Source organism: Gymnodraco acuticeps, unplaced genomic scaffold (genome assembly GCF_902827175.1).
Source record: "Gymnodraco acuticeps unplaced genomic scaffold, fGymAcu1.1, whole genome shotgun sequence".
Taxonomy (NCBI): Eukaryota; Metazoa; Chordata; class Actinopteri; order Perciformes; family Bathydraconidae; genus Gymnodraco; species Gymnodraco acuticeps.
Window position 1 is genome coordinate 501,153 of NW_022992265.1, and position 288,358 is coordinate 789,510.

General features: G+C 41.6%; 19 protein-coding genes and 1 long non-coding RNA gene across 26 annotated transcripts; 7 read left to right on the forward strand and 13 right to left on the reverse strand.

Moving 5' to 3' along the window:
• Window positions 1-785: 785 nt before the first annotated feature.
• traf4a (tnf receptor-associated factor 4a) lies at window positions 786-37,542 on the reverse strand. Its single transcript, XM_034207048.1, has 7 exons — window positions 36,999-37,542; window positions 10,628-10,679; window positions 7,388-7,492; window positions 7,102-7,263; window positions 5,982-6,143; window positions 5,169-5,324; window positions 786-3,660 (listed from the first exon to the last, which is right to left on the reverse strand). The coding sequence occupies exons 1-7, from the start codon at window positions 37,139-37,141 to the stop codon at window positions 3,028-3,030; spliced, it is 1,413 nt and encodes a 470-aa protein (XP_034062939.1). The 5' UTR covers window positions 37,142-37,542; the 3' UTR covers window positions 786-3,027.
• Window positions 37,543-38,328: 786 nt separating this feature from the next.
• nek8 (NIMA-related kinase 8) lies at window positions 38,329-52,075 on the reverse strand. Its single transcript, XM_034207039.1, has 15 exons — window positions 51,985-52,075; window positions 48,253-48,458; window positions 47,672-47,904; window positions 47,425-47,556; window positions 47,007-47,215; window positions 46,809-46,888; window positions 46,530-46,714; window positions 45,809-45,956; window positions 45,312-45,388; window positions 44,384-44,501; window positions 44,099-44,249; window positions 43,521-43,684; window positions 43,221-43,373; window positions 41,906-42,064; window positions 38,329-40,536 (listed from the first exon to the last, which is right to left on the reverse strand). Exons 1-15 carry the CDS (start codon window positions 52,029-52,031, stop codon window positions 40,508-40,510), a joined length of 2,091 nt encoding a protein of 696 aa, XP_034062930.1. The 5' UTR covers window positions 52,032-52,075; the 3' UTR covers window positions 38,329-40,507.
• A 7,220-nt stretch (window positions 52,076-59,295) lies between these two features.
• tlcd1 (TLC domain containing 1) lies at window positions 59,296-64,441 on the forward strand. Its single transcript, XM_034207061.1, has 4 exons — window positions 59,296-59,878; window positions 60,848-60,930; window positions 62,623-62,705; window positions 63,699-64,441. The coding sequence occupies exons 1-4, from the start codon at window positions 59,676-59,678 to the stop codon at window positions 64,101-64,103; spliced, it is 774 nt and encodes a 257-aa protein (XP_034062952.1). The 5' UTR covers window positions 59,296-59,675; the 3' UTR covers window positions 64,104-64,441.
• Window positions 64,442-64,724: 283 nt separating this feature from the next.
• Window positions 64,725-70,541, forward strand: rab34a (RAB34, member RAS oncogene family a). 4 transcript variants are annotated; one of them, XM_034207056.1, is made up of 12 exons: window positions 64,725-65,908; window positions 66,198-66,235; window positions 66,927-67,043; window positions 67,129-67,220; window positions 67,308-67,376; window positions 67,949-68,050; window positions 68,139-68,203; window positions 68,351-68,402; window positions 68,487-68,568; window positions 69,212-69,302; window positions 69,648-69,755; window positions 69,843-70,541. In XM_034207056.1, exons 3-12 carry the CDS (start codon window positions 66,969-66,971, stop codon window positions 69,908-69,910), a joined length of 804 nt encoding a protein of 267 aa, XP_034062947.1. In that variant the 5' UTR covers window positions 64,725-65,908; window positions 66,198-66,235; window positions 66,927-66,968; the 3' UTR covers window positions 69,911-70,541. The 4 variants fall into 4 exon arrangements, with proteins under 4 accessions (XP_034062947.1, XP_034062949.1, XP_034062948.1 ...); XM_034207058.1 differs by having other exon boundaries at window positions 67,311-67,376; XM_034207057.1 differs by lacking the exon at window positions 66,198-66,235.
• Window positions 70,542-71,877: 1,336 nt separating this feature from the next.
• Window positions 71,878-78,189, reverse strand: zgc:174895 (uncharacterized protein LOC100126024 homolog). Its single transcript, XM_034207080.1, is given in 5 exon segments — window positions 71,878-71,921; window positions 71,924-71,967; window positions 71,969-72,026; window positions 72,265-72,358; window positions 78,048-78,189. Coding segments are annotated over 5 exon segments (363 nt in total). The 5' UTR covers window positions 78,171-78,189.
• Window positions 78,190-81,742: 3,553 nt separating this feature from the next.
• Window positions 81,743-87,069, forward strand: proca1 (protein interacting with cyclin A1). Its single transcript, XM_034207038.1, has 4 exons — window positions 81,743-82,534; window positions 82,622-82,754; window positions 83,502-83,636; window positions 83,752-87,069. The coding sequence occupies exons 1-4, from the start codon at window positions 82,015-82,017 to the stop codon at window positions 85,382-85,384; spliced, it is 2,421 nt and encodes an 806-aa protein (XP_034062929.1). The 5' UTR covers window positions 81,743-82,014; the 3' UTR covers window positions 85,385-87,069.
• A 6,594-nt stretch (window positions 87,070-93,663) lies between these two features.
• On the reverse strand, window positions 93,664-103,702 carry LOC117540400 (dehydrogenase/reductase SDR family member 11-like). The gene is made up of 7 exons (XM_034207062.1): window positions 103,406-103,702; window positions 95,844-96,053; window positions 95,493-95,587; window positions 94,761-94,890; window positions 94,129-94,221; window positions 93,979-94,044; window positions 93,664-93,839 (listed from the first exon to the last, which is right to left on the reverse strand). The coding sequence occupies exons 1-7, from the start codon at window positions 103,535-103,537 to the stop codon at window positions 93,798-93,800; spliced, it is 768 nt and encodes a 255-aa protein (XP_034062953.1). The 5' UTR covers window positions 103,538-103,702; the 3' UTR covers window positions 93,664-93,797.
• Window positions 103,703-104,560: 858 nt separating this feature from the next.
• On the forward strand, window positions 104,561-111,282 carry ca4b (carbonic anhydrase IV b). The gene is made up of 8 exons (XM_034207077.1): window positions 104,561-104,654; window positions 104,798-104,842; window positions 104,932-105,096; window positions 105,694-105,839; window positions 105,945-106,037; window positions 109,813-109,879; window positions 110,141-110,304; window positions 110,415-111,282. Exons 1-8 carry the CDS (start codon window positions 104,594-104,596, stop codon window positions 110,601-110,603), a joined length of 930 nt encoding a protein of 309 aa, XP_034062968.1. The 5' UTR covers window positions 104,561-104,593; the 3' UTR covers window positions 110,604-111,282.
• A 4,103-nt stretch (window positions 111,283-115,385) lies between these two features.
• Window positions 115,386-117,475, reverse strand: LOC117540415 (RIMS-binding protein 2). The gene is given in 6 exon segments (XM_034207081.1): window positions 115,386-116,085; window positions 116,185-116,256; window positions 116,374-116,495; window positions 116,821-116,977; window positions 117,331-117,436; window positions 117,438-117,475. Coding segments are annotated over 6 exon segments (561 nt in total). The 3' UTR covers window positions 115,386-116,019.
• Window positions 117,476-120,899: 3,424 nt separating this feature from the next.
• Window positions 120,900-126,672, forward strand: ywhag2 (3-monooxygenase/tryptophan 5-monooxygenase activation protein, gamma polypeptide 2). Its single transcript, XM_034207064.1, has 2 exons — window positions 120,900-121,167; window positions 123,616-126,672. The coding sequence occupies exons 1-2, from the start codon at window positions 121,081-121,083 to the stop codon at window positions 124,270-124,272; spliced, it is 744 nt and encodes a 247-aa protein (XP_034062955.1). The 5' UTR covers window positions 120,900-121,080; the 3' UTR covers window positions 124,273-126,672.
• Window positions 126,673-144,994: 18,322 nt separating this feature from the next.
• Window positions 144,995-152,733, reverse strand: camkk1b (calcium/calmodulin-dependent protein kinase kinase 1, alpha b). Its single transcript, XM_034207079.1, has 17 exons — window positions 152,637-152,733; window positions 150,546-150,865; window positions 150,387-150,434; window positions 150,246-150,299; window positions 150,102-150,153; window positions 149,910-150,019; window positions 149,668-149,704; window positions 149,552-149,573; window positions 149,339-149,427; window positions 148,805-149,004; window positions 148,556-148,609; window positions 148,393-148,466; window positions 147,461-147,548; window positions 147,238-147,366; window positions 146,647-146,750; window positions 145,631-145,681; window positions 144,995-145,281 (listed from the first exon to the last, which is right to left on the reverse strand). Exons 2-17 carry the CDS (start codon window positions 150,783-150,785, stop codon window positions 145,152-145,154), a joined length of 1,482 nt encoding a protein of 493 aa, XP_034062970.1. The 5' UTR covers window positions 150,786-150,865; window positions 152,637-152,733; the 3' UTR covers window positions 144,995-145,151.
• A 3,784-nt stretch (window positions 152,734-156,517) lies between these two features.
• Window positions 156,518-158,337, forward strand: LOC117540401 (vacuolar protein sorting-associated protein 37D-like). Its single transcript, XM_034207063.1, has 4 exons — window positions 156,518-156,646; window positions 156,718-156,889; window positions 156,970-157,043; window positions 157,397-158,337. The coding sequence occupies exons 1-4, from the start codon at window positions 156,554-156,556 to the stop codon at window positions 157,811-157,813; spliced, it is 756 nt and encodes a 251-aa protein (XP_034062954.1). The 5' UTR covers window positions 156,518-156,553; the 3' UTR covers window positions 157,814-158,337.
• Window positions 158,338-160,803: 2,466 nt separating this feature from the next.
• LOC117540395 (mitochondrial uncoupling protein 2-like) lies at window positions 160,804-187,441 on the reverse strand. The gene is made up of 6 exons (XM_034207053.1): window positions 187,076-187,441; window positions 174,204-174,411; window positions 163,079-163,282; window positions 161,834-161,935; window positions 161,563-161,743; window positions 160,804-161,472 (listed from the first exon to the last, which is right to left on the reverse strand). Exons 1-6 carry the CDS (start codon window positions 187,199-187,201, stop codon window positions 161,358-161,360), a joined length of 936 nt encoding a protein of 311 aa, XP_034062944.1. The 5' UTR covers window positions 187,202-187,441; the 3' UTR covers window positions 160,804-161,357.
• LOC117540413 lies at window positions 169,847-170,880 on the forward strand. The gene is made up of 3 exons (XR_004568167.1): window positions 169,847-169,931; window positions 170,286-170,377; window positions 170,728-170,880. It is a non-coding gene; the product is annotated as an uncharacterized LOC117540413 (long non-coding RNA).
• A 715-nt stretch (window positions 187,442-188,156) lies between the features above and the next one.
• Window positions 188,157-217,910, reverse strand: c2cd3 (C2 domain containing 3 centriole elongation regulator). Of its 4 annotated transcripts, XR_004568163.1 has the most exons (34): window positions 217,673-217,910; window positions 216,305-216,574; window positions 216,074-216,231; window positions 215,212-215,369; window positions 214,960-215,117; window positions 214,734-214,866; window positions 214,513-214,653; window positions 214,269-214,416; window positions 214,052-214,152; window positions 213,686-213,889; window positions 213,474-213,589; window positions 213,246-213,364; window positions 212,738-212,869; window positions 212,211-212,651; window positions 211,937-212,088; window positions 211,106-211,349; window positions 210,719-210,902; window positions 210,454-210,637; window positions 210,095-210,267; window positions 209,872-210,007; window positions 208,321-208,589; window positions 207,863-207,940; window positions 207,167-207,769; window positions 206,731-207,066; window positions 206,368-206,506; window positions 206,215-206,279; window positions 205,912-206,117; window positions 205,697-205,830; window positions 205,433-205,585; window positions 205,160-205,350; window positions 201,731-202,523; window positions 201,357-201,465; window positions 194,787-195,059; window positions 188,255-188,378 (listed from the first exon to the last, which is right to left on the reverse strand). XR_004568163.1 is itself a non-coding variant. In XM_034207016.1 (33 exons), exons 1-33 carry the CDS (start codon window positions 217,722-217,724, stop codon window positions 188,256-188,258), a joined length of 6,600 nt encoding a protein of 2,199 aa, XP_034062907.1. In that variant the 5' UTR covers window positions 217,725-217,910; the 3' UTR covers window positions 188,157-188,255. The 4 variants fall into 4 exon arrangements, 3 of the variants coding, with proteins under 3 accessions (XP_034062907.1, XP_034062906.1, XP_034062909.1); XM_034207016.1 differs by lacking the exon at window positions 194,787-195,059 and having other exon boundaries at window positions 188,157-188,378; window positions 205,697-205,827; XM_034207015.1 differs by lacking the exon at window positions 194,787-195,059 and having other exon boundaries at window positions 188,157-188,378.
• Window positions 217,911-219,776: 1,866 nt separating this feature from the next.
• Window positions 219,777-236,292, reverse strand: p4ha3 (prolyl 4-hydroxylase, alpha polypeptide III). The gene is made up of 13 exons (XM_034207047.1): window positions 235,980-236,292; window positions 233,569-233,723; window positions 233,228-233,451; window positions 226,710-226,859; window positions 226,575-226,626; window positions 226,267-226,430; window positions 225,317-225,493; window positions 223,332-223,396; window positions 223,055-223,214; window positions 222,908-222,970; window positions 222,379-222,447; window positions 221,512-221,608; window positions 219,777-220,711 (listed from the first exon to the last, which is right to left on the reverse strand). Exons 1-13 carry the CDS (start codon window positions 236,165-236,167, stop codon window positions 220,641-220,643), a joined length of 1,635 nt encoding a protein of 544 aa, XP_034062938.1. The 5' UTR covers window positions 236,168-236,292; the 3' UTR covers window positions 219,777-220,640.
• Window positions 236,293-241,641: 5,349 nt separating this feature from the next.
• Window positions 241,642-242,571, reverse strand: LOC117540416 (odorant receptor 131-2-like). Its single transcript, XM_034207082.1, has one exon. The coding sequence runs from the start codon at window positions 242,569-242,571 to the stop codon at window positions 241,642-241,644; it is 930 nt and encodes a 309-aa protein (XP_034062973.1).
• A 6,430-nt stretch (window positions 242,572-249,001) lies between these two features.
• LOC117540418 (odorant receptor 131-2-like) lies at window positions 249,002-249,931 on the reverse strand. Its single transcript, XM_034207083.1, has one exon. It carries the CDS (start codon window positions 249,929-249,931, stop codon window positions 249,002-249,004), a length of 930 nt encoding a protein of 309 aa, XP_034062974.1.
• Window positions 249,932-266,601: 16,670 nt separating this feature from the next.
• On the reverse strand, window positions 266,602-267,531 carry LOC117540419 (odorant receptor 131-2-like). The gene has a single exon (XM_034207084.1). It carries the CDS (start codon window positions 267,529-267,531, stop codon window positions 266,602-266,604), a length of 930 nt encoding a protein of 309 aa, XP_034062975.1.
• A 6,726-nt stretch (window positions 267,532-274,257) lies between these two features.
• LOC117540420 (odorant receptor 131-2-like) lies at window positions 274,258-275,187 on the reverse strand. The gene has a single exon (XM_034207085.1). It carries the CDS (start codon window positions 275,185-275,187, stop codon window positions 274,258-274,260), a length of 930 nt encoding a protein of 309 aa, XP_034062976.1.
• Window positions 275,188-288,358: the final 13,171 nt, after the last annotated feature.

The window sequence follows — 288,358 nt, forward strand, 5'->3', positions numbered from 1 at the left end:
TTTTAACGGAAATATTGTTTTAAAATGTGCAAATAGACAGATATTCATAAATCAAACAGGGAGGGTCTAACATAAGATCTAACTGCATTGTGGGAAGTGTAGAATCCAGGCTTTACTGAGCATTACTCATACTAGGGACTTCGGTCAAGATTTCCTGCTTGTGTTACTTTACTAAACCCCTTTTTAAATTCCCCGGACATTATGGAAGTGCAGGTTAAAGTCGTCAAGTGCCCCTAAATCCAGTCACTTCCACAGGTGTTAACATAACCAGGTCAGTTAAGTATCTAGTTACTGTCAGATAGTATGTGCTGTGCAGTATGGGATATTATGTAAGACAAACTTAAAGTTGTGAATGTGTTCTTTAAGAGTCCGTACTATTGCTTAAAATCCCAAGGATGTTTTTGTCCACCATCAAGTCTGTGTAGGGGCGCTTGTTTTACATTTCCTCCGATTCAAGATTTATTTCAGGGTTTATTTATTTACATTAAACGTATCATCTAGAATCTTTATCCCTTTATCAAACTGTGGGTTTTCTCTGGAAGTTTTTCCTTGTACGATGTGAGGGTCTAAGGATAGAGGGTGTCTTTTTTCTCATACTGATATTCTGAACAATCTGTGCGGTTGTATTTGCTGTAAAGTGTCTCTACTGTAGGCTATTTTTATTATATGTACAGCACTTTGGCTCGACCAGAAATCGTTTATAAATGTGCTATATAAATAAAACTTGATTTGATTTGATCTGCTTTTGAGGATTTCAAAAAAAAAGTTTAAAAAGTGAACACAACTATAATATATGGTATTTTATTTCATTTAAGAAATTGACAAGCACTCATCAATCAACATATTAAAGAATTTGTGCCATCTGTGAAAACTCACATGAAGGCTCTTTAAAATAAATACTTTTAAGAGGAAATAATACAGACAGAATATGTGAGGCTCAAACCACAAGTACAAACAAATCATCCATATGTCCAAAGAGACAAAAGGGTATGAAAATTCCCAAAGTCGACCCCGACTCTCCAACGAAAAGCGTTTGTATAAAACAGCCAAGTATTTTTTAAAATACAGAATCTTACAAAAAAGTTGTATCTTCTCACTTTAAATCACTGTAAAATATCAGCTGGTATTATGACAAGAAATAAGGAATTGTTCCATGTATAATAATAAAATGACAGAATGTGCTTCTGCATTTTTACATCAGTATTCACATACGACTGTAGTGTACTATATCATCAGTCCTCCACCTGTCTGATGGTGCTGTGACGGAGACGGGTGTAGCACACATCCCTCCAAATGCTTTCCATTGCAACATTGTGTGTTGAGCTGAAGATACACACAGGGGACCATGGTAACAACAAAAGGTGTAGTCAGTCCCGAGACACCCACATATTTGCAGAAAACCGTTACTATCTTTTCCAAAAGTACACCACCCATGTGCGGGCTTGTAAAACAGTTCACTTCACAGACGAGTGTTCATTGTCTTTATAGGTTATATTACCGACAGCGTTCACATTTTCTGTATATATAAAAAACAAAACTTTTTTGACATTTTGTCAACTTTCAAACAGTCCAAAAAAAGAGACATATTAGCCATCAATGGGAGAGGATTCAAGAATACAGGTTACAGTACAAAAATGTGGTCTAGGTGGTAGCATGCATGTGTTTATGTCGCCCTGCACACCTTAAAACCCTCATGCGAAGACATACTGTATAAAAAGGCCACATGGCTTTTCCTTCACTATTAAATGCGCGTGTACTTGGACAACTGGCCTCTTTGTCTGCTCTGCTCATCCAACGACCATCGAAAGGTGCTTTTTTCCCCTATTGGTGGACTTTTAAACAAATACGAAGCATCATAGGGTCACTATCAAGTGTGTGTGTTTGGTACATCTGCACGCTCCTGCTGCTATTTACGACTGGGTAGAACTACGGACAAACACAGACAGTTCTTGTGAGGGAGCAGGTAACTAGAAGAAACAGATCTGTAGCTTGTCAACCTAAACAGCCTCAGTTGAGCTTGACAGTTGCATTTTGGTGTATGCAGTTTAAAAAGCCAGACAGTTTTAGGATTTTCTCAGCATCAGCAGAGGCATGTTTAATTTGAGTTAGTTTGACATTTTGGGAAATATGCTACATTTATTCGCTTATATGAAAATTGTTACCACATATCTTTCAGCGAGTTAGCTTAGCCTAGCATAACATCTAGAAACAGATGGCCTGGCTCTGCATGTAAATACTTTTGTATGTATTATTATTTTACCTTAGGAAAAAGCCAGCCTTGCTATTTCCAGTCTTTATACTAGGCCAAGCTAACAGGCTACTGGTCGTAAAGTGGTATTGATCTTCTCATTCAACTAAACCAAAAGATAATACTATTCCTTTTAAAACACTAAAAATGACCAAGGTTGAATCTAATCAATTCAATGTATTTGTGTACACAAACGAGCAGTCTCTAAGCAAGGGCTGTGTGTTTGTTCAGGGATCAGTGGGAGTATACTGTATGAGCATGTAAACAAAAGGCAGTTGGGCTCGAGCTTGAGTCTGCTGAGCTCCAGCTTCTTCAGACCATCCGAACGGAACATCTCTCACCTGCTTCTAACTTTCTCTCTACAGAAGCCCTTCACAACCTTTTTTCAATATCTTTTCCATAATCTTTAACATATGTAGGCTACTGCAGAAATAACAACAAAAATATAACTTAAGATAAACTCTCTAGGCACTGTTTGATTTCCAAGGCTTTTTGTTGTAGACTGTGATAAAAGGTCAGCAAACAGATAAAAAAAACGTAATAAAAAAGGAACAGCAGAGAGTGATGGTTCTGCCGACCACTTTCTCCTCTGTGATACATCAAAGTCCTCCGAGTCAGCTCAGCCAGCCTAACAGACTCCATTCAAGCTCTGTAGTGGAGAGGCTGTAAGGGTCGAAAGTATCTAAAGGGTAAGTATGTAGAAGTTTTCAAAGTTAAGTGTCTCAGTTCCAGTCTTTACCCATCTTTCTCCTTTATAAAAAGAAAACAAAGGTAGGATCTTAAGCCATTATCTTCTGGGGAATCTCTATTGAAGCCTTGATGAAGACGGAGTTGTCTCGGACGTAATTCCTCTTCTTTATCTCCTCGTGAGAGATGAACTTGGGGTAGCCGAAGCCCAGGGTGCTCTCGTCCAGCGAGTTGCGGGTGCTGCTGGGCTTCTGGAAGTTCTTCCAGTTGGGGTCGGGGTTGAAGGTCTCCGTGATGTGCTGGGGTTTGGAAAGTGACGGGTCGCTCTGGTCCATAATGGAGAAAGTCACCTTGTAGGAGAAGGGCCACTCCAGCAGGCTGTCGTACTCTCCAGGTAAAACGCGGATATAGACGGAGAGGTGGGAGCCCTCACCGCTGCCATTGCCGTTCAAGAAGGCGGACACCTGCAGCTTGTAGCCGTAGCGGTGAGTGTAGAAGGGCGGGCTGAAGAACTCGTGGTTGCTCCTGATTTTGGCCTCCTGGAGTTTGCGGGAGTAGTCGCTGAGCTTCCAGATAAGAACGCCGTCGTGACTGACGGACAGCTCCTCCATCTCCCTCCGCAGCTCCAGGATCTCCTGCCGCTGACGCCCCACCAGGTTGCACATCATAGTCAGGTGAGACTTAGTGGTGTCTTCCAGGTGGCGACCGATAGCCAGTTTGGGGCACTGCCAGAGAGAATAATAATTTAAAACCACAGTGAATAAGAGAGGATATATACAATCCATTCAGCTTTGTCACATTCACATCTATATAAAGTAGCACAATCTGTATCTGTTTATTTTACAAACATTTACATAATTGGAGCCTCTACTGTTTATCCTTATTAAATATTTGTCTATGGTATAGAATATATACTTTTCTTAGTTAGTTTTCAAAGAAAATAACTACATATTTTAATCAAATAAGGATTGGACCGAGTTGCATGATTTATTCTTTAAAAACCTGAGGTTTATGAGAAAGATAAACATCTGAAATGTAGAGAGGGGTCTGCCTGCAGACCTCCACTCTCAGGAGAGTTCAGGTGCAGACCTCCACTCTCAGGACACCTCCACTCTCATGACAGGAAGTGCACGCTAAGAATTCCAAAATAAAATCACCACTATCAGTACAGTGCCACTTTCCAAACAGGAAATGCATGCAAATACAAAATAAAATCGGATCGTGACAGATCGTGACACTTATTATATACATATGTATATATATATATATATATATATATATAGATATATACGGACACCTTGTATTGTTGTTACTATCAGTACAGCCACAGCGCCACTTTTCTCGGTTTCTACCGGGCAATGTCCCCGGTAGAAACCGAGTGAAAGAGCCAAAAAAAAAAAAAAAAAAAAAACCGGGGGAAAAGTGAAAAAAAGTGTCCGAAAATAGGCACTCGTGAGGCGAGCAGAGTCCCCTGTCAACTCCCGTTACATTCCTCCATGGTGTCATTTGAGCGAAAAACTTTTACAAGAACCAGGCTGGGGGGGGTCAAAAGGGCTTGACCAAGGCCAACCCAAAATGCACGGTGGGCGGACTCATCACCTCCGTGATGAGTCTCCATTGTGATTTGAAAACTTCCATCAAACGAGTCCTTCGGTGGGCGGGAAAAAAAACGCGCCAGAATCGTCACTTCCTGTACTGACAGTGGAGGTGTCCTGAGAGTGGAGGTCTGCACCGGAACTGTCCTGAGAGTGGAGGTCTGCAGGCAGGCTCCCATGGAAATGTATGCAATTTATTAAACACAGCCTCTCAACTACAATTAAGTCTCCCACAATGCCAGGCTGTTCGCATCTTTTTTGTTTGTTCACAGATTTCCATTGGTAAATGTAAATTACAATGTTTCCATTTTCTCTGAAATTCTTAATAGAGCGCAGCAAGTATGATGCTCATCTGCCACCCCCCCTCGAGCATGTCCACATTTTCTTAAACTGACGTCAGTTTTAAAAATAGACAGAATTGGACTGTCAGAATCTAGAAGTGTGGCTCTCGTTAAAATAGAGCCTACAGGCATGTTCCAAAAGAGGAAACAAATATTATTTTGGGCACAATAACAACAATTTAAGGAAACATAATAAAAGTGAATGCATATAAACAACAAGGCAAACAAGCTTGACTGTTGAAAAGGAGAAGAAGAAGAAGCAGCAGAACAAGAACAAGTTATGCAGGTTAATCTTACCCTGTGTTTGCAGCCTGCTTCTTTGAAAGGGCAGAGAACGAGCGCGCTGCCGCAGTTGTCCTTCACATGGTTAGCCAGATCCTCTCGGGCGATGTTTGGTGTGCCGCACTGGTTTGGGCACTGGACAGGAAACCGAGGGCAGTGGAACTGGTGGTTCTACAGAGGAGATGGGGACAGTGTTAATGTGTGAACTGCTGACTGACAGCATGGGTGATAACACATTCTGCACAGTGGGGTCGCAGATTAATGGTGGCACATGGAAAATGCCCTTCAGAGTAGGAGAAAAAGAAATGTGGTATTAAAAATGAGGCTGTAAAAATAGACCTGAATATATAGAAAACACCTGAACATGAAGCAGAGAGATGTTGGGACCCTTGCCAATCAGGCAATCAATGTTAAGAGTTTCATGCTGCTTTCCCTTTTCTTAAATTATAAGTGAACATTGTAGATTGTTCACGGGCCAAAAGAGCTCCTGGTGTCTGAGAAATGTTCTCATTTCTACAACTATGTGATTATCAAAATAGTATAGAATCTATAGATTATGATTTTGATGATCGAAGTGATACATTAATTGACCAATTGTTGCAAAACTAAATTAAAAAAAAGACATGTTGCAGCCCTACCAACACACTAAACTGTACATATTGAGCTTTTTTTATGATACATTAAATCAGGAGCGAAAAAAGCCTTTTATTTCAACTAAAAACACATTTTGCAAAAAACTGACTATTGTGGCAGATACTTAACTTATCTAATATAACATAATTTGAACATCCCTTGAGAATCTTGTGAAAAACATTGTGTGAAACTGACCTGGATTGTGTCAAAGACAAACTCCTTGCTGCAGTACTTGCAGGGCTGTGTGCGTTTGGGACACTCGGCCTGGCCGTGCTGGGTCAGCAGGCGACGCATCATCCTCGCCCCACACTTGTTCTCACAGTAAACGCTCTCCTGAGGACACACGCCCTGGTGGTTCTGAGATAGAGAGGAATCACGACATTACAATTTAAAGCAGGGTTATAAATTCAATACTACTTTACTCAATTGCGGTACATAAACTGCAGTTTTTATAGCTCAAAACGTCATTTTAAGGAGCAAAATATACAAGATTTCTCTAAAAAACAGTGATGCTTCGTGTGCATCTTTGACCAGCCTATGTTAAGGACAATTTCAAATAAATTAGCAAATACACAAATTAATAACCTGTGAAATAATGTATCTTATGATGAGATGTTTACTGATGTATATTTGTAAACCAAATAGTTTTCTTATTGTTTAATAAAATATTGCTTGATATGAAATGAATTTATTCTACATTGTTGGGCTAGCCCACTAAACAAATCAAATGTTGTACTCTGAGGGCTTTTTAAATAGTCAGCATTCCTTCCTTATAATAAAGTTCCGAACATTTATTTATCAATCCATATAAACATAAAACATGATGCTGCTGCAGATTTTGGAGTTGGTTGTATCTTCTTTTAATTGGGAAAAATAATCCGCAGATTAATCAATAATAAAAACATTTTGGAGTGGTATTGAAAGGTTTTGAATGATACATAGTTGTAAAGATGACTGAGTAATTCCAATGTGAGAGCCATAAGTGGACTAAAGCAGCTGTAGCTGCGTGCAGAGGAGGCACCATGTGGGCCAGAGTAAACAGAAGGGGGGGCGGTGGAAATGACAGAGGTGTTAGTGAGGAGACCCTGAGGTACTTCAGCGCTCTCACTGTAAAAACACAGAGCCAGTCAAAGCTTCTTTTCTTCTACCAACACGTGTTATTTCAAAATAGAGACACGCGTGCGTTAGTCTCTCCTGCATTTCACAAGGATGTCTTTCAAATCGGCATGGAAACTATATTGCGTCACTCTAGGTTGTTTACATCAAGTTCTCGCTGAGCTGTAAAAGGAAAAGAAAACAGATTTGGAGTGTTTACCTCGTAGGCTTCACCGGTGAACTCGCTGCCACAAAACTCGCACTTGACCTTGCGCTTGGGGCAGTCGTGCTGCAGGTGTTCGGGCAAGTCGCGGCGCGTCAGCTTGACTGAGCAGCGGTTGGGGCAGGGTATCACGTTGAAGGCGCAGGTGGAGAAGTGGGCCTGGGTGAGACACAGCGACACACCCACACACACATGTTAGGAAATACGCAAATATCACAGTTTGATAAGCAGCAGAGATAAAAAAAGAAATACAATAAAATAAGAGGATATTGAAGCTTCTCACCTGCAGCTGCTTCATCTGGCCGGTCCAGCGGCAGCCCTCCTCGCTGTGGATGCAGCGGATGGGCAGATCCAGGATCTGCTGCTCCAGCTCTGGGTCAGGGTAGATCTGAACAAAATAAAAAGGACATAGTCAGTACTGCAGCTGCAGGAGCCGACCAGGCAATGCTGGAAGACTCTAATGTAACACTTTCATACAGCAAAGGTGTGAATGGGTCTGAATCTGCATTTTACCCCAAAAAGAAGCACCATTTGATTAGCTTAAAAAGCTAATTGATGGAGATGAAAACTTGAAACTTTTTGGAGTTACATAAGATGGCGATGCAGTATTTGACCCTGGGTTGTTAACATTTAACTTGTTCTAAAACCATGAATTCACATTTGTCCATGTTATTCAGCTACATTCTGTTAGTAAGTCAGCTATAGGGTCGCTTGTAGGCATATTATTTAAAAATGTGTTTTGGACATAGCCAGGCTAGCAGTGCCCTCTTGATTCCAGCTTTTATGAGGCTAAGCTAAACAAATCCTCTATCAATACAGCGTTGAGATTGGTATTGATTGGTGTTTCTCGAAAATAAAGATATATAAGATAGGAGTTTATTCATCCCGAGGGAAATCTTTGGAGCATACAAAATTGGAAAGAGAGTTAATATAAAATATCAATAGGGTGCAAATTCAAAATGCACACAATGCTTTCAACATAAACAGTTAACTGTAATGATTATAAAAACAGTTAAACTAGAATTGTAAGAGCGCTGACCTCCACCAAGGCCTATGCTGCATCCACATGCTCCTTTAATAATCCCATTTCACAATTTAAGAAGTTGTTCATCTGACTACAGTGTGACCATGAGCTCTAAGTGGTAATGTAGAAACAACATGGAGGCTACAAAGATGTGTATTATTGTATTGCTCAGAGCATTTAAACAACACCTCGACCACTGCTTCCTAATTGTTCTGATTCTTGGGAACATTCATGTGAATCTTCCCAATTGGAAACTGATTTTCTGATTATTCACGTGAATGCAGCACAAATGCCCTATCTCACAATGTAAACAGGAGTGAAACATAATTTGTATCTGCCTCAGGACTTGGACACTTCCACAACCTTTCTTAAAAAATTGTGTGGTTTTTCAGTAATCCTGCTGACAAACAGGCAGGCACGCTGAGCCAAAAAAACTACAGGAAGTAAAAAGTATGTTTATCAAGATGTTGACTTAACCATTTAAATGCTTTTTTACAATAACATGTTGGATTCCGCACCACTTTATTAAAGATTGAATGTCTAAGGCTCACATAAAGATAGACTATGGATTGAGATTGCGTGAATCAATGTGTCGTCGCAGTCGTTGCAGTGACAATCAATGAGTTAGTTTGTGGGTTTATGGGACCTTTGAGAGAAACTGGGAGCAGAGGAAAAGATTTATATTTCCTCGGTCACTGAGTGATGGGGATGAGTCACTTTTCTGCCCAAACACCCCAAATCCTCCTTTACAGCACGCTGTCCCGAGGATTTACAGCTCTGCTCTGCTTCCATCCCCCCATGCTGTCACAAAAGCAAAGCACTGGTCAAACAAGAAAAGCCACTTCCTCAAAATGTTACAACAGCCCTCTAAACAAATAACAGCTCAGTAAAAGCCCCAATGCACTCATGTGCCTTTTACTGCACCGACACATGGGAGCTATCGCAATCAAATTAAAAGTGAATTCATCAAAATAATCTACAATAAAAATATGTCTTTATCTGACTCGGGAATAGAAGCCTCAGACAAACCAAACATGTGTGTAAATCTATTAAATACGCTTGACAAACATATCTTACATTAAAACGGATGCTTGCACTTTTACAGTGGAGGCAGGCATTTTTTTGCTGCCATAATCACATTCTTTCAGGGAGAGGGAGAAAAAACTCCTCTAAAAGCACTCTCTCATTGTTCCAGTCTTGGAATCTGCAGGGAGACTGCAGTAATGACCTTTTAATAACTTAGTCCCAAGCAGATCAGGGGGGTTAAGCTCTTTGGAGCTCAAACTTGGGGGTTTATTCTGTCTGGTTTAGCCATTGTTAGTCCCACACTACTACTACTAGTACAGCAGCAGCAGCACAGTCCTTTAATGAGTGAGGTTGTGTTTGTGCACATTTTTTTTGAAGGACAGTGTGCAACGAGCGGGACAATAACCCTGACAGTAGACCACCAGGATGGGGAATTTGCAGGCGACTGGGAGCATTGGTAAATAACAATGTCTGACAGGTGTGCCATGAGCACATCCTTCCCATGGGAAGTCCCTGCTATTACAGGCGCCTCCATTGCTCTCAGCACAGCATTCAGACCTGCACTGCTGCATCTCCGGGTTAATGGCTCGACAGCTAACTCAGGCTAATGCTAACAAACTGTATGGGAGATATATACATAAAGCTTTTTTGAAAATGATGCCAAAAGCTGCTCAGAAACAGGGAGGATCATTAACTGTTGGTTGGTTTTAAATTCTCTGATGCATAGTTCAGAAATAAACCCTTATCCTTTTGTTGCAGTCCCTCTCTTTCTTTACAGCTGGGATGTCGCATGAGAGGGACACATCCTCTTACTCTGAATACAGTTAGTCATTATCTTCTCCCCCCTCGGGCGGAATCTCATCTAACTGGCTCTTAAAAACGAAGAGAGAAAGAGTACAGTTCAAATCTAAATACAGTTTTATTTTCTCCTGGGAGATATTTACTTGGGGCCGGGGGAAACAAAATGGTGGTTCAAATCAATTGAACAGTGTTTTGTTCCCACTGACATAAACCACAACCCCGGACTCTAGGTTAAGGATTATTGCTTGTATCTTATTAAGAGATTCACTGGTACAGTTGTTCATTCTTTTTATTGTAAAATGTCATCAAGTCAAGTCATGGAATTAAAATTGGAAAGCCTTTTTCAATGTTAAAAATGTATTATCCTGTATTTTGTGCATTCAGTCAAAAAAGTACACCACTTTGTTCGGGGCTGATTTCTGCAACTACTGGATGGATTGGCATGACCTTCTATAGTTTTTATTAAGCGACATAATAAGGTAAATGCTTACATTTGTCAAAAATGTTGCAAATCTATAGGTATTCAGCTGTACTTTTTGCCAAATAGCCAACTTCATCATGCTAAAATGCTTAGCTAAGATAGTGGACATGGTGTGCAATACATTATAATTGTTCAAAATCAGCATTTTTTAAAGAGAGGGAAAAAAGTGTGTTATTAGATTGTAATTGTACCTTGGCATAGTCCAACGGGAGCTGGTCCTCCGGACACTTGAAGACGCCCTCACTGAAAGAAAACAACAGAAAACTTGTTATTAGTGGAATCACTTAAATGAAGCATGACTGCAGACAACAACTGTTAGAAAGAGACTCAAAAAGGACAGTCAGCCATTTTTTAAATCACAATCAGTGTTCAGTGAGATCAGTATCACAGACCCTGACTGAGAACAAGTGAAGCAAAAAGTATTTGACAGGCTGTAAGAGCAGCGCTGCATCGCCTTGTGTTTTATTATGTCTCTTCAAACACTTAATCTGAGAAGTTTTCTGACTCACCTCTATGACGTACAAACACGCACTGCACAATGAAGTCAGATCTTTGAACTTCTGGCTTTAATATACATAGGCTCTTTTATCTCTACCTCAAAGTAAACGTCTGCACAGATTTTTAATACCAGAGAAGACAAAACTACAAGTTGGAGCCTGATGGCATTATTTATAAAGAGATGATTGATGATACGGGTCATAGCTACATTTATAGTTTCTTTCTCAGAGTCAGTTTTGAATGTATGCCCTTGTTTCACAGTCTAGATTACAATGAGCTAGATTTAACAGGCTTGTTTTCCACAGAAAAAGGGAGAGTCAAATCTCCTCAGGAAGAAAACAACGAGATGCTGGTGCGAGAGTCAGAAATGTTGTTATTTTCTTAAATGTTCTCCTCGAGCAGTTAAATCCCCAAATAAGACTTTATAACAGCCCCCACTGAGTTACTGTGGCGCCACAGAGGAGCCCTCACTGGCCTGTTTTAGGGCCAAATGTGCGAGTGGCTCATTAGGACGTCCCCACCCTGATATCATCATGAAATATTCACACTTTTAAATAATGGAGGCACCAGGGGTGAGCCGCTACACAGCATCCTGCAGCTGCACAGGGAAACCATCCACACACACAAAGGTTTCTTAAAAAACGCAGAAAAGGGAATCATGTCTAATCTCTGGAGATGTCAGCAGTGTAACGGCACCCTGCTGTTTCTGGATCAGAGAGGCTCTCGAAAGGTCTTCATTTACAGGTCAAATATTTGTATATTTTTTATAAACTATTAAATCATATCAACATTCATTCTCAACTCCTTCCTGTTTTAGGTGCTAGTAAACTAACACATGGTTCAGGACTGTTGGTCAGACAAAACAAGATATCAACTTTAGAATTGTGGGGACCTCTGAAGAGTTTGACAATTTATAGATTTATAGCATGATTGTTGATGAGGAAAATTATCTTTCGCAGCAGCTGAGACCCCTTACATATTTTGTTTTTCACACGAAATGTACTGAAACTGCAGACAACAGAGATGCAAGGAAGTGTGTTTTTGTTCAAAAGTCCCAAGGCCTGAGGCTTGATCTGACCCCCCATGAAAAGAGGCCTCTCTTAACCCCGACCATGCCTATATTAAACTAATTAGGGGACAACAGTCAGTGTGTGCTTCTCAGTGTTTGATTGGCTGCAGTGTCACCTGACCGCAGCCCCCAGAGGAACAGCAACATGTGACAGGACGGGGGTGCATGTGCACATGGCCCCGTCCACACAGATGCTGTTAAGCCAGGGAGTGTGTTGCCGGGGGGGGGGGGATGGGAACAGAGGTTAGGCCTGAGAGGGAGGGATGGTTGATGAAAATGAGGGGGGTGGAAGAGGGAGGTTAATGCATGACGAGACAGCAGTAATTCTTCTCCATCAGGGTCACTGTGTCAGCAGGGTGCTGGAGACCAATTAACAAGCCACAAAGGGCTGTAAAAGAGGGTCAATCGATTAGACTGAGAGAGCATAGTCAGCATCTCACGTGTAGTGTGAAATCATTTACAGTACTCATCGCCATCACCCAGGAATCATCTCACATTGTTGAGTGTAGAGAGCACAGCGACCACGCAGCGAGAGGAGATGGGAAGCGACAGGCTCTCAGCTCCGGACAGGGGGACAGCCAGGGGCCCCTTCCAGCTCGGGCCCCGTGTCTGACGCACAGAGAGGCAGACAGGCGAAAAGAGCCAAGTCACAGACTGTCAGGATGATTCCTTCCGTGGACGCAGAGAAGCTCCAGGAGCCACACAGTCATGTGTTCTGGCCCCACTGCTGATAATGCCGCTCCACTCTCTTGGTCGCTTGTGAGTTGAACTCACTGCCGCTTTGTGACAGCACATTAGCAGTGTAAGGCTGGGCCGATGTGTAACGCAGCTCCAGTTCAATTACATCCATCTTATATGACTATCGAGGGCTTTCTAAAAAAGGACTAGAGAGCAACATGCCCAAAATATAACTGAATATCATATAGTGCTTAGTTTTTCAAAAAGATATATATTAAATATTTTGTCTGAAACTCAAATATTTTCAGTGTTCTGTGATTTAATAAACTCAGAAAAGCTGCATGAGTCTTAGTCTTTTGATGCACATTGCTCACTGAAAGGATTGATAGATAATCAGGATGGTTTCCAATTAATTTGGCTGTTGATAAAATAATCGATTGATTGTCTAATTGTTTCCACTCTAAATCACAAATTTGACTCAATGCCAACGTTTATTGAATCATTTGTAAAGCAATTAGTTGATGAACACGACAGAAAGCAATGTTGTTGATTGATTAATTATATAATATATTTCCTTTATCAGGCCAAATATTTTGAGATTCCAGTTTCTAAAATGACCTAATTTGAGATTATTATTTGTATTATTATTTTTAAACTGTGTTTTGGCCAGCCTAAAAGACTCATCTGTAGTTGTCACTTGGGCTGTAGATTAATCGTATAAATAAAATATGTTAATCCGTAGGCATAGTCGTTAGTTGTAGCCCTAATGCACTCATTAAATGATGAACACAACTGTAGCACAAAGCCCAAAGGGGAAACTGTGTGTACATCCTTGCAAGTGGGAACTTGCACCTCACAAACAGCCAGGCTCTTTTAAAACAAGTTTCCCACAAATGTTTAGATCACAGACCACAGTTCACACCCTCGTCAGCGAACATCCAGGGTAAGCGGCCGACAAACAAGTGTTTAGTGTCGCGTTAGGATGTCACAGGGGAGCAGCTTGAGTCCGGACAGCATACAGTATAATGCAATCACCTCATTAAAATGTTATCGCCTCCTTCTTTCCGCTCTGTCTGTGAGAGCAGCCGATGCTCAACAGCTGCGGGGACGGTCATGTTTAAATCACCTCCAATTCACTGTCAGACGTGGGCACACGCATTATCACATTGTGTTAACTAGTAAAAACACTCACTGTGCAGGAGCAATGCACAAACTAGTCAAACCTATTATTGCATTTGACCTTAAATCCCTCTCCCCTCTTATTGGCCCCTCTCAAATCTTCTTTGCAGGCGCAGATTAAACAGCCTTCCATTTATCCAGACGATACCACGAGGACAGCCGCCACAACATGCTTCGTCACTCTGTGCTCAGCTCCTGACCGTCAGGCGGTGAGAAGTACAAATCCCTCAGGTTTAATCTCACCGATGCAGAATGGAGTTTTTTGTTTTCTGCGGGCCACACAGAGCGCCCAGGCTGGTGACAGTGACCTTGAAAGCTGCTTTATATTAACTAACAGAGGGACTCCTGAACAAACCTCCCTGTGTTTGCTATGTGGAGGGCAGGGCTATTGAGAGACACTAAACAAACTAAATCCAAAGCATGAGGTCTTTGGAGAGTGCAAGTCTGTGGCACATTAACACTCCAAACAGACCTCTGTCACACGAGCTATTTTCTCAGATAGCATCGAGGAGCCTCTACTGAACTGCCCGCTTATTTCCTGCAGGAGCTCACCACTAGCTTTTATGTTCATCCTCGTGCTCAACCTTTTTTGTCTTTTCAAGTTATAACCAGGATTAATTTATATGTACACAAACAAAACTTTAAATTCCGCCAGCGCCCTCTGTTCAGGCTCTCGGTCTCCAAGCTGAAAATAAACTCCCGGCTTCTCCTGTGAGGAAGTTGAAGAGAAAACAGGAACTTTGTTTTATCTCAGATAGAGTTGCTATAATCCCCCTAAATCCATCTGGTTTACAGTGTGTGTGGGTATGCGTGTGCATGTGTGTGTGTGTGTGTGTGTGTGTGTGTGTGTGTGTGTGTGTATGGACTGTGTGAAGTCATGACTTTTTTCTTTTACAACTTCTCTTTTGAACAATGAGTTCAGATATTATAGAGACATTACAAATACAAATCTTGCCTTCATCTTCTGAAATGGAAGAATTTGCTAGTTTTTTTGGGCTTATACACTGTATAAAACTTACATGGAAATGTATTATACCAAGCAGAATACAACTTGTGATATGGAAACAAATCTTTGAGACCAGTGTAACCCAGTCCACACTTATATTATATAAAGTAAACTGTGTTCATTACATATTGCCAACTGGAATTGAGTAAGAGGAAATCACAGTCAGCAGTTTTGTACCAACATTGAATTTATGTATGACGTGTGACTTTAGAGAGCTACTGCCACTTTAATTATGGAAACTTCACAAAAAGGAAGCAAATGTTTTTCCAAAGATTTAATAGATTGTTTTAATGTTTTCCCAGCTGCCTTTGGGGCTGTCTCACCACAACCCACACGTTGTTTTAATTGATTCCAAATGAAAATTGAGGATCTGCCTCTCAGTTACATTTAAAACAATAGTGTATTCAGTGGAGGAAAAAACTAATTTAGTATACCATCATATTTCTGTAAAGTGTATTTTGTCAATCACATTATGTATAGGCTGTCGTACTTAAACAAACTGAGTCTGACAATCCGTCCTTGGAAAAACGTGCTCTCTCTACCTGGACTTTAAAGCTGCAGAAGCTCTTCCTTCACATTCTTACAACTAGATTAACTCCCTCATGTGAGCTGCTGACTAAAGCGATTCTTAAACCAGGTCGAGTGACAGGGCAGGTGGGCTGTCTCCACCTGTGAAACCCGATACGCTGCAAATGTAGAGCTTCCTTCGCCCACGGCTGATTTGGCATTGGTCCGAGCTCTCTGCAGCCTTTTCAGTTATCTGAAAAGGGAGGAGAAACTCCTACTTTCACAGAGTGTGATAATGCACCTGCCCACAGGTGATTCACCTGCTCCCCACAGGCTGTCTGCGTGGGATATACCCTCAGAGCTGCTGTGACAGCTTCTTGTGGGGGATTTAATACAAGAAAAAGTGTCAATACCTGCGGTTTGCTAGACCACACATTAGTTGTGGACATTCTCTATGGCCGCTTCTAATAGAGAGGTAATGCTGATAATTATGAATATGTCAGCTTCCAACACAATAAAAAACTACTTGATTTTTTATTTGACACCTACTGTAGCTCAGCCTGTAGGTTATTTATTCTAGTGAACACTAAAATACCGGAAATATTTTGGAAAGGAAGGGGCTGAATTTTGTGAAATTACTTTTGGTTAAAAAACCCAAACATTCCCTTATTTTTGTCATTTAATTGAGCTGCCAGCGAAGCCTTTCAGCCAGTTAAACAGTGGATACTTAAATCATCTTCTCTGTTTTATGAGACGAGTACAACCTGCCGTCCTGCTGCAATTGTATTGAAATTGATCGAGGTCATATGAGTGCTAAATCTTGTTCCAATCTGCTCTGTCCTTCTCTTGTAAATTATAAATGTTATTATTAATTACAGACCATATTTTTACCAAACACAGAGGTCGTCTGATGAATATTAGTCCGGTGGGATTAAGTGTGTCACAGGCGCCTGATAAATATATGTTTCTATCAAAGGAAAGGCCGTAAATTCAATGAAACAGACCTTATACATCATTTACATTCTCTCCAAAAGAAAGAGCTTGATAGCTTTCAGGAACCTGCTTGTTGAGTTTAGTGCACGCCTGTCCTGAATATGACACCTGTAAAATCCTATTCTTCTTCATCTGCTGGTCACTAACAGCCAGTGGCAGCTGTTTCATAGAAAGCAACAATCGCTGACAGTCTGCAGGTCATGGTCCTCAACTCGACAGAAATAAATTACATATGACTCAGTGTTAGACAAGCCTAAAAAGACAGGTGGAAAATTATAGCACTTCTAATGGTGATTATACCCTTTTTTATATAAATAAAGCAGTTAAACTTTATGGTGCAGTTTGAAATCTCTATTTTTCCCAACCAGATGAACCCTATTTTTTTTTAATTGTGTTTCTTTGCCAAGGCAGGAGAAAAATGATGCAAGTTGTTGAAAGGCACTACTACGAGTGTGTGTGTGTGTGTGTGTGTGTGTGTGTGTGTGTGTGTGTGTGTGTGTGTGTGTGTGTGGATGTCTGGCCTCTTTCCCTGGCTTCATCTCCAGCACTCCATGTAGCACACTCACTGGGAACTAACGTGGACCAAGATAGAAAAACCATTAAAAGGATTGTGTTATTATGAGCTACACTTACACTACCTGCAAAGGAAAGTATATTTTCAGGCTTGTGTTTCCTCTCTTTTGTTTAATGCACTGACTAAGATAATTTCACTAGCATACATCCCAACATTAAATACACCTGAGGCCACGATGCTCATGCCATCATTGCTTATGTAATAATATTCATTTCTCCACGCAGTTGGCCTCACCGTTCTGACATTTGTGAGCACAAGCCATCTGTGAGCAAGTTCACACAGCTATAAAGTGTTCAAAGGTTAACACAATCTCAGTTTGTTTTTCTGAAATGTCAGCTATGCAGTGGCACAGGCAGCAGATAAAGAGTACTGTATGGAGAATATTTACATTTCAACAACAACAACAACAGAACTTTACTGAATACTGCATTAATGTACAACATGAATTATATAAAATACTGTGAAAACATAGACCGATGTGACTATTAGATGTAACACAGACAAATTCCTGTTCCTGGACAAAAGAATCTGTGTTTCAATGTCTACCCACTCAATTTATAAAAAATGTAAAAACAGAAAGAACATACCATTCCAAAAACATACAGCCCACTGAACGTCTGTGTTTTTGAAAATGATTAGCCACAAGTACATCAAGTGGAAGATAAGTATTATAGGTTTGCAATATGTTCAGAACTACATTTCCTAGAAGGAAATGTTTTGCTTGTGTGATTATAAAAAGAGTAGGTCAGAGGAACTGTCGGGGCAAAATTAGACAGTCAGTTTGAATTTGCCAGCAATTAATAAGGTGACTCATCGTAATTGCCTGGGGAGCAGCTTAGAAAACGCCATGCCATGAGAGCAAATGCTATAGAAAAGAGCCACCTGCCAGAGGACAAGCTGGGTACAGAGACAGAGTGAGAGGCAGCAAGGAAGCAAGGAAGGAAGGATTGACTGAAATAAGGAAGTAAAGGAGGTAAGGAGGTAAGGAAGGAAGGAAGGAAGGAAGGAAGGAAGGAAGGAAGGAAGGAAGGAAGGAAGGAAGGAAGGAAGGAAGGAAGGAAGGAAGGAAGGAAGGAAGGAAGGAAGGAAGGAAGGAAGGAAGTCGAGGGATGGTCAGTAGCAGGAGGAGCAGCCATCTGCAGAACCAGCACAAGCCTGCAAAATTCCATAATCCATCCTTAAGTGTTTGAGAAGGGGAGACAGCGCTTAAAAGTATTTATAATCCCCTAGAACTGTCTCCTTCCATCAGTGTGATCGGGCTTTGACTTGGAGTCTTTATCAAAGAGGGGAGGGATACAACATGAAATACTTTGAGATTTTGGAAATACAGTAATTTGCTGTTTTGCAGGGAGTTGGATACATAGAGTGATAGTCTCGCATGCTACAATATGGTTGAAGCCTTTTATATCATCCTGTTTAAAATCCATATCATGTCAACGGGTTGTTCAGTTTCAAACCAACAGTATACAGACTGGCAGGCTTTTAAATAAATAAAACAGAAAATGTAATAGAATGCTGTAGGATCTGTTATTTTCCTGGACGATTTCCTCCCCCAGATTATACGCTGCAGAAGGTACGGGAAAATCAATCCACTTTCATTAACTGCTGCTGATCTGGGTGCAGGGTGATGGTAGTGGTGGTGGTGCTGGGGGACGGGGGGGGACGGGGGGAAGCTGTCCCACCAATTGTATCAGGAACCGAGCTCATGCAGTGTAATGCAGTCACGCTCATCCACTCAGCACAGCAAAAAAAGAGACCACCTATCGGAGGCGTACCCACATGCAGGAGCTGCGTACATGAAAGGAAAGGAGGGCTTGAAAGAGACGCTTTACGTTTGATCTGGTTGAAGGGCGATTTGTAGAGGGGCGGAGCAGATGGAGGTCTGTGCCTTGAGATCAATGGAAGTCCTGAGCTTTAACATGTAGCATATGTGAGAAGGACCTACTGGTCTTTAAAAAAGCGCTAAAAGCTGCTGTCAAGGTTGCAATGGGTGTTAAAAACCCCACTCTCCATTTTACTACCCACTGACACACATTTGTGAAAGAGAGTGATCAGCCATGATTCACCAACTCACCCCAAATGGAAGCAGTTACATGCCATAAAATGCACCAGACACGTGTATATTTTAGCTGTTTTAATCACAGATGGCTGGTCTAATTTTAGCTCAGCTTCAGAGGACAGATTTCTGCTCAAAAGGGCGATGTGCAGCGACAGCGGCTGGCTGGCTTCGAGGAGCTGCCACGCTAATCCTGTGGAATGCCTGCACTGGACAGAGGGGTTTGGAGATTGCCAAGGCATTGCCTGGCCTATTAAAAACTGAGAACTGCCTGCCAACTGTATGCATATGGCATAGGAGAAGCAGCACTAGACACAGTCATCTAATTTTTCCTTCAAATGGCATTAATGAATGTGCCATTGGAGTCACAATCATTGAGAAGCACAGCATGAAATCGCAGCACTAATACAGATTAAGTGTGGAAGCAGCAGCGCGCTTTGGGCCATAATACAAGCTGTCTGTCAAAAGAAGAGGAGATGCATTTTCAATCAGCATGTGAATGCGGCTGCAATAATAAAAGGCGTCAGTCAGAAAAAAAGAAGCTAGATAATGTGCAGGTGTTCAGTTTGAGGTAATTTCTTAGGTTTTTTATTAAAACTTAAAAGCAATATCAACACATTTTGGGAAACAAGCTTATTTGCTTTTTTGCTGATAGCTACAGCAACTGTCTTCAACTGTCCAAGCTCAATTAGCTTAGCGTTAAGACTGGAAACAAGGGGAAAACAGCTAGCCTGGTTCCGTCCAAAGGTTAGAAAATCATCAATTTATATATTTATATATCATCCCTGTGTTTTTTATATTGTAAACTGTATTTAAATAATGTGTGGGCATGTATGCATGTTGGTAGGGATGTGTGAGCATATGTTTATGTGTGTATATGTTTATATAGATATATATTTATTCGTTTTATGTGGAAATGCACTGCGAGGATTGCTTTTTTAAATTTCGTTGTACCTGTTGCGATGACAATAAAGGAATTCTATTCTATTCTATTCTATTTGAGAGTATAATTAATAGAAAACATTTTATTTAATCTGCAATACCATTTTATCAGCAGGTAGCTGTAATATGAGTGCCATAATAAGCCGACAGATAATGAAACAGTTCCAATATTCTGCGATGTAACTCTCCACAAGAACATGCACTTACAAGTTTCTGGAGGCATTTTATTTCATAAAGTTCTGCTTGAGCTAGCATGTTGTAGATTGCCAGAATATGTGACAGATGGTTGATAGAGAGGTCAGAAGGTTAATGCCCTGTAAATCCAGAGATAACATATTTTGTATCATAAAGCAGCTCACGTTTTAAACACTTTCTGTGATTAGTAAGGATAGCAGCAGATAGATCAGTCCTTCACAGGATATTCACATGAGATGTAAATGCCAGGACAGCATCAAAAGGGCACGTCTTTAAATATGAAAATCCTCCATCAGTCAAGACAGGATTGAGCTTTAGTGGAGTCTTTGTACTCCCTCGCAGTAATAAAGATTAAAGTAGAATAAATGACACATAATCCCACATTTTAAATTAAAAAAATGATTTTTATACCCAAAAAAATTATTTTACACCCAGAGGTTTTATGCTTCTTTAACTGATTAACTGCCACAAGTGAGGTCATCCGATGGTGGGATCATTCACAAGTTGTTTTCCTAAATTAAGCGGTGTGGATTTCAGCCTGAATAAACTGCAAGAAAGCCTTTTTTTGTCAGGACCGTCCTAACTCCTGTGGAAGAAAGAAGAGGAATATGCTTGGGAAATGCTTGTTAGCTGGTCCAAACGGCTCATTATTCCTTTGTATCAACCTCCGTTTGCTCTCAGTGGACTTTGTTTTACGAGTTTCAAAAACACATATCTGTTTCACCCAGCCCAGAGGCCAAGAGGGACAATTTCTCTTTAAAAAAGGGAATTTACTCCAGTGTTGGCCACCAGAGGAAACGCATCAATCAGAGACCACTTAGAGGTAAAGTTTCACGATTTAGCAGCACCTAGACACATGAGCTTATGGCACCGGAGGAGGGAAAGACGAGCTGCTGCTTTGCATGCTCTTACCATGAATCCTGTTTTATAGCAATCCGTCAGCACTTCAGTTCATTCATTTATGTAGTCCCAATGCCTATATTCATACAGCAGACAAAGACAGTTGTTTCTAATGTACGCAGATCTACTGCATATCTCTGGGGACAGAGCCTCAGAGAAACGCAGCTCTCAACACCCTTCAATTAAAACTATTCTTTATATGGCACATTGAATGTCGCTCCTTTGAAAATATGTGAAGCCAAAGTGAGTTGTGAACAAGCTGAGAGAGAACACCATACCAAATTCAACAAAAACAGACTACATTAACCTATACATGATACAGGAAGGCAGATTATCTCACAACAATTCAGCATGGCCTGCTCTGCGAGACCAGCAGCAGCAGGTGGGCAGTGCAGATAATCCCTTCACCCAGTCACATCTTATGGACAACAAATCTTTTAATTAACCTGAACCTGTTCACCCCCTGTACTAGGGCTGTGCGATTATGGCAAAAATCATAATCACGATTATTTGGTCAATAATTGATATCACGATTATTTTGACGATTATTCATTGACCATTTATTGAACTTTAAAACAAATAATATTTTACCAATAAACAAGATCAATAAATGTGTTGGAGCGCACTTCCAAAACCATACTAAACATATATTAATATGATAAATAAAAATAAATTAGACCAAAATAAATGAAATCAAACATGTTGCAGTGCACTGTCACAACCTACTGAAAACTCCTTAACATAGCCAACATTTTGGTAAAACATATTCAACATATTCCACTCAGTTAAAACTTGAAGGCTGGCCCACCGTCATGGTCCAGAAGTAACAGGAAATAAATGTTGAACTACAATTTAAGACCAAATAAAAATGTTTAGGCCACCATGGCAAATGCTGGTAGGGCTGCTCATTTCATCTCTTAAAGATTTTTTGCAAGAAATACCAGCCTGTTGACATGGTCTGGTTTCAGAGATGAGCGCAGGCAGGTGACGATATTGCCACCTGTACTGAAGACCCTCTCTGAAGAGGAACTTGTGGCAGTGCTGCCACATGACACAGGAAAAAAAGAAAAGACTCTGAAGAACCCTTTCTTTGCCATTATATAAAAATAGTGTTGCTACAAAAGTATAAATTAGGCTTACTAATAAGACAACTCAGATCTGAAGCTACACAGTAATCTGCTGCAGCAACAGTGCAATAAAAAAGACAACATTAATAGAATCAAACCCATTTTTTGTTGCATTTTATTAGAGTATAAAAAGAAATGCCTTTTTAAAATATGATGCAAGCAACACTAGTTTCTGAACTGATAGACTATAATCAATTTAAACAGAACAGATCTTAATGTTTGCATTCTTATACCATTTTGTACAATAATTATCATGAATAAATTCAAACAAACTAAAACTTACAGCAGATTAATAACGGTATCTAAATTGAGTTTTTATTATATCAAAAACCTGTTGAAATGCTGCTGTTATTTTTACTGTCCCACAAAAGCGCGTCGCAGCCTCCAGGAAAGCTTCTTTCACAACTTCGCCGTCTTCGAAAGACTTCATGTGTTTCGCAAGAACATGACTGACACGATAAGATGCTATGGTAGCAGCCTTGCTCTTGTTGTTGGGCCTGATGGAAATGGACTGCTGTGCATTTAGCTGTCCTTTCAGGCCCCTCCCCTTTTGGAGCGTAGGGCAGAATTAGGAGGGAATTCCGTCTCGTAGCGTTTGTGCACTGTTTTGAAATGCCGCTCCTAAATTACCCTTCTTCGATAAAGCCACGCTCGCATTGCAGATGAGACAGATGGACTTTGAATTGGAATAGATACAAAAATAATGATCCTCCCACTTGGAGTGCAAATTATATATTTTGGGCTTTTTTGCTTCTGCCATAATTGCGGTCTTGTGTGTGTGCGGACTGTCACTCCTGTTGACCATCCATGCTGTTGACACGGACAACGTCAGCGAACTAGTGCACTGCTCACCAGCCACGCCCAGACACATGGGGTGAGGCCGGCCAATCACAAAGCTTTGATGCGTTCAAGTGCATTATTCTGGCACGGGAACATTATGTTACAGGACATTAACGATAAAACAGAATATTGTTGTTCTATTTTTAGACACATCTCGCGATCGACTGGGAATCTCCCCGCGACCCTTCTTTTTAACTAGTTGCTGCTCTTGTTCTGACATCTTCGCTTGCGCTGAACACTCACAACACATGTCACTCCCACATGGCCGAGTGGGCTTTTAGGGAGGGGCGAAAGCGCACCCAGCAAAATAATCGTATTTTGTCAATTATGCTGTTTTCCTAATCGTCGCAAACCATAATCGTAATCGCGATTAAAATACGATTAATTGCACAGCCCTACCCTGTACACCGGAACAGGAAGTGAAGCACCAAACTCTTAATGATGCATACAATTTACTTGATACAATTGGCTTGGCAAAATAACTCTTAGAAGTAACAACAACGGCATTGAAAGACTGGATAATATCATCAAGACACAAGCTCAGCGAATATCATGTGATACATGAACAATTGGACATAAGGTGCATTCACACCGCAGTACTTTTCCCACAAAGGTTCATGAGAACTTAGTTCATGAGAACTCTTTAGTTCCCATGAACTAAGTACAGATCGCGTTCACACCGGAATAAATTCCTGGGGATGGATTAGGCAAATGAAGCCGCTGACGTCACTTCTTCTTCTTCTGCTTTGGGTTTACTGTCAGGCCGCAAACAACTTCACAGCGTATATTGCCACCCGAAGTCCCCGTCCGGAAGTCCCCGGAGTTGGGGACTGGCTTCAGTAGAAGCTGCTGGGACTCCCAGCAGCTTCTACTGAAGCCTTCTGAGTAAATCGCCAGAATGCTGACACCTCCTCATCTCCACCGCTCCCATGTTTTATTTTGTGTTGCCATAAGTTAGTCTCTCTGCGTTTGTGCGTTGGGCTAATGCTAATGATGCTAATGCGAGGATAATAAAATGGCGGCTTCACAAAACGGCGTGGTTTGCATTCCGCCCAGTCAATCAGACATAGGAACCTTTTTCTCCCACGAAAGTCCCTGCTCTCTAGCAGGGACTGAAAAGGGGGTAAAAAGGTTCTCATGAACTAATTTTAGTTCTGGCTCTTTTTGGTGTGAACGCGACATTTCGGAACTATATCGGAACTAAAGTGGGAAAAGTACTGCGGTGTGAACGTGGCTATAGACATTCACTGACGGGACTAAACATTTTTTGAAAGAGAAAATCATCTGCATTGACCAAGAGATTAGGATTCCTCCAAATGAACAAAAGATATTGCCATATTTACATCTCTTTTTCCCCTCGTTTTTTGAGTGTGAGGTTCTACTGGTTTCACTGAGATGTGCCCAACTATCACACACTAGTGGTGGGTAGAAAACGTGCATTAATTAGCTTTTTCTTCTGATGATTCTCTGCATTTTTTGTTAAGATTTGCGCGTCATGTATATAAATACAAGTATCTACTTTGTCTGTTAACGTGAAGAAAAGATCATCCACATTTGTTTCTGTTCATTCGGTCAATGCTGATGCGATGCACTGGATCGGAGCTTTAAAAACACCCCTCGAGCTGACCTTCTAGGTTGGCGTTAGACTGCAGGTGTGGGTGAACCATTATCAACTTTACTGTGCAAGTTATTTTAGTCCCATCTGACAAAAAGAAGAAAAATGTGTAATGCCCTCTGTGACACATTCGTTAATTAGCCAGGATGAGTCCAACTGTTTTGGAAGTTGAGAAAGTGGTATGCACATTTTATTCCACATCAATAGAGTTTGTCACGCTGAACTAAACACAAAATGGAGATGGGATAATGATTTGGATTTCTCTTTTCAAAGTGTGTGACCTGCCTCGTACCATTATTACAGCCAAGAGCAGGAAGCACAGCAACGAGTCTGATGTGTCACGGGTCATTTGTGTTCCTCGGGCAGAAAACTGAAAACTTTCTCTCAGCCTCGTGCGTCTTCCTCGATGCTGCTCACCTTCAAAAACTGGTCAAATGAAAGCCTTACTTCCTTGTCAGATATCATAAAAGCAAACAGCATTATATAACGTGAATAACTGCCTCGGGCTCATTTGCATTCCCATTGAACTGCGAGAAGAAAAGCTTATTTTCCTGATTTATCAGTTAGCTGATGCAGGCCTGTGAGCTGTGCACATCGAAGGCAGTGACAATTTTAGGTCCTGTGCTTTTGTGTCCATGGTAACTGGGAGTGAAGGTGAGGGATTTTTTTAGTGTGTGTGTGTGTGTGTGTGTGTGTGTGTGTGTGTGTGTGTGTGTGTGTGTGTGTGTGTGTGTGTGTGTGTGTGTGTGTGTGGCACAGACACATGCACTTATTCCTGATAAATAAACAATGGCTGCTCCTATTATCAGCTGTTATAATCTCAGACATGCTGTGGCTCCTGTATTCCCTTATTAGTCTGAATCTATGAGGACTAACCTACATGTGGATTACAGCGGTACAGGAAGCCGCCCCCGGGTCTGTTCATGCCTCTGACTGACTGAGAGCCAGCTCAGAGCTGCGCCTCCTGCAGTTGTCCACTTCTTTGCTTTGTGGATGCAATTTCTTTGTTCAGCGAGGCGAGGTGCTGACGTCAAATCGCCTCCTTTGTTTCAAAACGCCTCAGCTGCATTGTTCATCTAGCATGAATTCTTCAACCTGCTGCTGTTGCTGGGAGCAACAATGAGATAAATGACAAGATTTTTCAATCAGCGTAAAAAGAGCAGTGGGTATTCAAAGGAGCAAACAATAAGATAAATTCATAAAAAATAGATGTCACCCATTTCTTGTAATAATAAAGATGATAATGCTATTTTTATATGTGTCAGATAGACAATACGTTTGACCAGCTGTTTGGTATTGCTTTTTTAATAATACAATAATATTTTAAGCAAACATTCGCAAATTAATTAGATTAAGCTCCTCAATTGAGAATCATTTCAGTTTTTTTATATGTTCTTCTTCGTAACGTAGAGTGATTTCTTTTTAAGGTTCTCTCTAGGTTTTGGACTGTTGGTCGGACAGAATTAGCAAATTGAAAACTATATTTTAATTACCAAAAGATTTAAGATTAAAAGTCAAGTGTCAAACTTGTCAATCCATGACCACAGTCAGCCGATCCCTTGCCATTTTGCCATGGTTGGTGATCTGAGAGTATAGAAAAGCACAAACACTTGTCCTATGAGCTGACTGAATGATCCATCTGGACATGCACCTGACAGAGTGACTTCCTGCGCGGCCCTTTCATAGGATCAATAGTTGGCTTGTGCCGAGGGAGGAAGAAGGGTTCAGAGCATTAGCGCTGTGTTGACATATGTGAGAATGAGCTGCGAGACACAACACAAAGGGGTTAGTGTACTTGACAGAGTCATTGAGCTGTTTGGTTAAAAGGACCACCGTAGTAAACAGCCATGCTGACGAGAGGAAGGTGGAAGAGTCTTGGCAAGAAGGAAGCGGAAAGGCAGAGGGGCAACTGGGCATTGACCTTAACATTGACGGGGCCCCTGTGGATAAATTAGTATAATTCAAGAGTGTGTCCGCTTCAAGTGAAGGGCTTAACTGCTTCGCCGACACCTGTTCGGCTCTACAGAGGAGCCTTTCACTGAGGACAGGTGCCTTGAGTCGCCCACTTCCCCGTGCTCCCTGCTCCGCTCCCAGCTGCTCTCCTTTCAGACTCAGATTCCTCACATGCTAGCCTGTCTGCTCAGCAACCAGCGGTCACTCTGCAGTCAGACAATTAAGACAATTCCCCAATAAAAATAAGACTGCCAGCGAAATACTCATATTATGGGTGATTATGTGGAAATGCTTCAATCAGGTGTTTGTGCACTTAAGAAACTAAAGAAAATGCATCAAAACTCTTTCTTCTATGCTAGATGGTGGACAAGTATGAGTGTGTTAGCTTCTTTTACTGTGTGAATAATAACTGGACAGTTTAACTCAAAATCAAGAGAAACAAACTCAATAACTTAATGCATGGGTCATTACTTGACATTTTCTATATAAGTGGTAATGGTATTAGTTGCTAGGGTTTTATCGAACAATGTTTGTTGTTTATTAAATGAATCGGCCAGTTTCTTCTCAAATAACCACTTCAAAAGCCAAATGACACACACAGATGTTCTGTCATGTTGGCAGAAAATAACAACTTTAATAGTATATTGATAATCAAAATGGCTACTAATATGTTTTAGGTAAGCAAAATAATTGTGTCTGACGGGTTAACTGTTGTGGAAATGATTTATAGTTATGCACAAACATTTGACACGGAAACAAAAAGCATCCTGCTGGAATAATTTCTGTGGGAGTTTGAACATGTGTGTTGCCGTCACACTGTCAACTCTGTTCAGTGACCTGAGCACAAGACAAGCAGATTGGGGGGAGGCGGGGCGGGGTCAGTGCAGATGAAGCCAGATAGAGCACTGAAATGGTTTTGAGCTGAACAATTGCTTCATACCCTCACATAACCACAGCTTAACACCCCAACTATAAACCTTCTGGAGGGGCGCGCAGGTTTTGTGGGAACAGGCATGTACGTGTTATGATAAACATACCTTGATGTTAGCTGTTTCACATAGCCTGCATACCCCGCCTCGTGTAAGTACTAGCCATGCTTTTCCGATCTGAGCCAACTGGCGTCAGTCCAGCAGCAGCAGGGCTGGGTTTGACGGCTCGGTCCCAGCATGCTCGCTGTGTGAGGGGAAAGGTGCTTCGCTGAATATCTGGAATATTTGGCGTCTTTGTTTTGCCCCAAACGCTGGGAGATTCAGTTTTAAAGGGGCCCTTATATATGAGGAGGGCACGTTGAGACATGTCTATAAGTGGCGCTTATATGAGGCTGCATTTACACTGCTGCTCATTTATGTCATTTCATTTAGGGATAGTTATATTAATCTAATCAACACTGAGCCACTCTCGAAACATGGCAATGCAACATGGTGGTAACCAAAACAAAAGGACTCTTAGTTTTGGAGAATTATACACAAATAGAAACCTATTTATGATTATTTTATTTCTGCAAATACATAGATTCCCCAAAATCCTACTCACGGCACCTTAAAGTAAACTGCCATTGTTATTGAAATGTTATATACTCCTCAATTATAAATGTCCTCTTCTTAATTCTACAATATTTTTCTTTATTTTGAAAGAAACCAACGAAGACCAATGCTACAAAGCTTCTGATACTCTCCACAACAATCGAACCACCTGCGATGATGAGCTCAGCTCTTTATGTACAACCCAGTCTCACGGCATTTCGTGTTATAGTCACGACATTTAATCTATTGATTCGTGTTCACCAACACGATTTTTCCCTTTTTTTTCGTGTCAAACAGAACGATTTTAAAAGCAATGTATTTCTATTGGTAGTATGTTTCGTGCCTGCAGCACGTCTTTTTGTCCGTTCGGGTCTTGGAAGACCGGAAGCTGTGGGGTTCTTAAAAACATGTTCTTACTCGATATCAAGCCACGATTATTGTTTTTATTTTAAATCGTATAATGTCAGACTTTTTTTGTCGTCTGTGAGGAAAAGAAATGGGGCTCAGAGCCTCAGAATACTGAAATCTGTATTTTTTTACCTTCTAATTTGTTATTCTTTTCTAAATAACACACTGTTATTTACTCACCAATAACACACAATTATCCTTGTTTTTATTTATTTGGTTAATTCCATAATCTCAGGCTTTTTTGGCGTCCGTCAGGAACAACATTTCAAAATAACAATAACCGGAAACAGACGTAGCATCATTGCGATACACAGCCACTGAACTGATTACCCAAGATCCTCAGCTATGGTTTAAGCTCGCTGATTGGATGTTTTAGCTGCAATGCATGTAGGGATATGGTGTTCATGCCATATCAAATCTGAAAAACTTTTTTTTTAAAGAAAATAATACTTTATACCGAGTGTTTTTGCTTTTCTCTTTGAAAGTCATCACATAACGACATTGTAATACACGGTTCGGCTGCATTGTATATTACAGATCTGCCGTAGTTCTTTATTTATAGAGCCCTGATGAGAAGACCTTTGGAAAAACTGGAAGAAATGCCGCCGAAACTGAATACTTGACGTGGATCATAAATATATCAACAATTAAACAACATCTTCAATTTCTGACAAAAAGTCCGACATTATACGATTTAAAATAGAAACAATAATTGTGGCTTGATATTGAGTAAGAACATGTTTTTATGAACCCCACAGCTTCCGGTCTTCCAAGACCCGAACGGACAAAAAGACGTGCTGCAGGCACGAAACATAACTACCAATATAAATACATTGCTTTTAAAATCGTTCTGTGTGACACGAAAAAAAGGGGAAAATCGTGTTGTTGAACACGAATCAATAGATTAAATGTTGTGACTATAACACGAAATGCCGTGAGACTGGGTTGTTATACTAACAACACAAAGTAGGAACGAGAAGAGACTAGTAATTGAAGTCATTAAAAGTTTATTCTCTGTGAGTAATTCAGGTGTGACGAAGTTGAGTGAGTCACAAAGACGCAAATTGCCTCTCGCCTTCACAACTTTTTCAACCACAGTGGGGAAACGGCATGATGTCGATAGTCACTTGATTTGAACAGACGGTCAGGGCTCATGTAGAAGTAAACTAGTTTTAGTTTAGAGTTCTTGAACGAGACAAAGCATTTGGCCTGTATTCCTTTCTGAAGCTACAGCTAGCTGAACTATCCAGGCAGTTTTGGTTGGGATTCAAATAAAAATCTTGAACAGGCTGTCACTAATAAACCCTCAAGCTGGAGACAGATGATGTGACCTGAAAGTGAGAAGAGCGGCCCTGCCACAACGAGAGGCCAAAACATCTCAATGAGGAAATACACCCAGAAGTTGAAGGGTCTGCTCCATCTTTTAAAAGTCACAAGGGCCTCACTCTCATTTCTTTACATTCAAACAGCTGTCACAATACGAGATCTCACAATAACATATTTTCTGGACCTCTGCAGCTGTGTAAAATGGTCAGGGCACTTTCTCTCAGCTATGTCATCGTCACAGCTGCATCTGCAAAGCCTCGCAGCTTCCTCCCAAGAGATTCAACGCAAATTACCTTATCCTGAAACTGGCCACTAACATCTATCTGACTGTCTCTGGGGTGATGGGGCTCTAAGAAATACTTTAAAAAGGACAAGAGTGGGGTTATTGAGTTAAGTAGTTAAGTTTCCTCTGCAAAGGTCTTTTTTTGTCCATACAAGCCACAACTACTCTAGTATTCTTATTCTGCTGTTTGTTTTCTTTACTTCGAACCATGGTGGGAAAGTTTACAGAAGGATCAGAGCATGTAAACCAATGTCACATTCATCATGGTGTTAGTAAAAAAAACTGAATTATTGGACTGTCTGTAATGATCTACCTTCTCTGGAGTTTACACAAAGTGAGAGTACACTAATTTTCAACCAACAACTGCACTTTGAGTTAATTCTCTTATTGCTAGCCTTTCAAACATGGGTAATTGCAGGCTTTCGGATGTCAACATCCATTTCCTTATACCCATAAAATACTGTGATTTAGGGTCGTTTCCTGTTGTTTGTTTGGATTTCATTCTCTGGCTTTCATTTGTAGCTTAAGTGCATTTTTCCATCATTGCAATATGAATCCATAGATTTATGACAATGACCCAGTATTAGCAGTCATTTATTCAAACTTTGAAGTTATTATTATCAAAATACATTAATGAGAATAACTGTTTGCTGCAGGTGTAGCTTCTAATGTCGAACTTAACCAAACTCCAAGATACAAACTCCAGACTTGGTGTAACTATGCCTTTGCTATAGGAACTTTAATTTGAATTTGGGAAGTAATGAGCTTGATGCAGCAGCAAGTAAACATATGTGTTAATCTTTAAAGATCAGGAACATGTAAACATTAGTTTCAAAGTCCATGAGTGAGAGAACATTCAGTCGCTACAACAAGAGATACAGGTGGGCGGCTCACTGATGTGTGTCTCTTCACTTCACAGGTATGGCACATCATAAAAGTGCAGCAACATTCAGGAAAAGTACTGACTGTTACTTTCCAAGACAAATGCTTGTGTATATCTTCTCGGAGTGAGTGTCTCTTCCTATGCATTGATGTGCTTACTGTTTCCAGCTCTGTCACCCCAAGTACATCAGCTGAGTCGCCTCAGTGCACAGCTCTGAGACGCCTTCACAGACCTCAAAGTGCAGAGCGGAGGCCTGAGGGCTTTCACACAGCTGAAGACAACATCTCTCTGTGTGTGCAGCTCACTGACCATCGTTGTCGTCAAAGACAGGATGGGACAGCAGAGCACCCCCCCAAAACTCTCCGGATCTGGACCCAGGATGCCATCGCAGCCTTCGGACACCTGCAGGGGACTTTGAATGTCTCTCTGAGGGGACAGAGGGCCGGGGATGGTAATGAACACACAGTCATTCATCAGCCATCCATGGCATTGCTCCCATTCAGATACAGATACCCACTGAGACACAAAGCCCCAGCTGCCTCAAGTGGCAGACTTACACACAACACTGGGCACAAATGCAACACAGCTCTATTTAGGCCTTAAAGAAACGCCCAAAGTGCCTCTCTATACATCCCTCTGCACGGCTGCACGAACAATGGACAGAAGTAGACTCATCATGTGTTTAAAGGAGAGAAATAACCTCCATTACCACATGTTGACGGGGCCAAATGCCTTTCAGATCAAGCGTGTGATTTTTATGGTACCACTTTCTGACAAGTCAGCCTTTATAAGGTGTTTCAATGGTTAATACATCACTCACTAAAGCTTTACAGACCGGTTATATTCAAAATGGCTTTAGGGTTGTGAAAGAAGCGGGAAGCAAGTCTTTTTAGCTTTTTAAATTTGAAGGAAAAATGTTCATTTACTCTCTTGCATTAATAAAGCCATTAACTAGACCTTATAGACCCTTCATAAGAGGTCACTTATAAAAGTAGCATAAATTCTTCTTCCACTAAACCAACACATACATGTAAGACAGACAGTCGCTGCTGTAGGAAGAGTAAAAGAGTCTGTTATGATGTTGGTGGTTGTGCATCAAGGCACCGAGACTATAAAAGCGTGGGAGAGTGAGTATCACCTAGATGAGGAGAGAATAAAACTGCGCTACACACAGAGGATGGGTCAAAGTTAAAATGAATCACGGCCCATTCCACAACAAATAAAAACACTCCCCTGGCTTTTGGACAGTGAATAATATAGTTGTGGATAGAAATCCTTATAGCCCACTTTGGAGTTCCTCGTGACTCTGGGTAAGTCAGCAGTTGCAGCTCTACATGAGTGTGTGGAAGAAGAAACTCCCGAGTCGAACAAACCAATTACACCCCTGGCAAGGCCGTGGCACAGCCCTGCATCATGCCCAGAGAGACAGCACTGTCACACTGCATGGCATTACTGCAGCTCAGGAGGCCCAGGACTGATGAGCCATGAGGCCTGGCATGTGTGAGGGCTACTTAGCCCCCACACAGTGAAGAAAATTATGTTACATACCATTAAGTGTTAATTCTCCTTTATTAAAGAGGCAGTGTTGCTAAAAACAAAGGCCTACCCCGGTCAGCACACACTCAAGTGCTGAAGCATGTGACTCATATTTGATTGCAGAGTGTTAACTCTGCAGGGCCGGGCTGCTTTTTACCCCATGATTCTCCTTTGGAGTTGGGGCAGCCTCCAGGACTGTCAAGTGTATAAACATTCCTCCCGGGGCGGAAACACAGCCCATTAGCATCACATGCTAACATGCCTATGAACACAGAGGAGGCACACACACGCTCTTCATGGAGCTGACACATGGGAAAGGAGAACAATTCATGCGTTTCCTCGAGTACCTCTCAAGGAAGTTTATTTTGACAAGCTTTGAAGTGAAAATACAGGATTAACCATTTATTTGTGTTAGCATCCATTAGCAGTAACAGCATTGAACAAATGGTTTATAACACACTAAAATAGGGTTGTAAACAATGCTTAATACAACTTGTAGTGAATTGTAGACTGGTGTATATTGACAATTAATGACAATATTAAAATATGTGTAATAACATAAAATATGAATTAATAAAATAAGTTATAATCAGTGATGTCCGTACAAAACATGAATCAACACTTAACATGTCCTTATATGTGCTTAAAGCCACATTAAAGTGTTTATAAAGATGTATTTTATATTGTAACAACTTTCATAAATGACAAACTAACAAGTAATATTCCAAATGTAATAATTAACAACTTAAAATACAGAATTATTTACATTAATACCTACAAACTTGATTACATTTCGACCTACAACTATTAAGTGTATTTAAGACATATTTCAGTTAATTAAAGTCCTGGTGATCACAAGGTCTATTTCTTGAGAAAGCCTGATGCATATTGAAGAAATGCCATGCAGTAACATTCCTGTGTATTGCAACAGAGCGGCGAGCTCCGCTGTCAGGGTGAAAGTGGGCAGAGTCGGCTGGCAAGCCCAGACTGGATATTACACAACCTCCAATAATTACAGCAAAAGGATCAACCTTGTTGCACAACAGGCGAAGCATTAGCTAACTACTGTCTGTCAGCCCCAATAAACTGGAACTCACCTCACAAAAAGATGCGTGCGCTCGACGGCCAAGAGATCTTAAAGTGGACTCGACTGGCATACTTTGTTAATTAAAGAGGTGACGAGGCAGCTTTGCTTTTGCCTGTCAGAGTTAGTGAAGGTGGGAGAGCTGCTGAACTATAATGTACTGTTGATTTAAATGTTTATTTAAGCTTTATTCTACCTGAGAAGAGCATCAGGAGAACTTGTTTAGACATCTGAATACCACCTTCGGATGGAATCTGATAACAGTTATGAGGTACCACTTTGACCACAACAGTTTAATGATCAAGGCTGCCCTTACAAATGTAAAATAAATAAAGACTTTTGAATTTTAAGTTATTAATAGAAACAATAACCATCAGGTGTTGATTAGTTGTATATAAATGGATTGTTGTCTTTATCGTCTGCAATGGTCAACACATGTTTTCCAAAGGCTGCAACTCAAAATTGATGATTTGAAAACTGTTTATTATTATGTATATAGCACGAATACATCCATTACTTACACATTAAAACGCCTTGTAAAACTGGTATTGTTGAAATAGCGAATTTGTACACTTTTAAGGTGTACCAGATCTCACAGATGTTGCTACATCTTTATGCAGTTCAGACATGGAGGAATCATTTATTCACACAGCGCTGACATCCCGACAAACATTTACTCAACCAAAAACTTTCACAAGCCGGGAAACTTTTGTAACATCCAGTCAGTCTGTGGGAGGATGAAAAGAGCGTAAACTGGAGGAGGAGGACGGAGGTGGGCAGGATGAGGCAGACAAAGCGTTGGGTTAAACTCATTGATCAGCAGGGAACACTCTTCCTCCCTCGCTGTTTTTGTACATTTCAGTTTCTGCTTTTTACCAGATGCAATTTGCTGCTGTCTAGTAAGCAAGAGGAGGCTTCCTGATGACTCAAGGTGCGCAGCACAGCGGTTCCAGTATTCAGAGCCGTCATTCACATCTCCACCTCCCTCTTTTAAATTAGGACACTGTTTCTCTGACAAATAATACATAAGAAGTTGATATCTTAGGATGAGATAACATGGCCTATTCGTCCCTCCTGTAGCAAGTGTTGTTAACAAAGTTGTTTTTGCTTGTGAGTTTCCTTCAGGTTGCCGTCAAGTTTCATGAAGTAACTAAAGACTTTTAAAGATCGGAACATCAAACTGCAGAACAATCACACAAACCACAGCGCTTTTATGAGATGCAGCATTGACTTAAATGTTAAAGTGTTCATTTTTATTTGAAAGCTTTAACTTTTCTAAAGTGTTACTTCAACACAAATGAGTAAAAACCCTGCTAGTATCTGTTTTGTCTTCCTCTCTCTATCTTTCCACACACATCACGGAAACTCTGATGATGCATGCAACATGTCAACAATGATGTTCATCTACAACAGAAGAGATGCTCTTCTATATCAGCTGGATATGACTCAATCATAACAACAAATAATAAAGTATATCCACTTTGATTTATAACCTATTAATACAAAAATAGAGTTTATATTATTGTGTGTCGTGCCTGTCAACTTGCACAGGAAACAAGAAACATGTATAAGCCAGATCCAGAGAGCTTTTTTGTGATAAGTTGATCATTATTAGTTGATCATTGTGCTGTTAAGTGAATTATTGAATTACATAATTTCCAATTTGGGATAAATAAAGTATATATCTATCCGTCTATTGAGTGTTTTACTTTTGTTGCAGCTCTTGAAACCAAACCATTTCCTTGTTCATCATAACTATACCTGAATTGTTGATAAGCCAATTTATGAAAGAAATTGTATTGCATGATTTGCTGATTTATTTTGTTGCCTCCTAGAATATTATTTTACGTTTGAACTGTAGCTTCAAGAGGTTTGAAGATGTAATGGGCTCTGGGAAACATTTTATAAACAATAAGATATCGGCCAATTGAGAAAATAAGCAATTAATAAAAGTAATCCTTAGTTGCAGCGCTACTTTGTACTATCTTATTTCCTCTTGAATATTTATCAAATCTGCCTGAACAGCATCCAGTATTCAACTGTGCAAAAGATCTCTGCTTTGAGATAAACCAGATGTTACATACAATTGATCTTTCTTTAAACTTTAATTAAGGCTTACTTTGACCAGAGTAAACATCACAAATGTTTATGTTAAACTTCACTCCAGAAGAAGTTTATGATGAGAGTTCATGATGTGCAGATTAAATTGTGGGTGGGTAATATTAGTTTCCCTTTCATGTAAGTCCCTCGTTTCAGACAATGCAGTCCACCTTAAGATAAAACAAAGACTTTCTTTCTACAAGTCTTAACACTGGCTTCAATGTTGAGCAGATTAGGAGGTAGGGGGGGGGTCAGTCAGACTGCTGACCTCAGAGTGAAAGGTCCCTCAGTGGCCCCCTAACTGTCACCAATGAAGGAATCTGTCTAAACACACACACACACACACAGCCACACACACACACACAGCCACACACACAGCCACACACAGCCACACACACAGCCACACACACACACACACACACACACACACACACACACACACACACACACACACACACACACACACACACAACACACACACACACACCACACACACACACACACACACACACACACACACACACACACACACACAACACACACACACACACACACACACACACACACACACACACACACACACACACACACACACACACACACACACACACACACACACACACACACACACACACACACACACACACACACACACACACACACACACACACACACACACACACACACACACACACACACACACACACACACACACCACACACACACACACACACACACACACACAGCCACCCCGGGGGCAAAAACACAGACAGGATGGAGAGGCCGGGCCCTCTGGAGGACACAAACAACAAAAAATCTACCCTCAATAATGAATAAGGGCAAAAACACAAAATGTGCAACAAAATAATCATTTGCATGATTGAAAGCCTCGTTTTTTTTGACTCACTCATGAATATTTTAGGCTAAAGAGAGAAAAAACATCCTCTACCTGCCATACAACACCTGCATGATCCAAAACAAAAAGCTCAGTCATGTTTATGTAAACACAGAGGCTCACAAAGGCATGAAATCAGTGAAGATGACACATGACACTAAAAACGGGAGAGTTCAATGTGCAGTTTACCAGGCTCCATACTGTGCCATTGTGCAGTGGCATTATGAATTACTGAAATTAATGTTAAACCCTTCTGAGGAAAGGTGAGGAGGACACACCTACACGTCCTTTATCTACTGTTGCTCTGTTGACCGAAACTAGACAAAGCTATGCTGTCGTCTCCGGTATCGCCTGCAGAGAGGTGGATCTGTCACAAAGCAAACACACCATACCTTAGAAATTCTTGGAGACAGGTGTCACAGAACCGATGTCCACAGGTAGACACTTGGACCGGCTCCCGCATCGCCTTGCTGCAGAGCGGACACTGGAACCGTCTCTTTGGCTTTTCCAGAAACTTGTAATCAAACCCGGGCATCGCTACAGGTTCCGTGGCTATTTCTCGGCCTTCTGCTGCAGGTTAAAAAGGTATTAATGTCCTCTTTTGATCCCTCAGTTAAGTCCCCCCTCCCCCTGAAAACGGGGCTATTTAGCTGCACTGCTGTTTAAGCCGATGAGGGGTTCATATCACGTCCCTTCCGCCACCGAGCGATCGGGCTTCAAGGAGACGATCACTCCCCGGGTTTTCCTCCTGCAGCCCGGCGACTGCTGGAAACAAAAGAGCGGCACGAGCGTCCAGGAAACGCTGCAGAAACGATCGCCGATTTTTCCCCAAAAGCGCTCTCCGTGCACTGTTAGAGCTCAGGGTTCATGTGTGGCCCTCTCCTCCTGCTCTGTGGATGCAGTACTGATAGCAGACTGAGCACAATGCATAACCCAGGCTCCGTGTGGTTTAGGTGCACCGAGGCCCGCCTCCTCCTCCTCCCCGCAGGAGGAGTCAAACGCTGAGACACTCCGTTCACACCATTTCATCCCCCTTTTATCTCTTTATGGACATTTAATTTGAGCTTTTGTGTGGCTGATCATCAAACGTTTGTTTTCCATGTCTGTGTTCAAATATCTACTACTCAATTGTCAGTTAATACCTAATTAAGTGCAATGATCCTGGCTTTCGAACTATTAAACATATAGTAGGCCTACAGTCAAAAGTGTTGGGAGGTTTGTTTGTAATTTTTAAGTCGAAATCATATATTTTGTTTTAATCAAATGTCTAATTGACCTAATATAGAAAGCTACAGCACAGTAAGAGATGGAAGGTGCCCTCTGGTGGTTAAGCAGACACACACAATGAATATTATAGTACTATTTCTATGTATTTTCTGTAAAATGTTGCGTTTATAAATAATAACAATACAACCTGACTGAGTATGTTAAGCTCATGCATATATTATAGAAAATGGGCGTGTTTTTGTGACAAAAGAGATAAAGAGCACATCCACATATTTATATATTTTTTTAACCTGCTGTATTGCCAAAGGATTACATCATCATTACATCATCACACAAGAATACAATGTCGAGGATCCATGTCCTCAGACAAGGTGTGAACACATCTTCAGAAAGGAGTGATTATAACAAAAACGTAACCGTATTTTGTAAAATATTATAATTTATATTAGAATCTTAATGAATAACACTGGAGAAAAAAAAACATGAATGTAGGCCTATAGATTAACTGTTTTATGATGAAAATAATTCACTTAATTATACTCACCATTTCAAGATGGTGATGTATGAGTTGTTTTATTTTTAGGGCAACCTTCATGATAAGTATGTTTTCTTTTTTTCAGACAACCATTAGCAGCCACAATAAATATGACCTTCTCTGAAATGCTTTACATCAATTTCTATTCAAAATGTAATTTCAGATACAGGATTTCACAGACACCGGTGAGAATCATTCTTTCTTATATTATTGGTACCTGCAAACATTCCACTCTAGGTACGGAAAAGTACACTCAAATACTTTGTGCAAATGTGAGGTACTTTACCTGAGTATTTCCATTTTAAAGTACATGTATATTCAATCCACTACATTTCAGAGGCAAACATTGTACATTTCACTTCACTTCATGTATCTAACGGTCAGTTGCTTAGCAGATTAAAAGGTATAATTATTTATTTTTTAAATACAAGAAATATAAAATTAGTCTCACATTTGCCTGCTGCAACAAGTGATGCTTACACAATAGTTAATGCATCACTAATCATGATGAACATAATAAAATATATATAATATGTACTTTTACTTTACATTTTTGAGTAAAGAACTTGTTACAGAGTATGAATATACTGTGGTATTGCTATTAAGATCTGAGTACTTCTACACCACATTGGCTTCGGCAGTTTTCCTTACAGGTGGGATAGGTAAGTTTGAGAAACCGGCTCGAGATACACTTTTTATTATATTCCATGGAATGCTCTTAACATCCCGATAGCAATGAATATCTGAAGTGCTTTGGCAAAAAATCCATCTGTGGAAGCCGTAGCGCTGTAAAAAGCACAACCAATCATCTGAGCCGGGTCGGCTAAAATAACTGGATGGCCTACCTTCCTGTCAGCCTTCCATCTGTGCACAAACTTATCTCGTGCCCTCATTGGTCATGTGCGCGTTCGTGTGTGTTGGAGGAGGGGCTCTGTAAGGAAGGGGCAGATTTTTTCCGGCTGTGTATTTTCAAATTCTAGCGCACTCGAGCTGGTTTCTCCAAAATGACCTACCCCACCTTTCAGTCTTAGGTTATCTTATGAGTACAGGTCAAACAGTATATACCATTTCATTTTAAATGTATTAACATAGCTAAAAACTAAAAAGATAGTCTTTGGCAAACCTTCCTCTCAACACTCTATACTTCCATAGTTGATTGCTAGTGTTTATCAGACAATAATTATGTCTTTAGAGGTTGTTAGAGCACTTGTTTTCATAATACAGTATTCTGTGAGTGTCCAAGTGTGCGTTGTATGCTCTCTGTAGTGCTCTCAGGATTTCTACAATGGAACACAAATGGTAGAATCCATCAATAAGAGCATTGATGCTGTTGACACTGCAGATTTGGGATTTAGTTTGTTCCGTTATATTTGTTCACATATCATATCCTCCAGGACTTTCTGCTAACACTCCCCAATACAACCTGCCATATTGGATTGATTCTATAATTTATTTTAAAAACGACTTTACTTGTGACCAACCCCTGCCACCTGCTGAGTAGTGAACGAGGCACTGTTTTCCGGCACATTAAGTTTTAAAGATGAACACAACAGCGTTATCTGGTTTGAGCGCAGCCTTTGAGTTACAAATGTACCGGAGGACTAATCCAATAAAATACAATGTGATCGCTGACGGCGTGATCGAGGTCACTGTGTTTGGTTCACTCGACTGAAGACACTGAAGTGGCTTTCACTCTTCATAGGTGGCTTAAGGAAGCTCAAACCAGTTTGACTTTCTCTGGCCTTTATCATGCTAACTCTGCATGTGAGAGAGGACAATAGCTCTCCACATGAAAGCTGCCTAATGACATCCTGTAATCCATATTAAGTAGCAGACAGGGTTGCAACATTTCTCTTATCTAACCTGTTGTGACATACCTGCTGCTACACACAGCTTTTTTGTGCTTTTCTGTAAAATATCAAACTGTTGAACGAAACAAACAGAAGAGAGAAAAAAACTTGATGGAGAGGAAGACCAAGTGAGAATCTGAGGCCGCAGCTGCAGTGTGAAAGGAAATCTTTCAACTGCAGCACAGATGGGCCTCTGGGAGGAGTTATATTCAGAGGAAGCTTCACCTCAGGCCCCTGCCAGACTGCAGGACGACTGCTAAGTGGGGGTGGATTTGTTTTGAGGACAAAATCATCTCTGGACAGGTTCCTCAAGCAAAGCTGAAACAAGAGGGAAAGAGGGCAAAAGGTCAAGGGTCAGAACAGGAATTATTGTCAATAAAAGATGAATTGATTGATGAAGAATTAGTTGGCATCTACTTTGATAAATGATTTCAGTCATTTTTCTGAAAAAATGCTTAATGTTGATACAAGGATGTCGACATGGAGATGAATTTGGGATTTAAACGTTGTGCTTTTTTAAACATTATACATTTTTAAATAGGGTATTCAGCAGTGATGTGATTCCTCAGCATTCAGATATCAGGGTTACAGTGTTTCTATTTAGCATGCATTCATTTAGCAGTTTTAGTACATTAATTGTTAATTATTGAGCTTTGAAAAAGTGTGGTACGGTAATTTTCGATTACTAAATGATGTTTTAGGTGAAATGTCTTTCACAGAGATCAGCTTCTCCACCAAACTATGATTTTCTTGGATAGATAATAAGATAAGCCTACAGAAGAAATAGTAATCAAACTATTTTAGGTTTCTATTGCTTCCTTGTTTTCCCGAAGACACAACTTCTACTCCCTGTCCTTTCATGATACAGTATGGGTTAAATTGTTTGATATAATCAACATGTTGAGGTATTTATATACTGTAGTCTAAGTGTGATCTTTAAAAAAAAAGTAGATACACTTTTTTTTAACACATTGTATGATAATCAGTTTTTGGTTTGGTCCAAACAGAATCACAGACCCTGCGAATGACCTCTATGAGTGTTAGTCAGTGTTAGTCCATGTCCTTGTCACATGGTGCAGGTCAATCAAATATTTAAACAGCAGCCGTGATGCCTGTAGCGAGGATTAACAACATCTCTGCTATTTATTAAACTGTGGTGCAGTTTAATCTCCTCTAAATCTGCAGCTATTTTCAATTTGGAGTGTAGAGAGACTTAATCCCACTTTTAGTTCAGTTTGTATTAGATTCTGTGGCTTTTGCAGTGTCACATTTGAGACAAAGAGGGATAAATTGCTGTGTTCTGCTCCTCCCAATAGGAAATCTATGGCCCAGTCACGAATGTCATGACTGCCATCAACAGCCACAAAACAACATTAGGCTGATTTATTACTTTCGGACGTAGATAGAAAGGTCCTGATCGTGTGTAGCATGTCGTGACTGGACATGCTTAGACTTAATTCCAGTATGAAACAAAGCTGTAGTCACGTCTTTAGCCTTAGAGCGTTAAAACGTACAAATGAGTCCTTTCACAATTCTTCATAAACATGCATCTCTGTCGACGCTATCAGGAGGCTTGTCTCAAGTTAAGCCTGTCTTTCATCTGGGGATTAGCACTCTCAGTTACATTTCACCACCATCCCAACATCTCACAGTGTTTGTTAACAAAGGCTAATAAGCGAAATATTACGTTTCACTGCCAGCAGGGTGTTGCCATGACAACAAGCCACCGATGTCACCGTGAATGGGTGACTTTCGTCAAGCTGCACCGCCTTTGGTATCCCAGAATCCTCCTCTTTTCTTCCGAGGCGGCCGCGGGCGCCCTTTCCCCAGGTGTACACTTCCCCATCTGTGGAGAGCAGGGGGAGAAGGAGCGGGTCACTGTTTCTGATGAATTAATTCACACAAATATTTAACTGGTGGCTTTGTCTCTCGTGCAGCGGTGGCAAAATGACGATCTGAAGGGAGTTAAAGCTGAACAAAGATTTTCTTCAACAAAGAAAGACTGCAGACTGGCCACTGCTGACTTCCCCCCCGGACATTTTATCCACATATTGTACACATCTGTTCCCTATCTGTAACACACATTGTCTTTTTTTGTATTGCATGTTTTTTAGTTTAGCCCATTAGCTAAAAACTCTGTATCGTTTGCATGACTTCTAACTATTTTTGTCCATGTAACGATTTAACCTTCAGATAATTTCAGTTTGAAACTTGCAGACATTTTAAAATTCATCACAGTGTTTAATCAGCTCTCTCTTTTGCCTACTATGTGGTTACATAGTTGCTCACAGGGATTGAAATGGGTGACTTTCATTAAAATCCTCCTCTTTCCCTCCAGAGCAGCTAAACCACAGATATTTAAGAAATGTTGTCTCAACTCAGAACTGAGAGTAACCCTGTTATATTTACTCCATCAACTCCTACTCATACATGACGTGAGGGATTAACAATGACGGAAAATACAGTTTCTCCTTTGCTTCCTTTGTGAACAAATGCTTGTGAAGGAGGCGTGTGGCGCAGTGGATAGAGCCTTGGTGTTCGGATCAGGGGGTCACAGGTTTAAACCCCACTGCAGTCAGCATGTTGTTGTGTCCCTGGGCAAGACACTTTACCCCAAATTGCTCCTGTGGGGATTGCCCACAGTACTGAGTATGTAAGTCGCTTTGGATAAAAGCGCCTAACAAGTAACATGTAATGTAAAATGCTTGTAGAAATCATCAATGTCAGCTGACAGCAAGCATTTTATCGCAAAATCATCAAATTAACATTTTCCTTTCTTAGACCATTTGTTTATGCTTATAATTTGACTTCCGGGTATAATAACCAGACAATATAGCTTCTGTATGAAACGCTTTTAAGTTTAAGTTTAAGATTTTAAGTTTTTTACAACCGACAGTATTTCCTGATTTTTCCACGCTAGTACATTTCCTGTTAAGTGCCCTTAAAATGAGACAATCTAAATATATAGATAAATATATTACATTTTAGTCTCTTCTACTCACCAGATCCGATAGCCAATGTGAAAGCGTCTCCACAGGCGGCCATGGTGATGCCCTGCAGCCCGGGCACCAGGTAGGGAACACGGCTGCTGCGACGGGAGCTGCAGCCCATCTGACCGTGCTGATTGCTGCCGAACGTAAAACACTCACCCCTCTCTGCAAAATGTGGTTGAAATCATCAGTAATAAGACTTTGACACAATAAATGTAGATCATTGACAATATAGATATAATCTTGTTCCAAAGTCTGATACAAAATATGTGAATTGATACAATAATACTAATAATAATATAATATTTGTACCTGTGACTGCAACAGAATGGGCTGTCCCAATGTCAATGTGAACAATCTTCTCACTGTCGAGTGGGGCTGATTGGACATGAGTGTAAGAGTTGACTTCTTCCAACTGATCCGAGGGATTTGGTTCCTCTCCAGCTGTTATTATATCCAACCCGAGCTTATTGAACCTGATCACAACAAAATAACAATCACGGTACTTTAAAACACAAATCTAAAATGCATGTTTATCACAGAACCCTTTAACACGGTTTCCTTGTCTAGTGCATGTACCTGCTGAGTCATATGAACAATGCCATTTCTATTAGGACCTGAAATGAACTCTGTTGTGTTTACTGTCTTACTTATGCACGAGACGGATAATGATGACAGAAGAGTGTTTGTCATTTAAGGAGAATGCTGTCTCACAGGTTGTGCACCAGATAAGTGTCTCAGTGTTTCATGTTCTTTAATCTATCACCAACACATGCACACAAACAAGTTATTGTTCCACCGCGGATCATTAGCTCATGTCAGTCACTGAAATGCCTACCGAAACTAATGGCCATTGTCTTTTTTTTAATGCGAAAATATAGAGTAATTACCTGTTGCTTCCACAGGCCACAATGCCGTACTGGGTGCTGATAATCATTGAGCAGTCGACTCCACAAATCACCCTCTGGGCCTCAAATTCCACAGGTAAACACACCTGCCGTGGACAGTTGTGGGAGTCTTGGGTACCTAGCCCGAGGCGACCTTCCAACAGAAATGACAGAAACTCAACAATCAAACTGTGTGTTGAGATAATGCTGTCATAAATCAATCCAAACAAACACCAAAAGATGGATAGTAAGATAGATTTTAAAACAACCGGATCATTAACTCTATACCATTGTCTCCTCTTCCCCAGGCAAATACTTCTCTTTCATTGGTCACAGCGACTACGTGGGAAGCACCGCAGGACATCTGAACCAGCTCGTAGCCGAGGAGGGCCTCAACTATCTTTGGCTGAGCAAAAAGAAAACAGAGAGAAAAAGATATGTCATCATTGTCGTGTTTTAATCACAAATCTAAAGCGACATGTCGTCCTGGTAACCCAGTGTAAGTATTCAATATATCATATAAATGCAACATTCAATTAATGCCAGGGACCTCTGTTGCATTTCTAATGATTCTCCTTCTCCACTTCATTACTAACTATCTGTCCAATAAAATTACATTGTTACTTCAATATTTTGACAGGAAATGCACATGATAGCAATTAGACATTAGTAATCTGCTTCATAGGCACATACAGTATGAATTACACAGCCCCAACTTTAATATTGCTCATTGTATTGGAATACCAAAGATGTTGATGTTTTGAAATGAATTGGATTTAGATGGTGGTGTGACATTGAATATCATAAGCACTGTAAGTACTGACAACTTTTGTTTACATACTGTCCAAATCCAATGAATAAACTAAATTGCCAGTTTATAATGTACAGAAGCTAAAACAACTCTACCAGTCTCATACAACAGTCATTGTTTAATACCTTATAAAGGGGTTTAATGTTTTTATTAAAACTGTTTTAGAGATACAATGATTCAACTTTGGATAGGGATTGTGGTGCTGTTTAAATATAATGCATTTCACTAGGAGTTGTTTCTAATATTTAGCCTAATTAATACAAACAACAACACAATATTATAAACCCTGGTACAATCTATTGTAGTGCTGTTGTACTGGACTGCATTCCTTTAAATTGGTGAATCTTAAAAACTGTCGACTGAGTGTATATTTAGTCTAAGTATTTCCCTTTGAATGGTGCGTACCTGTGTTACATCATTGAAGTTTCCATGTCCCAGACAGCCGTTGCTCCCACTTCCAAACGTCATAATAATGCCCCTGTCTGCAAATTGAAAATAAAACGAAGGGATTAAAGACACTAGTCTCTACAGTGAAAAGTGATGAAAGAGAGAGAAGGGTCTTTAATCCTGTGTTATCTGTTTCACATTACCGGGCAGACTGACAACAGCCTCCTAATGCACACTGACTAACAGAGCACATCAGTTTAATCTCATGGAAAACTATTTCCAAACTGCTAGGCAAGCAGAGAGGTTACATTACAAGTGGATCCACACTATCTGATCAAGTCTGGAAAAAGAGCTGACAGCACCCTTTTATTTGTACGTTTGAATGCTGCCTCAGAGTTTTTACGGCCATGTCGTGCAGCTTTTGAGGAAGGGAAACAGAGAATAAATATTGATTTCCTTTAAAAGAGCTCCCTGTTCATCTCTGACGGTTATAAAAATCAGAAGGGTCCACCAACCTGTCATGCAGGTGGTAAAAAGATCGCCACAGGACACAGACTTGATGGTGACTCCAGACTGACCCTCAAGGAAACGTGAAATGAACTGAGGCTGCATCTGCTCCACCACACCGGGCAGACCGGCCTCACCAGAACCCACTGATGGAGCCTGTGACAATAAATATTATACTTCTTAATGGAGGGAAAAAGGTGAGGATTTAACTGTTTCCTATAATACATAAACATATGATATGAGAAAGTAAGAATTAGCTCTCTTATACGCCAACAGAAACCCTTAATACGTCATGTTTAACACCCTCCAGCAGTTACTTTTTTATGTTAAGTACTGATAATTCCCAGCATGTCTTGATTTGACTACAGAAAATCCAATCCAAAAACATGGGGATGGTGACTACTTGCACGGAAGAAACTGCTGGTGTAGAACTTGCTAATGTCTATTTAACAATATATTATGGCTGTTTAGACGACAGGGATGCTTTTGAGGGGCTTGACACAATAACCAAATGTGTACCATTAATATTCGAGATAATAATAATAATCTACAACAGAATAACATTAAAATGTCTTTGGTCATCAACAGGTTGGCCCAGGAGTGCAGAATAGGTCTTCCTTGATAGTGGAAGATGTAGGATTTTTCCTTTAATGCATTACTTCAGGACTTTGTGAGAGAAGCGTTGTATGAACCTCGAAAAATATAAAACATGTTCAGGTTTACACAGACCTCCCATGTAATCAGACGGCCAGACTTGGTCACCCCCATCCTCTGAGTGCGGCCCAGAGACACTTGAAGCACCTCGGTGTTGAGCATCGGCAGTCGGAGAGGTGCTGAGATTCCACTTCCCCACGTGTACACTGACGACAGCAAGAGAGAATGAACCTTCCCTGATCCTAAACCCACTGATCCATCTGTTAGAAATAACAATTAAGTGTGAAATTAAAGTTCTATTTTCAACCTGGTACAGCTAGTTCTGTCGTCAAATAATGGTGTGGTAATTCTGACCTCTGGACCTGTTGGTAGGAACTCTGCCTCCTTGTCTACCCTGAGGACCAGTGTGCATACTAGACAGCGGTTTCTCAATCCTTGAACATAGAAGAACAAATAACTATGATAACACAAAACACAATTTAGGAAATCTTATTCTAAAATCACGTGTGTTAAAATGTCTGTCTAGACAATAGTCATGCATTTAGGAAGTACCGGCGCATTTTGACGTTGCCTATATCTGTGTAGAGATTTAGCAGGGGCCTGATGCATACAGGGAGAGCCATTATTTCATTAAGCTGGGGCCGTTTGGATGGATCCAGATTGAGCATGTGGAGGATGAGCTGTCGCAGCTCTGGGCTGTACCGGTCTGAAATTGGAGCAAATGTTCCACTCATGATCTTTAGAACGAGTGCGGGTAGATTCTGAAAGAAATATAAAAGATTTATAGACAAAAATTACATAATTCACTATAAATATGTACAATCCTTGCCGAAGGAATAAGATATTCTCTTTAGTGGCCATCTTTGGAGCTGGAAGTGGATATACTTCAAACCAACACAAACTAAGTAAGACTCGAATCATTACAACCAAGTAGGCAAGGTTCTTTTTGTAAATAAAATGTTTTGCTTACCGCAGCCTCGAAGGCTCTCTTGAGGCTCGCTAGCTCATAGAGCACACAGCCCAAGGCCCAGATGTCACTCTTCTGGTTATATGGCTTTCCTTCACACAACTCTGGGGAGATGTAACATGGGGTCCCAACAACCTGCAAGTAAGAAGAAGGGCATTCATTTGTGCAAACACATTTTAGGATTCAACACATCAGGATAAGTTTGTTGTTGAAGTATTTCAACTCCCAAATCAATGGCACATCAGCTCACCGTATAAGCTTTGCTCTTGCTGACAAGGATTTTGGAGATACCAAAGTCACCAATTTTGACGATCAGCTGGTGCTTGTCAAGAAGAATATTCTGAGTCTTAAGGTCTCTGTGCAAGATCAGTTTGTTGTGGACGTGGTACAGGGCAAGTAAGATCTGCACAAAGAAGTGAAGGATAGTGTCCTCGTCCAGCAGGGAGTTACAACGCTTCTGTATGTAATCCGCCAGAGTTCCACCTGCATGAAGAAAACAATGACATAATGAACAATAAAGATGATGTATGCTCATGAAACCATAACTAAATGATTCCAAGGTAATAAAAGGACATTAAATCAAAAAGGTTAAAATTACAATATATCTAACACTTGTCTCAAACAGACTTTTGACAAAATGACAAATATTTGTACTTAAAACAAAGCAAAGACAGATCAAACATTCTAAGAAGGTTATAAAAACAGAAACAGACGGATAAAACATGTGAAGGAGAAAGAGTGCGAGGCCCTCCAGCAATAAACCATGGGAAAATTGCAGTTTGACAATGAACACAAGGGGGATCATGTAATAAGATATTACAGTAAACGTACCGGGTGCATACTCCATAGCTATCATGAGGGCTTTGTCTTCTAGGAAATTCTCATAGTACTCTATAATATTTGGATGGTTGAGCAGTTTAAGGACTTGACACTCGTTCTGAGCCGACAGACGTTCGTCTCGTGACATCTGCTCCACTGGGATTTCCTTCAGGATGACAAAGGCCCCGTCACCTCGCCTGCGGCACAGGTGAACAATACTGACAGGGGAGGAAATGGAAAATAAATCAAATCAAATCAAGTTTTATTTATAAAGCACATTTAAAAGCGATTTTTGGTCGAGCCAAAGTGCTGTACATGTAATAAAAACACATTACTACAATCACAATAAAAGACAATAGTATATTTTGTGCAGTGGCGGTTCCAGAACATTTTACATGGGGGGGCAAAGGGGAGGCAAGAGGTCATGCCAGGGTGGCATAGGAGGGCGGGCAGTACGTGGTATTTTACACTGTATATAACCTATTTATTGTTAATTCATGCCCTAACACAAGTGTTCTTAATGCACAAGAGAAACAAGGTGTTCAGACAAACAATCGGGTGCCCTTTGAGTCCCCCAAGCTTACCTCAACCATTTTAAATGAAAGGAAACTACAAAATGTATTTTAAAGCAATTAATTAATGGAACAGGTTGTTTTGCATTACAATGTAAAATTAAATATATATTTTGTTTTTAAAAAATTGGTTGTCTTAGACAGACATATTTGCATGTGCTCACTAAGCATTATTACATATTAATTTAATATTAAACAAATCAAAATGGCCAATTATCCCAAAATGTTGCTGCTAATATAATCATATGCTTGTCAACTTTAACTGATCAAAAATCAATTCTGAAAAAACACTTGAATTATCTATGAAATTGCAATATTGTCCCTCAGTTTGTTTCAACCCCATCACGCCATACCATTTACCCTCCTATTAAAATAATGGATCAGTCCGTGTGTGATCTGCATTGAGGGAATTACATCACAAAAGTGTCAGTTTCTTCTCTTACCTATATTTCAGTTTTTGTATTTTCAGATTAAGATTGATAAACTCAACATTTCAACTATGTTGTATGAATTAATAATAGTAAATAATTAATAGTTTTGCAAAATATTACAATTTTGTAATGTCCTTGACTTCCATGTGGTGCCATATCTTAGCTAAACAAGGTCTCATGCCTACTTTTTGTCAAAAACGTCAACCCTGTTACATTTTTTCAAGGAAATTCCTAGTAACTATTTATATTTTGTGCCTGAGGTGGGAACATGTAAGTAGTCCACTACCAGATGTTATGACCAAACATTTTGGTTTCATTTTTCAAAGATATAAAGATCCAAAAGGCACCCGATTCAGAGAATACTCTGAATTCTGCATACTGTACTTAATTATAATTAAGTACACAAATGACATCACCCATCTCTTCAGAGAGCTACAGGTGACCTGTGCAGCAACACATTTCAATCAATAATTGTCAATACTAAGAGCTGCTAGATTGTGCTGCTGTAATGGAATATGTAAGTAGAATAAGAACATACCATGTGGTCCAGCTGGAGTTTCATCTGCCTCCTGATCCCTGCCTCTGGCCCTCTTTCTGATACTTCATCTTTATTCCTCACATATATTTCTTCTTCTTCACCAATGTCTTCATCTCCTCCTCTTCCTCCTGCTCTGACCCTCCTGGTCTCTTCATCTCCTCCTCTTCCTCCTGCTCTGACCCTCCTGGTCTCTTCATCTCTCTTTTCCTTTTCCTCTTTCTGTTCGTCCTGATCACTTCTCATATGTCTTTGTGTTGTTGTTGAATCACTCCTATACTCTGGCCTGCAAGAGTCTACTTGTGAAAAGCACTGGTACAAATGCTTGTATAACTTTACACGTTAGGGCCATGTAGCCTAGCTAATATGTAGCATATCATAAATATAACATCAGAAAGTATTGATCAAGCGCACACAGGCAGCTGTGTTTAGATCCAGTTTTTACGGTAAAGGATGTATCCTGGTTTCATTGATCTGGCCTCATTGCTGTGATGTGTAGTTTACGTGGATGTAATAGTAGGCTACCGCGTAGTTTAGCAAAGTGATCAATCTCCCAGCTAACGCTGTCTGCGTAGTATTTTGTAACGTAACGCCCCAAACAGCGCCCGTCTGTTAAACGCTATCGATTCAAACGGCAGCGTTTTATTAATATTTAGTTTCAAGCTCTCGTCCTAAGTAAAAACAAAACTAGTGGAAAGGGAAATGCTCCCAGGGGAAGCTGATCCATAGTTGCTGGGACAGCTCGCTCCCTCTCTGCAGCGGTGTGAGCTGCGGGCTGTGTGAACGCCGCTCCGCAGTTTAATGCAGGGCCGTAGCTGCGTTTTTAACGGGCCTAAAATTATATTTAAAATGATTCAATTTTAACTAATGTAATGCTTGTTTTGTTGCTTGAGAAGCTTGTGGAAATATTGTAGGTTTGTTTTAGTACAGTTTTAGGGAAACAAAAGTTAGGGGGGCAGCTGGGGGGGCAAGGCTCTACAGTGCCCCCCGTAGATCCGCCCCTGATGTTGTGTCATAAACAATATTGTAGTTGCGACAGTGAATTGGCAGTCGTTTTGTTTTTAAAGCGAGCATCCTGTATGATTCGAGGAAATAATGAATTTTTATCAAATTGCCTGTATCCTTTACTTATGTATAGTAGATAGATAGCATTGGAGGATGAAACCCTCTTTAACGGTCACACGTACAGAGCACATAGCACACACAGTGAAATGTGGTCTCTGCTTTTTACCCATCCTAGTACTAGGAGCACCACATTATTACAGAACTCTTTGTTATGTACATATGCTGATTGTTTAGTAGTTCCCTTCAAAAAGAGGAAAGATAACAGACTGGGAGGAATGGATGAAGAAGTAATTAAACACTTAAAAACGATATCTTCATGTTGCAGCGAGGGAATAAATAGAATAAACAGAAATATGGCTCACAAATGTCTTTCATACAGGCTCATTCAAACTCATATTATGTGGTTACATTAAGAGTGGTAAGTGTACAACTGTTATCTACAACATAATTGGAATAACTTGTTTCTACAAGTGACTATGTAGAAAGGACTACATTAGGGCTGCCCCCTGAAAAGTTGAAGCCCAAATGGTCTGAAAAAGTCGTTTAAATACCACTTCATTGTAGCTACAGTTGTAGGTTACCTGAGTGAGTATGCCTTACAATACCTCCGATGAATATGTAACGTAGCAGAGAAGTCTGTTCATCTTTAAGATGCATTTAGTTACGTTACAGTATGTTTGATGAACTTTTCCAGCAACTTGTTGTCTTGATGTAACAACATTGTCTTCCAGCTGTGGAGTATTCACTCAGTTCAAAGAAGGCTATTGTAAAAGGCCAAAACCCAGGGCAACTAATCCGAAATAAGATAACTAGCTAGCCTCCACTAACTGTAGGCCAAAACAGACCTACAAAGTTTGAAGCCCAGGATGACTTCAGCAGTAGGTTACATCACATAGCTAGCTTTGATTGACTTTTAACTACCCTCCGGTGGTTTATTTGTAAAGTAATCGTAAGCTTTCTAAACATTGTTTTCTTCTGAGGGCGGCGCACATTCGACAGATTCCGTTACATTTGTGAGGATAAAGAAAGTTCTACCTTTATGAATGTACGCCTGACAACACCACATGTTCTAACATACAGTTGGATTAAGAGGCGTGTGTAACACAAAAAGCTCCAAAGTGTAAATAATCTCAGAGTTTACCCGAAAGCTCCTCTTCCGACAACTTTGATTTTCTCATACTTCTCCATCGCTGCTCCCAAACGTTTCCGTGACCGTCGTCTCCAGGCAACCCGTCCCCGCAACAGCAAGCGACGAGGGACAAACATGGCGAGAGGAGAAACGCTACTGCAAAAATAAATGCATCACTGAAAGTAGGAGGCTGACAGAAGTAACAGTACAGTACAGACAACTGTTGGTAGCACATATTATAATACATGCTTACATATTTTTATTCTGACAGGGGAGGATAACTTAGAGACAGATAAAAAGACCAAACCAATCATGCTGAATCATTGCAAATCCTAAAAAAGTGTGCAGTGTGTTGCAAAACTATAATGTATAATGTATGTAATGTATCAAGTCATGGCAAAAGTAACACCTTTGAACAAACAGCTGGATCCATGATATAAATAGGAGATCAACACTGGAAATTAGATGCAGTTTCGACGTTGGTATAAATATAACAATAATGGTAAAATGTTTTACATGTCAGGCTGCTGATGCTGAAGCAGGAAAAAAACAGGGAAAACTTGTATTACTGTAGGAAATGAAATGTCGGCTCAATTATGTATTTATTTTAAAAAGCACAGGTGTTGCTTTCCTGATAGCTCTATGCCATTCAAACTTTTCAATAAGTCCTGCCAGTGTGACAGATTGTCCTCATACACAAGACATTGAAACTGCAACAGCTAAATGGAATTTTGCAATCCTTACACATGTCCTGCAACCACGAGTAATCTATATGTTAATAGTTGTTTAAGTGGTTTAATTTCTGAACTGTACTATTTACTCATGTTATTGTTTGTTTAGCTTTGAGTAGGATCTAAATGTTTCTTTGCAAATCAGAAAAAGTCTTGTTTTGCAGCTGCATTGAGCACTGAACAAAGCAATCTAGTTTGGAGTCTGTACTTCTTTATTTTATAGTCATGTGATACACAAACAAATATTCTTTCTGAAAAGTGTCTTTCTATTTTAAGCTACAAACTGCTTTGTTAAAGTACATTTTTTGCGGTTTCTTAATTAATATCATGTCAAAATTGTCAGGAAACAAATTCACTGAAGTGAAATCTGGAATGACGACAGTGAGGCGGATGAGATTAGTGTAGCGTCTCGAGCATTGACTTCAGATACTGTGGTCTTACATCCAGACGCCTGGTGATTATAAAGGGCCTTTCCCTTGTCTGAGATAAGCAGGAAGAGGGCTGCCTGAGCACTGTTTCCCCTCTCTGCGACGAAGGGGATAATAAATGCTTTGTGCTGTGACAAAGCCTGCTCTGTGTTGTGCTGAAGTACATACCTCCACTATTATCATCAATCTGAAATAATGATATATCACCACAAACAGTGATTTTCATGTAATTGAACCTTTTCTCTCAGTTAGCAGTTTTCTAAATGAAGCTGGATGGAGGGAAGATGGTTGAGTAGATTGCTTATGAAAGAAAAGTTAGCCCTTTCTCAGGGATATAATATCTCAACAATGGAGCACCTAAAGGAGTCTTGCAGTATATGTGGCACTCCTCAGACCCGCTCAGTCACATATTTGGCCTTGTGCTGCTGTCATCTGTCAGCTGAAGATCTGTCTAAGGACTCGACAGTCGGTGACCAGGAATGCACTGTGTGGTATAGTGAAACTGGTACTAAACCCCAGGTATGGTACATCATTAATCTTTAAGGATTTTTCATGACATAACAGGAAGTTGAGGTTGTTTCATCATAATGATGCTTTACCTCTCTCGCATGTCCTTTGTCCCTGATTTTGTATGAGTACCGCCCCAATTAAGTATTACATTTTTTTTTCTCTAATTTCATTACTTTTAACATTGATTTTCTACAACCTACAGCAGAAAATCATGGTTTAACTGCCCGGAATCTCCCTCAAATGTATTTTTGTTTGGCTATATACAATGCAAAAATTAAACAACTCAAAGTTTCTCTCTTGCAGTTTTGCAGAGGCTCCACAGTAGCTGTTTCTTACATCCCTCAGGGTAAAGAAAATGCACCCAAAGCTCAATGTGGTTCAGTGCTGTTTGAGGTAAAAGATTCTCAAACTCGTCATATGACACAGACTACTGAACAGGTCAACAGTGTTTATGTGGCCTAATTATTACAACAACAGTGGCACCTAAACTCTATTAGAAATTGTGAGTTGTTTCATTGGAAATCTAAAGTGGTAAGTAACTTCAAGTTTCAAGTATAATAAATAAATAAATACTTAAAACAAAAATAACCAATGGTGAGGCAACCAGGAAACACAAAAAAAGTATATTGTGTTACATTTATCTCTCTTACGGCGTCCTGTTACAGGGCCTTGTACTAAACGAAGTAGATTAATTGTGGTTCATGTTTCATGCTTCCGGATTTATACTTGGAACCATATACCTATTTATCAGACCAATTCCCTTTTTATCTGTTGTCTCTGTTGTAATGTGAGGTGATAAAACATCACAAGGAGAGAGAGGGTTCATTAAAAAAACAAACAGGCATTTCATTTTTTAGCCTTTAACAAAACGTCATTTTACAGAAACATAGACTGCTTTCTTCACTACATGCCTGGTGCTGCTCTTTCACCAAAAATCGAAACAAATGCCACCCGTCCCCTCTCTTTCCAGTCATATTTATTGCAGATTACCCGCCTTCCCAATTCAACCTGGCCAATCAGGTCATGACTCTGAAAGGGGAGTTAAAGAGTTAAACACAAAAGAAAAAAAAAGGTTCTGCATGTAACAAAATCATCAAGGCCAGAGTAAATTAATTATTTGATCTACAAAAAACATTGTTCATTCAAAACAAACAAGATCTGCACACAACTGATAGGTTAATTGGCATTCATTACATTACACATTTCCCGACCAATGACATCCAAGACTCCGCCTACTCATACAGAACATAAGGAATACTTTGGAGGCGTGTTCCCCCTTTGAGCACCGGCACAAGATGGCCTCCAGGTCTGAACAAAGGAAATGGTGATTAACTTTGTGATTGTGTGTTTAAGACATTTTAAGAAGTGAAATTCATTTAGATGTATAGTATATTCATTTGCCTATGTAAATTGATATTATAAACTTTAATTGAAATAAAGACAATTCAGAAGAGAAATCGACTGACTTTCTTTACAAACAAAGCGTTTTTCAAAATGTTAGTGAGGGAGTGTGTGCTTCCTCACAATCTCTTTCTCAGATATGTACCTCACTCAGGTGTAGCTCATTTACTTTACTTTACTTACCTTAAGGTTACTTACCTTCACAGTCTTATTAGCACAGTGACTCATGTCAACATCAACCCCACCCCAGAGAGGTGGGCCATCCTGGAGATTTTTGGAGACTAATGCCCCAAGTGGTTTGATGAAGAACTTGGAATCACTGTACAAGTCAGTATAAAATGTGTTCTTTGTGTGAGGATTTGCTGTCACCTAGTGGGCAGTTTTATATTTAAGTTTTACTCTGTATAATATGTTTTTAAAATGGGGGCAGACTAATGTCACATAAACAATGTAGCTTTATTTGAGCAGAGACCTATAGGAAAAAACCGAGAGAGGGGGTTGTGTGCTGAGAAAGTACTGAAAAAATACAAAAGCATAAGCATCATTATACACTCAAAGTATAAAAAACGTATGTATTACTACTTTATTCTGCAGAATGACTAATTTTAGAATAATACATATATTTAATGATTGCAAAAATAGTGTCCATTAAGTGTAAGCATCACTAATGTTGCAGCTGGTAATGGTTTTTTTTTAAATTTAATTTGGTTGTATTCTTCTGGGCAGAATTAATTATATAATAACTCAGCATTATGAATGAGTTCATTTAAATATAATGAATCTGAAAATGTTAGACTAATGTTGTCAAGCCCATACAGTGGAGTAAAAAGTGGAGTAAAATAATAAAGAGGCATACAATACAAATAGTCAAATACAGTTAATGTACCTCAAAATTGTACTTTAGTACAGCAATTGTAATGGTACACAGTAACATTACCACCACTGCAAGCTTGCTTCAAATGCTCCACATATTTCTCAACCCAAAACTAAAACCAAATGTATTTATATTATTATTATTAATTTAAATAAGCATAAATAATCAAACATTTTGTACAAAATTTGCTAAAACCGCATCTGCAGCTACCATAACTTTAATGAAGTAATTTAGGCAAAAGGAAAATTAATGAAAAAGGATCAGGACAATAAATCAGGTAGTCACAAATAAAACCAAAAAATTGGATTAGGATTAAATACATGAATCAATTTGTGAATGATGTGAAAAACTACCGGTAAAGAAAAGTGAACTCCTCGTGTGGGCATACATTTCATACAGACAGCTGTGGTGGAGGTGGTAATATGAGTAGAGGGTCTTAGCTGTTTCTGTAGAGTTCTACCACACTTACTCACTTCCTTTTCCCCCAACCGGGCTGCAGAGAGGCCAGCTGAGGGGGGAGAGCCACACTGTGTTTATGTAAAGACCTATGGCCAGGAAGGAGGGCGTTAGTTACATATGATGCCTGTCTAACACAGCAGATTTACATTGTTTCCCTCCAAAAATAACAAAGATGTGCATCTTTATACTTTCAATCATATCGTTTTGCTGACTTTGCCACCAATTTACCTAAAAAGAAAGGTCATCCTGTGTTTATCCTGTATCAAATGCATAATGTAATGAAGCCAGGACTCACTTTAAATTGAGCTAAAAGGCTAATGTGTCACAGTCCTAGTTTTCTGTCACATCTTAGTTGTCTGTCTTGTCATGATTTTATGTTGAAATTATGTTCTCCCTGGCACTTTCTCATTTCTCTAACTCCCCTCCTCGACTCCTATCCTCGATACTTAGTCCCGCCCACAGGAGATGCGAGCCGAGGAGAGAGGAGTGGAAGCAGCCGGCGGTTAGAGAAATGAGAACTCCTCTCCTCTGAGCGGTCATTTTAAAGAGACGTCCATTAATGATGACAGGAGGCACAGCAGCCCATCTGTCTGATGGACAGATGTGTTCATGACGACTTATATTTACTTTAATTCATTCACAGTGCGGTATAATGAGACAATAACAGGCTACAGATGCGGGGACACACACACACACACATACACACAATTTCAGAATCAAACAGAGCACTCTCATAATAACGTAACACTATCAGATACTGGATATATCCCCCCCCCTCTCCCCTCTCTGGTCGCTACAATGAGGAAAATAAATTACGGGCCAAAAGTTGTATTTATAGCCAAAGTATTAAAAGTAAGCAGAGGACACCAAACCAACTGAGACCCGTCTGTCCGCTGCATCTACGAACACACTGTACCACACACACCTACACTTACACCACACACACGCACATAAGCCTACAGTTCCTAAAACAGGCTACAGCCGTTGTGTATTTTATTATGTGAAGCACTAATGGTTTTAGAAAAATATCGACTCTTTGTAGATTTACTAAACTAAAGCAAATAAAGAGAGTGGGCCTGTTATACTGAGTGATAGGCTATATATTATACACACTGCTCTGCTTTCTGCACGGACCTCACAGCTGTTCTCTCTGTAAACATCGCGTCGCGATGAGAGCAGTTAATAAAATAATATCCAGGGGATGCATGCAGAGCTGAGATAAGTCCGGCCGTGCGTCACGCCTCTTTGAAACATATCTGTTCCCGGAAATGCATCCACGAAGGAGCCGTGGAGGACCCATCAGTGTATCCTCGGTTAGAGCTCCTCCAGAGAGCCTCCTCGACGCTCGATCCTCGGTCCTCGAAGTGCATTTAGAGAAATGAGATGTCCTTCAACATGGCGCGCTGAAATTCATTTCCGGGTCACTACCGAGGAGTCGAGGAGGGGGATTTGATGAAATGAGAAAGGGCCCCTGTGTCTTGTCTTCCTTCCTGTGTTTTCCCTCATGTGTCTGATTGTGTTCACCTGTTGCCCTTGTGTTTCTGCCTCCCCTGCCCAGCTGTGTCTTATCCTGTGATTACCCCTCTTTGTATCTTGTCTTCCCCTGTGTTCCTTGTCGGTTCATTTTCTTCTCTGTCTCCCTCCATGTTGGTCACGGTCAGTTTTTGCTTTATTGCTACCTTGTGCTACCTGTTTGTTTCATGCCATGATTTGTTCATCAGCTTTTTTTTTTTAAATAAAGCTCGCTTTTTGTTCCTAGACCTTTTTACCTTTTTTGTATTCTGCATTTGGGTCCTAACTTTTTCCACGAATCATAGCAGAATGAAGGTCCAAATGAACATTTGTATCCCTTTGAGTGATTAATGGTCATTGGAGTAAGTCATGACTAAAGTAACAACTGGATGATAATTATTGTAAACTTTATAGGATTTAGTGAAAACCAAAGCCAGCATTTGGCGTGAGCTGAAGGCAGGCAACAGAAATCGACCCATAAGGATAAAAAGATTTGCAGCATAGACAACTTTCCAAGATATCACGCAGTTAAACATTATTGTTACAATTGTACTACCCCAGACCTCTGCTTGTCAAACCATGGATCAGAAAGGCAGTTTGAATGTCTGCCTATATTAACACAGCAACCTGGGCCTTATGCAGCTGTGAATCATCAGCATACCCATGGGAATGTATGCCATGTTTGTGAAATATGTGGCCCAGTTGCAGTGTGCAAATGGAAAATTAAAGAGGACCTAAGTTTAGCCCTTGGGGTACACAACGGGCCCTCACCTCCCAACTTTTACAGTCCAACTAACCAAGAAGAAAGGAGCAAAACGGCCTTGTACTTAATGCCTGACTGGAGGATAGCATTTTCATTGTATGTTTCTTTGTGGGGGGAATGGCATGCTTTTTACCTAATTCAAATTATTTTGCAGCTGTAGTTGCATGTTAAGACTAATTTCAATGCTGTAGTGTTAAAGTAATTAACATTCTTGAAGGGTTTATTCTGCAAAATCACTAAAAGAGCACTTTTATTTTGATACTTTATTGGATTGTGTGTATAATACATTTGCACATATAGGCTACTTTGAAAGCCTTTATTATCCACCACTGGCACAGTGTAAACAGATGTTCAAAAATATCCAAGCACCTTTATGGCTTCCATTATTAGTGCTCTATAACTTTTAGGTCAGAAACAGATAGAAGCCACTTAGAGCTTGTAAACCTACTTGTTATTATTAATAAATAGATGCAGCATTAGGCAGAGTGAAGGGGCCTTTACGCACAACTACGGATAAGGGGCGGCGCCGGTAGCCATACAAGTTTGAATGTCTACTATGCATTTCCATTTGTCTTCTCGACATGCTTCCCAAAATCCCGTTTTTTTCGAGCCATGCTCTGATTGTATTACTTGTGTAACGTGATCGTTCGCTCTGCCCCTCCTTGTTTTGTGGTTAACGGCGCTCCCTCTCCACCACTCTTCCTCTATTCTGCACAGACGGGCGGGCTGAAAGCACAACATTACAAGGCGCTACGTGAGGACAAACATGCTCTGATTGGAATAAGCTGTACTTGAATCCCTTCAGTGGCTCAGGACATTTGAGAATAAAAAGGCTACGACATCAGCTGGACATTTCTGGGGCGATAAGACTTATTTAAAAACGTGTATCCTGGGGAACACTCCCATCTCATACCGCTCTTATCTGTCAATCAGCGAGTCCAGGAGAAGTTGACAGGCGCGTGAAAAAGCCTACAGTGGTCAAGGACAGAAGAAAAACAAGCGTCTATAAACCGCAGGGGTCGAGGATGGACGCCCTGGTTTCTGTGCTGAAGAGTCACCCAGGCTCCACTGTGCTGGTGTTCGCTCTGGTTTTCAGGCTGATCCACCGGTTGCTGCAAAGGTTGCCTGTGCCCAAAGTAGTGAAGCAGGATGACCACACCTGGAAGTGGAGAAACCTATCCGTCTCAATGGTGCACTCCCTGCTGACAGGGACATGGGCCGTGACTTGGTAAGTTTCCACCCAAACATATTCCTCTAACTATCCATCCATCTATCTCTCCACACTGGGACACCATTGTCTATTCACAGTCCACATGATGTGTGGGGCTGTGTGTGTGCAGCAGTGACAGTCTGTGGCAGCCAGGAGAAGAAGGGCATGTTCAAACAGGGTGAGGGACGGGGGAGAGAATGGCATCTTTAAGTGGGAAATACCACTGTACTAGGACTATTATTGGGATTTGCTTGTACCTGCATTTATTTTCTTGCACTCAATTATCCGTATAAAACAGGGTCAACCTCACATGCATCGAACAGTCAGGACTACTCAAGCAACAGCTTGCAGATATATGAACTGGAAAAACCTGCTTGACAAAATATTCCTGTGAAAGCAAATGAGAAACTATTTTTGGGTGGGGATCGTCATTGTGACTCAACTTTATTATGAAGTAGGATCAAGGCTCAGAATTCTAAGTATTTCTACACTAATGATTTATTTCTACATTTTTGTAATAAGTGAATTCAGAACTAATTAAGTAAGTTTCCACTTTAAAAAGTAGCAGTAGTGCTAAGGAAACCTGTGAAACAGAACACAGCATGCATTATATTCCATATTAGGGCTATGTCATAAACACAATCTCTTTGCTGGTGTGTTTATACAGGGAGGGGATAGATATACATCTTTCCTTTTTGCGGTGTGCCTCCTTTGCTAACAGCAGTTAAAAGTGAGACAAATGAATGCATAGTCAGAGAGAAAAGTAGACATAGAATTGTAAAAATAAGGCTGTTTTTTAGACAGACAGATTGAGTTAATTGGTAAAATAAATGATTAAAGATAACTACTAAAAGGAGGCATATTGTTGGGGGATTAAAAAAGTCCTGACACCTGATATTAATGTCTCTGCTACCCAGGAGTGAGCCAATGTGTGTGTGAGCAAGGCGAATACTGACCCGTCTATCCATAACATTTATCCCTCTTCAGTGTGATGGTTTGGCCCGAGACGTTGACCAACCTTCACTCTTACTACACCTCTCTGTCATACCTGCTCGTCTGCGTCTCCACAGGTCAGTCAACGCATAACAGTTTCTCAGTAAAACAAACATGGTATGAAAATTGGCAGGTTATCTTACCATGTACATTTGCCTACCTACAGTTAAAACGAACTGACATAATTGACTGTGTGAGGTACAGACAGCAGCACATACAATATATCATTTTAATATCTCTCAGCTGAAGTTATTTTTTTATTTAGAAGTTCATTTAACATGTTATTGTGGTGCAAACATGTTTTTATACAACATGGTATTGTGAAATGCTACTGTTTCTATCAGGCTTATAATGATCATTATGGCTAATTTCTAAAAAGATCATTGTTACCGTGTAATACTTCATCATGTATGGCAAAGAAAATAAGTGAGTGTTCTTTGATTTTGCTTAAACAATTACTAAAATGATCATCAAACTGTCAGAATTGCTGCAGAATTTCTTTCTGTCAATCAGTACTGTATACATCGTGTACTGTATACTGCCTGAGAGGTAATAACAGGAGACGTGCTGATTGACAATTTGGCATTTTCTCTCCACTTCTTGTATACTTTGAGGAGGTGTCAAGCCGCCACCTTTCCAGTTGCTGCTTTTCAGAGAAACAACAAAAAGACCCTCCCCCCTCACCTGATTCCCTGAACAGACGAATAGGTGTCACTTCTAAATCACCACGGACACTAAAGACAATACACTGAGGGCTCGCTGGTCTGGTTGATCTGTATTGTATGTAGTTGAGTATGTGTTACCATGAAGACACAAATCTGTAGAGATCTGCCATAACAACCGCAGACAGCTATTAGCTCCACTGAGGCCCACCACACCAGAAACTGGAGGTCATGTTCTCTCATACAGAGGCTGGTTGTGTGTCTTGTTAGCCACAGCGTGTCAGTCATACAGAGGCACAAAATACTCTTTACTTCAATTTTTCCAGCTCAATGAAGCCTGCACAGTTTGATTATGCTGTGAATAATAAAGTTGTCAAATTCAAAAATAAATATTGAAGCTTTATTCATTAAAACATTTGGAAAAGGGATATTTAACTCTACTGTCAGATCAGCACAACAAATATAAATGTTTCAATAACTTACACAAGAAAAGTCTTGCATCAAAATGTCTACAATGAAATATCCTAAAAAGTTGATCTTCGGTGACACACTACACGCCTTTAAATAGAGTATTCTGCAAAAAGTAACAAATTAAACATTTAGTTTGATTAGTCTCAAGGTGATGCAAATATTAGGGAAAAAAAGTAAATATTTGAACTCTTACTTTCCAAAGACCAAACCTAAAAGTTCAAAGCTGTTATTTTGTAGCATCCTAATATCTAAAATATGTCATCAATGTGTTGTCTCTAAAATATGTTATTTATGTTTAATAACTTGTTGTTTTTATAGTTTTACATGGGGTAGTGGAAACACCACCTGGTTTACAGTGCCAGGTCCATCTTACCTCACCTCACATAATCTTATCCAACCTCATCAAAACATTACATTTACACTTGTGAATGTCGTATTATTTAACAAGCTAAACAATTATGTAATACGTTCATGATACCCAAGTCATATGTCATGTCAATCTGACCAAGTGTCTGTGAAATAAATATCAGGAAAAAGCTTAACTCAAAGGTGCTTTTTATCTCAACCTCACCTTCCTCCTGTCCTCTTCCTCTCATACCAGTGACCCTGACGGTATCATTTGATCTTTCCTCTCAGGATACTTTGTGCAGGATGCAGGTGATATTATCCTGACAGGACATACAAGAGCATCATGGGAATTTTTAATCCATCATTCGCTGGTAAGTTGACGTGCCTGCATGCCATGTTTTCTATTTTAACTCTAACACTGTTGCACTTCTTGTTCAGATAAGAGATCAGAGTTAGTAAGATCATCTCAGTTAGATGATCTCGAAGTGAGTTTTGCATTAGAGATGTTAAAGACGGAGAAAAGAAGATTGTTATTTTGTTTGAATTAAGTAAGCTCCATAATGTACATTTGGTTATTGCAGATTGGGTTGTGTTTTATCATCCTGCTAAATGCCCTGCATTGTACATTAAGGCAATTTGTTGTATATGCTGTTATTGATTTTTACTGAATACCATTGAATTATTAATCAAGTATCCACTGAACAAACAGATTCAGAGATGGCAGAATATGTACGGGACTGTAAAACTGGCAGACTTGTTATTGTCATACGCCTGTATTATGAAAAGTAACTTTAAGGCTAAAAACAATCCGATGTGAGAAGATCATGTACATGTTTCTGTTAATCAACATGTTGCATTACAGCTAAAAGGTGTTTTTTTTATTAAAGGTAAATGCTTAATCCATGTTTCTTTAAGAAATCTCACAAAAGTCAACCCTCCTTCATAGAGTGGTGCAGTGACGCATCCTAAAACCCGGAATTTTCGAATCATAAATGTATCGATCATAAATATATCGATTAGATTTATGATTATAAAAGTAGGGTAGACATGTGGATATTATCCGGCTGAACAAAACGTGCATTTATCTAACAGGTTCGTTTTCCACAGACCTTATTTTGAGCTATTTTCCCATGCGCAGCTTACTTCCGGGTTTTAGGATGCGTCACTGCACCCCTCGATTAGAATTTAAAGTTAACTTCTGAGGGTCTGAATAATATTTTGATGAATGGTACAAGTGACAGTGGGGTTAAGGCTGTTATATCAGGAGCATTGCTTACAAGGCATATCTAAATCAAGGCAAACATTGAGGCCATCAAACACAAGAGACAAGCTGTAAATAAACTGAGTGTGTGTCTCTTCCTCAGGTGATCTCGTGTTTCATGTACAGCCTCTACACTAAGCTGTATGTAGGCGGCGCTGTAATCGCTCTCTTTGTGGAGGTCAACAGCGTCACACTGCACCTGAGGCTGCTGCTGAAGCTGGCGAACGCTCAGTCCTCTCCCATGTACCAAATCAACAAATACATCAACATCTTCACCTACATCACGTTTCGTCTGAGCACCCAGTTCTACCTCACCTGGTACATCGTCCACAACTACACCTGGCTAGACAATGGTTCATTCTTCCTCGCCTCCATGATGGGGATGAATATTATGATCCTGATTTATTTCTACCGCCTTCTACGTGCTGACTTCTTTCCCCAGAGCTGGAGATCTGTGAGACCGAATGGGACACATAACAACAACTCCAAAAGGTTTCTCACTGATTGACTGGGGGAGGTCTGTGGACTTATTTAGTGTTTTTTTTTTTTGTGGGAGTTTAAACCTCTTGTGCCCCACTGCCAAAGACCCCTACCCCAAAACAACTTTTGGAAGAACAAGATGCAGCCTTGTTCAGAAATGTTGGAAATTCAATGCAACACAGAATTGCACACAATTGAAGCCACATTCTGTCATAAACTCTTGTAACATCTCTCAAAACCTTGCAATATTACTAATTTCACTTTCAGCTATCCTGGCTCTATAAAAAAACATCTCCCATAAAATCATAACCTGGTGTTTTATACTCTGTATTTTTGTACAAATTAAACAAATATACAAAATTCTAATTGGTGAGCTTTAGAGGTTACTTTAGGCAGATGTTGTTGCTGTTGAACTAGTAGAACTACTTTTCCCTGTTTCCAGTTTTTATGCTGATCTATTTTTGCTGAACCTTAGTTATGTGTTGCAAATTCTGACTCATAATTTAGCATCAGAAGCCTCATATTTTAACAATGTGAAGGCTTACATACGGTAAATATTCTGTGTCTCTTTGATGCCATGTGTGGCTGAAGAGATGCTGAACTAAAACAACTCAACCTGCTCACACGGGAACGCAGGACAATGTTAACTCCTCATGGTTCTCAGATAAATGTGTTGGTGTTTGACAGAAGTGGGCTGAATCGGGATCTTCCTGCCATTAACAGTCTGATAACTGAGCATCACGAGAAACCTTACACAATTAACAGGCAGCGGCACAATCAAGACTGATGTTGATTTTTATCACCAGTAGCCTAGTAATGTGGAGTGAGAGCAGAGGACTGCCAATGTGTGTAGCTTCCTTGCAAAACAGTTAGACCTTTTTTAGAATCAATCTATTTCTTTATTTTCTTCTCTTCCTCTTCTGTCCTTAACTTAAAGTGGACATACTTGGAAGATAATGTTCTCAAATGTGTATTTCTATTTAGATGTCTTGTAAGTGAAAATACTAGCATCAGTGAACTTTAAATGCTAATATCCTAATCACGCCATAATTCATTTGTGCTGGCAGTGTCATTCAAATTAAAAACCTAACGATTAGTACATTTCATTTTCTATTTCAGCCAAATGCCAAGAAATGGACAGACAGATTATGAATGTGCTGCAGTGCATTTACCACAGTGCCTTTACAAAAAGAACAAGGTAAAGATACAGTGCATACTGATATCTGTGTTCTTTTGCAAATGCTGGACAACGTCTCTGGTACTTCTACTTTTACTGAAGTACAAGATCTGAGTACTTCTCCCACATCTGTCTCAGTGCGACACCTGTGTTGTTTAAAAAAAAAAAGAGGGTTAGAGCGCCCTCTACTGTCGACACGTGTCATTGACGGACAGGAAACTGAAAAAGTTAGAATAGGTTTTCATTTCCCCCCCTTTTTTGTAAAAGCAAGCACATGCAGACAAGTTTAAACATATGACATCGTGTAACAACAGTAACAACATGATACTGGCAAACAAACGTAAAATTAAGGAAGGAAACGGTAAAGATGCAAAAGGTTTTTTATTTCCTTGTTCTCCCGAGTATTCCTCATTTCCTCCAGCAGGGGAGCGGGCAGAGGACATCTGGGAGGAAAGAAAAGAAAATCTGAGTCAGCAGCAGAGGCGGCTTCAGTCTGCTTCTCAACTCTACTTCCGCGGACCGATTTAAGCTCATATCTCCATAAAATACCACTTTAATGCTTATCAATGAGCCTGCAGGAGTCTACATTACTCTAAGAAGCATCTGTGGAGGGAAAGACAAAACCGAGGCTCAGAAGAGAGGAGAGCCTGTCTGAGGTAGGCTATAAGACCATACACGTTGTTTTTAAAAGTAAAATGTAGTCGTGTGTGCTACTTTAATTTATATATGTTTCTAATTTGGGACTTTACAGAGATTGTACGATTCTTAGGATGATGTTTGAAAGTACAATAAGCTTTTGAGTTTTGTGGTAGCCAAATTATCCTTCTTCTTCTTCTTCTTCTTCTTCTTCTTCTTCTTCTTCTTCTTCTTCTTCTTCTTCTTCTTCTTCTTCTTCTTCTTCTTCTTCTTCTTCTTCTTCTTCTTCTTCTTCTTTCTTCTTCGCAGGAGCTTGATGAAGCAGAGGATTAAAGCAGATCTCGACAGTAAGTGGATCAGCAGTGATTACAACTGTCTGGTCTGGCTCTGCATCTGCTCATTTTATTCCACAATGTGTGTTAGAAATATTTTCTCTCACTACAGTTTATTGTTTGACTTGGGTCTCTGCCTGGTTCTGTCTTTATTTCCAGTAAGCTGTTTTCAGTGGGGGAGAGAGAGATTTGTGTGTTGGGGGTATAGTCTGTTATGGTTGCCTGAGTAAATAAACACATGTAAAGATGGCAGAGGGATGGAACTGGAGTTAATTCAATGTTTAAATGGAGTAATTCAAAGTATTTTATTGATGTTATAACCGGACTTTTTTAATATAAGATTGTTATATGCCAAACTATATTTACTATACATACAGTTAAGTTCAGAACTGATTTATTGTAACACACAATTTGCTGCAACACAACATACAAACTCAACAGAAACAACATTTTAAAAAGAGCACAGTTGAAAATAGCAATTCAGCTGATGATTATGTCCATTATAGATTACACACTTTTTATTTTATTTGGATTGATGAACAGACTTAGAAAACCAGAAAATATAATAATAGAAAAAGTACATTTTGGGGGTTTCACATATACATTGGTGACAGCAGGCCTGATGATTGGGCCTACAAATACTTCTCAGCAGCCTTCATATGATGGAGAAACAACTTTACAAACATGTATTTTTCCCTCTGTCTAGCTCACCACATGTCCCTCTGATAAATAATTACCTCGAAGCTTCATGTCCGTCCGAATTTCAGCCATGAGTGTTCTTCCTCCTGTTCGAAAGGACCGTGTCATTGCTCAGCTCCCTCAGGTAAAATCATTTAATGTCATTAGAGCCTTTAGTTTTCCACCATCAATCTGAAACTGCCTCGCTTATGCTTCTTTGTCTCTTGTAGTGTTTCAGGAAAGAGGCTGCTTTCCACACAAAGGAGGATTTCAACAACAAAGTGAAGACGGCGTGTCAGGAGCAACGCACCGGCACTGTGGGGTGAGAACAGGAACCAGCAGCCATGTGACGCTGGATGAGGTGTTTTTGTGGCATTTATTTACTTGTTGCATCTCCTATTCTTCTCAGCAGATTTAAAATCTCCAAGGTGATTGTTGTGGGTGACCTGGCTGTGGGGAAAACCTGTCTGATTAATAGGTAAGCTCAACACAGTCAATGCAGCAGTTCTGGGAATAAATAGCTCACACAATAAAATATCTCGGAGGACCAGTACCTCCTGTGAATATTATTAATTATTAAACAGGATTGAAATCTAAAATAAATGAACACTGTAATTGGTCGAAAGTTACCGAGTAGGTTTACATAAGGACTGTACCATGTCATTTAGCTTTAGTTAAGAATTCCAACTGTGCCACTTTATACATGGACTCAACTACAACTCATCTTTACTGCACTACATTTATCCGAGCTGGATATACAACTTTCTTCATAAATAAAACGTGATAAAGATTAAACTACTCAAAAAGCGGTAACATTTAAATTCTGCTGACATGTTTAAGCATCCATACAAATGTTCTAATAATGTGATGTTTTTTATTAATATAACTCTAAAAGGCTTAGTAATTAAAACTTGAATTATCTTATTTAAGTTCAATTATGAATTTAAAACTATTGGTATTGCTATTTTCTAAATGAAATCTGCAGAGATATTTTGATCTGAAAAAAATATCTCCATTAAGATTAGAAATTAAAACATTTTGTCATTACAGATTTTGCAAGGATGCTTTTGATAAAAACTACAAGGCAACGATCGGTGTGGACTTTGAGATGGAGCGCTTTGAGGTGCTGGGTGTTCCTTTCAGCCTTCAGCTGTAAGTCTAATGTCTACATTATTTCAAACAAAACAAACAACTGAGTCTGTGTGATGGGACATTGCCTGAATGTCTGTCTCTCTTCCAGCTGGGACACTGCAGGCCAAGAGAGGTTCAAGTGTATTGCTTCTACGTACTACAGAGGAGCCCAGAGTAAGGGCTTTGTGTGTTTCTTAAGGGACTAGTAAGAAATGTACTCAAGAATTTCTTCTCTCAGGGGACAAAAGGAAGCTGTAAATACATTACTGGAATTTGTGGCTCCTAAACATTTTATTGATGTAATATTTTCTTTCCTTCCAGTTGTGATTATTGCGTTTGATGTAACTGACATCGCCTCTTTGGACCATGTGAGGTAAGCTCATTCATTATGAGCCGTTAGTTGGCACAGTTTTCCGTCCCAGCACGAAGACTTTAACCTGTCCTGTTCTGTGTGCAGGCAGTGGCTGGAAGACGCCCTGAAAGAGAACGACCCCACCGCCGTCCAGCTGTTCATCGTGGGCACAAAGAAAGACCTGAGCGTATGTTTTCTTTTAAATTGGACATGCCTGTGAATGTGTTTTTTTGAAAACGAATGTAAATACTTTGGATTGTTGCCAGCAGCACAAAGTATTTGCGTCCGACACTTACCTCAGGAATGTAGCTTCCCCCGACCTTCACTTCACTAGAGGTTTCAGAGAGAGGCTGCAGACATTTCTTAGACATTACTAACTGTATTTAAGCAGTGGTGGGAAGTTAAATGCAGACTCACATTTCAAGAAGTTTGTCATTTGTGTTGAACTACTTGAAATGTGTCTCTCTTTTGACTTTACTGCAACTTTTACATGGAAGGTATTAGCACACTGAGATTTAGTGTTTTTGTCTATTATGTACTTGATAACAAATTAGATGAACACATCAGTAATTTACCTTTTATTCATGGGGTGTTTCTCTTGTACTTGAGTCACTTCCTTGCAGTAGAATAACATACAGTACTTAAAATATAGAACGAAAACTTTATAAATTTGGGTTTTGACTGTCAGTCTGCAAAAACAAGCAATTTGAAGCCGAGAGCTCTGGCCATATTTAACTTGATTTCACATTTTATGGATTTAAGGACTAATACATAAAGCAACTTTTTTGTTTGAGATTATGTCCAACTGTCTGCTCTGGTTTCTCATACAGTCTCCTGCTCAGTATTCTCAGATTGAACAAGACGCCCTCAAATTAGCACAAGAGATCACAGCAGAGTATTGGGCTGTGTCCTCGCTGACAGGTGAGCAATTTATATTTAAATATATTAACCTGATCAGTGTGGGGTCAGAAATTGGTGGGTAGTCTGATTTTGGGGTGTAAAGCAGCAGAGGGTCTTTCTTTCTTCTGCCATACTGCATATTTATTTTGTATTACCTCATTTGGAGGTAAAAAACATGCCTTTTACACGTTTTTCCATTTACAAGAACAACAGTGGTGATTTGTAACAGGGCTTTGTTTTGTATTTGTGAGAAGAAGCAATACGTTGTTATAAGACACATGTAGTTAGGAGCAGTTTCATTGAAGAGCATGCCGTTTGTTTAACTAGCCAAGTCCATCACTGATATAAATCCCCTCGGTGCTGTAGGGGAAAACGTCAAAGAGTTTTTCTTTCGAGTTGCATCGTTGGCATTCGAGACCAATGTTCTGGCCGAGTTGGAAAAGAGTGGGCCGAGGCAAATTGGGGGCATAGTCAGTGAGTATCAAAACCCATCTCTCTATGATCATAAACACCATCACATTTGTCTCGTAGTTTTAACACCCAGCTGTCCATTTTTTTCAGGGATAAACAGCACGCCAAGCAATGTGAATGCTTCAACAAAGAAGAAACAGCCAAACTGCTGTCAGTAAGGATGTTTGAAGGGGGGTAAAGACTGAAAATAAGAAAAAAGGCTGGAGGGATTTCTGTGGTGAAAGCAGGAGGAGGACGCTGGAATTTCTACTTCCTGACATCAGTGGGTTCAGTTTTTCCTGGCCTAGAAATAGTTTTCCTCTGTGGGATGTAGATTCTTGTGGTGTTGCTCGTGAACGTTAAAGTTACACAGCAATTACACAAAACTGACTGGTACTGCAGAAATGCCAAAGAGAGACTGGATGTTTTTTTTTAAACATGGGAGAGTGTGGATGCTTAGAAATTATTTTGAGCTGCTGTAGTTTGTTTAATAGTTTCATAGATTTTTCTTCACAATAATACTCTGATTTACCTTAACGTATGTTAAATGGCCTTTTTTAATGTGGTACTTCAAGTGTTTTCATAATGTCATAGATTTTCCCAACCTTACTGTAGGACGTAAGAATAGATCACAGGAAAATAACATGATATTTTTTAATCTACAGTATTTGCTTCATAGGTACTTCTGCTTGTTTAAAATCAAATCAATGATTGCATTTGAATGATATTATCAACAACTGAAACAGTGGGTACAAATATTGTATTCATGGTATGTTTAACATGTAATAAATATATATGTTTGAAAAATAATTATATTATGTTGTATTTTTTTTCTAGCACAGTTATTTAGTATAGCTTGTGTTAAAACATTTACAACATGTTTATGCTGGTACTTATTTTGTGAGCAATATCAGCAAAGGAGAATATGCATATATCTCTTTTTTTTTACTGAAGTTGTAAGAAATGCAAATGTATTGTTAAGTTAAAACTGTTGAAGGAATCTAGATACTTCAACTGCATATGTAAAATGATCTGTTTATTTTTTTCCAATTTATTTTTTACTGACAAACCGATTCTATTTTATAAGACATGGATAAACGTTTGGTATACTGTATCAGGCGCAAAATACAAAGCAAACAACAGCATTGTAAAAAGCACTGATGTGGTGAATTCATCAGTGCAGTATAGATGATCTATGGTAAATATGCACATGTTTAAATTAAAGCAAACATTAACATCGCTCTCTAATCGTCCAACCAAAGGCTTTTCTTTAACTGTAATAACAAATTATAGTAATACATAAATACATTAAAAATAATAGTTTTCCAAAACAATTACAAAAAAAGTTGTTTGGAAATATCTAATATTTTTGGTCAGACCTAAAGGGATATTTTGTGTATTCATTATAGATACATATACAAGGCTTACTCTAAATTGGCATTAACTTTATTTATTTGTGATGTCCAAGATGAAACTCCTGACATTAACACTAGAGGGTGCCGTGTCTCAGGGAATAAAAGGACAATATCATCTGGGTCATGTCTGGTCTGGTGTCATGTTTGTTTAAGAACATTACTCCATGAATCGATAAATCGGTCAACATAATCGATAACTATTTTCACAAGGATGCATTTGAGTAATTTTAAAGCAATAATGCCAGTTTTTTTTTATTTGGTTGTGGCAGATGTAAGGATTTCATACTTGTCATATGTTCAAATGAACTGCTTATCTTATCTGTTTTGTTTTTTACACAATGTTATAATCTGGTAAAACTAATCTTCACATTTTTTGGTTCGAATTCTGTAACTTATTTCACAAATACAGTGGTGCATTGAAGCTGCTCTTACACTCATATCACCTACAAAAGTATTTCAGGACATAGTTTTTGGGCCATTTGCGATCTAAGGAATTATTTAACCAGTATATTGTATTTTAAATGGAAATGATCCAATTATAAAAACGATTATTTACAAATAGCATAAACTGATACATATCCTTGTCAACACTCACAAACAGTTATGTGGCTTTTTTTGTTGTTGCTGAAGCTCTCACAACCCCGAGGATTTCCAAACATGGCAGCTGGGAAAATATTCATCTCCTCAAGAGAAATAACTGATATGATTAAAGGGTAAAAAGCAGAGGAAGATTAACCTGGTTTTAGCACATCTAATCTTACTTCCAAAGTCTTTCTTTGCCTGTGTAGTCAGTGTATGTCTGGTTTTGGTTTGCCACACAGGTGTCCGGCTTTGCGGAAAGCCAGAAAACCTTTTCCAAGGGCGGTGGCAACAGAAGCACCTGAAAAAAACAAAAACATTTATCCACACTGATAGAATTATATCTCAGTGATATCACCATGTTGCTAACCCTCGGTGTGAATTGGAGGAAGACTGCTTTCACATATTGTCATGCCTTGTGCCATTTCAAGTCAAAGCATCTACATGTTAGTATCGGAAATCAGAGATGAGGTAACACGTGTGATTGCCTTTAATCTAGCCTTATATCCTTCTTAAAATGAATTGGAGTGTTTTCCTACCAATAATGAATCCCATTGCATCTATCCCAGCAACCAGGTCAATGGTCTCGCCGTGGAATGGACTGAGAAGGTATTTGAGACAGTTTGCTAGAGCCTGAATGCAGAGCAAGGACACTAATGGCGCGTTTCCACTGCAGCGGGTAGCTCGCTTTAAGCGTGCCGAGCCGTGCGGGGCCCGTTTTTGGTCGCGTTTGGCTACTTTTTCACCTTTTTTCTGGCCCGACTAAATCGTGGTGCTAGGGCCAGGAACAACCAGGCTGAGTCGGGCTGAGTATGCTAAACTAGAGAGAGAATCGCTGGCAAGGGGGCTACAACTACAACAAGATGAACATATTTGACCGTGATTTAATTGTAATACACGTTTCAAAATGATGCCGAAGTAACAACATACTGATACCGGTTAGTAAAAACCATGAATTAATGCTTTGACAAGTCTGCAGACAGACGGCAGGCGAAAAACCCTTTTAAAATGCGTGTTTTCTAAATGTAGCTTGGCTAAGCTAACGTTATATATGCTCCGACCGTCCACACTCACAACAACGGCCTATACATACATAAATAAACCAGCGACTGTATTCGCCATAACACAGGCAGTCTGTGGTTTGTACTTGTTTAACTTTTGTCTAGTTTCTGAACAGATATGAGGAGCTGTGAGCTCTGAGTGCTAAGAGCTAACAGCTGTGTTGTTTTTCTGGGGCTCTCATTGAAGATGACGTCACGGCTCCGCCTACACTGCGTTACTATAGTAACTGCCCCAGTTCCTAAACTGTAATGGAAGCGCAGCATTAAAGTGAGCCGGGCCTAATAAGGCCTAACCAAACCGAGCGAGGCCTGCAGTGGAAACGCGCCATAAATGCACACTAGTGATGTGTCGGTCGCGAACGAGCCGGCTCAAAGAGCCGGCTCTTTTAAGTGAACGACGGGAGCCGGCTCGCGCCCGCGAACGAGACGGTTTTTTTTTTTGCGGAGGGATCTAGATCGGCATGAAGGCACATTATGCAATGTGCACATTATCCCGCTTATTACATGGCCACATTCTCAACAAAGTAACGACATGACTCCCAATATTAATTGAAATGCTTTTATCGATTTAGAAAATGATTTTATTGATTAAAAAATAGTTGTATTTATTTAAATTGACATGCATCTGCTAAGAAAATAGTCCGTTGTTACTGTTTGAACGTTTGAACTAACGTAGCAACGGCAGGAACTGCTTCGATAGTGTTTTTGAGGAGCTTTTTGATTACAGATTTGAAAACATCGTTGCTTGCTTTAAAAGTAGCACAATTCATTATGTCAAACCTTGGAAGGTATCTAGATATCCCTGCCCTAATGCCAAAGTAACTGCACACTGAATATGTGTCGCTGTTTGATGTCTATGTCTGGACCGCTGCGTAAAAAGGAGGGTTTCTGCCCCATTACTTCTCTTCTTACTTCTATAAGAATAAAACACGGAGGACGAAGATCTCTTTTTCTCCCCCTCTTCTGAGAGCCCATCAGCTGATCTCAAGCACGCTCCCCTCTCATGCAGGGGGGGTGGTTTCTATAGCTAATAGTTACTGAAATAGAGCCCTGCTGTTTTGTCAGGACCTTTTATTTAAATATAATTTTAAAATGTCGATACAGTAGCCCCTTTTTTAAAATAGCCTAGTTTTTATAGGTGTTGCTATCTGTTTTGTGTTTTTGTGTAGCTGACAAGCAAGTCAGTGCATTCATTGGGTGGTATCAGAGAGTTACAAGGGTCTGTAAATGCATTGAAAACATTTGGCCACAGCAAATCATTTATATTAAACATGTCATTTTCACTTTTGAATACTTCAGTACAAAGGATGTATTGAATAATTTAAGTGATATATGTGTACACATATACATCATTAATTAGTCAAAACAGGGCTACATTTGATTTAATTAAAAGGTATAATATGTGGTAAACTGAAGAGCCGTTTGGGAGCCGAAAGAGCCGGCTCTTCTTGGTGAGCCGAGCCAAATGATCCGGCTCACCAAGAAGAGCCGGAATTCCCATCACTAATGCACACAATGCAAACACATTGTTATATCTCTCACAGGCTCCGCCCTCTACTGGACTCTATGGGTACTACCCCTTGATCATATCATGCAAGCATTCATCCACTGATGCCCCTTTCACACCAAGGCTTTCCCGTTCTAGCTTCGTGCTAGAGCTTTTCTGGTTCGGAACCGGTTCTTCGGTTCAGCTCCCGCTCTGTTCACACCGCTCAGAGCCCGACTGGTGCTGCGTCATTGCGTCATCGTTTGCGTCATGACGTAACCGTGTGTGTGCCTGCTTCATAAAGCCAAACCATGCGGAAACCCCTCACATTGACAACAACAACAATGACCGATTGTATTGAAGCGCTACTCGTTTTGGTTTTGCTCTGTTGAAACGAAATGGAAGAAATGGGACGACTTTGCAGTTGTTACATGCTACATTCAAAAGTTCTTTACAATCATCATCATCAACTTCAATAACGATTCCGTAGGAGAAAGAAGGTAAATATATACCTCCTATTCGATGGCGTTAGAGCTAGCTGTTGTTAGCCTCTGCATGCGCCAAGCTCAAAATACCCAGCTTTGCAGCATTAATTACTATGGTATAACATTAAAACTGATGCCCCTGCCCCCGCCTCCGACGTAAGTGTGACGTATGCGGTGCTTGCTTTCTAGACCGACAACTTTTTGGTGCTTGAAATGAACCGGATTCCGGAGCTTAGAGGTGGCTCCGCTGCGGTGTGAACAGGAAAAAACGGTGCTTTTCAAGCTCCAGCTCTGAACCAGCCCTGGAACCGCGTTGGTGTGAAAGGGGCATGAGACTTCTATAAACGTAGCCGGCCCTGGGGCGGGCCTACCTGAATGCGCTCGCATCTCACCATATCCTCATACGGTCATCCTGACTGTCATCCTGACTGTCATCCTTTTCTCTTCAGCGAGCAGGATTAAACAACCTGAGCAGTAAACGAGAAAGGAAAAAGAAGAAAAGCATGGACTCACCACCCCTCGAACACCGGACCTGTCCGACATGTCCTGGCCTAATTGGCACCGCCTGTGGGCCGGACCGCACCGAGGACGGCCTAAGCCAGTCGCCGGCCTGCAATGCCTGCCGGATGATCCCTCGGCTAAGCCACCGACATCGCTGGGATCATTTCCGGGTGATGTTCGGCCCGCCGGAGGAGCGGAGGATCAGGACCTAAAGGTGTTGGAGATGGGTGAACAGGACGAGGTGCCATTCGTGTTCGCCATCCAGAGGGGCCGGGTGGCCACGTTCACGGAGGAGGAAGACGACGAGGACGCCTCGTTGTCTGGTACTTTCGGGTCCGGTGGCCAGGAGGGTCCAGCACACAGGTCTGCGCGTCTGGACTTCCCGGCCAGGTCCAGGGAATGGGCAATATTTTGCACAGCCCAATTGATCCTACACCTAACCAAGTTGGGCTTTGCAATCAATTGGAAAAAGAGCACTCCCATACCTCACCAACAGGCGCTGTATTTGGGAGTGGTGCTCAATTCAGGCGGGCTACGCGCCACCCTGTCAGAGAGCAGACGGGTGTCCCTGCTTCGGGCGGTTCGCAGACTGTGACAGTGACAGCTTTGACTATCATGCAGACTCTGGGTCTCATGGCGGCTGCTCACGTTGTGGTCCCGCTCGGGTTACTGCATATGCGCCGCCTGCAGGCAGCTAGAGCAGGATCAGCCTGTTACAGGCCGAAGTGGCTGGGATTCCAGCGATGGTGTGAGGAGCGGAGAATAGAGCCCCTATCTTGTGAGTTGGGCTCTATTTTGTCCAAATCTGGTGGACAGAGGGCTTGCTCATTCCACAGTGAAAGTGTATGCAGCAGCCATCTCGTACTTGCCATGAGGGATTTGGCGGCAGGTCAGCCTTTAGTCAGCCACTGATGTCACGGTTTTTACAGGGGATCAGGAGGCTGCGCCCAGTAGTGTACCCCTCAGCCCCACAGTGGGACCTGCCGTTGGTGCTCGAGGCTTTGGTCACAGAACCATTTGAGCCTCTGGAGCTCTCCTCCCTGAAAGCACTGTCGTGGAAGACAGCATTGCTACTTGCCTTAACGTCAGCCAAGAGAGTGTCCGAGTTAACCGCTCTATCGGTGCATCCAAGTTGCTTGTTGATCCGGGGTGACCAGAGCGGGGCGACACTCAGGCCGAACCCATCCTTTGTGCCCAAGAGCCTAAGGAGTGCGTTCAGGTCGAGGGCTATTCAGTTAGGGGGCTTTAGTCTTCCACCCCATAGTGGGGCCAGGGAAGCTAAACTGCACCTCCTCTGCTTGGTGCGCGCTAGCATGTTATGTGGAGCGCAGAGCTGCCTTTAGACGCACTGAACAGCTGTTTGTGTGCTTTGGCGGCGGGGTGACCGGGAAAGCTCTGTCCAAGAAACGCCTGGCAGGATGGCTCTGCGAGTGCATTGCACATGCCTACGGACAGGCGGGGAGAGCCTGCCCTGCGGGGGTCCGTGCACACTCTACACAGGCTGTGGCTGTGTTACCAGCCTTATTCAAAGGCGTGAATGTAGAGGACATACTTGTCGGGGCAACACAGGACTGGTGAGGAGGGGAAGGGCTGTGGGTCAGTGGGCATCTGACCCCCTCCCCTGACGTAATGCGCTTACGTTTTTTTTCCTTTGGGGGTCCCGGGGGACGTAGTGCGCACTGGGACCATATAGGGCTGGAGGGCTCTCCTCGCCTGCCTATAGTCCACACACACTCCACACTATAGTCCACACACACTCTGCACGGGGTCAGTGTCTGAGTGTGGGGGACTTGGGGCACTTGCGCTCTCCCCGTGCTCCTTAGGAACTCGGGATAGGTGGTGCACATTGAGCCCATACAGGGCTGGACACTCTCCGTCTGCCTATGGGGGGGGGAGCCCTCAGCACTGTTTTCCGAGCACACTTTTCGCGAGGCAAGCGCGTCGGAGTGTGCTCTGTCAGCCGCGGCCCAGACTTCTCCACGGTCACAACCGAGGTAAAGGAGGGTGCGGTGCAGCGGCTGCTAACCAGAAAGCCGGTCAGGGGCAGTGGGGTGGAACGGTGTTGTTGGACGACAGTGCGTGTATACATCGGGGCTCCGCCCACTGTACCCATAGAGTCCAGTAGAGGGCAGAGCCTGTGAGAGATATAACGAGGGGTTACGTATGGTAACCCTTGTTATATAAGCACAGGCGGAGCCCTCTACTCAGGGCCCTGTCGGTCCTATGCCGCTCGCTGAAGAGAGGTGTAGGATGACAGTCTGGAGGCGATGCCTCCTTTAATACGGTGAGATGCACACGCATTCAGGTAGGCCCACCCCGGGGCTGGCTACGTTTATAGAAGTCTCAGTGGATGAATGCTTGCATGATATGATCAAGGGGTAGTACCCATAGAATCCAGTAGAGGGCTTCACCTGTGCTTATATAGGGCGGTGGTGGTGAAGTCCATAGGGACTTGGCTTGGCAACTGGAAGGTCACCATGTCAAGTCCCGGAAAGACCAAGTGCTACCGAGGTGTCCCTGAGCAAGGCATCGTTCCCTACACTGCTCCCCGGGCGCCGTACATAATGGCAGCCCACTGCTCCTAACAATAGGATGGGTCAAATGCAGAGAAACCGTTTCGTTACATAGTACCTGTACTACGTAATGACAATAAGTTGAATCTTTCTTCAATAACAAGGGTTGCCATACGTAACCCCTCGTTTTATCTTCCTATTTTAAATGGGTTTCTGCTGTGTTCAAACCCAGCGTGAGACAGTGGCAAGTCACCAGAAATCATCCCTTCATCATACCTGGGAGCTGCAGTAGAGTCTGGACGGGTCCAGCCAGGCAAACGTTGGTCCTTTTGTGTTGGGAGCCATCAGAGGAAGGTACCATCCTTTATGTCTGTCTGCAGGAGCAGCCAACACGTCCATTGGATGAATAAATACTTCAGGCCTGTGCTGTGAGAGGGAGAAACTGGGGTGCATGAAGTGGACTGTGAATAAGAGAGAGACCCATCTCAGGTTCCAGTGGGGTGAGTGGTGGGTAGGAGAGGGCTGCCAAAGTTGAACTTGGTTACTCTTTTTGCCCTGAAGTAACAACTAATGATTTGATGTCAACCATTGCCGAAGGAAATAGCTGTAACTTAGCTCGATACTGTATGTGTGTTAAGTGTATATTTTCTGTCTGACAGTAATCTATATTTTTTTCACATTGATTTCACTTTTGTTATTCATCTTTACTAAAATGGGAACTCAATCTGTTTTACAATCTAGAATGCTCCCCAAATTATTATTATTCTAAAGGATGTGTGTACTTTTGCCATCTCTGCGTGTTGGCATGCATTTAACAATTTTGACACAGATTTTTATTTAAGTTGGAGGTCAATTAAAACAAATGTTTGTGTTAATAATCTGACCAAATGCATACTTCTTACTATTGCTATAGTGAATTAATAAGATAAATGTGTTTATAATTCAAAGCTATAGGTAATATAAAAAATACAGGCACCTTACAAAAGGGGTCAGTGTTGCATATGTATTATAGAGTGTTGTACATTTAGAAGCAGCTACAGCTCATATTCTTAATTGTGTGAGAACTGGTTACAAATAGGAACTGATGTCATTTAAAGTTCTGCCACAGAATGGCAAAATTACTTTTGTGGGGTTTCAGAGACCCCTGCTGTACCATTGTTGAATACAAAAGCTTTTCAAACGGGTTATTTTTTGTTGGCAGTTCTTTTATAAATAAAAATACCCCCTCCCAAACATTTGGATTCCTATAAAAAATGCTCAGGTGATTAATGTAGAATGTGTCACTTTAAAAAAAAAAGTCCAGATGGGGCACCAAAACAAACACAAACTAATATGACTTAATACAATTTGATATCAACAATTAATGACCCTCTGAACATGGTCATTTCCATCTTCATGAATGGCTCGTTGTTATTCTGAATGTTGCTCAGAGCTGCATCAGGTGTCCAGACTCACCAGAGGGCCGGTGTCTAAATAAACGTAGTCTCGAGCAACAAAATCCATCACCTCACTGGATCACAGTTTATAACCCTGGTCTCAAACTGGAAAGGTTATTGCCATTATTAAACAAACTGATATGAAATTTCATCCCAGTTTTGTACAACAGAGTTCAAGCTGAGCTAAAGACTCAACCTCACCTTTCTGTCAACAGTGAATACTTTCCCAAGGTTCATCGTGAACCAAATGAACTTACTGTAGATATGGGCTGCTTACATGCTTTCTATTACAAGGTAATACGTCTGATCAAATATTAACATAATTACATGTCTGACTGATGTGCTGTATGAATCAATGCAGCTGGAGGCAGCAAAGATAATCTGTAAACACAACACACAGTCTACTTTAAACTTTTAAGTTGATTTGAGGAACCTGCTAAATTAATATTTATTTGGAGTCATGTTTGTGAATTTAAGTCCAATATTTACTCTCTTTCAGCTCAGTTGTTGTTGCTCAATGCTCGTAAATGTTCACCAACTAGCTGCTAACGTTATCTGTCCAAAACAGACATTCAAATTATTTGGTGTGAGATAATCACCAGTCCCAGTAACCACCAGTGTTGCTGTCAACAGTACTTGGCTAACAGCCAATCAGATTGCAGCATGGCAAAAGGTAGAACCAGGGTAGAACATTAGTTTTGGGCATGGTTAATGCTGTTTACCAATACTCAAGAAACTTTAGATTGCAAGCTCTGGAGCAAATTAAAGCACATGTTTTAAATGATTATACCCAGCCAACTTAATAACAATAGCAACCAAGAAGTTATTTAATGCATGCATTGATACAGAATTATATTAATTTCTAAATCAGTAAACTGCCAATAATCCACACTGTTGCCAACAGGTGGGCAAACTACATTAAAGTACTATTATTTAAAACATTTTAATAAATATATTTACTTTTATATTTTACAGCTCTACACATATAGAGTTTTTATTCACAAGGTAACATTCAATCTCAACTTTGCAGGAATATTGTTGCCCCAGTAAACTCTCTCTCCCATCAGTGGGGTGTGCTGAGCCCAAACTATGCATGTCCTTGAGTTCGGCAGTGACTCATGTAGGGGGCGTTGTTCTGCAGCTGGCGTGTCTTAATCAATACAATGCATGTTTTATCAAGTGTCAGCTTTCTGTTTCACTGCGTGCTCAACACAAACTCCAAATATTTTCCAGTAGGATTAACAGCCTCATTTTTCTTGCCCTAAATCCCTCCTGCAGTGACCACTTTCATGAGAAAGCTTTTTTTTTCCTCCAAGATTTGGTCGAATGTTGCCTCTGGTGATTTTACATCATTTCTCTCCGCCTTCCAACAATCCGATTTCACTTCCTTGAGTAGGCTGTGTCTCCGCCTCTAGAGCTCCATGTAAGACCAGCCATGTGACACAACATGGGCTGATTAGAAACCCAACCTGACAAGAGCCTTTTCTTTCTTTTACTCGTTTGGGAACAGTCACTTGTTCCCAGAAGCAGAGGAATTTGCTTTGTGCACTCACAAGTGTTATACATAATTTGTCCAAAATAACTCTCATGTTAGTCAGATATGAGAGTCAAAACCATTCATAAATGAACATGTTTCTATGATTAAATAAACTGTACCAAAAATGCACAAGTCATACATTAATGATTAAATAAATGAATGCTTTTATTTATGTCAGGCACATAATGTCTTCAAATAAAATGGGCCAGATCTGGAAAGCTGCATGTTAAAACAGCAAACACAATCGGTTCTCTTGAATTCAGCATCATCAGATATGACCAGCTGCAGATGAACAACTAAATACCTAGGTTGTAGATAAGCTACAGTCAATTTAGGCAATATAATAAAGGTTCATGCGTTTGTTTAATATCAATAACTGTTCTTCTTTAGGAATAAGCTCATTCGAAATATTTTTTTACCAATGTTATTAAAGAGAGACCGAGAAGCAAGACTTTAATGGAAAAAATACGGGGTTATCTCATTTCAATGTGATGAAATCAAATAATCAAATAGCTTTCAATGATAACAAATAATAGGGTTAAAAAAGCACCAAGAGACCATGAAGCACTACGTTTTGACTGATAGACATTCTGCTGATAGATACATCACACAGTTAAATCATGCCTGCATTAATTTAACGAGTTTTGTGTTGTCCAACCATCAGCAGTGACTCTTGTGGTTGTGGGCTACTGAGGCCCTTCAGTCAGTGTGGTGGATTGCGTGCGAGAGCCCCAACCTTTCTCCACATTCCACAATGAAGAGTTCTGTCCACACATTGTGATTTAGGTCATCACCAATTCACTGCCTGTTTTCAGGCATTTGAAAGATGTCCAGTATCCTGGGTTGGCACAATCACCCCATGCCTGTTACCATGGAAAGGGGGCAAACTAGAACCCTCCTCCATGCAAAGTAAATCTCCACTTTCTGGGGGGTTGGGCTGAGGGGGGTTGGGAGGTAACTTGCGGTCGTCGCTCAGTGCAGTGAAAGGTGCTTGAGGTTCACAAATTAACCCTCTCTTCTTCTGCACGTTTTCATTCAGTAGTTTAACACACTGGTCAACGCTCTGCGACTGTGTAATAGATACATATATTCTACCACAGGCTCGAAAGAGGTTAATTCGGTTGACTCCTCCCAACGTTGTAATTTATCGCATTAATAATCACACCACTTTAGCTTCGCCTTAAAAGTGGGAGGGCTGCTCGAGAGTGCCGAAAAACCGCGAGGAGCTGTCTCCGTTACGCGTGGTGCTGAAAGTGCCCCTCGCCTCATTATGTGGTCGGTCTTCTTTGTCTTTCTGTCTTATCTGGACAGAAACTTCGTCAAGGGCGACTTCCTGAGCCGCGCTTTGGACGCAGAAAGGGAGAGCAAAGAAATGTTCTCCATGCTCAACGGCACCTTCTGCGCAAAAATGTCAACCGTGAGGGAGAGCTTCCTGTACCAGGTGTCAGACGGAGCCGAGGTCGTGCGCTCCTTCGTCAGCCCCGCCGGGAAACTTGTGAACTGCTCTGTCACTGTGAACCATATGCAGGTGAAGTCGTTCATGCATGAGTGCAGGTTGGGACAGAAAGAGCAGAGAGCCGGGCAGCAGCCGGAGACGCGTTTTGCGCGCATGAATGAAGCCAAACGTATGTGCCGGGAGTTTAAGGAGAGGTCGGAGCGCAGCGGCAGGGAGAGGGGTGATGACTCTGCTCTGCAGGACCAGGTTTTAAAAAGGTCTAAGAGAGGCTTCACCTATCCTGGGACCCTGTGGTGTGGAGCTGGAAATATGGCTGATAATTATGACCAGCTCGGTGGGTTATATGCTATCAATATCTTTGAGTTAATCAACTTAATATGAGTGTGTAATAATTACAATAATTCTGACCTCCTTGTTGCAGGAGATTTTGCAGAGACTGACAGCTGCTGCCGTATCCATGACCACTGCCCTCACGTGATCCACTCCTTCTCGGCCAACTATGGGCACACTAACTTCAAGTGGCACTCCATCTGTCATTGTGACTGTGATAATGCGTGAGTAAAATATATAGCTTTGACCTTTATGTGTTTAAATGTCTTCTTGCGTTCATCTCAATTCACAGTTTGACGATTATGTTTTTAGGCAAAATGTTGTCCATCTATACAAAGTATGAAAGCATTTGGAAAATCATTTTCATAAAAGTATTGTATGCTATGCATCAGGATTTAAAAATCAGCCTAAAAGGTTTCAAGAAAAAATTCAAAACTTGTGAGAATTAACACAGCGAACTTCAGTAGTCAATTCGTATAAGCTGTTACAAGTTGCAATTTTTTCATAATTTTGACAAATTATTAGCCACATTTTACTCACCATTAAACAATTCCAATAAATGATGCTGTCATGAGTTATCTAATAGAGATTTTAATGTAACAGTTCTTTGCCAAGGTTTCATTGGCAGGAAACTTCATTTTTGAAAAACAAATCTTAAGAAGTTAGGAAAGTGTGTCAATTGGTTAGAACAAAGGACAATGGTGCAATGAACATCTGATAAGAATGCCTGATTTGCCACCTAAAAACATGTTCATTGGTTAAATCCATACACATTTTAAATAACATTTGGTACAACTTGGTAGACGTATATCAAATGCATTGTATCCCAGGAGAATCTACAGGGGTGGAATTGCAGCTCTGAATCAAACTCATGCTTACATTTGATTGTAGTTACTCAATTTCTCATATTGCACTGCCATCTCCTGAAAGGGAAAACTAGATATGAGACTGCATTTTTGTTGTCCTTTCAGGTTAAAAGCTTGCCTGAGGAACGTCAACGACACATCTTCCAGGGTGGTTGGCCAGGCGTTCTTCAACGTCATTGGTGTGCCTTGCTTTGAGTTGGCCTATGAGGAACAGTGTGCAGAGCGACACTGGTATGGCATGTAAGTATCACTGCATGCTGGTGTTAAACTTTTAAGTAGATTTGCAACATACTGAGTTGTATTATTTTCTGAAATCACCATACATACAAACCTCCCTTTCGTTTGCTTTCTTTAGGTGTAAACTTTACAAGAAGCTTCCGATTGCTGTGCTGCAAGAGGCGGTCCCATATGACTTTGGCGGCATTGATGTCATAGATAAGCTGACGGTCGCTCCTTCCAAGAAGAAAGAGTCCAAGGAAAGTGAAGAAGAAGAAAAACCGGAGAGTACAACACAGTCTACAATTTCAGGTCCAGAAGAGCCTTCACTTACAAATGTTGTCACCGCCGCTGAGGACTTCATCAAGGTCCTCGCTACCGTCTCCACCTCTCAAAGCTCCACCGACCCAGATAAAGACGAGACGCAAAACTCAGAGAAGAAGAAGAGAAAGAAAATAGGGAAGAAGAAGAAAACCAACAAAAAGCGAAAAGGAAAGGGGAGGAAGAGAAAGCAGAAAGCAGAGGAAGGAGCTGCAGTTTCTCCCTCTGGTTGCAAAGCAGAAGAAGTAATCGCTCTAAGTAACTTCCTTAGTAAGTCGCACAAACAGGAGCCGTCCATTGGAAACACAAACAGACTCAGTGACAGTGAATATAAGCTCGGAGGAAAAGAAGAGCCCTATAATGAAGTCATGAAAGATGAGCCAGCAATGGAGAAGCAGACAGTTTCCATTACGCCCCCTACGCCGGTCCAGAAGAAACCAGCAGAGTCCATAGAAGAAAATAATCTTTCCACACCCACCACTGCTATTACACATGAAGTAACCAGAAGGCCCAGAAAAGGGAGGAGAAAGAAGAACAAGAAAAATACTCTTCCTTCCTTTGAAGAGCTTGTAGCGAACACAGCATATAACTTATCAGTCACCATTTCTATCCCCACCATCATTACCATAACCCCGACAGAACAGCCAAAGCAACAAAGCTTTGTTGTCAGCACTGCCAGTACCCCCATTGAAATTCCCAAAGTCAAAAGAAACAGGTCAAAGGAGAGAAGAGACAGAGAGGGGAGGAAAAAAAGGAGGAAAGTCAGCTTAGCTTCTCCCTTTGTGGACGCTGGCTATGAAAATTCCTCCACGGACAATCTGAAAGTAATCCCTTTCACCGGGGCTCCCACCGTACCGTCGTTGCCCACCACAGAGCGGCAGGTTTCACAGACAATTTATGTCTATGGAGGGAAGACGATCGTCCAAGTTACGGCTCTGAAATCCTCCTTTACTGTATTGAAAAGGCAGAAGTCAAAAGGACTGAGAAGTAGAAGAAGGAAAACTGTTTCACCATTTTTTTCAAGTGAAAGTCCACCTGCACCGGCCATCCCTCTAACTACTGCTGCAATTAACAGGCCTGCAGAACATACAGAAACTCAGAGTGAATGGCGGCTTTTCACAACTATCACAGCAGCCCCTTCTATTATTACAAACAGACACCGGCAGAGAATCAGGCAGCAGAGAATACCACGAAAGAAAGTAGTAGCTGCTGCTTTTGACGATGGAGTTTCTATCGCAAACCAAACTAAACAAACACCACTGACTTTTACAACCACACAATCAAAATTCGCTACCACTGAAGAGCTTAACCTATTCAGATCTGAAAAACGCCACGTGACCACCTCAGGGACTCCAGTCATGAGTCCAATTCAGTTATCAATTGAGAGAGCAAAAGCACAATTCACCCTGAAGAAGAGGAGGAAAGCAGTAATATCCCTTAGACAACAATGAGCCATGTGGCGCAACAGTATAGGCCAAGAAAATCTTAGCTGGCTAGGTTAGCTCCTGTCGATCAGAGACAACTGAGTTTTATACTTTATCAATATCTTTCCAGTATAATCTTTTTTCATGTTCAGCATTTAATTAACATTCATTTACAGCAATCATATTCAATTATGTGGAAATCACGTTTTGTAATATTGTTTTCTGCACATCTATAATAAAGTTTTCAAATGATTATGTGGCTTCCTCTACTGGTACTGCTACCACCACGACCAGACATCGGATAAGCGGTAGAAGATGGATGGATGATTATGTGAATGTATTTGACGGTGACATTTCAATTTAGTGAAAACCTGCATATTGTGTTTTCTATCTGAGATTAAATGATTGGTACAAACATGCTACAAGATGCTAACATTTAAGCTAACACCAGTAGCTGCATTAAAACCGAAACATGTCAGATATGACTTAATAGCATAAAGGTATGAGCTTTTGAGGTGCTGGTTGAAGGAGTTTTTTACGGACAAAGCCATGCTAGCTGTTTTCCCATTGTTTCAGGCCTTCATGTGGCTTCATAGTCACCATTCAGACGCAGTTTAAATATGTTCATGCAATACTGTAAGAAAGTGAATAACTGTAGGCTATTACTCACAATGTCCTTTCCCCAATGTCAATGTTTTATTCCAGTTTAAACTTTGTAGATATCTGAAATTATCAGAATGAGCAGAGAAAGAAAGCTAGCAATATAAGGCTCAAAATGATCCTTTTAACATTTTCAATTATCCTTTTAAAATCATCTTGTGTGCCATTCTCTTGTTATCTCAGCTTGAAATATTAAAGAAAATTAGAAATCTAAATAACAGAGGCTTAGCACGAACCTGCTTAGCATGATTACATTTTTGTGAACCTTTTCTTCCACACAGCGGGCAAAGAAACCATGCCAAGAAGAACTTGCAAGTTTATGCAATGTGCTCTTTTGTTTAAAGGGATTTATTGTCCCCCCCCCCCACCTCCCTCCCATGTGGTTTAAAGCAGGGTCACATTCTCAACAAAGATTAGGTTCTCACTTTGCACTTTACTTTCACCTCTCAGCACTCAGGGTTTGTAACACCCAGTGCAGTGGCTGAAATCCTTCCAGGTCAGCTGATTCTCACATGCTTGGCATAAGACGAAATATTCTGAATGACTTGAAAAGTGTGACATGTCTAATAGATCTTCATCACATCTGATACATGGACAGATAAATGTACTGCTGAGAAAAATTTTTCAGATATTCTGGCCAGCATCAGATTATCTTGTGTGAATTTTGCAAACTGTGGGAAACGATGTAACAATGCAGACGTTCATGCTGCAGTAAAGATTTTCTGGAAGATACCCAAGCTTTCAAAAGGAGCTTGGCATTCAGATTCAATCATAAGCTGAAATGGCAGAGCAATTTACAGTACAGTTGGACCTTTGATAAGACTATTGTGTGAGGGGAGAGACAGTGGCATGAACTTTCTATCTCATTTCTAAGTTTAAAAGGTCTTTGGATTCATGTTTGCTTATATGTATTCTAAGTTGTATTAACACCACATTTGCATTCAAATTGAATCTGTATTTAAAACTCAAAATATGCTTTGCAAAATACCCTATATGAAATGTATTGTTATTCATAGTTATGCCTTACTCACAATTAAATGTACAGTGCACGTGAATGAAACACTCAACAAAGGTGCCCATGTGTGTAGCTTACATTTAGTTAATCTGTACAAATCAGATTTATACACGGATAAAGAATGATTAACACAGTTACACAGATCAACACAAACATAAATATACAGTCTTAATATACACACATTTCCTGAACCTAGGGTATGTGATTGTAGCTGATGCCGCTTTGGTTGGATGCCCACTGGTCACAGGTTGTGTTTGGGTTTTGACCCCAACTCGTTACGGCAGAGTAGGCATTGAAATATATGAGATGTGTTAGGAGGCACGCTCCGGTCAGGCAGAACAAACACACAAAAGGGATATACAATCCATAGTATGGGAGATAATGAGAGGACAGCACACTCTGTGACATCCAATTAGGACGGTGAAGAATCCAATAACACAGAGGAGGAGTTATTGATTGAGAGAAAATAACGTGGAGTGGGTAACAATGAGCTGGTGTGTCACTGATGGATGAGGGAGAGAGATGTTGTGCTTCTGCTCAAAGTGAGCCAATCAGATCAAGTATAACACATGCAAATAGGAATCCTGCTTCTATGATTTCAATAGGTTGTGGAGAACAGTTAGTTTAGTCAACCAAGTATCTATATAGACTCACTTTAGAGTTAAACAAAGACAGTAAAAGCGATTTGAATTCATATTCAAATTAAAGACAAGCTCATTTTATAGTGAGAAAAAACACAAAATGGCAAGGAAGCATCAATATAATACCTTTGCAAATATTTAAAGCTCTGATTTGTTTTCTGTCCTACAAATTTAAAGCAACTTAAATGGAAATAAACAAAGATTTTTGCAGATTAACATTGAATGTATTAAGTAATGGACATTGAATAAAATCAATTTGACAGTTCAAAAATCTATTTCTTGCAGTGTATTTGGAGATTTAAATAACAGCAAATGTGGGCATCAATTTTGCAGGAGAAAAGGAATTCAAGGACTTAAGAAGTTATTTATTTTAAATATAAAATGTTGAACATTGATGTGATACATTTTAATGCAAATATCTCACAAAAATGTAAAAAGAACATTGTCTTAACTTTAAGAGTACAATACAGCAACTCTGCTTATTTGTTTGGTATCCTATTATCCTATAAAAGCCCAGGAATCATTATTCTACTCCTGGCAGCTGATTGTGGCGAAGACTAGCCTCCATTTCTCTGTTACACATTTTCTGTTTGGGTGCGAAAAGCTGCAGCCTTGTCATGAAACAGCCAGCCAAGTGCTTTTTCTAACGTGTGTGTGTATACAAATGAAGGCTTTGGGTAAAAGGATGATCATTACCATCAGAAAGGTCTGTGGGTTTTGGTTGGCAGTTACCAGCAAAGCTTGGCTTTCCTCCGGCCTCGAGACTGGGCAGGATACTCACTGGCATCTCTCTACAGGCAGAAACACAGAAAGAGATACTTCAGTCTGGAGCAAAGTGGTGGACTGACAGGCCAAAGTGATGCTCATATTTTCCTAGGCCCATAACTTTGACCTAGTTTATCAGTTTCTACTGCCCTTGCTGAGCACAGGCTTGCGACCTTGGGGTGCTCTCTGTGTTTTGTCTCCTTATTCCTGGCTGTTGGCGTCAGCTGATAGAGGTGTTATAGTGACCTGCCTGTTTTATCTTGTTATGCAGAATGTTGATTCTTCTCTCAGAACCAGCTAAGTTCATGGGACTGGGTGAGAGATCTTCAGAATTGGTTGGCCAAACGCTGTGTCACTTCATAGCTAAAGCAAATATCTTTGTCAATTCTCCGGCCGTAACTTCAAATAAACCTTCAGTGTTTGCCATGGAGTTCCAGCTCTCCCGTGTCTCATCGTGTTTCGACTCCATGTTCCAGAGGTTTCCATTACACCTGTGAAAACAATCTTACAATTGATCCTCTTCTTTCTTTTTTTTTTATATTATGGAAGAAGAGGCTAATGTGTCTCGTGTTGTAGAGAAAATAAAGGAGGACGTATTGGAAGAAAAAATTATTAATGTTAATGCCTCTCTGTCTTCCCCTCTATGTGGTTAAATGAACTGGATTATTTGGTTAATGCATATTTTAAAGAACCCATGAAGTTTGATCTGAGTTGTCCTGAAGATTATTTTAATAGTTTTTAGTTGTATTAGCACTATAGCATAAACAACAGAGTAACTCACCCACAACAAAGCTTTTCAATGTGAATCCAACAGACTTCTGCTGTTAAGGTAAACGTTTGAGCCCCACATATCCATCCTGCAGGTATGTAATAATATTGTGCTTGTGACCTCTAGTGGACAATCCTGAAAGGATATTTGTCAAGCTGTGCTGCTCAATTGAAACCCACCCTCATTCTGTCTGTGAAAAGTTTGTGCATTATTGCAGATCATATCTAAATCTCAGAAAATACAATAGGAAATCCTTCACCACCACCCGCAAATGTACTTAAATTACTCAAAGTAAAAGTACAAAATGGCACCATTCAGGGTTTTATGTTATGTGGTTATTGGAATAATATTAATAATGCATAACATGTAAAAAGAGTTTCAATATTAATGTTGTCATTAACTGTTTAGCAGTTTCTTATTAAATAAAACGCTATATTGAATAAACTAATCGGATATTTCAAATCCTTATCGTAAATGTAACTACTATAGCTGTCAGAAAAATGGTGTGCAGTAAAAGTGTTTTAACATGTAGTGAAGTATAAAGTGTCATACAATATTTACAGTCAAGTTAAGCACAGAAACATGTACTAAAGTTTGTATCACATTTCGTTTACGAATCCTTGTTGGAATGAAGTATGGGAACCAGTGCATGACATTAAGGATTTTGGGAGATGGCCCTGTGGGCCATCTAAGCTAATTTACAGATGGCCCTGAGCCCAATAGAGATTGCCCTGAAAAATGCGCGCGGACGAAATGACGCGCGAAGGGTTTGGGGGGCCTCCCCCCTAGAACATTTAGATTTTTGCCGGTCTTAGATGCTGTCTGGTGCATTCTCTAGACTGAATTATAAGATGAACCACCACAATATTATATTGTTCAATTTCAATTTTATTCTTCATTTCACTTGTTTGTTCTTGTTTGTGTTTGCTCGCTTGCCTGCCCTGCATAGCTATAAGAAATACACTTTCCATCTGATGAAGGCAAATTTCCCAGATGTACAAAAGTAGAAAACATTACATTCAGTTATAACTGCCAAAACAAACATTATTTACACTATTATGGCGGCGGCCCCTGTTCAAAATGTTTGTAATGTTACTGTAAATTGGTCGAACGAATGCCTCCTCATCCGGAAGCTGACCGAGCAGACCCGAGCAGCAATCGAGAGGAGCCGAGCGCATCCGCGAAGCACACAAAATGGCGACGTCAGAGTACGCAATACTCTTCAGTTGCGCCACTTATGTGACAGACAAGAATAGTCAATTCTAATGTCTAACACTTAATGTGGAGAAAGAGATGTCCTGTATGGGTTGATTGTGCGTTGATCTGTTGGTAATGCCTCGGGGTTCCGGTGGGCATGATCACATGCAGCGCTGAGCGGACAAAACACACACTTCAGGTTAGAATATCACACTATTTTAACCCTCCTGTCCTACATTCAGGGTCAAATTGACGCGTTTGAAAATCTACGAAAAATACTTTCAAGTATTTTTTTTGTATGAAACTTCTTCTACTTACCTTAATCAGTGTAATAAACAAGTAAAATGAAAATGGTTCATGTCATGCATTTGGAACCCCACCCAACATGTCTATATCACAGAGATGGTATTCGGGTCAATCTGACCCGGCAGTGAAAGTGGAGGCTAAAAGGGGTCAGAAATACGCACGCACGCACGCACGCACCCGCACGCTCAAATGTGTAATGGGTAAGCTCCTCCCACACTGGGATACATTATACTCTGCACTTAACGTACAGTATACTCACAATACTATCAGACAAAATGAGCAATGCAAGTGAAGAGAGGACAGCCCTGGGCTATATGGAATACATCCTTGAGGAGGATCACGACAGCAAGATAGAGGAGAACGTTTCCGAGGATGAAGACTACCTTGAGGTAAACGATGAAGATGAAGATTCTGATTATGATCAATCAGATGAGGAAACTGATAGTCGCCCAGATAAGACATTCATGTCCAAAAATGGTGAAATTCAGTGGTCCTCATCCCCTAATGGACGCCAGGCAACACTATCGGCAGCAAACATAATGAAGGCAGTGCCAGGGCCCACCAGGATGGCAGTCTCTCGTGTCACAGACATCAAGTCTGCTTTTGAGCTGGTAATTTCGAACACAGTGCTGAAGATCGTTCTGGATATGACCAATCTGGAAGGGAGACGTGTATATGGGGAGGAGTGGAAGGAGCTGGATGAAATGCATTTACATGCGCATTTGGGTCTCCTCATCCTGGCTGGGGTCTACAAATCCAAGGATGAATCGACAGCCAGCCTGTGGGACGCAGACACAGCAGGAATATATTTCAAGCCACAATGTCTGGGGACTTTCCACATTTTCTCAAGAGTGATCCGATTTGATAATCGTGACACAAGAGCTGGCAGACGTGAGAGAGACAAGCTGGCAGCTATAAGGACAGTGTGGGACAAGTGGGTAGAGCGGCTTCCACTTCTCTACAACCTAGGACCTAATGTCACAGTGGATGAAAGGCTGGTGGCATTCAGAGGTCGTTGCCCCTTCAAGCAATACATGCCTTCGAAACCGGCAAAATATGGCTTGAAAATATGGGCAGCATGTGATGCAAACTCCAGCTATGCACTAAACCTGCAGGTTTACACTGGAAAGCCAGTTGGAGGAGCCCCAGAGAGGAATCAGGGCATGAGGGTTGTGCTCGACATGGCACAGGGTCTCAGGGGTCACAACATAACTTGTGACAATTTATTCACGTCCTACAACCTGGGTCAGGAGCTCCTGAAGAGAAAGCTAACAATGGTTGGAACTGTACGAAAGAACAGAACGGAACTCCCTGCCGAAATGCTGGTGATCAAGAACAGGGTCCCTCAATCCTCCAAGTTTGTGTGCACAGACACCACAACCCTACACACACACACACACACACACACTCTTAATTGCTGTTACAATAAAATCCTTATGACTAATTTGGCTTGATTCTAAGTGAACGGGTCGATTTGACCCTGAACAGAAGAGATGTCTCGTCTCTATTTATCAACATCAACCAATTGTAAAACAAGTTGGAACATTTTAAAATTAATTTAAAACATGTTATGTTATGCAAAACTAATGTATTTTATATCAAGGTTTTTCCAATGTAAAAAAGAAAATAGAAAAATGTGTTTGAATGTATATGTTTTGAGAAAAACGCGGGGGCTTATTCTAATGGAATCATGATCTGTGAGGGGTGAATAACACAATTGCTCTAAATATTGATTTCATTGATAGTAATAAAAGGTACAAACTATGTAAAAAAAAAAATCTGAATTTTGGGGCTTCTGACCATTTTTGGATAATTAAAATGCACTGGGTCAAATTGACCCACGAATATTATTGCTGTTACAAAAAACGAATATAACAGGAGGGTTAATTACCTCTCAAACTACCTGAACTAGCTATAGATATGTTTAGTTTTACTGTCGGGTCACTCATTACTGGATCCGCGAGCTGCATGATACTGGCATAATAGATTGCCCGATCGGGCAACCAGCAGGTGAGGCTTCATTGCCCTTGCTAAATACTAGATGGCTCCGGGCCATCGGGCAGTCATTAATGTCGAGCCCTGGGAACTTATGTTTCTTTTTATGACAATTATAACCATGCTGTTAAGAATTGTAAAAAGTCTGTCTGTGAAAAAAAGATAAATTGTGTTAAAGAGACCGCACCTTATCAGACAACCAAGTACTTCCTGAATGTTGACATGTGATGCAACCCTCTTCGCATACATTCTGTAATCGAGGTTAATGTACAAAGTCCTATAGAAACAGCTTTTAATCAACAGAAGTTGAAAAATATTTAGTAAATGATTAATATTGATACCAAAAAATGTTGTAACATCAACACCTATTAGGGAGGAAATTCCTTATCTACAGCAGAGATAATGTCCAGACCCCAGCCCATAGCTGTCTGTTTGTATAATATATGGCTGTGCTAAGTGTAATATGATTGTGAATAAATGCAGAATATATCTAATATATGATTCAGGCAGACTTTGTTATTGAATCATTCATTTATTGAGAAACGTTACAGTGCTGTACTTGGCACAAAGGTTCTCTTAAACTAATCACAATGATACAATGCTGATGCTGAGCAAGTGTAGTTGACTCTGGTCACATCATTGTATAGCGTTTCCAATATTTGCAAATTAGCACTTAACAGAAAGTACAGCTGAGATTGAAAGAAGGGTAATTCTGTTTTGTAGGTTTATGGTTAAAAACAAAATAGTACTGTACAAAAAAATGTGTACCTGATGGATGTGCTTGAGGTAAAGTAAGAGGATCATCGAAGTCAGTAAACTGTTTTTTACTGTTACACATGCTTGTGACATTTTATCTTTACAGTTTTATGCTGCATGTTGCTATTCTTGTATCTTTGTGATATGGGTTTACCGTCAAACAAAAAATCCAAATCTGTGCCAATAAATTTGGAGTGAAACATTATTCTTCAAATCAGACATTTTATTAAGGGCAAAATTAGTGTGCAAACTTCCAAACCCAATCTGTTCCATGATCAAATAAAAATGATGGTAGTAAACCAGTGAGATGAAGAATGTGTCTCAGCTGTCACAGCACTACAACACCTGCTCCACAGGTCGCATCTGAATGTCTCCAATCTGAAAGAAAAGACATAAAGGTAGTCCCATTATGGGTAAAGTAACAAAACATGACAAAGAGCAAAGGTAAAAACATGAGTGATAACATTAGAGACATTATAGATGCTGTAAAATATCGACATGGAATCACATACTGTACCTGCACATGGGGAGGGGCACTCAGGACGTATGTAACCGAGTTAGCAACATCTATTGCTTCCAAAGCCTGTAAGAGAAGTCAAACATTTATAAATATGCTAAAAATATATAACAACAATATTTTGGGAAAGTAGGAATAATATATTTCTACCTTGAATTTTGTGTAAGAAGCAGCAGCTTTATCAGCATTTTGGCTGTAGAGCCTCGGAGCAAATTCTGTCTCCACCACCCCAGGAGAAATACACTAAAAACAAGAGGAAATCATCAGCTATTAAAGAAAATCCTGAAATGATATAAAATGATGTTAAATCCAGCACATTTACTTAATTGACTCAAGTGTTCTTGATAATGATGGTGTATTTTCACTTTTTAAACACATTTAACATAAATACTGTACAGCTACGAACATGTAGTTATGTTATTAAATTACATAAATAATGTTATTGGAATCATAACAGTAAATTAAATTGTTGGTGATTCAAAATAAGTTACAGCCATATATATTATTTTTGGTAAGAAATGTATAGTTCAAAATATTACAATCATTAGGGAACTCTGTTCCAATCTTAATTCAACTTAAATGGGGAACATTTAATAAAAGTGAGGTTTATGGTAGAAGGACTTTTCAGCTTTGCTTAGTTTGAAACATTTGTTAGAGAAGTAAAACAATCTCTTAAGTAACAAGTCATTAAAATAGTGACATTACTTATTACATTTCTGAACGTTCCCAACACTGGCTGGATGTGTAAATCTGACTAAAAAGTACTTTGGAGTATCTCTTACTGTGGCTCTGATGTGGGTGTTGGCCTCACGTAGCTCGTGCCTCAGGCCCTCGGTCAGAGCTGTCACAGCGAACTTGGTGGAGCTGTAGAAGTGTACATCAGTACTGTGGACTACACGATGTCCGCTCATGCTGCAACAGAAGAGGATATACAAGTTATACAAAGGGTTAACCAGGACAGCAACTTAACTATATTTACTGATATAAGTCTTGTACATGGGAATGTTCCAAAATCCCCAAAAATGTATTTGTAAGTCGTTCTATAAAAAGCCACGTTTGACTAAGAATTGCCAGACAATGTGTGAGACACTAAACTCTATTAGGTTTAGGGCTGCAACTATTTAAAAAAATGATTAAATCTTCATTGTTAAAGTCATTTTTCAAGCAAAAACACCAAATGTATCTGTGTTTGAAAATTGTCTTTGTCTTATTTGATAGTGAACTGAATAACGTTAGGTGTTGCAACGACTGCTGGTTGACCACAGCAAAATATATGAAGTGTCACCTTAGGCTTCAGGATATTGTGACTCACTATTTTATTATATTTTACAAACCAAATTATATGAAATAATTGGCGAATTAATCGGTATTGATAATAATTGTTGGTTGCAGCCGTAGTCAGTTAAAAAAATGGGTGATGTATTCGTGGTAATAACTCTATTGAGTAATGTTAGTTAACATTTGAAGGGGAATTCCACTGCTGCAAATATCAAAGGAAATAAATAAATGTTTACCTGTTTAAGTTAATGATGTGCCCATCGTCAACATTTCTTTCTTTCATTGACTGATACGCTTCACGGGAGCAGATACACAAGGCAAGAACGTTCACCTGCAAGACACCAAGCAGAAAACTAACAAGTAAAGACATACTAGCTTCCGGATAATGGCCTCTCGTGTTAAGAAGCGGATAACAAGATGCCAACAGAATTTACCTGTTTTAAGCCAATGTAAAAACTATAAAATCAGTGAACTCAGAGTTGCCGGAGACATTTCTATATGTTTTTAGTATTCACTACTCAATGTTAAGGTGAAACACATGTTTTATTATATGTACCGCATTTCTTTTAAACAATAAAAACACTTACATCCAGCATGTTCTTCCAGCCGCTGGTTTGGCCGTGTAACAGCGACTCTGGGTGAGCCAGGCCAGCGTTGTTGATGCACACATCCACCCCTTTGTGCTGATCTTTAATGGCAGCGAACATGGACAGAATCTCCTCCTCATTGTTCAAGTCACACTTGAAAGGTACCAAAACACCACTATGGCCTGCACTTTGATACTCAGCTGCCAGGTTCTAAAACACAAAAAATAAAAATATGTACTTTGTATTTACATGTAATGGTCATTTGAATATGTCTCCTTCATGATACACTTTTATGTGTTTTTTAGAGCAGTTGTTTTGTGAGAAAACATAATTGCCTCAGGAAAACTTGAGCCAAGCCTGGAACATGTTTTACAGTGTGGTGACACGTTATTGGACATAATTCACCTCTCGTATTGTGTTGCCACACGGACCCTTTAGTGGGAACACCTGTAGCGTTAGCTTCCATTCCTGCTAGCTCGTCAAGCAGAGCAGTTGATGTGATAACCTCTCTGTTATTAATGGCTAATAAAGATTGGAACTCTGTTCTTAATACACCGCCTCTGTGGGGTAATATTTGTATGTATTCATATTAGCAAACTATGGATGAGCTTAAAATGGGAATAAGTTGTGTAAAACTGTGAGCTGGAGTTGGGGCTGTTTGGAGTAAACAGGGTTTTATTGCTCTGTGGGGGAGGTGTAGGTATGCAGGTCCTTGAGACCTTTTGGTTGTGAAGTGAGCCTGTTTGGTTTCCTGCTGGCCAGCGTTGCGTCGCCCAATGAGATGACCGGAAAAGATGACCAGCTGACCTAACCCTTAACCCCTCCTTCTTACTCCGCCATATCTCCGGTTGATCCCTGGCTTTCTGCCTCTTCTTCACATGCTGCCCCGGGTGAAAGTATCTCTGCAGTATGCGAACCAGTGCAGGAGTAAGCCGGCATTACTCTTTAAGCATTACAATATAACTGTAATATATCATGTTGTATTGTAATGATTGTATTGCATTGTCATATTGCCATTAAAGTAGATTATTGTTAACGGTTACTTTGTAGATATGGATTCCTTCCTGTATTATAACCAGCTGGATAGGGACGCGCGGAGATTTGAAAAGCGGCCCAGTTTGCCCTCCAAATCTCTAACACCTCTGACTCCCTTTTCCTGGCACTACACTGGTGACCCTGACTTTTCCGAGAAAGTTTCCGGGAAATTAACGAGCATGGCTGAACGCGATGTGTTCGTAAAGCTGCCGGAATTCTGGGAGCACGCCGCGGAGGCATGGTTCGCACATGTGGAGGCGCACTTCGCCTGCCGACAGGTCCATGACGGGGACCTGAAATACTACCATGTGGTAGCAGCGCTGGGCAGCTCTGCGTCGTCCAGGTTGGTGGGATTCATCGCAGCCCCCCCACATCATGGCAAATATGAGGCGATTAAGGCCCTTCTGCTTAAGACATTTAGCTTATCTGCTAAGGAGAGGGCCCGCCAGATACTTGACATTCAAGGCCTAGCTAAATCTGCTAGGGGGGGGGGAAGATCCCCGGATTTTATTCACGGAGATTTTCCTGCGTCACTTGCCTCCCCGGGTCCAGACGGCGCTGGCCAACACGCCTGTCACGGAGCCCCGTGCTTTGGCTGAGGAAGCGGATCGTTTTTTCCTGGCTACACAACAGCCCGGTGCAGAGACGTTAGCCGCGACGCTCAGCGGCCCACCTGCAGTCAAAAAAGCGCGGCGGAGGCCAGACACGGCTGTGGCGAGCCGGCGTGGAGACGCCGGAGAGTACGTTTACCACGCACGTTTCGGGACAAGGGCGAAGAGATGCATCGCTCCATGCAGCTACAAACCCCCGGGAAACGGAGGGGCCGGCGCTCAGTAGTGGCTCTGAGCGTTGGCGGCACGTGCAGGCTCCTCTTCATCAGCGACAGCGTTTCGGGGAGCCTGTTTCTGTGTGACACGGGCGCTCAACGGAGCGTAGTTCCAGTGTCGAGTGAAGACGTCGCCCGTGGGGGGCACGGACCGCGATTGACGACGGCTAACGGCGGTCCCATTCGCACGTACGGCGTGAGGCCTATATGTCTGTGCATCGGAGGACAGCGTTTCAGCTGGATTTCTTTTCCCCTCCTCGGAGCGGATTTTTTGTGTGCTCATGGACTCTTAGTGGACGTTAAGAATAGGCGTTTGGTTGATGCCTCAACGTTTTCTTCCCTCGTGTGCACACTTGGCAGCGCAGCGTACGACGTCGGGCTGTCGGGCTCGCTGTCGGGGGCAGACACGTTTCTCAGACTGTTGGCCGAGTTTCCAGACCTGTCGCTGCCCACCTTCTCTGCGCTTACCACTAAGTATGGCGTGGAGCACCACGTCACTACCGGAGGGCCTCCTGTCTACGCCAGGGCCCGGCGGTTGAACCCTTCTAAGCTGGCTGTAGCAAGGGCGGAGTTCGCAACCATGGAGTGCCTGGGCATTGTCCGCCGCTCCGACAGTCCTTGGGCTTCCCCCCTGCACGTCGTTCCCAAACCGAACGGCGGGTTCCGCCCGTGCGGGGATTACCGCCGACTCAACGACGCCACTACGCCTGACCGCTATCCGGTGCCGCACATTCAGGACTTTTCAGCGCATCTGGCCGGTACGGGGGTGTTTTCCAAGGTGGACCTGGTGCGTGGATACCACCAGGTGCCCATGCACCCCCTGGACATTCCCAAGACAGCAGTGATAACGCCTTTTGGACTTTTTGAGTTCCTGCGGATGCCTTTTGGACTCAAGAATGCCGCTCAGACGTTCCAGCGCCTGATGGATTCGGTGCTGCGGGACCTGCCGTTTGTGTTTGTCTACCTCGACGACATACTCGTCGCCAGCGCTTCAGTGCAGGAGCACCTGTCCCACCTCCGAGCCCTTTTCACACGGCTCAACGAACACGGATTAATCATCAATCCTGCAAAGTGCCAGTTCGGGGTGTCGGACATCGATTTCCTGGGGCACCGCGTCACCAAGGGCGGTGCGACACCTCTGCCAGCGAAGGTGGAGGCTGTTGCGGCTTTTCCTCGCCCGCTCACAGCCCGGTCGCTCCGATGTGTTTCTGGGGATGGTGACTTTCTACCACCGTTTCATCGCCCGGGCCGCACACATCATGCGGCCGCTATATGAAGCGTTGAAAGGCAAGACCCCCGTCCAGGAGATCGACTGGACAGCAAAGGCGGACGGCGCTTTTGCTGAGGTCAAGACCGCGTTGGCTCAGGCGGCTTTGCTGGCACACCCATCATCTACGGCTCCTATCTCCATCACCACGGACGCGTCGGACTACGCGGTCGGCGCAGTGCACGAGCAGTGGGTGGAGGGCGCTTGGTAGCCGCTCGCCTTTTTCAGCCGCCAGCTGACGCCTAGAGAACGCAAATACAGCGCCTTTGACCGGGAGCTCCTTTGACCGAGAGACTTTATTTGGCCGTGCGGCACTTCCGTTTCATGCTGGAAGGCCGTGAATTTACGGCGTTTGTCGACCACAAGCCGCTCACCTTCGCCATGTCAAAAGTGGCGGAGCCTTGGTCGGCACGTCAGCAGCGGCAGTTCACTACGGACATTAAGCACGTGGCTGGCAAGTCGAACCTGGTTGCTGATTGCCTCTCCAGGGTTGTCATCGGTGCCGTCCAGTTGGGCCTGGTCTATACTCGCATGGCGGCGGACCAGGTCACAGATCCCGGCGTCCAGGCTCTGAAGGTGGAGAGCGCGGGGCTGCGCTTGGAGGACGTGGTGTTCAGCGACGCGGGCATTACTCTCCTGTGTGACGTCTCTACGGGCCTGTCGTCCCTGCCAGCTGGAGGCGTCCTGTGTTCGAGGCTGTGCACGGCCTGTCACACCCCGACGTTAAACCTTCGGTACGTTTGGTAGCGGCGAAGTTCGTTTGGCAAGGACTGAAAAGGGACGTGAGGACTTGGGCCAGGGAGTGCGTGGCTTGTCAACGCGCTAAGGTGCACCGCCACACGAAGGCCCCGTTGGAGCGTTTCCTGGTGCCTGAGAGGAGGTTTGATCACGTCAACATTGACCTGGTTGGTCCGTTGCCTTCCTCTCAGGGGTTTTCCTACCTCCTCACCATGGTGGACAGAACGACCCGTTGGCCGGAGGCGGTTCCGCTCGTTTCGACATCAGGTGCAGACGTTGCCCGGGCCTTCATTGCAACGTGGGTGGGTCGTTTTGGCACCCCGTCAGACATTTCCTCAGACAGGGGCTCTCAGTTCACGTCCGAGCTCTGGAACGCTGTGGCAGGCGGTTTGGGGGTTAAGCTGCACAGGACTACCGCTTACCACCCTCAGGCTAACGGCCTCTGTGAGCGCTTTCATCGCTCCATGAAGGCGGCCCTCAAGGCGGCCCTCAAGGCCGGCCTTACGGACGGTAACTGGGTCGACAAGCTGCCCTGGGTGATGCTGGGCCTGAGGACCGCACCTAAGGAAGATCTGCAGTGTTCTACAGCGGAGATGGTCTACGGTCAGCCGCTGAGAGTTCCGGGGGATTTCCTCCCAAATTCATCAGCTCCCTGGTCTGCCACGGCCCAGCGAGTTTTTCTGCGTGACGCGGCGGAGGCTTTCGCTCCAGTCCCGACTACTCAGCACGGTCTCAAGTTCCCGCGGAGCTACGCTCGGCTGGGCACGTCTTCATTCGTCTCGACGCACACAGAGGCCCCCTGCAGCCCCCTTACGATGGACCTTTCCGGGTTTTGGAACACGGTGAAAAACACCTGGTGGTCGACATGGGCTGTAAGGCTGAGCACATCTCGGTTGACCGGGTGAAGGCTGCTCACTTGGACGTGGACCGGCCGGTGGTGCCGGCTCGGCCGCCGAGATGGGGCCGACCCCCGGCTTTGATTCCTGTCAAGGAGTGTGGACCTGTTGTTCGGTCCCTCCTCTGTCAGGGGCCGCACGGGCGGAGGTCGCTGTACGCCATACGGATTTTGTTTACACGTGAATTCTGGGGGGGCTTGTGTGGTGACACGTTATTGGACATAATTCACTTGTCGTATTGTGTTGCCACACGGACCCTTTAGTGGGAACACCTGTAGCGTTAGCTTCCATTCCTGCTAGCTCGTCAAGCAGAGCAGTTTATGTGATAACCTCTCTGTTATTAATAGCTAATAAAGATTGGAACTCTGTTCTTAATACACCGCCTCTGACTCCCTTTTCCTGGCACTACAACAGGTTGTTTACCAGGAAGTTGTTTAGGGGGGTATACTACGAAGCAGGATTTTCGCTTAGCCAGCTAACTTCAGCGAAAACTCGGGGTTTCCGGTCCTACGAAGCTGGTTCTCTTTTTAGCAGGCTAGATCTCCATGGTAACTTATGCTGTGCGGCTAACCAGGGGGGTATACTATGAAGCAGGATTTTCGTTTAGCAAGATAACTTCTGGGATTTCCGGTACTACGAAGCTGGTTCACTTTTTAGCGGGCTAGATCTCCATGGTGACTTATCCTGGAATCTAGTCTGTGCTCCGAAGCAGGATAGGTTCCAGGATAAGAGATCAACTCCGCGAAAGCACCACACCTGCTGACCAATCAGAGCTCAGTGTTTGGAGGAAATACAGTTTAAACTGCCGTTGCAGGAAAGACGGCCGGCCAAAATCACTGACTGTGTGAACGTGAAAATGAATAGAACATCACCTCCCATCTTCAAAGCAATCTGACTATTATAACTATTAGGCTATGTTAAGAAAGCTTAATTAAATATCTGCCACAACATAAGTAACCGGATCAAAGTAACATTACGTAGCCTACAGTCAGCGGCACTGTGAGTGCAGATGTCGATGTGTCCCATTATCATTCATATCACATCATATATTTCCTTATCTGAGTCAGCTGAGCCGTATCTGGCTGTGCAACACTCACAGCGTCACATACTGTATGCATAAGTATTATTTTAAGCAACACATTAAGTTGATGAAACACTCGAGTCAAATGTAATTAAAGTCAGATCCACTTGTGTCTTGGACAGGGCAGTGATATCATAAACCTGTTAATGTACGCATTCAAACACTTTTTCTGCAGCTGTATTCACCTTGCAGATGGAGCTATGTGGCTTTTATCCTGGATAAAGTGTTGAAGTCATGGATGTTTAAAGTTTAACTTATTCATATTTGTCTAATATTATAGTTCATTCAGGAAGTATGACGCTGCGCTTTCAGTACGCTTGTCCATGTTTGTGATTGGTCGAATGCTCCAATACCACCCCTTTCATGTGAACGTGCACCTAACTAGATAGGACACGGCTGGCTTGAGCGATCCACTTGATAACCCGCGTCGTAGGACCGTTTAGTGAGAGCGCGTATGTTTTGGATTAGGCCAACCGGCTAACTCAAACATATCCAGGTTAGGTTGAACCAGCTTCGTAGTATACCCCCCAGGTGCAAAGTCATCCAGGTTATGATGCATCTCATCTCTAATCATATAAGTGGAATAATAAATCCCAAACAAAAGCCACACTATACCCACCTACCACACCTCATTTAGAAAGTTAGAACTTCTGTTTATGGAGGTCAATGTTTTATTTCATAAAACTTTTATGAAGTCAGCTATAAAGTACGGTGGCCCTGAAGTGCAAGACACCACAGCATTTCACAAAACACAACAGCATTTCACAAAACGCCACAGCATTTCACAAAACACAACAGCATATCACAAAACACAACAGCATTTCACAAAACACCACAGCATTTCACATTGGACGGATGACACATGTGAAACGCCGCGGCGTTTTGTGAAATGCTGCGGCGTTTTCTGAAATGCTGTTGTGTTTTCTGAAATGCTGTGGCGTTTTGTGAAATGCGGTGGCGTTTTGTGAAACGCTGCGGCGTTTTGTGAAATGCTGCGGTATTTTCTGAAATGCTGTGGCGTTTTCTGAAATGCTGTTGTGTTTTCTGAAATGCTGTGGTGTTTTCTGAAATGCTGTGGCGTTTTGTGAAATGCTGTTGTGTTTTGTTAAATGCTGTTGTGTTTTGTGAAATGCTGTGGTGTCTTGCACTTCAGGGCCACCGTAATAATGTAGCCAATTAAACGTGTCCATTTTGATTGAGCCACAGGAGGTTTTCAATTAAATAAACTATTGCTGCCAACACACGAAGTTGGCAGCAAGATTAGAAACAGATGATAATGTTTATTTATTTTTAGACCTACAGGAAAATAAGAGGCCAGTTCCTTGTATTTTTACGTATCACTTGATCACGAGAAACCTTTCTTTAAAAACATCAAATGTGTACGCCCCCATACTCCCTAGCCTAGGGCCTAGGCTACAATACTAACAACAACTTTTATATTATGTTATTATCTAATGGCTGGAGAAAAACAACTTGTGGAAAGAGGTTCAAAGATAAAATGCATTTTCTACAAAATTCACTTCCAGGTCTCTCTAAAGGTATACTTCCACTTTAGCACATTATATCAACACAGTGTTTGGAAGTGTGGCTAACTAACTCACAGCTAACTTGAGCTTCGCTTGTAGTGTGGCGGTGTTGTGTACTACTCAGGTGGGCTGTAACTCATTACCTACCCCGAGACAGTGCGGTAATTCACTTTTAAGTTCAGAGCAAACGCACCTGTATTTTTTCTACGTCCCTGGCACAGCCCACCACTTTCATTCCGCACCGGACCAGCTCCTTGGCTATGGCCGCCCCGATCCCCAACGAGGCCCCGGTCACCAGGGCCACTCTGCCCCTCCAGCGGTCCATCTCTCTCGGTAAGCTGCTGTAAACACAAACCCCTTACTAAAGACAGGAGAGGATCACCGTGCTTTGGCTGCAGAGTTAGAGGCGGTCAAGAACTCCTACAGCCAGGTGCTTGTGAACGCAGCACAGTGGACGTACTTCAGCTCCGCCTGCGTCATTACGTCACTGATGCGCTCAGGTGAACTGCTAACTCAAGGATTTCGAAGCACAACGTGGATTCGAGGATTTACAATAAGCAAATTGTTGCAATTTGATGGAAATAACAATCTCTGAGTTGGAAATCCTCAATGTTTCGACTGAAACGGTTGTTACTTTGCCCACAAGGGAAATCATTATTAAAGATACAGTTACTTTTGGGACAAAGCCCTCTCTTGTCTTATCATTGCTTATCTCAATCATACGGTACATTGTGACTTAAATGTGCACATAAAAAAATAAATGTCTACTTTCAAACCCAATAAACCTGATTTTTAAACGAACATACTGTATCACAATCAGTTAATATAAAGCTAGATATGGGTAAAGACAGGGAACACATTGCAAGTGAAAAGACTAGTTGAAATGTTATTACATCAGACATACGGACTGAAAAGTAAAATGAGCAATACTGGAAATAGTATTAGACTTGGCGAGCGGAGCATTAATCATAAAAAACGCATCAGTAACAGTAATTGTCGATAAATAACATTCAGCCTGAATTACTGATAAAATAATTATTTACTCTAAGAAAATAAACCCTTTATAATATGAATCACATCACCATATCTGATTAGGTGGGGTTATGTCTAAACTGTATCATTGAAGCTATGAGTTTAAGGCCAAACCCTGCGAGTAAGGGTCCATTTATATCTTGTGAATGTCAGCATTCAGATATCACTGTTTGCTGTGTATCAGTGTTCACGGGAATCAGGAGTCATAAAACTAAGGCACGCTGTGGGCGGGATTGATAGGTGGGTCAACCTGTCGTTTAACAGGCTGGTTGAACTCTGTTTCTGGGATCATCTTCCAAAAGATCAATACTCAAAGCAGGCAGACTCGGACAGATACAGTAAAGTCACAATGCTGCTTGCACCTGTTTTGTTTTTGTTTGCATCTTCTATCAGGATTGCCTCTGGGGATGGTATGTTCACCGAAAAATAATTGAATTAATTTGACATTTCTAAAGTAAACATAGTGTTGGTATTTTGTTTGTGAAAGAGAAGATCACATTTTCCTCGGATTGAGACTTGTATTTGATTTCTTATTTCAAACGTGTTCTTGTAGATTGGTGTTATCAGTCACAAGTTACATGCAGTCACAACTGTACAGGTAAACCTCAAGACGAGCAATTCACAGTTTAAAAAAATAGGAAAACATGCAGTAGTGGAGTTATTTCTTTCACCTATTTGCCCTCACAGGTCCAGAGCTATGGGGAATAGTTTCACAGCATTGCAACGGCAGACATCAGTCTCCGGTGAACATTGTTACAAGGAGAATGCTTCTAGATGAAAGGCTCACCTCTTTTCACTTCACTCGATACCAAGAAGCTTTTCATGGTCGCCTCTTAAACAATGGTCACACTGGTAAGTCTTTCTGATAATTACAGATGAAGTTAAAAAAGAGTATTGCACTGTAACTTTTATCCATGTACTTTTTCTTTTAATGTTTAATTGAACTATTGATATCTTAGACTGCACTGTAACTTTTATCCATGTATTTTTTCTTTTAATGTTTATTTTATTAGCTTTTCTTTTTAATGACTGATTTTAAATGCCATTTTCTTAATGTCTTTCATTTTTTGTAAAGCACTTTGAATTACCTTGTGTTGAAAAGTGCTATATAAATAAACTTGCCTTGCCTTGCCTTGCCTATTGGTAAGAAGTCAGTGAATGATTTGAAATCAGCTCAACAAAACTTAACTGGCTGTACTTTATCACAAGGCAACTAACACAGTTGTAAATCTGTTTTACAATGATATTTTATGGATAAAGAGGTGGCAAAAGGATAATAACATTCAATAAAAGCTGTGTGTCATCTGGTATAAAAGAAAACAACTTCCCCAATTGTTTATAGTGCAAAACAAAAAAAACAAAATAACTATGTTTGCCTATAACCATAATTAATTCATAATATTGTGATTCATAATTCTGTGATTTTCATCGTCAAATGTGTATGTTCAGTTCAACTGGATTTACCCTCCAGTATAAAGATCAAAGGAGGAAATCTGGCCGTACAATACAAGGCAATTCAACTTCACCTGCATTGGGGCGTAGACGGAGGACCAGGGTCTGAACACACAATCGATGGAGAACAATTTCCAATGGAGGTGGGAACTACTAGCATGGAAGTGTCCCTTAATTATGTAATAAAGCCATTTTTGTGTACTATATCCAAATACATGAAATGCTGAACTATAATATTCCATCAACAGATGCATATTGTGCACATAAAAGAAGAATACAACTCTTTATCCCAGGCTGTAAGAGACAGCACAGGCGTGGCTGTTCTTGGATTTGTCTTTGAGGTGATTTGCTTTGATAACTGTGCAGAAGAAAAAAGTAGAGATCTCATTCAAATAGAAGTTGAACATACTGTAAGTTATTTGTTGATCTTGACCAGCATCCTTCCAGGGTTGATCCCAAACTATATTGTCCTTCAATCTTATACTCAGCTTTGTTAAATGGATGTGAAAGATTTGCAATTCAATTTGTGTGAAAATGCTCCTTACAATGACCTCCATTAAATAACAAAAGAGAAATAATAGGCCCGAGAATCAAGCGAGGATAAAAAGTTTAACCCAAAAGACATTGTAAAACATTTTTGAATTTTTTTTTTTGAAAAGACAATATTACATTTTGCCCTGATGAACCTGGGGGCTGTGTTGTCTGGAACCTTGTGTTCCTGGTAGGGTTTCCCATGGCAAATTGGTCTCAGGCAAGGGGCCAGACTAAGATTGGTTCAAAAGACCTCATGAAAGACGATACAAGAAGTGAGGATACCCGGCCCGGAGGAAGCCCGGGGTCCCCTTCTGGAGCCAGGCCCAGAAGGAGGACTCGTCGGCGAGCGTCTGGTGGCCGGGCTTGCCACGGAGCCCGGCCGGGCCCAGCCCGAAAAGGCAACGTGGGCAACACCTCCGCTTCTCCGTCCCGCGGGCCCACCACCTACGGGAAACAGCGATGGGGTCGGGTGCGCTGCCAGAAGGGTGGCAGTGAAAGCGGAGGGTCTCGACGGACCAGACCCGGGCGACAGAAGCTGGCTTTGGGGACGTGGAACGTCACCTCTCTGGGGGGGAAGGAGCCGGAGCTTGTGCGGGAGGTGGAGCGTTACCAGTTGGATCTGGTTGGGCTCACCTCTACGCACAGCGTCGGCTCTGGAACCTTACTTCTGGATAGGGGTTGGACTCTATTCTTCTCCGGAGTTGCTCAAGGTGTGAGGCGCCGGGCGGGTGTGGGGATACTCACAAGTCCCCGGTTAGGTGCTTCTTTGTTGGAGTTTACCCCAGTGGACGAGAGGGTCGCCTCCCTACGCCTGCGGGTTATGGGGGGGAAAACTCTGACTGTTGTGTGTGCTTATGCACCCAACAGCAGTTCAGAGTATACGGCCTTCTTGGAGACCCTGGAAAGAGTCCTGTATGGGGCTCCTGAAGGGGACTCTTTAATCTTGCTGGGAGACTTCAACGCACATGTGGGCAATGATGGAGACACTTGGAGGGGCGTGATTGGGAGGAACGGCCCCCCTGATCTGAACCGGAGTGGTGGTTTGTTACTGGACTTCTGTGCTAGTCATGGATTGGCCATAACAAACACCATGTTCGAACATAAGGATGCTCATAAGTGTACGTGGTACCAGAGCACCCTAGGCAGAAGGTCCATGATCGATTTCGTTATCGTATCATCGGACCTGAGGCCGTATGTTTTGGACACTCGGGTAAAGAGAGGGGCGGAGTTGTCAACTGATCACCATCTGGTGGTGAGTTGGGTCGAGTGGCGGGGGAAGCCTCTGGATAGACCTGGTAAGCCCAAACGTGTAGTTCGGGTGAACTGGGAACGTCTGGAGGAGGCCCAAGTTCAGGAGGCCTTCAACTCACACCTCCGGCGGAGCTTTTCGGGCATTCCTGTGGAGGTTGGGGACATTGAACCAGAGTGGTCGGTGTTCAAAGCCTCTATTGCCGAAGCCGCGGCGGGGAGCTGTGGTCTCAAGGTCCTAGGTGCCTCAAGGGGCGGTAACCCTCGAACCTCCTGGTGGACACCGGTGGTCAGGGAAGCCGTCCGACTGAAGAAGGAGGCCTTCAGGGATTTGTTATCCCGGGGGACTCCCGAGGCAGTTGCAAGGTACCGACAGGCCCGAAGGGCAGCAGCCTCATCCGTGGCCGAGGCAAAGCAGCGGGTGTGGGAGAAGTTCGGAGAAGACATGGAGAAGGACTTTCGGGCGGCACCAAAGTTGTTCTGGAAAACTGTCCGACACCTCAGGAGGGGGAAGCAGGGAACCATCCAAGCTGTGTACAGTAAGGATGGGACGTTGTTGACCTCAACTGATGGAGTGTTAGGGCGTTGGAAGGAACACTTTGAGGAACTCCTGAACCCGACAACTCCGCCCTCTATGTTAGAGGCAGAGCTGGAGTATGACGGGGGATCAACACCAATCTCCCGGGGGGAGGTCACTGAGGTCGTCAAACAACTCCACAGTGGCAAAGCCCCGGGGGTGGATGAGATCCGCCCGGAAATGCTGAAGGCTCTGGGTGTTGAGGGACTGTCATGGTTGACACGTCTCATCAACGTTGCGTGGAAGTCGGAAACAGTACCGAAGGAGTGGCAGACCGGGGTGGTGGTTCCCCTATTTAAAAAGGGGGATCAGAGGGTGTGTGCCAATTACAGAGGCATCACACTACTCAGCCTCCCCGGGAAAGTTTACTCTAAGGTACTCGAAAGGAGGGTCAGGCCGATTGTCGAACCTCAGATTGAGGAGGAACAATGCGGATTCCGTCCTGGTCGTGGAACGACGGATCAGCTTTTTACTCTCGCAAGGATCCTGGAGGGGGCCTGGGAGTACGCTTATCCGGTCTACATGTGTTTTGTAGACTTGGAGAAGGCGTATGACCGAGTTCCCAGGGAGTTACTGTGGGAGGTGCTGCGGGAGTATGGGGTGAGGGGGTCTCTACTCAGGGCCATCCAATCTCTGTACTCCCAAAGCGAGAGCTGTGTCCGGGTCCTCGGCAGTAAGTCGGACCCATTTCCGGTGAGGGTTGGCCTCCGCCAGGGCTGCGCTTTGTCACCAATCCTGTTTGTAATATACATGGATCGGATTTCGAGGCGTAGTCATGGGGGAGGGGGTCTGCAGTTCGGTGGACTAAGGATTGCACCACTGCTTTTTGCAGATGATGTGGTTCTAATGGCTTCATCGGTCTGCGACCTTCAGCACTCACTGGATCGGTTCGCAACCGAGTGTGAAGCGGCTGGGATGAGGATCAGCACCTCCAAATCTGAGGCCATGGTTCTCAGCAGGAAACCGATGGACTGTCCACTCCAGGTAGGGAATGAGTCCTTACCCCAAGTGAAGGAGTTCAAGTATCTCGGGGTCTTGTTCTCGAGTGAGGGAACAATGGAGCGTGAGATGGGCCGGAGAATCGGAGCAGCGGGAGCGGTACTGCAGTCGCTTTACCGCACCGTTGTGACGAAAAGGGAGCTGAGCCAGAAGGCAAAGCTCTCGGTCTTCCGGGCCATTTTCGTTCCTACCCTCACCTATGGTCATGAAGGATGGGTCATGACCGAAAGAACGAGATCGCGGATACAAGCGGCCGAGATGGGTTTTCTCCGCAGGGTGGCTGGTGTCTCCCTTAGGGATAAGGTGAGAAGTTCGGTCATCAGGGAGGGACTCGGAGTTGAGCCGCTCCTCCTTCGCGTCGAAAGGAGCCAGTTGAGGTGGTTCGGGCACCTAGTTAGGATGCCACCTGGGCGCCTCCCTAGGGAGGTGTTCCAGGCACGTCCAGCTGGGAAGAGACCAAGGGGTAGACCTAGGACCAGGTGGAGGGATTATATCTCTTCGCTGGCCTGGGAGCGCCTTGGGATCCCCCAGTCAGAGCTGGTTGATGTCGCCAGGGAAAAGAAAGTTTGGGGCTCTCTGCTGGAACTGCTACCCCCGCGACCCGACCACGGATAAGCGGGAGAAGATGGATGGATGGATGGAATATTACATTTTTTTTTGGATAAAATGTTCCATCAGCATCTGTGTCATCAGACAAGCTACATTTTGTTTTCTTTTGCAAAACTGTTACCCAGAACATTTCGTTTTTTTCCTTCCAGGAGTCCAAGTCTGCAAACAAGAAATTCGATCCCCTTATTAACGCTCTGAAAAACATCACACAACCCGGTGAGTCCCCTGCTGACGTGGAAATATAAGATAATTGTTCTTGAATATCTTATCATTAGCAACATTGGGTTCTAAATACACCGTTGATTCTTCCGTTTTGGGCTGAAGGGCAATTGTAATGTGATAAAACAATGCCATAAAATACATTATTATCATCTCAACAATGAATAGATTAAAAAGCTGTCACCTTGAACCTTTTTGTTGTATAACAATTAATCTCTTGCTAACAGCCTTGCCTTGTTAATATTTCATTAAAAACAGGCAACAGCACGACACTGGAGAGTGTATCCCTGGAAATGTTCACACCTCCTCAGAAGAACATGACCAAGTACTTGCGCTATAATGGCTCCCTCACTACACCCGGCTGTGCTGAAGCTGTCGTCTGGAGCCTGTTCGAAAACACGGTTCCTCTCAGCAGAAAGCAGGTGATTAGTTTCACAATAATACATTGAAAACCTTTATCTGCAGTTTTTGAAGATGGTAAATGGACTGCATTTTCTGCTTTTTCACCTGTCTGTTGTGATTTTCGATACAGCTTGCTGCATTCTCCCACCTTCAGTTTTCTAATGGAGAGCAGATGGTCAAAACCTTCAGACCATTGCAGCCTTTGAATGGACGGCAGGTGTATTACTCTGGAGGTCATGCTGCTCTGGTTAGCACTGTGTTATTGATCATGTCAGTGCTGGTATCCTTAATGAATGAATGTCCACTGATGATTGTCTAATACATGGAATACAATGTACTGAATATGTACAACTTTAAGCACTGTGTGCGATTTCTTCGCTGTAAAGACAACCTCTTACTTCAAAACATGTGTCATCAGTATTTACTTTTGTTGTCGTATACTGTTTATCAAATAATTTGTATATGTAAGCTCTTAATTTGGCACGGTTGCACGGTAGCTATGTACATAACAAATGTACAGACTACGGGACTAATTGAAGGTGTTATAATAGTGCCTCTTGTGATATGTTATCTCAATAAATGTCTTATGATACTGGAAAGCTTCCTTCCTGCATGTCGTTCCTCAGTCATTTGAACTCTGAACTGTAATTTATTTCAGTTCTGAGTCTTCTCAGTCATCTAATTGATGTTGTGTGGTAAAACGGTTCAGACTCTGATACAGACTGTTTCATCTCAGCTGTTTGTGAAACATTGTGCAAGTATTATTAAAGTTTAAGTGTGACTCCTGCATCGTAGAGCATTATTAGAAAAGTATGGTAATTATTTGGGGGGCATGCATTGTCTTAGTTACAGAGATGTCGTGATGACGTATCACATGCTGTTCTCCCCCCCCATTAGATCACTGTATTGCAGTTGGTATCAGTCAGAGTCACCTCCACTATCATCCACTATGTGGCAGCAGCAAACAAGTCTGATATGCAGTTTGGAGCCATGATGTAAGGAATTGTTAGATGTTTGAATCTAATCGGAATATTTCGATTTTCAGACAGGCTTCCAGTTACATTTAGGATGTGTTTTAAGTCCCTTCATATTACCTTTAAGTCACTCAATGGTCTGGCCACAAAATATATTGCAGATATTTTAAATATATTGCATTAGAGAAATAGAAATGTAAATGTTTAGTTGTTTTTTTACTCAAATGTTAATTTAAAGGTTACACCTATTATCAGTAGGCTTCTTGCGTATTTGAGCATTTTGTATGGTCTGCACGTTGTTTGTTGTCAGCTGTGTGTGTGTTGAAGAAGGATTAGCGCCCTCTCACACTCTTGCTAAACTTGTATTTTTTGGACATGACAAGTTCTTCTTGTGTCTTAAACAATATCTGCTTTTTATTTGGACGTTTAGCATCAGATCTCTTCTCTTTTAAAAATACTGTACTGTATATGGGTGTATTTCAGTGTCTAAGGGTTTCTGGTGGTCTGCAGAGTTCTGGTGACCCCACCCATGAGTGAGAAGCCCTTACTTCCTGCTGGAGCAACAAAGAAAATAACTAAAGGCAGTAGACACAGGGAAGGCCATGCCAATAAGTGATCAGTCCAATGCAGCTACACATCATTTCTTTAAAAGAAACGCAAGGTGTAATTGCACAACCATAACATAAATAGTACATGCAGAAAGAATTCTGAATGCCCCCTTCAACAAATATATTCCAAATATACATTTTTACTTTTAGGTAGACTTACAGAGCCAGCAAATAAATCTTATTCAGGGGAAGTCAAATGCAGTTACATTTATGTTTTGGGAGAAATCACCTGTTTGGAATCACACGTTTGATAGATTCATCATAACTGTTCAAAATGTTTACATTTGAATGGTTTAAATTGGATTTGTTGTAGGCAATACATCAAGGTGGAACGCTCTTCCCACAACTGTAAAGGAAAGTAAAACTATACTTACCTTCAAAACCTCTCTTAAAGAGCACCTTCGGGGGAGAGCATTGCAAAACTGGCCCCGGTAATGGTACAAATCTCAACCTGTCGTACAATGGACAGCTTCCCCCCCCCCCCATCTATGTATATACTCGCATTTTAGACTCTGTTACTAACTGTATATCTGTAGACTTGGTATGTCTTAAATGTCCGGTTAGGATGTATTAGAACGAAATCTAAAATGAAAATTGTAAATCAGCAATCTGTATGTAAAAAACCACCTGTATGTAAATTGTAAATAAGCCATCTGTATGTCAAATATGTCTTATATGTCTTAAATGACATGATGAATTGGAAATGGGGGACCCTGATGTAAACAAGACGAAAGTCTTTCTCTGGTCTGCATCCCCTTAACAATTGTATGTTTTGAGCTGTACTGTACTGTACCCAATATACAAGCTGTTAATACACTTTTCAATCAATCAATCAATCAATCAATACTCATACAAAACTTAAACTGCAGCCACCAACCCCTGTCTGGGAGCAATTAGTGTAAACGTAGATACAACATAATTCAATCAGTCCTAAGCAGAGTCTTGGGGGGACAATACCTGCAGCTGTCATTAGATCATTCACTTGTTTTTGGCACCATCACTATTTAAACCATCGCAAGTACTCAAGGAGCTGACTTTGGATGTAATCCCATGTTTTACAGGAATAGATATCGGATGCAAACACAGCCTCTGGCACAGCAGTGCTGAGATAATCTGCAGGGTGCACAGTCATGCTCGGCTGCTGCAGAGGGTCAGCCTGTTTGTTGTTGGACAACATATGAGGACTAGTTTTCACATATTGTAATCTTTGTACATGTGTTGCTTTACAGTGAAACATTTAGCATCTGATTTTGTGCAGCAAAATAAACTTTTTGTCAACTCCTGCACTTGCAATCTCTTTTTTTTTTTAAAAGTCTGATACATTACTGCCTTGCTTGTCTTTTCTTTTTAACTTTTCTCACAAGCACCTCCTTTCTCGGTTTGTGCGTGCCGCCCATCCCCCACTTCCTCTTATTTCTCTTGGTGTGACTCTGAGGTTTGGGTTGTCGTGACAACAGAGGACACAGGCCCGTCTCTATTCTATTTGCAAAGTTTCTGTTGTTGCAAAGCGTATTGCACATTTGCTGCTGGGATGGGGAAGAACCTCTCACCACCACCACCACCACCCCCTCCCACACCTTGTCAGAAACACGCAGGCGTGAATGAGTTCTCAGAAATAAAATCGAGATAAGAATCTCTTCCTGTATCTATAGTAAGAGACTTTTAGCCTTGCATGACTGTAAAATATAGACTAATTGAAGAACAGTGCTAATGGTCTGCCGCATCTCAAGCCCCTCTCCAAGTGTGCATTTAATTGTTTAGGTTTTATGTTTCTGTCTTTTATTTTAAGTTTATTGTATTGTTGCATTGTTGGAGGAGCCGTAGATTTAGGATTTGCATTGCCAAAACTACACTGGAGCTATAGTGCATATGACAATAAAGCTTTTAAATCTTTGAATCTTTAATGGCACAATAATCGGTCTGAAAACATATGCAATTAACATCTCTAAAATAAACTCACTTTGTGAATAATGTGCTATTAATCTTGATTTACTTTGGACTTGTATAATGATATTTGCGATTTAGGTCTGGGAACATGCCTCAATGCTGCACCACTAAAAAGTGTAATTTCGTGAGGTTATTCAAACACATCCACATTTATTATTACTTGGATACATGTGTCTGCTTTAGTGTCTGACTTCTCTCTTAAAAGCAGGTGTCAACTCTTAACTGCATGTCCTTAAAAGGGATGAGTTAACGCTCGGCATCAGTGGTGAAGTCTGCAGCTTTAAAGGCGTAGGTTTTTAATTTGCATGTGTGTGTGCGTGTATGTGTGTGTGTGTGTGTGTGTGTGTATGTGTGTGAGCATGTGTGTGTGTGTGTGTGTGTGTGTGTGTGTGTGTGTGTGTGCAGATGTTGAAAGTAACTAAGTAGACTTATAAACTATTTTTATTAAATACAATTGTTCAATTTCCAAGGTGCTATTACTTTTAGAAAATCTGACTTTCAGAAGGTTATAGGGAGATCCTACATGTATTACTATGTAATTGTATTTTGATATTCACTATATAATTAGTTATGGACCTACCCCGAGCAGCTACAGGCTCATAATCATAATATATAAATAATTATTTCTCATAAACATTAAAACATTTGTAGATTTTTTAAACAAATGATTACTTATTTCAAGGGAAGGCACATGTTCACATACTTATATACATTTTTAAATAATTTTCCCACAACCATTATTGTGTGTGTGTGTGTGTGTGTGTGTGTGTGTGTGTGTGTGTGTGTGTGTGTGTGTGTGTGTGTGTGTGTGTGTGTGTGTGTGTGTGTGTGTGTGTGTGTGTGTGAGAGACACTGTTTCCTGTTGTAACCACGTGGCTCAGACAGGGTTAATAAAAAGACCAAGTTCACTTCTGTTTTTCTTTCTTCTGAGGAGTCCAAATGCTGGTAAGACCCTGACCGCGTGTAACTTGACTTGGTTTTATTTGTTGTATCTCTGTAATAATGCATTCTGTAATATAAATGCATCATAATATTTGAGACTTAATACTAACATTATTTTCCTATATAAACGTTTCTTTGAGTCCATTTGTTTTCTTGTTTTCCAGTTATAAAATGATGTTAGAGAATGTGCTTGTGTTGAATATAATGTTTGAGAACTTGCCTTTACTCAACCCATCATGTCTTGAGTGGATCGACCAGAAGCTACCGATGTACAGTGTTGTCACCCATAAAGTAGAAAGCACTACTAAACGTCATTACACAGTGTAGTGTTTCCTACTTTATGGATGAGTATACTGTTGGCTGCAAAGGAATGTACAAGAAGAAACCAACGGACTCTGCGTGAAAGATTTGTAAAACTTGCCACCATGACCACCTGCTAAATGTGTCTGTTGCTTTTGTCAAGTAATTTGTAGGATAATAGTGCATGTTTACAAGCTGTTACAATAGGAAATGACTAAAATCAATGTAGTAAAAAAAAGATACAACTACAAACAAGTAGCTGAGATCTTTTTATTTAATTTATTTTTAAAATAAAGCATATGAGCATTGTACAAAATCAAGACAGCTTATTTTCAGTTTCTGCTTCACAGTTCTTACATTGATAACATACATATATTTGTATACAAACATAGATATTTTCGATAAAAACTAAAAGCCAATAATAGAAAAGATAGAAACAGGGAATAAGGCAAACATGGCTACTATATAAATACACTCTTGTCTTCAAATCAACTGAGAATACATGTGTATTATTAAGGCTAATATAATATATAATGTATATTGCCATCAGATATGTAATTATAATTACATTTACAGATATACATGTATATAAACATTTATTTTTATAATACTTTTGGCTTATTTTGGGAAAGTGCATAAAGTTAAAGCAAAGTGAATGTAGGCAGATCAAAATATAATGTGAATAAAGATTTGTTTCATTTTTTCAAATGCATGTCATTTGTATTTTTCTGTTCTTTTTTCAGCAAATGATTTGTCATTTTTGTTTGCCAATAAATCAATTATCTGAAAATTGTTAAGACAGGAACTTTTCCCTTGTTCATGTAACATCTTGATCAATCATTTAAATATTAACCTAATAAAGCAAATCATAGAAGCAGTTGCATTGGTATACTATAACAAAACTGCTAAATTCTGAATGTGTTTGTCACTTGGCATTTGTAAGATCTTGGTGTGACCTTTACTATTAATTCCATGGTAGTGGCTGCAAGTAGTTTGAAGGAACCAAACCTCGTCGGCCGTGCAGGTCCCCCTAAAATTGAGATTAAAGTTGAAGTTGTGTCCACAAGTCAGTGCAATAACTAATCAATCAGATAAATCATTTTATTTAAATTGTAGAGTTGACACTCACAGAGTAAAATCCATCTTGGTCCATGTCACCTAACACGTATATGATGTCTCCAGAACGAAAGCCAAGCTCATCCTTTGAGAGACAAAAATAGTTTTGAAACATCACCACAAACCACGCTGTTACTTGAAACAACAGATGACCAGAATTAGCAGAAACACAACGTAGCTCATGTGTCATTGTAGCGCTTACTTCACTGTCTATGTTAGGGGAACTTTCCCACGGATCGTAGTCAAACAGGGCCACCATTCGTCGAACGACCACATCATCAGAGATAGTGGCTACTTCGCTCATATCCGGGTTAAAACACATACCTGAGAGGCAAAATACACAAAAAACTCGTATGAAATTACTCAACTTTAATGCACTTTTTTTTTTAAATTGCACGTTTCTAGAGATCATCAAATCTCCAAAAAATAACAGCTAAAAAGCTGACACTCTTTGAAGGGCAGAATAAATGATTAGTGCGGTGTTTCATTCATAATGTTATAATATACACCGATGATATCTTGTCTGTTGCAGTATGTTTGTATTTTTTGTAACTTCCTCCAGGTACACACATACAGCTCAGTGTAAACACAACTATGTTTTGTTATACTACCTCTGTGATAGTGTTCTGCAGGAACAAAGGGTTTATACCTGAGTGGTTCATGGGGAGGAATCCCTGCTGCATGAGTAGATGCTTCAGGTACTCATCATCCACTGGGACTTCAGCCACCATGTTGCTTGGCACATAACCGGAGAGACCCCCGGACTCACCCCGATAGAAACCATCAGAGTCTATGTCTCCAAACACCTAATACATGCAAGAGATGTATTACTTTATTTTAGTTATATGGGGGATTTAAGGGATATCTGCATGTTGCAGCAGTCAGTGGATTGAGTGAAAATTCTAATCAATCAGCAAATTAAATCAAAAGGTGACAGGATATTAGAAAAATGCTGAGATCTCTGTGCAGCCTCAGCTGAATGTAGCACAAACAGGAAACACCATCACACAGCCTTTCAACTAATGAGGTGAGGAAATACATACAAGCTAAACATACCAGCACACTTGCTGAGCAGCAAATAATATTTATAAACCTTTTCACCTGCTCTTCTTCTCAAGATCAACATCCAGTTGCAAAAGTAAAGAGATCACTTTCTTACCTTGATTAACTGGCCTGGCACAAAAGGCAGCTCCTCTGCAGCCATCTCATAGTTGGGGGACATTGCAGCAGGGTTGTATGGGTAAAGTGCCACAAAGAGTCTGACGGAGGGCATTGGCACCTGGCTCGCAGTCGCAAGCTCCCATTGTGTGACTTCTTCCGGAGTAAGAATCCTCACTTTATCTGGGAATATCAAAACATCCAACTCTCGCCTGGTCTCCATTGACAGCAGCGAGAGCGCTCGACTGTCCACTTGGCAGGCAGGTGACCGCTGTGGACAGAAGACCTCTCCTTCACTTATGCTAATTTAATGTAACTAAGCTAATCAGGACGAACAGTAATCCTCTTTGGAAGTGGAAAGATCCCTTAGCTTAGCGCTGCTTGTTGCATTATAAGACTGTACAACATACATAATGGAAGTAATTGTTTGCAAAATAAACTATTATGTTATTAGGCTCAGGTATGTTGGACTGTTTTTTGCTTAAAAAAACTGATCTTACAGACCTGACTTTTGCATCTGGTCAAAACAGAATACCACTCAATACAATAAATCAATAAATATTGCTCCGGTTGTAGCCATGTCAGTATATTATCCATATTACTTTATACCAAATGAAATGATAAAGTGTACAGAGTCAGTATCTAACTCCTCCTACTTGACCCAGTTTACACGTCACTAGTCACGCTTGCTCCCTTGACCTCTGGTCAGCTCAGTAGCTTATCCTGCAGGCCAGTGGATGGTAAAGGAAATAGAGGGAGAACACTGACAACAAGAACATGCTCTATTTTGTCACCAGAGTTTTGTGATTAGACACCCTTAAAAAGGATGTCGGTTTCATTCATTCATATTTTAACAAAATTACACACACCCTCAGCCCTAATATTTTAACTTTTTACCAGGGCGAAACGAATAGTCATGTGTGATGTTTTAAAATACTTTTGCCAAAATAATTAAAATGTCGCTACATTAACACATTTAAAGACGTGCAAAATGGCTACACACCCCCACAACCCCCTTTCCTAAAGCAGAAAGCCCCATGAAACAAGGCTAAAGGCAAACGTAAAGAAGACGTTTCTGTTCCGCTTGAACATGGCTTGTTTCCTTGCTAGTGTCCCTAAGCCATCAATCCAAGTTGTACTGCCTCACCAACAATACAAATAACACATCTTTTACAATTATGAGCTAAAATAAATATGTCATACTTCTACAGTTCCACTTTTAAAATCAGGCTTTGAACACATTTTAGAAAGTAGTCTTCCAAATCAAACACCAGACAAAGGCTGGCCACTCAGGTTTGTGTCAGGAATGGCCTAGTGCTAGACTGTTATTTTATATCATGTCTGTTATGAAATACAACAGACATGATATCACACTCTCACACACTTTCCCTTCAATGTTTAACCAGAAGATGGGGCTGTGAACGGCTGTGAACTAATGTTTATCCCTTTGCTAATGCTAATGCTAATGTTTATCCCTTTAACACATATTGCTAGTTAGCTTAAGACTCCTCGCATAAACCAGGGTGAAATAATTGAAAGTACTGTTTCACACTGCAATGACTGACGTTCAAGATGCAGTTATATGAAGCCTCTGCCTTTGATAAGCACTGTCTGCTCTCAGTATGCATGCTTGGAAAATAGCTGCACAAATCCAGCCTCTTCAGCAGAGTTTTCCCTTTGCATCGCTCATATGGCATGGAGGACAGGAAGTGCTGTCTCAGATTACAGCTCAGGGACGCCCTGTGAGCTGTCCTGCAAACATGATGATGTCATGATTTAAAAAAAAATACATTTAAAAGTCAGAAAACATGGGGTATCTAGCCAGAATATGTGAAATGTACAATTGTAAATAGGCTAATAAAATGGGTGAAGAGGTGTGTCATTATGTCTGTAAAAAATAGCCTAGCCATTTCATTCGATTCAAATCTTTACATTAAAATGTTTCTGGGAAAGGAAGGGGATAAAATAAGAAGTATTTTTTTATCAAACTGGGAGCCAAACGGACTTTTTCCTCTACTAAATCTAATTTGACTACTCTGAATAATGGCCACTGAATTTGATGACCGCAATGTTTTTATGTTAGAATCACATTCCAATAACAATTTGTTTAGCAGAGCTCTTTGCTGGCCACTGAAAAAACCCCAAATTTAGACATTAGCAACCATGCTATGAGGAAAATCCTTGCCAAGTGTGGCCTATATGGCAAGATTTAAGAAATAATTAAATAATATACAGAAAAGCTAATAACACAATTTCTCAAATCATGAACATTTCTTCCAGGCTTGCTTTCAGGACCTCCACCTGTCACCAGGAGGATTAGCCCACCAAAGCCCAACTCATAAAGCTGTATTTGTGCCGGTTTGCCTAAGACCAAATGTCATTTTAAGATCAGTCCAAGAACACAAGGTGTTGACCCGCTGGTTCGAGATCAGTCTCACTCTCCAGGACCGTGAGGAACTCAGTCTGTGAGAGCCAGCAGGCGTTTCTTTCAAGCAGGTACAGGAGTTATTGACTACACAAACGTAGTCAATAACTCCTTGTGTACGAGTTTCATTTCCACTTGGGACTAGATGGTTATTGAAATGTAGAATGTCCTATTTTCATACAATATCAGCCTCTACTGTCCAGCTGCCACTCTCATGATAAGAGCAGATCTGAAAAGTCAACTGAAGGAACATACAGAATGACTTGAAAGGGTGTATAACTTGTTTCTACATAATAGACTATACAGTTGTAGAAATCCATTTTATGAATCTTGCCCTTTGTCATGGGTCCTGGAAGGTATTAAACAAGTAATATTATAGCCCCCGAACTGCCCTTCATCACACACACACACACACACACACACACACACACACACACACACACACACACACACACACACACACACACACACACACACACACACACACACACACACACACACACACACACACACACACACACACACAAAAGCAGAAAGAGGCGTTTAAGTCATTATCTCATATGCACTCAAACAATATCTGTATTATCAGGTCTTTAGTTTCCCCTATTGGTCTCTCTAGTTAAATCTTTGTGGGGTGTCTTTGTGTAACAGAACCTTCTTTACCCTCAGAAGTTTGTTGTCGTCCGCTTTCTATTGCGATAATAAAGTCATCAACATGACATCTCAAACTCATCTCTATGAATGCTCTGGACAATGGACCGCTCTTTTATCACAATTGGATATTACATGGACTTGGTATAGCTGGCAGGATAAGGTCGGATGGATGTCCAGTCGAGGATTCAGACAAATGCGTTTTTACCAGTTTTCACATGCAGCACGCTCATGTAGCTCAACATGGGCCCAACAGCTCATGCTGCCCAATCAGCGGACCCCCACAGTGAGACCCTGTATTATACCCAGACCAAACCTTAGTCAATCAGTTTTCACAGGCACAAGAGGACTTCATTCCCCACAAGGCCTTTACCCCAGCTGCTCCCATCCATCCCTATACGCCTGTACTTCCCTTGTATGGAGTGTTACATCATTGGCACAGACACCCACCTTCCTGACTGATGACGCAGCCGAGGGAGAGAGTGAGGAGGGGTGAGGGAGGGAGAGAGAGAGGAGAGGGTGTCCCGTCTGCACGGAGCACAGACAGACAGCAGGGAACAGCTGCAGCATTAGGTTAGCGTAGGATTTCACTGCATTGCGATTTCAAATATCAATCATTTCATCCCCAAAACTCAAGTAGAGCAGCTCGACTAAGCAACCAAACATCATTTAAACATGGTTGATCGCGAGCAGCTGGTGCAGAAAGCCAGGCTGGCTGAACAGGCTGAGAGATATGATGATATGGCAGCTGCAATGAAATCGGTAAGTTAATTCAAAAATTAAAACATAATGATTATTATTTGTGTGAATAGTGTGTTGCTTTATTTGTGTGATCCCGCATTCTTGACTGTCTGGGGGATTGCACTGCTTCCTTGATATTACCTGCGCTCCAATTCAGAGGAAAAATAAATATGTAATTGTTTTATTGTCTTGTTAATTGATTGACAGATCAGCCTTTTTTTCCTGAGTCTAGTCCAAATCGTCTGCTCCTTGGGCGGTGCCTGTCTGTCGGGCCGTTCAATGAAGGGCTATACTGTAGGGCTCCAATGAAATGCACACAGGCCTGAGTTTGATCTCTCGGTTTATTCGAGCCTCGTATCATATAATGGCTGTGCTCTATTGCATTTTCTGCTTCCCCCTTGCTTTTACCACCCCACCTCCCCTTCCTCCATTATGCCTAATTTATAAAAGCTTCTGCTGCTGGGAGCCATGTGAGGTTGCTCAGATTTTTTTTTACTGCCTCCTCCTCCTCCTCCTCCTCCTCCTCCTCCTCCTCCTCCTCCTCCTCCTCCTCCTCCTCCTAATTTTCCTCCTCTCTTTGACACATTCATTACAAATAATATGTATTATCAAAATCTGCTCATCTGTCTTACCAGCATCCAAGGTTTAGAGGCAGAAAGAGCGTTTGAACTGCTCTTTCCTCTACACAAACGTAGGAGGCAGCAGAATCTCTCACGTCAGATTTGATTGTGGGCTTTGTTTTCTCCTCTCACTTTATTTCCCATTAATGTGCATTCTCTGTCTCTGTGTCCGCCTACTCTTGAGCAGCAGTTTGAAGGAATTTGGGGTAAATGACTGCTCAGGTGTAATATTTGATGAAAAGAGGATCCTCACAAGATCTTGCTCAGCTCTTTTTGGCCAGTGTTGAGGACAGAACCTTTGGTCTGCTCTTCTTTTTTTCTGAAAGAAACAGATTTCCCAGTGGGTTAAAAAAAAAAAACTGCTGTGTCACACCAGCTCATAATCAAACCTAGCATCCCGGGAGTTTAGCCGGGAGCCCTTATGAGCTCGCATGCCGATTCAAATTATCATAGGGGATTTAAAGGAGGAAACATTTTCCTGTCTCTCGGGCGGGATGGAGCGAGCCCCTACGGATCATTTATCATTGGGGGTTTCTGGTTTCAGGAGGTGGGAATAAGTGTGTGTGCAGGAAGGGATTCCTTTCCCTTTAAACAATCTGCCATGTCAGTGCGGTCCAAACTAGGCCCGTTTGGGTGTGTACTCTCCTTCTCTAATCAAAGGGAATCCCTTGTTAACAGCCAGAAAATACAATATGACATATACATGCTTTGTTCTCACCATAACAGACTTTTATGCAGTTTTCAGATTTATTTTCTCAGTATTGTTTCCTTTAAAAAAAATAAAAAATTATATGAAGGAAGACTTTTTCAGGGGGAAAAAAATGTAGTCTTTTGTTCAACCTAAGCTACAAATGTCTCTCTCCGTATGCTGGATTTGAATTATTAATCTGATTTAGGCCATTCAAAGGTTTCTTCTCCAATTAAATAACCCTGAGTCATGTGGCCTCTTTAAAGCATCATCTCTTTAAAACCACCCAACTATCAGAACCATCTCTCAAAATCTAAATTTGACAGTCAAACTCAGAGTGATGTCACAGTGTTGTGCTTGAGACAGGTAAAAAGGTCAGTTTGAGTCAGAGATAAGGTCACTGGGACACGTGAACCGCCTGTGCAGTGATGGTTTTCACTTACAGTGCAGCTGCCCGGAGTGCTCGTGGGAACATTTTGGCCATCTCCAAAACTCCTTCCTCCCCTTTCCTTTCCCAACCCCCCACTGCCGTCGACTATCTTGAATATTGTTTCTCCCTAAGAAGCAGTAGCTGTGCATGAGGCAACTGGAGCTACTGCTGCACTGAATGAGTGGATTAGTATGGAGACTGGAAGTTGCACATCATAATATTGTTCACCTTCTGTGCTGTGAACTGCTCTGTTAGTCCAGTCATTCACCTAAAAGGGTTTTTTAGAGAGTATACTTTCTCTCCATTTGTATGCCTTTGATGCTGACAAACATACATGAATGAAAGGAAATGTAACAAATGTCCAGGCTTGATCAGGAGACATTGCAGTTCATGGTCCGCATGTTCAACCCAAACCACAATACAGAGGCAACCCTCAATGTGGCATAATAAAATTGCCCAATTCTTTCCCGATCTACAATCTGAAACCAAAAGTAATTAGTTTTACAATGACTTTAAACAAAGAAAAGCAAGAGGTCACAACTTTTAAGAAACTGTAACGATGAAAAGAAAGCCCTTTTTAAAATAGAAATGCTGTAAACTCAAGTAATAACCATAGATTTTCATGGATTATATGTTCTCACGTCCTTTTTGTACAATGTTCATGCAGCGGGGTGCTAATAAAGGCTTGTGCCCTGCAGCTAGTGTAATGCTTTATTTGCTCCTTCTTCCAGGTGACAGAGCTGAACGAGGCCCTGTCCAACGAGGAGAGGAACCTCTTGTCTGTGGCCTACAAGAATGTGGTCGGGGCGCGTCGCTCCTCCTGGAGGGTGATCTCCAGCATCGAGCAGAAGACCTCGGCCGACGGCAATGAGAAGAAGATTGAGATGGTGAGGGCCTACAGGGAGAAGATCGAGAAAGAGCTGGAGGCCGTGTGCCAAGACGTGCTCAACCTTCTGGGCAACTTCCTGATCAAGAACTGCAACGAGACTCAGCATGAGAGCAAGGTGTTCTACCTGAAGATGAAGGGCGACTACTACCGGTACCTGGCCGAGGTGGCCACGGGAGAGAAGAGGGCCACCGTGGTCGAGTCGTCGGAGAAGGCCTACAACGAGGCTCATGAGATCAGCAAGGAGCACATGCAGCCCACCCACCCCATCCGCCTGGGCTTAGCTCTCAACTACTCAGTGTTTTACTACGAGATCCAGAACGCCCCCGAGCAGGCCTGCCACCTGGCCAAGACCGCCTTCGATGACGCCATCGCCGAGCTGGACACCCTCAACGAGGACTCCTACAAAGACTCCACTCTCATCATGCAGCTGCTCCGAGACAACTTGACACTGTGGACAAGTGACCAGCAGGATGACGAGGGCGGTGAGGGCAACAATTAAAGAGAAACCACACTTCGACAAAAAATATATATGAAGGGCCGGTGGACTTTGGCAGCCGCTTTTGCCGATGATACTACCGCAGCAGCAGTTCTTTATTTTTCCATGTGTTAAAAGAAAAGAATCAAAAGAGAGGTGAGAGTGTAGGTTAAATCTTAGTTTAAATATATATAGAAATATATATACAGTTGAAAGGGGCCTCCTTCTTCTTGGTTTTCTCTTTGACATTTGCCAAAACCACTGATATGTCAGTCAATCAGCCTGAAGTGGTTGTTGTTGGATTGAAATGGCAGCCTCACACTGGCATAAGAACTGATCTTGTTCTGTCGAGACAAGCTGCTTAGGTTTTTGCGTGATAGAGATGAGTCACTTGAGAGAGAAAATGCTTGAATGGGAATGTCTCACAAAACTAGTTTGCAATGGTTCCAGTAGTAAGTCTAATTTCAGAAAGGGCCCTAAAAGCTATTGATATATAATATATATATTTTGGAGGTGAAGATTACAAAAGGCAGAGACTTAACAATATAAAAAAATGAAGGAAAAATACAATTAAAAGCAGCTTCAGAGTTTGTGGTTTACTTCTGTGTTTGTTTTATTAAATGCACTTGCCTACTATACTGTTTCTTCAGTGTAACATGATGACGACAATAATATCGATTATTCAATATTGTGCATGCTGGTGATGTATTTATATACAGTAGCTTGACTTTATTAACTTATACTGTGGGTGTTAAGTATTCATATGATTAAGAAAAACAGGCTTTGTCTGATGTTGATTTTTAATTTATATCGTTTTGTTATGGTTTTTTTATTTGCTATACCAAAATGGTGATCGTAAAAATGTACCTGTAATGGGCGTTGCTATAGTGACATGCAATATGTGTATTTAATTTGTTACTGAAAGAAAAAAAATAGGAAGATCAAATCTCACCAGTGATCACTTAATCTTACCAACTGGTGTTTGTCACATTGAAGTATGATTATGATATATTTTGTTCTTTGAACAGTAATTAAGTAATTTTTTCTGTCATGCTATCCAGTTTTATGATGTTGAAGTATTCAGGCCCAATGTTTCTGTTTTGAATTCTCAAACATGGACCATATTTGAGTTCAGCCAGTTTAGGTTTTTGTTTGTCAGTTTGTTTTTATACCTTTTAGCTGTTCCTGAGTGACACAATATCTTGAATGTGAGTCATTATGTAGCAGTTGCACAAGAACCGAAATAATAGCTATGATAATAAAAAATAATATGACTAAATTATACCTGCACCATATCCGTGGTGGTCTAGTGTATTGTTGTATTGTCACCCATGAGAAAACATCTGTTTCTTAGAGGAGAATGTTTTAACTATTTATTTTGTTCCCTGAGTACAGTATGTGCTTTCTTTTTGTGCCTGTTTCATTATTTAATATGCCTCATTAGCAAGTTCAGGAAAAGAAAAAAAAATATTTATGCCAGTAAGTTCCTGCAAGCATGTCTGCAAGATGTAGTATTTTTCTCACTAATACATGTGTCTGACGGTACTGCTCTGTGTACAGCACATAGATATATGAATATTAAAACACAAATGCACTAAAACAGTCACAGGGAAAGCATAGGCAATTCGATAGAATTGGTTGTTGATTAGCAAATGTTATAATTAATGTATGAAGAAGCTGCTCAAGAGCTGAACAGATTTATCTTCATAATGCTGCTACTTCTATAGATTATTACATTAATATATTCATACAGATGGCAGTTGTTGGGACTTTATTTTTGCGAATAGATAGCAGTTTTATCAGATTTATATTTTTAATCTGAGGTGTGTTGTCTTAAGAGAGAAACCAAAAGCCTTAAGGTCCGTCACACAACCTCGTTCATGTATGCCAATTATGTCACTATCATGAGTCAGCCTCCATGAGCTCAAACTGTATGTCACAGCTGCTTAGATTTATTTTTAACATAGTATAAAGTTGATGTTCTCCAAGGCTCCCCACACAGATAGCATGAAAACCTGATGCAACACACAGCCTATGATTATTGTAATGGAGTCAATTCATTCATTAATATGTTTAACATTAATCTTTCTCATTTCTTTGTTAGAATATTTTTTGAAACTATCACCCATTGCCAAGAATACATGCATTGTGTTCCTTTTGAATTAGTTTGTTTTCTTTCCCCTGTGGTTTGCGTTTTATTTTAAAGTTGTTATTATTTTTAATGTTGGTTCCTTTTCTTTCTGCTGTGACATGAAAGCATACAAAGGAATGAGAAGAAAATAATTCAAATTGAATCACAAATTTGATTTTAGAGTATCCGGTCTGCTGAATACTAGCGAGGGGGGTTTAGGGATACAAACTGTATGCTCTGAAGAATGTTTGGTTGCCATCTGTTGCCCATTAAAGTTATTTGTTTATCGGTAATATTCTTTATTTCCATTTCTCTCTGTCACATAGCCATTTGCAGTCATACATTCATTTATTTTCACTCTGAGATTCCTTCAACAGATTTCCGTTGAGTTTTACTGTCCAAGGTCAACATGACCTCATGTAACCCCACATACCAGGTGTGTGTGCATCCTTATCTGGATGTGTGTGTGTGTTCAGCTTAAGCCTGCACCATTGCATGTGATGAGTGTGAGTGGGTGCATTTATGAGATGGAGTCTGTATTAGCTGCAATGCAGAGACACCAGCACACACAAGAACAACACTTAAATGAGGCTCTTTTTTAAGTCTGTCTTACTGATCATTAACTCAATTAGACATGGATCAAAGAACGTTGCTTTAAAAGGACAGCAGGTGCTACAATAAAACTAAATCCCGCATCTCATAATGGACAATAGCAGAATTTGCATTTCTTAGGATTTTTGAATAACATGCAAGTGGCATTTTTACACATGAACGATAGTTTAATCTGCGTAAATATACATATCTGTGTTTCCAACTGAAGCTGTATGGCAAGCTGCTGGATCGCCCACCCTCAAACTGCAGCCTCCTGCTGCAGCTTGCTGCACTGAACCTTTCATGAGATGAAATTCTGTGCTTTGAAAGGTCCTCCTCACCAGCCAATCGCTGACAGGCTCTCTCTCTGCATCCTCCAATCCTCTCTCTGTTGCTAGGGCTATAATAAGTATCCCACTATTAGCCCGGCTCCTTGCTGCACTGCTCAGACACCTATTGCATCCTGTAAGAAAAAAAAAGAAGAAAGCTCAAAGCACACAGGAGGCATTAGGATTCCGCACCAACCTATCTATCCAGCCTGTGTTTTAATGCACTGCTACACTATCAGGGACATAGGTGTCATTACTGGTGTCAAATGTTGATCACTTGATACATAATAAAACAAATGGTTTCCTACTGATAGACATGTGATGGAATCTCAAATACATTGAGCATGCTTAATGACACATCATGTCAAATTAGAGCAAACTAAAGACATAGTATAAATACGACTCTTTGCATAAAACAGACCACACAGAATGTTACGTTCATTTTCATTGGTTGAATTACATCCCTGGAGAAGATAGCGCTTTAAAGGTTACATCTACAGGATGCAGACAACAGAAAATGGTTCAAGCATGCTTCACTTCCACTTGCTCTGCCTGATCACTTTCATCACATGAAGCACTCTTTCCCTGAGGGGAGGCCTGGATGACAGCGAGATCATAGAGCTCATACATTATGTCACACAAAGGCGAATGCCTTAAATCACTACACCGAATTTCTTGTCAGCATTTGATACGGCCACTATGACGCCACTATCAGCAGTGTTTAATAAACAAATGTCTTGATATGAAAGAATCCTTGATGATTCAAAATAAAATGAGGAAGCCATGTGTATAGATGAAACTGGTAGGTTATTTTCTTCCTCCCTGAATTACATGAGCTCTTTCAAGCTTCTAGAAAGGTAGTTGTGTACACGTCCTTCTCTTTTTGGCTCAGGTGGAGGATGATGGATTAAATGAAGGAAAAATGGGGAGTGGGCTTAAAATGGGCTATATTTAAAGAAATAGCTAGACCTTTTGGGAAACGATTAGTTATACTAAGATGATATAATCGATAGACTACCACTACCACTCTATGCAGAGATGAATAAGTTAAATATTCCTGAAAACTCCAAGCTATTCCTTGAGGCTTCCCAAATAGATATTGGACTGAAAAAAGGAAATGATTTAACTTTGCCATCTGTCTGATGAGGAGTCAAAACTATCAGTCCAAAAGAAGTTTGGTAGCTTAAAATCCAGACTGCAGGTACCTAACTTTCCAACTTGCATAATTGCCTCGGGTGAGACAGGCTTTTTTTCTTGGTTATTTTAGACTTTATTAAATGGCAAAACCATGTTTTTAGTCATGCTAACAATGTGGAGATAGGGTTGGCAATGGTAGAAGTAACCATAGTCATGACTATTAAACCTTATCTTTTCCTGTTCCAGACATTTTTGGTTTTGAGTGACATATGTTAGTAATTCTTGAACCCTGAGAGCAGGACAGACTGAAAAGAGTCAAGGGAAGCTTATAAAAGTTAACAGCATTTAATTACACAAAAGATGCGGAGATGTACAATGAAATTGCAAGCTGGAGGCGCTCTCCCCACGTGTTCGGTCAGCCGAGGTCAGGAAAAAGAGATAGATTCTTGGCTTGCTCTTCCTGTTGTCATCTGTGGTCTTCTCCTATTGGCCGGCGTCGACGGGGGCGGGTCCAATACAATTCCTGCCTTTTTCTGTTGCTAAATTACATCATTTTGATGTCTGTGGTTATTTAAACATTCCCTGATTATTTCAGCGTAAATAAATGAGTGTTAATCCCAGTGTGTTTAGTGTACAACATCACATGTCATTTCACCTTCAAATCATGGTTTCAAAACGTTAGCCACATACTAATGCTAACCGGAAATGAAGAATTTTCAGAATAAAAGTGTTAAATTAATAGTTAGTGTGAACTTCCGGTTTTTCAGAATAAAACTGCTTTAAATTAAAAACCCTGTATTTAATTTAAATTACGTCATATCAACATTGATTTTAATTTCTTACACATACCATAGAAATTATTGGATGCATTTTGCTAATGCTAATCATCATACTGTTAGCATGCCAGCACCCAAGATGCTGATAACATTATTCTTTCACACACACATACGGGTTTTGGGCCGAGGGCGACACCGTACTTCTGGTATCCGCCATTTCACACGAGGTGCAACCAGAATATCATAGTCTATTGCCTTAATCAATATAGTCAACTCTAAAATACCACATATATGCATTGGCATGATAATATTATTGTGACAAGTGGGGTATTCACCTGGTGTTTCCAGAAGATAGACGTAGATGCTGCCAAAATCGACCGAAGGCCACTTTCGAGTCGTTTTTCCATACATCTGCAGGCTGTAAGGGCAATCGGACAACCCACACAGCTCTAGTTTACGCTGGTAACGACCTAGAGCACACCCCTCAAGTCCAGAAATGTAATCCGAAGACATGCAGCGATTTCTTCGGTCGTTAATTCAGAAAAAAAACTTAGTGCGCTCTGCCTGGCAACGTTAGCTAGCTGTTTATATTAGCACCTCCAGGATATTAGCACCTCCAGGAAAATGGCGTATTTATATATATATATATGGCGCGCGTTGCATTGTGGGTAGCTCGTGACGTCACTGTGTGTGAAAGAATGGCCTACCCGCTAAAGATCAGCATGTTAACATTGTCACTGTAAGCATGTAGAATGCTTACGTTAGCATTAAGCTCAAAGCACCACTGCTAGCAGCTGCTAGCAAGGCTGTAAACTACAAGGCTGTAAACTACAAGGCTGTAAACTACAAGTCAATCCAATACAGGCCTTAACAAAACATATTTTATTTGTAAATACAGATTACCTGTTTTTTAAAGTGCTTGTTTGCTTTTCTTCATTAGGCAGAGAGGTCAGTCATTTCTGTCAAGAGGTCATTACACAACCCAGTCTCACGGCATTTCGTGTTCACCAACACGATTTTTTAATCTATTGATTCGTGTTCACCAACACGATTTGCCCCTTTTTTTCGTGTTGCACAGCACGATTTTAAAAGCAATGTATTTCTACTGCCTGCAGCACGTCTTTTTCTCCGGTCGGGTCGAGGAAGACCGGAAGCTGTGGTTCATAAAAACATGTTCTTACTCAATATCAAGCCACAGTTATTGCTTTTATTTGAAATCGTATAATTTCGGACTTTTGTTGCTGTCTGTGAGGAAAATAAATGGGGCTCAGAGCCTCAGGATACTGAAATCTGTATTTTTTAAATATTTTTTCCTTCTAATTTGTTATTCTTTTCAAAATAACACACTGTTATTTACTCACCAATAACACACAATTATCCTTGCTTTTATTTATTGGTTTAATTCCATAATCTCAGGCTTTTTTGGCGTCCGTCAGGAACTGAATTTCAAAATAAAAATAACCGGAAACAGACGTAGGCATTTCGAGCGATTACCCAAGTTCCTCAGCTATGGTTTTAATCTCGCTTATTGGATGTTTTAGCCGCAATGCATGCTGGGATTTGGTGTTTATATGATATGAAATCTGGAAAGCATTTTAAAAGAATAAAATAATACTTAATTCCGAGCGCTCTTGCTTTTCTCTTTGAAAGTCATCACATAACGGCATTGTAATACACGGTTCGGCTGCATTGTATATTACAGATCTGCCGTAGTTCTTTATTTATAGAGCCCTGATGAGAAGACCTTTGGAAAAACTGAGAAAATGCCGCCGAAACTGAATACTTGACGTGGATCATAAATATATTCAACAATTAAACAACATCTTCAATTTCTCTTCACACAATACGTCTCCTTGCAGTATCAACACTAATTCGGCTGACTTTTACATTCGATCTAATTCACAGATAGGTTATATTTACACCATAACGGTGCACAGCTGATATAAAAGGACTGTAGTTTTTTAAGATATTACTGATTTTCTTTAAATGTAAGAATCTAACTACTGAGTCGGAAATAGTATTGCAATATGCTGTAAAATTATGTGAAAGCATGCATAAAACTACACATCTTCAGATGTTGTACGAAAACATAAGTGTCCTACACTAATAATACAACGTTATTATGGCTGTGTGTACCTTGTGTGCACCTCCTAGTGGTTAAAGCACGTTATTGAATTATTGTGTTTTATTTGATTAAAAAAATATTAAGAGTACATACTTTCATAGGAGGAAAGTATAAATATAGAATATAAAAAATCAAGAAGATACTATAAGTGATCTCTACAATAAAACAGTTTAGTGCAGAATGTACAAAGATATTAATAGGAGGAGGTGCAAAACAAAAAAACGAATTAACCTTTATTTAAACATTAAATAACAGATTAAGGTCTTCTTTTAAATAAGAAAAAAACTTTGGGGGTATCTATCTACAGATAAATATTAAGCCTGACAAAGTACTTAACGTATAATATATTGCTTTCCTGCAATGTTAACTATGTTGAAGCACTTATTTTAACTGATATTATACATATGAATTATACTCTTATGTATGTAGATAGAATAAGAAATGTGCAGAATATGACAGTTTAATGGTGGAGGTACACACATATTGATAGATGTCTTGTAATGCACTGTTGAGGAACCTGTGACCCAAGTGTTTCATTCATTGCATAACTACACCGTAGTTGTGTATATGATATGTCAACACATCCTCACTCCCAGGTCGGCCTATGTTGACGTTATGTCAAGTCCCCTGTCGGCTTTTTCCAACGCAAGGGGGGCCCTTAGCGTCCATTTTCAACGCAAGGGGGGGCCCTTAGCGTCCATTTTCAGCTTTCCGGGATGTCCATATGCTTCTATGGACGCTCATGGAAGCACGGCATTCGTTTGTGTCGGCTGCCCTTAAAGGCAATGTGAGCGTCCATTCTCATTGGATAACGGAGAATTGTACACCCGGAAGTAAGTATTCCCCTTACTATCAATTGATTTTACAGTGATATCTGCACTACTCATCGACTAAAAAACACCAGATTATCCTTGTTAATTACACAACATTGATTGGTTTAAATTGTGTGCAATGCTTTTGTATTTTTCCCCTTCGATTCGGAGAAACAAATATTTTTTCGGAGTAAAGGATGGCAGAAGACACTACACTACCCAGAATCCCCAGCTATCGTTTGGACTACACCATGTGCTCTGTTTGACGTCACGTGATCTTCAAATTTCTCCCTGCAGAAGAAAAAAAACATGGCCGAACTTCGTTTTATTCTCGGTGTAAAATGCCTATTTTAAAGTTAGTTTGGCCATTAAAATGCGTTTTGATGTCATTTGATGCGAGAAATATGAGTTGTTATTTCAGATTATGTGTGCAGTGGATGTACATGATCTTTAGTTTGCTAGTTATTACGAAGATTACTTCAGGAAATTGCGTCCATAAGGTTTTCATTGTTACCAAGGTGGTTGCTAGGGACGCTGCTATCGATATTATTTCTGTTATGTTGTGTAACTGTTTAATGGTGTTATATTTATTGCTACCCCCTTCCCCGTCAATGTATAGTGTTGGTCCACAGCGAAAACATATTAGTTTAACAAAATCCGCATCTATAGATAGCCTACGTTATTTTCCCCTGTGCAATTCCAGTCTCACATCTCACAGCACATCGTCATTAACAAATACCGGAAACAGACCGATAACATTTAAAACAAATTAAATAATACTTTATTCCGAGTGTACTTGCTTTTCTCTTTGAAAGTCATCACATAACGGCATTGTATTACACGGTTCGGCTGCATTAAATATTACATATCTGCCGTAGTTCTGTATTTATAGAGCCCTGATGAGAAGACTTCTAGACAAACATGAGGAACTGAAAACGTGACGTGGATCATAAATATATCAGCCATTAAACAACATCTTACATTTCTTTTCACACAATACGTCTCCTTGCAGTATCAACACTAATTCGGCTGACTTTTATATTTGATCCAATTGGTAGATAGGCTGTATTTACACCATAAAGGTGCACAGCTGATATAAAGGGACACCTGGTGGTTAAAGCATGTTATTGAATTTCATTATTTTTATTATTAGATATTAATAGGATCCCTATAAAGTATATTCATTACTCGTTATTCTCTACTAATAGTTAATTAAAGACTGTATATAATGACTATTTTGCACATCCCTTTCAAGATTTCATGATTTTTTTTCAAGGTTTATTGACATATCATATAGGCCCACACAACTATGGTGTAGTTATGCATTGAATGAAAAACTTGGGTCGCAGGTTCCTCAATAGTGCATTACAAGACATCTATCAATATTTGTGCATACCTCCAGCAATGTTAACTATGTTGAAGCACTTATTTTAACTGATATTATACATATGTATTATACTCTTATAAGATGTATGCAGATATTTCATCTCCGGCCTTGTCCGGTATTGAACAATCAATAAATAAAGAACACAGAATTGTTGAATATAAAACACAGAATTTGTGTGATTATACTAAATGATTTACAAATAAACACCACTGCATATTTAACTGTTACACATGCTGATGTAACGCAAATGTTCCAACTTGGGATCAATAAAGTATATCTTATCTTAATCTGATCGATGGCTACTGCCATATTTGCAAAATGTGCCTCTGAACCTTGACAAGTGCATGTTTCAGGCTTATCAATTAATGTAATGTAATGTAATGTTATCAATTAACAACAGGGGTCACAAACATAAGACCAGCTGTTAAATAAAGCTCTTCTGACCTTAGCTGGCATGTGTGTATATATATTAATGCTGCCCATTATGGGCACAAGCAATTTTCACCCATTTATTAATTATATGTTTTAAATGTGAGTGTTTCCTATCCCCTAAACCTCCAGGGATGTACACAGTTTAATACTGGCAACTTCTTATTATGGGAAATACGAAAACGTCTTTTAAAACTACAACTCCCAGTAGAGACGTGCCATAGATAGAGAACATGTTGCGAAACAGAATAGCCAGCATTTGTAGTTCTGGGGACGGGGTGGGGGAGGGGGGGACGCGGTGGACCCGTTCAAATCCAGTTTTGGACAGTCTGCCGTGATTCCATCCCATTTCAAGTGCTGTTCGAGACTCGGCGTAACCCTCGGAGCACACTCTCCAATCACAGAGCTTGAGGACTATCACGGGGTTTGTCAAACAGAGCACATGGTGTAGTCCAAACGATAGCTGGGGATTCTGGGTAGTGTAGTGTCTTCTGCCATCCTTTACTCCGAAAAAATATTTGTTTCTCCGAATCGAAGGGGAAAAATACAAAAGCATTGCACACAATTTAAACCAATCAATGTTGTGTAATTAACAAGGATAATCTGGTGTTTTTTAGTCGATGAGTAGTGCAGATATCACTGTAAAATCAATCGACAGTAAGAGGAATACTTACTTCCGGGTGTACAATTCTCCGTTATCCAATGAGAATGGACGCTCACATTGCCTTTAAGGGCAGCCGACACAAACGAACGCCGTGCTTCCATGAGCGTCCATAGAAGCATATGGACATCCCGGAAAGCTGAAAATGGACGCTAAGGGCCCCCCCCTTGCGTTGAAAATGGACGCTAAGGCCCCCCCCTTGCGTTGGAAAAAGCCGACAGGGGACTTGACATAACGTCAACATAGGCCGACCTGGGAGTGAGGATGTGTTGGATATGTCAATAAACCTTTGAAAATCTTGAAAGGGATGTGCAAAATAGCCATAATATACAGTCTTTAATTAACTATTAGTAGAGAATAACGAGTAATGAATATACTTTATTACTCGTTGCCATTCATGTCAATTGCAGATACATGTTTAGTCTTCTCAAGCACCAACTATCAAATATCTCTCCTGATTGTTGGCACTTGACAATCACCTTATCTGCATTTTACTCAGGTGTAACTAAAGTCTGATTTAAGGGTTGTTTATATTTCACATAATTAATCAGAATCTGCAAAGTAACTCAAATAAATGCAGTGGAGTAAAAATACCAGGTTAACCTCTGAATTGTAGTGGAGTAGAATTACAAACTAACAATGAGCTGTCATGTGGGTATTAATGCTGCGCATTATGGACACAAGCGATTTTCACCCATTTATTAATTATATGTTTTACATTTGATAACACCAATGTGTTTAATACTTGCAACTTCTAATTGTGGGAAAAACGAAAACGTTCAGTAGAGACGTCCCATAGAACATTTTGCGAAACACAATAGCCAGCATGTGTAGTTCTGGGGGGGCGTTCGATTCCAGTTTTGGATAGTCTGGCGTGGTTTCGTTCCATTTCACACAGCTGTTTGACGCTCTTCGTAACCTTACGGGGAATGTAGTCCTAAACGATAGCTGGGGATTATGGGTAGTGTAGTGTCTTCGGCCATCCTAAACTCAGAAATGTTGACAATCGCAATGATGCTCGAAATGTCCCTTATAGGCCTACGTCTGTTTCCGGTTATTTTTATTTTGAAATTCAGTTCCTGACGGAGGCCAAAAAAGCCCGATATTATGGAATTAAACCAATAAATAAAAGCAAGGATAATTGTGTGTTATTGGTGAGTAAATAACAGTGTGTTATTTTGAAAAGAATAACGAATTAGAAGGAAACAAATATTTAAAAATGCAGATTTCCGTATTCTGAGGCTCTGAGCCCCATTTATTTTCCTCACAGACGGCAACAAAAGTCCGAAATTATACGATTTAAAATAAAAGCAATAATTGTGGCTTGATATTGAGTAAGAACATGTTTTTATGAACCACACAGCTTCCGGTCTCCCACGACCCGACCGGAGAAAAAGACGTGCTGCAGGCAGTAGAAATACATTGCTTTTAAAATCGTGCTGTGCAACACGAAAAAAAGGGGCAAATCGTGTTGGTGAACACGAATCAATAGATTAAAAAATCGTGTTGGTGAACACGAAATGCCGTGAGACTGGGTTGCATTACAAGGTCTGTGCTTTGTTGTTGTGTATTGATTTCCTTTGCCTCCATGCTGAATGCAGATTTTCTTGCTATCTACAAATTCCTGCACTGAAAGGCATTTAACCTCCTGTGGCTTGGGCGTCTCACTGCCGTTGTTCAGCCATTAATCACAGAGCAAACCGCATGGCTGTCATGGGTAGTTTCTGGGCTGAAGTGGCAGCTCTGAGGACTGCTTCCACAACAAACAGGAACATGAAGTTTGACTCACAAATCATTAAAATATTTTGTCTAATTTCAGAACAGGATGAACAAAAATCGATGGCTTCGTTAGTTTGGAGTCATGGAGTTGACACATGACAGCTTGTGACCATGCAATAGATACATTATATTGGTCCAACAATTAATTAAATCACTAGGCCTATTCTTCAGCACTCAGAACACGAGGAGATTATACTTTTCTGAGTCACACAGATACTGATAAAACAGACAGGTAGGGTGCATTTAAAAAAATGTATGATCTGCCTCAACGTGATCTGCACCTCAAAGATGCAAAGAAGAAGATCGTTGTACAGCTACAGAAATACCAACCCATTAGAAGGGGGGAGAGAGAGAAGAGAGAGATGGAGGAGGAAGAGGGGACCGATGTAGAAGCAGAGAACAGAGACAGATCTATAAATAGGCCTCCCTGCAGCCTGTGTGTAGACAGTGAGTAGACCAGAGACATCAATGTGACAGCAACTGCACTAAAGAGACTATCCGCCTGTGCGTGGATGGTGAGAGTTGATATCTTCACTTAAGGGAGGCTGATCTATCAGTTTTATCTCCAGCTGAGCAAACACACAACATGACATCAAATAATACAAAAACACAAATAATCAGTTCCAATATCTACTGTGTTTTTGAAAAGTTCATTACACTGTGTTATATTATTATTTTTTAAAGTTTTGATGGGACAAAGAGCACTGCTGCTGACTCTTCAGGCACAAAGACAGCTGTTATGCATGACTGCTGCAAAATGAATTATTCAAGCCAACATTTAGACTTTCTATTATTTATCAAAAGTGCTTTAGCTGGAGGTTTTAGAGACTATTTTAAGGGGGCACATGTCCCAAAACATTGCAATATACATTGTATCTGATAGGCAGTGAAAAAATGTCATCACATGATTTCTGAGAGAGCTTTACCCCCCATCCCCCAAATAAAAGCACTCCATCTGGCTGCAGCATATAACCACGCTGCTGTCACTTAGATGGTTTGCCAAATGTGATGATCAAATCATCTAATAATACTGGAGGGGATTATTCATAACTACAGAGGCTTGTTTGATGAACAGAAGTTTGTTGAAAGGTGAGTCTAAATTTAAGTCCTCCCATCCTCACCCGTCTCACAGTTACGTCATTCTGCATGTTCTTCTTTCAAGGCCTTCCATTGCAGGAGAATCACAGTCACACCATGTTCTGTGAAACACAATGATCATTACCATCAATATAACAAAAGTATGCAGACAATTATTTATTAAGACTCTCATTTGATGTGTTGATTGAATATCTTAGAAATATGAGGATTATTTACTTACGTTTTTATCAATTTCTTCTGAAATGCAGCTTCAGATCATTACTTTTCTCCAACATTACTTCTTTACAATATACAAAATAATATCCTGCACATGTATAGCAATACTTTCCCCTGTGTAAAGTATATAAGTATACATTAAAGTGTGGAAAATATTTTATCATAGGATAAAGATAGTTCTGTGACCTTAAAGTATATGCTGTATGTGTGAAACACTTCTCAACGTGTCATGAAGTTCCTTTAAGAAAGTGTATTATAAGTAATTCCCCCTTTTTTCCTGTACTTTCTTAAAGTCTGTGAAGTTTGACATACCGAGATAAGATCACAACTTTTCTCCTAAAGAACAAACATTCCAAAAAGTGTCATTCTGATGTGTCCTAAAACTGCTTTTATTGTTGTGGAGATGCGTCAAGCTTATTAACAACAATTGAGTATTTAAGGGTCCTGTGTTTTTTCTTGGAGCGCATCTTAAAAATTCAAAGCCTCCCTCACGGTCGTACAGCAGGAGGACCCTCTGCAGTCACTCTCAGAGGAGGTGACCTATCAGTGTGACCTCCTCTGACAGACACTGACCAGGGGGCGTCTGCAGCGAGGAGGCCACACATAGTGAAACAGTTAACGCCTGACGTCAGGCTAATTTTAGCTGCATCTGTAGACAGGGATTTAAATTGTTGTGGCTGACATGTTTTTCTTTTGTTCATATTCTTGAAAGTGTGAAAAAAATGACATCAGTTGTCTGGCAGGCTGTGGTGTGAAGTCTAAATCCTCTTCACTACAGACAGGATCACAATGGGATACATTCAACTGTTAATGACTAAATAATGACACATCTGCTGATAGTGCAGGTTTGACAAAATACATGCACTCGTTTGCAACAGATAATTATTATATTATATAATAATGATTATTATGACATGTGGCAGTTTTGAATGTCTTGCCTCTGTGTGTTATTTTACCTTACCGGGATTTAGACAGTCATGCTTTGCAATCAGCTCCTCAGGTGCCAACGCGTTGACAAATTATACCTTCCAGTGTTTGCAGGTCTGCCTGATGTGTGAGCTGGTGACTCATTATGAATACTAGCTCAAGGGATTCCCAACAGCGCAAGGAGAATGATGAAAAGCCTTCCACTCTGCAGCCTGGAGGGGACGTACAGCTCAGTTGACAGCGGGCCAGTAGGGTTGGCCGAGGTGAGTAACAGGCAGTGAGCGAAGTAGAGAGCAGGGTGGGGTGAATCAGAAGGCATGATGCATGGTGTGGTGACAGGAATACAGGGTTAACAGTGGGAGCAAGGGTCAGTGTTAACTAATATCTGAGGCTGAACTACACCCTGATGACAGTGTGTGTGTGGAACAAGAGGCGGAATAAAGTTTCCCCTATACCCATCCATGAAAAAAATCCCACCACAGTTACAGCATAGGAGTATACCAGAATATAAAAGCCTTATTTTGTATTTAAAAGGACATGACGTATGTTGTATAGAATATAATATGATGTTGCTTTACCACTCAGGCGGTGAGCTCAGGAAAAAGAGCAGTCATACAGGGAAGTTACTACTTTGTATGAGAGCAGTATTGTGCTGTTGCATGGCAACAGTTTCCACAGAAATCTTTGCTCAGAAACACTCCTCGTTGGTCTTCACATAACTGCAACGAGAGAAACATGGGCTGACTGCAGGAATACAAATGATCTAATAAAGCAATTCGACTTGTACAAGCTAAAGAATAATATATTACAGATTTCCAGAGCAGAAAAGGCAACATGATTTTGTGTACTTTAAAGGTGGGGTATGGTAATTCACTTAAGAAACGCTTTTTGTTATATTCCATCGAATGCTCTTAACATCCCGATAGCAATGAATACATTAAATGCTTTGACAATAAATACATAAAAAAACGTCATCTGTGGAAGCCAGGGGCGGACTGGCCATCGGGACGTTTGGGACAAATCCCGATGGGCCGGTACTGAAGTGGGCCGGTCGGACGATGTGGGCCGGCCGGTATCCGGCAGGGCTCGACATTAAATGGCCCGCTGGCCCGGAAGCACTATTTAGACACCCCGGGCCAGCATAATGTACTTTCCACTTGCCCGCTCGGGCCACTAAAAATATTGATTTAAAAAAATGGTCCTGTGGTATTGGTATTTTGACTAGCAATTTAGTTAAATTGTTTAGTTTATTAACGCTACAACAGCGTTCCGTGAGTCGGCTGTCGTTGTTGGGTGAAAAGCAAACAGCTGTTTGCTGCGGAGCGCAGCGCGAGCAGGCTCCTGTGAGCGCGCTCCTTCACTACAGACTATCGCGCCACCTAACCATTCGCCAAAATGTTTTTAATACCAGCGGTAACAGGCCAAGCGTCGGGCAAAAAACTATCTTCAAATAAAAGAAAGTTACCGGAGGAGTTAAAGGAGAGTGTTTCAGCTTCAAGTTTCAGCCAGCTTGATCGATGGAGTTGGCTTCTAGTGGTGCAGTGACGCATCCTAAAACCAGGGGCGGCGCCAGGGGGGAGCTAGGGGGTGCTGAAGCACCCCCCAGGATTGCCAAAGCACCCCCTAAGCCAGGGGTGGCCAACCTGCGGCTCTCGAGCCGCATGCGGCTCTTTGCCTAGTTTCATGCGGCTCTTCAGTTCATATTGAATTTTATATGTGTGAGTTTGGGGGAGAGACACTGACTCCTGACTAGTGGTGCACGGTGTACCGATACTTGAAAGGTATACCGCGATACCCTGCCGTTAAAAACGTTACGATTCCTCCGTTTAAGAATGACGGCGGAAAGTACTCCGGTGAGAAAGCGCCGTTTAAATAAGAGCTGTGTGTGTTCAGCGCTCTGCTTCCACTCCCTGCTCTGCAGCCGTGCCTACAGTCCCGCCCCTCTCAAGCACGCTCAAGTGCCTCCCCGCTCTCGTGCACGCGCTAGCTGCCAGAGCATGTGAGAAAACGAGAAGCATGGCTGCAAGTGGGAGTGCAACTGCCGCTGCCCCTCGGCTTGTTGACAAAAAAGACGCCAGAAGCTAAATGTGGAAGTATTTTAGCTATTTCTCTGACAGTGAGGGCAAGCCTACGGACACCACGAGGCCTGTCTGTAAGAAATGTATTAATTTGATTTAATACGAATTCTTGTCATTTATTGTATTTATTGTTCTCATTGTTTAAAAGTTTGTGTTATGGTTCTGGTGTGAAATAAAGCACAATAATTACATTTAAGACTGTTTCCCTTTTTTTAAGAAAAGTATCGAAAAATAATCGGAATCGCAATTCTTGACTTAGTATCGAAACCAAAATGTTGGTATCGTGACAACACTACTCCTGACAGTTAAACCTGATATTTAGTAGGTCTGTTAAGTATTGAATGCTGATAATTCTGACGTAATTTGGCCGGTCAAAGTTGTTTGGGCTCGGATAAAATTGCTCCGTTACTTTCGTTCCGTGTTACTTTCGTTCCGTGTTACTTTCGTCCCGTGTTACTTTCGTCCCGGCTCTCCCTACGTGTGTATGTGTGGTGTCAGTATGAGAGGATGACAGCGCGTCTAATTTTGATGTGGCCCAAGAGCCAATCACAATAATACCTGCGATGCAGTGAACCAATCACTTTTTGAGTGGGGGAAAACCTGTGATTAAACACTACTATCCAGTGTTTCCCCTACCATTGTCTTGGAAGGGCGCTGCACCCCGCCAACGGAGCCCCGCGCCCCCCCCTGAAATTCAAGGTGTTTAAAAAATATATATAATTTTTTTTTAAATATATCGCACCAAATTGCAAATAATCTATAACTACTGTCACTTTTCACATTGAACATGGGCTCTTTTATTAAATAAACTAAACGCTTTCATTTGAAGTTGTGAGTTTAGTGTTTTTGACCCTAAGAAACACTGATGCATTAATCAATAACAATAATCCACAGCTCCTCTCTCTGCTCCAGAGGATTTAAAAAAAATATATCCCAATGCCACAAAAATGTACCAGTGACGTGGTTGAAATCTTGTCTCCTGAAAACAAAAAACTGAAACAAGCGGTATCAGTGACTGTGTGTTTGATGTGGCTCTTTGCAGTAACATAGAAAAAATGTGGCTCTTAACCTCTGACTGGTTGGCCACCCCTGCCCTAAGCACCCCCAAGAAATATGTGTTTTTTTTAATTTTTTAATTTTTTATTATTATTATTATTAAATTAAATTAGAAATATTATTGATTACATCAATGCAAATGTGAAAGAAACACATTTTTGACCAAAAACATAAAGCCAACACAGGTGATATGATTAGGCCAATGGCCAGCACCCATTCGATTTTTGACCTACCCATAGGCTAAATTACTTTGTGACACTTGAGTGACTTCCTGTTAGCTAGAGTGCCAAATTATTTGCTAACAGCAAAGTGAACAATTTATCATTTTTTAGTCCTTAAACGTCCACGTGTGGACACTCAATCAAAACCACCTGAAAGCGAGAGGGATTCTGCACATAATAGCATAGCCTCGTGAGTACAAGTAGCTTAGTTCTGGGTCTCTGTGTTTAATTCAAGCTCTGCTCTGTGTGTGTGTGGCACCATTTTGTGTGCGTGCGCGAGCGAGCGAGAGAGAGAGCTCGCGCACCGGTGTGTATCTACTGGAGATCGTTGTGGTTAGCATCTGGTGCTAGCTAGCCAAGCTAACGGATATAAGGAGCTTTTTCAACAACAAGGTGGAGGGAGAACTCTCTCCTGTCAGACTGAGAGTCTCAGATAACCTCAGCTCAGGTGAAGTAAAGGACTCTCAGCGTTTAGATAGTTAACTTTAGTCTAGTTATCTCAGTGGGTCTCAAACGGTTTGTTTTAAAAGGGGAGTGATTTGTAAAATATCTATTAAGAAATAGAAAATCTGTTTACAGTTCTGTTTCATATGTATGTTGAGAGATACAGTATATCCATAGATCTCTTAATGTTGCTCTCAAACAACACCAGATTGATGCTTTTAACTTCAATATTTAAAAAAATCTTCCAGGGGAAGCATGCCCCCGGACCCCACTAGAGGAGGTGAGGTCCCTCCTAGAGGAGGTGAGGTCCACCCCCCACTTGTAAAAATAGCACCTTACCCCTGCTTACACCTATATGCCGTGAGCTGATTATCGAGCCTTCATTGTAACAGTCGCGGGTACACTGTGTGTGCGTGTGGGGAGTGTTGCAGTAGAAAATGCAACTGTAGCGCCCGGTACATTAATGGGAAACCCTTAATGTTTGAGCACCCTCTATGAAACGTCAAGCTACCCCACAGCACCCCCTAGAGAAAATCTCTGGCGCCGCCACTGCCTAAAACCCTTTTATAATCTATCGATTAGATTTATTATTCGAAAATTATAAAAGTAGGGTAGACATGTGGAGATTATCCGGCTGAACAAAACGTGCATTTATCAAACAGGTTTGTTTTCCACAGACCTTATTTCCAGCTATTTTCCAAAACCCTGTGGAGAAATCCCATTGCTTTTTGTCGAGGGAACCAGCAGCTTACTTCCTGGTTTTGGGACGTGTCACTGGCTGCACCTCTCAATATGATGCGGATATAAACAAGGTTTTCTGTCAGCTCTGTACATCAATGCCGACCTATGCTGAGTAAGTAAGTGAAGATTAGACAATATAAAGGTATTGGCGAAATGTCCCAGCAGCAGCTATAGTCACACAGAATATACTCCTCTAATCTCTGCTCAGTGCTTTTTGCCATTGTCTCTTTTCCACATTGTCCTGTCAGAGATGCTCCACTTACAGCTGCACACCTCCAGAGAAACCCACTCTTTTCTCCAGCATATTAAAACCTGCCTCCTCAAACCTTCATCATAAGGCCACATCATGGACTTTGTGATGTGGACTGTCCGTGGCACTTTTATATTTTGCATCATCATACCTCTAACTTATCCACATTTGAAAATCTTTATGTTGAAGTATTTTCAAGTTCCATTTATATTGGTCATCATATCAATATATTTATTTATATTGGTTAATCAGTTATGAATCTAGGACAATTATTTTAAAGCTTAAAATATACCAAAAACTATATTTGTTATGCTTTTTTGTGTTGTAAGATCAACATTTGAGCAGTGTAGCTGAAGTTGGAAGTACCCCAGTGTCAGGGTGGTTTTTTGTTTTATGGGGGAATAAAACTCAGGCCCTCCTACTGTAGTTTGTAGTGAATATCTTTAACACAATGCCGCCCTCTACTGATCTGGAGTCTGACGTGCATTTGAGTGAGTTAAGACTGTACAAATCAAACCTTGCTACCGTTTTCTGGTATAAAAGTGTTCCTTTGTGGCGCTGCAGAGCATCTTTAAATCACTGACTAGAATACATGTTGAGTATTCGTCTCTATTCATGCAACAATCAACATTTATTTAAGAAATTTAATGGTTATTATGGCCAACATGTTAAAGGTCCCATGACATGCTTTTCTGATTATTACCCGTCCCCTTGTGTGTTATGTAGCGTTTTATGCATGTAAACGGTCTGCAAAGTCACAAAACCTCAAAGTACACCCTGCAGCGAGTACCCCTTTAACACAGAAAACACCTGTCTATGCTGCCCCAGAACGCGAGAGATTTCTCTTTTTCTTCCTGGGTACAGTGAAGTGACCTCGCAGATGGGGGTGCTGCAGCCCCCTCAGCACCCCCCCTTCCCGCGTCCATGGTGCTCAGGCTGAGTTCAGGCTGAGTTTTTTGATGTCTCGCTGTCTCGCAGACCCCACGCAGCAACCAGGAAACGACACCAGTAAGCTAGCTCACACTGACCCCTCCTCACAGCAGCGAGCTGCGCAACGTCCAGCCAACACGGCACCCAGACCCCACGCAGCATTCTCATCTGTTTGTCATTACTGGTGTCATTTTCTGGTTGCTAACGCCATTGTAACACATAATCACTGATGTTCCGCTGTAACGGTGGTGGACTCATCAGAACAGAGTGGGCAAACTGACCAATCAGAGCACACTGGGCTCACAGAGGGGGGGCAGGAGCTCCAACAAGCCGTTTAGGACAGAGAGTGAATACGCATACTATAAAGAGATGCTGTATGAGAAACCAATGTGAGTTTGGAAAATTGCACAATATAAATATATTTATCTATTCAATGGAATTATGATCAGAAGAAATGGCCATGACATGGGACCTTTAATGTCCTCCTTGACACAGAGAACTAACAAAGAGGCAGCAGTAACACCACAAAGACATAATAATGTGAGTTGTCACAAGGTTGCCCTCTAGTGTCTCTCATTCAATGCTGTCATGGTGCATTTAAACAAAAAAATCTGTAATTGTTCAGTCATTGTTTATAATGAGAAATGTATTTATCTTGATTCAGACAAATAATATTCTCAACAACTGTAAAAAATGTAAAAATACAATCAAATCAGATTTTTGAACGGTTTGTATGTATTTAACTATCCATATTATAACATAGAGTATGTCATCAGTATTATGCATTAACCATTGAAGCTCTCTTCTTTTTTAATCTGTGTTAATGTTTCTTTTTCATCTTCACTCTCTTTTAATGTATCATCTTCATGCAAGTCCTCTAACTCGCCTTCTCTGCTCGCCTCCCTGCTGACTTTCCTGTGGGGCAAAAAAAACACTGTCATGTTTTTTAAGGCGCTAAGTGAGATTGCAGATGATACTGTATATTAGTGTGGGGGGGGGGGGGGGGGGGGGAGGTAACACTTGACTACAAAAGTCATGGAGTACATATTCTTCAAAACTCAGCTCATCATGCTTATCCACACCAAGATAAAACAGGATAGACAGCAAAGCCAACACAAAGCTGCCGACAACAGCCCTGTTTCTCCATTTACTTTAAATACTGCTTGTTGTTAGGAGCTTTGTTTGCCTTTTAATCCTCTTAAAGGTTGAACAAACAACTGATAGGCTGAGGTGTGTATGAGGCTAAACCTTTTTCAAATGTTACCTCAAGGTTGGAGGAAGCTGAGGCGAGGCCTTCGGTAAACTCCAAGAGCCACTGCAAGAAGGAGATGTAATGCAAGAGGCCGACAGTTATTTGTTAGTGTTAGTTCTGTTAATGGGGTCTATGCTGTTTGAAGGCATAATCAGAACTTTTGAAGAAGAAATAAATAATCTTTTTAGCCAAGAGTTAGATAAGAAGATTGATATCACTCGTGTCTCTAGTAAGTGTGAAGTATGAAGCTACAGGCATAGCTAGCTTCACTCCAAGGCCACCTACTTTAAAGCTCATTGTTTAAATACTTGTATCATTCTGTTCATTAAACCCTCAGTATGAAAGTGACTTAAATAATGTTGCATCCATCAGTAGTTTTTATAACAAAAATATTTGTACAGATGATGACTAAATCAATTGTTAAACAGAGGTGGACCCAAAGTGTGACGAAATGCAGAAAAGTGTAATACAATACATCCAAGAAGATCAAAATAAAACACGTTAATCTCCATCTTTAAGCAAAACTACGCATTTGTTCAGCTTTTCAAATCTAGTTTCAAGTTTCTTGCTGTTGTCTAAGAAATTAAAAAAATATATATAATACATGATTTCCACATATTATACGTGGGAGACTGCAGTGCAGCAGTGCTGCTGGGGCCTGGGTGAGTGTGGAGGAAGATGCAGCTGCACATCTCTTCATGTGGAGGTTTAATTAACTGTGCCAGCGGCCCCCCCACAGACTGCCTCGTTAATGGGAAATAAATGCTTTTATCTCCCTCAATGTGTTGCTCATTTCAGGACCAGCACAAATACAGTGAACACGGTAGTCAGTGTTCAAGCACGAATATCCTAGATATAATGGTGAATATAATATTAATATAATATGTGAGACAAATACCTCACACACAAAGAAGGTTACTGATGGTTCTGATTTCATCCAAGCATCTGCCGGCTGTTTTGTATTGTAAGAGACCTAATCGTAGTTTGGCAGAGCGGAGCAGGAAGGATTTGCAGAGTAGGCCACTTACGTAAGAAGACCTCCAGGGAGAGACATGGACCTCTGTGTCCGAACGCCCAGACACTCAAAGGGATTACTGAAAGAGCGCTTCCTCAGCATAGTCTTAATCAGAATCTGCAGTGGACATCAGAGAGAGAGTCAATGGAAAGAAAACACATGTTCATATGCCAGTAAAGTCTCCACACCAAAATACATACAGATATTTTAAGGTCAAATCTGTATGATTTTAACATGAAATCCTAATTTCACTTTCTGGCTAACCGTCATGGGGTTACTTTTCATAGGGTTCTACTTAAATACCATCCCAAATTGTTTAATTTCTACCTTTCAACTATTGTTTCATATACATATTTAAATTCTACAACTTAAAAGGCAATTTGTCCCTTAATGTGGTTCAGACTTTGTATCATTTAAATGCCTTTTCCTTTATGTTTTTTCAAACCACAGAATATATTTTTGAGGAAAGGCTTTCAAGCAACAAGCTCAAATAAATGCAAATATTGCAACTGCAAGTTTTCTAATTAAAATACTCAAACTAGCAGCAATGTTTGCTCATTAAAGTTTTGAATATTGACCAGAGAAGGATCCCTGTGCGACTCACCACCGTGGAGAGTTTGGGGATGAGTGTGACGCCTTGCTGCACCTCCTCCTCAGTGACCTCCACCGCCGTGCAGTGCTCCTCCTCCAGAGGGAGAGGATCAGAGCCGTTCTCCGTCACCCACGCATCCAGCTTTAATAGCATCGTTATGAAAATGTGAAATTGTTAGAGAATTTTTGGTCTTATATTATTAAACAATATTATTCAGATGTTCTTTTCCAGTCACCTTAATTTCAGGGATGGTGATTCTTGATTCAGGGTTTTTGTCCAGCATCCTTTCAATGAGCCCTTTTAAAGCATCACTTATCGATGGCCTGTAAAAAATAAAACAAGGTCAACATGATTTGATGCTTTTGCAAATAAAACTATTTTAGAAGGTTCCTGTTACAACCCCAGCTAAAGGGGAAACAATAAGAAGGGAGAAAATAGGCTGGATAAACCACATTTTTATTTTTAAATGAAAGTAAAATAACAATGTGTCGTAGAGAGATTACGCTGTTTGAGCGGGTGAAGGAGGGCCTTCTGTACATGTATCAGGTGCCACTGATTGGATAGGAAGAGTTAATTGGGAGCTTCCTGATCAAGAAGGGGAGGCCAGGAACTGTACAAAGGTCATAACATTCCCAAACTGGGCACACTTTCCCTCCTAACAATAACCAAGATGTACAAAGTGGAATGAAGTGAATATGAATGGACCTTTGTCACAGCGGACATCTTTCTTGTCAAACACCGGTGTTTCATTTCTGAAATAGAGCTATTGTAAATTGTATTAATTCCACCTGTGCTTGACAAGCCAAAATATCATCAGTGGAAAAGGTATTGGGAATAATAAAGGAAAATAACTGCTCCGATGCTAACTTCAATAGGTGTGACATTAAAACACATAATATATTACAGTTTCTATTATCATAAGACATCGAGCAGAGACAGAAAATCGGTGAACGGACGAAAGAGAATATCAAATGCTGCTTGTCAGTTCAATATAATATCTGATGACAGTTTTGTATCAAAAGAAGAGGCAGTTGTTGCCAGACCTGACAAAATACTTACACTATAAGTTTTGAACATATTCTGATATAATATTTTGGCTCATGAATAATATTAGATAACAAGCCATATAGCCATGGTGCTATCTTAATGTGTTGAAAGTTGTCTTACGTATCTGGAAACGCCACAGGTTTGTGCTTGATCTTGTTGTGCAGAGAGATGATGTTTACATCATAAAAAGGGCACTGGAACGGGACACACAAAAGGACATTCTTAAAATGTGTAATGAAATCATCAACGTCCTCTTTATTCTACATGCTGTGATTTTTCTTACCTTTCCAAAGACAAAACAGTAGAGTGTGACTCCCATCGCCCACACGTCTAATGCCTGTTAAACAGACACAGTATTTATCAGGGCTGTGTCATTACTGGAAAGCTCTCCATAGGCGTTTGGACGTAATTTCTTTATATTTTCTCACAATGAAACACAGTCTGATATAATGAGTAACCTCAAAAACATAATATTTTTCAGTAATTGCCATTGCGTCTTTCCAGTTGGCCAACAGAAGAAGTTTTGTCTCACCTTCCCCCTGTAGCTCAGCTCGTGTTCAGTCACCATCTCAGGGGCCATGAAGGCTGGCGTCCCCGCTGTGCATGACAGGTTGGCGTCCGTCCCCTCGAACTCGTTGCTCACACCAAAGTCTGCGATCTTGACGTGACCGTCGTCCCCCAGCAGCAGGTTGGAAGGTTTGATGTCCCGGTGGATGATCTTGTTGTAGTGCACTGTGATAGACAGTATGTAAAGCAGGCAAATAAGTGAACGTGTTGATTATCTGCTGAGGAGAAATATCAGCTCTGCCATCATTTTAGGACAGGTACAGAAAACTGTGGGGAATCTTACTTAATGTAAGTGTAGTCATAGATCATTATAACAGCCATAATTAAATTATCTTTCTTTGAACAATTAGTCTTGAATCCCAAGACATAGAGAATACAAGTAGGCCTAGAAAGTGTCATCGTTTTTAAATACAACGCAATGTTTCTTAAAGCAAAGATTACAAGTACCCTTGATCTTTTAACTCTCTGTTTACTTAATAATGAAATCCTGTTAACTTACAGTACTCAATTCCCAGGACGATGTCTCTGAAATAAAACTGAGCCTGCTCCTCTGTGAAAGGGTGGTCTGTGGGCACCTCCATCACCTGGCTGACCAACATGAGAGGTGGAGAAGGAACAAGTCAATGTATATTATACATCATAATTGTTCAACTTCAATTCCCAAACTATCTTAGTTTGGGACTGTGACAGAAAAAGAAATGCACAAACATACCCTTTTGTCATCAAATCGAAGGCTTGAATACAAATAATCAGAATTAAATGAGTCCCCCACTTTATGTTGACACCTGTACTAACCCAGCTACTGTAAAACAGATGAATGTGCCCTACCCATGTGAAGTCCATCTTCATCAGGATCATCAAGCACCTGCAAGACACAGTCAATTCTGAAGTCTCTCTGCACTGGTTTACACAGATATATGAAGTCTAGTTAGTAATTTCTACTAAAGGCATAATTCATTATAGTACTTTATGTGTTTTAAATGCCCTACATCTTGATACACCAATATGTGTTTAATTCTTATTAGTTAACATAGTCTGGTGACATCAAGTCATTCCCAGTATAGCGTCACCTCCACTAGCTTAACAACATTATGATGGTCCAGTTTTTTCAGGATGGCGATCTCCTTGTAGACTTTCTCCAGAGGAAACGCAGGCTTTGGTCCTTTAGAAGGCATTCGGCCTGAAATTATACACAAAAACCATCAACACCCACTCATCAGGAACAAACTAAATGCATTTAATTGTTATTTTTAGACACTCACGAAAAAATCCACACTGCTTCATCAGCCTCTTCTTTGAAACAACTTTCATTGCCTGAATAAAGAACACAAAGCAAGTGACATTATTGTAAAACGGACATGTAAACACAGGGACCATGAGTGCTCAATTCATAAGGTTCAACTTACATAGTACTTCTCACAATCTTCATTATAAGCCAATTTGACCACTCCATATGAACCCTATAGTGTGAAAATAAACAAAGGAAAACAGCTTTGTAAATAATTGTCATCACTTTTGTTTGCTCATTGGATGAATATGATAATCACCTTCCCAATCTCTTTCTTCAACTTATACTGATTCAGCTGGACACAATCCTACAGGAAATAAAAAAGATAAACGATCAATAAATGATCCAACATTTTAAATTCTCTTAAAAGAAATCCAATAGTCCATATAGTTAATTTCTGTAGTTCAAGTTTCCTCACTTCAGCATCTGTGATGGACACACGTTTGGTCTCGATGGTGGGCTGTCTGGGCATGCGGCTCCCTCTCTCCTGCAGGGACATCTTCCTGTCTGAGACCCTGGTGGTCCTCGAGGGCCCGGGCTTGCAGCCACTGGGCAGGGTTATGCGCTGGCCGGCCACGTTCATGTCTGCCACCATGTCAGCCAACTCACCATTGTGCTCCGAGTCGTGCTCTGCCCTGCCCTCAATTTCAACACTCATGGTGGCTATGGCCCTTGTTCCCTCACAGATGAACCACCCAGAGCCGGCGTGTTGAAATCACCAGAGAGAGCATCTCTGCACTGAAATTGGTGGGAACAAAAATGGAGGTACATGAGGCGCCAGGTTTTGGCAAGGAAGAAAAAAACGTTGTAAAAAAAAAAGATGATATCTCCCGTTCTGCTGCATCAATGTTGATCCCTTTTTGAGTGCATTCATTGCACTCAAAAAGAACATTCATTGGTTATCTACCATCAAACAACACAAATAACACAGTACATTTTGTGTTGGCTGCTTGGGCTAAAATATATACGATTCAAAAAGCTGTTCAGATTTGACTACCTAACTATGTCACATTAAGGCTCACTATACCACTTTCCATTTGATCTATCTACCAACAGCTTTAAACAACCTTTGCCAAGGTGCACCACCTTTCCCAAGCAAGTCAATCACAGCAGATTGGGCCTTTTGGAGTCTTAAAGAGACAGGCATTTTGAACATTAAAGCATGTAAACTAATCCAAAAAGAAACACATAATACAAGTATGAACCTGAAAGTTATCAACATCTCTCCCATTTAAAGCACCCAACAATCTCATAATGTGTCACAGATATTGGAACTGCCAAAGTACTGCTAACTATTGGACTAAAATATTCCTTACTCTTCCTAAGATTTCAAATTAAAGTGGCTATGTTAGATCTTTCAAATAACCCATATACTATGATACGTTTTGTGAAGTTTATAGCACAAAAACAGACTTTGTTCAATTGAAAACAGAAGAACCAACCACTTTACTCTGCGGATAAATTAGATATAATCTTTAGTTAGAACAGTACAACGCTAAACGGATGGAGTACTCTTTTAAGAAAGTAGCTTGGCAGAAACAAAAAGGTTAAACTTCTTTAGTTAATGGGCCACAACATTTAAATGGATCAATCAGATGTTCTAAAGTCCATTCATATTTGTCTTAAACAAGAATTACATCAATTTCTTTACAACGAAACAGGTGCTTTTAATGACTGTAATTAGGACTCAAATGCACACACACATTACTGTTAACAGGTGTAATCAGGCAACGTGGAGACACGTGTATTTAGGGGCATAAATCTTTCGCCAAAAAAGGAGAAATACCAAACTAACCTCAGAAATGGTCAGCAAACTACATGTATACTCTTGTCTTACAGTATACCAACAACACGTGGTAGAAACCTATATAATGGATGTATTATAAAGCCTGTGTTTTTGTTGCTTTGCCAAATAACAATATTTGCTGTATAATGTAGGTTTGGCTATATTGTATTACCATGATTAATATTCATCATAATAAAATGCGTTATTCAGTGTATTCCTTCAGTGTTTGAGCCTCTTAGCTCCAAAGGGCAGCTCGAAGCTTTAAAGCTCGGTTGTATTCTTGTCATGAATTGTGTATAAAAGATGAAAACCTCAGATAAGAATTAAGGTAACATTCATAATATGAAGAGAGAAAATAAGAAATATCACACTGTGACACCAGTGTAGAAGGAGACTCACACAGCACAGCTCACGGTGGCCTAAAATACAGCATGGAGTACTGAAAAGCTTCTTATGTAACAAGGAAGCTTTAACAGGGAAGTACAATTTATGATACTTGCACAATAAACAAAACTGTTGTAACATCCAAACATATATTCTTTGAATAAATATATGCCTTTGCAACATGTTAAGCTACAACACATTTAATTAAATTAGAAAATACAAGAGCTACTCTAGTCAACGACAGCCTTAAACTCACCTGAATCTAATCTAATAATACTAATAATGACACAAAAACATTACTGTATCATAAATATATTGTGAATTATTTGTTTTACTCACACAGTGGAGGTGTCCTGTGTTGATATCTGTTCGGGTTAATCTGCATGTTTCTCTCAGGAGTCTCCTCTGTGTCTCAGAGCAGGACTTTCACTGAAGAGCAGCATTGACGTCTTTAAGGATTAACTGAGTCTACATATAGCTGAGCCACAGTTATCCTAAGGCTTTTCAAAGTGTGGTCCGCGGACCACTGGTGGCCCGTGAGCGCCCCCTACAGGGTCGGCGTCATGGGGGGTCATTCGCGGGCCATGCCCCCCCAAATGAGTCACTGTGCCCCCCCCCAACGCAGGGTGGGTAAGCCTTATTGCCGTTTTTTTTTTAATCATATAAATTAAAACGTTTCCACCAAAAGTTTTTTGTGTGAAATACATCAGAAATAAAGAATACACATTTGTATTCTTTATTTATTCTTTATATGAAACACAGCCTGAGGTGTGCTCACTGCTGCTCTCTGATTGGTGTGTTGCTTGACCAATGACCCCGACTTTTGTTTTGTTATCATTACGTGGCTGTGTGTTTAGATGAAAGCCCAGTGGCGATCTGTCCATCTGTTACACTGATTATACAGTAAAGCCATCGAAAATAATACTATATACAGTACAGTACAAGTACATGGGTCTCTGTGTTTCATTCAAGCTCGGCTCTCTGTGTGTGGCACGAGCGCATTTTGTCAGTGCGCGAGCGGTAATGTGGAATATTGTTGTTAGCATCTGGTTAGCTAGCTATGCTAACGGATATAAAGAGCTGTTTCTACACCAAGGTGGAGGAGAGTCCTCTCCTGTCAGACTGAGAGGATCTTATAACGTCAGCTCAGTGAGGTAAGGACTCTCTCAGTGTTTAGATAGTTCACTTTAGTGTAAGTTATCTCAGTGGGTCTCAAACAGTTTGGTGACCATTTATGTAAACAAGTATTTGCGAGGAATAGGCTACCTTTATATGATCATTATAGTTAGCCTATTAAAGAATAAGAGAATAAATGAAAAACGGGTATGAAATACTATAGGACAATAACACAAGAATACCATTTAAAAGGGGAGTGATTAGTAAAATATCCATAAAGAAAAAGTAAATCTGTTTACAGTTATGTTTCATATGGATGCTGAGAGATGTAGACTATCCATAGATCTCTTAATTTTGCTCTCAAAGTGCACCAGATTGATGCTTTTAACTTCAATATTTAAAAAATAATCTTTCCGGGGGAGCATGCCCCCAGACCCTCCTAGAGGAGGTTAGGTCCACCCCCCACCTAAAACATGTTCACATGGATAGGATACTAAATACATTTGCACACTTTTCATATGGTGGCCTATGTCCATATGTTTCTGTTTTGGTGATCGTGCCACAACCGTGCATGCACAGGTCATAGGTGCGCTATAAAATAGCACTACACCCCTGCAATGTGTGTGAGAGACAATAGCTTTACAGCATGTTTTTTTAAATTGAAGTTGCGTTGGTGTTTGTGTGTTGGTTGTTGACGGCAGTGTGTGCCCCCCCTTGGTAAATGATTGCCCCCCCATTTGATTTGTTCTAGAGCCGACCCTGGCCCCCTAGTGGTCCATGAGTATATTGGTAACATTTCACATTTGAAATAAATAAATACATTTAAGTTTTCCGCACTCTCGCGGGAATATCTCCGCAATGGAGCGAACTTAAGTTTCAATCTCGATTGCATGATATAGCCCAGCACAACACCTTTGTCACACATGTTGCCACCTGTTTGTACCATTTTCAGGCGATTTGTAATCTGTTCTAGAAAAGCATTAGGGCAGGGATATCTAGATACTTTCAAGGTTTGACATAATGAATTGTGCTACTTTTAAAGCAAGCAACGATGTTTTCAAATCTGTAATCAAAAAAGCTCCTCAAAAACACTATCGAAGCAGTTCCTGCCGTTGCTACGTTAGTTCAAACCATGGTTCAAACAGTAACAACGGACTATTTTTCTTAGCCGATGCATGTCAATTTAAATCAGTATACAACCATTTTTTAAATCAATAAAATCATTTTCTAAATCCATAAAAGCATTTCAATTAATATTGGGAGTCATGTCGTTACTTTGTCGAGAATGTGGCCATGTAATAAGTGGGATAATGTGCACATTGCACATTCAGATCATGCCGATCTAGATCCCTCCGCTTCACATCGGGCTCCTAATCAGCCTGTCGGTGTTCTTTTCCCCATAATGACCGCGTCGCAGCACATTATCCCTTACATATGATTATATAGAGTCATTATTCATTTGTTTTAAAGCAGGAGGCGCAAAATCATGCCTCGGGGAGGGAGAAAAGAGCCACAGCGCAGAATAAACAGAAGGGCAACCATGGCAACCATGCAAGGGAAATCTTCTTCGCTGCTTTTGTGGCAGACTACAGCGCCACTTACAGGCCTGACATATGAACTACAGCGTCTCCAGCGCTTTCGAGCAGCAATGGCCGGCCGTGGCCCAACCTCTCATTCCCTGATAGGTGGAGAATTGACCAATAGCCCTAGCGCCACTTTACTGACGTCAGTAAAGTGTTTAAATCTGGATCAGTCTGTATCAGATCCGTTGCAGCCCCTTTTTTAGAGATTTGGGTATGGAGGAAAATAGAGAGGGTTGTGTTTTCTGACACTTGGTGAGTTCCCTGGAACACCGGGGACACATATTCATGTATAAAAGACGTACAAAAGTGCATTTTGCATGATAGGTCCCCTTTAACTTAAGTGGTCCTTGGTATCAAAAAGTTTGAGAAACACTGTCCTAAAGCATGCACACACACACACACACACACACACACACACACACCCACACACACACACACACACACACACACACACACACACACACACACACACACACACACACACACACACACACACACACACACACACACACACACACACACACACTATAATACAACACCTACAACAACATATTTTGCTTTTCCTTTAAATGACTAAACTGTATTTAACATATTATTCTGATATACCATGAATATAAGAGAGACAAAGTTTGACTTTTTCACAATATTAATAATTAAGGGGACGATATGCTAAAAAGCATATATTTTACAATAAATTACAAAAAATGTTTGCAAAACATTTAGCAAAATAGCATGCTGTCTTATTATTGTTAATATGATATATTTGTACGTAATTATATAATTAAAATAAATAACATGTAATTAACATCATTATACAATAAAGTATTAACATGACCAATATTGTTTATACTATTAATATTTATATTCCTAATAATATTGTTAATATCATTAACCTGCAGGTACAGAAAGTTAGTGCAAATTGATCTAAGTGTCACTTATAACTATTATTTGAGCTTTTTCCCCCTAGAGCCTGGTTGTCTCTAGGCTACAACCATATAGACAGTAGGCTACAACGAGACACACCATGAACACAAATAGGCCTACAATCCTAAACTGAAAACTGAATGTATTTCTTTATTTCTTTATAACCTTGAATTGGGGCTAAATTATACCTCGAAATACTTACCTTTTGTAGTGTGGAATCCGGATATGAAGCCCAGAAGAAAAGTCCAAACCTAACTGTAACGGAGAAATAATACAAATCAAGTCTAATTGGTTGTTTCAGCATCATACGGACAATGACTCTGCGGTAATGACATAATGTGTTGTTCGCTTATAATTTAGCAAAAGCAGAAAGTAAGTGTGATTGAGGATGTCAACAAAACTTCAGACTATTACCACCGTATGTTTTCTTTTCTCCCACGACGACATTTCTGAAACTATTGCGGGAAACCTAAAATATGTCATCTGTATTTGTCTATGGTTCTTCTAACCGTCTAGTTTCCCGACAGCCCTTAAACGCAGCATTAGCAGCTCCCATAGCGCCCCGGCAGGATGCACGTGGAACGAACAGGGAGCAAAGTTAACTGAAGAAGCAGAGAGCATCCCGCGTGCATCATGTCTCACTTTGCCGCTCTGAGGACCCGAGAGCTGCGCGAGCTGCTGGAGGATGAAGACAGAATAAGACACATCATCAGGGGCAGCGATAAGGTGGGACATTCACGAAATGTAAAATAAAACTTTCCATTTAGTGTTTTTTGAACTATCTTTGGTCATTCCAGGTTCAGGGGCTGCAGAGTGCTGCAGAGAAGATGCTGCTTTCCAATCAGAAAACAGCCAAAGTCGCTCTTTCTCAAAAACCTAAATTTAGAGATGCTAAGTTGCTACTTGCAATAAAGTACAAAGAACTGGAACACCTTCAAAACATCACCCAGGCCAAACAAGAACAACTTGGTGAGACTCGGTATTTGTGTTGTTTTTAGTTTAGTTTTTTAAACTGTGTGCCTAATTTGTTTCATTTCCTACATTTGCAGCAGAACAATCCAGTTTGCATTGTGCTCAGTGGAGTCTCCTAAAAAAAGTAAACCATGCAGAGGAGGAGTGTGAGGTAAGCATTGACCTCAGTCTCTGGTATATTTTCTTTCCTAGTGTTCACATACCACAAATATTCAATTAACATGTCAATAATGTGTGTCAATACACATAAATAATACCATTATGGGTCTCTTCTGCAAATACACTTTACAAAAAGACAAGCATTTTGAGAAAATAAGAGTTCATAACTCCTACTCTGTACAAACACACTAAACGTTTGAACTGCTGCTATGTTTGTGTGACACCCTAGTTTTTTTCAGTCTTTAGAGGCCAATATTTATTTTGTAGAAGCAAAGGAGATGTCTTAGCTGGGGTAACATGATGCCCATTGTTTGTTTGGAAATAATGAGATACTTCTCTTAACAGATGCTGTGTCAGAGGTTTGAAGAGGGGAATACGTTGCTGGCAGATTTCCTGAATTCCTTTCTGGGCTCACGGAAAGCCCAACACATCAGGATGGTTCTGGTGAAGAAGCTGCAGGAAGTTATTGAATTGGAATCAACACAATGGCTCGGTGAGATGCACCCTGGCACTCCCAACACCTGCCTCTGCAGTCTCACCACAGCTGTTGTCTTACCAGCCTGCTGCCACCCTCCATTCCTGCTCCCCTTTGGCCTCCATGTGAACACGGCTCACCGTCTACAACATTTACCGCTTTGTCATGATTACAATGTGTCTCTACGTCCTCGAGTGCACGGACGAGGCCCCAGATGGCCCACAAGACCTGTCCGTCTTCCGCCTCTGAAGGTTCAGAAGAGGAGGCATCAACAGGCACCACAATGAAGTCTAATCCTGACTCAGATACAGGTTTTCACTTCATTCAAGATAGTGGGTAAAGTTGACTTTGCATCAAGCCTTGGATTTAAAACGACATTCCATATTTCCCCGAATAGGTTGTGTCTTCACTAAACGGTGGAGTAACTAAGTGAATTCAGTAAAGTGCTTTACTTAAGTACGATTTTAAAGGGGCTTTACTTGCGTTTTCCAAATTTCTTCTGCCTCACATTTATTTTGTGATTTAAAGATTATTAGTCAGATTAATAATACAAAACATGGTTATATTTATAATATATGAATGTACCCTTAAAGGTAATGATACATTATATTGATCTCTCAATACAATTGACAAGCTACCTGGTATACAAAGAGCTTATCCTTTACCAGCTTAATATTAATTTTATACATTTATTTATTCAAACTTTTGAATGCAATAATTGTATTTGTAAGGGAGTATTATACACTGTGTTACTTACTAAACTATACTCACTTTACCTAAGATCAATTCATCTATGGCTGTCTTTAAGTATTATATTTAGGTGATTGAACGTTTTTCATGTGAAGATATAAATAAACGCTGATGGACAGAGAAGTCTGGCCTGTTTGTTAAGGTAGACACACATCTTAAACTCACACTTAAGACTGTCATTACAACAGAAATCAAAAGGATGCAATTAGTTTACCGAGTAACTTTAAATTGTAAGTAGTTAGAAGTTGCAAAAATGTTTTATGCAAATTCTGTGATTACATTTGATCACATATTTATCATTTCTAGGTTGCTTTGAAGATCATGAATTATTCCATCCCCCCACAGAGACACTAAATGAAACGATATTTGAATACAATAAAAGCACACCTTAAATCTGTTGTATTACTGTAACACTGTGGCACCTTTATCTGTAGGAGCTAGTGAAGAGATCATAATCATCATCTTAAATCAACCAAACCGGTTCAGCAGGATGACAACCGCTTTTTTAACAGCTGATTGCACACAAAGAAAATGTGTTCAACATAACAAAGGTTAGAACATTGTGGTCCCTCGAGTTAGAAAAATGTTGCTCACTGAATTTGAACTGCTCACCTGACACTTGATATCTCTGATGTTATGTGTGCAGAGACTCCTGCCAAGGTCAGCAAAGGAGCATTAGCAACACTTTATTCATCCTAACATTAACCTGCAGTCTCTTCATGAAGGCCAAAGGTCATATTATAGAACTCGTCCCTTGTTGCATATCTTAGTATGTTTGATCCCTATCAACTTGCCTTAGTGCTGTGAGGGTTAGCCATGGGCCAGCTGAGCTTGCCATACCAATTCAACCATGGAGAAACCTTGCTGGCACTACAGCAGGTGATTAGCAAGGTGGAGCGTGTTCAGAGGCTTTTGTTACTCCACAGACTTTAGTTACATCTTTGTCAGCAGCCTCTTTTGTCCAGCAAGACTCAAATTGGGCAATTTTCTTGTCTGTCAGCTGATTGTTTTGTGCTATTGGGCTCTTTCACCTGCGTGTCTCTGCATCGCTTCATAGAAAACCTGGTTATTTCTGCACGGAAAAAACAAACAGTGTGAAGATTTAATATGATAATTATTCAAATGCAAAAGCTGCCCTCGTTGAAGCATACACAAAATGTATATTACATTGAATTAGTGTACACAAGTAACACATGGCACCATACATTTAAAGCATATACTGAATGTAAACACAGCTGATATAAAGAGCCTGAGTCTTGTCTGTAAAATGTCAGCTTTGACTCGTATCTCTAGGTTAGGAGGTGGGTTATCTGCATTGTCCCCCAGAATGGTCACTTGTATAGCAGATTATACAGAAGAGTATCCATAACAGCATCTGGTAGTAGAGCAGGTATGGAGTGATACTTAGCGGGGGTTGTCATGTAATAAATGTCTGTAGGTAAATGCACAATCAAATGTTTTTCCCATTCATACTGTATTTAACTTGAGGATTCTTTCACTGATTCAACATTATACCTTTCCAATATCATACTCTCTTATTATATAAACTATATATATGTATATAGATATTTGAGGTCTTTTTTTGAGTGGTCCTTTCCTTCCAAAACCTAGAAGTGACATTGGCAGAATACACCAAACAACTGTCTCATTTTTATTAGAGCTGAAACGATAAGTTGAATATCAACCAATCAAACAGTCAATTGAAATAAAATAAATTATCAAATGTTCCCCAGGTCCAGCTTCTCAATTCTGATGTTTTGCGTCCTTTTCTTGTCTTTCGTAAGAGTCAGACTAAATGTCTTTCTGTTTTGGAGTATAGGTCTGACAAAACAAGACAAATAATGAGATTGTGACAAATATCTTTTACAATATTTTGACATTTGAAAGTTTCAATATATGCATGAATGTAATATCTATTTTACAATTTGAAATCCGTTGTGACGTTTTTGACAAGTGTGTTGTGTGATGCAGCAGCGTAGATCCCAAATACATTTCCCTGCAGGAGAATAACGTGTTTCTTCTTTTAAAAGCTTAAAGGTGGGGTAGGTAAGTTTGAGAAACCGGCTCGAGATACACTTTTTGTTATATTCCATGGAATGCTCTTAACATCCCGATAGCAATGAATATCTGAAGTGCTTTTGCAAAAAATCCATAAAAAATGGTCCATTTATTTTAGCCGGCCCCGCTAAAATAACTGGATGGCCTACCTGCCTGTCAGCCTTCCATCTGTGCACAGACTTATCTCATGCCCTCATTGGTCATGTGCACGTTCGTGTGTGTTGGAGAGCGCAAACGAGAAGAGCTGCAGCGAGAGCAAAAGTCTGATCATTGAGAAAGAAGAAACAAGAACTGCAAACAAAAACCTATGTTAAAACAAAGAAAAAAGACTTATAGTTTACATGATTACACAAATGATTTGTTTGCAACTTTTAGTTTTATTTTTGAAATTTATTTTATTTTGCTTGACTCAGTTTTTTTTTCTTTTAAACTCATAGTTTTGCTTTATTCTGAGAAAGTGTTGCTTTATCTTTATGATACAAAACTAATCCCATAGAGGAGGGGTTCTGTAAGGAAGTGGCAGATTTTTTCCGGCTGTGTATTTTCAAATTCTAGCAAATCTCCAAAATTACCTACCCCACCTTTAATTGATTAATTGCAAAAATAAACTCCTTGAAACCCTAATACCTAAAAAATGTAAAAAAAGATCTCTTCACATGAAAAATATAATATAATTTACAAAACCCAACGAGACACTTTAAAAAAGTTCTGAATAAAAAGCTGTAACGATGACAGGCCCCGCATCAACACCACACTGGACTAAGGAAATAGGCCTTGTTCGCCATTTTGAAAATGTTTAGTAACATTGCTAGAAAAGATCTATTTGAATAACAAGTCAGTAACAATCCAAAAGGATCTTCCCTGCAGTTATTTTTTAATAAGACACTTGTGCCGTTTAATCCCCGAGAGAAAGCAGGTCAGACCAGTAGCAGAAAACATATTTTTTAGCAGGAGCTGCTTGATACAAACGCTCCTGGCTTTGCCACACAACACTAGTCCAATGCCAACCAGCTGTCAGACGGGTCAGAGTGAAGGCTCCATGGACTGTTGAAATCTCATGACACCTCTCTTAATCTGCTCGAAGCTCACAAACATCACAATGTTCCAGGAAGCCAGACGAAGAAACGAGGGCACAAATCTAAAAAGGAATCAGAGGAATAAAACATTGACTTTTTGCTCTGTCAAACATTTGTACTACTGAATCTGACATGCACACTGTGTTACATACCCCTTATAGAAAGCTGTGGGTCCCTCTTTCATCAGCATGGTTAAAGCACAGTTCATCGCCCCGCTGTACTTCCCAGGCGTTGAATTCATGAAGCGTGTTTTCACCACATCCACGGGAGACGCTACAATGGTGGTACAGAAACCTGCTGCGAAGCCGGCTACAAAGTGACACGGCATGTTGTCTGTTGGAAACAAAGTGTTCTTTAGGGACCACAGTAAGTGATATAAAGTGTCGGAAATGCTGAGGAGTCATGTTAAGTGTCAGGACTGACCTGTCATCAGCTTGTTCTTCAGGATGAGCTCTTTGATGATGTCATACGTCACCAGCTCGGAGCAGTTGACGATGGCATTACGAGTTATGTTTGGCAAGGCACCTGAAAAGACAGTTCAAGATTTTAGATTAAGAGATATCTTTTGATTTTAATTTACACATTCTCCTTGTCATTTCCTGGCTTCAATATTACCCACAATGCAACTCCAACTGCTGACTACTGTGTGTTGTGCAAGTCGAAAAGCTCTTTACTTTCCAACTCCACACCGCTAGGTTTATTTGTCTCAAATTAAATCGCTTGAGGCTATTTATCAAGTTTTAGCAACAACAGGATTATAGCACTTTTGACATTAATTCACATTTCACATTTTCTATATTTCTTTTCAAGGTCTGCAAACAAATGTTGATGTGTAAAATGACTAAGGTCCCCCTTTAAAGGTCCCATGTCATGGCCATCATAATTCCATTGTTGAGGTCTACTAAAATAGATTTATATCGTGCAATTTTCCAAACTGACATTTGTTTCTCATACAGCATCTCTGTAAAGTATGTGTATTCACCGGTATTCACTTTTGTCACTGTGAGCCCAGTGTGCTCTGATTGGTCGGGACGTTGCGAGGCTCGCTGCTCAATGATCTGGCTTACTGGTGTGGTTTCCGGATCGAGGTAAAAACAATAAGTGTGGCTTGATATTGAGTAAGAAAAAGGTTTATAAACGCTGTGAGAATGGGTCTGCGGAGAGCATCTCTCCGCGATCCCAACTCGTCTATTACCAACCAGGGAGCTCTATGCAAGTCAATGGGACTCCCTGTTAGTTGAAAATGTACGCTAAAGGTCCTGGTGTGTGAGGAGCTCCGCGGATTGGTCCATTTTGGTCCCCGGAAGAAACAAATGGAAAAAGAGAAATGTCCAACGAGGCGTTCTGGGGCAGCATAGACAGGTATTTTCTGTGTTAGAGTTTTACTCGCTACAGGGTGTACTTTGAGGGTTTGTGACTTTGCAGACCGTTTACATGCAGAAAAAGCTTCATAACAACAAGGGGACAGGTAATAACAAGAAAAGCATGACATGGGACCTTTAAAGAGGGGCTTTTTTCAGGTTCAACATTATTGACAAAAGATGTAAAAATATAGGTGGAGGATGTTAACTTGATTTCTAAAATGTAAAAATCACTGCATTGCTGCTTAACATTTGAGGATTTTCACTGACTTTGCAACAGGAATTCTTTTTCCCAACATCAAGTTACCTTTCCAGAGCCCTCTGACGCCCTCGTCCCTGGCGATGGTCCTGTAGGCGTTGAAGGTGCTGCTGTATCTCTTCACAGAGCCACTCTCCAGCAGGCAGCTCTGAGCCTGGAACCTGATTTTCACCACATCAGTGGGCTGCGCGAAGGTCACCGCCATTGCCCCGGTGGTGCAGCCCGCCATTATCCTAGTCCCGATTCCTGCACCTGTAATACAAGCAGAGGTGCTTGTTTTTCTCTGATGCAACACAAGGATGTTAACACAATGCTTAGAGACTGAACAAGGGTGCAGTTTTGATAATTATTCAATATTTTATTGAATTAGGACGACACATAGATAGAGATCCCAAATTGGGAAATTATTGGGTTAAGGGAGCAGAACTGTGTTTAGGCACTGTCTGGGATTTATATTGTTTGTTTGTAGCCTTTATTTAACCAGATGAAAGCCCCTTGAGATCAAAAGATCTCTTTCTGAAACAGGAATTTGACCTTTGCCCTGCATCCTGGAGCGGTCTTTCTGTAAATGGCGAGCCCAAACGTCCAGCTTTATGATGAGAAATGTGTTGTATTTATCCTACAGCATCAGTAATAGGATGATGCAGTCTAACTCGCCACACATGCACTAAAGCAGGGCTTCTCAAACTCCGGGCCGAACTACGAATCAATCCGGACCGAACCCTGTGTCCCATTATAAAAATGTTAAATTATACAAAAAAAAAGAAAATAATTCTAATTCTGATGTAAATTACTGTATATTTTCTTGTGTCTGACGCGTTGTGAAAATGAACGTGCATGTATATTTACTTGCGTGCGCGAGCATGACACGCATTGCAGACCACAAGTTAACCTAGTTACCTTGACTTTCTAATGCTTCTAATGTCTTTTTTGCCGAGGTTCAAGGCATTGGCTACAGACAAACAGTGCCATTTCTCCCACTAGTTCAAGCCACCATACTGTATACGTATCCTATGAGAGCTGCTCATTGGCTCATGATGACAAAATGGCCCAACTTTTGAGAGAGTGAAACGTCACAGATTACCCAGCATGCCTGAGAAGTACCCGTATGTGCGCTCATAGAGCATGCGCAAATGTAACCATAACCCCCAAAAGGCTCGTTCACATCAAGCACGTCAATTTACGTACACGTAACAGCACCGTGCGTTCTGGATTGTTATGATGGATTTGATATTAACGAATAACGAGGCGGTTATTAGCAGTTAGCAGCTAGCCGGCTGGGTTCCTCGGGCGATATCATATGGTATAGCTAATTCATCTGGGTCAAAACGTGTTGTGCCCACATGCAAAGGTTGTAAACTCTGGCTTATCCCTGCGTGGTATTATAGTAATAGCAAACAGCAACGTTCAACTCCTTTAATGGTCTATATTGCAAGTGCAATAAGAAGCTACAGGGACGTTAATCTACGTCGGTAATATTAACTTTATTTAATACAAGATTTACATCATACAGCCCATGTAGTATAATATTTTACAAATGATGAATTACAGCAAACATGTGCAATATATCCATTATTACAGCTCCGTGGCAGTAAGGCGATATGGGTTCGTTCTTATTGTGCATCCATGGGTAAAGGTAAAACTCATGTAGTACTGAAGTTTGAACACGTCACATCCAGTGGCGACTGGTCATTAGGGGCACCTAGTGTCAGCAGAAAGTATTCAAAATAATGATTACAAAAAAATGCAAAAAAAATATATTAAATATATTTTAAGATCATGTTTAATCATCTGATTCGTCTGTACATTGCTGTTTTAGTCTGTGTTCTTCTAATTAGTGTCTACAGTGTGTGCCTATTGAGCTGTTTAGAGCCATGTGGGACAAAACCCGATCCTGCCCCTTACTGTCTAAGTCAATGGTGACTGTAAAAACTACACTGCGCATGCTCAGAGTATTGTCCTATTTAATGTGTGTGGCAAACAAATAATGAACACAGGGGTTAGCTGCCATCCCCACCATACGTCATCTCACATCATTCAGAGCTGATTGGCTGTAAGTACGTGAGCCGCGAAAAGTGTGGTGTGTGAAGAGCAGACGAGAGAGCTGCAGTGACGCATCCTAAAACCCGGAAGTAAGCTGCGCATGGCTTCCCTCGACAAAAAAGCAATGAGATTTCTCCATAGGATTTTAGAAAATAGCTCCAAATAAGATCTGTGGGAAACAAACCTGTTAGATAAATGCACGTTTTGTTCAGCCGGATAATATCCACATGTCTACCCTACTTTTATAATTTTCGAATCATAAATCTATTGATTAGATTAGATTTATGATAGACTTTAGAAACTAGAAGAACATAAGGAGGACTTTTACAAAAAAGTAATAGAGATTTTTGTCCAGAAGGATAGGCAAATGGACTTCATCTTCAAGTCAAGGTAAGACTGCAATTGTATTGAAAATGGGATCTTACTAAGAGAGAACAATTCAATATTTAAATGATAAAATTACATTTTTTGGGTATACTTCTGTTGAACTCTCTGTTTAAAATTAATTGAAGCATCAGACAAAAAAAGCTTTTGAAAATAATATTATATTTTGATTTAGGTCAAAATATAATATTTGTAAACCTGAAGAGTCAGTGCCAGTGCCTCACTAGCCATGAACCTCACTGCAGAAGCTTATAGACATCTGAGTTTTTTGTGCCCCACCACTTTTGTACATATAAAAACGCCACTGGTCACATCACATGAACGTGTCGGGCGGCGCGGTCCCGTGGGTTAGATGCCCGTTCATAATGCAGAGGGAAATAACTCTCAGAATAACGTTATTAGCACATTTTTACAACTTGAGGAACGAATGTTTTTAATAAGGGCTATACAAGTGTTCATACTGGGTAGTTCATTTAGTTTAAAATTATCCAACGATTTACAGACCACTCTTTCCCCATGTAAGTCAATGGGAAAAAGTGTTTCCGGGCCTGGCAACCAAACGGAAGTGTAGTACCGCCGTTTGGCCACCACGAATATTTTCATCTGAGTCCGGCGCACAAATCGATATGTGTATGTATTTACATCAATATGTTTTAAAAAATAAAATAGAATTTGCTAATATTAAGTGATAATATTAGGATTAGTGTGAACAACTAGTTTACATGTTAGGCTAACAGTGCCTTGGTTAAAGAGCCTGTTGCTGTTTATTTATAGCTTTGAATTCTTTAAAACCAATATTAACTTCTTAAACTTGTATGGTAGTCAGGAGCATCACTTTCTAATGTTTATTGATATATTTAGAGGGAGGGGATCTAAAGTAATGCTTTAAAATTCAGATTAGATTAATGTCTACCATTTTCTTAAATTCATGGTAGTTTCAGTAATCCCATGGTAATTGAGGACACAAGTTATCTAAATGACTAATGTCATCTTTATGGCTTTCAGAAAGGACAGGAGACCGACAGGTGACTATCAAAGGACTAGCAGCAGCAGCATGATGATGATGATGTTAAATGTGTTGTTTTAGGAACATCCATTGCAAATACATGGAATTCAATAAACATTGAATAGCATATCATGCAGTTTGTCTGTGCCTTTTCCTCCGTGTTGTCCTGGTTTGCTGTGCTGCCTCCTAGTCGCCACCATGGTTTGCTGTGCTGCCTGGGGATGCTCAAATCGCTCCGAGAAAGGAGTACGAATGTACAGCTTCCCCACTGACACAGAGCGGAGGAAGCAGGAGCAATTTCACGACCAACAGCAAAAAAATATGTAATTTATATACAAACACTGCATTTGCACTTTTTCACAAAACGAAAACCACACCATTGGGAAAGCTTAATGTTTTGTTTAATACAAAAAACAGGGAAAGGCTTGAAAAACACTGAGAGTTGAGACTCAGGGTGCAGGGTGAGGGTTTCAGTGCAGGTATTCAGGCTCCATTGAATCCCCCTCTGGTTCTTGTGCTGAAAGAGGGATAAACAGACAGGAGAAAGGGTTATACACACCTATATAGCACACCTATTGGATGGGAAATTGCCTTGGGGAGATAAGGTGTGGTCTTTGTTCCCAACTGAAGTTATGGAACTTTATTATTTGTGAGTTTAACAAAGTATGACAAATGGCATCAGTAACATATGTGATATGAATTTCTATAAAGTTGTCTCACATTCTTGGTCATATTGTATGTAATGAGTATAACATGTCCAGTAAGTATAAAGTGTTTCCTAATACTGTGTATTCAACCACTATGGAATATGTATGTGGGCAGACAAAACTGAGTTGTTCTGTGTGTGAAGTAACCTCAAGTCACTCCGCAGGCACATTTTGATGCAGACCAGTTTGTCAAGACAAAAAAGGGCAAGACTAGGCTGAGAGCAGAGGCTATACCCACCATCTTCGTGCATCGCCCTGTGGTCAAAAAGAGAAGGGCCCCTGCACCACGATTCACCCCGGGACCTGTATCTACAAAGCCCATAGCTCATGATCACAGCGATAGTGTGAAAGGTGACACAGGTATAATAAGTATGAACTCTTAGTAACAAAAGTAATATTTCTTATTTTTAAGTGGTATACTATTTTAAATGTTCGAACATTTACAGTGCCATGTCTTCTACTTACATTAGTCTCAACGATTGAGGGAAGAAGGGAAGGGATAACTGCCCTCCACCTGCCAGAGGAGCGCAAACAACAAAAACAAGCAAGGTGTCCCGTCATGTACCTGGAAGTTTGGGTTGGCAAAATGGAGTAAGAGAGGGACTTCAAAAACCTTGGTGGCTGTCTACTCATGTTGTTACAGTTGTCTTGGTTACAGCTCTCAAGTTTTTTTTTGTGCCATTTCCACATCTTTAGAAAATATGAAAAAATTGAAGTGAAATCAACCTCTTCTCTGGAGAACAAACTTCGATTTCTCTGTCTTGTCAGTTTGCAGTCTTGCAGTTTTGCTCCTCCACCTGTAACATCACTGCCCCTCCACCTGCCATACAGTAGGTTACTAACAAGATTACTTATATATTACAGTGATATAATACATGTTTAGTATGCTTACTTATATAAAACAGTAGTATTAAACTTACCTTGTGTGTTCACTCTCACTTAAGTTCCTCTCCCTTTGCTATCAATCCAAAATCAGCTGAGCTGCAACATTATACACACAGGTAATAATCAACATAATCACAAGGACACAATATGGCTCTGCTAAAAACACTCACTCTTACACGCACCAAAGTTATATTTATCTAATATTTAACTCCCTCCACCCCCGCATACAATCCCGTTTAGAAGCCCCTCTTCTCTAATTCAACAACGTTGGACCAAATAGACATTAAGAGAACGGAATTTACAATTAAATGGCTGTTCAACGTGTGTTGCTAACTTGCTTCGGTATCCTAGCTTGATCTGTTATCTGTAAACGTTCCCTAAATCTACTAATTTAGGGATAATCCACTGACATCCTTTAATACACATGTTCAATTGAATCAGATGTACTGATAATATCCGCAATATAAATCTTTAAACTTCTTCTTACCTTTAAAAGTCCGTCACGAACGGTCTATTATGCTGCAACTCCACAGCTCTGCTAGCCTTGGCGCTAACTTCCGGGGAACGATTGAGAGGCTCCACGATCCGCCATTGCTGTAAAAAAGTGGTCCATTGGAGTGTGTCACTCATAGATATATATAAACTAGGGCCGGGACTTTAACGCGTTAATTAAGATTAATTAATTACACAAAAATTAACGCATTTTAATCGCACTTATTTTTGCACCGTGGAACGTTTCTCACTGGATGAGTTTCAGGCGTACCGATTATACTGGAGCACCAACTAACGTTCATGACTTCAGACAACAACAAACCACAGTGAACAACAGTGGGAAATGTTGTTTTAAAAAACGGACGGATGGAAGCGTCGATAAGAGCACGGTTGTGTGCAAATTATGCAAAAGGAATTCGCATATCACCGCAGCACATCAAGCCTCAAGTATCACCTCAATGCAAAACATATAGCAGCTAGCGTGGAAGCTAGCGTGGACGTTAGCCTCTTTTATCGCGTTCACACCAAAAGAGCCGGTACTAAAATGAGTTCATGAGAACCTTTTTACCCCCACGAAAGTCCCTGCTAGAGAGCAGAGAGCTGCTAGAGAGCAGGGACTTTCGTACGGCTCTCTTGTGAGAAAAGAGCTATATTTCTGATTGGCTGGGCGGATTGCAAACCACGCCCCGTAAAACTCCCAAAAAGTTTTGTGAAGCCGCCATTTTATTATCCTCGCATTAGCATTATTAGCATTAGCCCAGCGCAGAAACGCAGAGAGACTAACTTATGGCAACACAAAATAAAACATGGGAGCGGTGGAGATGAGGAGGTGTCGGCGTTCTGGCGATTTACTCGGAAGGCTTCAGTAGAAGCTGCTGGGACTCCCAGCAGCTTCTACTGAAGCCAGTCCCCAACTCCGGGGACTTCCGGCCGGCGACTTTGGGCGGCAGTATACGCCGTGAAGTGGTTTGCGGCCTGCCAGTAAACCCAAAGCAGAAGAAGAAGAAGTGACGTCAGCGGCTTCATTTGCCTAATCCACCCCCAGGTTCAAAGAGTTCTCATGAACTAAGTTCTCATGAACCTTTGTGGGAAAAGTACTGCGGTGTGAATGCGCCTAATGGTATACTAAAATCCATGTGAAAAAAAATTGCTTCTCACTGTTCTTAGGTCAAATATACTTGTGTATATATGCGATTAAAAATGCGATTAATTTCGATTAATTAATTACAAAGCCTCTAATTAATTAGATTAATTTTTTTAATCGAGTCCCGGCCCTAATATTAACATTAGATGGCTCATGGGACATTTTCCAGCGTAGCTGACCGGCCGCCATCTTGCTACAGTCAACAGTTACTCTGATTCGCGTTATGGTAGCTGTTGTAAGGTGAGTGATCTGCACAAAAATACTCTTAAATCGCTGAAATCTTGACTGATTTACAAACGGTTTGGTTTATTATAAACATTATTAGCATGGCTATGATACAGGATGCTTGGACATGTTGAAATTGCAGCTTTTCTTTGTGTATGTGGTTGTATTTATTAGCTGGCTAATAACAAGAGGCTGTGAGTGAGACCTAGTATTACAAAGTTGACCTAGCAACTTTACACCAGTGGGAGAGGCAGAACTGCTCTTTCTTTTCAACATAACTTAAGTTACACATGATTTCTTCCAAGTGGTTTGGCTTGTTAAAAACATCTTGCATTATGATACAGGAATTTGCTGGCTTTGTGTTTACAGAAGTACCTGACTATGCCGGACTTTTGTGCAGCCTACGGATGCTCTAATCACCGCAGTCTGCAAACAAGAACCCGTGGGATCACCTTTCACGTGTAAGATATGACAATATTGTGACTAAAATTAGGATAATCGTTAATTACTTAGTGGATCAGTGGGGCTATGTGAGATAATAGTATTGCAAGATTGTTGTTGACCCAGCCTCTTTAGAATATGTTGTTATCATTTCTTTACACAATTATTGAATGTTTCTTTTGGACACCTTTTTTATTACTCTTAGTGTGGTTGTCTTATTCTTAATGTAGGCTATACATACATGCATACATACCAAAAATATGATAATTTCGGTGTGTATTTTTGTCCTTACCCTTAATGTTAAAGGAAAGAAGGGAGGAAAATGTTGACAATAATTTATATATCTGGCTACCTTTCTCATGTTTTTAAGGTTTCCCAAAACCGAAGAGAGGAGGAGGCAGTGGGAACTCGCCCTAAGAAGGGACATCTTCAGGTTCCATGAGACGCAGCACTATGTTCCCCACATATGTTTATGTTTGCTCAGTCTAATAAACCCATAACATGGTTGTGAAAGAATACCAAAGCTGAGGCTGGACGATGATTGATTGTTGGTGTGCCATGTGCCACCGTGTGTCTTATTGGTTTTGTGTTATACTGTATTTTATTGTGTGCAGCTGGTCCTTATCTCCAAGACACATTTAAAACAAATAACCTTGAACCTTGAAGCCCCATCTCTCCCCACCTGCTCCTGCTTCCTACATCCCCTCCACACCACACCAAGTTGTTCTTCTTAATAATAATAATAATACATTTATTTTGGGGGGCCGCCTTTCATAACACCCAAGGACACCTTATAGGGGCAATATAGGGAACAATTCAAACAGTGGATTTTGTGATATATCAGCCGGGGTGAGACAAGACAAACCACAAATGGACTACAGAAGGACACAAAAGGACACATGGTACAGTTTATATTATTCTTGGTCTTTTTTCAATAACATATTTCAAAGGTTCTGGATTTGTTTACAAATCTAGAAACTAAATACAAAACTAGGATGATATGAAGATCTCATGTCAAAAATAATTGTGATAAATTAGACAGCACTGGCCTGTCTGTGAGCACATTTTATGTTGGTTTGGTTCTTCTGATAAAGGTGTGAATATCTAAATGATATACCAACATATGCTATTGTCATTAGTTGTGTCCCTGTTCTTCAAGCTAAGGCATTGCTAAATTAACAACTCTTGGCTTACAGAGTGGTAACATGAGACCGATTTTTATATATAAAATATAAATTTATTTTAATTTTATAATTTATTTTAAATATTAACAATATAATAAAATAAATGGAAATATATACACTGGCAAATATTTAATATAAATACCTTGTGTGTGTGTGTGTGTGTGTGTGTGTGTATAGCTATTGCTTTATCTGATTAATGTTATTTTCATATGAAAGTCCATGATTATAAGTATGCAGTATCATAACTACATCTTTGATGTTTATAAAAAACCAAACCGTTTGAAAATTGAGCAAGCTATGGTTATTTAAATAGTAAACCATAATGTTATGAATGAGAGAACTGCCTGTAGCAAGATGGCGGCCAAGTGGCAACGTCGGTCTCCATTGGCCAGCAGCGCGGGTGAGTCATCTAGTGTTTATATATATCTATGGTGTCACTACCCGATCTGCAGCTCTGCCCGATCTGCAGTGCGCATGTGCGAGATGGTCCGCCATATTGGACAACTCCGGACGGCAACCCAAGTAGGACAACATTGACACAGTGGCTTTTGGCAAAGCTCAAAAGGAAAACTCGAGAGAGATGAGTTATTGTTATTACAACGTGACTTCACTATTATTTAACAACTCTTTTTATTGGGTTCTTTTATTTGGGGTTCAGTACACTGTCAGAATAAGTGAGAAATGAATGTAACTTCTGTTAGACAGCCATATGCCATACATTTTTGCACACATTCACAGTAAATATGTATTCAGTATGATAGCTGTCTAACAGAAGTTAAATCCATTTCTCACTTATTCTGACAATGTACTTAACCCCAAATAAAAGAACCCAATAAAAAGAGTTGTTAAATAATAGTGAAGTCACGTCGTAATAACAATAACTCATCTCTCTCGAGTTTTATTTTTGAGCTTTGCTAAAAGCCACTGTGTCAAGTGTCCATCTTGGGTTGCCGTCCGGAGTTGTCCAATATGGCGGACCATCTCGCACATGCACACTGCAGATCGGGAAGTGACAGAGTGAACGGAGATGTCATAACTCTTCTATTATATGGCTCTGCCATGGATGTATAATAAGAACTGGATACAGCGTGGGAGGCGGGGCCTCATTAATTCCTATGAGAGTTGCTCAATGGCGCATGATGACAAAATGGCCCAACTTTTGAGAGAGCGAAACGTCACAGATTACCCGGCATGCCTGAGAAGTACCCGTATGTGCAATCATCGAGCATGCGCAACTTTAACCACGCCGTCCAAAAGGCTCGTCCACATTAAGCACGTGAATTTGCGTACACGTAACAGCACCGCGCGTTCATGACAGCATACTGGATTTATATTAACGAGGCGGCAGTTAGCAGCTAGCGGCTAGCTAGTAAATTATGCTAAGTTACACATCAATCGTTATGTACTTTTATATTACGCTGACATCAGGATCTAGTGATATCCAAGCAACAGAGCTTCATTTAGCATGATACTTGTGTGGGTTGTGCATGAAACCACTTGGTAATATATAAAAATGTATATGTTGAAGCCTGTTATGATCAATTGTGAGTTAAAACTTTATCTAAAAAGTAAAGCTGGTGATGGATTACTGTGGTGGAGTTAAAATAACTGTGATGGAGTAAAAGGATAGTAACTGTGATTATTCATGTTAAGTAGCCCACAAGTAACTAAAACAATTGCAAGTGCAATAAGAAGCTACAGGAACGTTAATCTACGTCGGTAATATTAACTTTATTTAATACAACATTACGGTACAAGATTTACATCATACAGCCCATGTAGTATAATATTTTACAAATGATGAATTACAGCAAACATGTGCAATATATCCATTATTACAGCTCCGTGGCATGGCAGTAAGGCGATATGGTCCGTTGTTATTGTGCATCCATGGGTAAAGAGAAACTCATGTAGTACTGAACACAGAACACCTAACATGAACGTGCCGGGCGGCGCGGTCCCGTGGGTTAGATGCGCGTTCATAATGCAGAGGGAAATAACTTTCAGAATAACGTTATTAGCACATTTTTACAACTTGAGGAACGAATGTTTTTAATAAGGGCTATACAAGTGTTCATACTGGGTTGTTTATTTAGTTTAAAAAAAATTATCCAACGAGTTACAGACCACTCTTTCCCCATGTAAGTCAATGGGAAAAAGTGTTTCCGGGCCCAGCAAACAAACGGAAGTGTAGTACCGCCGTTTGGCCACTACGAATATTCTCATCAGACTCCGGCGCACTGCCTGGGGGCTTGGTGTATACAGGGGCGCCGTTTTCCTACAGGAAAAGCAGGCAAGTGCTTGGACAGGAAAGGGGGCCCCCAAAGAAGGTAGATTAAGAAGGTCCACACAGCAACGACATCATGAAACACCCTTTAATGTACTGCAACGACATGTCGGGAAACCCCCTCAAGGGGGCCCCATGCATAGTGCGCCGTAAGAAACTCCGCTCCGGGAGGGGAACTTTACTGGCATTTATCCGGACCAGTGACCTTGTATAAAATTCACAAGTGGACCTTTAATAAAACAGTTTGACTACCCCTGCACTAAAGCATCTTGAAGGTGATCCCAGCAATCATTTTGTTTGCAACTGCAGGTCAGAATAAGTGATGGAAAGAGCTGCACTGATTGGTTGACTGTCTGTTAAAACTTGGAAACATACTTTCTGAGCCTCTGCTGTAGAACTGCTTCATGCTGTCGTACAGGCCGATGCGTACGGAGGCGAAGCTCATCTGTCGGTGCAGGCCTGCCACCAGACCGCTGTACAGGCTCCTGGGGCCCTCGGTCTTCACCATGGTGAGGATGGTGCCGAACACACCTCGGAATTTCATCCTCTGGCCTTTCAATGAGGGCTTAGATTCACCTTGAATCTGAAGTGACATGAATAAACAAGTTTCAAAAAGGTCACTTGAGATCAAATAAAACTGTGCCTTTAAGGTTGCTATAAATCAGTGGCTGCTGAATCCTGGCCACCCCAAACACCCTCACCACGGGGGCCCAAACTATTTTAGAACATTAAGAAAAAAAATGTTTAAGTAACCTTTCATCATTCATCAATAATTAACATTAATATAACGTTATATTGATAATGTACTCACTAAACTTACAATTCATTTAACTTATTTTCTTCCAAAAGTTAATTATCCAAAGCCTCTGTACACCCCCTTCTATTTACATGTAATGGTTTGGTCCCGCCTCCGCCTCCAAACGGCACTTTCTAGCAGAGAGTAGGCGCATTCACACCGCAGGACTTTCCCTGGTACTTTGGTTCTTAAGTTCCGTTAGTACCAATAATGTCGCGTTCACACCGCCGGGACTACTCAGTGCCGGGAACTCTTTTGGCCATTTTTAGTCCCTGCTATAGAGGTGGTACTAACCTGGTGCTAAAAGAGTGCCAATTTATATTCTATTTACTAAAGTACCGCAAGTCCTGCGGTGTGAAAGCGGCTAATTTGGAAGCCATTTGGAAAGGGCAGGCACTTTCAAAAATACTTGGCAGGTGATTGGATCAATCTGTCTATCACCTTCTATCATGGGCCAATTCTGATTGATTAACAATGGCTGGTACATGTGGAGCACAGCACTTCTGATTGGTGTGGATGACTGACACACAAGGAAAAAAAAAAAAAAAAAGTTTTAAAAAATTGCAGGCTTTGCGATTTCATAATCGCATCATTTAAAATCGCGATTTCGATTTAAAATCGATTAATCGTTCAGCCCTAATTAGGGCTGTCAGTCGATTAAAAATATTTAATCGCGATTAATCGCATGATTGTCCATAGTTAATCGCGATTAATCGCATGATTGTCCATAGTTAATCGCGATTAATCGCAAATTAATCGCACATTTTTTATCTGTTTTAAATGTACCTTAGAGGAATATTTTTCAAGTTTTTAATACTCTTATCAACATATGAGTGGACAAATATGCTTTATGCTAATGTTTATTATCATTTGAACAATGACAAATATTCTCATGAATATTAAACACAACAACTTCTGAACATTACAAATATTCGCCTCAATTCAACCTGGAACCTAATACAATAAAAATTGTGTGTGTGTGTGTGTGTGTGTGTTTGTGTGTGTGTGTGAGATGGATCGTTGGAGCTATGTGCAACTCAAGGCATATGCTCGAACGGGAGCTGCCTGGACGCTGCAATCATGTTGCACTATCCGTGCTGAGTGTGCTGACTTCTCGTACAATGTCCCACTGTCTGGCTGCCTGCATAAAGTCAAGTGCTCGGCGCAGTTGTCGGCGAAATGTCGCTCCTCTGTTTTCATTTAAGCAGCTCCTTATATCCGTTAGCGCAGCTAGCTAGCACCAGATGCTAACAACAACAATGCACGTAAGGTCTCTCTCTCGCTCGCTCGAGCCACACATACACACACCCTCCAGGTCCTCCCAATAGCAGTCGGTGGCCTGCCGTGTGAGCGTGGAAGTGTGGTCCTGCCACAAGCGGGCGGCAGGAGCGGGGCTGTCAGCATCAGCTTGTAGATGGTATTTTTAAACTCGAATGCGCTCTGAAACTACGGGGTAGCCGAGGAAAAAAAAATACACATGCGTTAAAATAATTAGTGGCGTTAATTTTTTTTTGCGTTAACGCGTTAAAACAAAAGCTAACATCTCAGTTCAATTATACATTTCAAACACAGTATTTTCCCACATATTTAAAGGGACCTATCATGCAAAATGCACTTTTGTACATCTTTTATACATGAATATGTGTCCCCGGTGTGTCAGGGAACTCACCAAGTGGTCAGAAACACAACCCTCTCTCTTTTCCTCCATACCCAAATCTCTAAAAACGGGGGCTGCAACGGATCTGATACAGACTGATACAGATTTGTAAATTCTCTGACGTCAGGAACGAGGAGCTCCGCCTATATGGCCAACTCTCCACCTATCAGGGGAATGGAGGTTGTGCCACGGGCCGGCCATTGCCGCTCGAAAAGCGCTGGAGACGCTGTAGTACTATTGCCAGGCCTGTAAGTGGCGCTGTAGTCTGCCACAAAAGCAGCGAAGAAGACTTCCCGCGCATGGTTGCCATGGTTGCCCTTCTGTTTATTCTCCGCTGTGGCTCTTTTTCTCCCTCCCCGAGGCAAGCGTTTGCGCCTCCTGCTGCTGTAATTCAATGCAATCCTTCCCCGTCGAGGCAAACACTGTAATTATCTCCGGTAGTCCAACAGCAGATGACAAACACCCACCTCTCCGCCTCTTCCAAGGAACGAGGGGACCGTGCGGCAGAGTTTCAGTTTGATTTTTTTTCACCGGTCAACATGTCCGTTAAAGTTTAAATCTTCCGGACAAAATTAAAAAAGTGCCGGTCAAAGGTCTTCTTTGTTATTTATTGAGCTTTAAAACAAATGAATAGTGACTCTATATAATTGTTACGTGCTTGTGTTGCTTTTCTCTCTACACCTGGGGCCCTTCTCACTTCGGTTAAATGGATTCCTTGCGTCCCTCACTTGCGTGACGTCGTTTCCCTGCGTCTAGTCCCTCCCACCAGGGAAGCATGGAGAGATGCAAGGAAACCACGAGAAGCAGGGAATTTAGTTTTAAGAGCAATGGGACGTCCTTTTCCTCCGGAGCGTCACGTGAAGCGACGTCCGTTTGTGATGACTAACCCTAACCCTGATTAGAGTGCACAATAGAAATAAAATAATTGAGAGAAGAAAAAGAGATATGTTATCTATCAAAACCCAGTTAGATTAACATTCATTGGATTGCACACTTTGTTTGTTTGTGTGGATATGTAGCACATTAACGTTTTAATAGCACTTAATGACTGACTGAATGGAAATGACAATAAATGAAAATGTAAACCGAAAAAAGCGATCATGAAAATGTTTCCAATAAATGAATAACATGATTTTTGACCACTTTGTTGTTCAGATATATCACATATTTGTAACTAAATGATACATGAATTGAAACTTAACACGGTATAAACTGAGGAGTGACTCCCGTGAGTTTCATGTATTTTCTTCACTCCGCTGGGAAACTGCTCTCATGTCAAGAAGCATCAGATCAGTGCATGCACTACATCTCCTTCGCATAGAGTTGATCAGGTTGTTGATTGTGGCCTGTTAGGGTTAGGGTTAAACCCTAACAGGCCACAATCAACAACCTGATCAACTCTATGCGAAGGAGATGTGTTGCACTGCGTGAGATGTGTTGCACTGCGTGAGGCAAATAGTGGTCACACCAGATACTGACTGGTTTTCGGACCCCCCCAGACCCCCCCAATAAAGCAAAACTGCACGTTTCAGAGTGGCCTTTTATTATGGCCAGCCTAAGGCACACCTGTGCAATAATCATGCTGTCTAATCAGCATCTTGATATGCCACACCTGTGAGGTGGGATGGATTATCTCGGCAAAGGAGAAGTGCTCACTATCACAGATTTTTTCAGATTTGTGAACAATATTTGAGAGAAATGGTTATTTTGTGTATATAGAAAATGTTTTAGATCTTTGAGTTCATCTCATGAAAAATGGGAGCAAAAACAAAAGTGTTGCGTTTATATTTTTGTTCAGTGTAGTAGGCTATATATATTGCAATAGTATATTATAACAAATAGACATTTCAATGGAATCGTGGTTAAAACGTAGCAATACTACAGCAGGGAACGTGGACAACGCAGAAATAAAGAAAGCTAAAATGGAGTCAAAATGCCGTCAATATCAGGAGGCGTATGCTTTGATGGGATTCACGTCCACAAACGGCAACCCACCCTGAAGAAACACACTCCTCAATGTCAGTTTCGGTACTTTAATGACAAGGATGACGACACCCTGAAACAGAGCAATGCAGCAAGATAAGCTGACAAAGTAGTAGATAGATACTAGATAAGATAAGCTGACAAAGTACACATACATGCATGTCCATGACCAATACACATATATTCAATTACATAGAGTAAAGACACACCAAACAATAGTGGAAACAATCTTAACATGAATGAGTGGATGAACGTCTCAAACTCGAGGCGGAGTGAATGAAAATATTTGAACTAAATGGCCGCTCGGCACTACCGGTCAGAGCACGGCAATATCCGGACAGCGACAGCAGTGACGCTGCCCTCTAGTGGCCGGCGAATAAACACTTCATCCCCCCCAGACGGGAAAACTATGGGCCGGAATAGATTAACGGTCTAAATCCAGCTGCCGGACTCGGGCTCGTAACGTGCAAGGCGGCCTCCTCACGCGGCCTGGCCGTAGTAGGCTGGGGCAGCGGACGGCGGCGGACTGTGCGGCACCGGAGCGGTCCGCCCAGGAAGGCACCCGTAGGAACGGTGAGGTCAGAGGACGCCTCACCAGCAGGTGCCGGTGGGGAAGCGCCCATAGCCGAGTCGCGGGGTCCAACAGCCGGCCGCTAAGCAATCCCCTGGGGCGTCGCCCAGCACGGGTGGATAGGTGGGGGCTGATGGCCCAGAGCAGCGGGCGGCCGGGCAACGGCGCAGCCGACTGCTCACGGGGGCAGGGTGTGGCGGCGTGTAGGCACGGAGGAAACGCCGGTTGCGCTAGTGTCAAACGTCCCGAACCGTCAACCCTGACCCGATACTGGTGGTGGCCCGGCGACTCCACCACGATCCCTGACCTGTCCCATTTGTGGGGGCTCGGGCCTTGCTGGTTCTGGAGGAATACCCTTTCGCCGAGTGCCAATGGGCGGAGCGGTCTTGAGTGAGTCCCCAGAGACTCGGTGGTACGGGACATACGGGTCCGAAGGGCGTCCTCCTTCGCCGCCCATGCCTCGCGCCATAGCAGGCGGATATGCGGGTTCGAGAACTTCTCGAGGCGGTTCACGAAGGAGAGCGAGCCACGAAGGGGGCGGCCGAAGATGATCTGCACCGGCGAGAGGTTGCAGTCGGGGTCAGGCGTCCAACAACGACCATGGTGTCGTCATGAAGAAATACACTCCTCAATGTCAGTTTCGGTACTTTAATGACAAGGATGACGACACCCTGAAACAGAGCAATGCAGCAAGATAAGCTGACAAAGTACTAGATAGATACTAGATAAGATAAGCTGACAAAGTACTACATACATGCATGTCATGACCAATACACATATATTCAATTACATGTCATAGAGTAAAGACACACCAAACAATAGTGGAAACAATCTTACATGAATGAGTGGATGAACGTCTCAACTCGAGGCGGAGTTAATGAACAATATTTGAACTAAAATGGCCCGCTCGGCACTACCGGGTCAGAGCACGGCATATCCGGACAGCGACAGCAGTGACGCTGCCCTCTAGTGGCCGGCGATAAACTCTTCACACCCAGACATTGTGTTTTTTCTGTGGGGAAAAAACTAGCCAACAGCTCAATGAAACCAGCACACCTCCAGAGACATCTCAGCACCAAACACCTGTGTCACGTTGGTAAGCCACTGAGTTTTTCAAAAGAAAACTGGCTGAGTACAGATCCTCCCAAGAGATTATGCGAAAAGCTTCCACAACATCAGCCAAAGCACTGGAGGCATCGTATGCGGTATCACTGCTCATCGCTAAAGCCAAAAAGCCGTTCACGATCGCTGAGGACCTGTTACGGCCCGTCCACACAGCAGCTTTTGGCGATTTTGTCCACCGCTTCCAGCGCGTCTCCGCCCATTGACTTTGAATGGGGATGACGTCACTTTCCCTCGCTTGTCGCCAAACGCATTGTGGGGGGGGGCGAGGCGAAGATTTCCAGGATTTCCAGGATGTTCAGGATTCCAAAGTTGAACAATGTTCAACTTTTGAGGCTGAGCTGGAAGCGACAGCCAATCAGATCCGTTTATGCAAATCTGACAGTTCAAGCGCTAGCCAATCAAACCGCGTGCAAGCTGGGAGAACGAGACCCGCAGTTCATTTCTATATTCCACAAAATGGAGGATAACTTAGTTATTGCGGTAGCAATCACCCGGTTCTTTATGACCAGTCCCTATTTACTTACCGGGATACAAAACCGGAGGAACCAGGCATGGGGGGAGGTGGCAGAGGCTGTAGGGGAAAATGGTAGGTTTTCGCTTGTTTTGGGGATTTTATATCCAGTTTTACTTCGTTGCTAGTTTACTTCGTTGCTAGCAAGCATAGACAGGTATCATTAGCCAGCATGGAATGTAGCATAAAATAGCACCATAAACATTAATCTCATAAATGTTTCAAAATGTTAAAAATTAAATGTTCATCATTGCCCTTCCTATTTGACAATAGTGTAGATAGAAGAAACCGGGTTTTTTTACTTTGGATGTCGGGGGCGGGATATTCATGTGATATTTCATGTGATTGGTTGTTGGTCGCGAAATCCCCAAGCTGTCAGACACCGCCCAGCTCAGGATTTTCAAGATTTGGTCAAAGCTGCTGTGTGGACACACCGTGAGTTGGTCTGTACTGACGGAGCTGCCTCAATGACGGGCCGATTTAAAGGGCTCATGGCGTATTAGGGATACAAATCCAGAAGTGCAGTGGAATCACTGTGTCATACACAGGGAAGCACTGGCGGCCAAAAAGCTGAGTCCAATGTTGCATGACGTTTTGAACAACAGCATCAAAGTGATTAACTTCATAAAGTCAAGGCCACTCAATGCGCGTCTGTTTCACCCACCTTTTGCAATGAACACCACCCAACTACTGCTACACACAGAAGTGCGCTGGCTCTCTCTCTCTCGGATACTGAGCAGGCTGTTGGAGCTACGATCGGAGGTGCACGCCTATCTGTCAGAGCAAGGATCTCATATGCCACACGGTTTGAGGACACAGATTGGCTTGCAAAGCTTTGCTATCTGGCAGACATATTCAGCAAATTGAATGAACTGAATCTGTGCATGCAGGGCAAGAACACCAACATTCTGAACCTGTATGACAAGGTGGGTGGTTTCGTAAATAAAGCAGAGTTGTGGAAACGGGCATGTGCACAGGGGGATCTCTTTCCTCAGGTAGATGCTTTCCTCTCCAGTGAGGATGTGCAGAGCGCTCCAGTCAAGTCCATTATAGAGGAACACTTGGCCAACCTGATAGTTAGTTTCAAGTCGTACTTTCCTGACATGGAGGAGAAACCTGCACAGCTTGATTGGGTAAGAAACCCATTTCTTCTGTCAGAAGCAAACAGAGAAAAGCTTCCTCTCTGTCACCAGGAAAAACTCTTGGATGTGTCATCTGACCGTGGCCTAAAGATGACATTTGAGAACTCCACTCTCACGCAGTTTTGGGTGTGTGTGAAAAAGGAGCATCCTGAGCTGGGAAAAACAGCTTTGGAGCAGCTACTGCCCTTTGGATCCACATATTTGTGTGAAGCCTCCTGCTCTGCAATGACTCTGATCAAAACAAAGCAGAGAAACAGACTGGGCCTGGAAAAGAGTCTGATCACTGCTGTGTCCTCTCTGCCAATACCAAGATCCTCAGTGAAGGACAAGCACACGTTTCACACTAAATTGAGTGCTCTTAATATTACTTGTTAGTGTTATTGCAATTTATAATTTATTTATTATTACAATTGTTTGTTTTTTTTGTCAATGTTTGACACTAAATTGTGTGTTCTATTTTTAAAATGCAGTTTAATGCACCCTACAACTCATTAATAGTGTCATTGCAGTGTTATTACGTAGTTTTTTTGTAATTGCACATTTGTGTTACAATGTTTTGTTTTTAACCCTTTCATGCATTGTGACTGCTTATTTAATGCTGTTTTCTTGTTATGGGTTTTGGATGGTAGCACATCAGGCACCACATTTTATTATAATATTTGTGCATTGTATTTTATAGTTTTTGCATAATATAACATTTTGTTCATTGGTTCGTTAAACATATAATTAAAAATCTATTTAAAAAAAATGTCGTTATGTTCTTTGTTTGTTGTAATTCATGGATGAAGGAGTTCATAAATCACACACTGATGGAACATCACTATATTGTAATTATTTATATAGGCTTTTTCTATCAAACATGTTCGGTGTCGGTCAGGGACGTAGGCCTACTTGGCTGAGAAAATGTTTCAAAGGGGGTACATGACTGAAAAAAGTTTGAGAAGCACTGTCTTATGCAGTGCTTGAATTGGAATGAAAAAGGTGCCAGTACTCTAAAATCAGCAACTTTTTCAAGTCAATTTTATATATACAGCCCACAAACAAGAATTTGGCTACTATAATGCTGGTGGGTTTGTCTCTTTACTACTGTATATTTTAGAAAGGTTCACTGTACTTAACATTTTTTATGATAGGCAGCGGATATAGCTAAAGCTCAGTAAGGTCAATATTAACTGAAAATATAGCAATCAAAGTCTAGATCTTCTGCTGAAGACACATGAAGCAGAGACCTTTCAGGTGAGAGCCCCTCTGGTGGTGTTCAACATTAATGACAAGGAAACAAAGCTCTGGTCAGAAGCATTTTTTATAAAAAGCTTTAACAAAATTAAGTATTTCTGTACATTTTGAATGCAATCTAACTTTCCAACTCAGAAAACGAAAAAAGTGCCAAAAGTCTTCTCACATGGCTGAGCTGCTTTGCAATATACTTCACCACTGAAGAATACAAATATGTATAAAGTAAACTATGATGCAATCTAACTTTCCAACTCAGAAAAATGATAAAGAGCATGAACAAAGAACATGTCAAAACAAATGCAAAATTTGCACAATCTAAAATGAGAAAACTGTAACTGCAAGTAACAAAGTCTGAGCCATGGTAAAGAGTTCCATTGAACACCAAGCTGATCAGATAACTCCCTGGTTGGTCTGAAGTCCTTCTATCTCCAGGATCTGTACAAATCGGCACATTATGCCAAAAGTCTTCTCACTGGGTGAGCTGCTTTGCAATATACTTCACATTGTTAGAAAAGGCTCCAGAAGGCCTTGGGGACATCAGTATCAGGGGCTGGAGCTGGACAGGCTCTTTCATCAGCACTTCTCCTTCCCTTTGCCAGTCAGGACCTCACATACTGTTCCGGATTGAAACTGTCCTAGTGATGGTCCATTACATTTAATGAAAACCAGGCTGGACAGTCGGCTGACAGAGAGAGCATTCCTTTTTGCAGTAAGGATATCGTTCATGCAGCTGAATGCCCGCTCACACTCACTAGTGAGACAGCGATGGTTCGGACTGCTTTCAGTAGAGGCTCCATGGCAGCAGGTGTACGGGATGCCCTGGTTTCCCTTGTATTCGCGAAAGCCCTGAACAGTCTCTCGTTCTGTCCACTTTCAGCACTTCGCACAAACGTAGCACCTCTACGTCCCCATACTGTACGTCTAACTCCTCTTCAGGCCAACTTCCAGGATGGATAACTTTCATGTCCTGGATTAGCTGATTGTCCCGGGCCCTCCCGGCCATGTAATGGGATTTCTCTTGTGCTGACATGAGAGGAGGTTGTGGAAGTCATTCTGTGTCTCAGATTCTCTACCATACTGCGGAAAAAACTGACCTGCATGAATCTGTACAAGCCTGCCATTCTCACGCAGGGCAACACCCTTGAAGGACTTCTCAGCTAGAGCTGTATGAACTGTAGTCATGTGTGGGCCAGGCATGGTGACCATGGATTCAAAAACTCGTATTTCTCGAGTTAAGAGCCTATCTGCTGTAGGCAGTGTCATCTCTCTTTTTTGGAGTTGCCGAGAGAGGTCGCTGAGCTCTGTGAGCGCATCGTACATCAGTCCCAGATTGCTGACAAACGTTGCAGATGTGAGCACATCATCCAGGCCCTTGTACTTTGCTCTGTCTCTGGAATCCCCTGCTCGTGTCGTTTGCAGCATTTGTGAAGTGATCATGAAGCACTCTGTAGTTTTCCCAGACTGCTCTGACGCTCCTTTCACTTGAAGCCACCCAGCGGATGGACAAAACACGCCCTATCACCAGGAGACGCTGTCCGACTGCTTGCGCACACTGCGCTAACTGCCTCTGATTTTTGGGGGAGGCATGGAACAAGGAATAGAGTTTGTCAAAAAAGATCTGGAAATGATTGAGCCCTGAGACCTCCTTGACCACATCCCCAACTGCCAGCTCTAGACGATGATTGGAGCAGTGCCACACAAACAGGCTTGGGAATTTACTACACAACTGGGTAGCAACGCCTGTTCTCTTCCCTAGCATGACTGAAGCCCCATCACATGCAAAAGAACGAAACACTGACCTAAAAGTCCTCGTTAAAATCTCTTCAAGACACTCCATTAACGCCTTTGTGATGTCATCAGCCGTTGTTCCATCCAACTCGATCAGCTCCCAAAAAAACGTTTCGGGCTCAGCATCAGCTAATGCTGAGCGTAGACACACACACAAGCACCGTTTTACCACTAATAGTGGTAGATTCATCGACCAAAACACAGAGTTTTCTTTGGTTTTCTGTAATGTCTTTTGCCATTTTTTTCTTCAGCTCATGAGCTATGTGGTCGATGATTTCGCCACAGGTTTTATTGGAGTGCAAAACCCTGCCCACGTTCAGCCCATTCAGTTTCTGTACATTCAAATCAATTGGCATGTCTGTGAATGGCCGGCTATGTTTGCCAATTTTATATGCCGCTCGAAAAACTCTGATAGTGGTGTCTAATTCAGATGTATGCATAGACTGCACTTGATGTTGAATAGTTTCACGTGAAGCAGATGTAAAGATGTCAGCAGCTTTTACATGGGCTTGTGATTCTTTATGTTCTTTGATTTTTTTTCTCAGGCTAGCTTGTTGTTTGCCCTTGTCAACACCGAAATGAGACACTGCACACTCACCCCATTCAGTTGACAGTTTCAGTCCTTGTCCAGTGTGTATTCCCAAAGATTTGACATCTCTGCATATCCGACATCCTAGCTTCTTATCTTTAAGAAGAGCCATGCATTGGTCTTGCAAAATATTGCACCTGGTCCGTTGTCCAGCAGTCAGGTGCATCGCTTTGCCCGGTGTTGGTGGTGGCAGTTGCGCCAGCAGCAGCTAACGTTAGAGGCCTCTGGAGGAGTCGGCGGAGCTAGTGCTAATGCTAATGCACTAGAACTTGGAGCAGGAGGATCAACCAAAGAAAGGTCCCCATCAGACACAATTTCCAACACAGGCACAGCATTCTCTGTATTTGAAGTTTCTTCCGGCGACAACCGCTGTCTTTTTGCACTTTTTATTAATCCACGCTAACATTTTAGAAATGCTAATTTGTGACGTGACTTGCTTTCCTTCTCTCGGGGCGTGCCTTGCTCTGTTCTATCACTCTAACATAGCCACCCACTGGGTGGGAGTTGCACTGCATAAACACAACACACGTGCATCTAGGTATGTAAATTGTAAAGCATTTTAAAACATGGTTTTACTAACAGTTTTCAGTATGTTGTTACTTCGGCATATTATTATTATTATTATTATTATTATTATTATTTTGAAACGTGTATTACTATTAATCACGGTCAAATAGGTTAATTTTGACATAGTCGTTTCCACCACAGTATTTACATGGAGAAGATAAGCCCCGCCCCCTCTCCAGCACGTTCTGTTTGAATGACAGGAGTAAACAGCTGACAGCCGCTGTGAGACTCCAGCGGTTAGAGCGATGAGAATGTCCGTTCGGCACCTCATGACGCATCTACTGAGTACCGGGCGCCTGTATATATATATATATATGGATGTATAATAAGAACGGCGGGAGAGTGTTGAGTTACTGGCCACGGTGCATGAGTAACCGGCACGGTGCATGAGTACCGGAGTACCGCCAGCATGCCGGTACTGAGCAAGAAGTGCCGGTACTCCATGGGTCAGAACCAGAAGTGCCGGTACTGCGTACCGGTGAGTACCGGCCCAATTCCAGCACTGGTATGGCGTTTATAGACATAGCGATTTCCTCGTGTGTTAAGTGTTACAGTTACGCCATAGTTTTGACATGTAGCTACAAGCACTGGTGTTATGTTGTTCCCCCTGTACAGTGCCTGCCTAAAACCAAAGCAAGAAGCAGATGCCGATACCACTGAGGACTTGTCTTGTTCAATGAATTTGGGGATTAGAGACTTGAGGAGGGGGATGTTATCAGTTAAAAATGTATTGAAGTAGGAGAGGAAATAACTACAAAATGAAAAAACGTGTGTATCTTTTAACCAATAAGTTATATCCCATTGGTAAAGTGTTTCGACAGCTTATATCCAGCTAGCTGACATAATATCAGTCTCTTATGGCGTTTATGGACATAGCGATTTCCTCGTTTGTTAAGTGTTACAGTTACGCCATAGTTTTGACATGTAGCTACAAGCACTGGTGTTATGTTGTTCCCCCTGTACAGTGCCTGCCTAAAACCAAAGCAAGAAGCAGATGCCGATACCACTGAGGACTTGTCTTGTTCAATGAATGTGGGGATTGTAGAGACTTGAGGAGGGGGATGTTATCAGTTAAACATGTATTGAAGTAGAAGAGGAAATAACTACAAATGGAAAAACTTGTGTATCTTTTAACCAATAAGTTATATCCCAGCATTGGTAAAGTGTTTTGACAGCTTATATCCAAGCTGACACAGGTAAATGAAAACAAAGGATACAGATGTTTTAGGTGGCTATAATATGTTGGGGGGATAATTCATACACTTGAGGTGATGCTGCTCACCTGCAGTCGCACTTTGGCTGTGTCTAGAGGGAAGGTGACCAGGTCGGCCACACAGCCAGCTGCTCCGGCGGAGAAGACTTTAACAGCGACTGATGGAGCCAGATCAGCAGATCCTTCACCAACCATGACTCAGCTCAGAGGATGCACAAAGTGTTGTGAAAAAAAAACCAGGACGAGCAGACAGCGCAGACAGGTGAGTTAGCTCCTACAGCCGCAGTCACATTTCCGGGATTAAAAAAGTGTGTCTTTTGGATATTGTTGTGAACTTGTGCTATTACCCATAAAAACAAAGCTCCAAACTCTCCACTTTAAACAAAAACAACTGCCGGTCACCACGAATAACAGCTCATCTCGAACCAGCCGGCAGTCGGGGGTTGTCTCTCTGCTGCTGCACCGCCCTGCACACACGCGCGCAAAAACACAGCCGCACGCACGCTGCTCCACGCATGTGAGGAGCGGTGTTTTAGTTGCCTCGGTAAATACAGAGCATTTGGTCAGGATATGTCCTTTATAACTCTCATAGATAAAAAAGAAAATAAAAATATACCGTACAAGCCAGGAAGTGCCATGTCCCTTATTTGCAAGACCTCTCAACATTCAAATACAATTTTTTTTTTTGTAGCTTTTTTTACACCTTAAAGTAAGGTGTCTCTTTTGGTCTGGAACATAACAACGTGTTTTATAAGAAGTCCCTGGGGGCGTAGGTGTCAGACATTTGTATTTGGGAAAATAAAGAAACCTTTGTATTACTCTGCACAGCAACATCCTGAATACCTAATTTATAAAGTCTAAGCAAAATACGTACAACTTATGTTAAAGTAAGACTTTTAACCCCCCTGGGAATAATTATATAAAGTATGCAAGTAAGCATGTCCAGTTGTATCACCTCTGTAATATAGATATTGTTGCTTGTGTCTTGATTTAAGTTTCTTGTAATTTTGAATAGTTTTTCAGCTATCTGGCATTACGAAAACAGAAATGTGCAACCGCCAATGACGCACAGGTTCAAACAGGACATACTGTGCATAATGTGACCTGAGGCCTGTATGATAATACAACAAATTCAAAAAGGTATGCAGTGTTGCAACAATGGACAGTTAATGTTTATTTATAAAAATACAAATGTCACCTTGAATTTACATGATCTAAAATCACCCAGCTGTACACATTTCGAGCACCACTAGTGATTGCCATCAAAGTGGGCTGAAAATATTTTTGCTATTCTTTCAGTCTCTTTCTTCATGGATGACGGGGACATGTTGGGACGCTGTCGAGGACCTCTGTGATTTGGAATGTGAGGCCCCTGTGGAGAGGAAAACAGACAAACCTGTAGCGTGAATAACATTTAATCTTGCGCTCAAAACAAACAGCCCAACCTATTAATGAAAGGATTATTTATTGCGTGTTTGAGGTGTGAGGTAACAAATGAGTGACTGTTCAAACACAGCAAGCCTTCCTTTAGTTTATATTGATTGGTAGACTGTTTAACAGGCATGTCACATGACTGTTGTTGGTGCAAAGAGCTCAATTAGGAGGTATGCAACAAGTGACTAGCTCGAACCGGTCCTTCAAAAAGGTAATTCCATGCCTCCTCAAAGTTTAACATCTCCACAACTGATATCACCACACACTTTTGACGGCCCTGTTTACAATGGAGTGACAGAAAATACCTTTACCTCTGTACAGCTGGCTGTTTCACACTAGGTCTGAACAACTCCCAACATTACATGAACATTCTGCATAGGAACACCATTTTAAAATTACAATTGTTGATGTTATTTTTTTTAAATCTGGCGCCGCATGTATTGGAGCTAGCAGTTATATCACAGCCAGTGATCACGGGTTTGGCCTGGTTGAAATGCAACCACCATGTTTACATTACATATTATATTGTTATAAGAGCAGCCTAGCTCCCTTTGGGAAACCTGGGTGTAGTTTGTCAAATAATAAATGCTGCAGCTTTTCACGAGTCAAAACTAAAGTCTGTGTGTCCGAACTGCCAGTTAGAGTCAAGGGGGTTAGGCTTTGAGTTATATAAGCATTCCAGAGTTGAGGGGCCATATGCACTTTCATTTGTGGGATTTATTGTAACCGACAGGAGATCGGTTAGATTCCTATTCTCTTTTCATATATCAATGTTCACACCAGGCCTGCTGTTCTACAGTGCTTTATTTTTGTCAGATGTATTAAATTAAGTCATGATGATACTGGTGGTTTTTGCAGTTAAAATAGCTTCATGAATAGATGTTAAATGTTTCCCTTATTTGACCCTGCAGAGTACTTTGGGAAAACCTGTGCATAATGTGCTTTCTTAGGTTTAGTGAATATTAACAGGGAATATTATTTCTGTTATGATACTATTAAGTCTCTGTCTTGTGAATATACAGAGTCAATTGACATGTAATAAAGGCAGCTTAAAACTGAACATATCTACTTGCTTGGACCTATAAGGAGGATTAAGGGCATACTAACCACCATGGCAGGTTTAACTCACGATGTGACGTTTAGAAGAAAAAAACACTAGTTACTGTCTGGTTTTATTCAGCACCGACAGGTTAAGACTCTTCAAACTACTTTGTCCACTCCTTTCCCAAAGCTAAAGGCTGGGAGGGGAACCACATTAGCGCTGCTATAGAAACTGTGTGAGATTAATGACACATTTTCATTTGCAGTGTAAACACCCCAATCACAATCCCAATCCCAAGTACAATCAACACCATATATACTCATGATCATATAACAGTATGTACAGCACCTATTTGAAATATTTGTACAAGTCAGAAAGTGGGAGGGCCCAAAGCTGTCAATGCTGGAAGTGAAATGACACTGAACTTTAGTCAACCCTGTCTCCAACAAATTACGTTCCCACAGAACTAAACTGCATTCTCAATTACGTTTAGCTAGAAACGTATTTTCTCCCACGTTACGTTCGTTATGAACGTATCTCAAATACGTTTATTTTCTACATATCTTCTAGAAGCATATTTTCTCCCACATTACGTTTCTTATGAACGTATCTTAAATACGTTTATTTTCTACATATCTTTGCCATTTATTGTCTTGCTTATTATAATGATAAGTCATTTATAAATATCATTTTAGAGCACACATTTGAAATCAGTAGGCGAGGCTGTAATTTCGCCAGCTGTTACTCTCATGAGCAGTCAGAAAATAATAGTTTTAACATGACAAAAAGCTGCTGTGTCGTTTACCTCAAACATTAAAACAAATCCAGAGTTACGTGTTTCTGTACTTCCTCTAAGAAGAAAAGACAGTAAAAGAAGAGCTCTGTGGCTTCAGGCTTGATCGCTGTTCAAATGACAGCGTTGGTTTCCCCAAAAGTGGGCGGGGCTGTAAAGTGACGTAGATTTTACTCTCATCTATTGTTCAAAACCATTCTATTTATTCTAACGTAAATTACATGCCAGTGTTTTATGTTTTTATTTTAAATCGTATAATGTCGGACTTTTTTTCCCGTCTGTGAGGAAAAGAAATGGGGCTTAGAGCCTCAAAATACTGAAATCTGTATTTTTGAAAAAAATGTTTCCTTCTAATTTGTTATTCTTTTCTAAATAACACACTGTTATTTACTCAACAATAACACACAAGTATCCTTGTTTTTATTTATTCGTTTAATGCTATAATCTTGGGCTTTTTAGCCGTAAATAAAGTCACCGGAAACAGAGGTAGGCCTATAAAAAGGGACATTTCGAGCGATACACACCAAAAACCCACTGAACAAGATCCTCAGTTTGAAGCTCGTTGATTGGATATTTTAGCCGCAATGCATGTTGGGATATGATGTTAATGCGATATGATATCCGAAAACATTTTTTTAAAATAAAATAATACTTTATTCCGAGTGTTCTTGCTTTTCTCTTTGAAAGTCATCACATAACGGCATTGTAATACACGGTTCGGCTGCATTAAATATTACACATCTGCCGTAGTTCTCTATTTATAGAGCCCTGATGAGAAGACTTCTGGACAAACTTGAAGAACTGCCGCCAAAACTGAATATGCGACGTGGATCATAAATATATCAACAATTAAACAACATCTTGCATTTCTTTTCACAAAATACGTCTCCTTGCAGTATCAATAGTAATTCGGCTGACTTTTATATTTGATCCAATTGGTAGATAGGTTATATTTACACCATAACGGTGCACAGCTGATAGAAAAGGACTTGTAGTTTTTAAAGATATTACTGATTTTCTTTGAATATAAGAATGTAAATACTGAGTTGAGGGAATAGTCAGGGGATTTGGGTGATGGGACACATCTATGGAATCACAATTGCAATAGCTTACCATTACATTACGGATAATGCCTTTCTGTCTGTGATGTTTTACAAATCAGATATTAATGTGTAGAAGTAAAACATGAGAAATAGTATAGCAATTATGTAAAATCATGAATAAAACTACACATTTTCAGATGTTATACATACATAAGTGTCCTACACTAATAATACAAAGTTATTATTAGTATGCTGTGTGTACCTTGTGTGCACCGCCTAGTGGTTAAAGCACGTTATTGAATTATTTTTGTTGAATAATGTTATTTTTGTTGAATAATGTTATTTTTGTTGAATAATGTTATTTACAGTACATACTTTCAGGGGAAAGTAGAAGGTCAATGATAGAAGTATATAATATAAAAAAATCAAGAAGATACTGTAAGTGATCTCTACAATAAAACAGTTTAGTGCTGGATGTACAAAGATATTAATATGAGGATGTGCAAAACAGACAAACTAATTAACATTTATTAACACATTAAAGAATACATTAGGTTAAGGTCTTCTTTCAAATAAGAAAAAAGCTTTGGGGGTATCTATCTACAGATAACTATTAAGCCTGACAAAGTACTTAACGTCTAATGTATTGCTTTCCTGCAATGTTAACTATGTTGAAGCACTTATTTTAACATTGATAAACACATTAATTATACTCTTATGTATGTAGATAGTATAAGAAATGTGCAGAATTTGACAGTTTAATGGTGGAGGTATACACACATATTGATAGATGTCTTGTAATGCACTGTTGAGGAACCTGTGACCCAAGTTTTTCATTCATTGCATAACTACACCGTAGTTATGATATGTCAATAAACCTTAGAAAATATTGAAATATTGAAAGGGATGAGCAAAATAGCCATTATATACAGTTTTTAATGAACTATTAGTAGAGAATAACGAGTAATTAATATACTTTATAGAGATCTGCAGATAAATGTTTAGTCTTCTCAAGCACCAACTATCAAATATCTCTCCTGATTGTTGGCACTTGACAATCACCTTCCCTGAATTTTACTCAGGTGTAACTAAAGTCAGCTTTAAGGGTTGTTTATATTTCACATCATTAATCAGAATCTGCAGAGTAACTAAAATAAATGTAGTGGAGTAAAAATACCAGGTTAACCTCTGAATTGTAGTAGAGTAGAATTACAAAGTAACAATGAGCTGTCATGTGGGTATATATGAATGCTACCCATTATGGATACAAGCGATTTTCACTCATGTATTAATTACATGTTTTAAATTTGTACACACCAATTTGTTTCCTATCGCCTAAACCCCAGGGCTGTACACAGTTTAATACTGTCAACTTCTAATTTTTGGAAAAACGAAAACGTCTTTTTAAAACTACAATTCCCAGTAGAGACGTGCCATAGAGAACATGTTGCGAAACACAATAGCCAGCATGTGTAGTTCTGGGGGGGGCGTTCGAGTCCAGTTTTGAATAGTCTGCCGTGGTTTCGTTCCATTTCAAAGAGCTTGACGCTCGGCGTAACCTTGGCGCACTGCCAATCCAACATCCAATCCCAGAGCTTGAAGATTAATCACGGGGTTTGTCAACGGGACTGTAGTCCCAAACGATAGCTGGGGATTATGGGTAGTGTAGTGTCTTCGGCCATCCTAAACTGAATTTTTTTTCCGGATATCATATCGCATTAACAACACCACATCTGGCGTCATAGAGATCTTCTGTTACTGTCCTTTCTTCTTAGAGGAAGTACAGAAACACGTAACTCTGGATTTGTTTTAATGTTTGAGGTGCAATAAATGACACGGCAGCTTTTTGGCATGTTAAAACTATTATGTTCTGCCTCGCTCATGAGAGTAACAGCTGGCGAAATTACAGCCTCGCCTACTGATTTCAAATGTGTGCTCTAAAATGATATTTATAAATGACTATTATAATTATTATAAGCAAGACAATAAATGGCAAAGATATGTAGAAAATAAACGTATTTAAGATACGTTCATAATGAACGTAACGTGGGAGAAAATATGCTTCTAGAAGATATGTAGAAAATAAACGTATTTGAGATACGTTCATAACGAACGTAACGTGGGAGAAAATACGTTTCTAGCTAAATGTAATTGAGAATGCAGTTTAGTTCTGTGGGAACGTAATTTCTAGGAGACAGGGTTGCTTTAGTTGGTACACAGTGTCACTGTTCACGACTGGTCTCTGCTCAGTTTGCGTCATATGTAAAGTCATCTAATAATAACCCCCTGCTTTGCATGGCGGTTCTGTTTTAATGCAGTGACTGAACATTCTGACATATGACTTATTTCTTAAACTATGAATGGAAACAAGTAAGTCTTCCAATAGGTATTATTAAGACACTTGCCAAAAGAATGAAGCTATAATTAAAATGAATGTATTTAGGTATGATAAGGGAGTGAAATTAAAGGGGAAGGGAGAGTGAGTCAGTGTGGTTCTATTTCGTATATGGCTTCGCCCTCTAAGGCTATCGCTATTAGGCTATCGCTATTGGGTAATCGCCCTGCGCACCCGCGCAGCACTGAAAATACTTGTAGTCCACGCCCGCCCGCAAGGTGGGCCCCACCCTCGGGCTCCCTTTCGGTATAAATAGGAAGTAGGCCCGACAATCTGCTCCCTCTTTTCTTCAGCACCCCGTTACTGAAGCACAAGAGACACTTCAATTGCAGATTAAACATGAGTAACAATTGTGTGAGAGATTATCCCTCATGTGGCTCTGGGTTCATAATGACTTTTCGCGGGTGCAGATGGTCAGGAGTGACCTGATCTGGCTACGCTTCCCAGCCATCAGGACGTTCCAGGAGGGGGCAGCGGCGAACCCGAGGACCCTGAAGGCTCCGGTGGCCATATTTGTTCCCCTCACCAAGGTGGAGGGGTTCACAGATGCTGGTTTTCCAGCCGCCCCTTCTCTGGAGCCGAGCCTGATGGCGTTTTTTGGGGTAAGACAGGCCAACATAATCGCCGGACGGCGCCCTACGTTGAGCGCCTCCAGAGACCAGTATGTCGCCCGCCAGGCCGACCGGGTGCACCAGTGTGCCTTTCAAGTCGCCAGCACGAGAGTTTTTTAATTTTTTTATTTATCCTTTATTTATCCAGGAATGTCCCATTGAGATACAAGATCTCTTCTTCCAGGGAGTCCTGACCAACACGGCACACAACAAGTTTCAACATAAAACAAGGGCATTAAACAAAAAACATACAATTCAAATATAAATACAGAAGGCCATTTGTGCAGTGGCAAGAAGCATAATCACATCAGCAATAGCATCAGGTAAAACAGTTACATGTTTCATGAAGGGCTAATCGTAGCATACCTTTAAAAGCATTTACAGTAGGAAGTGCCTCTCGACAAAGTTTTACTTGCAGCGTATTCCATAAAAAGGGAGCATAGTGGGAGAATGCAGTTTTACCAGAGTCAGCTGGCTCCAGCCTGCTGAGCTCCCACAGCGGCACCAACGTCTGCAGCAGCCGCGGCGTCCACACCGGCAGCAGAGGCCGCAAGCGGAGAGACGCCTACAGCAACCACCTCGGCGTCAGGCTCGCCCTTCGGCGGCTGCAGGGGCTCCGTCCCACGTCTCCGCTCCTCCGCCACCCCAGAGACAGCGTCTCCCGAGTCAAAGGGGAGTGAGGCTCCCCTGCTCCTGGTCTGCTCCACGAGAGCCTCCGAGGAAGCAGAGCCGGTTCTGGGGGTTGTGAGTAAAATAAAGTGTGTTCATTTTCCAACTTTTTGTACTGAGTCATCAGTAACAAGTGTTTCTCACATATCCCCCCCTGTGTAAGCCAGCTGCCTATACTAGCCAGCAGGGCTCCCTGCAAAAGCCTGCAGGTTTTAACCTCGGTTAATAACCGAGGTTTTAACCTCGGTTAATAACCTCGGTTAATAACCTGCAGAGCTCGCGGCATTCCTGTCCGAGATACGCCTCCTACACACGGTCATAATAAACCCATGAGCGCCGTTATAACGCCTCATGTGAACAGCACTGCACACACCTCCACTCATCCCCTGAGCGTGTACGCGCCTCATGATGAGATCCGGAGTGAAACGCAGCGTGTGGGGGCTCCCTCACAGCCCTTTCGCCTCACGGGCAGCGGTGGCGAGGGCAATGGCGTGGCTCGTCACCATGACGACCATTACAGCACATCACAGAGAAGCCAGAACGGGGGAATGAGACCCATCCTTGATCTGTCAGTATTCCAGGCTGAGCGCCCCCAGCGGCAGCGCCCGCAGCGCCACGGCGTCAGGGCTTGCAACAGAAGCCTGCTGGTTTTGACCTCTCGGTTAAACTGCAGAGCTCGCTAACTAAGCCAGCTGCCACTGACCTGTCGTTAGCAGGGCTCGCTACAGAAGCCTGCTGGTTTTAACCTGTCAGTTAGTAAACTGCAGAGCTCGCTAATTAAGCTAGCTGCCACTAATCTGTTGATTAAGTAGACAGCAGGGCTCGCTGCAGAAGCCTGCTAGTTTTAACCTGTCGGTTAGTAAACTGCAGAGCTCGCTAATTAAGCCAGCTGTCACTAACCTGTCGTTAGCAGGGCTCGCTCCAGAAGCATGCTGGTTTTAACCTATCGGTTAATAAACTGCAGAGCTTGCTAACTAAGCCGGCTGTCACAAATCTGTTGATTAGTAGACAGCAGGGCTCGCTGCAGAAGCCTGGTTTTAACCTGTTGGTTAATAAACTACAGAGCTCGCGGCATTCCTCTGTCCGAGATACGCCTCGTACAGCAGGGGCTCCGTCCCACGTCTCCGCTCCCCCGCCACTCCAGAGACAGGATCTTCCGGTGGTGAGTAGAAGGGGAGTGAGGCACCCCCGCTCCTGGTCTGCTCCACGAGAGCCACCAAGGAAGCAGAGCCGTTTGTGACATTTTGGGGGGGCATTGTGAGGAGAATAAAAGCTGTTTATTTTCCAAGTTTTTGTCTGAGTCATCAGTATCAAGTGGTTCTCACATGTCTCCCACCCTGTGTAAACCAGCTGCCTATAACCTGTCGGTTAATAGACAGCAGGGCTCACTGCAGAAGCCTGGTTTTAACCTGTTGGTTAATAAACTACAGAGCTCGCGGCATTCCTCTGTCCGAGATACGCCTCGTACACACGGCCTTAATAAACCCATGAGTGCCGTTATAACGCCTCATGTGGGCAGCACTGCACACACCTCCATCCATCCCCTGAGCGTGTACGCGCCTCATGATGAGAGTGGGAGTGAGACGCAGCGTGTGGAGGCCCCCGCGCAGCCCTTTCGGTCCAAGCCCATATTGGGTTGCCTCACGGGCAGCGGCGGCAGGGGCTCTGGCGTGGCTCGTCACCATGACGACCAAAAAAACACATCTCGAGCACGTGCGCCCACTCTCAGATGCAGCTCTCACATCAGCGCTTTTCCCTTTCTAGCTCCGAGCGGGAGCTTTTCTGGTTCTGCTCCGGTTTCCCTTTTCTGCTCTCGCTCTGTTCACACCGCCCAGAGCTGCCGCTGCTGCGTCATGACGTCGCCGTTTACGTGCCTGCTTCATAAAATCCAAACCGCGCGGAAATCCCTCACATCGACAACAACAACAACAATGGCCGATTGTATTGAAGCGCTGTTCGCTTTGGTTATCCTCTTAGGAAACGAAATGGAAGGCATCGGACGACTTTACAAGGGACGACTTTACTTGGAACTTTACAAACATCACATGCGAAATGCAAGACTTCTTTGTGGTCTTCAGCATCTACTTCAACGACGAATCTGCCCCTGCCCCCGCCTCGACGTAAGCGACGCCGCCTCTTAGCTCCGAAGCTCTTGCCTCTAGACCGACAATTTGTTGGAGCTGGAAGTGAACCGGATTCCGGAGCTAAGAAGCGGCGCCTCTGCGGTGTGAACAGGAAAAACGCTACTTTTCAGGCTCCAGCTCCGAGCCGGAGCTGAAAACGCGTTGGTGTGAAAGGGGCAAGAGTGGCAGCGCGTGTGTCTGATGGACAGATGGATGAGCAGGCTGATCAGCAGAGGATACGCCCTGCAGTTCGCCTCTCCCCCCCCCACAGTTCAATGGGATACAGGAAACACTCCTGTCCTCCCAGAAGCTATGTCTTGCGCTCCAATCAGAGCTGCAGGAACTCCTGTTGAAAGAGGCTATTTCCAGGGTTCCTCAAGGGGAAGAAAATCAGGTGCTGGAATGTGTTCACCAGGATGACTGGTTCACTTCAACCTGAAGGATGCATACTTCCACGTACCCATCATCCCGAAACACAGGAAATTCCTGCGTTTTCTCATTCAGGGAATATCATACCAGACAATAGTCTGCCGTTCGGATATTTCCTGGCTCCTCGCATTTGTGTATAGAAGGCTGGAGCGGGATCAGAGTGTGGTTTTCTCTGGACGACCTGCTATTTGCTGGCTCGCTCCGGGGAGGAAGTCGCTTTACAGACGGTACATCTCGTATCGCATCTGTCAAAGCCTGGGTTTCATAATGAATTGGAAGAAAAGCTGTCCTCTTCCCTCTCAGACAATCGTTTATCTGATAGTGGAATTAAACTCAGCCAGCAGCAGAGCGCGGCTCTCGCGGCAGCGAGTGGAGAAACTGACAGCTCTCCTCTGGCGTGTCACAAACCCGCACAGCCCTCTCCGTGATGCAACTGCTCGGCATTGGCGTCATCTGGTCACGTGGGGATCCCCCTGGGTCTCCCCCACAGGTGGAGTCTCCAGAGGTGGTTCATTCACTGCAGAAGCCTGCTGTTTTAACCTATTGGTTTATAAACTGCAGAGCTCGCGGCATTCCTCTGTCCCAGATATGCCTCCTATACACGGTCATAATAAATCCACGAGCACCGTTATAACGCCTCGTGTGGACAGCACTGCACACACCACTTCTCATCCCCTGGGCGGGTACGCGCCTCATGATGAGAGCCTGAGTGAAATGCAGCGTGTGGAGATTCCCTCGCAGCCCTTTCGCCTCAAGAAGCGCGAGCAGCGAGGGCATGGCTCGTCACCATGACGACCGTTACAGCATATCTCAGAGAAGCCTCTCCCCCCGCAGTTCCATGGGATACAAGAAACACTCCTGTCATCCCAGGGACAGTGTCTTGCGCTCCATTCAGCGCTGCTATTTTCTAAATCCCGGGAAAAAAACGGGGGAGTGAGACCCATCCTTGATCTGTCAGTGTTCCACATGCTGACGATCAAACAGATGCTGGAATGTGTTCACCAGGATGTGGTTTTATCTGGACGACCTGCTATTGCTGGCTCGCTCCAGGGAGGAAGTCGCTTTACAGACGTTACATCTCGTATCGCATCTGTCAAAGCCTGGGTTTTCATAATGAATTTGAAGAAGAGCTGTCCTCTTCCCTCTCAGATATCCATTTATCTGGGAGTGGAATTAAACTCAGCCAGCAGAGCGCGGCTCTCGCAGCAGCGAGTGGAGGAACTGACAGCTCCCTCTCCGGCGTGTCACATCCCGCAGGCCCTCTCCGTGATACAGCTGCTCAGCATGATGTCAGCTGGTCACGTGGGGATCCCCCTGGGACTCCCCCACAGGAGGAGTCTCCAGAGGTGGTTCATTCGCCCGCGCATCGACCCCGTGCGTCAGAGGTAAATGTGCTGGAGCTGTTCTCCGGTTTGGGAAGTATTCCAGCACTTCGCCCCGTTGCTGTACAATTAAACATGTTTTGATTTGCACAGACAACAGGCCACGGCAGCCTACCTCAATCGCCAGGGAGGAGTAAGATCTGCGCAGCTTTTGAACGCAGGCGGCTGCTGTTCTTGGCGCGCACACACGTTGCTCTCCGTCAGAGCAATGTATATTCCGGGCGAATTGAACAGAGGAGCTCGCGGAACGCAGCAGCCGTTTTATGCGAGGAGTACGGAGACTCAGACCTGTGTCACGCACACTGGCGCCTCAGTGGGATTTGGCTTTGGTGTTACGCACACTTACGGAGCCTACACACGGCGGCGTGTGTTGCCGCTTGGTGGTGGGCGTGTCTTGAGCTTGGGGAGTCAACGCGAGCAACGCGACCAACAACCAATCACATGAATGTCCCGCCCCGGACATACAAAGCAAAGCATTCATGCTACATCCATGCTGGCTAAATATACTGTCTATGCTTGCTAGCTGTCCATTCAAATGAAGTACACTGGATATAAACTCCCCAAACTGGCGAAAACCTACCAGTTTCACCCACTGTCTCTGCCACCTCCCCCCATGCCTTGGCTCCTCCGGTTTGTATCCCTGTATGTAAAGAGGGACTGGTCATAGAGTACCGGGTGATTCCCTACCGCCACGATAATTTTCTCCTCCATTTTTTGACATATGGGAAATAACTGCGGTCTGGCTCTCCCAACATACACGCGGTTTGATTGGCTAGCGCTTGTACTGTCAGATTTGCATACGCGGGATTTGATTGGCTGACGCCTCCGTCGAGGCGGCAAAAGTAGAACATTGCTCTACTTTTGCAGCGAGCACCGCGAGAGAAGCTACGCTTTGCTCCCACAATGCAGTTCGGCAAATCGTGACGTCACCCCATTCAAAGTGAATGGGCAGAAGCGTTGAAGCGGTAACGCACGCCGCCGTGTGTAGGGGCCGTAAAGCAAAGCCCCATTTGAACCTGATCAGGTTCCCCTTAAACTGTTGTCAGCCAAAGTAGTATTACTTTTGGCTCTATCAGCGAAAAGGGTGAGTGATTTGTCTGCTCTCTCTGTGGCTTAGTCAGCTCTCCGGATCCAAGGAGATGGCAGTTCAGCTGTTTTACGCCCTAACCTGGCTTCATGCCAAAGGTCATCACAACTCTTTTAGGTCAAGAGTGATCACCCTGGCTGGCTTATTCCCTCCTCCTCACAGGTCGGAGGAAGAAGCCACGTCTCATCTCCTCTGTCCTGTGCGCGCGCTGTCCTGCTATGTGGCGCGCACGGCTGCCTTGCGCCGTTCTCAGCACCTGTTTGTGCACTATAAAAGCACTCGTTAGGGCAGCCTCTGTCTGCACAACGGATATGTCTCCTCTGGGGTGGAGCCCCCGGAGAACATCAATGCGCACTCCACCAGAGGAATTTCCTCCTCCACGGCTTTGCACGGAGGAATGTCAGTGGAAGATATTTGCACTGCTGCATCTTGGTCTTCCCCCTGTTCATTTATTCAATTTTATTGAGGGATGTCTCCCATTCCTCTCTGACACACCCTGTACGGATTGTCTTGTCAGAGTGAGTGACGTCAGGGATCCAGCTGTGCGCCTCTCTCCTGTCTCTCGGCACGCGGAGATCGGCCCCTTTTTCCCTCTTATGAGAGGGATGTTTCCTTTTTTTCCTCTGACACATTTTTGGTATGGAGTGTCTTGTCAGAGTGAGTGACATCAGGGATCCAGCTGTGCGCTCTCCTGCCTGTCTGCACGCAGAGAGCTGCTGTTCCCCCTCTTTTTGTCACTGGGCAAAGTATGACCTTCGTCTCTACTTTTTCACAGCGGCAGGTATGTATTGTTCCCAGCCTTCGTCCCCTCATGGAGAATATTCATGTTATGCTATATTCCAGGGACGGCGATGCGCCATTACGCATGGCGCAATAGGCATGGGTTGTTATTGAGCAGGTGTGTCTGTGCTTCTAGTACCGGGCGGACCCAGTGGGGCGCAGACTACATCATGCTTCGCCCTTAACCCAATAGCGATAGCCTTAGAGGGCGAAGCCATATACGAAATAGAACTGAAGTTACCTATTGTAACTCCAGCTTCTATGAGTATTGGCGTAGCCCTCTAAGTGCTGGGCCCCACTGGCTCCAAGAATAGCTGAAGAAAAGTTATGTTGTATGGGAGCAAATTGTCGGGCCTCCTTCCTATTTATACCGGAAGGGAGCCCAAGGGTGGGGCCCACCTTGCGGGCGGGCGTGGACTACAAGTGTTTTCAGTGCTGCGCGGGTGCGCAGGGGGATTACCCAATAGCGATAGCCTGAGAGGGCTACGCCAATACTCATAGAAGCTGGAGCTACAGTAGGTAACTTCAGATGCAGGGAGTTGAGTTGTTGACAAATACTCACCGGGTCAGTAGTCTTGTTGGAGAAAGAAGGAGCTAAACGTATGACTCTCATGGAGGCCTCCAGTTGGTGAGAGGGAAGGAAGAAATTAGGAACCTCCACAGGGGCAGAGCTTCATATAAAATGTTAAAGCGTCTAAAATGTGCCCGCTTCAGTGATATACATACAATTACAATACACATTTTAGAACTACATCACACAAAGAACCAGTGAGACACCTGTATGTTAAGACAGAAAATGCCTGTGGAGCAAAGTGTTCCAAAAAAACTGAAATGTTACTCAAAGATCTAAACAATTTTTCCATTATTTTAGATCTTGGATGACCTTTTCAAACAAATAAAAGTAAAATGTAATCCTAAAACACAAATCAAGGATACAGTTGGGTTGGAACATCTTGATGGTCCAGGGAGCATGAAGCATCATGGGTATCTGTGGCGTGCAGTGTGGTGGGTGAAGGAACTCGGTCACCTGACACTTCGTTGGGGCTGCTGGGTTCTTTCGGTGGTCTCTCGGCTGAAAATTGTATTGTCCTTTCACCGTCTGTGTCTGAAGAGTCTCCAGCTGATCCATTAAAACTGTCACTTTGCTGATGTTCACTTTCTTCTCTGCTCTCATCTCCACTATGGGTTAGCAGTTCTACCGTTTCCTCTTCCTCGTCCTCATCCTCTCTCAGATCCTCTCCCTCTGGTGGCTCCGGGCTCTCCACAGACACCAGGTCAGGCTCTGACATGATACTGGTCCAAGGGCTGGTTTTGTCCGTTAACGAAGTCACCTCGTTCAGAGGCCTCGGGTTCACCACAACCTCATCGTAATCTTCATCTAGCTCTTCTTCATCATCATCATCAGCTTCTTCATCCTGTGAACAACCTGTACCATCTTGGTCTGCTCCTTCTTCGTTTTCATCTTCTGACACGGTAAGCTTGTAGCTCCATTCGTCCTTCTCTCCCTCAGGCTCAGAGTCTGACTGGGCTTCAGACGTCTTTGGCAGTGGCGAGTGCAGGAGTGACACCTTTTCCTCTTCTTCTTCCTCTTCCTGGGATAAATGTGAAGCCCTGCGTGGACTGGTGACACTCTCCGGGATAGTTTGAGGGTTGTTGTCTCCAACAAGTGAAGTTGCTGAGCTGCTTAGGTGGTCTGAAGGAATTGTTTCCAGGTGGGATCCTCGCAGACCTGTGTGAAGAGGACAGTGATGTTGTTAGCAACACGGATGTTTTTTCCTTCCCATATTTTATGTCATACTTTGTAAGGTTTGAACTTCAGAGGGATTGCCTCCACATGGAAGATAGCAGCTATTGGGGCTAACCCAACTGAAAGGGTTAATAGACCAGACTAACATAAACAAGGCAAAGAGTAGCTTGGATTATAACACTCACAGAGGGAGCTTGACTCCATTCTCTGATCAGTATGCAATTACTCCACTATATCTTAACATAGCACTTAGTCATTTGTTGCTATAGTAATGCCCTGAATGTCAAATGGAGAACCTTTACATAACTATTTCATCCTGTTCTATGTAGCAACTGTCTTAAACCACAACTTGAATGTGGTGTTTATGACTTGTTCACAGCTTTAAAAAGGGATGTTGCCATAAACCCATATTGTTTAAAAAAAATTAAGAGAAATTATCTAACAAGTACAGTAACGGTTTGATTAAGTCAATTGAAGTCAAAATATTGTTTCCAAATCCTCAAATGTCTTATTTTGATACTTTTCTTTGAGTTTTTGAGCTGACCTTTACAATTATTTAAAAAATAAATAAAATTGATTAGTTAGAGTTAAAAAATAAATAATTGATAGTTGCATTTATAATGTACCATATAATGATATGATATAAATAGCCTGGGCAATACAAAGTGAGAGCCATGCAGTGTTTACATTGTTCCACTTGTTACATTTCAGCACCTCTTGTATTAATCAGACGACTGAGGAAGGTACAGGGATGTCTCCATTTATGGGTTCGTGTGCAGAAGACTGTCCCTGCAATGACTGTTTCTGGGTCAGCTGCCAACACTGGGTAAACTAAATCAAAGTTTACATGCCAAGAATGATCTTTAAATGTTAAAACTAATATTAGTGGACACACTTTAAAGGTCACCTATTATGCAAAATCCACTTTTTCATGTATTTTATACATAAACATGTGTCCCCTCTGTGTAAAGAGATTCTGAAAGTTTCAGGAAAAAAGATTCGCTCACTTTTTGTCCTGATCCATTTATATAAAAACCTGTCTGAAAATGAGCTGATCAGATTTTGGACACTTTATGATGTCATAACGATTTTTTGGCTTGTGTAACCATTAGCCAATCACCAACCAATGTAACACGTCCCCCGCCCACCTTATCACCTGAACCTCCTCCTAGAGCACCATAGTGTTCATTTTAACCAAATATCTCAGAGGGGCGTGGGGAGTGGCTCCTTATTTTCATCTAAAGTAACAGACAGAGAATCAGCACTTTTGAAACAGGGCTGAAACAGAGGGGATTATGGGATGCTGCAATGCATGATCTGTTTGGTATTTTGAGCCAAACACTTCAGAGACATGTTTTGTATATAACTGAGACCTATAATATATTGATGAAAAATAGTATAATAGGGGCAGTGGCGACTGGTCATTAGGGGCAGGTGGGGCACAGCCCCACCTAGTGTCAGCAGAAAGTATTAAAAGTAATGATTACAAAAAAATGCAAAAAATAAATTAAAAAATATATAAAATATATTTTAAGATCATGTTTAATCATCTGATTCGTCTGTACATTGCTGTGTTAGTCTGTGTTCTTCTAATTAGTGTCTACAGTGTGTGCCTATTGAGCTGTTTAGAGCCATGTGGGACAAAACCCGATCCTGCCCCTCCCTCTCCCTGTTTAAGTCAATGGTGACTGTAAAAACTACACTGCGCATGCTCAGAGTATTGTCCTATTTAATGTGTGTGGCAAAAAAATAATGACCATAGGGGCATAGTGCTGCCATCCCCACCATACGTCATCTCACATAATTCAGAGCTGATTGGCTGTAAGTACGTGTGCCGCGAAAAGTGTGGTGTGTGAAGAGGAGGAGAGAGAGCTGCAGTGAGGCGTCCTAAAACCCGGAAATAAACTGCGCATGGCTTCCCTCCACAAAAAAGCAATGATATTTCTCCATAGGATTTTAGAAAATAGCTCAAAATAAGATCTGTGGGAAACAAACCTGTTAGATAAATGCACGTTTTGTTCAGCCGGATAATATCCACATGTCTACCCTACTTTTATAATTTTCGATAAATCTATTGATTAGATCAGATTTATGATAGACTTTAGAAACTAGAAGAACATAAGGAGGACTTTTACAAAAAAGTAATAGAGATTTTTGTCCAGAAGGATAGGCAAATGGACTTCATCTTCATGTCAAGGTAAGACTGCAATTTGATTGAACATCTTACTAAGAGAGAACAATTCAATATTTAAATGATACAATTAAATTTTTTGGGTATCCTTTTGTTGAACTGTCTGTTTAAAATTAATTGAAGCATCAGACAAAAAAAGCTTTTGAAAATAATATTATATTTTGATTTAGGTCAAAATATAATATTTGTAAACCTGAAGAGTCAGAGCCTCACCAGCCATGAACCTCAGAAGCTTATATATAGACATCTAAGTTCTTTGTGCCCCACCACTTTTGTACATATAAAAACGCCACTGAATAGGGGACCTTTAAAATACATGTGCCATCCAATGTACCGTTATTAAAACAATGTATTCACTTAAGACTTGAAAAATGTTGCTGCTAATTACTGACTCATAAAATGGAACCGCTTACATTACAGTGCTCACCACTAATGATATTGTCTGCTTGTCCAACTAAGTGTTTGGACTTGAGAAGAAGCTGCCGTGTGTCTGTCTCCGAGTCCCTCTGCTCCTCCTGGCTGGTCTGACAGTCCGGCTCTCTAGTGGGCGGGAATGTGGGAGTTGAAAGTTTACGGCTGAAGTATCTCTGGATGTTGTCAAGCTCACTTAGTTTTTTCCTGTAAAAACAAGGATTGGTTTGGCTTGGATTAAAAAAAAAAACAACAACAAAGAAGTGAAAGTCCATGTGAGGAATGATACCTGAGTGCTGAAAACAGGAAGGAGCTGGAGGGATTGATGTCACCAGCGCTGCTGCTGTTGCAGACAGAAGGAGCTGCTGTTTGCTCCTGCAGACTCTGATGGTACAGTCGCACTTTGTCCATGTGCTCAAAGTGGCGGTCACTCTCACTGGACCTGAGCAGATTAGAGATTAGTGAATGCAATGTGGAGGCTTTTTTACAGCACGTGGATAAATATACTTATAAAGAGTAAGTTAAATGTGTAATCTTTCTTTTCTCTACACACCTTTCAGAGAACAGCCTCTCCGTGATGTCGGGTGATGAGATCTTTTGCTCTGTGTGCTGGCTGATGTGAGAGGGGAAGCTGCTGTAGGTGGCTGTGGTATGGTAGATGACAGGGAGTGCCTGGAATAAATCCTTCTAATAAAACACATGTATCATTATCACAATTGTGGCCAATCCAAAATATAAGTTTTATTATGTACCAATACGTTTTCTCACTGGTGAGTTTTTGGCAGTTTCTTCATTCACAGCCTTTCTCTTTCCACGGAGGTCTTGGACCCCCTTTAGAGGAATGATTGACACTTTGAGCTGGCCGTGACACTGACCGCTGAAGTCTGTGATGTTGTACCAACCACACACCAACTGGAACCCACAGAGTAAGGGGGACAGGTCTACAGACGCAAATCCAATCACCCTCTCCGTTTCTATGGAAGAAAAACCCCAAGAGAGAATACATTTATCAAATGAATCATGAAATGAATCAATTAAATGTATGCTGTGATGTGTAACTGCTTCCTGTACCTCCTTTGTGCCAGACTTTGAACACGAGATGTTGCTGTGGATCGAGCAGTAGCTCATTTGTAAGCCTGTGAATTCAAAAACAAAATGTGCCCTTCACGTTTGTTTCAGTGTACCATAGATATCTTAAAAGATGTATTTATGTGTGTCGTTCACCTGCACTCATGATGATGGTCCCACACAGGGCAGTCGGTGTTGGCTAAGACAGCAGTGGACACTGGTTCAGCGGAGTCGGCAGTGATGTAGGAAACACAGCAGCACGGCGACCCTTCACTGCGCTCTGCCAGAGGACAGCCTGCCAGGGAAACACAACACGTCAAGGCAACATTTAGTGTTTATGGTCCCTGCCTCTACAATAGCTTTTTACCTTAGCAATCAACTATTCTAATTCCACTTGATTCATCTACTCTATTGTACTTTGCTATGCTTATTGTTTAAGAACCATGATTGCATCTTTGCACAAAAGGCGCAATATAAATAAAAAAGTTGAACACAAACATTAAGTAAAGTCAAACTCACCCTTCAGATTCAGGTGCATAGCTCGATCCACTGCTACAGTCACAGGGAAAGATTCCTCCGTGCTCATTTCTGTATGCTGCACACGTGTGATGTCTGGAGTTGTTCCGGAGGACTTATTCTTGTGTGTGCTTTGTGGTTGTTTTGGTGTAGCTGGCGAAGTGATACAATCTGCTGCTTCCTCCTCTGATAGGAGCTCCCCCTGGCTGTCCGAGTCCACCTGAGTGGTAACTCCAGCAGGGAGCTCCACTGGGACATCCCCTGCTGTCATGGCGATGTGTACCCTGATAGCAGCCCCTTGTAGATCTGCTGCTGAGCGCCTGAACAGCGGATACACTCCTGGGAAACCACACAACTTTGATGACACCCAGAAGTAAAGCCATAATCTTTCTCAAGCAATATTATTCAGTCAAATGATAACACAATAGTAATTTCTTACCACTGATGGTAAACTTCTGCTTCGGCGTCTTTGCAAGAGAGGACAGATCAACAAATGCTGAGCCCACCAGTCGATCAGTGTCTCTAGGCCTCTGGGATTTCTCTTTTGAAAATGCGACCCACAGCTGGACCTCCAGCCTCTCCTCTCGTAGATACCACATCAAGGGCTGAGTGCTCCTTAGCTCCACTGCTCTACTTCCCTGGAAGGTCACCGTGGCCTGCCCCCCCTCCTCTACAGAGGGGTGTTTCATCTGAGAGCAGAAGGCTTCCTGGTCGTAGAACTTGTACCTGAAGTAGCAGTACGTGGAGCGCTCCAGCTCACTGAGGCCCGGCAGAAGCAAGCAGTGGACCGGTATCCACGCTCTAGGAATCGAAACAGTTAAAGACATTTTTCTCATGCCGTCTCCCCAAGCTTCTTCATCCTCTTGCTTGTCATTCTGGGCCATTTCCCAGCTCAAACCCTGAGCAGCTTTTATCACTCTTTCCCTGTCTGAGTGGTGGGCGAAGCTGACGGAGATTTCAAGGCCTCCGACCAAGATGTGCTGCTGCTGAGAAGAAGAACTTGTTTGCTGAGGTGTATACACTCCAAACCAGCCTGAAATACCTTTAAGATTGGAAAAAGTAACATGAATGAGAAAATGAGTCGTTTTTTTCAGGAAATTCAAGTCAAACAGCAGTCACTATGAGAGGAGCTTACCTGTTCTTTTATGGATGAGATCAGCAAGAGGTATTTTCACTGAGCCCAACATCGCATCCTTAGGCTTATGAGTGTGGACTGCACAAGAAAAAGCACAAAAATAATTAGTAAGTTACAGACACATTCTTTTCTAACATTTAAGATAACCTAGAAAGACTCCCTTGAACCAAGCAATTGTGTAACATGTTGTAATTAACATTCTTCTAACTTGGAGCAACACTGTTAATATTTACCAACTCGTTAACACACATTTTTCAATTAAAATGTTTGTTTGATTGCATGCTGTACATGTTTTATTAAACGATAAGCTGAATAAAAGTTAGAACCTTGCCTGTAAAACAATACAAATATCACTTGCATATTAAATGGTTAGTGTGATAAGAAAAAAACCTAACATTTAAATTTAAAATCATTATAATATAGTAATAGTGGAAAAATTGAACTGAGCTTTTGTAAACCTTTGCGACTGTCTCTGTTCCAGACAGTGAAGACAGCAGAGGCTTCTTCCAGCTGCTCAGCTAAGCTGCAGGTTTCTCCACTGCTCCTCTGAAGCAGCAGATCGCAGGACAACTCCATGTGGTGGTCAAACTCAGGGCAGAAGGTCCTGGCAGCGACACGGGTGCACCTCATCTCACTCTCAGGCAAAAACGAGAGCTCCACCGTGATGAACGAGTTTACTCCCACACCAGCAAAGTAGCTGAATCTGTCATCTTGTTCTGATAAAACCCTGTAACAGAGAGACAGAAGCAAATTAGCAAACTGAAGACATTAAGGAAGTTTATTACATGGCTTAGTTGAATACTCGATTCTGATTGGTCAATTCAGAACACGTGACATGTTGTTAATCCAGTAGTACAGACCATTGTTAAGGACGCTCAAATCTGCAGAAAGAAGTCTGGTCGATCTAACTGTATACAGTTTGCTTGTCTTTAGTTTTCCGTTGTCTACCGTGTGAGAGCAACATGGAGGACTTTAATAAACATTTTAATATATTTGGAGAGCACAGTAATGTGGATGAATGGTTAGTGGCTGACGAGTCCCCAGCGAAGAAAAGAAAAAGACAAGAGGGACAAGAAAACAGCGGAGAAGTAACGGGGCAGAAACCCTCCTTTTTACGCAGCGGTCCAGACATAGACATCAAACGGCAAAACATATTCAGTTGCCAGTTACTTTGGCATTAGGGCAGGGATATCTAGATACTTTCCAAGGTTTGACATAATGAATCGTGCAACTTTTAACGCAAGCAACGATGTTTTCAAATCTGTAATCAAAAAGCAGTTCCTGCCGTTGCTACATAGTTCAAACGGTAACAACGGACTATTTTTCTTAGTGGATGCATGTCAATTTAAATCAATAAAACAATTTTTTTTAATCAATAAAAACATTTTCTAAATCTATAAAAGCATTTCAATTAATATTGGGAGTCATGTCGTTACTTTGTTGAGAATGTGGCCTTGTAATAAGCGGGATAAGTTGCAGCGACTTGGTCATTATTGGTCATTACAGCGGTCATTACAAATATAGTAATGACCGCCTCGCTGCACATTATCCCTTACATATATATGTATAAGGAAGACATTTGTCAGTATGTGTTTTCGGATCTCTGATGCTGAAACACTTGCCATTAGACAGACTAATGGAAGGGAATTTCGTCTTATTTGTATCTCAAAACGTAAAGTTGAGAAACTCAATTTCAGTTTCTCTTTCAAGGACAATATGCTGGGGATGAAATGTCAGCAAGGAGAGCTCTAACTTGACAAATAAAACACTAACTACTTTAACTGACATTATATTGCAATCATAAGGAGTTACAAAATGTGTTATTTTAGTCTGAACAACTGCCAAATTAAAAATAGCATTCAAACCAATAAACTGCCCTTTTTCATCACACCATTAGGAACAGATTCACACACATTTAGCCCCCAAAAAACACCACTCTCAACATTGCTAAGTGGATTTTCCTTGCATCAAAACAAGTAAAGCTCCCAAGAGGACAGTGTGTGTTGTACCTTGCTGCAGCCTGCAGACCTGATGCTCTGTGCACCTGAACCACCAGGGTCACAACACGAGAGGCCACTCCTTTACCAGTCTGACCTTCAGGTCTCACCGGTCGGTGCTTGTACCGAATGCACACATCCAGTAATCCTGAGACAACAAAACAGAACATTGAAGATACTAATTGTGCCAATACAGTATTATTTTTAGTTTCCATTACTCAGTGAGTCTGTGTACCTGAGGGCTGAGGCGGGTTTGCAATGGGACTGTTCGTCCTGGGAATCAGGGGCAGGGAGAACATTTGAGCCTCATTAGGATGCTGTCTCTGCATGGTGACCATGGCACACAGCTTGGACAAAGGAAGCATTCCTCTGGCCACAAGCTGGTCTCGAACGTTTGGATAATAGTATCTGTAAAAACAAAAAAATCTAAAATCTAAATAAAACCAGTACGTTTTAAGCTAAGAGCTAATGAAATTGCAATTAGAATCGGATCAGGATTTATGCACGTGAAACCTCAGAACTTTTCAGAGTAATGACCACAGTTGTAATGAATGCATCTCCAATTACATTTCCCTCTATTGAACAATCACAAACCTGCACCAGACTTCAAATTGGACACCCCCTCCGCTGCTTAGGCCTTTAGTCGAAAGAGAGCTAAGCAGCAGCCTCTGAACAGGAAGTCCTTCAGGAGCCAGGAGCACATGAGTCTCAGTGTGGCCAAACACAGGGTCCGGGACGCAGAGAGTGGTGGTGGTACGGAACGGCTTCAGGTTTACGCCTGTTGGAGATTGCTTACAGGTCAGACAGACGCAGAGGGAAGATAAACAACTTGGGAAATTAGAAAGTAAAATTGACTTACTACTCTCTATGAGGTTCTGGTCCACTTTTGCAGCAGGGTCAGCCTCCTGACAGGGGAAGCTGTACTGGACGTAGCAGTCAGCCTCGCCCCACACTGTAGACTGCAGAGGGGTCAGCCCATCTACCTTCTCCACTCTTATCACAAACACATGCTCTCTCATACTTTCCTGTTGAGGTGCAATAACCTGAGGGGGAAACACAAGGAGGTGAGAGAGAATTAACAACTTGTCATCACAGTTGGTGTGTACTCTTCACTCATAAAGGAAACAAAGAAGAAACACACTCGGATGAGAGACGTGAGATATCTGAAGATCCTGCTCTCGCACCCACATAAGTATGCAGTACACTTCAGTAAAGTTCATCGGTGTGACAAAATGTATTGTCTAACCTTTTTTGGTGAATGAGACTGGTGATCCAGCAGGTGAACTGGTCTCACGAGATGAGGTAAGCAGTCGTATTCTTCATCCCTCGTGCGCTGGAGGGCAGCTATCTGCTCTGATCGGCCCATAGCCAAAACTACCCTGAGCTGTCCTTTACAGCTTCCTGAGAACACATCAATGAGCGGCATGTAGCAGTCCACCCCTAGAACAGGGTACTGCGCCTGGAGAAGAAGTTGGGCAATCTTTGGATCCCTGCAGGGGAGAAAAGCAGAGAGGGTTAATATATTGTCATGTAAGCCTCACTGTGAGAGGTATATTTATTAACTGTGAAATGTAATTTGTGGTGTAAATTCCTGGAGTTTCATTTTAAGATTACAACAAATATCTGGCATGTAGGATAGAACATCCTATAACAGTTTGAGGTGGAGTGCCATAGCGCCTCCCAGAGGACAGGTTAATAAAAGATCTGCTGATTACTTTCTCAAATAACCCGTTTCTCAGCAGCTGAAGATGTATTTTTCAAATTGTTTCTTTTGTCCGTCAAACAGTAAAAATCGTATTAACTATAGACCATCATAAACAAAAGAAGTCAACAAATATTTACATGAGATGTCAGAGGCAAGGGAATTGCAAGTACTTTTGCATTAAAAAGTCTTACATTATTAATAATTAGAAAAAAGTTGCAAACAAATTAGTTAATCAAATGACTAATGGACAACTTGTTTCATAACCAAAGGAATCACTAGCACTTTGACTATTTGGTGCCAATCAACTCCTAATCTAAAAAAAGGTTTTATTTATTTTCTTTAGTCTCTCTCCGACTAGTCTCTCCAACTTGCCTAAATGACATGTAGAACTGGTGGAGAGGTAATTTAACGAGGCCGAGGAGTCGATCCTGCCCTGAACTTCCCGTCTTCTGCCACACCTCGATTACTATCACGTTATTCTTCATCCGCTCCAGCAGCTTAGTAGTTAAGGCCACAGGGGTCACCTGAGACAAAGGATGGAGACAAAGTCATGGTACTGTGTTGTTATTGTTCTAGCATGTTGCTTCCATTGTAGCCTAATGTAAAAAGTAAGATATGGTTAGAAGACTTGATTTCCTGGGCTAACCTGAACAAAGTTAAAGGAAGGATTTGCCTGCCCCCAGCTGACGACAGACCTCGCTGTCTCATCACACCAGAGTTTACAGTTCAGGTACACGTTTGGAGCCTGCATGGGCAAGATCTTTCCATCGGGCACCATGAGTAACGTATGCAGCAGAACCTCAGGATCCTCCTCCACCTGTAGCTGTGATCTGTGAGATGTTCGGAGGCCGAGATGAGGAGAAGGTTCCTTTGAGTGTTTCTGAGGACTCCAAGCATTCAGCGTGGGTTCTTCAAAAGATCCAGCAGGTAGCTCCTCCCTCTCAATGTCAGCATGGTGAGATCTGGAGCTGCTCTCTCTCTGTGGACTGGGTGCAGTTTGAGAAGGCGATGCATCTCTCCGAGCCAGCTTGCTTTTACTTTGTTCAGTGGAGAAATCTTTATTGTGTATAGCAAGTTCTAGCGACACCTGCGAAAAAAAAATACCCCTATGACAGATATTTGGGTACAAAAAACAGGCTTATAAAAATAAATTCCTGCGTAAAAGAGACATACCCTGAGGGGTCCAATCTCCTGTGTTTCACTGTTCGCTTCCACCCTCTGCACAGGTAAGAGGACAGACTGACTCAGCTGCTCGCTCTCCAGCAGACAGCGCAGCGGGTGGATCGCCATGCCGATGGGAACAGGCTGCAGCAAGGGAAGCCAAGGTCATCATCAGCAGTTCATTACAGCACTTTATTAATACATGTTAAACTCTGTTTTGTGAAAAATTAACCATTTTCTTGGTGGTGCTAAATAATCAACAGTGTGCAAATAAACCCATAACATAGAAAACATTAAAAAGATCCATTAAAAACCATCAGAACAGTGTTGTGCAAACACATGTATTGTTATTTATTTATAGTTATCAAAGGGAACTTACATCACAACAACTACATTTAAGCAGTTACAAATGTAACACTTAGAAATTGTAGTAACTTTAGAGTCAGTCAGTCACTCTTAAACAAACCAATCTAATGCATTTTATCAATCAAATTACTAATGTTATACGAAATCTACTTACTTTCTTTTGGTCGCTCCTTCGTGAGTAAATCTTGAAAAGCAGATCAGTTCCCCACCATTTGTTTACTGCTGCTGTACTGAAGTGGACAGGAAACACAGATCGCTGATGGAACTTTACCGCTGAAAAACAAAAATGATACAGTATGTCAGATTCTGTCACAAGCACCTACCATAAACATTGTTTTTCACTCGAGTTGGTTACTTAAAAGCAGATCGTAACAGGACATACCTCCACCTGCAACTTTACTGGCAACAGCTGTGGTCACCTCTCCATCTCCACCCTTACTACGATCATGTCGACTGGAAGTTGAGGCCGTCGGGAACAGATACTCTACAAAATATGTGCTACGGATAAAGAGATTAAATATGTCATGCTTGAACTGATAATCATTTAATTATTTGTTTAAGTGAAATAAAAAATATCTTCAATGTTTTGCCTACCACTTTTTGCTGGTTAACGGTTGAGGAGGTTTCCCTTTACTAGAGGGTTTTCTAGGTGTGGTGGTTGTACTTCCTGTAGGTACAATAAGAGAGTCGATGGTGACTCTCGCAAGCCGGATCAAACTCAGCAAAGTGAACTGCTCTGCACTCAAACCAGGAGGGATACCAGCAGCATCTGCACACCGCTGAGGCTCTGAGTTAGGACTAGACACAGTGAAAATATGGTTAATAATTGTCTTAAATGAACAAAAGTTAATGTATTACATCTACCGTATGTTTTTTACGTGCTGAATGCAGCTTGTGTGTATCCCATATTAAGGGTTTATTAAAATGGTACATGGTTTATAGAGCATGTAAAGGCCATACCGTTCACTCATCTTGGGTGCAGACTGTGTCAGCTGTTTTTTACTCCGTGACATTGTTCCTTGACCCTCTGGCTCAGTGTCGTCTGGTTTGATATCTGACATCTGAAAAAGAACACGAAAAGAACGACTTTATATGACCCCTACCTCAAAATCAAGTACAGTGAGAGTGATATTACAGATAAAACATGCTTTTTATCATTATAAAATGTACTACTTACAGGACTTTTGTAGAACAAATGTTCCAGTAAGCTCTGGTCATATTGTGGATCATTGAGCTCACTGTCCCCACACACACTGCTATGGCCAGAGAGAGATTCAGGGAAGGAGCCATCTCCATCCCAGAGAGGCAAAGGAGAAGTGTTCAAGCTAAACAAAACAGGGGGGAAAATAGTATACAAACGTCTGAAAAAGAAACTGCTTACATATTCTGTCCGCTAATGCAATAAATGTGTGCATAAGTACCTGCCGAGGAGCAGGTGCACAGCTCTGTTATCCATGTCCATAGGACAGTCTGAGACTACAGAAACATCCTCAGAGTGCTTGAGAGTTGAATCAGCATGAAGAATATTTTGAAGGAACATCCCAGAGGGAGACGGGACGGGCCTGCAGACACAGGGAGAAAGTATTATGTGTATTATAAGCCGATAGAAAACATTGTTGTTTTCACACTAAAACACACTCACTTTGAAGATGGCAGGATGTTTTCCTTTGGGAGAGGTAGAGGGGTGTCTTTCAGAGCCGGGGCAGAATCCATGTCACATTTTAAAGTTGATACAACCATTGCGTTTCTAAGCTTGTTTCCACGCTCCAGAATAACTGAAATAGGAGAAAAGGTTTGTTAAGAGGCACTTCATTGTGTGCGTTTGTGGTTATGCACTCGTTACGTTGTGTAGTCATGCTGCAACCAACCTGAAAGAATATCATTGGTGGTTTGACCACAGAGCTGTCTACATGAAGGATTCATGGCCGCTTGACTGTTTGGAGATTTGTCTGTTGTCGGCATCTGATTCTCCAGTGATTCTTCTTTGTCCTTCTGTGCATTTTGGAAATACAAGTGGTCTTTCCCTCTGAAATATAACAACAATATAAACAGTGAGATTATGATGCTCGGATGTACTTACTACCAATGAGCTTATAACAAGACACACAAGTACTTAGAACCTTGGAGTGTTTCCACTGCTGCTGACGGCGGAGAGTGGTCTGGTTTGCGAGGGCACATTCAGTTTGGTTACTTCTGGTCCTTCAACACTAATATCTGTGATGGGACAAGAGCTGCTGCTGTCATAGGCTTCTGTCAGAGGCTCCAGATTAAGGGAAACCTAAGGAGGTAGAGAAAGAAGCTTAGAGGTACTGCTCCTGGTGCAACAAATATAACAGCTTGAGAATTTTTAACAGTATTTATTAAAATCAGAATCTTGTTTTTTTGCTGAATTGGTTTTCACATAGAAGGAATTAGACTCACAAAATATAGTAAAGAGATATTAGAATGTAACATAGGAGCAGATCCTGGAAAAAGAAAAGGAATACTATCAAATCTGAGAATGTGTACAAGAAAAACATTCAAGTAAAATACAAAAAGAATATGACAAATAACAATGACAATATGTTCAGTATATCTTAAAGTGGATGAGCTGTGCCATTTTTAAAGTAGTATCATTGTGCAGAGATAAATTGCAAATATTACAATTTATCTATTTAATTATAGTTATAATGGTTAGTTTGTCAATGCCACCTTTTATAATGGTAATATTAACATGACGTGACGGTGATGAGTTGTAAATAGTGAATGTCCCCAAACACTTTACCGATATAATTGTGGATAGAAATGTTAAAAGGCTTAAGAGATATTTAAATGGTCAGTCTGATATAAATAGCACCCCTGCAGTTGGTAAAGATGCCTACTCTTGCCAAAAGGAAAGGAAATGTAATTTCAGGAGTCTCAATATTCAGGACCCTTCAGCATAGCAAACATTATTCCACAAATGCAGGTGGCAGAAGAACGTGAATTCAAGTTTCGACTAACCTGTAACTCTCCCAGCTTGTCAGATGTAGGTGATATAAGGGTGTAAAATCCACTGATGGGGTGGGACAGAGAGAGGCGAGAGATACCCGAAACCTGAGCCCTTGCGATCGGCAGATGATCAGGTTTTGTCAGAACTTCCAGCACCAGGGAGCCCATATCTGTTCATCATTAAAATGTTAGTGGCTAGTGACAACATTTCCATCTCAAACACATTGAAGATATCTTAGTTACCTGTAAGATATGAGGTGAACTGCTTTGGTCCACAGCGGATGGGGAAGCGAGCTGTGGTCTTGATGGTCTTCTGTGACGGCTGTGAGCCATCTCTCGGGAAGAAGTGTGTCCCGTTTGAGGACTCTCCCCACCAGCGCAGCCTCACAAATGTTGCAGGTGGAGGCTTATGAACTGTCCATAATACCCTGCTTATGGTCAGCCGCAGGAAGCATCTTAGCTGGCCTTCGACCAGAGGAGGGAGGCTGGTGGCGGGGGGCACATCGCTGGGGACTGGAAAGAGATATAATTCATTACAGATTACAACACTTTAAATGTTAAAGGTAGTAAAGTGGTTTTAGCTGAAGGATTAAGATCAAAGAATCATATTTTATTGATATATTCTTTACATCTTTATCTTTCCTTCAGTTAAAACTAAAATAAGTCTGCTTTCCACAGACGTTTTTAAGATATATGTCATAGTGTAAAATGTGTTTTTGTATATATTCGCTTTATTGTTAAAAATTGCTAACATAAAAAATTGTAATAATATTGTGACAATGATTTCTATGAGAGCTACTGTTCACAGATGCACAGAGGCTACCGGTGCTTCAACATGCTAACCAAACATATCCACATTGATACTGAATTTATCCCTGTAGGAATATTGGTCTTCAAATAATGAGTTAAACAGGCATGAATCATGATACTTCCAAAAATAATGTATTATCCCAGCAATGTTAGACACTATTTTTGACAGTTCACCTCAATCAGTGGAGCAGCCATGCTGTGTTTGGGACACAATATCACATTTGAATTGCCTCACAGTCACTATGGCATTGAATTATTAGCGTTAAACCTGAGGTGTTGCCTACTGCAATGTATTTCGTAATTAGTTATTTTGTAGTTCAATATTTAACGTTAAGTTAATATGTTATCTAGGCAACATGTGTAAAAACACCTACTAACAACACATACTGCGAAGTTCTAGACACAGCAGATAACAAAATACAAGAACATACAATTATAAGAGACATATGTAACATATGTCTCTTATAATTTTATGTTTACACAATGTTATGTTTACACAACCGAGTGAAACGTTGTTGATATATACAAAATAATTTCTCTGCGAAAAAATGATGTTATGAGTTTTGCTTAACTTACTGTAAACACAATTTAGGATACCCATAAAGTGCAATGCAGGTACTGCAACACATTAACATGGACACCACAAACAAAAACAAAATCCGATTGTCAGAAAGTGAGAGCATATTACATCAACTTTAGCTTGCAAGCTAATATACTCGGCTAATGTGACAGCTGACGCTAACAGCTACTTCACGTAACTAAGCAGCATGCTAGCAGGTAGCTAAGCTAACAACAGTTTACCTTTCTTTTTGCTGCCTCCGGTTCTGACGGTCCTCTGTTTTCTGCTCTTCATCCCGCAGCTCAGTAAATATGCGTTTTAAATAAGAGCCTGGCAGAAGCAGTGCCTAAACATTCAACAGCCATGGTTTTTATCACCGTTGTGCACTAACTCCACTAACTTTAATCCGTTTAACAGAGCTGCTTGGGTTTCGCACACACACCCACACAAACATACAAACGGCAGCCCGCTAAAGTGTTCCCGACAGAGTGCCTCCGCTGCCGCTGCTTTTTTACAGAGGCATTCTGGGAAATGAAGTTGATTTTGATGTGGCGGCCAAAAATCATAAACACACGTTTAACCCATGGTTTAACCCTAATCCTAACCCAGGTGAGCGTTGCATGATGACAGTCGCTGGTTTAGCTCAGACTTAAATGATCAAGTTTATAAAGTATTGCAGCTGAAAATGCATGTTTTTGGGAAAGCACAGGATTGAATAAATGAGACTTAGAACTGAACGAATTGTTGGAGAGTGTGTTAATGGATGTTTTGATAACGTTTTGTTGTGAAATACAGCCCCCATTCAGGCTACATAGGCTACTCATCAAGACCTTTCTCTGTATTTTGTATTCATTCTTTATGGACGCAGGCGAGAAAAACTAAGTTACTGTATATGGCATTCAAGGTAACACAGGGTAAGTAATTGATACACAAAGTATTTTAGGGTATTTCTTTAACATTACATTTGCACCTATAAGCAATTAGAGTTGCCATGAACCTATTGCTGCATGTCTTTGGACTTTTTGAGGAAAGATAAAGTCCAACCAAGTCTAAGTCTAACTTCATGAAGCCTTCACTTACACCACCAGCAGAGGGTGACACTGATCCATCACAGCTACGAAGCCACTCACAGGAGTCTGCAGTGATTTTCTTTTTTTTCTCCAACTTGGGATTTTATGATATGTGCTGAACTTCTTCCCTTTATTTGACTTTTGCTTAGCAGCTCCTCTGTCAGTCAGCACTCTTTCCGTCAGCGTGTTTACTCAAGTATTCTTTCTACGAGATGTGCACAAACACTGATGCTTTTTTCATCATGTTCCACAAGATTGGAATGTTGCCAATTTGTTAAAACGAATTACTGTATGTACTTGGCAGTGTGTTGAGGTATACCATATATGCTCTAGTCATGTATGCTTAGGTAGTTTGCACTGCTATCGCATAGCAACAAGTCACTCTAAAGCCATGTTTGTAGTGGTGTTCATGGAAACAGGGAGGGCCGCTTAGGTTGTATAGGAAGAGTGCAAAATAAAGCCCTTTGAAATTCAGGGAAAAGTCAGGCTTCAGGTTGTAAGAGGGACCTGTGAAAACATTACTTTAACCGTTTTGCTTTCCTGGAATTCCCTTTTTGTTTCTGATATATAAAATATAATCTCTTATAAATAGATTGCATATAGATTTGCAGACAACATAAAATAGTCCTTATCTGTACAAGAAAATACAATATTATGTTTCTATAAATATGACCAAAGTAGATGCAACCTTTTGTTGACAATATGGTGTTAATTTTTGTGTTTTGCGATTAAAAGTAGCTTTATCTGTTTGTTTTTTTAATGGTATCGCTGTAATGAAACTGATTAGAGCTTTCCAAAAGCAGCATGTTGCTATCCATCCACTCCAAGCTAAAATAATCAAGTCCTGCTGTTGAGTGTGCACACAGACATGTGCAATAAGCATCCAGTATATGACCCGTTCTTATATTTGTTATATACAGCATGAGCTTGAAGGGTGCGTCTGTTTATGTACACCGTGGGGTGCTTGAAGGAAAACATTCATCACGATGAGCAAGCCGGGGTATTATTCCTCTGTCACTCCCTTATTATTCACTCTCACAGATTCCTTCATTAATCAGCAGGATGCCCAAGCTTACAGTGAATTCAAATAATGTATCTGGTTCACTTCACCCTGTTTTAAGATGGGCATATGACCTTTCAATGGTATGCAGACAGCATTGTTTGTGTTAGTTTAGCCACAAAGTCGGCAGCCGAAGTGTTCCCAATTGCTTGGCGTACAGAGTGTGATTACTGACGCCCAGCCTCTAAAGCTCAATAAGAGGATGACACATCTGGCTTAACTGTTCCATTAGACAACCATTTATTTAAAGAAATGATCTCACAGTGACAATATAATTTAGTCAGCTGGTAATAAACATGCACGCTCACAATGACTGGGTCCTTTGACTCATAGCACCAGTCAGAGCTGCAGTCCGGGGGTCTGAGATGACCCATTGTAGAAGAACTTGAACCAATCTCTGTTGCTTAGCTGCAGTGAACAAAGATATTACCTTAAAATAAAACTGTACAAAAAAGTTCACACACTCTATATCTGATTGTTCCAGCCCTTAAAAGCATTTTTATAAATAAATTGACTTGCACAACATTCTCCTTTCCTTGTGCATCGTTTTATAAACATTTCACTGTGATTCAGGCACAGGAATCTTTGTAAACTTATACACATTAGAATGAAGGTTCTGAGAGTTTGCACAAGGTACAGCTGTGTTGATATGTGATGGCAGACCCTTAAGTTTGCCCAGTGTAGGAAAGGGGCTGCATAAAATGTCAGTTTTGAAGCGAGAGAAGCAAACAGCCCCTGCACAGTTAACTGAATCCAGCACAGTGTGAGAAGGCAGAGGCCTCCCTCCATCTGCAGAACCTGGCGAGTAAGAGCAAGAGAGCTTTTGGCCTCTGGGGATTATTGCCAACAGCCTCTTCTGTCCCGCCTCTCAGCCTTGTGCTATCCATGTCCACTGCAGCACTGTACGCTTCGGGCTCCCATAGGCCCGGGGCTCCAATCACGGCTGCCCCTATACGGCTGTACCCTCCCCTGCCTGTGGGCTTATGTTCTGGCTCCCTCCTTCTCTCTGCCTGCAAGCGTGCCTCTCAATTGTGGAGGCTGGCTCTTGTGCTCCAAGGGGCCCAGCAATCGCTCCACCCCTCACTCCTCAGGATTCAGGCTGCAGCGATGAAGGAACTCTTGGCCATGCTCATGGATCCATTTGTTTGCCACTGAAAGATACGGAACGATGCAAACTATGTTTTAATATCTTAAGGACACAAGCACTGATAAATTAAAGTTTGATTGCCTTTTCTTTTAAAAGCTCAAGTGAGTAGGATGTAGTGGATTCTAGCAGTGAGGTCAGAGATGTCAAACCTACTTAACACCCTTTCTTCCAGCCTTTTACAAGCATGTCGGAAAACCTACAGTGGCCTTGAGGTAAAATAAAAACTGCTCCTGTACACATTTAGGGCTCATTGTAGGGTAACTACTAGTGTTCATGTAAGGTGTGTATTCATGAATGATATATTAGTAACAAATACAATATTCAATTTATTCCATTAATCCCTCGAAATCCTAGACACTACACCTCTAAACATTTCAATTATTCAGTTTTAAAGCCTTAAATGTATTTCAGGTTAAGTCTATGGCTTCAAAAAACAACAACACAACCACCAAATACTCCTGCAGCTGCTTTGTGTGGGTTCATATCATTGTGCTGGCTTGAGTGGGCCCCTAACACACATTTTGGGAGTTTGATGGTCTGGGCCAACCAGAAGCAGATGTTCAGCTTTCAGGATGAGCGCTCACTGTCTGAACTGCACTCTCTATCATCTCTAAATGCATAATGCAGCACAGATGTTGCCTAGCTGTTGTAGGTCTACATTTGCTCCTGTCTTACAGGAGGGCTGAACACTGGAAATAGACTGTGATAATGGCACAAAATGGCAAAATCTGTCTGTATGAAAACATGGGCCTGATAAATTGCTCGGCTTTACTATCACATCATACAGGGTTTACTGACTCTTACCCCACTTGTCCCCAATAAGCACCGGGCAACCAGCATGAAGCGTGTCTTCGTTCCCTTGACCATTTCTATGCAGATTCCACCAGAAAATGGCCGCTTTCTGCAAAATAAAAAAAAAGCAAATATACCTTTTAATTAGCTAGGGAAGTTGCAAATTACCATTTTCTTGTTATTGACTAATCTGACAACGTCTTTCTCGGTTAATAGATCAATCTTTTTATCCAAAGTACTGAAGAATGGCAATCAAATTTCACAATGTTTAAAATGTTGGCCAAAAAGTCCAAAAGATAGTTTGCTTACTCTTATATGAAATACAGAAAAGTAAATAATCCTCCCCAGAGATAGGCTAAAACTAGGCTATTTTAATAATAATATATTAAGCTTGAAAATATAGCTAACCTATCTCTGTTTATCAAAATATATTTAGTTTTAACCTGGTTAGAGCGTATCTTGGTTAAAGCTGAATGTCAAGTACTGTATAAGAGCTCCTGCAGTTACAGTATAATATTAGTAAGTATTTCATTTCAACAGTTTATTAAGATAATTTTGTTTCTGTATAATCAACCGGTAGGTGAGATCTTACTAAAATGTAAGGTGAGAGGTGAAACCCCAGGGATGTCCTGGTAAACCTTATGCTCCGGCTCAATTAATAACCAAAATACAGCCTCAACCTCCACTGAGTCTCAACTTTACAATAGCAGTACTGTGTAGGATAAAGAATCTCATGGCTGTTGTTGCTATGGTCTGACCCTTTAGCATTTTGACAGCTGCTCCATAGAATGTAAGGGGGGGCACAGTGTCAATTGAAATAGTCTAGCTTGAGGCAGAAATGACACAAATATGCTGCTTAGACATTGGCAGAGTGTTTACCTCCACGACTGGAATACTGAAGTTGGCGTAGATGAAGGCTGTGGACCCACCTGCCTCTACCGAGCTGAGCTGTGGAAAAGGACATTCCTTCAGAGTTGTGTCTTGTGTTTATGCGCTTGTGTTGTGAAAAGCTTCTCCGTCTGCTGCAGTCTTTTAAATAGCCCTGCAGAAAGCTATTCTTCCACTTAAATGTTAAAATGAAATTCTTAATAATGCTAAATGTTGCTAAATATATAAAATAGGCAAAGAAGGCTGTTATTATGGAGGCAAAAGACGAAAAATAGAGTTTGGTTTTAGTTTGTTGCATGACAGAACATCTATAAAAGTGTTTTTTATGCACTGAGGTCACGTCTAAGCTGTGTTCTCAGGCAGGTTGTTCCAAAGTCTTGCAGCACTCCTGGCAAAGGCCTGACCTCTATGTCTTTCATTTAGACTTTGGAGCAGCAGTAACAGGAACCTGCCCAAAAATCTCTGGCTGCTATCTGGGTCACACAGGGTCAGAATATGGTGAAAGTAAGAAATCACTTACATAAATCATGAAGGTTGCAACTCGATTCCCAGTTTTTAGCTTGAACACTGGACTTGAAGGCGACTGGAAAATGTAAACAGTAATATATCATGATAATATAGTCTATAGCAATATAATAAAGTTTGTTTATCAAGTACAACAACTTACTGTAGCATGGTCAAAGTGCGGCTCATAGTGGCCTCCAATCCCATAATTCACAACCTGGAGGTACTCGCCATATGGATGCTTCACATTCAGACCTGTAAGCATGGAGATCTTCTGGTCCAGCTTCCCAACTGTGGAGTGTGCTGTGTCCTTCAGCCATGCACTAGAATAAGAATTATGTTTAACAACTACTCGAAACCATGAAAAAGTTACTTTTTACATAATTTTCACACTGATAAGTGTTTAATTTAATACTAAGGCAAAGGTAAGTCATTTTCACCTCTTGCTGATGCGGTACTCTGCTGTTGCTTGTTTCTCTCCAGCTGCCACCACAGATCGTCTCAACTTGTCAGCAAAGATAGAAAACAGTATTTTATAAGTTTGTATTTGTTACAGCAGCCAAGTTTTAATGTCAAGCTGCAGGCCGTGGCGAATGTGAGTATTAGCATAAAAACTTGCTCCAATGACATGTCAAATAATAATAAAAAGAGCAGATTAAGAGAGCCGCATTGATGGAGTTCTTTTATGTTTCTAAAATCGCACACTCAATGTTGATGAAAGGGAGGGGGGCTTCATAGAGTTTATATTTTGACCTTTTTCACATGTATGCCAATTTCTAATGTGAACATAAACTTGTACAATGTTATTCTCTCCTTAAAGCTTGTCAAACAACGTTTCTGATTCATTTTCAAACTCCTGATGACTTCCAGATACCATATGGCTTAGACACATTCAAGTCTAAAAACGCACAAAAGAGAACATTAATGGTAAAAAAAAACTGACAAACAACTTATTATTCCATAAATGTATCATCAAGGAAGCAGTATATGCCAGGTCAGTGAACTCCACACAACATACCTGTGTTAGAGGCTGAATGTGAAACCTGCCATATGGTTAGCGAATGCTCTAAACGAATGCTGTTCCCTGGGCCTGTTTTCAATAAACCCACAGGCTGACATAATGATGAAATAAGTACAGGGGTTTCCATCTGAGCACAGCATGGAAAATTCATTGAACAATGCCAAAACCTCACAGAAGATATAGGGACCAATTGAGTTAGCCCACCAAATATTCCCTCAAGTAACAAGTCAGCTCTGAGGACCATGCACTGCAGCTTTCATTAAATGAGCAGAGAAGTGAGTTTCACTTAGATGCTGAGGTTCCATCAGAGAGGACTGAATATTTAACAGTGGAGCACAGTGGGGTTATTTGGACAGTTTGAGACGCTCAGCCAAGTTTTTGTAGTAATGTATATCCCTCATTCCTTTAAGCTAAACGTTTGGAAGCAGACCAACTCTTCCTCCATAGGATCTTTCCAGTAAGAGAAGCCTAGCAGAGACCGCAGAGCAGAGCAGATTCTCAGGTGGTATGGATGATTACAAAATATGTGTTGTTATAGGCACCTTTTTACTCATTTAAATCTTGATTCAAGACAATGAAGCACAATGTTGTTACTTGGCTTCAAGCGTATTCCCCTTCTTCGATGCACTCTTTAAAACAAAAAAAGAATAATCAGCTAAATGTAAGTTTTAAAAGAGAAAATATTCACTATGCAAAATGCCCCCATTTAGTGAGTGTCCTCAACCACAGAACCAAAGCAAATGTACTGTAGGTAATCACTGTTCACCACTGACAAAGACAAAAGCTTTCTCACAACTTCTCAACATTTAAATGCGTCACTGCCTCCAAAAATCATCTCAGTGCTCAAATGCTGACAATTTCATTGCATTTTTAATTTAAGAGGAATAAAAAGTTAACATCATGGCAGATGTCCATGTGATACCAACAAAGCCAACATCAACATAGGAAAGTTGCCTGCTAGTAGCCACATAGTAATATATCCTAAATATACACTAATAAGGGCCATTATAAAATAATATCCCAGGGTAATTTTAAGGAAATTGGATCTTCACTGTTGGAACATAATAGTAGAAATAGGCCATACTATTCAATGTGAGACAAAACGGGTGTTTACATGGCAATAGCAAAGTGTTAAATCCAGGCGATTTTCTAACGCTTTTTGTCGATTTTGACTGAACTCTTGCTGTTGTCATGAAAACATATTTTTCAGCCTCCTTTTTGTGAGTCCCATGAGAGAAAACTCTGCAAAACAGGGGATTTCAAAACTATTTCAGATTCTAATTGGATTAAGTAAAAAATGCAGTATTAGCTGTAAAAACATGGCTTTTTTCCTTAGTTCCTATGACGTATTGGAGAAACATGTTTTTTGGTTTAACCCTCAAGTGATGAGGAAGATGCACTTACTCCTGCGTGAGCGGTGGTCTTGATGTCCTCAGCCTCTGTGTCAGTGATGAAGTTGTGATACAAGACCACATACGGCTGCAGGCTCAGCACTTCACGTCTCACTGGCAGTAGTAGCAGTCCAGGATTTCCATTGGTGAAGAAGTCGCAGAATAGTCTGGGGTTTTTAAAATGCATTTGCTGCAAAGAGAATCAGACATCTGAAGTCCATTAACAAGAACAAAAAGGAATTATCTTTTCTTCTTCATCTGCAAACAATTGCTTATAGCTTAGTTATTTTTTTCCGCAGGAGCTTAAAAGAATTAGAATATTGATAGTCTTTTTATGGTCTAGGAAATATTCATTACAAACTTACATTTTAATAACATTGGAGCTGAAACTCCAAACTGTTGTCAAATTTGATTACAACATCTTAACAAATATTGGTTGGATTGCCATGACATTTGGTATGCCATCATCATGTAAGAGTTTCAATTCATCCAAAACTTTGGTTTATGAGTTTGGTTTCATTACATCACGTCAGATTCAGTTTTACTTTGTAGCTAAATAGCCAATATTAGCATGCTGACACACAAAACTGAGATGGTCATTGACATAAAATACATTATCATAAGCGTTAGCATTGTCATGGGGAGCATGCTGATGTTAGCATTTAGCTCAAATATCCATATAAGATCCATATAAACTGCATTCTTTAACATTACACATCCAGCATAACTCAATGCTGACTATACCTGATATTTTTTCTAACATAGACTGTACAAAGACAAACAAACAACATATGAGAATTTAGATTGGTTGGTATGATCCATCAGGGACATCTGCTATTGAAAAAGCAGATTTAATTCCATTGCACATTTGCTTTAACACTTTGCTGTATTAACTTATCCGTGATACCTTCCAGTTATTTTGCTAACACAGTATGTTTCATAATGATAAATTGTGATGAATACCTGAGAGCCTTGGGTCTGGCAGAGTGTCTCGTAAGTATCCCTGGTCCTTACATTATTTGAGGTGGGTCTCTTCAGACCATGGTCTGTGATTGATAAGGGTGGGCTCCTAACCAGCAGCCTCTCGTATTTCTCAACATTCTGCAAAACCCTTCCATTCATTGGATCTGAGAAAAAACGAGTAAATACTGTACATTATACTGGGCATACTTCTTAGTACTGTCAGTTCAGGCAAGTTCAAACAAGTCATTTTTGTAATGCACCATAGACAGGGTTCAAGGAAAAGGGCAGGTTAAATAAAAAAGTATTACCATGATGCAGTAACTCCTGGGATAAACTGAGAGCATAGGAGATGTTTCCCGTCTGAAACAATGAGAGGAATTTAGGGCAGGGCAATCTATCAGTCAACTTCCAAATGTATATTTCCAAAGTGTCCTTCTACTTACTTTAAAATGAGAGAAGGCCAGGTGATCCAGAGCATCCTCTAAAGTGCCTGCATTCTCTGGAATCCACTCGCCTCCTGCGCCCCTGAAGAGACGCACCGACTCCTCCAACCACTGCACCGAGTGGTAGTAGTCATGCTGCTCGTAGGCCACCTGGGTAAAATAACGTCAGGGTTACAGCCAGTCATTCAAACGGTGGCTAAAGTATTCGTCATGTTTGGTAGTATTCAGGCTCTTAATGTCACCTGGCTCTGGTCCATATGCACTCATGGGTTCCAGGTTTGATTATGGACCTCTTTTTAGTCACATCTAATTAGCAGTAGTCAGTTAGCGTAAGTTAAAGCCCTAGGCAGCAGCTTTATCAGACCAGTTTCTTTAACCAGTTGTATCTGTTCATTCAGCTGGTGTAATGTTGTCACCCTGCCAAGCTTGATTTATTTGGGTTAACTACACTGAACAAAAATATAAATGCAACACTTTTGTTTTTGCTCCCATTTTTCATGAGATGAACTCAAAGATCTAAAACATTTTCTATATACACAAAATAACCATTTCTCTCAAATATTGTTCACAAATCTGAAAAAAAATCTGTGATAGTGAGCACTTCTCCTTTGCCGAGATAATCCATCCCACCTCACAGGTGTGGCATATCAAGATGCTGATTAGACAGCATGATTATTGCACAGGTGTGCCTTAGGCTGGCCACAATAAAAGGCCACTCTGAAATGTTCAGTTTTATCACACAGCACAATGCCACAGATGGCGCAAGTTTTGAGGGAGCGTGCAATTGGCATGCTGACAGCAGGAAAGTCCACCAGAGCTGTTGCCCGTGAATTGAATGTTCATTTCTCTACCATAAGCCGTCTCCAAAGGTGTTTCAGAGAATTTGGCAGTACATCCAACCGGCCTCACAACCGCAGACCACGTGTAACCACACCAGCCCAGGACCTCCACATCCAGCATGTTCACCTCCAAGATCGTCTGAGACCAGCCACTCGGACAGCTGCTGCAACAATCGGTTTGCATAACCAAAGAATTTCTGCACAAACTGTCAGAAACCGTCTCAGATTTTATTTTGTTATATATTTATCATTGTATTTATTAGGGATGCACCGAATATTCGGCCACCGAAAATTATCGGCCGAAAATGGTTAAAAAGGCCCTTTCGTCTTTCGGCCGAAAGGGTTTTAGCACCGAAAAAATATCACCGAATGTCAGAACAGGCTTAAGTTGGTAACTTAACGTGTTGTTGTGATGACGTAATAAAGACGCGGCGACCATGCTCGCGGCTGGCTCACAGGGGGGGGAACATTGACCTTTGTCATCGAGATTGCCCTGAGCCTTTAACAAATCGTATTAAATAATCTGATGACAGACTGTAAACAGAATAGCTGAAATTTTAACAAACTAAATAACTCAGTTTCCTCTAATCATTAACCCATGTTTGTATCATGTAGTTAACTGCGTGTGTTGCTGCTAGCATACATAACACCTGACGTGGAAACGTTACTCGTGGATGGGGCTACAGAGCTGCTAGAAAGACGGTCGAACCCGGTGCATTCCTCCGTCTGCATGCGGTGCACTTTTGCTAAATGTTTAGACAAATTGCTCGTGCTTACATGCTAAACTCTTATTGCACTTCTGGTAACAAGTATTCTCCACATCGAGACAGGTAAAGTTTAACCACACCTCGGAGCGCGTTCTCTCCGCCATCTCCGCAGTGTGCTCCGCTGCATGTAGCAGCTGCGTGTGTGTAAACTGCCCCGCCCCCTCGCACACAGACGGGGGAGAGAGATCTCGTCTGATCGAAAATACATCATAGACGCATTTGTTGTCTTTGCATATTAGAAACGAGTTGGCGACACTAAGACTGCGATATAATGTTTTTTAGCAATAATACATGACATATATAAATGTACTGTATGCATTCAAAAGTGCTGAATAAATGTTTTATGGACCCATAATAGTGATTATTATTTAAGTTAAGTTTTGCCATAATCATGTCTATTTCCATAATCAGGTAGCTGAACAACATTGGTAAAAAATGTATACATTATATATATATATTTCTATTAATCATTTTCGGCCTTTCGGCATTCGGTTTTCGGCCAACTGTTTCCTATTTTCGGTATCGGTTTCGGCCAAGAATTTCCCATTCGGTGCACCCCTAGTATTTATTTTATATTTTGACATCAGGAGATGTTATACAGTTCTGTATTGCCTTTTATTGATTGTGATTCAAACACTTTCTTATTATTTATTTTAATATTTTCAAGACATTATTTTTAGTTGTACAGCTTATTTAACCTTTTTGTTTGACATCAGCCATTATAAATAATATGGCCATCTGAGTGTGTGTGTTACTGTTACAAATTACAGCCAATATAAAACTTTAAAACATGAAACTATGCCATTAGATGAATATAATCAATTTGTTTTGTACCTACTTAGTGATGTCTGTGATTTGTTTTGATGCTTTTTGTGGGTGCTGTATTTTTTTGTGTATCTTTGTTGTTATGTATTCTGCTGTAACCTTACGAAAGAAATATTGATCTTCATGATGATGAGATTAGCGGTTTGAATAAAGTTTATAATAGTCCAAAGCCAAAGAATGTTAATTTACTATGAATTATTTTTGGATCAACTAGTCCATTTTGTCGACTTGTTGATGCAGCTCTGGATTTGTGTTTTTTTTTAAATAGTCAAACTGCTCCACAGTGAGCATGTCAATCTAAGAGAGTACATCTGTCTGATCTCAAGCAACTACATTGTGGATAGAGCTGTATGTCTGTTGATAAAACACCTTGATTGTTTCTACACCGAGAAAGTCTTGAACACCGGCTGCAGGCTATCTCTTTACTCGGTCTGAAACCTGTTTTGTATCTGACTTGCCTTGATGAAGTAGGTGCTGACTACAGGCTTGACAGCACCCACATAAAACAGGGTGTCATGTGTCTCCCCCATCACAGATTATATCCACAACCCCCTCCAGACAGCACACAAATAAAATTCCAGTGTCGCAGTAACCCCCCCAAAAACACACTTACAGACCTATCTTCCCCAACACACACAGTTCACAACATTGCAACCCACTATTTAGGAGCCATTAGTCTCTAAAGAACCAATTGATTAAAAAAAAAAAGCTAATTTCTGCATATCTCAGAATAGCCTGAGGGAAGAATCAGTTGATTTAATTGTTCAAATATCTTCAAATGAACCGACGCTAAAAACGTCTGTCTTTTAACCCTGCTGGTTTGAGTAACAGTTTAACGGCCATATACAATCTCAGAGTGAGAGCTTTTTCACTTTTTTACCGTTTAAAGATTGTCTCAGATAATCTCAGCCTCAGTACGAGTAAAGACAAGCTCAGGCTCTTTGCTCCAAAAGCTTCTGCTTAGTGAGATAATGTATTTTCCAGGCAGGAGGACCAGTAGCGTGGCGTGGGGAAAAATGTAGGGGAAGCCCATTTTTTGGGTCGGCGGTTGGTCAATAACGTAACCAGATGAGTGATTACAGCGCCCGGTATCATTTGACACACATTTGTATCACACAGATGCAGGACTTGCACACGCCTGTTATCTAACCCAGTGGTTCCCAAACTTTTTGTGCCCAAGGCACACCAAAGGACAAGTAAAAATCTCAAGGCACACCTATTGTGCAAAATAGGCTATAGCCCTTATAACACGTGTTATCACTCATATCATGTAAAATATCTGTAAATGTGCATAATTATTTACTAATGCCAAATAAAATGTGACAAAGACAACTATATTACTCATGAAATATTTATTAATGAAATATTTCAGAAATTAATTTGAAACTTAATCAAATTAGGCTTCATCAAAGCAGCAACACACTCATTTAAACCAGACAGGTCACAAAATAAAAAATGAGGCAAAGGAAACTCAGCAGAAATTCAGCACATAGAACTGTCAATGCAAGGAAGCTGCACTGCATGGTCCTGAACTACAAATTATAAATGTAACATTTCAGCAATCAGCATTGAAACATGTGCTATTGGAAATATGTTGCCGACTTACAAATTAGTGACATACATGTACGGTACGAACTGCGCATGCGTGAGTGGCAATAACTTTCCTTACCAGCAGGCGGCGGTAGTGTGTATTTGTTATTCAAAACAGGCAACAACCGGAAGACAGAGAAGAAGAACAGACTACGTGATATAAACAAACAACAAATAGCTGTGCGGTAGCTTCACCTTAGCATGTGTTCTTTACAGGTGCTTGTTGAGGTTTGACGTGGTGTTTCCAGCAGTGGATAACAGCTTCTGGCCTGGACACAGTTTGCACCTCACCGTCACATTCCTGTCTATTCTTCGGACGAACTCAAAATAATGGGCATACCTCCTCCACCCCTCGAAAGTTATCGCTGACTCAGCCATGTTTATGCAGCACTGCACGTGGAGATGTGGACGCACAAGTCGCGCAGATTACGTACATATAAACCTACAAAGTACTGATATAGTAAATTAAAAAATAATTATTTTTGTGTAGTTGTATATTGCAATAATAACAACGTATGGTTGTCACAAAATCCCACGGCACACCCGGACTTGCGGCACACCAGTGTGCCGCCGCACACCGTTTGGGAACCACTGATCTAACCGACAGGTCCGCACGCACTCTCCAGCTGAAACTCTCTCCTTATTAATTTAAGCATTTTACTTATTAATGTATGCAGACAATCACACAATCTGTGATTTTTGGATTTACCGTGCCTCTCAATTGCCCGAGACAGGTTGGCAAGGTCGATGAATCCTGAAGTTGCCCAAGGATTGTTCAGGGAGCACGAATCCTCAAAAAGAAGACATGGCCAGCAAAATAGACGCTGAAGTTTAGCGCTTCCAGTTAGCCACACCGTGCGGACATAATTGTCCTCATTGAACGTCCGATTCTCTCCCTTTTTCCTCTGTGTACACACAGCTCGAGTGCGGGCATTGGCCTGTCATCTGATTTAATTTTTAGTTGCTGCTGTAGCGGAAGTTTAGTAAAGTTATGTTTGATTAAGTACGCCAAATCTCCACCCTCCATAATGCTTCATTTGCTTGATAATTTCTAACGGCGGTGATGACAGTTACAGTATTAAAACTGATGTTGATGTGATTTGATTGGATGGCAGTGTCCAATCAAATCGCCAGCCGCCTCTGAAGGGAAGCAAGAGGCGGCTATGGCCCTGACCAATCACAGGTTGGCAGGGGCATCACGTGGGCCTCATCTGATTGGTCAATCCCTCCATTTTTTTTCACCAAGGGAAGCCAGATTCGGCTGGCCTCCTCTCGCAACAGTGATTGCAATCTACTGTTTCACCATAACATCTAGAGGGGCGCTGTTTGTTTCACTCTTTGTAAAATACTCAATGAGAATGGGGGAGAGACGGGCCGGCAGCAACACACAGCAAAGGAGAATTATCGAGTGTTTTTATTTATTTATTTAAATTATAACTACAATCCGAAAAAACAGGGGAAGCCTGGCTTCCCTTGGCCTCCGGGAGAAAACGCCACTGAGGAGGACGTCTCTCCCACATAGTGCCCTGCCCTAACACTGTACATAACACATTTAATTTATAGCTGGGAAAACTTTTTTTTCTTTCATTCTGCTTCTGTATGTAATGTATATTGTATATGTATATGTATATTCATCTTCCCATGGAACGGATTCCCAGGCACGCAATGGGAAGAATTTAACTTTTTCCATACTTGACTGTCTGGATTCCCACCACACACTGACTGACAAGTTAGGAATAAAAGTATTTTTGCAGACCTTTAAAATGGGATGTTTATCAGGACCGACATTTTCTTCTGCATTTTAGGATTTATTGAGCTCACAAATGGGCAATAGAGCAATGAGTTACTGAAGAACTGCACTTAAAAAGACATTTGTACGTAGGCCTTCCGGTGCATAAGCCTACTATTTTACATCACATAATACAAATTCTCCATTTAGTTTAAGAGAATTCTCCATTTAGTTTAAGAGAATACTTAAGTACACATTTTTTCCTCAACAACATTTATTTGCAAGCTGTTACTGGTTGATTTCCAACTTTCTTTTACAAAAAAGGTGTATCTAATTATGACCTATTGTCACATTTCAGAAAGTTATTTCAGGCAGATGGTTTCATTTTAAGTGTTTTGAAGAGAAATCATCTCAAAAATATTTTACCAAAAAGTTAAGTCAAGTTTAAAAAAAACACAGAAATGTGTGTCGCAGGACTTTGTTTTTTCCCCCACTTTCCTCTCTGATTAAAAGTATCATCTCCTCTCAGAATTATCTTGGGACTCTAGATTGGGAGCCTCTCTACTAAACTACCTATAGGCGAAGGCTATATAAACCAACCAGGTTAAACTAGCTCCCCATTGATGCATTGTTCAAATCTAATAACGTCATATATAGCCTAAAGATACGTATGCCAGTGGCGACTTTTCTGCAGATTATTTTTCCACCAAGGCTAATAACCTAAAATCAATTGGATGAAGCAATACATGAAAATAATGAATTGTGTACCTTTCCAACCAGGAAGCAGTCATCCCCCGACAGCGGGACAGACACCGCAGGCCTGCAGATATCAATAGGCTGTCCTTCAGTCACTCTCTGGAAAAGACCCCTTACGAGGCTGGCCACCTGGAGAACATACACATCCTGCAGCCTCATCAGCCCCTGGGCGGCCCCCTGGAGGTCTTCCAGTTTGGGCAGATCCGCCTCTTCCTTCTCGTAACTGGACCTGAGGGCTGGACAGCAGAGGGCCAAAAGGTGAGTTGGGGGGGGGTTTGGTGGTGACAGCTGAGAAGAGGAGTAGGGGGCGTTATCACCACCAGATGTGTCTGTAAACAAAGCAGAGAGCCAACCTTGTGTGTTCTCCTGGGCTTCGTTGCTGTGGACTACGTTCAGCCACTCTGAATGCAGCCGCTTTATCAGGGTGAAAGCCACCAGAGGGTTGGCCATCGCAGTCGCCGGGCCTTTGTAAAGTTCAGTGTGCAGGTCTGACACTTTGGCATAAAAGCTGCAGGGAAGATTGTAGACTGTGGTTACAAAACGGAAGAAGCGACTACGTGCTCAGACAGTCTCACCTGTTGCAGGTGAGGAACCTTAAGGTGATCTTGAAGAACAATACAAATTGGTCATAGAAAATAAAACGATCCATAGGAACATAGAACAAGACCTTTTCAGTGTATTGTAATTTGGTTCAAAACAGTATAAACAGTGATAAAACCTGGCACATAATATAGCCAATACACTGAAATAAACAACAATGCATCATAAAAAGACTGAAGAATAAGGAGAAAGCAGCTGTAAAACCAACTGCAATGAATGAGAATAGCCTAATAAAATGAATAAGTGAATAATGACTATAGGCCTACACATCACATCACCAAGGGTTGAGGGTTGTATATCAAATGAGGATATACATTGTTGTGCCACAGAATAATATAGAGTTAGACTTTTTCATATGAAAGAAGGAAAGCTACATCTGCAGCTTTTAGCTATGATCATCATTTTTACATTATTGAAACAGATGAATAAAGCTGATGCATGACATTACACATTTTCCAACCTCACACCACAAAGATTTCATGGTCAAAAGGGCTGGAAGAAACGGTTGAATCATGGGCATAAAATGGTTAGAGGTGGGTGTATCAGTCAGCCACGTGCACACACATAGACATCAAAGTGGGCTTGAGCCCCTGCCCTTTTTCTTCCTCCAGAGAAAGTGCCCTTGAATGTATACAGTATCTACTGCTGTTTGCGCACAGTTTCCCTTTCCAACAATATATTGATTGAATACAAAATAAAAACATCAGGTCGGGAGATTAGACTGTGAAGTTCCGATGCTCTCTCTACCCTCCCTCCCCGTCTCCTGCACAGCGGTGCGGACAGTCATCGGCAGTCACTTCAGACAGACAGGTGTAAGCACCTCCCACTTTACAGTCCCATGTTATGCCGGCTTTTCTTGGCTTATTTTGAAGGTGAGTGGTGATGAACAAATTACTAAACTGCCAGTGCCTCGGGTTTACAGCTAATTAGCTAAAAGACAATAACAATTATAGTTAACTAAGGCTACTAGCTAATGGTTAAGTTAGCTCAAGGTTTAGCTATGGTAATTTATCATGGGCATACAGGCTAATGTAGGCCTACTGTACTTAAGGGGAGACACTTAAAGTGAATACAGTCAAATGTGTATCTAATAACGTCATCACAATCGCCACATTGATATGCAAATTAGGAGTTACCTAGACCTAATTAAATTGTGATAATTTGCATACAGTTACCAAGGCATTGCAGGTGAAAAGGATAAAAGGATAAAACTAAAAAACACATCACCTTACAACTTCCCCAGATAGTTACTTACGTCAAGTCAGTATTTTCCCCTGAAATGTTATGTTTAAATGCAGATTAGCTTTAAATCCATAGCTATTAATTCAGACATGGTAGTAAAATGAACATCATGTGGTTCTTGGAAGTTTTATTTCCATTAGAGTGAAAGAAAACATGGAAGCAAAATAGACCAAAATGATAAGTACATGAAAAAACAATCTTTTTGCCTGCTGTCCTGCCTTAAACAGTAACTTCATAATTTTGATTGTTGGCTGCTCATTTAATAACTATTAATTGTACTAGTTTGTTGTCTGCACTTGTGCTTAGTGAATACTAAAGAAGACCATTTGTAGAATTCTGTTGAGTATTAAACAATTGTGTGAGTGTGAGGGTATTAAAATAAATGGGTCAGTAAGTCAGAGATGTGCAACTATATTTAACTTTTTGTTTTAAAACATTTTTTTATAAATGATTATGGGAAGTACCCTTTTTCTCACTTGAGCACCCGCCCCCCAAAATGTCTGTGCACGTCCCTGGTATCAGTCATGACTCATACTGTTTCCAACCAATAAAGGTTTTTTTACTGGAAGAAATTGTGCTGATAAGACCTTCATGTAAAGAAACACTCTATAGCTTACATTGTGTTATTGTAAAGAAATAGATCTCTTTTAGATGGAAATCAGTTATGAACTGATCATTTATTTAGTGTAATGTTTTAGTTTGTTGGGCTGAAGTATCATAGCTAACCTGTGGATGAGCCACACAAATGATCACAGTCTTTTATTTGCTCTTTTAAAGAGACTTTTCTTGAACTGTGTGGCTGTGAATTAGTAGTTTACATTTCCCCAAAACATGTGCACTGTCACTGTTTTTCAGAGTTTTGCATCCACAGAGCTATAGGGGTACCACAAAAGTGTAACTGCATCTCCAGAGTGTCACTTACCGCTTCACGTCCTCCAGTCTCTCTGACTCGTGGTCAATGTAAGTTTTCAAGTAATCGATCAGCTTCCGCTCAACGGTGATCGCCTGCTTTACGTTCAGCAGCGACGTATACATTTCCCCTAAAGACACGGGGATCACAGCGACAGTCAGGAGACTCCAGCTGAAGCAAACACATGTGGAGTACTTCATCTCCAGCGCAGATAATACGTTTATTCCGGTTGTTCAGCAGCAGTTTCAGTGGGTGAGCTCCTCTCTCCCTGCCCTAAACTGTTCTGAGGATCTCCAGGAGTTTCAACATGCCTCTGCAGTCCACACGGGGATCTCCCTCATCCTGCTCTGGGATCAGCTTTCCCCTTCTGTATGACCTGCAGCCTGAATTCAGTCAGGACAATACTTTTATCATTACAGCACGACAGGTTTATCTGCACTAGCCTATTAATGACAAGAACTCATAACACGTTATGGGGTTTGGGTTATGTGCCAGTGTGTGAAGACTGTTTCTGATTTAACGAGCTGCACACTCAGTTTGAGTTTATATTCCTGCAAATAAATCATGAACATGAGGAGCATTACATCTGGGTATTATGTAGGCCTATGCACCACTTTAATGTTACATATGTTTATTATTTTTAACTGTTGGTGATTAGGGTATATCAGTTACCAGTGGTGGTTCTACAGGGTGGCAGCTGCCACCCCAGTTGGCAGCTTTGTTTTGAAAAAAAAGTTGTGGCTCATCGGACATTTATGAGAGAAAATCTCTAATATCCGAGTGCAGGTGAATGCAGCACAAGACGCGAGCCTTGTAACCCCTCCCCTGGAACGTGCGTGGAAATATGATTTGCGGCGATTTCATTTGAACGGGGGACAGCGCAAAACGAGAAGCATTTAGGATCCAAGTAGACTGAAGGAATGAGGTATTTGCGGTCAGTGGCGGCGCCAGGGTATGGCTGGGGTAGGCTACACAGCCATACCAAGAAATGGCTTAGCCCCACCATGAAAAATGATGTTAAGGTAAGCAAAATAAAGTCCGCCAACTCGCGCGGAGTAAATTGCACAGACAGCAGTTAGTAAGATTGATTTCAGTAGCCACTTGTCTGGAAATACCGAAGACTAGAAACGGTTTTGAAAACGTTTGTCACGTAGTGAGCGTCTTCTCAATAGAACATCTTTGATAATGTCTTCTGGCCAATCAGAATCACGATAACGGCGTGGTGTTGTTGCAGGAAGTCCCGCGTTGATAGAAATCAACACGTAATGAAATAAGACCCCACGGTTTGATGATTGATAGGTGTGTGGGCTGTCTTTCATTTTGACACACAGAACAATGGGGGCTATCCACAATGTAAAGTAATTCACACAGCCTCTCCTCTTGTCTCTGTGAGGAGCAGCAGGTTCAGCTTTCAGAACAAAGTAACAAAAAACAAAAATGGCATTCATTTTTTTAAATATGTCGTGTAGTAATAGATTTATTTATTTTTCTTCTCAAGAGAGTACCAGAATGTGTATTTTATGTTAGTATTTCAAAAAGACCTCCTGGGGTGAATCCCCCCAGACCCCCCTGCAGGGGTTGGGTTTTCAGCATGTCAACTCTTTCACCTATGGGGAAATTGTAGGATTGGCTCCAGGTCGCCCTTTTGATTGACTACAAATGTGCCTTTTTATTTCATACAGTTCAATTTGGATTGAGACAGGGAAATAATCTAAATCTCACGCGTGGCGTTTCACTGTCAAGGGGGGCGATATAGCGTGTATGTAATTACGTCGCAAATACTGACTTGAGCCCCACCACTGTATGGGTTAGCCCTCCCACAGATTACCCAACAAAAATACTCTGGCGCCGCCACTGTCTGCGACAGGTTCTGCAGCAATGACTGGGTGAAGGCAAGGGTCCAGGGTCGGCAGGGTGGGGGTTTGTGTAGGTGCCGTCATCTGGGGGTCGCAACAAGCAACGGCGTCGGTCACTGTCTCGGTTGTCTGTGTTACGGCCCGTCTACACTACAGGCATAGAAAAATGCTTTCAACACTTCGCCCATTCATTTGAATGGGGTGACGTAGAAGATTTTAAAACTTCGCCGAACTGCATTGTGGGGAGCATGGCTTTGCTAGCATCACGAGCATCTATCGGCATCAAAAGTTGAACAATATTCAACTGTTGAGGCTCGATGCTTGGCATCAGCCAATCAAATCCTGCGTATGCAAATCTGACAGTACAAGCGCTAGCCAATCAAACCGCGTGTATGCTGGGAGAGACTACGCAGGTAATTTCCTCATATTCAAAAAAATTGAGGGAAAATTCATTATAGCGGTAGTGAATCACCCGGTGCTGTATGATCAGTCTCTGTTGATCTACCGGGATACAAACCGGAGGAGCGAGGCATGGAGGGAGGTGGCAGAGACAGTGGATGAAACTGGTAGGTTTTCGCCTGTTTGGGGATTTTATATCCAGTTTACTTCGTTTTAACATTGCTATTGCTTTGTATGCCGGGGGCGGGCGGGAGATTCCTGATTGGTTGTTGGTCGCCTTGGAGAAATCGCCAAGCCTCAGACACGCCAAGCTTCAAGATTTTTTTATGCCTGTAGTGTAGGGCTGTGCATCTTCTCTGGTCTCACGTTTCGATTCGATTACGATTATCTTGTCAACGATTCGATTCAATTCGATATCCCGATGCATCACGATTCATACCAATGCGTTGCATCCTCAATTTTCTATATTACTGCACATGGCTTATTTTTCATCAATGCATACATGCAGTAAATACATATGAACTCTCTTTTTATTATTTAGAAAGTGCTTCAGAAATCAATAACATAAATGTCTTGACATTCATTTATAAACCAAAATAAATGAATTGTATAGGTCTAGCCTCCCTATATCTGTGTGTGAAGTTGTTCCATCCTCAAAAACAAAAAAATAATGCTTCTGCAGTCTAGCTGCAGCTTCTAGCAACGGCCTTCTGTTAAAAAAAGGACACTGAATGTCCTGAATGTGGCATCACACACAGGACTTGAGTCTGAACACAGCAGACAACAGGAGTATTTACAACAGCATATACAAACAAAAATAGTGCATGTGGGTGCACACTTACATTCTCTGTCTTACTGTTACATAAATCCCATGAATGTATGAGATTAAATTAGCTTCATCATATCTCAGTGATTAAGTGAATAATAAAGTTTCTATCGGGTCACTATCAGCCTGTCACTCATGGAGAGGAGACGGTGATCGCGGAAGCTTTTTTCCTCCTGCCTTCACAAACTTTACACACGTATATATCGTCTGAAAATTGCTAGAGGACATTCATACTTTGCAATCCAAGACTTAATTAAATCCACCAAAAACCTGACATGATTGTAACGCGATTATTTTTGAAAAACATAAATCCCTGTGCCGCAGCGACACGGAGTGATTCAGAGCGTGTCCTTCTGCTGTTGGTTCTGGACTGGTGTTCTTGGGTTGGTGGATAAAGCAGACTGCTCCGTGTTTGGGGTTGCTGTGCCGCTGTCACGTCTGTTCCCTGATCTCTGCGTCACCGACCGATTTAATATTAAAGTGACAGAAAAAAAAAACGTTATAGTAAAGCCGCGGCCGGAAAATCAGGAAGCAACGTTACTACGCTATAACCGATTATCTTCCGTCACTGCATCGAGACCGAATCGTCCACGTCTGCATCGCAATGCATCGTAGAAATGATTATTTTCAACACCCCTACTGTAGTGTAGACGGGCCGTTATAATGGTGTGGGTCACACGACAGCTTGTCTGGGGTGGCCGCCTACACATCTGAACGACCTGTCCATCTGGAAAAGTGAGTGTACCAGGGTAGGATTTTCACCGGCGGCCATGACGGCATGGCCGGTGAAAATTTAAATTTAAATGTAAATACACATGTACATTTTACCGTGATTTAATTATAATACACGTTTCAAAATGATGCCGAAGTAACTAAATACTGATAACGGTTAGTAAAAACCATGCTTTGACAAGTGAGCACGCAAGATGGCAGGAGAAAAACTTTTAAAATGCGTGTTCTCTGAATGGAGCGATCTCCATTCGATCAGATCAGGCTAAACTAACCTGTATCTGCTCCGTCCAAACTCACAACAACGTCCTAAAGACAGAAGCAGGAGCTCCAACAAGCCGTTTATGACAGAGAGTGAATACACATACTATACAGAGATGCTGTATGAGAAACCAATGTGAGTTTAGAAAATTGCACAATATAAATATATTCTAGTATACCTCAACAATGGAATTATGATCAGTAGAAATGGCCATGACATGGGACCTTTAATGCATTAGATATTAAGTTTGGAGTCAGTGCGACACCTGCAGGTGAATGACATGCATAACAACCAAACTGCCATTAACAAGCTGCAGATGAATTCATTGTGGTGAATATTTTTTAATAATCATAACATATTATTAATATATATATATAAATAGTTTTAAATGAAATGTATATGGTGTGTACTCCAAAGTCACAAATACATAGGCCAATACAAAGGATTTACAAGTGACCGCTTTCATATTTTCCTACAAAAAATGGATTTAGTTTTCTCATAGCATATTATTATAAACCTAGTGATATGTATGCACCACAATGCAAATATCTTAATACATTATTTATTATTTTCTTATGGAATGAAAATATTGAGTTAGTACAAAACATTATTTTAACATACTTTAATGACACATTCAGGTGTAATTTGCACATTTGGGAAAGCAGTTTTCAGGGTTAAACTTTGTATTTCCTATTATTTTGATATGGATAATGTCACCACCATGGAAATATGTTTGAAATATACATGAGGGCTGATACACAATGACATTTTTCTTATTTGTATACAGTATGTATTCAAACTAAAGTTTTTCACCTGCGACATGACTCTGATTTCTTCATGCAGTGTACTATTCTGCACGGAAATGTTATATTTTTGTGATTGTATTACTTTAAATATCTGTATAACAGTTTACTCCCTACAGAAGGCCTGAACCATTAGCTAACATGCAACCAACCACACACACAGTCCTGCATGCTCAGTGCTGCATGCTCATGAAAGATAAGAGATTGAATACCAGCAGCAGATGCCAGACTTTATGTAAGATATCTAAAATTCAGTCAATTTAATTCTCTTTTCTGATGCAGCTGGCACAAAAACAGTCAGTGCCTGGTTTATGTTTAACAGCAGTCAATCTATAACCAGCTGTTGATCTTGTCAGCAAAGTGCCAAGGTTTCTGCAATGTTTGCTTTTTAGAGGTTACCAGAGGTTAATTTCCCAGATTTGTGTAAAATAATTTCTTATAATTAATTAAATGAATGTGACTTGGATACAGAACATTGGTATAAAATGGATGAATGGATTTATCAGACTTAAAAAAGAGTAATTCATTCAAATGTATTGAAGTTTCTGAAAAAATCAGCACTTGCACAACTTCTCAAAAGTATTGTTAATTACTATATTGGTTAATTGAATAGAAGACTTTTAAATAGGATTTAAAACTCTTTTTATTGAACTTTTCCCAATGATGATGATCCAAAAACCTGCAGAAACCCTGTTTAAACATCACAAATACATATTTTTACATTTGTGCATTACATTTGAGAACTCAAAACTAAATAAGCCAGCTCAAGAAACAGGTAAATTGTTCTGCAGCCTGCCCCTTACACTGGGTTGGCTTTGTTTGAGCAGCAGAGAAAGGTTTTCCCAAAGCAGTCCCTGAGCGTCTGATCTCTAAAGCCGTAGATTAGTGGGCTGAGAAAGCGTGGTATAAGGATGAAACAGAAATAAATAAAAAAGGCGATATCCTCTCGTGGCCAGCTGACATGTGGCGCCATGATACTTTCAGTGATGGGAAGAGTGAAGGCCAACATGCACAGGAGCAGCTGAAAGCCGTGCAGCAGCACAGTGTGCTTGGCTTTGCTGGCAGAAACCTTATCCTGTCTCATCTTTCTTGTTTTCAGCAGGATTGTTATGTATGTAAAGAGGATAACAACAGATACTACTACAAAGAAGAGAATATTAACAGCAGCTTGGAACAATGCCTGGATTGGAGATGAGTTGATATAAATGGGTTTGCAGAGCACAGGTGTGGAGAGGATATCCACAGCAGGATCTCTTTCCCCAATAGAGTATTCAATCATAGGGAAAATAAAGCTGAGAAACCAAATGGACAGAATTATGATCCAGATACGGTCAGAGCGCCAGGCTGCTGGGCGCTGCAGTGGGTAGATGATCGCCACATAACGCTCCAGTGACATAGTGGCCAGGATTAAAGTTGTGTTCATGAATGTGGAAGTGGAAAGTAACAGCAGAGGAACACAGTAGACAGTAGGAAATGTTACCAGACACATGACCAAAAGGAAAAGGATCACAGAGGACAAGAGCTGGAGAGTGTCGTTAATCAGCATGTAGGCAAACAGGATATAACGGGAGGTGTCCAGGAAGTGCCTGTTAGTTGCAAAGATGCACAGCATGACAACAATGCAAGAGAGGAAGACGCAGAAGAAAGGGATGACCACACACACCTTGATGATCACAGAGTGGCTTGTGTGTGACGTTGCATTGCCTGTTAATTCAGTCAGATTATGCATTCTGCAAATATGCACTATTAAGCAAACCTCTCTCGCAAACCTGTAAGAAAAAAAACAACATTAAATCTGTGTACACAAAAAAAGAACATCCTCAAAAAAACACAATGACAATTGAAAAGGAATAAGAATACAACATGCTAAAGAGCAGGGTACTGTAAATAAGTAAATGCTGGATAATTAAAGTAAAACCTCACATTTGTAAATATACAATTATATACCCTTGGTATCCACCCATTTGAACATACTATTTATACTGTATTCAATACATATATAACCTTTAGAATAAAATAGCTCTCCCCTCACCTAAGAATGTGTTCATCAGATTTCAGTTCACTTGATGATGAACAACATCTCTGAGATGTTCTTCCCTTATCTGAAGTGTTTGGCCCAGTTCACATCTCTTTGATTCATGCCAGATTCCTCCAGAGATGCATTATTTACATGCTATCGTCATACACCATGATGTTTGTCATTAACATATTTCAGTGCATGGGGACATAGGATCCTGTTGCAGTATTTGTTGAAGCAGTTAGTTTGTGAAAGCATTTATAAGTGGCTAATAAAAAAGAAAGAAAGTTATAAACCCAGAAAAAACTACTTTATTTAATTGTTATGGTTTGGCTTGCATCTAATAATATAATATGATTGTTAAATTACACAGTTTATAGTAGAATGGAATCTTATAAGCAGGGGTGCACATAACTTTTTTGCCCTGGTTCTCAAAGGAGAGCCCCATACTTTCCTTTCCCTGGCCACATCAACCAGCTCTGACTGGGGGATTCCAAGGCGCTCCCAGGTCAGCAAAGAGATATAATCCCTCCACCTGGTCCTTGGTCTACCCCTCGGTCTCCTCCCAGCTGGACGTGCCTGGAACACCTCCCTAGGGAGGCGCCCAGGTGGCATCCTTACTAGGTGCCCGAACCACCTCAACTGGCTCCTCTCGACGCCAAGGAGGAGCGTTTCAACTCAGAGTCCCTCTCGGATGACTGAACTTCTCACCTTATCCCTAAGGGAGACGGCAGCCACCCTGCGGAGAAAACCCATCTCGGCCGCTTGTATCCGCAATCTCGTTCTTTCGGTCATGACCCATCCTTCATGAACATAGGTGTGGTAAAGCGACTGCAGTAACGCTCCCGCTGCTCAGATTTTTCAGGCCATCTCTCGCTCCATTGTTCCCTCACTCGAGAACAGGACCCCGAGATACTTGAACTCCTTCTTTTGGGGTAAGGACTCATTCCCTACTTGGAGTGGACAGTCCATCGGTTTCCTGCTGAGAACCATGACCTCAGATTTGGAGGTGCTGATCCTCATCCCAGCTGCTTCACACTCGGATGCGAACCGATCCAGTGAGTGCTGAAGGTCGCAGACCGATGAAGCCATTAGAACCACATCATCTGCAAAAAGCAGTGGTGCAATCCTTAGTCCACCGAACTGCAGACCCCCTCCCCCATGACTTTGCCTCGAAATCCTAACCATGAATATTACAAACAGGATTGGTGACAAAGCGCAGCCCTGGCGGAGGCCAACCCTCACCGGAAATAGGTATGACTTACTGCAGAGGACCCGGACACAGCTCTCGCTTTGGGAGTACAGAGATTGGATGGCCCTGAGTCGAGACCCCCTCACCCCATACTCCTGCAGCACCTCCCACAGTAACTCCCTGGGAACCCGGTCATACGCCTTCTCCAAATCTACAAATAAGCGTACTCCCAGGCCCCCTCCAGGATCCTTGCGAGAGTAAAAAGCTGATCCAACGTTCCACGACCAGGATGGAATCCGCATTGTTCCTCCTCAATCTGAGGTTCGACAATCGACCTGACCCTCCTTTCGAGTAACTTAGAGTAAACTTTCCCGTGAAGGCTGAGTAGTGTGATGCCTCTATAATTTGCACACACCCTCTGATCCACCTTTTTGAAAAGGGGAACCACCACCCTGGTCTGCCACTCCTTCGGTACTGTTTCCGACTTCCACGCAACGTTGATGAGACGTGTCAACCATGACAGTCCCTCAACACCTAGAGCCTTCAGAATTTCTGGGCGGATCTCATCCACCCCCGGGGCTTTTCCACTGTCGGGTTGTTTTACTACCTCAGTGACCTCCCCCGGGGAGATTGGTGTTGATCCCCCGTCATACTCCAGCTCTGCCTCTACCATAGAGGGCGGAGTTGTCGGGTTCAGGAGTTCCTCAAAGTGTTCCTTCCAACGCCCTAACACTCCATCAGTTGAGGTCAACAGCGTCCCATCCTTACTGTACGCAGCTTGGATGGTTCCCTGCTTCCCCCCTCCTGAGGTGAAAACTTTTGGCACGTAGTGATCATCTTTCACTAGAACATCTTTGATAATGTCTTCTGGCCAATCAGAATCAAGATAACGGCGTGGTGTTGTTGCAGGAAGTCCCAAGGGAGAATACTTTTGCTGTAGTACATCTCTATATACATCGATACAACATTACGTGTTGATAGAAATCAACACGTAATGAAATAAGACCCCACGGTTTGATGTGTTGGCTGTCTTTCATTTTGACACACAGAACAATGGGGGCTATATCCACCCTTATCCACAATGTAAAGTAGCCTAATTCACACAGCCTCTTCTCTCTTCAGTGAGGAGCAGCAGGTTCAGCTTTCAGAACAAAGTAACAAAAAACTAAAATGGCATTCATTTTTTTAAATATGTCGTGTAGTAATAGATGTATTTATTTTTCTTCTCAAGAGTACCAGAATGTGTATTTTATGTTAGTATTTCAAAAAATCTCCTGGGGGAGAATCCCCCCAGACCCCCCTGCAGGGGTTGGGTTTTCAGCATGTAAACTCTTTCACTTGTGGGGAAATTGTAGGATTGGCTCCAAGTCGCCCTTTTGATTTACTACAAATGTGCCTTTTTATTTCATACAGTTCAATTTGGATTGAGACAGGGAAATATTCGAAACCTCACGCGTGGCGTTTCATTGTCAAGGGTGGCGATATAGCGTGTAGGCCTATGTAATTACATCGCAAATACTGACTTGATCCCCACCACTGTATGGGTTAGCCCTACCACAGATTACCCAACAAAAATACTCTGGTGCCGCCACTGTCTGCGACAGGTTCTGCAGCAATGACTGGGTGAAGGCAAGGGTCCAGGGTCGGCAGGGTGGGGGTTTGTGTAGATGCCGTCATCTGGGGGTCGCAACAAGCAACGGCGTCCGTCACTGTCTCGGTTGTCTGTGTTATAATGGTGTGGGTCACACGACAGTTTGTCAGGGGTGGCCGCCTACACATCTGAACGACCTGTCCATCTGGAAAAGTGAGTCTACCAGGGTAGGATTTTCACTGGCGGCCATGACGGCATGGCCGGTGAAAATGTAAATGTAAATACACATGTAAATTTTACCGTGATTTAATTGTAATACACGTTTCAAAATGATGCCGAAGTAACTAAATACTGATAATGGTTAGTAAAAACCATGCTTTGACAAGTGAGCACGCAAGATGGCAGGCGAAAAACTTTTAAAATGCGTGTTCTCTGAATGGAGCGATTTCCATTCGATCAGATCAGGCTAAACTAACCTGTATCTGCTCCGTCCAAACTCACAACAACGTCCTAAAGACAGAAGCAGGAGCTCCAACAAGCCGTTTATGACAGAGAGTGAATACACATTAGGGCTGCACGGTATTGAAAAAAACTGACATCACGGTTTTTTCGCCCCCTGCGGTATATATTGCGTTTTTTTTAACCTGTTAAACCCCAAAGTCCCGGCGGGTACTTTACTTTTTTTTTCACGACAGTGTCTCAGGAGATCGTAATATTTAAGAACCTATTAATGTGTTATACCAGATTAACGGAAATAATCTCAGCTAACTGACGATACAAACCATTTTTACCAAAACACAAGTCTCATAAGAAGCATCTAAATGACCCCTGAGCGAAAAATACTAACGCACTTTGGCGCAGAACTCAAGATAAAAGTACCCTTATTATTACTTTTCAAAGCTGCACTTACAAGATATCCGATTAAAGCTGAGGTTCCACAGATTATTTAGGTATATAGTATCATCACTGAGTGATCTGAACTCGGACAGGGGAAGCAAACACAGACATCACAACACGTACCTTTACTTAGCTTCTAGGGGAGATGTCTCACCGTAGCTGTCAATCTGATCAAAAGACGAGTTCAATGGCATTACAACGAGAAAGAAAAAACGCGGCTAAATCGGTTAATCCATAGGTTTTTAACGTCTCTGTATAAAAAAATTATTTAATTTATAATCCATAATTCCATTTGTATGTAAATATCGCAGAGCAAAAGTTAGCTGCTAATGGTAGCCACCAGAGTGGCTGCTGCTTCCGGTCTTGGCTATGCGGCAGTCCAGCGCAGTCTAACACACACACACACATTACCAAATAAGGAGTGAGAGTGACGCGTAGCCAAAACCGGAAGCTGCATACACTCTGGTGGCTACCATTAGCAGCTAACTGTTGTGCTCCAATTTTTACATAAAAATTTAATTATGGATTATAAACAATTGCTTCAAAGCCACAGATACATTATCAACCTATGAATCAACCGATTCAGCCATGTTTTTTCTTTCTCGTTTTAATGCCATTGAACACGTCTTTTGATCAGATTGACAGCTACGGTGAGACGATCTCCCGTAAAAGCTCAGTAAAAGGTACGTGTTGTGATGTCTGTGTTTGCTTCCCCTGTTGCGAGATCGGATCGCTTAGATACTATACTTAAATAATCTGTGGAGTCTCAGCTTTAATCGGATAAATTGTATGTGCAGTTTCGATAAGTAATAAGGGTATCTTTATTTTGTATTCTGTGCTAAAGTGCGGTAGCATTTTTTTTTTTAATGAATAAAACCGCACGTCCCTGCGGTGTGAATACCGCGCATGCGCATACCGCGGTTATCGCCATGACACGGTATATCGTTCAGCCCTAATACACATACTATACAGAGATGCTGTATGAGAAACCAATGTGAGTTTAGAAAATTGCACAATATAAATATATTCTAGTATACCTCAACAATGGAATTATGATCAGTAGAAATGGCCATGACATGGGACCTTTAATGCATTAGATATTAAGTTTGGAGTCAGTGCGACAGCTGCAGGTGAATGACATGCATAACAACCAAACTGCCATTAACAAGCTGCAGATGAATTCATTGTGGTGAATATTTTTTAATAATCATAACATATTATTAATATATATATATAAATAGTTTTAAATGAAATGTATATGGTGTGTACTCCAAAGTCACAAATACATAGGCCAATACAAAGGATTTACAAGTGACCGCTTTCATATTTTCCTACAAAAAATGGATTTAGTTTTCTCATAGCATATTATTATAAACCTAGTGATATGTATGCACCACAATGCAAATATCTTAATACATTATTTATTCTTTTCTTATGGAATGAAAATATTGAGTTAGTACAAAACATTATTTTAACATACTTTAATGACACATTCAGGTGTAATTTGCACATTTGGGAAAGCAGTTTTCAGGGTTAAACTTTGTATTTCCTATTATTTTGATATGGATAATGTCACCACCATGGAAATATGTTTGAAATATACATGAGGGCTGATACACAATGACATTTTTCTTATTTGTATACAGTATGTATTCAAACTAAAGTTTTTCACCTGCGACATGACTCTGATTTCTTCATGCAGTGTACTATTCTGCACGGAAATGTTATATTTTTGTGATTGTATTACTTTAAATATCTGTATAACAGTTTACTCCCTACAGAAGGCCTGAACCATTAGCTAACATGCAACCAACCACACACACAGTCCTGCATGCTCAGTGCTGCATGCTCATGAAAGATAAGAGATTGAATACCAGCAGCAGATGCCAGACTTTATGTAAGATATCTAAAATTCAGTCAATTGAATTCTCTTTTCTGATGCAGCTGGCACAAAAACAGTCAGTGCCTGGTTTATGTTTAACAGCAGTCAATCTATAACCAGCTGTTGATCTTGTCACCAAAAGTGCCAAGGTTTCTGCAATGTTTGCTTTTTAGAGGTTACCAGAGGTTAATTTCCCAGATTTGTGTAAAATAATTTCTTATAATTAATTAAATTAATGTGACTTGGATACAGAACATTGGTATAAAATGGATGAATGGATTTATCAGACTTAGAAAAGAGTAATTCATTCAAATGTATTGAAGTTTCTGAAAAAATCAGCACTTGCACAACTTCTCAAAAGTATTGTTAATTACTATATTGGTTAATTGAATAGAAGACTTTTAAATAGGATTTAAAACTCTTTTTATGGAACTTTTCCCAATGATGATGATCCAAAAACCTGCAGAAACCCTGTTTAAACATCACAAATACATATTTTTACATTTGTGCATTACATTTGAGAACTCAAAACTAAATAAGCCAGCTCAAGAAACAGGTAAATTGTTCTGCAGCCTGCCCCTTACACTGGGTTGGCTTTGTTTGAGCAGCAGAGAAAGGTTTTCCCAAAGCAGTCCCTGAGCGTCTGATCTCTAAAGCCGTAGATTAGTGGGCTGAGAAAGCGTGGTATAAGGATGAAACAGAAATAATTAAAAAAGGCGATATCCTCTGGTGGCCAGCTGACATGTGGCGCCATGATACTTTCAGTGATGGGAAGAGTGAAGGCCAACATGCACAGGAGCAGCTGAAAGCCGTGCAGCAACACAGTGTGCTTGGCTTTGCTGGCAGAAACCTTATCCTGTCTCATCTTTCTTGTTTTCAGCAGGATTGTTATGTATGTAAAGAGGATAACAACAGATACTACTGCAAAGAAGAGAATATTAACAGCAGCTTGGAACAATGCCTGGATTGGAGATGAGTTGATATAAATGGGTTTGCAGAGCACAGGTGTGGAGAGGATATCCACAGCAGGATCTCTTTCCCCAATAGAGTATTCAATCATAGGGAAAATAAAGCTGAGAAACCAAATGGACAGAATTATGATCCAGATACGGTCAGAGCGCCAGGCTGCTGGGCGCTGCAGTGGGTAGATGATCGCAACATAACGCTCCAGTGACATAGTGGCCAGGATTAAAGTTGTGTTCATGAATGTGGAAGTGGAAAGTAACAGCAGAGGAACACAGTAGACAGTAGGAAATGTTACCAGACACATGACCAAGAGGAAAAGGATCACAGAGGACAAGAGCTGGAGAGTGTCGTTAATCAGCATGTAGGCAAACAGGATATAACGGGAGGTGTCCAGGAAGTGCCTGTTAGTTGCAAAGATGCACAGCATGACAACAATGCAACAGAGGAAGACGCAGAAGAAAGGGATGACCACACACACCTTGATGATCACAGAGAGGCTTGTGTGTGACGTTGCATTGCCTGTTAATTCAGTCAGATTATGCATTCTGCAAATATGCACTATTAAGCAAACCTCTCTCGCAAACCTGTAAGAAAAAAAACCAACATTAAATCTGTGTACACAAAAAAAAGGACATCCTCAAAAAAACACAATGACAATTGAAAAGGAATAAGAATACAACATAGCTAAAGAGCAGGGTACTGTAAATAAGTAAATGCTGGATAATTAAAGTAAAACCTCACATTTGTAAATATACAATTATATACCCTTGGTATCCACCCATTTGAACATACTATTTATACTGTATTCAATACATATATAACCTTTAGAATACAATAGCTCTCCCCTCATCTAAGAATGTGTTCATCAGATTTCAGTTCACTTGATGATGAACAACATCTCTGAGATGTTCTTCCCTTATCTGAAGTGTTTGGCCCAGTTCACATCTCTTTGATTTATGCCAGATTCCTCCAGAGATGCATTATTTACATGCTATCGTCATACACCATGATGTTTGTCATTAACATATTTCAGTGCATGGGGACATAGGATCCTGTTGCAGTATTTGTTGAAGCAGTTAGTTTGTGAAAGCATTTATAAGTGGCTAATAAAAAAGAAAGAAAGTTATAAACTCAGAAAAACTTTATTTAATTGTTATGGTTTGGCTTGCATCTAATAATATAATATGATTGTTAAATTACACAGTTTATAGTAGAATGGAATCTTATAAGCAGGGGTGCACATAACTTTTTTACCCTGGTTCTCAAAGGAGAGCCCCATACTTTCCTTTCCCTGGCCACATCAACCAGCTCTGACTGGGGGATTCCAAGGCGCTCCCAGGTCAGCGAAGAGATATAATCCCTCCACCTGGTCCTAGGTCTACCCCTCGGTCTCCTCCCAGCTGGACGTGCCTGGAACACCTCCCTAGGGAGGCGCCCAGGTGGCATCCTTACTAGGTGCCCGAACCACCTCAACTGGCTCCTCTCGTCGCCAAGGAGGAGCGTTTCAACTCCGAGTCCCTCTCGGATGACTGAACTTCTCACCTTATCCCTAAGGGAGACGGCAGCCACCCTGCGGAGAAAACCCATCTCGGCCGCTTGTATCCGCAATCTCGTTCTTTCGGTCATGACCAGTGTTGTGCTAGTTACTGAAAACCAGTAACTAGTTACCATTACTAGTTACTTCATTTCAAAAGTAACGCAGTTACTTTACTAGTTACTTACACCAAAAAGTAATGCGTTTCTGTGAAAAGTAACGTTTTCGTTACTTAGAAAAATGGCTCCCATTAATGCCCTTATAGCCTTGCTTTCAGTACTGTTATTGCATTGGAGAATAATACAATCTGTTGATCAACTTGACATGCATTATATGCAATCTGGATTGCATCGATATTAGCTGGCTTTCCATTTTTGTATATTCTTTCTCCAGGCAGTTGGAAAAAGTTTTCCGTCCCATATGCCGTGTGCCGCCCGGACATGGTATCATGCTAACTAGCTCCCTGAAAGTGGGTGACTCCACTGTAGCAATAGCCTGCATGTGTTCTACAACATACCGTGCAATGGCTTTATCGACTTTTCCCTGGCTAGCAGTCCCTTGGTTAAAATCTAGCCGCTGTTGCGTAGGTGGAGGTGGAATGGCGTTGGCTGAGTCTCTGTGGTCTTAGCTACTAGCTTCGTCCCAGCATGTTGTTTTTGCAGATGTTTTAAGAGATTTGAATTACTGGTTTGGGCAGTAGATAGGATCTTTGACCCGCCAAGACACAACTTACATTTAACTAAAACGTTATTTTCTTTGTGCTCGACAAAAGTGAAATAGTGAGAATATCTCCAGGTGGAGAAACTAGACTTGAGCTCCGCCGCCGCCGCCGCGATGATAGTCTTGTTAGTAAACAACACAAACACGCCCACAGCGCGTCTCCGCATGTGACACAGGAAGTATCTAAGTACATTTACTCAATTACTGTACCAGTACTCATCTCTGTTCGCCTGGCTGTTGACTATTGTTGTGACAGAGTCATTCTTTTGTAGGGGCTCTGAGGCCCCCCTCTGCCTCCACGCGTCCTTTTGTGAATGGGTCAGATTAACAGAGGAAGAATTCACAGCAACCATTGGTAAGGTTATAACAAATATGCTGATTTAATGGTAAAAGATACAAATACAATATCATCACGAAGTAATCCGGATTACTCCGGCCCTGTCCTCCCGCTGGGGACTCTTACTTACTCGTCTTGGCAGCTGGAGGAAAGAGAACGGACACCAGGACTCAACAAGCTTTCATGCCAGAAAACAAACAGGAGGGGGTTGGGTCAGCTGGTCATCTTTTCAGTTCTTCTTTTACCATTTAAGGTAACACAGACACATTGGGTGTCCTGCACGGACCCTTCATAACATATACAGAGAACGCACACTCATTTCAGAGATCTGAGCTATCTTCAAATAAGGGCATTCTCCTGCTCACACTTTACTCTAAATAATGGTTTTTACTCCTCATATTTCCAACTCCCTATTATTATTGATACAAAGTAATTATATCGGGTGCGCTGCCAGAAGGGTGGCAGTGAAAGCGGAGGGTCTCGACGGACCAGACCCGGGCGACAGAAGCTGGCTTTGGGGACGTGGAACGTCACCTCTCTGGGGGGGAAGGAGCCGGAGCTTGTGCGGGAGGTGGAGCGTTACCAGTTGGATCTGGTTGGGCTCACCTCTACGCACAGCGTCGGCTCTGGAACCTTACTTCTGGATAGGGGTTGGACTCTATTCTTCTCCGGAGTTGCTCAAGGTGTGAGGCGCCGGGCGGGTGTGGGGATACTCACAAGTCCCCGGTTAGGTGCTTCGTTGTTGGAGTTTACCCCAGTGGACGAGAGGGTCGCCTCCCTACGCCTGCGGGTTATGGGGGGGAAAACTCTGACTGTTGTGTGTGCTTATGCACCCAACAGCAGTTCAGAGTATACGGCCTTCTTGGAGACCCTGGAAAGAGTCCTGTATGGGGCTCCTGAAGGGGACTCTTTAATCTTGCTGGGAGACTTCAACGCACATGTGGGCAATGATGGAGACACTTGGAGGGGCGTGATTGGGAGGAACGGCCCCCCCTGATCTGAACCGGAGTGGTGGTTTGTTACTGGACTTCTGTGCTAGTCATGGATTGGCCATAACAAACACCATGTTCGAACATAAGGATGCTCATAAGTGTACGTGGTACCAGAGCACCCTAGGCAGAAGGTCCATGATCGATTTCGTTATCGTATCATCGGACCTGAGGCCGTATGTTTTGGACACTCGGGTAAAGAGAGGGGCGGAGTTGTCAACTGATCACCATCTGGTGGTGAGTTGGGTCGAGTGGCGGGGGAAGCCTCTGGATAGACCTGGTAAGCCCAAACGTGTAGTTCGGGTGAACTGGGAACGTCTGGAGGAGGCCCAAGTTCAGGAGGCCTTCAACTCACACCTCCGGCGGAGCTTTTCGGGCATTCCTGTGGAGGTTGGGGACATTGAACCAGAGTGGTCGGTGTTCAAAGCCTCTATTGCCGAAGCCGCGGCGGGGAGCTGTGGTCTCAAGGTCCTAGGTGCCTCAAGTGGCGGTAACCCTCGAACCTCCTGGTGGACACCGGTGGTCAGGGAAGCCGTCCGACTGAAGAAGGAGGCCTTCAGGGATTTGTTATCCCGGGGGACTCCCGAGGCAGTTGCAAGGTACCGACAGGCCCGAAGGGCAGCAGCCTCATCCGTGGCCGAGGCAAAGCAGCGGGTGTGGGAGAAGTTCGGAGAAGACATGGAGAAGGACTTTCGGGCGGCACCAAAGTTGTTCTGGAAAACTGTCCGACACCTCAGGAGGGGGGAAGCAGGGAACCATCCAAGCTGTGTACAGTAAGGATGGGACGTTGTTGACCTCAACTGATGGAGTGTTAGGGCGTTGGAAGGAACACTTTGAGGAACTCCTGAACCCGACAACTCCGCCCTCTATGTTAGAGGCAGAGCTGGAGTATGACGGGGGATCAACACCAATCTCCCGGGGGGAGGTCACTGAGGTCGTCAAACAACTCCACAGTGGCAAAGCCCCGGGGGTGGATGAGATCCGCCCGGAAATGCTGAAGGCTCTGGGTGTTGAGGGACTGTCATGGTTGACACGTCTCATCAACGTTGCGTGGAAGTCGGAAACAGTACCGAAGGAGTGGCAGACCGGGGTGGTGGTTCCCCTATTTAAAAAGGGGGATCAGAGGGTGTGTGCCAATTACAGAGGCATCACACTACTCAGCCTCCCCGGGAAAGTTTACTCTAAGGTACTCGAAAGGAGGGTCAGGCCGATTGTCGAACATCAGATTGAGGAGGAACAATGCGGATTCCGTCCTGGTCGTGGAACGACGGATCAGCTTTTTACTCTCGCAAGGATCCTGGAGGGGGCCTGGGAGTACGCTTATCCGGTCTACATGTGTTTTGTAGACTTGGAGAAGGCGTATGACCGAGTTCCCAGGGAGTTACTGTGGGAGGTGCTGCGGGAGTATGGGGTGAGGGGGTCTCTACTCAGGGCCATCCAATCTCTGTACTCCCAAAGCGAGAGCTGTGTCCGGGTCCTCGGCAGTAAGTCGGACCCATTTCCGGTGAGGGTTGGCCTCCGCCAGGGCTGCGCTTTGTCACCAATCCTGTTTGTAATATACATGGATCGGATTTCGAGGCGTAGTCATGGGGGAGGGGGTCTGCAGTTCGGTGGACTAAGGATTGCACCACTGCTTTTTGCAGATGATGTGGTTCTGATGGCTTCATCGGTCTGCGACCTTCAGCACTCACTGGATCGGTTCGCAACCGAGTGTGAAGCGGCTGGGATGAGGATCAGCACCTCCAAATCTGAGGCCATGGTTCTCAGCAGGAAACCGATGGACTGTCCACTCCAGGTAGGGAATGAGTCCTTACCCCAAGTGAAGGAGTTCAAGTATCTCGGGGTCTTGTTCTCGAGTGAGGGAACAATGGAGCGTGAGATGGGCCGGAGAATCGGAGCAGCGGGAGCGGTACTGCAGTCGCTTTACCGCACCGTTGTGACGAAAAGGGAGCTGAGCCAGAAGGCAAAGCTCTCGGTCTTCCGGGCCATTTTCGTTCCTACCCTCACCTATGGTCATGAAGGATGGGTCATGACCGAAAGAACGAGATCGCGGATACAAGCGGCCGAGATGGGTTTTCTCCGCAGGGTGGCTGGTGTCTCCCTTAGGGATAAGGTGAGAAGTTCGGTCATCAGGGAGGGACTCGGAGTTGAGCCGCTCCTCCTTCGCGTCGAAAGGAGCCAGTTGAGGTGGTTCGGGCACCTAGTTAGGATGCCACCTGGGCGCCTCCCTAGGGAGGTGTTCCAGGCACGTCCAGCTGGGAAGAGACCAAGGGGTAGACCTAGGACCAGGTGGAGGGATTATATCTCTTCGCTGGCCTGGGAGCGCCTTGGGATCCCCCAGTCAGAGCTGGTTGATGTCGCCAGGGAAAAGAAAGTTTGGGGCTCTCTGCTGGAACTGCTACCCCCGCGACCCGACCACGGATAAGCGGGAGAAGATGGATGGATGGACAAAGTAATTAAACACACACATGTATGTTCTAGCTACTTGGCATTCTGTGTTTAGATAATAATGTGTCCTCTCCCCACATCCCCAGTCTCCTGTCATGCCAACCTGCTCCTTTATTTCACATAAGTAATTTAAACACATTTAAGCCAACTACTCACAAAGTTGTGGCAATTTAATACTCACAACATGAAAGAATCAAACAGAAAGAAATCAATAAAAACACAAGCATCAGTATAATTGAGCAGTTATGATACAGCCAGATGGCTACTGCAACATACACATACATCCTACTCTGCTACCTATCGCATATGTCTATATAAGGGTATTTCCTCTCTGTCTCCTTCTCCTGACAGGGAAGTTTTCACTTCTCTCTTTCCAGCTTCTTGTTCATATAAACTGCTACTATTAAATACAAAGTAATTAAGTACACACATGAATATTGTAGAGTTATATTTGTATTTATTCATGTTAGCAAACTATGGATAAGCTTAAAATGGGAATAATTTGGGTAAAACTGTGAGCTGGATTTGGGGCCTGTTGACATGTGTTTTTGAGGACAAAGGAAGATGGGGGAAGGTGAGAGCATGTCCTGATTTGCATTCAACTTAGATCTAGCTACAGTGTTTGTGATATTAAGAGAGGTCCCTTGGGTTTATCTGGTGGTCATCAATAGTAGCAGTTAAGTGAATACTGTTCAAACAATACCTGTGTTTGTGTTTTATATTGATTTCTCTGTTTTATCCTTTCATAAATGTAAGGACTACAAATGGCTATAAACATTCTGGGCTGGTTGGAGTAAACAGGGTTTTATTGCTCTGTGGGGGAGGTGTAGGTATGCAGGCCTTGAGACCTTTTGTTGTAAAGTGAGCCTGTTTGGTTTCCTGCTGGCCAGCGTTGCGTCTCCCAATGAGATGACCTGAAAAGATGACCAGCTGACCTAACACCAAACCCCTCCTTCTTACTCTGGTATATATCCGGTGGATCCCTGGCGTTCGGCCTCTCTTCACATGCTGCCCGAGCGGAAGGATCTCCGCAGCACGCGAACCAGGGCAGGAGTAAGCCGGCATTACTCCTTAAGCATTACAATATAACTGTAATATATCATGTTGTATTGTAATGATTGTATTGCATTGTCATATTGCCATTAAAGTAGATTATTGTTAACGGTTACTTTGTAGATATGGATTCCTTCCTGTATTATAACCAGCTTCATAGGAACGCGCGGAGATTTGAAAAGCGGACCAGATATCCCTTTTAATCTCCAACAAAATGGTGACCCGACGTCTAGATATAACGAAGCTGGGGAAGAATTCAGACGCTTTCAAACATCTCAGACAATCAGCAGGATTCTGCAACTCTGCAAATAAGGTAAGCAGACGATGAAAATCGCCTGTTTGTAATTGGATACAACTTTAGGATTGTCTGTAGGCGTTTCACAGTGTTTTTAAAGTTTAAATGGAATATACAATGCATATTTTACTATGTTAGGAAAGTTATATACAAAACGTAAACGTTGATCGACAGGTAGACGAAAGTCCTGCGTGACGTAAAATAGAGCAGTTTGGCGTGGATCTGCAGGTAGTTTATTCCTGAGTGGCGTGGAGATGGTGCAGTTTGTTTGAATGCGAGGTTTGATTCCTGCACGACAAAACCTGGAAACTCGATATATCAGATCGAGTCGCCGTTTAAAACTGGGGTTTAAATAACAGACCAATGCTAAAAGCTTAAAGCCAGAGGTCTGTTATATATTAAATCGAGGGAGAGCGTTTCCCTTTGTCTGGAAACTTCTGCTGCTGCCATCTAGTGGCTGAAAGGGGGTATCACACCCTTGAAACTTCTGCTGCCGCCATCTAGTGGCTGAAAGGGGGTATCACACCCTTGAAACTTCTGCTGCTGCCATCTAGTGGCTGAAAGGGGGTATCACACCCTTGCAACTTCTGCGAGCTTAGAGTTTAATCATTACATTGCTGGCCGGTATTGAAGACGGGAAGCACGTTCCCAGTATATTAATTATAACTGATTTTGGAAAACTGGTACAAAACAATAAGGGATTGAACATTTTTTACAACGACAGCACCAGGAGATGAGTAAACTCAAGAATCTGTAGAGTGTAAATACATTGTGCAAAACACATTTTACACTCGAACTGTTTGCAAATTTAGACAATATAAATAAATGTTCAGAAAGAAGACATAGGCCTACACTTGATTCAAATTTCATTACTGTGATCCGATTGGTGTGCTCTGCAGGTTTACTATTGTTCGAAGTAACAGTGGGATTTAAAATGAGAGAAGATATGGAGATGTTCTTTCATAGTGTGTGGAATATGTGATGCTGGAAACATGTAAGTATTTCGGAGTTGTGTTGGGTAAATATGTAACAATGGATGAAACAATTTTTGGAGTGAGTTTTTGTAATATCATTAGTAGACATTAATTATGTTGTTTAGATGGCATTTAACAACTAAGACAGATAGTATGATTAGAAAGAGACAGAGTGGAAAGGGTTGGATTTATTTAACATCAGTGGGCTAGACTTCTTATAGGTAATGTGTACCGGGACCTGGACTCCCCCTCTGAGTTAGAAAGGCTTTGATCCCGACCCTCCAAGCAGACAACGAGACCTAACCCAACAGGAGACTCCTCCTTCTCCATCGTACAGACAGAGAACCAGAGCTGAACCAACAACGACCACAGGCATCCAGAACCAAACCAGCATGCTGACAAAGAGGCAAACTCTCATCGGTCCCTCAAACAGGACATGAAGTTCCAAACTGCACCGCGAGATTTGGCACAATAGACATGAGAGCAGAATCCGCCCTCCATAAAAACAGCAGAGAGACTGTAAAGGAGGAGTGCAACAACAGTGGCATGATGGGGCTGCGGATGTGACTGGGCCAATGGCGGCCTACAAAAGTTACAGCGGATGGATTCAACAGCTGATGGACTGAAGAGAAGACAGAATCAGAGGAGTTGGCATGGTCGATTAGAAGTGAGGAGGCCGGGGTCACGGCTTGAGAAAACCAGGGGAGGAGGAAAGGAGAACGGGAATGAGTGAGTTACACATAAACACACTTATTCACGAAACGCACATTTAAATAACTTGAATTAACTTCATAAATACGTAAAGACAGAAAGATTTATTAATCATTTGGCAAATTAAAAATAGCAGTAAAGAGGAAAATATTAAAGTAAAATGATAATCATCCTAAAACACACTGACAGAGTAGAACCATATTCTTCAATATTTTCATCATGTTAACAAATCATTCTTTAAGAGATTTTTATTCACGTGTGAATGAAGTAGCGATCTCATTGGTTACAATATTGATCACCATTATAAGGATAGTTTTAGGAACCACTCTATAGGACAAATCTTTGTTTGTATTAATGGCTAGTGCCAAGCCAAATATTAAATTCCAATCTAAAGTGTTGATTTCGCCATTGTGGCATAGTTATTACCAGACTTCGGTTTTAAATCCTTGATAAAGGAGGGAGTAATTGTTGCATGTTCGGACACCCAAGGTTCCACACACTGCTAAAGAGTTTATCATTGTTTTTTAAGTAGACCAGAATTATAATGAGCTATGAAATGCAGAGCGACACAGATCCTAGTAATGTTTTGACTCAAGATAATAGTTATTGTAGACAAGTTTCTGAAATAGATCATTAGACATTTTAATACTAATTAGGTGTAAATGGATTGCAGTAGTAGTAGTACTCGAAGGAAGTGAGTTTTGTACCAAGTTTCAGGAAAAGTGGGAGGCAGAAGTCCCAATGACAAGTGAGAATCATCTTGAAAATGATAGTTGAAATCGTGACATATTTTTGTAGACAAAGGATACTGGCCTATGCTGAAATGTCAAAGTCTCTGCAGAGCACGACACATGGCCAAAAAAGACGGAGACCAACTGACCTTTGACCCTGACCGACAGTGTAACTTGACAAGGCACTGTGGATGACTGACTCTGGGGTGAACCTGACCAAACTTGACATGACAACCAGACAGTGTGAGTGTGAATGAATGCCGGCATGTGATCAGTGTAACTGCATGATTCTAAAACAATAACTAACCAAGCATGTTTTTGGACTAACATATTATTTTGGAGCTCCAAGGGAAACGAGAGGTTTCCTAAAAATTCCACAAAAAGGGGAAACCGCACATGTGATATTTTCCTCTCACATGAGTTGGCGGTTTGCAAATGTAAAACTACAATCTGAAGATTCTGTTTCTTTTAGGCCGGAAGGACGGAGAGGAACACTTCTTTTCACTGAAGTGTTCGCTGTGGAAATAATGATAATGATGTTCGTTATGTCCCTAACCAATTACCTGACAGTTTTTGTTCCCCTCCCATTACAGGGTTTTGTTACACATGATTTCATGTGTAAAAAGGGGGAGTGAGTATAATGTATAAATCTCAACATGGCTGTAAAATTCACAATTTAAATTTTTCTTTTAAGGATTGAGCATTGAATGTAATTAACCTGCTCCATATCTGGGGATAAGATACTGTTTGATGAAGGTTGAGATGTTTCTAAATATTGATTTGAATTATAGCAGGTAACAAAGAAGTAGTGGCCAAGGGGCTACTGTGAAACCGAAGAAGTTGACCTGTGATAATGAAACAATTTTTTAATATTTTAACAGACATTAGAGTAACTGAGGTTTGAAATGTAGAAAGAACATATTACAGTTAAAGCTAAAACATAGTAGTGTATTGAGACAGAATTTAATTTAGACAACATCATGTAACTAGCCTGGTAAAGAAGTAAAAGCCATATACTTTATTGTTTAGGTCATTATGGGGATATACATTTCATCTAAATTTATAATAGAAAGACATTTGATGACAGTTTGTTGGAATTCTGTATTCATTTTTTCAGCGTGATAATATCTAAGCACTGACAGGTAAAAGCAGTATCACCAGGAAATCATTCACTTTGTTAGTAACATGATTTTGGTTGTTTTTGAATCCATAACATTAGTGTGTTCCTTTACCAGAAACATTAGCAGTTCATATTATATTTGGATTTTAAATAGGATTTCATTTAAAAATAAACACGGATGCTTGTCAGAAATTCAGAGCTATTGAAAGATGTTATTTAGTTTACCTAAATATGTTGAGGTTCTTATTTAGTTGGCACAATCCAAGTATTAAGATTCTGAAGCTGCACTGGCAGATAGGAGGTCTACAATTAATTTGGAAAACCTGTTCACAGACGGCTGTTGTTTCAAGACACCCCACCAACAGGCTCCAAGTGGGTCAAAACAGCTGAGCGTAGGCTTGAGGGAGTTGTATCAGATTTCTCCAAACAGGTCGCTGGCGCCAAAAGGGGGACCCGAGAAGCACGAGGCCGACAGCAGAGTTCGTCTGGCTGAAAGTCATCAGGACAAAGTGGCTCAACCCCAGGCTCTCCGACCCCGACCGAGTGACCCAGCGGACCTCTTATGCCGTCTGCCTGGGAGAAAAAGGGGGACAGCTCGTACCACGGGAGCCAGTGTGCGGCGGGGAAACCACCTACTAGGACCAGGGGACGACATCAGGACGGACGTGGCCCTGGCAGACGTGGACTACTCAGAAGCAGCAGACTGGAGGAGCAGGACCCTGGAGACATCTCTACAGCATCGACCCGGAAGCCGCCATCAGCGGGCCGGAGGACGAGGAGGAGGAAGACATCTCTCTAGCAGGCAGCCCAGAAGCTGCTGTCAGCGGATTGACAAAGACACGGCAAGCCAGGACGGCACAGGGGACTTTTCGAGGCAGCAGAGGAGTCTACTTCGCTCTGATCAGTTCTACCCGTGAAGGGAAAGCTGCATCTCCCCCTCCCTATTAGCTGTCCTTGTGGGCTATTCCTCCGAGGGGGGGGGGCTGATGATTCTAGCACTCAGCTACCCCCTCATGGTTCCTTCACTGCCATGGAAAGTGGTGTTCTGTCTCCATGAAGGTTTCAAGTACTCTAAATACCAGCTTCGGATGGATTTACGGACACAGTAGAAAAGAATGACAGTGGGTATATTTCAAAATGCCTTGTCTAAGTTTATCTCTGGAGAAGGAGATAAAAAGGGGGATTTGTAGAGTTATATTTGTATTTATTCATGTTAGCAAACTATGGATAAGCTTAAAATGGGAATAATTTGGGTAAAACTGTGAGCTGGATTTGGGGCCTGTTGACATGTGTTTTTGAGGACAAAGGAAGATGGGGGAAGGTGAGAGCATGTCCTGATTTGCATTCAACTTAGATCTAGCTACAGTGTTTGTGATATTAAGAGAGGTCCCTTGGGTTTCTCTGGTGGTCATCAATAGTAGCAGTTAAGTGAATACTGTTCAAACAATACCTGTGTTTGTGTTTTATATTGATTTCTCTGTTTTATCCTTTCATAAATGTAAGGACTACAAATGGCTATAAACATTCTGGGCTGGTTGGAGTAAACAGGGTTTTATTGCTCTGTGGGGGAGGTGTAGGTATGCAGGCCTTGAGACCTTTTGTTGTAAAGTGAGCCTGTTTGGTTTCCTGCTGGCCAGCGTTGCGTCTCCCAATGAGATGACCTGAAAAGATGACCAGCTGACCTAACACCAAACCCCTCCTTCTTACTCTGTTATATATCCGGTGGATCCCTGGCGTTCGGCCTCTCTTCACATGCTGCCCGAGCGGAAGGATCTCCGCAGCACGCGAACCAGGGCAGGAGTAAGCCGGCATTACTCCTTAAGCATTACAATATAACTGTAATATATCATGTTGTATTGTAATGATTGTATTGCATTGTCATATTGCCATTAAAGTAGATTATTGTTAACGGTTACTTTGTAGATATGGATTCCTTCCTGTATTATAACCAGCTTCATAGGAACGCGCGGAGATTTGAAAAGCGGATCAGATATCCCTTTAAATCTCCAACAATATATAAAAACGCACTTCTTGGGGACATTAAAATGAATATACCAAAAATTACACTGTATTAAACTTCCTGCTATAATATATTAATTTAATTATCTTCACTATATAAAAAAAACTAACGCAGTAACAGAGTAACGCACCATGTAGTAACGGTAACACAGTTACTGAATTAAAAAAGTAATGCATTAGAGTACTAGTTACTGCCAAAAATAACGGCGTTACAGTTACTTTGTAACGCGTTAGTCCCAACACTGGTCATGAGCCATCCTTCATGAACATAGGTGTGGTAAAGCGACTGCAGTACCGCTCCCGCTGCTCAGATTTTCCAGCCCATCTCTCGCTCCATTGTTCCCTCACTCGAGAACAGGACCCCGAGATACTTGAACTCCTTCACTTGGGGTAAGGACTCATTCCCTACTTGGAGTGGACAGTCCATCGGTTTCCTGCTGAGAACCATGGCCTCAGATTTGGAGGTGCTGATCCTCATCCCAGTTGCTTCACACTCGGATGCAAACCGATCCAGTGAGTGCTGAAGGTTGCAGAACGATGAAGCCATTAGAACTACATCATCTGCAAAAAGCAGTGGTACAATCCTTAGACCACCGAACTGCAGACCCCCTCCCCCATGACTTCGCCTCGAAATCCTAACCTTGAATATTACAAACAGGATTGGTGACAAAGCGCAGCCCTGGCGGAGGCCAACCCTCACCGGAAATAGGTCCGACTTACTGCAGAGGACCTGGACACAGCTCTCGCTTTGGGAGTACAGAGATTGGATGGCCCTGAGTCGAGACCCCCTCACCCCATACTCCTGCAGCACCTCCCACAGTAACTCCCTGGGAACCCGGTCATACGCCTTCTCCAAATCTACAAATAAGTGTACTCCCAGGCCCCCTCCAGGATCCTTGCGAGAGTAAAAAGCTGATCCAACGTTCCACGACCAGGATGGAATCCGCATTGTTCCTCCTCAATCTGAGGTTCGACAATCGACCTGACCCTCCTTTCGAGTACCTTAGAGTAAACTTTCCCGTGAAGGCTGAGTAGTGTGATGCCTCTATAATTGGCACACACCCTCTGATCCACCTTTTTGAAAAGGGGAACCACCACCCTGGTCTGCCACTCCTTCGGTACTGTTTCCTACTTCCACGCAACGTTGATGAGACGTGTCAACCATGACAGTCCCTCAACACCTAGAGCCTTCAGAATTTCTGGGCGGTTCTCATCCACCCCCAGGGCTTTGCCACTGTGGGGTTGTTTTACTACCTCAGTGACCTCCCCCCGGGAGATTGGTGTTGATCCCCCGTCATACTCCAGCTCTGCCTCTACCATAGAGGGCGGAGTTGTCGGGTTCAGGAGTTCCTCAAAGTGTTCCTTCCAACGCTCTAACACTCCATCAGTTGAGGTCAACAGCGTCCCATCCTTACTGTACACAGCTTGGATGGTTCCCTGCTTCCCCCCTCCTGAGGTGAAAACTTTTGTCACGTAGTGATCATCTTTCAATAGAACATCTTTGATAATGTCTTCTGGCCAATCAGAATCAAGATAACGGCGTCGTGTTGTTGCAGGAAGTCCCAAGGGAGAATACTTTTGCTGTAGTACATCTCTATATACATCGATACAACATTACGTGTTGATAGAAATCAACACGTAATGAAATAAGACCCCACGGTTTGATGTGTTGGCTGTCTTTCATTTTGACACACAATGGGGGCTATATCCACCCTTATCCACAATGTAAAGTAGCCTAATTCACACAGCCTCTTCTCTCTTCAGTGAGGAGCAGCAGGTTCAGCTTTCAGAACAAAGTAACAAAAAACTAAAATGGCATTCATTTTTTTAAATATGTTGTGTAGTAATAGATGTATTTATTTTTCTTCTCAAGAGTACCAGAATGTGTATTTTATGTTAGTATTTCAAAAAATCTCCTGGGGGAGAATCCCCCCAGACCCCCCTGCAGGGGTTGGGTTTTCAGCATGTCAACTCTTTCACTTGTGGGGAAATTGTAGGATTGGCTCCAAGTCGCCCTTTTGATTTACTACAAATGTGCCTTTTTATTTCATACAGTTCAATTTGGATTGAGACAGGGAAATATTCGAAACCTCACGCGTGGCGTTTCACTGTCAAGGGGGGCGATATAGCGTGTAGGCCTATGTAATTACATCGCAAATACTGACTTGATCCCCACCACTGTATGGGTTAGCCCTACCACAGATTACCCAACAAAAATACTCTGGCGCCGCCACTGTCTGCGACAGGTTCTGCAGCAATGACTGGGTGAAGGCAAGGGTCCAGGGTCGGCAGGGTGGGGGTTTGTGTAGGTGCCGTCATCAAGCAACGGCGTCGGTCACTGTCTCGGTTGTCTGTGTTATAATGGTGTGGGTCACACGACAGTTTGTCTGGGGTGGCCGCCTACACATCTGAACGACCTGTCCATCTGGAAAAGTGAGTCTACCAGGGTAGGATTTTCACCGGCGGCCATGACGGCATGGCCGGTGAAAATTTAAGTGTAAATACACATGTAAATTTTACCGTGATTTAATTGTAATACACGTTTCAAAATGATGCCGAAGTAACTAAATACTGATAACGGTTAGTAAAAACCATGATTTGACAAGTGAGCACGCAAGATGGCAGGCGAAAAACTTTTAAAATGCGTGTTCTCTGAATGGAGCGATCTCCATTCGATCAGATCAGGCTAAACTAACCTGTATCTGCTCCGTCCAAACTCACAACAACGTCCTAAAGACAGAAGCAGGAGCTCCAACAAGCCGTTTATGACAGAGAGTGAATACACATACTATACAGAGATGCTGTATGAGAAACCAATGTGAGTTTAGAAAATTGCACAATATAAATATATTCTAGTATACCTCAACAATGGAATTATGATCAGTAGAAATGGCCATGACATGGGACCTTTAATGCATTAGATATTAAGTTTGGAGTCAGTGCGACACCTGCAGGTGAATGACATGCATAACAACCAAACTGCCATTAACAAGCTGCAGATTAATTAATTGTGGTGAATATTTTTTAATAATCATAACATATTATTAATATATATATAAATAGTTTTAAATGAAATGTATATGGTGTGTACTCCAAAGTCACAAATACATAGGCCAACAAAGGATTCACAAGTGACCACTTTAATATTTTCCTACAAAAAAATGGATTTAGTTTTCTCATAGCATATTATTATAAACCTAGTGATATGTATGCACCACAATGCAAATATCTTAATACATTGTTTATTCTTTTCTTATGGAATGAAAATATTGAGTTAGTACAAAACATTATTTTAACATACTTTAATGATACATTCAGGTGTAATTTGCACATTTGGGAAAGCAGTTTTCAGGGTTAAACTTTGTATTTCCTATTATTTTGATATGGATAATGTCACCACCATGGAAATATTTTTGAAATATACATGAGGGCTGACACACAATGACATTTTTCTTATTTGTATACAGTATGTATTCAAACTAAAGTTTTTCACCTGCGACATGACTCTGATTTCTTCATGCAGTGTACTATTCTGCACGGAAATGTTATATTTTTGTGATTTTATGACTTTAAATATCTGTATAACAGTTTACTCCCTACAGAATGCCTGAACCATTAGCTAACATGCAACCAACCACACACACAGTCCTGCATGCTCAGTGCTGCATGCTCATGAAAGATAAGAGATTGAATACCAGCAGCAGATGCCAGACTTTATGTAAGATATCTAAAATTCAGTCAATTTAATTCTCTTTTCTGATGCAGCTGGCACAAAAACAGTCAGTGCCTGGTTTATGTTTAACAGCAGTCAATCTATAACCAGCTGTTGATCTTGTCACCAAAAGTGCCAAGGTTTCTGCAATGTTTGCTTTTTAGAGGTTACCAGAGGTTAATTTCCCAGATTTGTGTAAAATAATTTCTTATAATTAATTAAATTAATGTGACTTGGATACAGAACATTAGTATAAAATGGATGAATGGATTTATCAGACTTTGAAAAGAGTAATTCATTCAAATGTATTGAAGTTTCTGAAAAAATCAGCACTTGCACAACTTCTCAAAAGTATTGTTAATTACTATATTGGTTAATTGAATAGAAGACTTTTAAATAGGATTTAAAACTCTTTTTATGGAACTTTTCCCAATGATGATGATCCAAAAACCTGCAGAAACCCTGTTTAAACATCACAAATACATATTTTTACATTTGTGCATTACATTTGAGAACTCAAAACTAAATAAGCCAGCTCAAGAAACAGGTAAATTGTTCTGCAGCCTGCCCCTTACACTGGGTTGGCTTTGTTTGAGCAGCAGAGAAAGGTTTTCCCAAAGCAGTCCCTGAGCGTCTGATCTCTAAAGCCGTAGATTAGTGGGCTGAGAAAGCGTGGTATAAGGATGAAAAAGAAATAAATAAAAAAGGCGATATCCTCTTGTGGCCAGCTGACATGTGGCGCCATGATACTTTCAGTGATGGGAAGAGTGAAGGCCAACATGCACAGGAGCAGCTGAAAGCCGTGCAGCAGCACAGTGTGCTTGGCTTTGCTGGCAGAAACCTTATCCTGTCTCATCTTTCTTGTTTTCAGCAGGATTGTTATGTATGTAAAGAGGATAACAACAGATACTACTACAAAGAAGAGAATATTAACAGCAGCTTGGAACAATGCCTGGATTGGAGATGAGTTGATATAAATGGGTTTGCAGAGCACAGGTGTGGAGAGGATATCCACAGCAGGATCTCTTTCCCCAATAGAGTATTCAATCATAGGGAAAATAAAGCTGAGAAACCAAATGGACAGAATTATGATCCAGATACGGTCAGAGCGCCAGGCTGCTGGGCGCTGCAGTGGGTAGATGATCGCAACATAACGCTCCAGTGACATAGTGGCCAGGATTAAAGTTGTGTTCATGAATGTGGAAGTGGAAAGTAACAGCAGAGGAACACAGTAGACAGTAGGAAATGTTACCAGACACTTGACCAAGAGGAAAAGGATCACAGAGGACAAGAGCTGGAGAGTGTCGTTAATCAGCATGTAGGCAAACAGGATATAACGGGAGGTGTCCAGGAAGTGCCTGTTAGTTGCAAAGATGCATAGCATGACAACAATGCAACAGAGGAAGACGCAGAAGAAAGGGATGACCACACACACCTTGATGATCACAGAGAGGCTTGTGTGTGACGTTGCATTGCCTGTTAATTCAGTCAGATTATGCATTCTGCAAATATGCACTATTAAGCAAACCTCTCTCGCAAACCTGTAAGAAAAAAAACCAACATTAAATCTGTGTACAAAAAAAAAGGACATCCTCAAAAAAACACAATGACAATTGAAAAGGAATAAGAATACAACATAGCTAAAGAGCAGGGTACTGTAAATAAGTAAATGCTGGATAATTAAAGTAAAACCTCACATTTGTAAATATACAATTATATACCCTTGGTATCCACCCATTTGAACATACTATTTATACTGTATTCAATACATATATAACCTTTAGAATAAAATAGCTCTCCCCTCACCTAAGAATGTGTTCATCAGATTTCAGTTCACTTGATGATGAACAACATCTCTGAGATGTTCTTCCCTTATCTGAAGTGTTTGGCCCAGTTCACATCTCTTTGATTCATGCCAGATTCCTCCAGAGATGCATTATTTACATGCTATCGTCATACACCATGATGTTTGTCATTAACATATTTCAGTGCATGGGGACATAGGATCCTGTTGCAGTATTTGTTGAAGCAGTTAGTTTGTGAAAGCATTTATAAGTGGCTAATAAAAAATGAAAGAAAGTTATAAACCCAGAAAAAACTACTTTATTTAATTGTTATGGTTTGGCTTGCATCTAATAATATAATATGATTGTTAAATTACACAGTTTATAGTAGAATGGAATCTTATAAGCAGGGGTGCACATAACTTTTTTTGCCCTGGTTCTCAAAGGAGAGCCCCATACTTTCCTTTCCCTGGCCACATCAACCAGCTCTGACTGGGGGATTCCAAGGCGCTCCCAGGTCAGCAAAGAGATATAATCCCTCCACCTGGTCCTTGGTCTACCCCTCGGTCTCCTCCCAGCTGGACGTGCCTGGAACACCTCCCTAGGGAGGCGCCCAGGTGGCATCCTTACTAGGTGCCCGAACCACCTCAACTGGCTCCTCTCGACGCCAAGGAGGAGCGTTTCAACTCCGAGTCCCTCTCGGATGACTGAACTTCTCACCTTATCCCTAAGGGAGACGGCAGCCACCCTGCGGAGAAAACCCATCTCGGCCGCTTGTATCCGCAATCTCGTTCTTTCGGTCATGACCCATCCTTCATGAACATAGGTGTGGTAAAGCGACTGCAGTAACGCTCCCGCTGCTCAGATTTTTCAGCCCATCTCTCGCTCCATTGTTCCCTCACTCGAGAACAGGACCCCGAGATACTTGAACTCCTTCTTTTGGGGTAAGGACTCATTCCCTACTTGGAGTGGACAGTCCATCGGTTTCCTGCTGAGAACCATGACCTCAGATTTGGAGGTGCTGATCCTCATCCCAGCTGCTTCACACTCGGATGCGAACCGATCCAGTGAGTGCTGAAGGTCGCAGACCGATGAAGCCATTAGAACCACATCATCTGCAAAAAGCAGTGGTGCAACCTTAGTCCACCGAACTGCAGACCCCCTCCCCCATGACTTTGCCTCGAAATCCTAACCATGAATATTACAAACAGGATTGGTGACAAAGCGCAGCCCTGGCGGAGGCCAACCCTCACCGGAAATAGGTATGACTTACTGCAGAGGACCCGGACACAGCTCTCGCTTTGGGAGTACAGAGATTGGATGGCCCTGAGTCGAGACCCCCCTCACCCCATACTCCTGCAGCACCTCCCACAGTAACTCCCTGGGAACCCGGTCATACGCCTTCTCCAAATCTACAAATAAGTGTACTCCCAGGCCCCCTCCAGGATCCTTGCGAGAGTAAAAAGCTGATCCAACGTTCCACGACCAGGATGGAATCCGCATTGTTCCTCCTCAATCTGAGGTTCGACAATCGACCTGACCCTCCTTTCGAGTAACTTAGAGTAAACTTTCCCGTGAAGGCTGAGTAGTGTGATGCCTCTATAATTTGCACACACCCTCTGATCCACCTTTTTGAAAAGGGGAACCACCACCCTGGTCTGCCACTCCTTCGGTACTGTTTCCGACTTCCACGCAACGTTGATGAGACGTGTCAACCATGACAGTCCCTCAACACCTAGAGCCTTCAGAATTTCTGGGCGGATCTCATCCACCCCCGGGGCTTTTCCACTGTCGGGTTGTTTTACTACCTCAGTGACCTCCCCCGGGGAGATTGGTGTTGATCCCCCGTCATACTCCAGCTCTGCCTCTACCATAGAGGGCGGAGTTGTCGGGTTCAGGAGTTCCTCAAAGTGTTCCTTCCAACGCCCTAACACTCCATCAGTTGAGGTCAACAGCGTCCCATCCTTACTGTACGCAGCTTGGATGGTTCCCTGCTTCCCCCCTCCTGAGGTGAAAACTTTTGGCACGTAGTGATCATCTTTCACTAGAACATCTTTGATAATGTCTTCTGGCCAATCAGAATCAAGATAACGGCGTGGTGTTGTTGCAGGAAGTCCCAAGGGAGAATACTTTTGCTGTAGTACATCTCTATATACATCGATACAACATTACATGTTGATAGAAATCAACACGTAATGAAATAAGACCCCACGGTTTGATGTGTTGGCTGTCTTTCATTTTGACACACAGAACAATGGGGGCTATATCCACCCTTATCCACAATGTAAAGTAGCCTAATTCACACAGCCTCTTCTCTCTTCAGTGAGGAGCAGCAGGTTCAGCTTTCAGAACAAAGTAACAAAAAACTAAAATGGCATTCATTTTTTTAAATATGTCGTGTAGTAATAGATGTATTTATTTTTCTTCTCAAGAGTACCAGAATGTGTATTTTATGTTAGTATTTCAAAAAATCTCCTGGGGGAGAATCCCCCCAGACCCCCCTGCAGGGGTTGGGTTTTCAGCATGTAAACTCTTTCACTTGTGGGGAAATTGTAGGATTGGCTCCAAGTCGCCCTTTTGATTTACTACAAATGTGCCTTTTTATTTCATACAGTTCAATTTGGATTGAGACAGGGAAATATTCGAAACCTCACGTGTGGCGTTTCATTGTCAAGGGTGGCGATATAGCGTGTAGGCCTATGTAATTACATCGCAAATACTGACTTGATCCCCACCACTGTATGGGTTAGCCCTACCACAGATTACCCAACAAAAATACTCTGGCGCCGCCACTGTCTGCGACAGGTTCTGCAGCAATGACTGGGTGAAGGCAAGGGTCCAGGGTCGGCAGGGTGGGGGTTTGTGTAGATGCCGTCATCTGGGGGTCGCAACAAGCAACGGCGTCCGTCACTGTCTCGGTTGTCTGTGTTATAATGGTGTGGGTCACACGACAGTTTGTCAGGGGTGGCCGCCTACACATCTGAACGACCTGTCCATCTGGAAAAGTGAGTCTACCAGGGTAGGATTTTCACAGGCGGCCATGACGGCATGGCCGGTGAAAATGTAAATGTAAATACACATGTAAATTTTACCGTGATTTAATTGTAATACACGTTTCAAAATGATGCCGAAGTAACTAAATACTGATAATGGTTAGTAAAAACCATGCTTTGACAAGTGAGCACGCAAGATGGCAGGCGAAAAACTTTTAAAAATGCGTGTTCTCTGAATGGAGCGATTTCCATTCGATCAGATCAGGCTAAACTAACCTGTATCTGCTCCGTCCAAACTCACAACAACGTCCTAAAGACAGAAGCAGGAGCTCCAACAAGCCGTTTATGACAGAGAGTGAATACACATTAGGGCTGCACGGTATTGAAAAAAACTGACATCACGGTTTTTTTCGCCCCCTGCGGTATATATTGCGTTTTTTTTAACCTGTTAAACCCCAAAGTCCCGGCGGGTACTTTACTTTTTTTTTCACGACAGTGTCTCAGGAGATCGTAATATTTAAGAACCTATTAATGTGTTATACCAGATTAACGGAAATAATCTCAGCTAACTGACGATACAAACCATTTTTACCAAAACACAAGTCTCATAAGAAGCATCTAAATGACCCCTGAGCGAAAAATACTAACGCACTTTGGCGCAGAACTCAAGATAAAAGTACCCTTATTATTACTTTTCGTAGCTGCACTTACAAGATATCCGATTAAAGCTGAGGTTCCACAGATTATTTAGGTATATAGTATCATCACTGAGTGATCTGAACTCGGACAGGGGAAGCAAACACAGACATCACAACACGTACCTTTACTTAGCTTCTAGGGGAGATGTCTCACCGTAGCTGTCAATCTGATCAAAAGACGTGTTCAATGGCATTACAACGAGAAAGAAAAAACGCGGCTAAATCGGTTAATCCATAGGTTTTTAACGTCTCTGTATAAAAAAATTATTTAATTTATAATCCATAATTCCATTTGTATGTAAATATCGCAGAGCAAAAGTTAGCTGCTAATGGTAGCCACCAGAGTGGCTGCTGCTTCCGGTCTTGGCTATGCGGCAGTCCAGCGCAGTCTAACACACACACACACACATTACCAAATAAGGAGTGAGAGTGACGCGTAGCCAAAACCGGAAGCTGCATACACTCTGGTGGCTACCATTAGCAGCTAACTGTTGTGCTCCAATTTTTACATAAAATTTTTATTATGGATTATAAACAATTGCTTCAAAGCCACAGATACATTATCAACCTATGAATCAACCGATTCAGCCATGTTTTTTCTTTCTCGTTTTAATGCCATTGAACACGTCTTTTGATCAGATTGACAGCTACGGTGAGACGATCTCCCGTAAAAGCTCCGTAAAAGGTACGTGTTGTGATGTCTGTGTTTGCTTCCCCTGTTGCGAGATCGGATCGCTTAGATACTATACTTAAATAATCTGTGGAGTCTCAGCTTTAATCGGATAAATTGTATGTGCAGTTTCGATAAGTAATAAGGGTATCTTTATTTTGTATTCTGTGCTAAAGTGCGGTAGCATTTTTTTTTTTAATGAATAAAACCGCACGTCCCTGCGGTGTGAATACCGCGCATGCGCATACCGCGGTTATCGCCATGACACGGTATATCGTTCAGCCCTAATACACATACTATACAGAGATGCTGTATGAGAAACCAATGTGAGTTTAGAAAATTGCACAATATAAATATATTCTAGTATACCTCAACAATGGAATTATGATCAGTAGAAATGGCCATGACATGGGACCTTTAATGCATTAGATATTAAGTTTGGAGTCAGTGCGACAGCTGCAGGTGAATGACATGCATAACAACCAAACTGCCATTAACAAGCTGTAGATGAATTCATTGTGGTGAATATTTTGTAATAATCATAACATATTATTAATATATATATAAATAGTTTTAAATGAAATGTATATGGTGTGTACTCCAAAGTCACAAATACATAGGCCAATACAAAGGATTTACAAGTGACCACTTTAATATTTTCCTACAAAAAAATGGATTTAGTTTTCTCATAGCATAACAGATCTAGGCTGTCTTTCGTCCCACAAGCCATCAAACTCCTGAACAAATGATGGCTAGGACGCACTGTTTACCCAGCTGGTCTGGCCCTGTCCCCCCTATTTCGCAAATGAGGGCCTATAGGCCCCTTGTCATGTCTGCCGATATCTGGTTTTCTTATGTCTGTTTGTTTTTATCTGTGTCTATGTTGTTGTCAGTGATATATTGTCTTAACTTTTTTAAATGCCTCTGTGATGTGCTGCAACCCATTTTCCCCTTGGGGACTAATAAAGGAATACTACTACTACTATTATTATAAACCTAGTGATATGAATGCACCACAATGCAAATATCTTAATACATTGTTTATTATTTTCTTATGGAATGAAAATATTGAGTTAGTACAAAACATTATTTTAACATACTTTAATGATACATTCAGGTGTAATTTGCACATTTGGGAAAGCAGTTTTCAGGGTTAAACTTTGTATTTCCTATTATTTTGATATGGATAATGTCACCACCATGGAAATATTTTTGAAATATACATGAGGGCTGACACACAATGACATTTTTCTTATTTGTATACAGTATGTATTCAAACTAAAGTTTTTCACCTGCGACATGACTCTGATTTCTTCATGCAGTGTACTATTCTGCACGGAAATGTTATATTTTTGTGATTTTATGACTTTAAATATCTGTATAACAGTTTACTCCCTACAGAAGGCCTGAACCATTAGCTAACATGCAACCAACCACACACACAGTCCTGCATGCTCAGTGCTGCATGCTCATGAAAGATAAGAGATTGAATACCAGCAGCAGATGCCAGACTTTATGTAAGATATCTAAAATTCAGTCAATTTAATTCTCTTTTCTGATGCAGCTGGCACAAAAACAGTCAGTGCCTGGTTTATGTTTAACAGCAGTCAATCTATAACCAGCTGTTGATCTTGTCACCAAAAGTGCCAAGGTTTCTGCAATGTTTGCTTTTTAGAGGTTACCAGAGGTTAATTTCCCAGATTTGTGTAAAATAATTTCTTATAATTAATTAAATTAATGTGACTTGGATACAGAACATTGGTATAAAATGGATGAATGGATTTATCAGACTTAGAAAAGAATAATTCATTCAAATGTATTGAAGTTTCTGAAAAAATCAGCACTTGCACAACTTCTCAAAAGTATTGTTAATTACTATATTGGTTAATTGAATAGAAGACTTTTAAATAGGATTTAAAACTCTTTTTATGGAACTTTTCCCAATGATGATGATCCAAAAACCTGCAGAAACCCTGTTTAAACATCACAAATACATATTTTTACATTTGTGCATTACATTTGAGAACTCAAAACTAAATAAGCCAGCTCAAGAAACAGGTAAATTGTTCTGCAGCCTGCCCCTTACACTGGGTTGGCTTTGTTTGAGCAGCAGAGAAAGGTTTTCCCAAAGCAGTCCCTGAGCGTCTGATCTCTAAAGCCGTAGATTAGTGGGCTGAGAAAGCGTGGTATAAGGATGAAACAGAAATAATTAAAAAAGGCGATATCCTCTGGTGGCCAGCTGACATGTGGCGCCATGATACTTTCAGTGATGGGAAGAGTAAAGGCCAACATGCACAGGAGCAGCTGAAAGCCGTGCAGCAGCACAGTGTGCTTGGCTTTGCTGGCAGAAACCTTATCCTGTCTCATCTTTCTTGTTTTCAGCAGGATTTGTATGTATGTAAAGAGGATAACAACAGATACTACTGCAAAGAAGAGAATATTAACAGCAGCTTGGAACAATGCCTGGATTGGAGATGAGTTGATATAAATGGCTTTGCAGAGCACAGGTGTGGAGAGGATATCCACAGCAGGATCTCTTTCCCCAATAGAGTATTCAATCATAGGGAAAATAAAGCTGAGAAACCAAATGGACAGAATTATGATCCAGATACGGTCAGAGCGCCAGGCTGCTGGGCGCTGCAGTGGGTAGATGATCGCCACATAACGCTCCAGTGACATAGTGGCCAGGATTAAAGTTGTGTTCATGAATGTGGAAGTGGAAAGTAACAGCAGAGGAACACAGTAGACAGTAGGAAATGTTACCAGACACATGACCAAGAGAAAAAGGATCACAGAGGACAAGATCTGGAGAGTGTCGTTAATCAGCATGTAGGCAAACAGGATATAACGGGAGGTGTCCAGGAAGTGCCTGTTAGTTGCAAAGATGCGCAGCATGACAACAATGCAACAGAGGAAGACGCAGAAGAAAGGGATGACCACACACACCTTGATGATCACAGAGAGGCTTGTGTGTGACGTTGCATTGCCTGTTAATTCAGTCAGATTATGCATTCTGCAAATATGCACTATTAAGCAAACCTCTCTCGCAAACCTGTAAGAAAAAAAACCAACATTAAATCTGTGTACACAAAAAAAAAGGACATCCTCAAAAAAACACAATGACAATTGAAAAGGAATAAGAATACAACATGCTAAAGAGCAGGGTACTGTAAATAAGTAAATGCTGGATAATTAAAGTAAAACCTCACATTTGTAAATATACAATTATATACCCTTGGTATCCACCCATTTGAACATACTATTTATACTGTATTCAATACATATATAACCTTTAGAATACAATAGCTCTCCCCTCACCTAAGAATGCGTTCATCAGATTTCAGTTCACTTGATGATGAACAACATCTCTGAGATGTTCTTCCCTTATCTGAAGTGTTTGGCCCAGTTCACATCTCTTTGATTCATGCCAGATTCCTCCAGAGATGCATTATTTACATGCTATCGTCATACACCATGATGTTTGTCATTAACATATTTCAGTGCATGGGGACATAGGATCCTGTTGCAGTATTTGTTGAAGCAGTTAGTTTGTGAAAGCATTTATAAGTGGCTAATAAAAAAGAAAGAAAGTTATAAACCCAGAAAAAACTACTTTATTTAATTGTTATGGTTTGGCTTGCATCTAATAATATAATATGATTGTTAAATTACACAGTTTATAGTAGAATGGGATCTTATAAGCAGGGGTGCACATAACTTTTTTACCCTGGTTCTCAAAGGAGCACCTGGAGATGTTGCTTGGTGCTCATCCTTAAAATGAAATAAACCGTAACTTTTGAGGGGTCTTGACTTTATTTGCCAGACACACGGCACTGAACACACATGCAGAGGTGAACACAGAACACACATCACACATGCAGAGGTGAACACAAGACAACATTAGCACGACCAGTAATCCTACAAGCATCACTACACATCCTCAGCTCACACACACTATTCTATGAACACGGACCAAGCATGTTGTAACTTCCGGTTGTTGTCATCTCCGGGTATCCCGTGTGCCTGTTCTGTTGCTGATAGCTTATTATCTTAACCGATCGTTTTAAAACTCTTGATCACGGCAACTGCCTGACGTTGTAATCACACGTTACTACAGCTTAAGCACTCACAACTCTCCTTCTCTTAGCGACTGTAACTCCACAGTTGCCTACACTCTTTTCGGGTTTGCTAACGGTAGCTACTTTAGCTTGATAGCTAGCCATGGCTCTTTCCCCACCCTCGGGTGCTATTTCCTGCTCTAACTGTCTCATGTTTGGTTACTTCCCTGCCTCCTTTACTGGTACCGATACATGTGTTAAATGTAGTATAGTTGTTAGGTTGGAGGCGGGAATCATAGCCATAGAAGCCCGGCTCCGCATCTTAGAAAGTAACTCAGCTACAGTAAAGCCCATGTTAGCCGGTGCGGACCGGCAAAAGGTAGCTCCTATTAGCCGTCCCCCGGCAACTCCCGAGCAGCAGGGAGACTGGGTGACTGTTCAGAAGGGGCATAACGCGAAACCCGCAGGTCCCCACCAACCCGTTCACGTATCTAACAGATATTCCCCACTCAGCGAGACACCCGCTGAGAAGCCAACTCTGGTTATTGGTAGCTCTATTATGAGACACGTGAAATTAGAGACCGAAGCCTCCACAGTCACATGCATTCCGGGGGCCAGAGCGGGCGACGTTGAGGCGCATCTTAAACTGCTGGCTAAAAATAAACGTAAATACAGTAGGATTGTTATTCACGTCGGTGGTAATGATGTTCGTTTACGCCAATCAGAATGCACCAAACTTAATGTGGAGTCGGTGTGTAGTTATGCTAAAACAATGTCGGACACCGTAATCTTCTCTGGTCCCCTCCCCAATCTGATCAATGATGACATGTATAGCCGCATGTCATCATTTCAGCGCTGGTTGTCTTGGTGGTGCCCAGCAAACAATGTGGGCTTCGTAAATAATTGGACAGCCTTCTGGGGAAAACCTGGTCTGATTAAGAGAGACGGCATTCATCCTACTTTGGAAGGTGCAAATCTCATTTCGGCAAACATTTCAGGGCTTTGTGGACTTAATCCATGACAAACTGGAGTTGAGACCAGGAGGCGGAGTCGCAGTCTTACACGCTTCTCTGCGCTCTCTCCTAGGCAGTCATCCATAGGAATCCCGAACCCAATAAATACCCAATATTAGCGGTGTGTGTGTCTGCCCAAGGACAAGTTAAGGTAAAACCTAATAGAGGTGTCATACATAATAACCTAATAAAAGTAAATGTAACAACTACTACAGTGCAACAAAACAGGAATATTAAATGTGGTCTCTTAAACATAAGATCTCTAGCATCTAAAGCAATATTGGTAAATGATTTAATATCAGATTATAATATTGATATATGCTGTCTCACTGAAACTTGGTTGAGACATGAAGAATATGTCAGCATAAATGAGGCCACTCCACCCAGCCATATCAATACTCATATTGCCCGAGGCACGGGCCGAGGAGGTGGAGTTGCAGCAATCTTTGACTCAAGTTTACTTATCAATACTAAACCAAAATTAAATTATACCTCCTTTGAAAGTCTTGTTTTTAGTCTTACGCATCCGACCTGGAAAACTTGCAGCCAATCTTATTTGTTACAGTGTACCGTGCACCAGGTCCTTATTCAGAATTCTTATCTGAATTCTCTGAGTTTTTATCAACTTTGGTACTTAAAACAGATAAAGTAATTATCGTAGGTGACTTTAATATTCATGTTGACGATGATAAAAATAGCCTTACTGTTGCATTTAACTCTATATTAGATTCTGTTGGTTTTTGTCAGAGTGTAAATAAACCAACCCACTGCTATAATCACACTCTCGACCTTGTTCTGACTTATGGTATTGAAATTGAGCAACTATTAGTCGAACCGCATAATCCTGCTTTATCCGACCATTTCTTAGTAACTTTTGAAGTACTGTTACGAGACTACAAAGCATTAGTCAAAAGCTCCTGCAGCAGAAACCTATCTGTTAGTGCTATAGCCAAATTTAAGGAAGAGATTCCACCAATACTTAACTCGATAGCATGTCTGCATGTAAGGGAGGAAACTTATACAAAATGTACACCACCCCAAATTGATCATGTTGTTGATAGTGCTACAGATGCGCTGCGAATAAAATTAGACTCTGTTGCTCCTTTGAAAAAGAAGAAAATAAAACAACATAGATTAGCTCCATGGCATAATGCCCAAACCCGCAAAATAAAGCAAAAGTCGAGACAACTTGAAAGGATATGGCGTTCCACTAAACTTGAAGAATCTCGTTTAATTTGGCATATTACTCTCAATGAATATAAGAAAGCACTGCGTAAAGCGAGAGCAGCCTACTACTCTTCATTAATAGATGAGAATAAGAATAATGCAAGATTTCTTTTCAGCACTGTAGCCAGGCTGACAGAGAGCCACAGCTCGATTGAGCCTTCTATTCCCATAGCACTCAGTAGTAATGATTTTATGTGCTTTTTTAATGATAAAATTGTTACTCTTAGAAACAAAATTAATGACCTCTTGCCTTTGACCAGTATAGTGTTATCAACAGCTCCCGGAAACGTAAGTTCTAATATTACACTAGATAGTAAACTAGAATGCTTTTCAGCCATAAACCTTGAACAATTAAATTCAATGATTCTCTCTTCTAAACCATCAACGTGTATGTTAGACCCAATTCCAACTAAGCTGTTGAAGGAAGTTTTTCCATTAATTAGCACTTATTTATTAAATATTATGAATATGTCTTTATTATCAGGCTATGTTCCACAATCATTCAAAGTAGCAGTGATAAAACCGCTTCTTAAAAAGCACAACCTCGATCCAGAGGTTTTAGCCAATTATAGACCTATTTCCAATCTTCCGTTCCTCTCAAAAATTCTTGAGAAAGCGGTCGCAAAACAGCTGTGTGATTACTTAAAAAACAATGATTTATTTGAAGATTTTCAGTCTGGCTTTAGAACACATCATAGCACAGAGACAGCTCTGGTTAAAGTCACAAATGACATTCTAATAGCCTCTGACAAGGGACGTGTCTCTATTCTTGTTTTGCTCGATCTCAGTGCTGCATTTGATACTATCGACCATGATATCCTATTGCAAAGACTAGAGCACTTAGTTGGCATACAGGGAACTGCTTTAGACTGGTTTAGGTCCTATCTATCTGAACGCTCTCAGTTTGTACGTGTCAATGATGAATCTTCCACGCAAACCAAAGTTAGCCATGGAGTGCCACAGGGCTCAGTGCTCGGACCTATTTTGTTCACATTATATATGCTTCCGTTAGGCAATATTATAAGGAATCATTCTGTACATTTTCATTGTTATGCGGATGATACTCAACTATATTTATCAATCAAGCCTGATGAAATTAATCATCTAAATAAAATTCAAGACTGCCTTAAGGACTTAAAAACGTGGATGACCTTAAACTTTTTGATGTTAAACACGACCAAAACTGAAGTTATTGTACTTGGCCCGAAGAATCTACGAAACAAATTATCTAAGGATATATTAACCATGGATGGCATTAATTTGGCCTCCAGTGAGACTGTAAGGAATCTTGGTGTTATATTTGATCAGGATTTATCCTTTAACGCCCACATAAAATCAATTTCAAGGACCGCCTACTTCCATCTACGTAACATTGCAAAAATCAGGCATATCTTGCCTCAAAAACGATGCAGAGAAACTAGTCCATGCATTTGTTACTTCAAGGCTGGATTATTGTAACTCTTTATTATCAGGGTGTACCAAGAAGTCAGTCAAGTCGCTTCAGCTGATTCAAAATGCTGCAGCTCGTGTACTAACCAGAGTTAGGAAAAGGGACCACATTACTCCTGTTCTGGCTGCCTTACACTGGCTCCCTATAGAACACAGGATAGAATTTAAAATTCTTCTTCTCGCCTACAAAGCCCTTAATGGGCAGGCGCCATCTTACCTTAAAGAACTCATTATACCCTACTGTCCTACTAGGGCATTGCGTTCCAAGAATGCAGGGTTGTTGGTTGTTCCTAGAGTCTCTAAAAGTACAATGGGAGCCAGAGCCTTTTCTTATCAAGCTCCACATTTGTGGAATCAGCTTCCAGTTTGTGTTCGGGGGCGGCAGACACCCTATCCGTTTTTAAGAGTGCGCTTAAGACCTTCCTTTTTGATAAAGCTTATAGTTAGGGCTGATTAGATTCAGCCCCTAGTTTTGCTGATATAGGCTTAGTTTGTCGGGGGACATCTTACTTCTTCCTTCTCTCTGTCTGTACCTGTGTACTCTCATGTTCCGATTAACCCAGCTTCCCCAAATGTCTTTCTTTTTGGTGTCTGTATACGCCGGGATCCGGAGTCATGGATGATCCTGCGCTCCTCTGTCCTGGATCTTGAGTCGTGGCTGTGGTCCTGGATCATAGGTCCTGGATGGATATCCTCGTGGATTCATCTTCCTATTATACACACATGCATTTCCAAACATTTGGACTACCTATGTTGCAAATGTATTATCTTTTCAATTTACACACGGCATCTATTGCACGTCTGTCCGTCCTGGGAGAGGGATCCCTCCTCTGTTGCTCTCCCTGAGGTTTCTCCCATTTTTCCCTTTAAACTGTGGGTTTTCTCCGGAAGTTTTTCCTTGTACGATGTGAGGGTCTAAGGACAGAGGGTGTCGTATTGTCATACTGATATTTTGTACAAACTGTAAAGTCCACTGAGACAAATGTAACATTTGTGATATTGGGCTATATAAATAAACATTGATTGATTGATTGATTGACTACCCTCCTGACTGTTCTCCTCACTGTCTTCCTCTCTGTCAGACATGGTAGCTGATGATGTAGGCCTACTACTTTCTCTCTGGTTGAGTCTGCTTGCATCCACAAGTCAACAGTTGGTTTGGGTCGAAAGTCTCTGTTGTCATCTTAGACAAGTGGATGTAATCAAATAAGTATATGTGAACATAACCAATAACCTACCATAGCCAATAACAAATGAATGCAATTTATTTTATTTGTGTTGTTCATTCATATCTTATTTTACCGTAACATTTATTTATTTATGCATTTTTTTAATCTTTATTTTGGTTACTGTCCTATAGTATACATTGGAATGATTTCAAACCTGTTTATCCCAATAATTATAAAGGAGTGCCTTGGAAATATGTTTACATAAATTGTGACCAAACCGTTTGAATTTAGACTAAAGTGAACTATCTAAACACTCAGAGTCCTTTACCTCACTGAGCTGTAGTTATTAGCCTCTCAGTCTGACTGGAGAGGACTCTCCCTCCACATTATTGTAGAAACATCTTCTTCTTATATCCGTTAGAGCAGCTAGCACCAGATTCTAATAACAACAGCGCCGGTACCGGGCGGTGCGCGCCTTCTCTCTCCCTCGCTCACTAGCATTTTGGCTGTGAGCTCTGGGCGCCAGATAAGCCAACATCCCCCATTTTCATCACTTACAGCGCCCATCGTACAGGGCAAATGAAACATGTAACCGGGGTGAAAAGGGGGTTATATTTACTTAATTATGAATATTGTTACATCAAGGCCGAAAATTAGGATGAGCAACCGTCAAAAATGTTTTTTTCCCTCCCAGAACTGCCAGTGCAGCGCCTCCCCAGATCTGGCGCGCTAGGCAAACATCTATAACGCCAGTGCTCCCTCTCTCTCTCACCAGTTATGTGCAGCCCTGCTTATAAGAAACTCAACTATTGAGCCTAGATAGCCTAATGTTGCTGTTTGACCACATTAAAAAGTCAGTTTTAAGACATGCATTCGTTTCTTGTTAACAAAAAACCCTTCTACATTTAGACATTTCTGAAATTATTTTGATTACTAATGAAATATTTGTTGTGTTCTGTTAAAGGACAAATGTGAGCAGTGAATTAGTATGCACAATACCAGGATCCTGAAAAGCTTCAGCCATCAGTAGTTGCACTATTTATGTATATGCTTTTCCTACTGATATGTCAACATTGTTTGTATCATAAAGGCCTAATGCTGCTGCTGAAAACATTAAAATGCAATCATGTTTGGTCACCTGGGGGAAAGAAGAGCTCCTTTAAAGGTGTGGGGTAGGTAATTTTGGAGAAACCAGCTCGAGTGCGCTAGAATTTGAAAATACACAGCCGGGAAAAATCTGCTACTTCCTGACAGAGCCCCTCCTCCAACACACATGAACGAGATACATTTGTTCACAGATGGAAGGCTGACAGGCAGGTAGGCCATCCAGTTAATTTAGCCGGGCCAGCTAAAAGGATTGGTCGTGCTTTTTACAGTACTACGGCTTCCACAGATGACGTTTTTTATGGATTTTTTGTCAAAGCACTTAAGATATTCATTGCTATCGGGATGTTAAAGCATTCCATGGAATATAACAAAAAGTGTATCTCGAGCCGGTTTGGATGGAGTATTAACTCCATTCATCCATCTTCTCCCGCTTATCCGTGGTCGGGTCGTGGAGGTAGCAGTTCCAGTAGAGAGCCCCATACTTTCCTTTCCCTGGCCACATCAACCAGCTCTGACTGGGCGATTCCAAGGCGCTCCCAGGCCAGCGAAGAGATATAATCCCTCCACCTGGTCCTAGGTCTACCCTTCGGTCTCCTCCCAGCTGGACGTGCCTGGAACACCTCCCTAGGGAGGCGCCCAGGTGGCATCCTTACTAGGTGCCCGAACCACCTCAACTGACTCCTCTCTACGCCAAGGAGGAGCGTTTCAACTCCGAGTCCCTCCCGGATGACTGAACTTCTCACCTTATCCCTAAGGGAGACGGCAGCCACCCTGCGGAGAAAACCCATCTCGGCCGCTTGTATCCGCAATCTCGTTCTTTCGGTCATGACCCATCCTTCATGAACATAGGTGCGGTAAAGCGACTGCAGTACCGCTCCCGCTGCTCCGATTTTCCAGCCCATCTCTCGCTCCATTGTTCCCTCACTCCAGAACAGGACCCCGAGATACTTGAACTCCTTCACTTGGAGTAAGGACTCATTCCCTACTTGGAGTGGACAGTCCATCGGTTTCCTGCTGAGAACCATGGCCTCAGATTTGGAGGTGCTGATCCTCATCCCAGCTGCTTCACACTTGGATGCGAACCGATCCAGTGAGTGCTGAAGGTCGCAGACCGATGAAGCCATTAGAACCACATCATCTGCAAAAAGCAGTGGTGCAATTCTTAGTCCACCGAATTGCAGACCTCCTCCCCCACGACTACGTCTAGAAATCCTAACCATGAATATTACAAACAGGATTGTTGACAAAGCGCAGCCCTGGCAGCCCCTCACCGGAAATAGGTCAGAATTACTGCAGAGGACCCGGACACAGCTCTCGCTTTGGGAGTACAGAGATTGGATGGCCCTGAGTCGAGACCCCCTCACCCCATACTCCTGCAGCACCTCCCACAGTAACTCCCTGGGAACCCGGTCATACGCCTTCTCCAAATCTACAAATAAGCGTACTCCCAGGCCCCCTCCAGGATCCTTGCGAGAGTAAAAAGCTGATCCATCGTTCCACGACCAGGATGGAATCCGCATTGTTCCTCCTCAATCTGAGGTTCGACAATCGACCTGACCCTCCTTTCGAGTACCTTAGAGTAAACTTTCCTGTGAAGGCTGAGTAGTGTGATGCCTCTATAATTGGCACACACCCTCTGATCCCCCTTTTTGAAAAGGGGAACCACCACCCTGGTCTGCCACTCCTTCGGTACTGTTTCCGACTTCCACGCAACGTTGATGAGACGTGTCAACCATGACAGTCCCTCAACACCTAGAGCAGGGGTGCCCACACTTTTTGGGCTGGTGAGCTACTTTTGAAATGACCAGCTCACCGAGGTCTACCAACCAAAAATAAAATCCCAAATTGCAAGGGTTGCTGAATAACACGTTGTATTTATACATGGGATAATAGGGCTGCAACAAACGACTAATTTGATAATCGATTAATCTATCGATTAATGAAACGACTAATCGACTATTCAGACTACTGTATGCCTTGCACAATTTCTCAAACCCTCTTGTTTAGCCATCAACTTTTAGATTTAGCTTGAGGTTGTTTTAGGCATGTGGAAACTAACAATGAAGACAATAAAGATGAATACTTGATTCAAAAATACATATATTATTAAATTAACAAATTGTGAACAAAACTAACATTGCTTTTTATTTAAATTAAATAAATAATATTTCACATCAAAAGAAACAACAATGTTTTAACAAATCGTATTAAATAATCTGATGACAGAACTGTGAACAGAATAGCTGAAACTTTAACAAAATAAAGAGTAACTCAGTTTCCTATAATCATTAACCCATGTTTGAATCATTGAGTTAACTGCGTGTGTTGCTGCTAGCATACATAACACCTGACGTGGAAACGTTACTCGTGGATGGGGCTGCAGAGCTGCTAGAAAGACAGTCGAACCCGGTGCATTCCTCCGTCTGGATGTGGTGCACTTTTGCTAAATGTTTAGACACATTGCTCGTGTTACCGCCCTCACATGCTGAACTCTCTTGGCAAGGAGCATTGTCCACCTCAAGACGGGTAACATTTAACCACACCTTGGAGCGCTTCTCTCCGCCATCTCCTCCGTGTGTTGCTGCTTGTAGCAGCCGCGTGTGTGTAAACTGCCCCGCCCCCTCGCGCACAGACGGGGGAGAGAGATCTCGTCTCGATTGGAAAGATCGAAAATACACCGACATTTGTTTGTCTTTTTGCATGTTAGAAACGAGTTGGCGACACTAAGATTGCGAGATAATATTTGTGTAGCAATAATACATGACCTTTCTCTTTCTCAACTCGCTACTCGGAGGGAAGTCGCTGTCATATGCCTTGTGAACACTCCGATAATGCCTCTCCACGTTACCTTTCTTTGGCAGAGCGACGCTTGCTTTACAAATAAGGCAAATAACCTTTGAATGTGACATCACAAACAAATATTCTTCCTCCCATTCTGGGTGGAAGTGGTATGTCTTTAGCTTCTTGCTCGGTCCCGCACTCATTTTGTTGTTTGTCTCTTGTTTGTCTCTTTAACTTAATTTGAATTTTTGTATCGCTTTGCATTCTGGGTTAACAGACTGGAAAGCGATAGGTCGCTTTTCTGTCAATCAAGTAAACTCCTGAATTAAGTGGCAGGGAGGCCAAAGGAGGAGGGATCAAAACCTGTTTTGTCTATTTTAACGGAACAGGATTTTTTTTTTTATGAATGACTCGCGATCTACCAGCATTGCCCCCGCGGTCGACCGGTCGCCCGCGGTCGACGTACTGGGCACCTCTGACCTAGAGCCTTCACAATTTCTGGGCGGATCTCATCCACCCCCGGGGCTTTGCCACTGTGGGGTTGTTTTACTACCTCAGTGACCTTCCCCAGGGAGATTGGTGTTGATCCCCCGTCATACTCCAGCTCTGCCTCTAACATAGAGGGCGGAGTTGTCGGGTTCAGGAGTTCCTCAAAGTGTTCCTTCCAACGCCCTAACACTCCATCAGTTGAGGTCAACAGCGTCCCATCCTTACTGTACGCAGCTTGGATGGTTCCCTGCTTCCCCCTCCTGAGGTGTCGTACAATTTTCCAGAACAACTTTGGTGCCGCCTGAAAGTCCTTTTCCATGGCTTCTCCGAACTTCTCCCACACCCGCTGCTTTGCCTCGGCCATGGCTGAGGTTGCTGCCCTTCGCGCCTGTCGGTACCTTGCAACTGCCTCAGGACTCCCCCGGGATAACATATCCCTGAAGGCCTCCTTCTTCAGTCGGACTGCTTCCCTGACCACCGGTGTCCACCAGGAGGTTCGAGGGTTACCACCCCTTGAGGCATCTAAGACCTTGAGACCACAACTCCCCACTGCGGCTTCGGCAATAGAGGCTTTGAACACCGCCCACTCTGGTTCAATGTCCCCAGCCTCCACAGGGATGCCCGAAAAACTCAGCCGGAGGTGTGAGTTGAAGGCCTCCTGAACTTGGGCCTCCTCCAGACGTTCCCAGTTCACTCCTTTTTTAAGATTATAAACGGCAAGGCACCCCCACCACTCTGCACTTTTATACAACAGAAACATTCAAACAGCAGAACCACAAGGTCTGCCCTAAGAGGGGACTGTGTAGTCCCTCTTAGGTAGGGTTGCCAACTTCCAGAAATTGAGAAACGGGACACCCGCGCACGTGCGTGCGAAGATTTTCGGGTTTCTGGCGGATTTAGTTACTTTTTTTTGTTACTTTATTTCGGTTTTAGGGTTAGGATTATGTTATTTAATTCTCTTGGGGGAGCCAGCCCCCTAGGGTTCGAGGGGTCAAACCCCCCAAAACCCTCAAAATGCATAGAAAACTATGCATACCTATAACACAATACAAACACAATGGTCTTACATCTGCATTAGGCTACTACATCTCATTGTACATCAGCATGTTCAAATCGGATAGGTGGGCACTAGGGACATCTGGGCACCTCGATGTACAATTGGCTATTTTGTCCAAAATGTTAAAAAATAAATATTTGAAAAATGGTATTAACTAATGCTGTGCTGATGTGAACATGCACGGTACATCATTATTAGACTTAATGTTATCCTTCAACCAACCATTTTCCCAGTATTTTCCCATCAATCAGCTGACTGACTCTCACACACACACACACACACACACACACACACACACACACACACACACACACACACACACACACACACACACACACACACACACACCTTGGGTTTTGAAGGCTGATAAATCCGAAATGGATGAACAAACTTTGCAGCCCAGTTTCCCAGCTTTGCAGTCTATCCACGGGTATGCCTCTTGTTTCCTCCGCCACATCTCCTCCGTCCATACCTCTGGGAAAGGTGAGCTTGAGCTAGCCAGGGGAACGTTGCTAGCGCAGCTAACGTGCACGTTAGTTAGCATTATCCTAGTCTTTATGCGGCTCTTCTGATGATGTATTACTAGCAGCTTCACTTGTAGCTTCGGTGCTGCTAGCCTCTTTCTTCTTGTGAATTATATTCTTTTTCGAAAATAAGTCAAGTAACACATGTTAGCCTGCCATTATAGAGCTTTTCGTTAGTGTTCTTGAGGGAAAGAGCTGCCGCAAAATCGGCGGGCGCGGCGAGCTGCCTCGCCGTGGGTGTGTCAGTGACCGCGGGGTCACGAGCGTGATGATGAATCATACTTTTTTAAGGAAATCGTTTTTATTTTTTATTATAATTACTGTGAAATGTATTATGTTTTCGTCATTATTACAACAAATACACACTTGCAACTGATAACACTGGCAATGATTTTATATTTATTAGACTTAAAAAAAAAGATCATGCTCCAAATAAGTGGGGGTACGGCGTACCCCCGCGTCCAACGCCCACTACACCACTGGTTTTTACTATAAGTACAAAATTAGTTTGTTTTGTTTTTTCTCCCGCGACCCGACCACGGATAAGCGGGAGAAGATGGATGGACTATAATTTACAGTTTTTTACCATGTTCAATCTATATTTTCTTTAAAATAAAAAACATCTATATTGATTCTGACTTTTCTACATCCAACTCACAGGTTTATCATTACTTTGAGAAAAAAGATTATTAATTTAACCCTTTTAGAAGGGAAGATATGGTCATTTGTTCTTCTGGGAATGTCATTTTCGAGCCTGAGACCTGAAAAACAGGATCAGGGCTAAACTGGTTAAGCAATCAAAAATGTGAACACTTTTAACTATATCATAGTATGATAGTATTTCATCTGTTTGCATGTTTGTCTGTTCCTATTTATTGTTGTACTGTTGTTGTCTGTTACTGTGTGTATTTTAATTATGTTTTTATTTCTCTAGTCTTGTTATGGTTATTATAACAACAGACAACAGTTGAAAATTAGCCTGCTGGCTAACACTGGCACATGTACAGCAATGTTGATCAATGTGCACTGTCCTTTAAATAAATAAATAAACAAACAAACAAACAAACAAACCAGCACTACACGTTTGGGCTTACCAGGTCTGTCCAGAGGCTTCCCCCGCCACTTGACCCAACTCACGACCCAACTCACCACCAGATGGTGATCAGTTGACAACTCCGCCCCTCTCTTTACCCGAGTGTCCAAAACATACGGCCTCAGGTCCGATGATACGATAATGAAATCGATCATGTACCTTCTGCCTAGGGTGCTCTGGTACCATGTACACTTATGTATCGAACATGGTGTTTGT

Excerpts from the sequence above, each read along its gene's own strand:
- traf4a (XM_034207048.1), bottom strand. The coding sequence starts at position 37,141 with ATGCCCGGGTTTGATTACAAGTTTCTGGAAAAGCCAAAGAGACGGTTC. Across the intron at positions 7,264-7,387 it reads GCCAGATGAAGCAGCTGCAG|GCCCACTTCTCCACCTGCGC; the intron begins GTGAGAAGCTTC and ends TGTCTCACCCAG. Across the intron at positions 6,144-7,101 it reads TCACCGGTGAAGCCTACGAG|AACCACCAGGGCGTGTGTCC; the intron begins GTAAACACTCCA and ends TCTCTATCTCAG.
- nek8 (XM_034207039.1), bottom strand. The coding sequence starts at position 52,031 with ATGGAGAAGTATGAGAAAATCAAAGTTGTCGGAAGAGGAGCTTTCGG. Across the intron at positions 47,557-47,671 it reads GCAAGAGCAAAGCTTATACG|GTTGTTGGGACCCCATGTTA; the intron begins GTGAGCTGATGT and ends TCTTACTTGCAG. Across the intron at positions 46,715-46,808 it reads TCCTACCAACAGGTCCAGAG|ATGGATCAGTGGGTTTAGGA; the intron begins GTCAGAATTACC and ends TATTTCTAACAG.
- tlcd1 (XM_034207061.1), top strand. The coding sequence starts at position 59,676 with ATGGACGCCCTGGTTTCTGTGCTGAAGAGTCACCCAGGCTCCACTGTG. Across the intron at positions 60,931-62,622 it reads GCTCGTCTGCGTCTCCACAG|GATACTTTGTGCAGGATGCA; the intron begins GTCAGTCAACGC and ends CTTTCCTCTCAG. Across the intron at positions 62,706-63,698 it reads TTTTAATCCATCATTCGCTG|GTGATCTCGTGTTTCATGTA; the intron begins GTAAGTTGACGT and ends TCTCTTCCTCAG.
- rab34a (XM_034207056.1), top strand. The coding sequence starts at position 66,969 with ATGTCCGTCCGAATTTCAGCCATGAGTGTTCTTCCTCCTGTTCGAAAG. Across the intron at positions 68,204-68,350 it reads GTACTACAGAGGAGCCCAGA|TTGTGATTATTGCGTTTGAT; the intron begins GTAAGGGCTTTG and ends CTTTCCTTCCAG. Across the intron at positions 69,756-69,842 it reads GCAAATTGGGGGCATAGTCA|GGATAAACAGCACGCCAAGC; the intron begins GTGAGTATCAAA and ends CATTTTTTTCAG.
- proca1 (XM_034207038.1), top strand. The coding sequence starts at position 82,015 with ATGTGGTCGGTCTTCTTTGTCTTTCTGTCTTATCTGGACAGAAACTTC. Across the intron at positions 82,755-83,501 it reads CATTGTGACTGTGATAATGC|GTTAAAAGCTTGCCTGAGGA; the intron begins GTGAGTAAAATA and ends TTGTCCTTTCAG. Across the intron at positions 83,637-83,751 it reads GAGCGACACTGGTATGGCAT|GTGTAAACTTTACAAGAAGC; the intron begins GTAAGTATCACT and ends TGCTTTCTTTAG.
- LOC117540400 (XM_034207062.1), bottom strand. The coding sequence starts at position 103,537 with ATGGACCGCTGGAGGGGCAGAGTGGCCCTGGTGACCGGGGCCTCGTTG. Across the intron at positions 96,054-103,405 it reads GGGACGTAGAAAAAATACAG|AACCTGGCAGCTGAGTATCA; the intron begins GTGCGTTTGCTC and ends TTTGTGTTTTAG. Across the intron at positions 94,891-95,492 it reads CACATCATTAACTTAAACAG|CATGAGCGGACATCGTGTAG; the intron begins GTAAACATTTAT and ends CTTCTGTTGCAG.
- ca4b (XM_034207077.1), top strand. The coding sequence starts at position 104,594 with ATGCTGCTTGCACCTGTTTTGTTTTTGTTTGCATCTTCTATCAGGATT. Across the intron at positions 105,840-105,944 it reads GAGAACAATTTCCAATGGAG|ATGCATATTGTGCACATAAA; the intron begins GTGGGAACTACT and ends TTCCATCAACAG. Across the intron at positions 109,880-110,140 it reads GAAAAACATCACACAACCCG|GCAACAGCACGACACTGGAG; the intron begins GTGAGTCCCCTG and ends CATTAAAAACAG.
- ywhag2 (XM_034207064.1), top strand. The coding sequence starts at position 121,081 with ATGGTTGATCGCGAGCAGCTGGTGCAGAAAGCCAGGCTGGCTGAACAG. Across the intron at positions 121,168-123,615 it reads TGGCAGCTGCAATGAAATCG|GTGACAGAGCTGAACGAGGC; the intron begins GTAAGTTAATTC and ends TCCTTCTTCCAG.
- camkk1b (XM_034207079.1), bottom strand. The coding sequence starts at position 150,785 with ATGAGTGTTGAAATTGAGGGCAGGGCAGAGCACGACTCGGAGCACAAT. Across the intron at positions 149,705-149,909 it reads ATGTTGTTAAGCTAGTGGAG|GTGCTTGATGATCCTGATGA; the intron begins GTGACGCTATAC and ends TGTGTCTTGCAG. Across the intron at positions 149,005-149,338 it reads CGTCCTGGGAATTGAGTACT|TGCACTACAACAAGATCATC; the intron begins GTAAGTTAACAG and ends TGTCTATCACAG.
- LOC117540401 (XM_034207063.1), top strand. The coding sequence starts at position 156,554 with ATGTCTCACTTTGCCGCTCTGAGGACCCGAGAGCTGCGCGAGCTGCTG. Across the intron at positions 156,890-156,969 it reads GGCCAAACAAGAACAACTTG|CAGAACAATCCAGTTTGCAT; the intron begins GTGAGACTCGGT and ends CTACATTTGCAG. Across the intron at positions 157,044-157,396 it reads ATGCAGAGGAGGAGTGTGAG|ATGCTGTGTCAGAGGTTTGA; the intron begins GTAAGCATTGAC and ends TTCTCTTAACAG.
- LOC117540395 (XM_034207053.1), bottom strand. The coding sequence starts at position 187,201 with ATGGTTGGTGAAGGATCTGCTGATCTGGCTCCATCAGTCGCTGTTAAA. Across the intron at positions 163,283-174,203 it reads CTACAGCAGAGGCTCAGAAA|GTGCAGGAATCGGGACTAGG; the intron begins GTATGTTTCCAA and ends CTTGTATTACAG. Across the intron at positions 161,473-161,562 it reads CCCACAGCTTTCTATAAGGG|ATTTGTGCCCTCGTTTCTTC; the intron begins GTATGTAACACA and ends ATTCCTTTTTAG.
- c2cd3 (XM_034207015.1), bottom strand. The coding sequence starts at position 217,724 with ATGAAGAGCAGAAAACAGAGGACCGTCAGAACCGGAGGCAGCAAAAAG. Across the intron at positions 210,268-210,453 it reads CAATTTGAAGTCTGGTGCAG|ATACTATTATCCAAACGTTC; the intron begins GTTTGTGATTGT and ends TTGTTTTTACAG. Across the intron at positions 207,067-207,166 it reads GCAGAAGTTTACCATCAGTG|GAGTGTATCCGCTGTTCAGG; the intron begins GTAAGAAATTAC and ends GTGGTTTCCCAG.
- p4ha3 (XM_034207047.1), bottom strand. The coding sequence starts at position 236,167 with ATGAAGTACTCCACATGTGTTTGCTTCAGCTGGAGTCTCCTGACTGTC. Across the intron at positions 223,397-225,316 it reads AGACCACCGCTCACGCAGGA|TTGAGACGATCTGTGGTGGC; the intron begins GTAAGTGCATCT and ends TTTGCTGACAAG. Across the intron at positions 220,712-221,511 it reads GCTTATTGGGGACAAGTGGG|TGGCAAACAAATGGATCCAT; the intron begins GTAAGAGTCAGT and ends CGTATCTTTCAG.
- LOC117540416 (XM_034207082.1), bottom strand. The coding sequence starts at position 242,571 with ATGCATAATCTGACTGAATTAACAGGCAATGCAACGTCACACACAAGC.
- LOC117540418 (XM_034207083.1), bottom strand. The coding sequence starts at position 249,931 with ATGCATAATCTGACTGAATTAACAGGCAATGCAACGTCACACACAAGC.
- LOC117540419 (XM_034207084.1), bottom strand. The coding sequence starts at position 267,531 with ATGCATAATCTGACTGAATTAACAGGCAATGCAACGTCACACACAAGC.
- LOC117540420 (XM_034207085.1), bottom strand. The coding sequence starts at position 275,187 with ATGCATAATCTGACTGAATTAACAGGCAATGCAACGTCACACACAAGC.